The 286250-nt window shown below is 39.6% G+C and overlaps 21 protein-coding genes and 1 non-coding gene across 49 annotated transcripts in view; 8 read left to right on the top strand and 14 right to left on the bottom strand.

Annotated features, from left to right (window-relative positions):
- Positions 1-2053: 2053 nt before the first annotated feature.
- LOC137201366 (phosphomannomutase 1) lies at positions 2054-12075 on the bottom strand. Its single transcript, XM_067616385.1, has 8 exons — positions 11658-12075; positions 10879-10996; positions 9516-9592; positions 9115-9206; positions 8695-8794; positions 7918-7993; positions 4700-4815; positions 2054-3642 (listed from the first exon to the last, which is right to left on the bottom strand). The coding sequence occupies exons 1-8, from the start codon at positions 11739-11741 to the stop codon at positions 3520-3522; spliced, it is 786 nt and encodes a 261-aa protein (XP_067472486.1). The 5' UTR covers positions 11742-12075; the 3' UTR covers positions 2054-3519.
- Positions 12076-18609: 6534 nt separating this feature from the next.
- On the top strand, positions 18610-34769 carry gucy2ca (guanylate cyclase 2Ca). Its single transcript, XM_067570498.1, has 27 exons — positions 18610-19306; positions 21786-21898; positions 22892-22959; positions 23042-23260; positions 23365-23483; positions 24058-24157; positions 24284-24392; positions 24491-24635; positions 25808-25896; positions 26036-26153; positions 26515-26596; positions 26904-26997; positions 27536-27598; positions 27713-27784; positions 28265-28369; positions 28951-29037; positions 29218-29350; positions 29456-29593; positions 29678-29766; positions 29910-30001; positions 30588-30746; positions 31714-31906; positions 32024-32198; positions 32829-32927; positions 33024-33118; positions 33220-33296; positions 33759-34769. The coding sequence occupies exons 1-27, from the start codon at positions 19111-19113 to the stop codon at positions 33964-33966; spliced, it is 3237 nt and encodes a 1078-aa protein (XP_067426599.1). The 5' UTR covers positions 18610-19110; the 3' UTR covers positions 33967-34769.
- Positions 34770-35183: 414 nt separating this feature from the next.
- On the bottom strand, positions 35184-38407 carry LOC137168057 (tumor necrosis factor receptor superfamily member 13C-like). Its single transcript, XM_067570499.1, has 3 exons — positions 38174-38407; positions 37458-37643; positions 35184-35853 (listed from the first exon to the last, which is right to left on the bottom strand). The coding sequence occupies exons 1-3, from the start codon at positions 38274-38276 to the stop codon at positions 35537-35539; spliced, it is 606 nt and encodes a 201-aa protein (XP_067426600.1). The 5' UTR covers positions 38277-38407; the 3' UTR covers positions 35184-35536.
- A 718-nt stretch (positions 38408-39125) lies between these two features.
- plbd1a (phospholipase B domain containing 1a) lies at positions 39126-46818 on the bottom strand. The gene is made up of 11 exons (XM_067570270.1): positions 46615-46818; positions 45177-45399; positions 44629-44712; positions 44063-44204; positions 43095-43235; positions 42387-42531; positions 41762-41962; positions 40844-40984; positions 40577-40762; positions 40071-40177; positions 39126-39962 (listed from the first exon to the last, which is right to left on the bottom strand). Exons 1-11 carry the CDS (start codon positions 46682-46684, stop codon positions 39786-39788), a joined length of 1617 nt encoding a protein of 538 aa, XP_067426371.1. The 5' UTR covers positions 46685-46818; the 3' UTR covers positions 39126-39785.
- Positions 46819-46993: 175 nt separating this feature from the next.
- trnar-ccu (transfer RNA arginine (anticodon CCU)) lies at positions 46994-47066 on the bottom strand. The gene has a single exon. It is a non-coding gene; the product is annotated as a tRNA-Arg (tRNA).
- A 1529-nt stretch (positions 47067-48595) lies between these two features.
- pick1 (protein interacting with prkca 1) lies at positions 48596-57011 on the bottom strand. The gene is made up of 13 exons (XM_067616258.1): positions 56844-57011; positions 56194-56266; positions 55832-55943; positions 55496-55624; positions 54433-54499; positions 54175-54264; positions 54022-54075; positions 53756-53818; positions 53444-53577; positions 52867-52959; positions 52721-52771; positions 51250-51394; positions 48596-50703 (listed from the first exon to the last, which is right to left on the bottom strand). Exons 2-13 carry the CDS (start codon positions 56232-56234, stop codon positions 50441-50443), a joined length of 1242 nt encoding a protein of 413 aa, XP_067472359.1. The 5' UTR covers positions 56235-56266; positions 56844-57011; the 3' UTR covers positions 48596-50440.
- LOC137201293 (galectin-2-like) lies at positions 55516-60374 on the top strand. Of its 7 annotated transcripts, none has more exons than XM_067616259.1 (5): positions 55516-55655; positions 59029-59101; positions 59284-59363; positions 59636-59807; positions 60050-60374. In XM_067616259.1, exons 2-5 carry the CDS (start codon positions 59093-59095, stop codon positions 60194-60196), a joined length of 408 nt encoding a protein of 135 aa, XP_067472360.1. In that variant the 5' UTR covers positions 55516-55655; positions 59029-59092; the 3' UTR covers positions 60197-60374. The 7 variants fall into 7 exon arrangements, with proteins under 7 accessions (XP_067472360.1, XP_067472364.1, XP_067472365.1 ...); XM_067616263.1 differs by having other exon boundaries at positions 55556-55655; positions 59034-59101; XM_067616264.1 differs by lacking the exon at positions 55516-55655 and adding an exon at positions 56333-56587 and having other exon boundaries at positions 59034-59101.
- A 645-nt stretch (positions 60375-61019) lies between these two features.
- Positions 61020-94385, bottom strand: LOC137201128 (interferon-induced very large GTPase 1-like). 8 transcript variants are annotated; one of them, XM_067616019.1, is made up of 7 exons: positions 78496-78665; positions 75838-75944; positions 75709-75731; positions 75143-75251; positions 74441-75031; positions 67604-67638; positions 61020-67499 (listed from the first exon to the last, which is right to left on the bottom strand). In XM_067616019.1, exons 2-7 carry the CDS (start codon positions 75926-75928, stop codon positions 62667-62669), a joined length of 5682 nt encoding a protein of 1893 aa, XP_067472120.1. In that variant the 5' UTR covers positions 75929-75944; positions 78496-78665; the 3' UTR covers positions 61020-62666. The 8 variants fall into 8 exon arrangements, with proteins under 8 accessions (XP_067472120.1, XP_067472122.1, XP_067472118.1 ...); XM_067616021.1 differs by having other exon boundaries at positions 61020-67496; positions 75709-75734; XM_067616017.1 differs by having other exon boundaries at positions 75709-75734.
- On the top strand, positions 85503-89576 carry LOC137168433 (uncharacterized). The gene is made up of 2 exons (XM_067571013.1): positions 85503-88004; positions 88320-89576. The coding sequence occupies exons 1-2, from the start codon at positions 86105-86107 to the stop codon at positions 89159-89161; spliced, it is 2742 nt and encodes a 913-aa protein (XP_067427114.1). The 5' UTR covers positions 85503-86104; the 3' UTR covers positions 89162-89576.
- A 2628-nt stretch (positions 94386-97013) lies between the features above and the next one.
- LOC137168422 (uncharacterized) lies at positions 97014-101521 on the bottom strand. The gene is made up of 2 exons (XM_067571000.1): positions 101351-101521; positions 97014-99949 (listed from the first exon to the last, which is right to left on the bottom strand). Exons 1-2 carry the CDS (start codon positions 101370-101372, stop codon positions 97902-97904), a joined length of 2070 nt encoding a protein of 689 aa, XP_067427101.1. The 5' UTR covers positions 101373-101521; the 3' UTR covers positions 97014-97901.
- Positions 101522-101848: 327 nt separating this feature from the next.
- LOC137168423 (coiled-coil domain-containing protein 134-like) lies at positions 101849-111934 on the bottom strand. Of its 5 annotated transcripts, XM_067571003.1 has the most exons (8): positions 110087-110716; positions 109619-109773; positions 106699-106832; positions 106405-106526; positions 105068-105152; positions 104353-104534; positions 103096-103167; positions 101849-102748 (listed from the first exon to the last, which is right to left on the bottom strand). In XM_067571003.1, the coding sequence occupies exons 3-8, from the start codon at positions 106799-106801 to the stop codon at positions 102623-102625; spliced, it is 690 nt and encodes a 229-aa protein (XP_067427104.1). In that variant the 5' UTR covers positions 106802-106832; positions 109619-109773; positions 110087-110716; the 3' UTR covers positions 101849-102622. The 5 variants fall into 5 exon arrangements, with proteins under 5 accessions (XP_067427104.1, XP_067427106.1, XP_067427102.1 ...); XM_067571005.1 differs by lacking the exons at positions 109619-109773; positions 110087-110716 and adding an exon at positions 110728-111934 and having other exon boundaries at positions 106699-106829; XM_067571001.1 differs by lacking the exons at positions 109619-109773; positions 110087-110716 and adding an exon at positions 110728-111934.
- Positions 111935-112074: 140 nt separating this feature from the next.
- Positions 112075-173231, bottom strand: LOC137168421 (meiosis inhibitor protein 1-like). 4 transcript variants are annotated; one of them, XM_067570996.1, is made up of 33 exons: positions 173088-173229; positions 172383-172540; positions 172001-172124; positions 169578-169628; positions 168139-168212; positions 167300-167405; positions 161116-161325; positions 153629-153807; positions 151935-152049; positions 151303-151422; positions 149900-149999; positions 147890-148024; positions 147217-147331; positions 145514-145605; positions 144967-145114; positions 144423-144534; positions 141258-141318; positions 140479-140576; positions 136487-136667; positions 134752-134902; positions 133599-133784; positions 133275-133403; positions 132623-132806; positions 128550-128663; positions 127535-127645; positions 125277-125485; positions 124865-124949; positions 123319-123503; positions 119959-120040; positions 119378-119484; positions 119006-119137; positions 113223-113350; positions 112075-112397 (listed from the first exon to the last, which is right to left on the bottom strand). In XM_067570996.1, exons 2-33 carry the CDS (start codon positions 172524-172526, stop codon positions 112343-112345), a joined length of 4023 nt encoding a protein of 1340 aa, XP_067427097.1. In that variant the 5' UTR covers positions 172527-172540; positions 173088-173229; the 3' UTR covers positions 112075-112342. The 4 variants fall into 4 exon arrangements, 3 of the variants coding, with proteins under 3 accessions (XP_067427097.1, XP_067427098.1, XP_067427099.1); XM_067570997.1 differs by lacking the exon at positions 161116-161325; XR_010924279.1 differs by lacking the exons at positions 112075-112397; positions 123319-123503 and having other exon boundaries at positions 113240-113350; positions 173088-173230.
- A 2585-nt stretch (positions 173232-175816) lies between these two features.
- LOC137167847 (ankyrin repeat and fibronectin type-III domain-containing protein 1-like) lies at positions 175817-192351 on the top strand. The gene is made up of 19 exons (XM_067570158.1): positions 175817-176029; positions 178130-178547; positions 178824-179097; positions 179334-179534; positions 180931-181044; positions 181443-181540; positions 182712-182802; positions 183412-183519; positions 183622-183721; positions 184728-184857; positions 185067-185186; positions 185420-185526; positions 185932-186046; positions 186381-186547; positions 186870-187047; positions 187208-187370; positions 188070-188236; positions 188601-188805; positions 189378-192351. The coding sequence occupies exons 2-19, from the start codon at positions 178386-178388 to the stop codon at positions 190127-190129; spliced, it is 3252 nt and encodes a 1083-aa protein (XP_067426259.1). The 5' UTR covers positions 175817-176029; positions 178130-178385; the 3' UTR covers positions 190130-192351.
- Positions 192352-194123: 1772 nt separating this feature from the next.
- On the top strand, positions 194124-196390 carry LOC137201348 (GTPase IMAP family member 7-like). The gene is made up of 2 exons (XM_067616357.1): positions 194124-194296; positions 195003-196390. Exons 1-2 carry the CDS (start codon positions 194263-194265, stop codon positions 196049-196051), a joined length of 1083 nt encoding a protein of 360 aa, XP_067472458.1. The 5' UTR covers positions 194124-194262; the 3' UTR covers positions 196052-196390.
- Positions 196391-196556: 166 nt separating this feature from the next.
- On the bottom strand, positions 196557-200091 carry kdelr3 (KDEL endoplasmic reticulum protein retention receptor 3). Its single transcript, XM_067616359.1, has 5 exons — positions 199683-200091; positions 199115-199215; positions 198612-198770; positions 198055-198307; positions 196557-197508 (listed from the first exon to the last, which is right to left on the bottom strand). The coding sequence occupies exons 1-5, from the start codon at positions 199771-199773 to the stop codon at positions 197465-197467; spliced, it is 648 nt and encodes a 215-aa protein (XP_067472460.1). The 5' UTR covers positions 199774-200091; the 3' UTR covers positions 196557-197464.
- A 14797-nt stretch (positions 200092-214888) lies between these two features.
- Positions 214889-219464, top strand: LOC137201345 (ATP-sensitive inward rectifier potassium channel 12-like). Its single transcript, XM_067616351.1, has one exon. The coding sequence runs from the start codon at positions 214994-214996 to the stop codon at positions 216434-216436; it is 1443 nt and encodes a 480-aa protein (XP_067472452.1). The 5' UTR covers positions 214889-214993; the 3' UTR covers positions 216437-219464.
- Positions 219465-234206: 14742 nt separating this feature from the next.
- sox10 (SRY-box transcription factor 10) lies at positions 234207-243474 on the top strand. Its single transcript, XM_067616350.1, has 4 exons — positions 234207-234393; positions 237303-238133; positions 239939-240207; positions 240356-243474. Exons 2-4 carry the CDS (start codon positions 237709-237711, stop codon positions 241144-241146), a joined length of 1485 nt encoding a protein of 494 aa, XP_067472451.1. The 5' UTR covers positions 234207-234393; positions 237303-237708; the 3' UTR covers positions 241147-243474.
- Positions 243475-246271: 2797 nt separating this feature from the next.
- polr2f (RNA polymerase II, I and III subunit F) lies at positions 246272-249248 on the bottom strand. Its single transcript, XM_067616361.1, has 5 exons — positions 249087-249248; positions 248842-248911; positions 248138-248268; positions 247074-247145; positions 246272-246898 (listed from the first exon to the last, which is right to left on the bottom strand). The coding sequence occupies exons 1-5, from the start codon at positions 249104-249106 to the stop codon at positions 246808-246810; spliced, it is 384 nt and encodes a 127-aa protein (XP_067472462.1). The 5' UTR covers positions 249107-249248; the 3' UTR covers positions 246272-246807.
- Positions 249249-249415: 167 nt separating this feature from the next.
- LOC137201340 (MICAL-like protein 1) lies at positions 249416-256907 on the bottom strand. Of its 4 annotated transcripts, none has more exons than XM_067616344.1 (15): positions 256615-256907; positions 255798-255846; positions 255493-255634; positions 255022-255107; positions 254778-254917; positions 253751-254379; positions 253571-253613; positions 252515-253130; positions 252157-252279; positions 251771-251897; positions 251521-251611; positions 251314-251387; positions 250588-250702; positions 250450-250496; positions 249416-250224 (listed from the first exon to the last, which is right to left on the bottom strand). In XM_067616344.1, exons 1-15 carry the CDS (start codon positions 256755-256757, stop codon positions 250100-250102), a joined length of 2550 nt encoding a protein of 849 aa, XP_067472445.1. In that variant the 5' UTR covers positions 256758-256907; the 3' UTR covers positions 249416-250099. The 4 variants fall into 4 exon arrangements, with proteins under 4 accessions (XP_067472445.1, XP_067472443.1, XP_067472444.1 ...); XM_067616342.1 differs by having other exon boundaries at positions 249418-250224; positions 255022-255110; XM_067616343.1 differs by having other exon boundaries at positions 249419-250224; positions 252157-252276; positions 255022-255110.
- A 1318-nt stretch (positions 256908-258225) lies between these two features.
- Positions 258226-267232, top strand: LOC137201341 (ADP-ribosylation factor-binding protein GGA1-like). 2 transcript variants are annotated; one of them, XM_067616346.1, is made up of 17 exons: positions 258226-258330; positions 260222-260306; positions 260726-260801; positions 260984-261082; positions 261179-261302; positions 261443-261543; positions 261713-261793; positions 262252-262389; positions 262510-262591; positions 263329-263442; positions 263527-263676; positions 263898-263980; positions 264176-264363; positions 264732-264961; positions 265098-265267; positions 265364-265474; positions 265866-267232. In XM_067616346.1, exons 1-17 carry the CDS (start codon positions 258288-258290, stop codon positions 265974-265976), a joined length of 1986 nt encoding a protein of 661 aa, XP_067472447.1. In that variant the 5' UTR covers positions 258226-258287; the 3' UTR covers positions 265977-267232. The 2 variants fall into 2 exon arrangements, with proteins under 2 accessions (XP_067472447.1, XP_067472448.1); XM_067616347.1 differs by having other exon boundaries at positions 263898-263971.
- A 127-nt stretch (positions 267233-267359) lies between these two features.
- Positions 267360-276365, bottom strand: LOC137201342 (probable ATP-dependent RNA helicase DDX17). Of its 2 annotated transcripts, none has more exons than XM_067616349.1 (13): positions 275965-276365; positions 275644-275800; positions 275397-275493; positions 275131-275264; positions 274522-274587; positions 274227-274368; positions 273935-274095; positions 273508-273680; positions 273251-273361; positions 272931-272992; positions 272752-272811; positions 269512-269739; positions 267360-268821 (listed from the first exon to the last, which is right to left on the bottom strand). In XM_067616349.1, the coding sequence occupies exons 1-13, from the start codon at positions 276012-276014 to the stop codon at positions 268331-268333; spliced, it is 1932 nt and encodes a 643-aa protein (XP_067472450.1). In that variant the 5' UTR covers positions 276015-276365; the 3' UTR covers positions 267360-268330. The 2 variants fall into 2 exon arrangements, with proteins under 2 accessions (XP_067472450.1, XP_067472449.1); XM_067616348.1 differs by having other exon boundaries at positions 275644-275803.
- A 1051-nt stretch (positions 276366-277416) lies between these two features.
- Positions 277417-286250, bottom strand: part of LOC137201346 (transmembrane protein 184B-like) — a 15977-nt gene continuing 7143 nt past the window's right edge. For 2 of the 3 annotated variants that reach the window (XM_067616353.1, XM_067616354.1), the window contains exons 4-11: positions 286083-286248; positions 283089-283179; positions 282871-282946; positions 282189-282280; positions 281725-281894; positions 281250-281444; positions 280819-280845; positions 277417-279947 (exon numbers count right to left, since the gene is read on the bottom strand). In XM_067616353.1, the coding sequence (XP_067472454.1) occupies positions 279718-279947; positions 280819-280845; positions 281250-281444; positions 281725-281894; positions 282189-282280; positions 282871-282946; positions 283089-283179; positions 286083-286248 (1047 nt within the window). In that variant the 3' untranslated portion in view covers positions 277417-279717. The remainder of the gene's footprint in view (positions 279948-280818; positions 280846-281249; positions 281445-281724; positions 281895-282188; positions 282281-282870; positions 282947-283088; positions 283180-286082; positions 286249-286250) is intronic. The other variant, XM_067616355.1, reaches the window with a different exon arrangement.

The raw sequence follows: 286250 nt of genomic DNA on the forward strand, positions 1-286250 counted from the left end.
TCAAGGTTATTCTGAGTTTACAAAACACGTTTTTGGCCATAACTCAAGAATTGTGACAAAGTTTTACACAAATGTGTGATAGGATAAAATGATGAAGTGATGACATTTTATATCCAAAAGGTCAAAGGTCAACTTCACTGTGACATAATGTTCTGCAATGTTGGACATTATTCAACGCCATAACTCAGGAGCAGAAGAGGAGATTGTGACCATATTTCACATTTTGTCGGATACTTGGTGACATTAATCTTGGGTGCCCACCTTGAAACTGTGATTGTTTAGATCTTCTGTGCTGCCAGTTTGAAGATGTGTGTGAAGCATCCATGTTTTAGGATTTGTAGCTTCTTTGCAGCAACATCCATATCTGAAGCTTTGTCCACTGTCATGGCTACAACATTGTGTTCTATCAGAATCAGTTTTATTGGCCAAACATGAAGACATACAAGGAAACTACACTAAATACCTTTTATTACATTCCTTCAAAGTCAAATATTATATGAGTCTGGACAGACACTACAACTGCAAGGTAGTATTTCTAGTTTGTTGGTGAACCTCAGGGCTGGATTTCTAGGGGAGCACTAAGTAAAAAGAAGCTGTTCCTGGGGCCCAGGGGCTTTGCCCAGTTGGTAATACAGACTGTAGCAGCAAATTTGCGACTTCTTAAAGTATACTTTAAAATTGTGACTTCAATTGATGAAAAATATCGCACCTATCTTTACTTAATAAACAATAAATAAAGGAAAAGCCCAAAGGAAACAAGATCACACAGTGTAAATTGAGTGTTTACATGCACATTTCTGCCTTATGCTGATTTTGATCATATTCTGGGTATCACATTTACATGGAACATGAGAAATCTGGTTATTCATGTCCCTGTTTACATGATCATAAGAGTAGCCTGTACAGGTCTCTGATTGTAATCATGCCATGTATTTATTTCCGTGCTGACTGAGTAACCTCAACAATTGTGAATGAACACAGTTTGGCCTCTGGCTGCATCTATTATTCTGCTGGATTTAGCTTCTCTGTCTGATCACTGATAATGGAAAACAATAGTGACAACTGACTTCACCTTTCAGCATGTTGCTCGTCATTATTGAAGATCATTTACTATCATATTTTTTATATTATTGACTACCTACTATACTATTTAACTTGAGTTGATGTCACACCTGCAAACACCGGGAACTGGGGAAAGAGCTTATCCAGGTTTCTGAAACCAGGATATGGCTTTTACAAGTGCAACACATAACTTGGAATTCTGATTATAACCAGGATACTGGTGCTCATGTAAACACACTCACTGATATGAGCACCTGAAACCAGGTTCAGCCAATATCATCCTGTTGCAAAACACTAGCTTCAATCCAACCTGTGCCACCAATGCTATTATCACACAAGTGTCTCAACACACGTTACAAAAAAACCCAATGAAAACAACAGCAGAACTAACAAACAGTGCAATTGATTTATTATTAAGAAGCACAAATGAACACAGGTAAAGATAAAACATTGAGAACAATGAAAAGCAAGAGAAGCAGTTTAAATAACAGACTGGTTTCAAGCTGATGACTGCAAACATGTAGACGTGCCTCATCTATAGGCCAGTAAAGTACCGGTGACACGTTTTACAATTGAACTATTGCGCCATCTGCAAGCAATGAGTGTTACTACAGTAGGTTTAAACATTTCATGCAGCTGCTGTTTGTGTCTGCTTTTAATGTTTTATGTTTGTAACCAGATTTTGGTTGCTCAAATAAAAAACTAACAGGCTGCAGAGACCAAGAAAAGTAGTATTTAACAGCCAATAACCAGTTTAATTGTGTTTAATTTGTGAAGCACCTGTGTAGGTAGGATTAGAAATTTCTGGTGACTCCGAGTGGTAGTATTAAAAAAGACACATTGTGTGATCTGCAGACTGCTACATGTTGAGTTTGTGAGTGAGTTACAGCACGAACCAGCTGCATGAGGTGCTTCACATCTAAATAAACATTTCTTGGACAAAAGCCTAGTTTGGTCAAACAAGGTAAAGAAAGACACCTGGCAGCTGAGATCAGTGAAACAATATCAAAAAAGATTTATTACAATGAATTGACACAAAATTACATTTTTATCCATACAAGACTGAAAAACAACTGGACCAATCATACAGTTAGCATCGGGGACACATTGTACTATACAGGCTAACTTTCTGTGCATCTACGTCTTATCAACATTATCCTTTTTAGCCTTTGAGGTTGAGTGTTTACAGTTTGTTTACAGATGTTTCTGACTTATCAAAAGCCTCATTTTTACAATGACGATCTCTCAAGGAGTCATTATTTTTCTGAATCATGACAATAGGATAAGACATAAACTTGTTTTGGGAAAATCAAAAGTGGCGGTTTTAGCATATGTTGTTAAAAAAAACCCCTTTAAACAGCTTTGAAAACAGCATGAATGAGCAAAAAGGAATGAAGCGATAAGCATCAATACATATGGTCACCCAGTATTCAGCATGCAGGGAATAAAACAGCTTGTAAAAATATTTTACATAAAAAGTTGTCATATCAACTGGTAAAAGTTTGTAGAGTGACTTGGTCACAGTAGCTTAATTCACTGGTTAAGATGAATTAATTGAGTCAGTAATGTTCTGTTTTAAATATAAATTGGGTAAATCCTCACCTCAGCACATTATTCATGTTCTTGTTTATTTCAGGGCTGTAAAACAAGTAAAACCAGCAAGATTCTACTTTCACTTCCAGCAGCTTTGTGAGTTTAAAACAGACATTTGACATTCAGGAGATCCCACAGTAAACCATCAATAAATCACATCCAGTTCAGAGCGCTGTAGAGACATTAAAATACCTGGAATGATTCATATGTCCTGGAGGAGGAAAGACACAGTTTCTCTCACATTTTCTTTAATGCTTCAAATCTCATTTTCATAAATCTCACAAAACAATAAGCAAAAACTTCTTCACCTGTTCCAATATCACTCTCATCACATCTTTCATAGTGTTCAACAAAACGATACCAAGTATCGGTATAAAATTATACTGACATTAGTGCAAAACAGAAGCAGGTACATCATTCTATACATTATCTGGAGTATTAAACACTGCAGAATGTTTTATAGTCTCGCTAAGCGTTTTGGTTAATTTCATGTTACATGCTACACATTGCAGTGGTGTAACACTGCAGTCAAACACATCCTCTGGTACAGTACTGGAATCTCAGCTGTAGGCAAACACTTGAACATATATCAACATGTAACACTTCCTCAGTTACTGTCCCTTTTTTTTTTAATAAAAGCCGAGGGATTTATTGTAAATATTTAATCAAAGAACCCTGTTTCTGTCAGTTCTTTATCATATTAATAACATGAAAAAAATCAGTAGTGGTACCTTTCAGCAGTTCATAAACAGCCTGGGCTTGAGGTGCTGGTTATCTTTTCCAGCAGGGACACATAGGCTTGAGTTCAGAGGGTTTTGTGGGTAAAAAAGGGATTGGGGGTAGTGGTGCGGGCAGTCTAGGACATCAGGACTCGTGTGGTGGAGCGTCAAAGAAAAGCTCCCGACAGAGCCTGGCCGTGTCCTCTGGAGAGTAGACCGTGAAGCCGATTGTCCGTGGGTCGTTGAAAATTTCATAGTCGTTTCCTCCCTACAAAGAGAATCATGGAAATGATAAACCAATACACATGGCAGATTACTGCATCCTGCTTCAGTTCGTTTTCACATTGATCAACATTCTTTCAGCCGAGGCTCTCCTTGTTGTACAAACATGAACTTTGAACTTTAACCCCTAAACCTGGACAAACAGTCGATGGCCTCTGTTTTTATCTGACTCAGCACTGAAGGCATGGCTTCATAGGAGTCTGTCCGCTGTAGTCATGTTTACAGCAACACATTACAGCTGTTTCTGTCCACATCTGTATCATCTGTGATGCTCACAGGGAAAACTCTGTGGTGAAGTCATTTAGCTATATGGCAACAGAAGTATGACTGTTTTTCTGTTCAGATTTTTTTGAAAATTTGAATGAGAAAATTTGTTGAATTCCATAAGATGGCCTTTTAAAAAATTACCATGCTTCTAAAAGTATGTGGACAAACATTGCAGTAGCATGGGTTGTACTGAAAAGTTCAGTGACTTCCAGCGTGGCACTGAATGCCATCTGTCCAAAAATAGTGAAGTTGAAACTGCAAGACCCTTCAGCTTCAATTAAGGGAGATTTTAATGCTGCAGTTGCTTGTAGCCTACTTCCAACTTTGTGGCTACCAGGAAACCATATAAAGAAGTGCTTTTCTGAGTTTGGAATGAAAGAGTTTGACTGGCTGGACTTTAACTCCATCTAATTCCTTAACGATGACTGTGAGCCAGACCTTATCACCCAGCATAATTACCCAACCCCACTTATGCTCTGTGTGGCTGAATGGCAGCGAATTCCTGCTGTCAGGTTCCAAAAACCTGGTGGAAAACCTGCCCAGAGTATTGAAGGCTTGTATAGCAGCAGATTAATGCCTGTGGTTTTTAATGGGATATTCAATAATCACATATGAGTGAAATGTCTGGGTGTCCACATACTGCCATCCATGTAATAGATAAACAGTGTCAGTATCTGTATCCACTTTAATGGATCTATATACAGCACATATCAAAGTTTCTATCATAGCACTGCATCCAGATTTCCCAAAACATTACAACTTGCAGCTGAACTTACATCTGAGGTCTCGTTGCCAAAGAAGTAAATGGCGTCCAGGCCTTCACTCTCCAGCAGCTCTAGACACAGTCTCTTGTCCCAGCCCTCTGGGAAAATGTCGAAGCTGATGAGACCACCTAAAAAAAGATGATGATGATTAACAGTTATCAACATCGTCATCTTGGAGCTGCTCTTATCGATATTTTTATGTTAATAATCAACTAAATTAGTACGCATAAAGCGAAAGGTGACGCATGTGGTGACAAACCCACAGAGAATTATCACCTGACTCTGCAGTTCTTTTCAGCTATACAGAGCATTTTATTGTCTTTCAGGTCATTGTTTTAGTGCACATTTACTGTATGGTTCAGTCTCACTGCTTTCATAATCCAGCAGCAGCTGCTCTCAACAAAGAAGCTAAACTGATGGTCGGGTGGTCAGAAACACAACTCCAATTAAATACTAATGTTTTTCCATCTCTGCTCGATGTGTAAACAGGGTACCTCAGGGTATCTTAAAGGTACCCTGAGGAGTTTTCTTGTAAACAAACATGTTTACATTGGGTGTTACCCACACACATACACATGTATCATTGTATGTGTGCACAAGACAAACAGGGACCCACTCATAAGAGGGATAATATGTCAGTGATGTATTTATAGCTTGTTGTGCTGTCCTCAAGAAGACAAAAACTAAATTAACAGTGCTTTAAGCATATACACTCATGCAATGTGTATTTCATGGACAGATTATTTTAAAGAGGACAATGAAATGTTCTGATATCATCCACATATTTGCTAAATTTTTCATGTTCATGACAAAAGAGTTCATGCTGCGTTTACAGTACAATACTTATTAACCAGTACATTCAATATGCTGCTCAGTACTTTCCCTTTTGCACTCTTCCACCTGTATTTACATTCAACACCTCACATAGCTGCGCTCAGCTCTGCAGAACAAATATTATTTACACTCTGTGACTGATGGAGGCCTTTAGCTTTTTATCTATGCAGGGACAGACCTGTTTTGTTCCGACAGTTGAGAGAACGTGTTTACAGAGAAACACATTTAGAGATAGGTATCACCTAACCCCGTGTGTTGTTTTGCATTTTCTATATTGAGGAGTCTAAAGATAAATGTAATTAGTGTGGTTATGGGTGCAACTCTGGTCGGTGATTATTGCAATGTGTGTTTTGCAAAATCTTGCATTTACAAAACCCAGATGGTTTTCATTACAGCTTATATTTTTTTTTTTACTACAAACTGTTTTTTCACTTTAAAAGTCAAAGAAAAAACACTGTTGTTGCTCAGCTGCTAGTCTAAATGACCGCAGTGACCTTTGAATGGTGAAATGTGGCTGCCAAGTTCTCTGCAGCAATTTCTTTTCAATTCATTCTTGCCCTTCCCCCACTTTCCACCTTAAATGTCTTGTCTCTCAGCTGGAGGATTTAAAGAGCCAGTAACAAAGGCACCAGCTGAGCAGCATCCAGCCAATCAGCAGGCTGTTTCACTCACACACCCTCCACACGCCTCCTTACCAAACACCTTCAACCTCAGACCATAAACATCTCAGTGGCTCAACCACATCTATTATCTGCCCATCTCACAGCCTGCATTTTTTATTCCCGAGCAAAAACAAAGTAGACGTGCTGGGCAGATGACAACACATAGATGTACGCAATACAAAAGGGTGCAATAATACAAATGTTTCAGAGAAATAGAGAAAATACTGATGACAAATCTGATGAAACATGATAGTCACCATGGAAAAATGTGTGGGAAATGAAAATTCTCCTGATACAGATATAAGACAGGATATGTATGCATGCAAACACGCACAACGTGTCTCAAATGGTTTGCTTCTTTGTATCCACATCAACTCCCCTGTGTGATCTTTATCATGTAATAAGGAAAAAATCATTACAGCGAATAGCTTTTACCTCAGATCATCATGTCATGAAAAATGAGTGTCCTTTAAGTTCTGTACATACTGTGCAGATTAGATAGAAGAAGAGTGTCGGGTTTATACCCTGCCACCTATGCAGAGATCAGCAGTGTCAGCTAACAAGGGCAGCCATGCTGAAACAGATACACACTGAGGAGGGTACACAAATAAATCTCAAACTCCGTACATCCTCTGGACCTATCAGCCCATTTCCTCGGTGCCAGAGTAAACAGAGTAAACTGTAAAATCTCTGCACTGAGCACTGGTGTCGCAAAAAACACACAACTGCTCTCCACCTTGGCAACCTGAGTATGTGTAAAGAATATCCATCATCTGGAAAAAAAAATCACACCTGCTGTAAGGAAACGATCATGAGCAGAAAATGATGAATTATTCATTGAGAACAGTAGAGCTGGCAGAAAAATTTAACAGGGTGAGTCATGAAGAAAATCAAGCTTGTCTGCTTTGTTTGTTTGTCTGAACTGTGATTGCTTCACGCATCATCAGCAGAGGCCAACACCTTGCCAAGCACGTAAGCAAACATAAAGCACTGATTTTCCTTATTGCTGCCGTGCTGCAGGAGGGAGAGAGGGAATAGTGTATGTGTAATAGATAACTGAAGGCTCCAATGTCCAGCACAAGGTCCTCAACACATCAGAGGTGTGAGGGTAGGGGGTCTTTTATCAAACAGAGATAAGAAACAGCAGACAGATATGCTGTGAGACTGGTTTGTCATTGAGCTACACTGCTGTAAACAGAGCAGTTTTTCTTCCTGAATCAACAAGCTCCGAGAATAAAACCAAAGATGCTGTTTCTTAGTGTGACTGCTATTATTCAGCACGGTGTTAAAACTATACTTTCTATAATGAAATGTCCAAACACAACTGACAAATGCACACAGGCTCTTTTTTCTTCTTTTCTTACATTTAATGCAGCTGGTTCTGCTTCCTGCAGATTAGGAGTTGATTCATTTGCTACTTTGTAGAAAATTACAGGATGCAGTGTTTTTTGTGAGTACAAAAATCATGAATGTTTTGGTTCAAAAGTGATTTCTCTCCCTCACGCAACACATAAATCAAGCTCATTTTGGTACCTGGTTCATACTAAAGAGAAGCTAAAATGTTATTTGGATTTTTTTTACCTTGTGGTCACTTAAAAACAACAGCAGTTTTTAAGACACAGATAAATACTGCTGAGAAGTTTTAGGCCAAAGTGAAATGATCATCACTCAGTGGAGCTTGACAAAGGCTCTGCCAAACGTGAAGTTTGTCTCAAAAGCTTTGGACTCTCTCACCTCTAGTGAACCGTAGTCCTTTCCCAGCAAACTCCTCTTTCAGGGCAGCAACAAATTTCTCCCTGATCTTCTCTCTCTGTGGGGAAAGTGACAACACAGTCAGACTCAGCTTGCCAACATTGTTGCTGAGCAAACAAGACTCATTTAGCGCTCTGGCTGTGACTACCCTTGATTATGACTAGCATCTGCCCTGTTTCCATGTCATGTTCATATCACATTTCAGTGTGAACATAGCTGAGGATTCAGCTGTATAAATGTTAGCATGTAGCTGAAGGGTTAAACCTCTCCTCCTCTGTAGCTGTCTGTTTCCTTCATGTTGCCCGGCTCTGTGAACCATCAATGGAGAGCCTGTTTAACTGCCCTGAAAGCTCAACATTGTTTGACGTCTCTCTGCTTCATTGAGCTCATTTCATGAAACAGACAGACACAGAAACGGGGAGGCGGTCCACCAGGACTCTCAGTGCCTGATGTGTAAAAACATACAGTTTGTTAAGCTGCTGAATTTGGATGCTGTGCATTTTAATAAGGTTCTAGTGGGGTTACATTTCATTGCAATGGAGGCAAAATGGCAGATCCTCTCATACAGAAAGTCCTGATCTACTGATACAGATTGCATCATTATCTAACCACCTAGTCACAGGGTTGAATGTTTGCACGTAAGTAGGTCACCTCTTCATTGAACACTGCAGATGTTTTGTTGAATTCGGATGAAAATTCCCATTTACACCACGCATGCCAATTGGTTACTAATAATGCACTAATGATGAAAAACTTTACCTTGTCAATTTCTGAGAATTCGATTCGCTCCTCCAGTGTGCAGCTCCGGCCAATGGGGGAAATGTTGAGCATCCCGTTCCTGAACTCGATGAACGTTCCCCTGCAGGCAAGGAGGGATGTATGGTTAAAGGACATGTTACCTATTAAAAAGACTTAACAGAGACAGAAACCTGCATTTGGTTTGACATTAATTTAGAGCCTTGCCCCACATATGGAGAAGACATTGTGTTGTAGTTTTTTTCACACACAGAGGTCACAAATCCTGTGTTTTGTCCTGCTTTAAAATGTCGGTGCTGATAAATAAAGAGATGTGGCATTCCTGCATACCAGGAATGCAGGTCAAAGGTGTGTCCGTGTGTCTGCCTGAGTGTTTAAGTAACTGTTGGTGTAACTTTCCTGTGATTTTGGTCGGTGTCTCACCTTTTCTTTGGCAGCTTGATGAGTCCCATGTAGCTGAGGCAGAAGTTGATCAGGTCCTGCAGCAGCTCCTCCCCAATCTGGTTTTGAATGGCCTGCCAGGATGAAAATGCAATAATACCGATATGTTCTTAATGATCTCAGTTGTCTTGTTTCTTTGCTGGCAAACATACTCTTCATCACATACTGTATAACATGAACTATGTATCTTACAACATGAAGCACTTACTGGACTGTATAGTGATTTCAAACATGTGCTGCTCTATAATTTTATCAGATTATCACCTCTATAGGGGGACCATGTTAAGCGTATATGTAGTATCATGCAGTCCCACGTATTGTTTCTGAGACAGATAACATCCTGGATACCATGACAGAGCATGATGATGTGTGCGTTCACTTACATGTTTTGAGAGTAGTTTCCCATCTTTGTACTGCACAGTCCCGTTCTCAGCAAACACATAGTCAAACTTGTGTATCACTGCAAGACAAAAGACAGGTGAAATGTGGCTAAAAGTGCTCATCTGGTTCTCTCAAATCTACACACTCAGCTAAATGAACAGTGATTGTTCCTCCAATTATGGAAGAGGAGATCAGCCTGCTATATTTACCTGGTTACAGATCACTGTGTACGTAACACTGCCTGGAAAAGTTTAATCTGTCTGACCTTCCCACTCACTTTGGCTGTTGTGTCCTCTGTCAACAACACTCGACAGTCAAACTGTAGCGCTGCTTTGATCGCTTCAATAACACAGAAGTCACCTGGGAAATAGTGCAATCCTGCAAGTTTAAGGCTTGAATAAACTGCTAGATTGTGTGAGAACTTCATGATTTATGATAACTGGGTTCAAAATGTAACTAAACCTGTTTTTGGAATAAACTGTTAAGTGATTAGTTCATAAAGGGTTTAACACATTTAACTGATGATATCATAAAACTGACTCTTCACTTTTTTCATCATCAGTAAAAAAATATTGTAAAAATATGATGTTATAACAACATGAGCAGCTTTTCATTACATTTTCAACCCATGTAAAGTATCATTTTAGAAGGTTTTTTGACAGGCCAACATCAGCTGTGATTGTGTGCATCGTGAAGTACGGAAAGATTCACCTTTAGCACACTTGGGCTGGTTATGAAACCGCACGGCTCCCTCTTGGCACAATATGTCTGTGTTCCATTTGTCGCCAAATATTTACTGATAAACAGCTTTCCTTCATGCAGTCATGTGTCAACTCAGCTGGGAGGCTGTTGGAGCTGCAGTATGAGGGTCAGTGTGTTTTAGCGGCAGGTTTGAGAGCCATCGGTTAATAAAGTACACAAAACTGAACCACTGGAGTTGTCACGTGAGCTCAGACATAAGCAAGAGCGCAGGTGACTAAGTTCAGTGTGTTCACTTTGTGAACTGTGTCTCCCACAACGGCACTCCCTGTACTGTCGTGAAATCATTTAAAGAAATGATGAGTTAAAATGCAACAGTTGGTCATCATGAGGCAATTATAAACCCAGCTTTTTTAATTGCTGCAGAAGACAATCAAGATCAAGCTGAACTAACCTCTAGTCTTGTGTTATCTTTTCTTTAGCTGCACAACTGATAATCATGACACTAAATTTGAGGCTGTCTCATGGCCTATAATCCTAAATTATTCCCAAGGCCCATCCTCTCCGCTCAACTCTCTGTGGGCTGCCCAATTAAGCAGAAGTTCAAGTAAAAAAGTATCAGGTCATGTGGTGTGATGTACAGTATTTAAGCTGTCTGTGACTCACCATCATCCCCCTCCCCGAGCTGCTCTGCTATTTTGGAGTAGTCCGACCCTCCCACGATGCCGATCTTCACTTTCCTCCGCAGAGTCTGGAAGAACTCATCCAGCTGTGGGTCAATTTTCTGCAGATTACAGAAAAAATGCAAGGCACGTCGTCACTTTGTGTAAACTGGAAGAGCTTTCTCTCTCGCACAGACACACAGACCTTAACATACACACACATGCACCATCATTTGGAAGACAAATCTGTGTGTTACATTGTGTTGTTATCTAATCATTACACAGAAATAACAGAGAACAATGGACATGGCTGCAGAAAGTGCCTTTGTGGTATCCAATTTTGGAACTGTTCTCCAGTTTTGTAACATATGTATGGAAGAAAAACGCCTGAGTTGCACGCAAGGGAGACTGTATTATGCAATATCTGGACGCAGACGCGCACATACACACACACACACACACACACACACATACACATAAATCATTTACCCAAGATGAACTCAAGATAAACCCAATGACAAAACAACAATGAAGAAACAGAAATTATTGGCTTGGATTGTAAAAAAGTTGATATCAAATCTAAAAAAATTAAAACACGATATGAGGGATCATGTGAGGTCTAGAGGACACAGTGTGCTTTCAGAAACCGTCTCCCACCGTGAAAATCACTCAAAACAAATGATAGAGGCTGATGAACCTGGAGCTGCAGAGGAGCTGTTACGAAAGCTTGTAATAATCGATAATCGAACACCTTGTTGGTTTATTGATCAGACGTGAGCTCACCTCTCTCGGTGGTGTCAGAGTGCCGTCCACGTCAAACAGGCAGAGGATGTTTCGGTCCGACGAGAAGCCGTTTGCTCGATCCATTTCTTCTTCTCTTTTTTTGAGTTTTTTTTTTCTTGTGTAATAACACTGCACTTCTCAGTGTTAACACGTCCAACCCGCACACACACACACACACACACACGCGCACACACACAAATACACCTTCACATGAGGGAACAAACGAACCGCGGTTAGTTGAAATAAATAAATAAATAAATGAAATTAGAGGAAGTCCAGTCAGTCCTCTTATGTGAGCTGACAGCCACTTCTTCTTCTTCTTTTTCTTCTTCTTCTTCTTCTCCTTTAGGTGCACAGTCCTTCTTGATGGGTTCGGTTCAGCTTCAGCTCACACCTCAACAAACACCGCATGCTGGACGTGTTGGGTTTCTTTTCGTAACACTGTCACTCACCCGACATCCAATCACAGCCGTGTGTGGGCCGTGACGTCATAGGGTGGGCGGGGCGGTTCGCGCTACATGTCAATCAACGGTTGACCTTTCACCTACATGTGAGGAAGAGTTGAAGTGATGGATGTAGCGCTGAATGGAAGACGAGGATGTTGAGGTATAAACACTGTTTATTAGAGTAGAGTAATACCGTTACCCACTATTTAACAATGACAGGGAGCAACATTACAGCAGGGGGCAACATGCATAAGAGATAAAATAAAATAAATTAAAATAAAAATAAAATAGTAGAGTACAAAAGAGTGTATTGTGTATTGTACACAGATATATTTGTGCAACATTAAGTAGGAATTTTGCAAAATATGCCTTGAAATTGCATTTGACTGCAAGTTTGAGTTTATTATAGTTACTCAATTACAGACCAAATTATCAATTACAATAATCCTTTTGTTTTCGTTACAGTCTTCTCAAACTTTACAGTCTTGTATCCAGTGGAGACTTAATTATCTCCATCTTTATTAGGTTACCACGAAGTCTTTGCCAGAAGGGTCAATGATGAAGCTAAATTAAGGAAGGCAATCAGAGCTGCTCTCACCTGATGTTGAAGAGTTCATCAACAGGAATGTTTGATTCAGTTCTTTTATCGTATATATACTGAACGTAAAATATATTTCGGACTTACTTTAGATAATCTCCTCACTTTATGGAAACGTATGACAACACTTTCATACTATTGGCAGCGATTTCTGTTCTACTGTAATCGCACATTCTAATACTGTATTTGTCACATCCTAGATTATGCCTCTGCTCTGGTCTGTATATTATATTACATTATCTAATTAGATTATATTAAATTAGATTAGGTTAGATTAAAATGTTTAGATTAGATTAGATCAAGCTAGATTAGAGTAGATTAGGTCAGGTTAGGTTAGACTAGATTACACTAGATTAGATTAGATCAAGATAGATTAGAGTAGATTAGGTTAGGTTAGGTTAGACTAGATTACACTAGATTAGGTTAGATTAGATAAGATTAGGTCAGGTTAGGTTAGGTTAGATTGAATTACACTAGATTAGATTAGATCAAGATAGATTAGAGTAGATTAGGTTAGGTTAGGTTAGGTTAGGTTAGACTAGATTACACTAGATTAGGTTAGATTAGATAAGATTAGGTCAGGTTAGGTTAGATTAGATTAGATTAGGTTAGGTTAGGTTAGGTTACACTAGATTAGAATATTTTAGATTAGATTATAAAACATCACATTACATAATCTATATTTAGATTATTTAGATAATATCAAAAATATTTTACATTACATTAAATAGCTCTATATTAAATCAAATTAAATTAGGTTAGGTTGGATTAGATTAGATTATATGACCTCAGTTTAGGTTACATTACATCAGATTGCACTGTATTGTCACATTTTTAAGCACATCGTGTTTCACATAAAAGACAACAAACTGTTATAAATACTGTCTGCAGTGCATTTCATTTCACTGTCTGACATACACAGTGTCAACTGTAATGAATTTGTCAAGAAACAACTGTCTCAAGTTAACAAATCAAATCAACCATGTTATTTTATTAGTATCATTGAGAATATGGTACCAATACCATGCTTGCCATCCAGAACACTCTATACAGTATGTCACCCTTCAACATGACCAAAGAGAAAAGGTTTATGTTCAAGTTAGAACTAAAGACCATTTGATCAATGATTTTGAAACTGGACAGTTTAATAGTGATGTGATCTGGATGAAAATATGTTAACCAAACATTTCCATTGAGGAAAGGAAAGTCTTCTCTGCAGCATGTCGTCTCCACTGAGCCAAAACATCCACAAGAGGGCAGAATCTGAGAGCGATAGTACCACTCAGGAGTGCTGTTGTGCTGCTCACTCAAATTTAACAGTTTTTGACAGACTCCCTCAGGTTAGTGAACAAGTTGTGGAAATATAATGAGATTATAGGGATGATAGAAGGAATTGACCAAATCACTGCTGTGACCAAAACAAAGCAGGTATTACACACGTGCAAGACACAGTGAATAATGAGTCTCTTGTCTCAGTGCAGAACTCAGTTAAACACTGTCACCGCATTTCTCACCAAATGTACATGAAGTCGAACGTCACTCACTCTGTATTGATTTAAGTGTTAATGTGTGTTGAAGTAAGGCAGGGCTCTCAAACAGCAAACAGCCTGCAGCCTGCAAATAAACACGTTTATCTTACATGTTCCACCCAGTAGTGGGAGAAGTAATCAGATCCTTTACTTAAGTAAACGTACCAATACAACAATGTAGAAATACTCCATTACAAGTAAAAGTCCTGCATGTAAAATCCTACTTAAGTAAAAGTAGATAAGGATTAGCTGCAAAATGTACTCAAAGTATTAATGTAAAAATACTTGTTCTGCAATAACTGATATATTATTATATATGACATCATTAGATTATTAATACTGAAGCATCAGTGTGTAAGCAGCATGTTACTGTTGTAGCTGCTGGAGGTGGAGCTAATTTGAACTACTTTATATACAGTTGGCTAGTTTTGTCTAGTGGTTCCCAACCTAGGGGTCGGGCCCATCCAAAGGGTCACCAGATAAATCTGAGGGGTCGTGAGATGATTAATGGGAGAGGAAAGAAGAAAAAACAAAGTTCTGATACACAAATCTGCTTTCAGTTTTTGGACTTTTTCTCTTTATTGAAATGAAACCATGAAGCTGTTAATGACGCATTGACATCTGAAATGTGACCCCGACTACACACTGCTTTTTGTAAGACGTCAAAATCCAAAAAGGTTGGAAACCACTGGTTTCTTCTTTAACAATGTGTTGTCTGTTAAAAGCTTGTTATATTATCCATTGTGTCAAATCTTCATCTGAAAAGTAACCAAAGCTGTTAAATAAATGTAGTGGAGTAGAAGTATAAAGTAGCATCAAGTGGAAATACTCAAGTAAAGCACAAGTACCTCAAAATTGTACAGTACTTGAGTAAATGTACTTAGTTTCTTTACACCACTGGTTCCATCATGTGGGAAATTGAAATAAAAATTTCTTATATAAACATGCACTACTGACCTCACTAAACCTCACTTGTTTTAAAACATTTATAAAACTGGATAAAACCAAATTGTTTTGTTAAATGAGAACATATGAAACAGTTTGTAGGAATAACTGGGGCTGTTTTGTAACAAGAGACTGGCTTAATACTGGCACCATAAAGCACTTGTATGTTTTATCTTTTCTGCAATTCTAAGCAATCATAAATCACCACTGTGTGGACCTTAGGTTCAAAATAAATGATAAATGTCAGAGCACAAAGTAGTATGACCCCTTTTGGTCTTCTACGTGACGTATGTGTTACGTATCTTGGCATATGTAGGGTACTTGTGTGTGTGTATGGGTGTTTCGATCAGCTTTGAGTAGTTACGTATGAGATGTGTAGTTCTCTTCAATGTGGCCAAAGCCAAACCATTCGGTGTCATCAAGGTCAGTCAGTCATTTTTGTTCCAGATTTATTAGTAAGCTGCCAATTGATATGGTCAAATTGAATGAGGGAGAAGGCAGCAGAGGACAATTATTGACTAATCATAAACGGACTAATCATTAGCTTCTGAAATCAACATACTTTCTTATCTGCATTGACCTCAATCCTCAATGTTTTCTCCAATCCCAGCAGTCGGGGTCTTATAGCTTTAACCTTTATTTAAAGGATAACGCTGGCATTTGTCTGTTTTTTTGTTATTGTTAACAAATCCCATGAAAAGACCAAAACCAACAATGTGTTAATGTCTCAGTGCTGTCTTCCCTCATCTGTCTGTGGCATCTCATCTTCTACAGAGGGTGTAAATCTTTAAAAAAAAAACCAGCTCTCAAATGTATACTTTCATTTAAAAAAAAAGGCTCAGTAATTTCCGGAAACAGCTGGGCGCTGTTGTTTTTAGCAAATGTTTCTCACACAGGAGTAAATAGTGGACTTAGTAGGGACTATTTTCAGACAGTTAATACGCAGTTCAAATAAACCTGTTTTTTCTCTGTATATTTTCAGTGACGGTGAATGTAAACATCAAAATACTTTCAGTATGTGTAGGAATCGAACATTTGAAAAGAAAATATTAAGGCATCAGAATAAATGGAGGATGGACTGTTTTTTTATGTTTGCCAATAAAGCAATGCTCATTCTGCTTGTTCCAGATGTTTGTTTCACATAGAAACACAAATTCATTGTTTTATGGCAGCACTGTGACAATACATAATAAATTCCACATGTCACACTGTGCGCATCATTTTGTATACTTTTCTCAGCCTGGCATATTTAGTATCTGTGGTTTCTTGGGTCGAGGAGGTGAGACGTAAGATTCATCACAAAGACAAGATATTTTGTAAGGGATAATTATTCCAGGTTGTGTTTATAATGTGTTCTTCTGAGCCCTCTTCCAGTGTTTGTGTGTGTGTGTGTGGCCTACATGCTCATCCACCTGTTTGAGCTGAGTTGAAGGCCTCCATTAAAACAACCCTCTTATCTACTTTCATGCGGAGGGGAAAGTGCTGTGTTAGACCCATTTTCTCAGCCTAACAATACCAGCCACTCTTAACAACATTCAGTTGCTATTAAACAGCCACCGTGAGACAATAAAACAGAGTCTTGTTCCTTTTAACAGATCGCCGCTTCCTCTGCCTGATAATGTGCCAGGGTGTGCTGAGACGGAAAAGCCTCTTCACAAGAAATTGTAATGGGACTAAATGACTGTGTTCCCTTAGCCAACCGTGCTATTAAAAACGTCATATGTGTGTGTTTGTTTAAGAGGTTTACAACCCTATAAGGTGGCTGCCAGATAGGAAGCTGAGTGATGATGTACTGGAAAGACAGAAGCTTTGGTTGGAAATGTTGAGCGCGGGTCCAAATGTGTTGTTTGTTTTGTGTGTCAGAATCACAGTAAAGTGGTTTATTTGTGTAAATGGTGAGTTTGTTAAGGGAAACGGAACAGCCCACAATATGGTGGTCATCATCTAAATCTGTTTTTGTGAGCGGAGAGAGATGGCAAATGTTTTTAACACATGCTGTATGTGACAGACAACAAGGAGCAACCTCGTTTGAACTATTTTGCATCTGTACTTGTATCTGAATGATGTATTTTTTAACTCCTCTTATCGGCAGAGATGCAAAGAGCATAAAACAGTATGAGAAAGACAATTAAATTACAGACAGTTCAATCACAGAGTGATAAAACAGGAAGATTTAGGACCGGCAATAGGACCACAGTGTGTATGTGGAGGACTTGTGAAGAGGATGGATTGATAATGAAACAACAGGTCATAAAAATATTGTTAATACTGTAAAAGTTACGGTGAGCATTTAACTAGTTATGATGAAAAACACAGATTATAGTAATAGTTTGACTGATTGATCTGAGCGCTGTAGTTATTAGCAAACAGGAGTAAAAAGTGTGTTTATGAGGAATTATTTTCAGACTAATTTGGTGCTTAGAATAAACTACCCAGGTGCCCAGGTTCATTGAATTGTAAGGAGCATGTCACCCAGTGCAACAATGTGACTCATGTATTAGTTTTTAATAGGTTTTGGACAAAAAAATTGAACTCTGTGGCACAGAGGAATAAGATATATAAGGCAACTGATACACAAACAATACTTATTAACAAGGTCAGTTCATTGTTGACTTTTCATGGGATTTGTTGATAATTAGAAATATATTAATACCACATTATCCTTTAACAGATCTGTTAGTCAGATTATAATATCTGTGATTAATTCATTTAATTCTGCTATGATAAACTTGATGTTAACGTACTATAGTGTGTTAAATCTTCGGTCTGTTCTTTACATCTTTATTACAGACTCTTTTAATTTGTGTATTAATTTAATTTGAAATTTTAAACACGTTAGTAATATTTTGACGCACTAAACTGTAGCTTTAGTGGCCCTCTCGCACCCTAAGAGATAAGAGTAACAGGCTCTGTTTGCCGTCTACACCTTTGATTTGATACACTGTCGTGTTGTAAGAATTCTGAAAATGAGGTGACACTGGTTTACGAGCAGCCAACACTTTTATAGACTTAATCCACCCTGCTTTTATAGCAGACAATGTTTATCAGCCCCACATAAGCCCTCACTTTTATAGCCTCCTGTGAACTTTGCCCCTCTCACCATGCTAACGATCCCCCGCCTCTGCCTTGAACAAAAAAAGTCTTAGTAGATTGTGTGAAAAAACACAAATTTGCAAAAAAAAAGTACTGATTTCACTGTCTACCTGTGTGTTCACAAGTCATGATTATAATTAATCAGCTAATGTCAAATAATCTGCCAGCAAAGTTACTGATATTTTATTCTCACATTTACAACAAGTTAAAGACAAACTGGTCATTGCAGAAATGGAGGACTTTTAGCAAATAATCTTGATTTTATTCAGACTGGAGATGTCATGTGGAGGCAGGCCTAAACCTTGTGTTTACAAACAGGATGAATGATGGTCTCAGTAAGTCTCTAAGTGGGGAATCAGTCCAGATGGAGTGTGGGAGTCTTTCCTGCCCTGCCTTCTCTCTGACTGCTGTACCGACTGTCACTTGACAGTTGTTCATTAACGCATGAAGGACAAGTAGACCAGCCCCGTACCAAGGAGGAGGATTATTGATCTCAGGCTTTCAGTAGAGGAACAACTAGTGTGAGGACGGCTATTCTTGTCTTCAAACCACTTTTTTTTTTGTCTTTACTAAAAGTGGTTGTGATCAAGATCTCAGACATAAGCCTATTTATTTATTTTTTGCGAATCTGGATGCTGGAGAGTAAATCAAGAGACAGAGTGATTTCTGCCTCGTCATTGAAGACTACTTCTGTTTTTGGATTTACGTCATCGATGGAGATAATCTGCTCAGGAGGAAGAATGTAATTAAACTTGCTGTTATCTGAACAGAGTTATATATTTTTGACATGTAGAAACTGTGGACAAGACACAGATTTCTGAGAGAAAAAGGAAAATCTCAAGATGTTCAGCTCACACAGTTTACCTTACCTGGGAGTGTTGATCATGGCAGTGGCTGCCAACAAGGTGCTGCAGGACTGTCTGGACTCCAAACGTGAATACACCTTGAATGTTGTGCTGCTCGCAGAAACACTTGCAGATGTGGAGGACGCGGTGGAACGAGCCATTGAAGAGGACAGGCAGGAGAACGAAAAATATGGTATGGACTGATAGCTCCTAGATAAGGCTGAATGGACACTAATAGGTGATGATAATTTGATACAATGTACAAAAAATGCTTCACAGCATCCAATGTAAAATAATGTTGTTTGTTTTTTTAAAAAAACACATGACAAAGTAAATTTTATGAGATAAGTGATATGGTTTCTTTTTCTTTTCTTTAAAAGTAAGATATCAGCAGAGGTGTTTTATAGGAGGAAGCAAATAGCAGCTGCTAGAAAGCTGGTTATGAATGTAGTTTCTCTGCATCCTGTTGAGAAAGAAGAGGTTTAACCTCACCGCTGTTGTACAAATTGAAAAAAATGTTGAGGATGGTAAAAGATTAAAATGTAATTTATATAAAATTTGAGTCTAAAATAAGCCTCTGTTAAATTCTTGCTGGATGAAGTTTTTTTTAATGGATAAAATAACATTTTAGAATGGATTCATAAAATCAGTTCAAAATTCACTGTCACAATTAATTTTTCAAAATTTTGTCCTCACTTTGAAGACATACAGCCAGTGTGTCAGGAGTGTTTCTAGCATATTGTGAATGTGTAGGCAGGGTCATAGAGCTGAGTATCTTTTGAAACAGTTCAACATGAGTGCTGATACGATAGTTTTGGTACAGATACCTTAATGATGCATTTTTCTATACTGAGCTGAGAAAAATATAAACACATTTATCTACAACCCCCTGTTTTCAATCAACAAAAGAACCTAAACTTTTGTCAAATGTCAAATGTTCTCGATCAACACCAGCAACGAGCAAGATTGATCTTTCACACTCAATAAAGTAATCTAAAACTGGATTAAAAACAAGGCAACGGCTACGGAACCAGTGCAATAATTTACAGACTATTGACACGGAACAGGATTCTGTGCCAGCAGTCCAGAGGCTGCTGGTCTGGACTGGTTTTCTGAGCTGATAGTAGTTTGTCGTATTGGTATGGAAATGGTTTCTGGAATTATTTGCCAGACCTCTTGTGGACCACTAACAATACCTAAACCTAACCATTTTAACCCAAACCACAGGAAGGATTGGCGTATCACCAGCAAGCAAAAATGTTCCTCCAATTTGAAACAATCTGAATTTGACCACGTGATCTTGTGCAATCAATGCGAATGAGCATGCATAATAATACCATACAACAATAAACGGACTATTGACACAGAGGAATCTGTACCAAGTGCCACTTAAAAACAAATCAGGAACTCTCTGATTAATAAATAACTGGGACTGGCACTGAACAGTTTTCGATACTCACAACAACACATTGTATATACCCAGCTCTACAGGGGCATGTAGAAAACCTCTGGTCACAGTATATGTACTGTATAAGATATGTAGTGGTGATACACTTAAAAGATTTCTATCCAGTCTTATTGTCTTATTTGTCTCTTGTATTTAGTGCATGTAGAAATAGAAAATGAGACTCATTGGAGCTGTTTACCGACTATTAATATAATCTGACCGATTTATATCTCAGAAGTCCTGTCCTTTCTCAACTCTGAACAAACCCTGAGAGATTCTTAGATACATTGGTGGCTGGCGCGCTAGCTAAGAAGATATACAATGTGAAGTAAATAGGACAGATGTGTTGAAAGGCATATTTTCCTTTTTTGGCAGAAGCTAGTTGTTCCTATGCCTTCTTTCAGTGTTTGTGCTAAACTTGTCTTAGACAATTGTCTCTCTCCTAAACACACAGAGATTAGAATTTATTGAACTTAATCCAAATCCTGCTGAGAAAGCAAACAAGCATATTTTCCTAAAAGTTCTATTAGTTTAAAAGATTTGGTTTATTATGAGAAGAATCCATGTTGTTGGAATTAGACCAAAGTATTAATCTATCCAACTTTTTCATACTATAAATATCAAAAAGCTAAATACAGCATAAACCAGTGGTTCAAAGATTTAAAAGAAATCACTATTTACTTGCAACCTCCTGTCACAGCTAAATCTTTAATTTTTCCCGCATTGTTTCATTTAAAGGAGTTTTAAAGACCTAACGACAAAATTTTGAGAAAGTCAGGAAAAATAAATAGACCTTTGTGTAACAGAATATTTTCTTGAATATACTGTTTTAATCACCTCTATACCCTCTCAGATATATCTTTAGAGAGTATGGGGGTCCCAACCTGTAATGCTTTATATGCATTTTTGGAAATTAAGCTGCTGCTTGTCAACCATAAATATATGTGTGTGGTCATGCTTTAGCAGTGTATTTTGACTTTTTTTTACAGTAATAATCCATAATTTACTTTTTGCTGTCATCATTTTGTCAGAGGCTGGTAATCTCATACTGTTCTTGTCTTGCTGTTACTGTAAATGTAATATTTTTCCCGTCTTTGTGGGAGAAATCAAAGTCAAATATTCCACTGGTGGGGATAAAGTCACTCTAACTTCATCCTAACAATCCAAAAAGATTAATGAGTTCATTTTTATATTAATAACTCTTATCTTTTTTCCATGACTCAAGGTTTAAACTTCACTCTGAAGGCTACCTACAACGGGTTCAACACCAGTATGTACAACCGGCAGGGCTGTGGGAGCAGTACCTGTGAGGGTGTGGCAACACTCAAGATGTTGCATGTGAGTGTGGTCAAATGATGTCAAAAAGATGAGATTAAAGTACTTAAAGTGTTTCTTTTTAGGACACACATTATAGAATCAAGGGTGTTGTGGTAAGTGAAGAGGCACTGGGTGTCTCAGAGATACCTGCATGAGAGCAGCAAACCAGAATCGCTTTTCCTATGTTTACCTCAAAATGTCAGTTTAAAAAACGTTTCTGTTTTCCACTAAAAGGTGATGCAAAGGGATTTAATATTTCTGTGTTCACTCTGGACTCTGTGGTTCAGTGTACATTAATTACAAGCTCCCTTTAGTAGTTTATTATCTATAGATTACCTTTTAGCAGTCACAGTTACATGTCTATCAATACATGACAGGATGGTTATCATAGCACACTGTCAAACTGTTTCCTTGACATTTACAAGGCTGATGGGAAGGAAGATGTAAATGATCTGAAACAGTAAAAGTCAAATTTGGCTGTTAGTGCCTCAAAGTCAATGATCGACTGCTTCTCTGTAGACTCACGATTTTGCACCAACAATATTACCACAGTATCACTACTACGATGAGTTGCCATCGTAATAGTAAAGGGCTGAGATGCAAATATCTCCACCTGTAGACCACAATGCAATGCAGTCACAGAATACTGTATGTTGAGCTTCCTGTAGATGCTCTCTTGTTTAGGCTTGAAATGACAAACGGTCACTCTGCTAACGCTCCTGCTTCCCCCGCCACAGCAGGTTTTACACATTTTTACCAGGGATTGATGAAATGCATTCTGGGAAATGAATTAATTCAGAAGCCAAAGTAAAAATAGACAGCACGTGTTAAGGGGAAACAATGCATAACTTAATCATGAAATAACTGCATAAATGCACTGGAATAACATCTTTGATACATCATATTTTTTGCAAAAAAACATTTTTTTCATCAGTATCCTCATCTAGTGTAGAACCTGGACCTTGGCAATGGCTGTGATGACAGAATTACTGCATGTACTGTATCTTTCTGCAGAGAGAACGTAAAGTTGGATGCATCATGCTGGGGCCTTCCTGCACTTATGCCACCTTCCAGTTAGTGGAGTGAGTATGACTGCGATTCTCTTTAATCAAATACCACTTCATAACTGATTCTTGACTTGTCACCCCCTCTTATCTGCCTCAGTGATGATATTGGCCTGAGCCTGAGCATTCCCATCATCTCTGCCGGGAGCTTCGGTCTCTCTTGTGACTATAAGCCTAAACTGACCCGAATTCTGCCTCCGGCACGCAAGATCTCAGACTTTTTCCTCAACTTTATGATGAAAACTTTGTCGTTTAAAGACATATGGAACAAGGTCTATGTCTACAAGAAGTCTGGTGATGTAACTCAAGACTGTTTCTGGTGAGACAACACAAGCTGTAGGTCACTTGATTGACCTCTGATGCTTAAATGAAATCTCCAGCATGCGCTACCTTTCTTGTTTGAACTCCTTGCTTTTGCCACAGGTACATCAATGCACTGGAAGCACCCTCTGCTAAATTTGCTTCAGGGACAGAAAGAGAGATGCTGCGTGGGGAAGACGAGCTAATCCGTGACCTCACTGCTAAGAAAAGACTCAGTAACAGTGGGTATTTTCTTGAGTTTGTGTGAGTTACAATGTCCAAAGCACTTAATCCTGAGCTGTTGATCAACCAAATGACTATTTTGACCTGAAAAACATCATCTAATATCTCTTCTAGAGATGAGTAAACTGTCTAATCAGAACAGAATCCCAAGAGATGTAGCAACGAGGCAAAGTATCAGTATATTCATGTGTTTCATGTGATCCTTTAACCTTTCAGACTCAGCTGTACTTTATGTTTAGTGGTAATTAGCAAATGTAACCATGCTAACAAGCAAACACACTAGCATTCAGCCCAGTAGGACAAAGCCACTTACTTAGTGTGCCTGTACAACTCTAGTCTTATTTTGCTGTTGCTTGGCTCTATTCTTGTTTTTACTCTGGTAGAAAATCATCATCACCCGCCCACTTTTTTTTTTTTTTTACATGAAACACTTTGCGGGTGTTTTGTTTTTAATATACAGTACATGCTGTAGTGCCAATACTTTTCTGTACCAGACTTGTGTCAAATGTAGCCTATAGTACAACTTAAATATTTTACCTTCCTGTTAGAGTGAAACTAATTTATTTATTTCAGTTTTCATCTTATGTGGGCAACCCAGTGACATTGTTTCCATCAAGGGGAAGGTGAAAAATATTCATGAGGACATCATGTTCATTCTCATTGATGTCTACAAGTAAGCCTGGCCCTAATTTTAACACTTTACTACCATGAAATTTAATGAGTTTTTCTGTCAAAGGAGAAATTGAATGAATGTGTAGAGGTAATGCTGTCCAAAATGACACTCTTTACTTTCTTCCAGCCCTGATTATTATGTTAACAAAACAGCCAATAAGGATATGCAGAATGTCCTGGTGATCACACTTCCACAGAGGAACTACATTGGATCAAACTTATCATACAACGGCACGGTGAGCTGCAACTTAAACACCCAAAAAACGCTGTGTAGGGAAACATCTCTTGTATAACTCTTTGACTCTTTCTCTCTCTTTTTCAATCTACTGGGCAGATAAATGACCTTGTGGCTGGGTATCATGATGGGACTCTGCTGTTTGGCAAATTACTCAGACAGTGGCAGCTCAGTCGACAACTTAACAAGGGAACCTCTGATGTGCCTCTGAGTGACAACCCTTTTGGAAATGCCTCCTTGCACGGTACTTGTGATAAGTAATAACTCGAGGTTAGCAACTCAGTGGGAGGGAAAATTAAGTTTTCTAAAATTAAAAGCGTAATAAAAACAAAAACAGGATTTTTAAGCCTCTTTCCACTTTTATTCGAATACAAATACAAATAATTTTGCTGCCTCAACAAATACAGATACAGATACAAATACTGGGCTTTCTGCACATCCCTAGTAGAGATAGGTCAAAGACAGTTCCTTTCTGTATTTTACATGATTGTTGTAGCTTTATGTCTGCCAGGGTGTTGGATCAGTCATGAATAGTTGCATTTATAGTTCATTAGTTTAGATTGTCACTGAATTATGTTGTTCTGTGTTGGTAAAAACTGTTATGTTTGATTTATTTGCTGAGAGATAGTAATTTTATTTATATATTTTTGGTTTAATAGATCCATATGTCAGGTTTTGATGGACCACGCTGGAGTTGTTGCATGTTTTAGCACGACAAATACAAATTGCAAATGCTTTAGATTACTATTAAGCATTTATTATAATATATAATACAAGATTTTAAATTGTTTTCCTATCCTCCAGGAAAACATTGCATTAGTATAATATGAAAAACAGCTTACAGAAAGTGTGCTTTAGATAGGTTATCTATGACAGTGAACATTTACTTGCCTTTCTTTTATGGTTAGTTTTATTGTTACCTGGTAGGTACAATCAAGAGTTACACTTCTGTACATGGACGCGTCAACCTTTGAAATTTGCCTTGGCTGGCTCAATTGACGTGACAGGGTGCAGGTCTAACACTTTGGTCACTAGCTTCTCAAATGTGAGGATTTGCTGCTCTTTCCTTTTCTTACATCATAGTAAACTAAATATCTTTGTATTTTGGATGGTTGGTCAGACTAAAAGAGTTATTTGAAAAGGTCAATTCGGAAATTGTGATGGCTATTTGTTACTATTTTCTGACATTTAATAGACTAAACAATTGATTGATTAATAAGAAAATTATTGGTAGATTAATCAGTAATGAAAATAATCTTTAATTTCAGTCCTACATGTTGTAACTATTTAGGTTACAGTGTCATTTTATTAAAGACATAAAGGCCACAAAATACAGTTTGACTGTAATCTTTCCATTTCCAGGAAATTTAAAATGCTTTCTTGGTTTTGTTTGTCAATATGTGTGTTTGCTGCAAGGTGGTTGGGGAGGAGATTATCTGCTAGATGAATATGGCGACAGAGAAGTTAACTTCACTATGATTTACACATCAACTGTAACTGGCAAGGTGAGACTACTATCCATTCATCAGTTACCACAGTCAGAATTTGAGCTGTAATTTTTTTTGGAGCCACATTCTCTCTGCTTTGCTTTAAAGAGTCAGTGTAAAGGTGAAATTTTGTTTTTCAATTTTTGTTTCTGCTCAGTATGAAACCCTGTTAATATTTGACACGTCGAAAAATGAAACCACAGAGATAGACATAAACCCCGCCCTGCCCTGGAAAGATGGTCTCCTGCCTCGTGATGTGCCAGAAGATTCAGATGGTAACACACACACAAACACAGATGGTGTAAAGGTGCAGATGTGGTGCTTCACTGTAGCCTGAAAACTGTTGACACCATACAGCACAGTTTCTCACCCTTTTCTGGTCTGTGACTCAAATTTTAGGTCCCAATTTCCTTATGACCCCACAGCATAGATTTTTCTTAAAATTGTAGAAGAGTTGTTTGAAATTTCAAGCACCCCCATCTGTACATTAAGAATGTCCTGGCTGCAAGGTTGAGAAACTGACAACAACCTGGCAACGAACATAATTAAAATCTGAAGATGTCATTTAGAAATATTGTGGGATTTCATGGTCTTTATTCCAGGTAAAGTCTAATAACTCTCTGTGTGTGCTTCCAGACTTGGATATGCAGGATGTGATTGTGATCGTTCTGAGTCTCAGTGTTGTCGTGGTGACAGCCATTGCTCTCATCTTCTACAGGTAAACAGCAGAGACATTTCACAGCTGTATCACAGGTGCTGCATGTCACATTTTTTTTTGCACCAATAAAGCTGACTTTGACTAGACAAAGACAAAGAGTGTAAATTGTCAGTAACAAAATGTTTTTGAGGCTCTGAGCAACAAATGGTGGTTTTAATTATAAATCAAGAAACTGAGAAACTCGAAAAATCAGTCTTTCCTTCAAATTTATATCTGCTCAGCGTGATATATGAAATGAGAGAGTCCCACAAATGTCCCCTGTGCTTATATATGTATTTACTGTATATCTCTGTGTGAATAATGTTAGACAGAACAGGAAAGAGCGTGATATGCAGAAAAAGTGGTCTCACATCGACCCGCACCTGATTGGTCCGTTGGATGAGAAGGAGGTCTCTCTGAAGGTAAACAACCTGAACGTTCTGCTTCTTAGATTATTACTACAAACTGATGAAGAGCCAGACTGCATTTAATCAGATAAGGCCACATGAATTTTTTGTAAAAAAAGAAAAATGAGAAAAGAAAGCACCATATTTATTGAAAGTGCAATGTTTCAGTCATAGACCATCAGCTGGCATCTGGCAGGATGTGTGGGAGTTAAAGAAAAACTTTCTGTTACATGATGAGTGTTTGAAATTTGATGAGACCACATCTAGTAAGATAAAGACACGAAAGTTTAGAAATGAAATTAGATGAGCTCACATAGACAAGATATGAAATGATATGAAACACATAAATTCAGATCAGAGGGAATGTGAACATGAAATCAAGTGTAGAGGAAGACGATGTGAGTTGAGGTTATACAAGGCTGATATAAGATAAGAGATGACATGATATAAAGTTGGATTAGATGAAATAGAAGAAGTTAGGTGAATGTAGGTATAATAAAACTGTGTGTTAAGTTTCATAATTCTTGCTGTATATCATGTGTGCGTGTAACAGATCGATGACGATAAGAGGAAGGACAGCGCATACTTCTCTCATCGAGGTCGCTATGACAAGAAGGTAAAAGCATTTCAGCTTCCAAAAATCATCAATATTTAATTGTAAAGAGAATAAAAAGAAAGAGACGATTTTCACTCTGTGTTTGAGTGTGTCCTGTTTCTTTGTATTCTTCAGCCTGTAATCTTGAAGGAGCTCAAACACGCAGACAGAGACTTCACAGAGGACCAGAAGATTGAGCTTAACACTGTAAGGCTTCCCCTGAATTTTTAAAGCATTAGAACAATTGGACTCTATTATATCATGGACACTGTTTGCTCTTTTGTTTACTGTGGGTACATTATTCTTGCTGGCCCTCCTTTATGGTGCTTTTCTGTTTACTGGCTAAGGAAGCAGAAATGGCATCAAACACATCCTAAGACGGACATTGCTGTGTAGTTTTCAAAGCACTTTTGGTGGAACTATCTCCCTGTTTCTTTCCTCTTTTAGCTACACACTCAACTTTCTTTCTTGTCTTTCTTGTTCCTCTTTAATATTATATAAAGTATGCATCATTTTCAACACAACCATGTCTCTGGTTTAGGAAAACACCTACTTGTCAGATGTGATGTAGCCTAATAAATGTTAAGATAGTAGGATAAGTGTGTCGTCAATGTCCAACCCTTTATTAAGCCTTTCTGTCTAACCTTCTCATCACTTCCTCCTCTCTTCCATGTCTTCATGTTTCAGCTGATGCGCATTGATTATTACAACCTGACCAAGTTCTACGGCACAGTGAAGTTTGAGTACGGCGTGTTTGGCGTGTTTGAGCTGTGTCAGAGGGGCTCTCTCAGGGTAAGAGCAGACCAACGCTTACATGGTCCCACCGTCCTTTCACTTCCCCTGCAGATCAGATCCAGCTGCTGCCAGTTTTCCCTTATCTATCTGTTTTTAGATATTGAAAGATGTTTTTAATACAGGCAAAAAATCTTAAAGTCTTTCAAAGAGGTTATATTTTGATCCTGTTTGCTTGTCTGTTAGTTTGCAGGAGATTTAAAAAACACATTAACATATTTCAGTTGAATTTGAAAGTAAGAAAATGGTGTAAGCAAAAAGTGATTCATTTCTTTGTGCAGATCCACAAATGTATTAACAATGATGATCTTTTTTGCAGTGTTTTCATAAACTACTGCATTACTTGAATGAAACTCCTCATGCATGTATCCCAAGAGAGTCTTAGCAGTTTAATAAATTAACTGATCTAAATCCACCAAACGAAGGCAACATACAATATTCAGTCAGGATAAATTTTGTTGGTGTTACAAGAGCTATTTGTATGTGTTGACTTATACAGTAATTGTTGACTTATGCTGATATTTGTAAGTTGAAACAACAAGTTACATTTTACAGGGTATGAATTTTATCTGTTTTTTCAGTACATCCTGAATGACAGGATCTCCTACCCAGAAGAAACCTTCATGGACATGGAGTTTAAGATATCAGTCATGTATGACATAGCAAAGGTATTGTTTGTTTGTGTTGTTAAGTTTTTTATGAGATAAGACCAAATTTTTTACTGTGTCTATATAATTTATTTTCACTCTGCACTAAGCATTTCAGTTTAGCAGGATTTTGATAACGCACAACCGTTGTGGATCAATCAACCTGCTCACTACTGTCCTCCTGCTTTATATCTTCTACAGGGTATGTCATATCTCCACTCTAGTAACATTCAGGTCCACGGTCGCCTCAAGTCCACCAACTGTGTGGTCGACAATCGCATGGTGGTCAAGATCACTGACTTTGGCTGCCACACCATCCTGAGACCAGGCAGAGGTGAGACAGAGTTTTTCTTCATCAGTGAAGCTGGTTATTGATCCAAACACTGAGAGTACCAGTGGCTCAGGCTCTCTCCTCTCCTCTCATCTCCTCTCCTCTCAGATGTGTGGATGGCCCCGGAGCATCTCCGAGAGAATGGAGTGTCTCAAAAAGGCGATGTCTACAGCTATGCCATCATTGCCCATGAGATCATTATGAGACGGGCCCCGTTCTATACAGAGTGCTGCTCTAACATTGCAGGTAGGTCAGCCTTATTTGGCGCACCAACATGCTGATATAAACAACAAGCTGTGTCCTGCTCACCTTGTTTATCTCAATGTTCAGAGAAGCTCCACAGGGTGCAGTTTCCCAGTGAGACAGCTGTCTTCAGACCCGACCTCAACTTTGACGGTGTATCAGAGAGAGAGACTGAGGTAAGAAAGCCATCATACACTGAGGACACTTGCTGTTAACACACTCTGAGCATTGAAGTTTATAAGTAAAGCATTGAAGAGTTAAATAAAGTAGGAAAACACCCTCTTTTTCTCTCTATGTGTGTTTGTGTATGTGCATACAGTTGTACATGCTGATAAAGAACTGCTGGGATGAAGATCCAGAACGAAGGCCAGATTTTAAGAGAATAGAGTTCATTCTGGGTAAGATTTTCAGGTACGTCAACACCATGTGTTCGTTTAGAGTGACTTTCAATCAGTCATATAATACACTACAGGGCTAAATATAATTGGACACTCAAACAAAGTATGCATTAGTGAGGTCTGCAACTGATGATACAATTCAAAGGTGTTGGATGGGGTTGAGGTCAGCGCTGTGTGCAGACCAGTTAATAACTTCTTACTTTATGGATCTGGCTTTGTTTGGAGCTGTCATGTTGAAATAGGAAAGGGCCTTTACTAAACTGTTGCCACAAAGTTGAATCTAAAATTCTAGTCTAAAACTTGTAATTTGGGGCTATATGAATCAAATTTGTTTGACCTTACTTGAGTGAAATATCACTGTATGCTGTAGCATGAAGGTTTCCATTAATCAGAACTATGAGTCCAACCAAAACCATGAAAAAAAAGCCAAAGGACAAAAGTTCACAAAAGTGTGGGGACAGGTATGTCCCCATACTTTTGGCCAAATAGCGTATGTTATTTGGTTCATTGCTATGAGATAATTCCTGCTGCACTTATGATTTATTAATTAACTGTTATAAAAAGTGATAAGAATGTAATTTTTTTTTTTCCTCTGACAGTAACCTGCACAACCAAGACAGTGAGACGTACATGGACAACCTGATCCGTCGCCTGCAGATGTACTCCAGGACTCTGGAGCATCTGGTGGAGGAGAGAACCTCTTTGTATAAAGCTGAGAGGGACAGAGCTGATCGCCTCAACTTTATGCTACTTCCTGGGTAGGTTTATACTGTATCTGCCTCTGCTGATATACTACAGAGAGCAGCTGACAGCAGGAACATGTTTAAAGCTGCACTGACTAATATTTGTGACTTACTGGAATGCAAAATAGGACGCTTGTACTGACATGCACACAGATTTATCTGTAACTCTATGGAGTGTTTTCTATTGGATCATTATTTGTTGTAGTTTTTTGGCCCACAAACCCTGCTCTCATCAGCATAATTTTCAGCAGCAGCATGGGGCTTTTTTATTGAGAAAGCTCTGATTAACATACTGTACCTGCCCCAAATCAAATGACAGAAAGACAAAGTTAGTGACTAGCTGGTGAACATAGTGGAGCATTTAGCAGCTAAATAGCTACCTCAGGAGTAGGTGGAAACCAAAAACAGAGGTAAAAGGACAATGAATTCTAGACTTACATTCATCAGGTGGCCAGAAACTGTTAACCAACCCGTTCACCATAACAATTTTATAGATAATGATATGGCAATGTTGTATTTATAGCTTTTTACACTACCAGAAAGTGGCCAAGACAGATGAACAAAACCCCCCAAACAATTAATGCTTAAAACGTGTCTTTGTAGACATTTTTTAAATGTATTTCTGTTTTTATTTTCTCCTTTTGTCTCTCTTTTTATTTCCTTTCTCGTTTCTTGTGTATTTATCATATCTTATAAAGCCTGGAAGTAGGAGGCTATTTGAAAGGGGATGTGTAGAAATGTTTAACATAACATATAATATGTACTGAAATATACAGCATGATTTTCCTGACCAAATCCACTTTGTAATCAAACTGATCTTCATCTCTCCCACCATAAAGAGGCCAACACCTGACCTTGTATTTATTTGCATGTGCATATACATGTCTTAATACCTAAGCATAAATATAATTGACAGGAATTTTAATGTAATTTGAAGCCATCAGTTAACATCACTGTTTTTCTCTCCACTGTGTCTCCTCAGCCCGGTGGTGCGTTCACTGAAGGAGACCGGCAGAGTGGAGCCAGAGCTGTTTGAAGAGGTGACCATTTATTTTAGTGACATTGTGGGATTCACCACCCTCTGCCATTACAGCACCCCCATGGAGGTGGTTGACATGCTCAACAACATCTACAAGAGCTTTGACAGCATCCTTGATCACCATGATGTCTACAAGGTACCTTAGTGATGTTTCTGCTGTTTTTCTTGTTGTATGTCGATTATAACTTTTTTCATCTTAATTGAATACAGATAAAGTTTTTATTAATAAGGCTAATCATGAATTATCTCTCAGGTCGAGACAATAGGGGATGCATATATGGTTGCCTCAGGTTTGCCCAGACGCAACGGTGACAGGCATGCAGTGGACATCGCCCACATGGCGCTGGACATCCTGGCATTCGTAGGGACCTTTGAGTTGCAGCACCTGCCTGGCATCCCTCTGTGGATCCGTATTGGTGTGCATTCAGGTAACAGAAAATCAACAGTTTTCCTAATGATTTTGTCTTATTTAATGTGATTCCTGTTCAGGCCATAACCCTCCCCTCAAAAATTAGCATAAGTATATTTTATGGCAATATAAATGCAATATTTTTCTTGTCACTTTGTGCAGTGTTTACACATTTGAAATTGAATTGGCAAATTCAAAAAGATGACTCAAAAGTATATATGAATACACAAATAGAGTAAATAAACTGACTGTAGAGGTGGTAATAATGCACCATTATAATGCCAACCACTTACTTGCAAAATAAAAGGTAAAGACTCAAGTAGAGGAAGGCTCATAACTCAGTTTCTCTTCTTGTGTGTCATCATGTTACTGACATCTAGTGGCTGAATAATAAATCAGACAACACCAAACACATCTTTTATTTTTTTCATTATCATAGATGTTCTAAATGATCATACATGTTTTGTGCAAAACATGGAAAATAGATAAATAATCAAATGTGTGAGAGCTGAGAAAATAGAAAAAGTAAGGCATTAAAAAATGAAGTCGCTTCCAAGACATGCATGGGGGTAAATTTATTATTATTTTTTTTATCAATTAAGTGGATGTAAATGAATTGTAAGACTTAAATGTGTATATTTGCATGTAGGACCGTGTGCAGCAGGAGTGGTAGGGAACAAGATGCCTCGTTACTGTCTTTTCGGAGATACAGTCAACACCACCTCACGCATGGAGTCCACGGGCCTGCGTAAAAGACAGCACAACACACACACAGTCATAATATTGGAGCTTTAGGTCCAGCTTGGTTTGAGTCTGATGATTCTTTCTCATGTCGTCTTTCCAGCTCTGAGAATTCATGTCAGTCAGTCCACCATCAACATCTTGAAGAGGACAGACTGCCAGTTTGAGTATGAAAAGAGAGGAGAGACGTACCTGAAGGTGAGCTGGGTTTGCTTCGGCTCTTTATGTGCTCATCCATCCAGGCGCTAACACTACCTTCATTTCCTGTGTGTGTGTGTCCATGTGTGTCTGACCCACAGGGTAAAGGCAAAGAGATGACATACTGGTTAACAGGGGTGACTGGGGGAAAATACAACCTGCCGACACCACCAACAGCGTGAGTAAAACACCAAACACTTCACAAGAACTCTAACACTTTATTCGTCATATCACAGTGCTTAAAGATACACTTCCTGGTTTTGTTATGACAGCCCCAGATCCCAACAGTTACCCCCAGCTCACTGTTGACATATTTAAACTAATTCAGCTTGTTCAGCTACATGAGGATTTTAGGGGTCTGTAAGAAAATCTAGGCGTACATCTTGAGCTCATGATTTTATGCATAAAGGTAAACATGATATGTATATTAATATTGATATTATATTGATATAACATTCACAAGTTCATTTGAATATTACCTACCGTAATGTATGACTTAAGTGTCTTAAGTGTTTATCAGCTGTTTGTGAAATGAAACAGAAAGCTTAATAGGGCTTTGGCACTTCTATCATATTTACATCAGTTTGAGTTCACATATTTACATCCATAATCCAAAATAATCCCTGTGTCACTGTCTCAGGGAGAACTTCCAGCGGCTCCAGCAGGACCTGGCGGAAATGATCGTGTCCAGTCTGGAGAAGCGTGGAAATGGGAGCGACAGCTTCAAAAAGAGGAAGACACTGTCCACCAGAATACGTCAGAGAGACACCAACGGCAGCCTGCAGAGGGACGGCCCACCAGAGTACTTCCACCTGGCTGTCGCTGATGACCCCAGTACCTACCTGTGATTACAGAAGAGCTTCCCATATAATATCGGCCAAGAGGTAGCCAGTGCCTGTCTGAATGAACACAGCTGGAGGTCTTTGGACAGCTCTTGGAGTGACAGTGGAGCAACAGTGAAACAAGCAGGCATATTAAAGACTCATGAGAGAGAGACTCATGTGTTGATGTAATGATAAATGTGCCTGCCACAGGTTCTCAGGCCTCTGTATATCCCCCTGATGTCCAGTCTTCACTCACTTACCCTCAAGAAATACCATCCCTCTGCCACATTCAGTAGAATGAACAGTTTACATTAATTTGTCTAAAATCCACCCTTAGATAATGTTATATATCATTCAAGATGTTTGGTGGATTTTGTTGAGGTAGAAAAAGTGTTAATAATAAGCCCCTCTTCTTTTATTGTGAGTGACACTAAACCCCGACATTTTCTGTCATAGAAAGTGGAACATTTTCACCTGAACGTCACTGTGCTGTAATGTACATCATTACATTTAACCTGTTAATAATGGGGATTAAAAATGAACTTGACTAAACAATAAACCTGGCGCTGTAATTTGCAGAGTGCATACTAGATATGTTTTTTGTAAGTGTGGAAGAGGACACCACTTTTTAATGAGACATAATCTATGATGTGTTTATCAGTTGCTGTTTTGCCACAGTGTTTATTTTGATACTAAAACTTAGGGGCGCCAAAGTCAGAAATTTTCTAAATCTACAAATTGTGGCTTTAAATTGCACCTGGAACTGTTTTTGTGTGTATTTGTCCTTTATAACTTTTTAAAAATAAAAATGGACTTGGTTTTAATGTCACATGCTTTTTTTGTAATTTGAAAGAACATACATGACAACCTTTGTCTACTCCCGCTCTGTGGACAATGATTACTCACACATAGTCACAACAACATGGATTTAAGTGTGAGATCACTCCTTTGAGATCTATTAAGAAACCAATTTACAAATCATCTCCTAGTGTTCATCTGAGAGGAAACCAAACAATGAGGGAAGATATTGAATTTAATCTGTTTGACTTTACTTTGAACAGTTCTCTGTTTATGTTTATATGTTGACTGCAGAAAGCTCATTGATTGAGAAATTTTGACAAAATTATTTACCATGTAAATAGCCTTTTGTGCTGCAAAGACAATTAAACTTTATCCAAACAGTACTTGTCATAATACATCAGAAACAACAGTACTTCCTTGTTTTTAGAACATCAGAAATCTTTCTGTGCTGTTTTTTTTTTTATTAAATGATTGAAATAAGAGCAGTTTCTTTGCTTACGCTTTGCAGTAAAGTTCACTAAATTATACACAATCTTACATAGTATTATTGGACACCAATCTACATCATAACAGAAAAGTAATAAAACAGCTGTGAAAACAGTCCAGTATTATTTAAAACCATAAAAACATGGTAGATAATAAAGATATCCAAAATTTGGATTAAAAAAAGGAGGTAAACGCATCACACTGAACACATCTAGAGTACATGCAAGGAAAAAGCACACACACACACAAACACACACACACAAACACACACACACACACACACACACACACACACACATGCACAGCCCTACACAGTTTTAGTTGTAACTAAGGCAGTGCCACCCAGCTCTGTGGCAGGAAGTGGGATCCTGTGCTCCCTCATTGAGCTGCATGTGGGCAGTTCACCACACCCCTCTGTCCCAGCATACTTTGCGGGGCCCCTGCAAGCAGTGAAGCCCTCCTCCCACTTCAAGCTTGTTTGGTCTCCAAGGTGCAGGTGAGGACAGGGTGAAGGGTTCCCAGCTGCTCTCTGCAAAATCTCTCCCTGACCATTTATCTCTGAAGGCAGTGGGTAGATTTTGGCGGGTGGCTCTGTTTTCTGAAGAGGCTCCTGTCCAGGCTCTTCTGCAACACAAATGACAATAACACGAGAGTCACTGCTTATTCAAATTGAATATAATACAAAAACAAAACAAAATAAACACACTCATGTAACCAAGGTCATTTTACACCAAAATACATCACCGTGCATTGTATGTCCTAACAAGTAGCCTAACTGCACTCTGCACCTAAGTTTAGGTATATATACTGTACAACAGGATAAGAGTCTGTAGCCACGCTGGCGACTCCCTGAAGCTGATGGTAATGTTATTAATTTGGCAGGTATTTGGTCATCTGGTCAAAATGATATTTTATCCAATACTTTATTGTTTACAACCAAATACCTCCAACACTGATGTCATGCTGCTCAGCCTCAGCTGTACTTACGCCCACTTCAACTCCTCATAACACTAATCGGAAACCCGTCTTCAAATATTACAAGGTGTAAAAATGAAAATACTTACAAATGGGAGGTGTGAAGGTCAAATAGACTTTCTGTTGCCTTAGTGCAACAGAATGTATTAGAGTTTTTTTTCTTTCATTCATACATTAATAGTACAATTATTAACCTATATACAATCCTTATTTATTTATGTTACCTTGTAAAATTTCTGTATGATGGTGGGGGAAGAGTGGCAGCAACAGTAGAGATAACTAGTTACAATACTTTTATCAGAGGATTTCCTTGCAATGCCATATTGTTTTTATATCAAAATGTTGAGAGGATGTTGACTGTGTTGTAACTAAAATGAAAAAGTGAAAATCACTTTTAAACATTACAAGATGAGTATCAGGCTCCAGCATTACATCACGTGTAAAACAATGACATTTCACAACAACTAATTGGGCAAAGCTGAATACCTCCAGACTGCTAATCTAGTTTTTTACATTCCTGGTTGCATTGTGGATAAAGGTCTATTGACAGTTTACTCAGTGAGGACTAAAGCTTGCAGAGCATCTTCCTGTTGATGAAGTGAATCTATAGCTTCTCCTCTACCCAGAGATTTATTTACTCTTAATTCAATTGGTTTAAGGCTGCACATGGCCTGCATTCCTGCAAATCAAGAATGTGCACAGGTTGTAAGTGGCATATTTATCATAGAACGTACAAAAGTACGCAAATTTTCAGTCTAATTCAGCCTTTCACTAGCATGATACCCATTCAAATGAGTTGCTGTATATAAAGGCAGGCTGATCACATATTCTGCTGTTAGTTTCTCTCTGCATGTCTTTTTGTCAGTTTATGTGTTTTCAAGGTTGTGTGGATATCTTGTCCTGCTGCCTAACCAGCGGATGTATGTTGAAACCAGAATAGCTGGTAAGAGAGCGTGGTCGACCCATGGGACTCCTAAGAAGAAGAGAACAGAAACTGTGGAGTTTCTAGTGTGATGAACGTCACACTTCATCACCTGCCCGCCTGCAACCCTGCTTCCTCCACACGACTCTCAGATGCCCGCTCTGCATGTCAGATCCCCCTCTTACAGTAAAAGAAATGCCCTCTGCCACATGAACACGTTAAAAACTGCATGTGGCCTCTGTATGGAGAATGAACTCCCCCAAGATTTAAACTGAATAAAATAAAATAAAATTGAACAAATATATGAATCAATAATATCTGCCGTCCTTACCTGAGGTGCTGCTGATCCTGGTCTGTCGTCTGTATATGACAAACCAGAGAGCCAGGGCCACGATGGAACCCACGGTGGCCAGCCCCACAAAGATCCACAGAGCCGGACTGAGCATCATCACTGGGTTGGCCTGGATAGCGGAGATTGTGGGTCTTGTGGGCTGGACTGCAACAGCTGGGGTCGGCTCTGATGGGAACAGATTGATTATCTATCTCAACAGAAACAGTTACAGTCTCAACAGCTGTAAGTCCACATGTTACTATATAGGATATGAGCACAAACTGGGTGTAAAAGCACTGAGAAAGTCATCAAGGAGGTTTAAACCACCTTAGTCAAATCTGAAGCAGTTTTGATGACAAATAAAGTGTTTATTAAGGATCAACAGAAGTATCTTAATGCAGGAGCTCAGAGTCTCACTCTTCACCAGACAACTGAATAATGTAGTTTCTTGATTGATTGGTGCATAGATTTTAAAGTCCATGAGATACTGTGCACAGGTAATGTCATCTGCAATCCCTTTAATGCTTTGTACCACAGAGGGGAAATAAATACTAGCAGTGAAGTGAAGTGGGAAACAACACACATCTGAAGTTTTAACCAGCAAAGTGAAACTAGATCTAGAATCAATCAAGACCAAACTGTTTTTTCACACTTGGACATCACATCCCTGCTCAGGATGCAGATATTAAAAATCTGTAGTTTCAGTAAAAACTCACCTGTTGGTGGTTTAGGCTCAGGTGTGGTTTCCGCCGTGATGATGACACAGGTGTTGACGAGGTTGTCCCACTTTTTGCCAGCAGGACAGTCCTTCCTGGCCATGGCTGGTAGAAGGTTGAGCAATGTGGAGACCTGCTGCTCTGTTTCCCTCCACTAAACTGTTTGTCACACACACTGGAAAAAAAAACCCAACATGTAGTTGCAAACAGAGAGCTGTGAAACACAGAGGAGGGACGTGACGGGAGGATTTATGAAATAAATGCAGAGTGCCTAACAGACGTTTCAGTTCCTCCATTTCATAGGAAAGGGTGAATCACTACATGTGTCCCTGGGGGCAGAACGAGAGAGTGAGCTTACTCTACTCTGTTTCAAAAACACAGAGGTCCTGACCTTCATACGTCTAAATATTAAAAATAAATATAAATATTGTGACTGATAATCCGTGACTGTTTTACTGTTTGCTCACATAGCAAATGGTTGAGGACAATAACAGAGCTGAATGTCGAAAATTTGGACAGAAGCAATATTGAAGCTGTTGAAACTGCCTTTTAGATTATCATCATGACTGCTGATCAGATTTAGTGCTGTTTTTCTCTACATCTTTAATTTACTAATGAGACCACAGGCTACTAAAATATCAAACTTCTCTCTTCTATATAATGCATCACAGCCATAATTATATATAAGTTTTCATAATTTGTGTACTATCGTTTGGTAGCTGAGGTGCTCCTCATCACATTATCATACATTTTCAGAGGAGAATTTCTCCAGAGCTTCTTGGTATTGACAGCAGCAAGTTTACAACTAGGAACTTTACAATAATGCAAGTGACTGTGGAAAATGAACAACAAGCTGGGACATGTGGGACTTGACTGTCCAACACAGTTGTTTTCTAAACCTTGGTGGTTAAGAGTCGCTATCTAGACAAGATAAAAGACAGGACGACACTGGTACAACTGTAAAACTTTAATAAAAAATGAACGCATGATAAAGATGTGCAGCATCACACAATGAAACACAGGCTTACGCAAAAAAATAAACCTGATACACTTTCACTGAGCCAGCGCAAGAAACAGATGCACATAAATCACAGCATTAGAGAGGATCAACAGCCCTGAGTATAACATTGCACTGATTGTTTCATTTACCATTAAAAGATAGTGTTTGCATGTATGAAAATAAAAAGAAAAAAAAGAAAAATCAATCTGAAAGGACGGCGTAATTTTGCATTTTACAAAATTATGAAATTACTCCCCATGTTCAAGGCACAAGTGACTGCAGGTATAAAATTATTCATATAATTAATTCATATAAAATTTCTACTAATTCATTTAACCCTGAGACACATTTGTAACAAAATATTGATTTTAAATCTGATTGGTAGATGGACAGTTTGAGAATAAAGCACATGTTGGTGGGACACAATTCTGAATTTTCAGCAATAGTTAAAATAAAAATCATCATTGTGCAAATGGATGTGTAAACCACAACAGAAACATCAGATTGTACATTTGACCCTTGACATTCATTACTATGAAAGCTTCAGACAGAAAGCATCTCTCCCTGTCACACACACACAAACACACTCACACACACACAAACACATATCCCTCATGGCTCGAAGAGACGAGGCATCATCCTGACGAAGGTGAAGTTGTAGTATTGCGGCAGACCCTGATGGCTGATGCTGCTGAATTTATCCCAAACGAACGGCGGGAGTCCATCCTGTGTTGTTGGCCCGTTCACTGCCTCTGCACCGAAGTCCCCAGCCATGTCGAAATCTGTTACCTGGAATGAGAACGACACAGGAACGAGATGAAATCTGAGCTGAGCTAAGAAGGATTTTATGCTACAAAATCTGTTAATGCAAGATCATTGTAGTGACAGGATACTTACCTTAGTGTCATAGCAACCTCCTGGTGAAGGCTTCTCTGCCCTCAGGTCGTTACGGCAGCAGATGGACTTGCAGGGGTCACCCATAGAGTAAGGATCCTTCTTGTAGTCTGACAACAATCAAACAAAAAAGGGTAAAAGTAAAAATGTTGCCACTGGCAAAATAACTATCTGGTCTAATGTAAATCTTTATTTTAAATGAAATGCCATGCTTTCAGTTGCTGCCTATGATTGACAACTTCTATTTAGTAACATCCAAAGCAAATGATGACTGGCTGGCTGAGAGCTAGAAGGTACTGCTCTCAAACCACGCTTATATGAATCAATTAACAATCATGTCACTGTTTTTGGAGCTGTTTAATCATTGCAACACTAAATGCACCAGTGAGATCAGTGCTACTTTCATTGTGAGGAAAAAAACCCCAGAAAAATCATATAAAACTTATGAAATGTGTAAAAAACGCAGCTCAATGTGAGTCATTTAAAAAAAAAGAGACAGAGTCACACACCATTGAACCTCATGATGTGCTTCAAAGAGTCCAGGTCCTTAACTTCAGCCTGGTCACGGCGGAAGATCTTGGCTCTCGGACACAGATCATAGGAGAAGTCTTCTCCATACTCCTCCCACATTTGTCCGTACCCACTCAGCATGTAGATCTTCTGGTGGAAGGGAATGTTGTAGGACGGCCAGTAACCTGTGGCAACCAGAGGTAATGGGAAATTATTCTAACAAATACTCCTCAGAAAAACAGTTTTTTACAGAGAGCTGTCGTTACCTCTGCGCAGTGCCTGTGTCTGGTCAGAGTACTCCACCAGGCCGGGGATCTGCTCCACCACAGTCAGAGCGCCGTCATCGACACTGTGGCCCAGCTTTACTTTGCTCCGGTCCAACACCATGTACTGGTTGTTGTAGGTACCTACAACAGTTGAGGTTGGGTGTTGCCGGAGAGGAGGAGAGTAGTGCAAAAGGAAGAGAAGTCTGTAAAATTAATTGAGTTGACCAATTTGTGTATTGAAAGGCGTCTGACCTGAGCTCCGCAATGATGATCATGACTCATGCACTGCTGCTTACAGTCATAATCAAGTCGGGTTTTATTCAGTCAGTTGTAACAGTATTATTTTGTATTTTAGATCACGTATTCATTCGTATTTATGCAAGAAGTTTCCAAATTCACCAAATGGTTTCCACTATGTTCATTGAAGTTTTGCACAATATAGCCAAACCTTCAAATCAGTTTGTGCTTTCAGCTGCATGCATGTACTGTTTTGTAAAAACAAAACCAGACATGATTCTTCGGGTGATGGATTACTGATCCCCGGGTTCAGACTTCAGAATGTGGATTCATTATCTCTAACTCAAATCATGACTTGAAACCAAGCATCAGGCTTGAGATGAGTCACACCTCAATCTTTAAGTTTAACAGTTTCTAGACTCTGCGATTTGATTAACAGTTAGAAATACAGTTGGAAATAATGCATTCAAATATCTGAAACAACGGTACACTTTGGAAAAAGGTTGGAAGTAGTGTAAAGTAATTCAGTACTTTAACAGCTCTGTACATTTAAATAAATTGGTTTTCGGTTAACTGTTACTAACCTTTTGATTCATGTTTTACCTGCACGTCTCTTAGTGATAAAAGTACTGTTTTCATGGTTAGTGCTTTACAAATATATAATCACTGCACTCCACTCACCAGAGTTGTACATAGAGAAGGTTTGGGCCCACTCTTCTCCTGTACGTGCCAAACTGTGAGCAAGCCTGACCCTCTGCCACGCCAGCAAGCTGTTGGGGGTGATTGCTTCAAAAAGGGAGGAGTTGAAGACATTGTTGGTGGTCTGAGTCATCATCAGACCACTGCCCAACAAGTAGAAGTCATCCAGAGACACTAGGAAACCTGAGGGAGAAATGCGATATTAACTGAGACCATTTCTGACAATCCTCACCAAAAATCACATTCACAACATGGGATTCAAATATTATTATTTCTCAATGATGATTATCAGAAAGCAGTGTGTGTGTGATGGTAGAGGGTGTCGGAGAGATAAACTTATTAGCCATTCTACAAAAAGTGGCAGCACCTGTACATGTAAAACTCTGCTTTGCACAATGAAGTGGAATATAACTGAAATATGACTGTGTACAGAAAAGAAGCAGTGATATCAATAATTTTCTTGTCCTGCTGGACATTACAGGCTCCTGCTGTTTCAAATATCTGGACATTGTTAAACACATATTGGTAAACTTCTGTTTATATGGAATATCTTTACAGTTTTACTGCTGTTCTTGTTATCTTGTAATGGAGAATTCCTGGTGCCTACCAGGGTAGCTGCTGAAGGACATTTTCCCAGTGGCTGTGTGGGGGTCAGTGATGCGAAAATCCCAGTGTTTGTAGATACGCATCGTGGCAGCGTATGTGTACCAGCTGGAGTGGGCAAACAGGAGGTTCTCAAAACCGGGCAGCATCTGAGGTGAGGCACAGAAAATAGTCAAATGGAGTTAAGATTTCATCTTCAATATGGCATTCATTTGTCTGAAGAAATGTCTGGAATTTGTGTCAATGTGACTCAGATTAAAATAAATCAGGTAATGTGCATTTTACAAATGCTGCGATACACAGACATGTCACAAACAACAGGAACAATAAAAAAAGCATAACAGAAGATGGAATAATGAACACAAACTATTTAATAAGCACAAACTATTTCCTGCCCCACACAAGACACATTTACACTAAGTGTGTGAGGGACCTCTTTGTTTATGTGGCAAATGAAATTACACACACTACTGCGGGTCTGGGACCACTAAATCCATTATAGCCCATGTCTTGCATAGGAGATTAATTCTTCATAGGTGCTCAGTTTTTTACATTTAGCAAACCTACCTGAGATGTGTGATTATAGCTGATGTTAGAGTTGCATTATTAAACACTAGGAGCTTTGAAGAACATCCCTTACGTTGTCTTCTAGTCTAGTCTTGTCTACTAGAGTACATATACATCCTGACTGGAACCTGTTTTGACGTCTGACCTTGATGAGAGCAGAGCAGTGTCCCATCCCTGGAAGTTTAAAGTCTCTGAGTGGAGGGTTGGAGTCTGGGACCAAGGCTGGAATAAGATCCAGCAGGTCTCCCACTGCATTCAGGAACTGGATGTCAAACAGGGACAGCGGCTATGGGAAGGACACCAGATAAACAGCTGTCAGCAAATGAAAACGAATAGTAGTGTTGCTTCAATAGTGAGACAGCCAGCAATACAAAAAAAAATTGGTCTAAGAAAGAAACATATTTAAGATCAGTGAAATCATGAGCTATTTGGACACCTTTCATACCAAGTCTGCTTTGTTTATTAATCCAAACTGGCGCTAAAAACAAATAAAACTATAGTAAATACATGCTGTTTACAAAGGCAAATAACTGAGACTCAGTAATATTAGCAGTATTATTGATATAATATCATGATATTGGCACCATATGTGGTGTTGTCTTATAGTGGATCATACACTGTCCTTTAAACAACATGTATCTGCTTATTCTGCTTATAATAATACACTGCATAAAGCATTTCATGTCCCTTTAAACCTTACAGTGACGCTCTGTGATATATGATCACAAGTTTGCACTGGAGGTTCCTCATTTTAAATGAGAACCTGGCAGAACAGTATTTAAATGTGGTGCATCAGTCAGATGAAGTGAAAATACTTCTTAAAGAGGAATTTCCTTCATAACTGGTAGATTCAGATTTATACATTTCTAAAGACGATTCCTCTTCTATGTTTTATCTGTGCATATACTAGACATGTGTAATAAAATAATGTATACTTGCAACTTGAACGGTTGCACTTGTTTCTTTTTATTTATTTTTTCCATTTATTTATTCATTTTGCATATTTGTTTTTCCATTGTTCTTATGGTCATGTTTTGTTGCGTTCACAGGGCGTCTATGCATGTAAAAGAGAGTTGTTGTTCTCATAAAAATGTGAAGATATGGCTGTCACACCTTTTTGCCTTGCTTCTTGGCCCAGTCTGCAACTCCTGCTTGCAATCCATCCATCTGGGCGACAATGAAGCCTGTGTGTTTCCATAAAGGGTCAGAGCTCTTGTTCAGTTTCACTTGTTCTCTGGTCCATGAGTCTTGCTTCCTTAAAGTACAGGAGTGATGTTTACATGTTGTTTACAGTTCTCATTATTCATTGTTCTTATTTAAAACACTCAAAAGTAAAGAGCCAAACACAGAGCACAGATGAAGCTTTAGTGTAATCCATACGGACAAATAGTCCAACAGGTATGTTTTAATAAACTGACCTGAACTGAGGACTCATTTATGGAAAGAAACACAGAATAATTCCCTTAAGTCACTGAAAACCTTTCAAACATACTATACTATGCTAGAAAATGTGTTTGCCCACATCACACCCCCGAGTTGAGTGTAGTGTGAGCTAAACTAAACATCTCTGAGAAGAGGATATGAAAGATGATGACAGTGATGTGTGACTCAGATCTTGTACTGTTTGTGACTGCGGTGATGCTGCTGTGGTTTTAATATTTAAAAGAGGACAGACTCACTTCATGAAAGTTTGAACTGGGCCGAGGATCTTGGGGTCGTGGATGAGCTGGGGATACATGTTGGCGTAGTGATTCATCATCTGCCTGGGCAGGGAAAGTAAGTACGAATATTAAATGAATGTACTCATAACAACAGAAAAAAAGTGATTCATACTGTTTGGGGACATTTTGATTGGTCATTTGTTTTCTATAAATCTTATGATTGGAGGGTGCTGCCAATAATTTTTCAGGTGTTACAAAAGGTGTCAAAGGTCAAAGTTTCTTATCTTTCTCTAGTTTCTCATCATACTTAATTCATCATCAGACTACATACTACCCAACCAATCACCAGTTGGATAACTGATCATTTGTTTTGTTGTAATTATCTTATTATTACACTATTATGTGATGTAAGACTAATTTGTGTGAACGGACAGTGAAGTCTTATCTCATCTTATCTTATTTTAGTATCAAATGTTTGAATGACATGAATGGGACACCATAAATCTTGTTATATGACAAGGACACTATAGGAATAGCGAGCATGACAGCACATTCACTAGACTTACTGGGCAGAGAGGAAGCCTTCGAGGTAGCCCGCCAGGAAGAAGGTGACCTCATCAGTCTCGGGGGTCTTTCCGTACCCGGCACGGATCTCTAAGACGCTCCAGCCTGTACTGGACAGGGTATCATTCAGGTATCCATATGCATCCCCCTCTGTCTCCAGTACCCCCTCCTTCAGCAGGACAGTCTTGTGCTGGGGGTCCCAGTACACTGTGGCTGCTGTCATCTCTGAAAAGAAATCAAACACCATTAAGAAGATGAAGACAACAAAAAATAGCTATAAAAGAACAGCTACACCAGTAGAAGAGTCATGCAGTTTGATGGCTGTAAAAGACAATGAAGTTATGGCTTTGACTCCTAGAAAAAAAGTTTAGCCACTTCTCCCGTGTGCAGTAAATCCAATAATCTACTATTACTGATCTACTAATTATATGAAAGTCTAGTGGTGCATCTCTACTATGAATGACATGTTTAATATTTTCGTCTTACATGGGCTTGCACCTCTGACACTCAGCCAGTTCATAATGCAGAAGGATTGTAGCTGCAGGGCAACGAGTGCGACTACCAGAGGGGATTGTTGTACAATACAGACGTAGCAAGTTTGGGCAAACAGTCTTCTCACTCAGAGCCGCCAACTGCTGGAACAGTCTAGCTATTGAATTAAGAGAGAGCACTAATTACCTAAGCTTTAAACATAAACTTAAGATATGACTTAAAGCAAACCAAACTTGCAATCATGAGTAATCATACTACCTTATCTCTGGCACTATCTTTACTCATAGTTTTTATATATCTCTGTTACTTCTGTAATGTATTTATGTATTGTATTGTATTGTAGTAGCATACTTGTTGAGTCATTGTATTGATGACATTAGGTCACTAATTTGTAATAACCTGCACAGGGACAATGGATGAAAATTAGCTGCTACCTCGAGCAAATTTACATTGATGTGGAAACTGAAATGTTGATTAAAGTGCACTGTCCATGGTAAATAAATAAATTAAAACATATATACTATATGTATTTATTTTTAGCTGGAGTGACAGATGACAGGGTCACACAAACCCATTCACACAAAAATCTCCTATCCCTCCACTTTTTGTTCCTCTGTTTTTTTCTTATATGCATGTTCCTATCTTGACTTATTAAATATAGGTTTATGGATATTAACAAAAAGTGAAAGTTAAAACTAAAACATTTCATTGGCAGGAGCCCTCGTGAGGTTGGGGATTACCCTGTATGGGTAAACAACACATACTCAACTCATGCTGTCATCTGCAACACTCCTTAAATCACAGCCGCTGACAGAGAGTAACTAAATATCTTTACTGTAAAACAGCATGCATGCGTAAAGCCAGTTACTATCAGTTCAATCCTGGAAAATAAAGCCATTAGATCCTTACACAATAACCCGTGATTTCTCTCAAACTCGGCCTACTTACTGTCAGCAGAGGCGAAGGTCGCAGCCACATGGCATAAAAGAAAGACATACAGCCTCTTTAGTAGAAGCATATCTAGTTGGAGGTAAAACCTAAACTAGGTGCACAACAGACACAGGGATCAGCCAAAGGTGCTGAAAGCGAAGAGGAAATCAGTTGTTATATATGTGACGGAGGGAAAGTCCGAAACGGCAGAGCGGAGCGTTTCCTGATTGGCTGCGAGCCGGAGGAAAAGGGAACATGTCGTACACGTGCCCTTTGGGGGGGTAGCAGAGTCCTGCCGCTAAGTCTTATAGAAGCACAACTAGCAATAACATGCTAATAATAATTTTAATGTTACTTTGTGTCTTGCCATTTTAGAGCATGAGGTAGCAAAAGCTCTCACCCCAGATGGGACTCGAACCCACAATCCCTGGCTTAGGAGGCCAGTGCCTTATCCATTAGGCCACTGGGGCTATGCGGCTCTCTTTGGTAGTCACATACCTATTTAAATACATAAGCCGGGCCCATTACATCAGGTATTGTGCCATGGTATTTACCCTCTGATAGCAAGTGTGCCCCTGACCACGGGAACGCGCATGCATTCCATTAGGAAGTGTGGCTCTGGCTGCGGGAGCGCGCATTGTTTCAGGGCTACATCACTACGCTTAGATTTCAACCAAGTAAATTAAAAATAGCAACATGGTTTAATTCACCGTGTATTGTCGTTTTATCAACGAGGTTTTGCAAAGTAACTCATGGCTCATCTATCAGAATACATGCTTTTATTCTTCTGTACGTGTTATCCAACTTTATGTTATTCATTGCACTGAATGTCTACTGAAAAAAACAAGGCAATCACATCTTTTTTCTCCTTTAATTCGACAATGTTATAATGTACCACGTAGTCGATTACTCGGTCATCCCATGTTACTGTTTGGAAGCTACAGTAGATCCAAACACGCTGTAATTCAACCTTTTGTAAGGAATTTGTTCATTCAAATAGCTACACGTTTGATATAAAGATCACTGTAATCATTTTAACACATTTCTCGCCTAACTTATATCTATTTAACTCGAAATGTACATAAAACTAATGCAGCATTGTGAACTATTGTTTCTGTAATCCACTTTTCCATTGCAAATGATAGCCTATGTTCCTTTGGATATTGTTTTAAATGATTCTGAATCCCCCTCCTAAAAGGGTAAATAATGATAATCAGAATAATCATCATGATAATAATGTATTGCATTTATATAGCGCACAAAGCCACTAAGATAGGCTACTTGTCCTACCAGGCTGGACATGCAGACTGCCAAAATATGTAACCGCCTCTATAATGCACAGTCTGACCAATCATCAAGTGTTTTATTTATATATATATATCAGATCATACCCAATAACCTTGGAAAATATGGAGAGGTTTCCAATCTCTTAGTGTTTTAGTTAATAGTCAAATCAAATTAACCTTCTGACCTCCTCTAAAATGCTGACAATACATTTATTGATTCACAGCCTTACCTAACCTTAACCCCTGACCTCACCTAATTTGCATTATTGATAAGGAAGGAATCACATGTCCTGGATAGACAAACACAGACACCTGGACAAAATCTGTGGATTTTTGGAGGGGGATACATACACTGGCAGACAACAATTTGGCCTGCAAGAATGTGTATCCCCCTATAACGACTGTGAATTATGGAGGGGGATACATTTTGTGGCAACTTGATAGATGAGCCATGTGCTACTTTGCAAAACCTTGTTGATAAAACTACAAAGGGCCACACTTCCTATCATCACGTTACAAAAGATGTTAACATTTTATTGTTATGGTGCCACAACTGTATGAGTCTCATTTTTTACTGTTTGATAACTTATTTTACATTTTCCAGACGCTGTATGAGTGCATTTAATACAATCTAGATGCTTTCTAGTTGAAAGAAAGGTAAGATAAAAAAATAAAAACAAAACATTAATATTCCTCCAAAATAGACCAAACACTTTTTTAGTTATAATTGTATGTTTATTTATAGTTTTAAAAAAATCATTGCTTAGGCCATTTTAAGGTTCATGTAGTCAATTTAACTCCAAATAAGCCTGTTAACTCCAGCCAATATGTCTATGAACCGCCCTGTTAAAGATAAAATAAAAATACAGTAGGTCCCTTTGATTCATACATTCCAGTTATTTGGAAAAACAACACACAGAAGAAAATCCTTCAAACCAGGAGCCACAGTCAGTCAGTGCTGACTGCAGGACAGTGTGATCTGATGTGATGCTGCCCCCAAGTGATGACCTCAAACACGTCTGCAACAGTTAATCATCAAAATGCACAAAAGTCATCTTATTTCACACAAGACAAAAAACAAATAAACAAACAAAAAAGACAGACCCCAGAGTTACACGGGTGGATAATTATATTCACTGTAACAGAATTAATCTCGCAATTTACTGATCATTAAATCGTTTAAATATATTTTGACAAAAATAAATAAAGTTGGAATGACAAGAGAAATTACAACAGCAGAGTCTTTATACTCTTTCCCTTTATACATTCTTATTTACATGTAGTGTCTGCAATTTCAATCCACATCCACAGCATGGTAAAGCTCTGAGTGTTATTATAGTGTTCGTCTAATAACTTTCTCATCTTAGACAAAAACACTACTGGAGGGCTGGGCGCCACTGGAATAAGGGGAAGTGAGAAATGAAGGTTAGTGTTACAGGAAAATAACACAGTTTAACTTGAAGTATGCAGATTGAATTTAAAAAAAAACAACTTTGGTTGTGAAACTCTCTGTTGGTGGACACTCTGTGGCAAGCTCTTCCTTGTTTAACAACTAAAATGTTTAAAGAAGAAGGAAAAACATCCAAAGATGTGTAACAGTTGCATGTAACAAACACTTCAAGTAGGAATCATGAGGAAGAATCATTTCTGTGGTAGTCCCCATCTTCAGCAAACACCTTTAAAATGTTGATCCATTAGTGTAATTTGCCAGTTGCTTGTTAAGGTGAGGAGAAAAAATGTCTCTGCAGTGACACCTCACATCTTCTAGTGCAAACTAACATATTTGTATTATATATATTTATATGTATTTATTTACTGTATTTATTTTAGAATCTGTGTCGTTGACTGTGGTTGTTGTTTGCTGAGGTTGTTTTGTCTTTTAATGCACTGAGCAGGAGTAGTATTCCTAATTTTGCTGTATTATCTACAATGACAAAAAAGGCTTTCTATTCTATTCTAAATAAATCCCTGTCCAAAATGTTTACAGCAAAGAAAATAATCAAATAAAAATGTAAATATCAAGGTAAAGCTTTAACAATCCACAATGTACACACTGACACACAGCCCCGACCCATTACACTTCATTACACTAAGAGTCTAAAAGGCACACCTCGTATGCATTTAGTTCATCCTCTGCAGCATTAAAATAAAGTTGCCTTCTGTTAGTTGTGTTTGTCTCACACTCATTCAGCAATGACCTTATGAGTGGACGACAGTCACATCAAAAGCAGGAAGTCTACGGTTTAAAGAGAAAGTTGAGTCATAATTCACAACAGTAAAATGATATGGTAATCACAAAGCCGTTGATTGGAGTGTATTCCACAAGGAAAACACCACAGAAAGACCAGACAACAGGATTATAGCAGCGATTTTCAGTAGTATTCACCTTTGTGACAACAGTGTTAACAATGTCAGCTGCTATGTTCCACTCTAAAGATCATCGTTTGGTGAGAGTGTTGACATAAATTGTAAGTGAGGAACAGTTATGTTAGCGGGGCAGATTTAACGTCCATAAGAACACCACATTCACTCTCACACACACACACACACACACACACTCATTCGTCATCGATCAGTTTCTCAGCGCCATTCTCTGCTTGTCTCCCTACGCTGCTTCCTCCTTCGTCTCCGCCTCCTCCTCCCTCCTCCTCCTCCTCGTCTTCAGCGTAGGAGAGCGACTGGCTGCCGTAGTTGATCATGGTGCGGGAGAGGTCCACCTCGATGGGGAAGACATCCGCCTCCTTCAAGACGGCGTAGCACTCGTCATAGTAATGTGACATGCCCGAGACAAAGCGCTGCAGCTGGAACACAATGTCCTGGACTGCAGGTGAAGAAGAGGGGAGGGAAAAAAAGAGTGGATGGAAAGTTTCGTGACAGGTGGGCTGAGTTACACATTGAAAAATAAAAAATGTAATCCTGTTGAAGAGAAAGAGACATGTCACACCAAGAATGGCTGTTTTACTTCTCCTTAAGCAGAATTTATTTTGTTGTGCTTCCTGTTTTAAATGTCTCTGTTTCATATCTTTAAAATGCTCTATGTCTTTGCAATCCTTGTTCGTGCATTTTTGCCCTTATAATGTTGATCTCAAATTCCATAATCCCTGAAAATATCACACTATAATTATCTGTGTATCTGTGTGTATGTATATTATTTTGATAGTGTTAAAATATATTTTACATGAAAAACCTCAAGACATGTCATTATTTTGAAACTCTTTCTAATTAAAACATGTTATACTGGAAACATGTAACATTAAATATGCAACTTGTTAACCTCTTTTTGTACATTTACACTGGTTACTGTCACATCTTGTTTTATATATCAGATGGCTGGAAAAAAAAGACTTGAAAAACAACAACAACAAACCATGTTTCTGATCCAGCAGCTCTATCTTCTCCAGAACGTCCTTCCTCATTTTGGCAAAGCGGGCGCGAGCCTCCTGCCGACATCGCAGCACCAAGCGGTACTCATAGTTACCAGTGCTGACGCGATACAGAGGCTCTCCCATGGCCTGTAGAAGGAAGCACATTACTCACTGCTTCAGATTATATGAGTGCATAAAACAACAACGCCACACACAAACGATGTGGCTCCATCAGAGTTTTGTAGCTCGACCAGTTTAGTGGCATCAGCTGCAAAATAAACTCAGTTTGCACTTGTCTGCTCAAAATAAGGCCACCATGTACAGTATACAGATCAAAATTAAAACATGCTGCACAACTCTTCTCCTGTACACATTCCTTTATTCACTGGCTCTTTTGCCTTCATCAGAGTGACCAATTAGACACTATAAATACTATCTTAACAAAACATCATAATCAATCACTTCTTAAAAATTATTATATATGATATTGATTGTAAGACAAATGTCAATTATTTTCTTGATTAATCATTTGAGCTATCAAATTGTGGAAAACGTCTGTTTCTCAAATGTCATTTTGTTCCACCCAACAGTTCACAACCTAGACATTCAGTTTACTACCATAGAGGACTAAATAAAACAGTAAATTCTCATATTTGAGAAGCTGGAATCAGATAAATTGAACATTTTATCTTAAAAACTGACTCAAAACGATTAATAAATTTTCAAAATAGTTGTTGATTAATTTTCTGTTGTATGACTAATTATTGCAGCTCTACATCTAATCTTCAACATCTATTCAGTATAACATCATGTAGTTTCACTCCTGACTGAGCATGGAGGTGTGTCAAACACTCCCCTCCAGCAAGAGGCTGAGATCTGTCAAAACCAAAACACAAGAACAGTTTTTTCCCATCTGCAGCCGGCCTCATCAATAAGGCCCGAGACCCCCACTCACATGGACTCTATCCCACCCTTAAACACTACACGTTACATTAACTTAAAAATGTCATCATCTGCACACCTGTGAAACCGTCACAATGAACAATGTGTTACTTATTTATTGCTTATATGTTTTATGTAATTATTTATTATTTGTAATTTTATTTGCACATTTCATGTACTGTTTATTCTGTTTTTATACTGTAAAGTTTTGCACATTCCAGGTCAGTATCTTGTACAATGCCATAGCTCTTTTCACTCAGAGTATATTTTTACTATATTTAGGACATTTCACATATTAATTGTAAATTTTTATTTACATAGTTATATCACCTATCTGTTGTGGTAGTGGTATTTTTCTCTTACTTTGTATAGGCACTTGTGTTTTCTCTTAACTTTTATTTTTTGACTGTTGTGCACCAGGAGAATCCTCTGAGAGAAAAGCAACACTTTTCCTTTGGCAACCTCATCTTACGTCTGCTATACTATACACTGATTACATTTCTTAAAACTAGAATTGAAATGACAACTCACAATACTACTGTATTCCTCGTCGTCCATCTCCTTCACCTTCAAGCAGTATGACTGAAAGACAAAAGAGATTCATACTGATATTCTGTTGACGGACATTCAACTAATTTAACAGCTTTACAAGTGATGTCACACTGCTGTGGCCTTACCAGATATTCAAACTTCACATCCAGGTACTTGCGGATGGTGAGCTTTGTGTCTGGTATGGCTTTGTGAAGGTACGTGTTCAGATCATGAAGCATCTGTACAACAAGATATGATTGGTAAGAGGTTTGATATAAAGTCAGACAGACATTAGAGCTACTGTATAAAGGCACAACAAAACAAAGTATCGTTGGATTAACTCAAGACATCTGCGTTCTTCTGTTCATGATGTTTGATAAAAGATAACTGAGCTAAAAATTGAAGTAAAGAATACAAACAAGGATAAATCCAATAATATACACTGTATGAAAGTAAAGACAGATCACAGCATCGATATCAAGGTATAAAAAAATAAATATAAATATATAGTCAACCTTTACCATGAACTGACTTCATCATACACATTACACATCCCTTAGAGAGATCAGTGTCATAAGGAATGCATAAACCTAATGAACACATACACAAACACTGTTTAAATTTATTTCTTTGAAGTCAGTTTGAAATAAAGATCAAATAGAATCATGATGTCACATTTCCTGGTGGAATAAATGCTTCAACTGCAAATTGTTTTGTACTCACAGGCTTGATGGTCTTTAGTAGCTGAATACCATATTTCTCAATGTTGCGGTGAGCATCAGCAAACTTCACAAAGGCCTCACTGGCTGCAGCCTGAGGCTCTCGTACTCCGATGACAGAAAAAACATCCCCAAATGCTGTAAAGTTACAGTAGGCTGTCAAACTCCAATCACATATATTAGACTCTATATCTCTTTAGATCAATTAAGATTGTCTATCTTGTGTTCTTCTTAGCTATTCAATGTCAAAATTAAAAAAGTACACCAAACAACGTAAAGATGCTTTGTTTTATTATTTTTGATCACAGTAACTCACCTCTGTGGGTTTGAGAAAGCTCAAAGAAAGCTCTGAGCAGTCTCTTTGTGTGCTCCATCAGCCCTACAAACAGAAAATAATAATGATGACATACTGGTTTGAACAAACAGCAACAAGTGAATCTGCATCAAACTCAATTCAACACATCAAGTGCATCTGGTGAGAACACTACACAATCATTATGATTGATAGTTTCCTGATTTTGTGATTACTGTTCTCCAGATTGTTACAAAACACATTTGTTTGGTATTTTGATTATTCTTTACCTTTGTAGAGCTCTGCTGTTTTCTCCAATTCTTCTAGTCTTTTGACCAGTCCATCTGTGAAATAAAGTTCATTTCGTAGATATCTATATAAATTAATGGATAAAGTTGTAACATTTTCTATTTAAATGAGTAAATTGATCATAACAATCTCACCATTGCATAGAATAGCTCTACTGAGTCCGAGAGCATCTGCTGTGCCTGAGCTCATATTCTCTACCAGGCGATGTTTGACTTTTTTCAACACTAAAACACACAAAATATGTGTCAACACACACCACGACACTGAATAAAAGGTGTCGTAACAATGGAAGAATATGATGCATAAAATGAAAATGCAGAATCCACAGAGGGTAAAGTAAACAAACAATGGATCAAGACTAATAGTGAGTATGTGTCTAGTAGAAGAGATACCTATATCCAGAGACTTCCCCTGTTTTGGGTCTGCCTGCAATTTGTTGTAGTGGATTACTGCCTCTCCCTGTAAAGATATAATCAAGAATCAACTGAATCAACAACAACAAATGAACACGGAATATTTAAAGGAAAAAGGAAAAAATCTGTCTTACATTCATTTAATATAAAAATGTATAATATATACAAGCATACAATAAAAATACAGTGTGTAAAATTAATCATTTGCAAATTTTCCAGCACCATGATGTCATGAGTGAAATCGACATGAAGTACTTGCACTGAATGCGCAACAACAACAAAATCTAATCCTTTAACTCCCACATTGAAGCCTGTCTTTAATCCACCATGCAGGAAGTCATGGAATTTCCTGGGTGCTAACAATGGATGCCAAAAACAACACAGCCCCTCTGCATAGGTGACGTGCCAAATACTATTTGTGCTGACCTCTTTAGCACAGCTTGGAAAGCAAGTTAAGTCCATCCTCTCCACAGTCCGATGGTGGGTTTGCACCCGAAATTATCTCTTGCACTATTCACTGATATATCAGCAGCCACAGCAGGACACAAAACCGTGAGTAAGGTTTTATTCTTGTTTCTGTTTGTGTCATTGTATGTCATGGATTTTGAAATATTACATCATATTTAATACATGGTCTAAATGTGCTTCATTCCTTGTTTTAATGCATTAAAAACACTGGTCATCAATGGTGAAGAGTTAGTTAGTACATTTGGTAAGTTTAGTTTAATTTAAGTTTAATCAAAATTGCAGACCATAAAGATTCCAAACTGAAAATAAAAGAAAATTCAAACAAAGCAGATTTTCTGCCTGAGTGAGTGAGGAGGCAAAAGCAAATCAAATTGACCTGCATTTGACAGATGTCTGGCATTAATCTTCTATCTTAGTCATCAACTACATTAGTCACTAACTGAGACGACTGTATTGGTCAAAAACTCAACCTTGTGTTCACAGAAATGTAGAAGAGGCCATCTTATGACAACCTGGTATTATTCAGGATTACAAATTATTATGGACTGTGATTCCCTCCCCAGCACTTGTGTACCTGGACAGCTTGAATCATCTTGGCCACCTCCACTTTTGTCTTTCCCTTTACTGGTTTGCCGTTCACGCCTGTGATTTCATCACCTGCTGCCAGCGTCCCATCCAGAGCTGCTGGGGTGTTATCAAAGACCTGCGAGACGACAGCAGCCACATTCAAAAAGGTACCAATAACACCTACAGTTCCATTCTGACTTATTCAAATGGAGCTTTATCACCATTGTATCAACTTAATGCTACACAATGGCATTACATATGTTTTAAAATTCGATGCTTACTACAAAACTTGAAAGATTATACGAATGTCCTGTTGTGGTTAAAACACAGCAGCAACACCTACCTGCACAATGTAGAGACATGGACAGTACTGTGCCCCACCCCCAATGCTGATCCCTATCAGGTTATTAGCATCTTTCTTCAGACACACAGTGCCAGGGACTGTCGGTATCCCCCTGTTGAAGAGTAAAAATGTTTTAATTTTATATTTGCAGCATATAGTTGACTCTGTTTGTGACAATCCTAACGTGCAAGGTTCTTATCACGATCACATTATTAGCTGCTGTTTTAAGAATTTAATGCGATCACTCAACGTGGTTTCGTCACTGTATGTGATCCCATGTGTGAATGGAAGATTTCAGTAACACACTGAAATAAACAATTGAATGGAAGGAAAAAAGAGGAAAAACGACAATTGTGACTCACAGTTTGTCCTCCTCCAATTCATAGTCCATGTCTGTGAACATCGCAGGACAGCGTCACTCCTGTCCGGTTAAACCTGTCAGTGATTATTTCAATGATTAACAAAACCCGTAAACACAGTCTGACTGACGATTGATATGATGAAGACAGAAATATCATGACAGTTTTCTGACACTTACTACCTATGAAATATAAAAAGAGATTCAAAGTAAAGTTGGTCTTTCTATCAGGTAGGAAGGACGTTATCCATCAACTTGGATTAATGGAAATATGCGCAAAATAAAACAGGTCCTTCTTTTAGGTAATCTGGCTCAGTAGAGCGAGAGCAAGCTGAAGCTTTGCTAGTTTCAGAGGTTTGCGGTCGGTGAGAAGACGCAAGCTGCTGCTGCTGCTGCAGGTGAACTAACAGCTGCTAGCTTACAATGCATGACAACTACGTGATGTTAGCCAGTTAAATGAGTGTGAGTGAAACAACATGTCAGTTAAACAACATGCATGAACCTATGCGGTGTTAACTATCTGGAAGATTTCCTTGGTGACGTAAGCCAAAATCATGAAATTTGCTCGCTAAAGCTAATTAGCTGCTAGCTTCTGTAGACTAGTGGCAGGTTAAATAGCTAATTTCTGATGTTAACACGCCATTAGTGAGTTACCTTTACTAGAATGTGCACCGGTTCATACAAATGTCCCTTTGTATGCATAAAAAGCAAAATGCCGTTCTTAAATCGCTTCCCTTAGTCGTAAATATATTAATTTCTGGATCAACTGACAGCTCCTCTGTTTACTTTCAGACGTCACTTCCGGCAACTAGCGGAAGTTGCTTTTGAGAAAGACTTTTCAATTGTTTTCTATGGTCACCGACTCCAAATCATTCAGGGGAAATAATACATATATTCATACTAATTATATGTATTATTGTAATTGTGCTTTGTTATTAGCTAATATGAAATCCTGAACCACGTAATGAGTTCAAAACAGTCTTCAACGTATTTTTGTACATGAGTTTTACCGCCATCTCGTGGCCAAAGAGAAGAACTGCAACACATCACATTTGTAAAGCGACATCAATGGAGACATGACAGCACACCACTTTTCCGGTTTATGGTCAATCGTTTTTCCACATTGTGACAACAATTGATGTATAATGTCTACATCCACGGTGACAACAGACGACAGTACGACGAGCAAACCGTGGGTCCCGTGATGAAGGCAGTCAAATACAACTTTCCTGGAGTTTTTCTAACTATACGGTACACTCAACTGTGAGGGGTTATATTACGAAGAAGAGGTACGAATCAGTACGAAGCATGTATACATTGACGCCAATTTGACGAATATAACATATTGCAATTTGTCTTTGTTACCACGGGATGGCAGCAAAAACTCACGATTGAGTTGAGGGCTGTTTTGACTGCTGGTTGATAAAGAGTGTATCAATATGAGTACTGTAATACAGATAATCAGTATGAATATTTGTATTATTGCCACTGAAGAATGATGATGGTCTCACGACAACTGTGGCCTTTTAAATTTAATCTAATGTCATCCATTAATTGGCTGAGGAAGTTTTGATTAATCTCAAAGATCCCTTCCAGACATGTTTTAGATGCATATAAAATACTCTACCTTGAATAATAATTTGTGTCAGATATGTTTTTTCCTCCACAAAATGAGTTAAAATATCTTGTTAAAAATTCCAGAGTCTATAAATATGCAAATATTGTTCATTTAAAAGGTTTAACAGCTGGACACAAGATGTCTCCTACTTCAATGTAAAGTCTATTCTCAGTGATGTGCACTGGAAACTTCAGGTTTTCACATCACACTTGTGTAAGTTGAATATTGGACCAAGATTGGCTTCCAAACTATTTGTGATGTCACAAATCATGATCGTAAGTCCACCCATTAAAATCACATTTCCAATGAGCTCAGAGAAACTTTCTACTTTCAGCAGATGAATGTGAAAACAGCCTTCTAGTGTCAAACTCTGCACATATATCATTCTGCACAGTTAAGCTCAAACATCCAACTGAAGGAACAAGAAGAAAAACATATTTTTGAGTGCAGAGAGACTTTAAAATGAAAGCTAAAATTGAAAATGACCATATTTTATTAAAATGATATAGATAGTGAAGAACAAATTAGGTCCTTCTTGAACTGTCTATCAGACAGTCACTGGAAATGACATGCAGCAGACTCACACACAGTAAATGAATAAAAAGTAAATAAATTATGCCAAATTAATACAATACCCTGTTGAGGTCAGTGTAAGAGAGGAGAGCGAATATATAATTATGCCTCATGGGCTTAAAATCCATGATTAATTATTAAAGACATTCAGCAGTCATGATGGTATCAATAGGTATTATGTATATATTTAATGACCAAGCATACAAATCAAACATGAAAATGCTTTTCAATTGATAGAATTATCATAACAGACTGATTGGATACAATAGGCACAGTGTATTCTAGGGGGTCGTGTTTTTGCTACAGTTTAATCAATAATGTCTTCAGGACCCTCCTCAGTGTACATAATGGTTCCCAATCTAAAAAGATTGAAGCAGCTTGTTAAAGGGCAGAGTGCTTTGTTCAGATACTTCACACGGTGGCAGCTGTTACTCACAGTTTGTTCAGTGATCAAAGAGAGAATTAATTTCATTTGCATGAGTTCAACAGTAATGATTAAATGTTGAGGTGCCTCTGCATTGAATAGGCTGCTTGATTGTGATGATGATTATCGGGGCAAACTATGATGATAAAAGTCTGTTAACTGAATCCTTTGTGCTTATAAATTAAGTGAAACTTCACAATTAAACTACTTACTTCTTGTCCCAGGACAGAGGAGAACCATCTTCCATCTTATTAGCTCCAGGACTATTCACCAACACCAGCACCCAGAATGAGCATGGTAAGTTGAACTGCTTTCTTTCTGCCTTTATCAATTATTGATTTGCACACTGTAGTTTGTTGGATAAAAGTATCTGACTGTGATACTGACATTTGATTCCTCCAAGTTTGTCACCATTATGACAAACTGTAACCTTTCATTTTTTAATTAAATTGGTTGAAACTCTAAACTGTGTTTCTCAGAAACTTGAATTGAACAATGTGGAACTGAGAGCTGGAGATCAGCTGAAAATAAAGGGAATAATTCTGCACGATGCTGAGAGGTAAACTAAACACAGACTTACAGTTATTCTTTATTAGCCCCTTAATGGAATAAAATAATGTAAGGATATCTGTGTACATACAAGTTGGTTTATTGCTACATGGAATAATTATAAATCTGGAACAATGTGTCCTTTCATTGATTGTGGAGCATTTATGTTTTTTATAAATATCCTGGTGAATATGTGTCTAATATTTAACCCGTGTGGCATTCTGAGCTCTGCAAACACACACATTAAGATTACTTTTATTGTATAATCTCTGATCCACTCAGATTCCAGATCGACCTCGGCTGTCATGAAGACGATCTGGCTCTGCACTTCAACCCTCGTTTCCATGATGACACTGATGGAGCTGTTGTCGTGTGCAACTCAAAGACTGCTGGTTGCTGGGGTGATGAGAAAAGGGAAATACACAACCCCCTGCACAGGGGCACAGATGTCAAGGTGGGGAGATGTGACTACAAGAAGTGAAGATGTGTGAACTTTGTGAAAAGTGGAAGGTTTGGTTACATTTTGAAAGACTTCAAGGGTCAGTTTGCCCAAAACACAAAAAATATATTTCTTCACTTACCCTGAGCCATGCAAATAGTTTGGATATTGTTTGGAGACGTTTTGAGATATCTGTCTCAGAGGTTTGTGACTTAAGTCGAAAGGGTTTTACTTTATGAGCATCTTTTCTGTTTTAGATTGTGTTGAAACTGGCTGGAGACGTGTTTGAAGTGGAGCTTCCTGACGGACAGGAAGTCCAGTTTCCCAACCGTGTTGGCATGGACGTCATCAGCTACATCAGAATCACAGGAGACCTCAAACTGACTTCCTTCAAGATCTGCTAGGAGACACAACTGCTCTCACACATGTACACTGTATTTATCAGTTTGGTGAAAGATGAGACTGTCAGTTATTGTAAGAAACATGAATCATAAAGAGATGTAGATGTTCTGTACACAGGGAATGTATCCTTACTTAAATATTTCCTGTTGTGCAACAGAAAATAAAATGTTTGAATTCAAATGATCTTGTTTTGTTGTCTTTGAAGGGTCAGTTTTCACAAATTGAAGCCTAATCCCGCTTTAAAGCCCATTTCATTTTGATCCAATGCAAATACTAAAATGGTCATTAAAATATTGCAGATTTTAACAACAGTTAGTGAAAACAGTAGTAATGATGATGTGACGTCAAAGTAACATGACAAGACTTCACATAAAGTAAAATGCACTTTCCAGTAAAAAGTGTAACTTGCCACTTAAACCACATTTTGTCTCCTATAACTGTAAACTGCTTTACTTTAAAATAGTTTTTCTCAGGAATTTGAATTGAGCTTTGATTGCTTTAATTTATTCACTAAATAGTGAATAGATAATGACCTGGATGTGAAAGCTGTGGGTGTTTCCCCCACAGCAGAAGACTGTGTGTGTTTGTGCTGAACAAATGTTTAACTGAAGCAGAGCTCTTTATATAATTATGTTTTCAATGTAATAATTGTCCAATATAAATTGCATTTGAGCATCACTGGGGATTAGTCTGACCCATCAAACAAGAGAAGGGAAAAGAGGAAGAACTTGTTGCTGTTTAGATGTATAACATCAAATGATACTATAAAAAACATCTGAATGTGGAAAAAAATATAATGAAAAAAGGAAACACTTGTACACTTACTCCAGGCCAAAAAAGTTTAATGATGACAACATTTCAATATCACTTGGATCCTCGTCAGGTCAAAATGTTTATAAAATGGAAAACACACCCATACCTATATATCATGCACACAAACAGGCTGACAAGCTCTATGATGGCAGGTGTGGTTCACCAACATGGGTGATAAACATCCCAAAACAAAGAACAATTCAATAAAGTACATAGAAAAAAATACATAGAAAAATCAGAAATACAAAAGCCATACTTCAAAATATCAAACGTACATCTTATATATAAACATTATATCAGATTCATCATTGCATATATAAGAATCTACATCACCTATGTTCAAAACTATATATAGTATTAAGTTAGAAAAAAGAGAAGAAAACTTAGATTCTTGTTCAGAAATTGGATCTTAACACCCGTCTATAAAAAAGCTGACTAGATCAAATAACAATAAAGAAAATAACACACCTGTTGAATTTATAAAATTTAGAGAGAGAGCCATCATGATACCACCACCATTTTTTATTTTTTATTTCAGAGAAAATGTTTGATCTCATAATCTTGATTCAGACCTCAGTAAAAGAATACAATGAAAACATAAATGCACTGTGGTCTATGGCAGGTGTATAATATGTTAATAGACTGTTATTAAAAAAAACATTAAGAAACCTTTAGTAGATATGAAGTATTCATTTTTATTATGACTCTTTATGTTTGTTGATAACATGAGTTTTTTGTGATGTCACTGAATGATCAATTTAATAAATGATTAAATATTAGTAACATTCTCTTCAAATGAATTACACTGTTTACATTAACTCTGGATATCTGAATAGAGAAGAGCAGAAGTTCACTTAAAACTACAAAAACACTGTAAATAATAACAGAATGGTTGAAAATAGATAAACATTACACAACTGAAAACATCAAATACTTAAAACATAAAGCATCCTTCATTAATTATGTTTGATATATTCTCTAACATGACTCAACTTAAAATGCTTTTATGTTGTAAGTTTCTACAAACAGACAAAACTTCTTTGACATGATTTTGAGATATGACTGTTAAACAGGTTTACAAAGAAATTCTGTTCCTCATTGTAAAAATAATTTCTTACATGTGTCTCACCATCCCTCTCACAACTCTTTCCATTTTCATTGAACTTCAGAACTTTAAACTTCATGTATCCTGATTTAATTAAAAATAAAATATCCATCCTTTGACTCATCTTACATTTAACGCAATGTAGTTACATCAGTTCGCTTTCTTTGAAAAACACCAAGCAAACAAACAACAACATATTGCGTTCTGCTTTTACTTTTATGGAAACTATCTGTATTTCCAGAAATCATCACTAACTGACAAATTGATATTAAGTTTTTATGAAACACAACATCCTTTAAATTGCTTTGTTCTTGTGCCCTCTTTAGTTTTATGTGTCGATTTCAATCAAGCAATCAGATGTGTGTTCAACAGTCAAAAAGTCTTCTGTATGTATTAATTCACTAACTGTTCACATTTATTACTCAGAGACAAATTCATCTGTCAATTATAAAGTCAGCATAAATCTGAAAACACTGTTTTGTAGTACTTTGGTTGATGAAAACAAAACAGTATCATAATTTTCAGCAGAGTTGTAGTTGTGTTGTGTTGACTCACTAACACATTTCATCCAGACTTTTAATAGCGTCTGCTTTGGAGAAATTCCACTCTTCGGGAATTTCACCAAGGCCCTTCAATTTCAACTTATAGTGGTCTTCTAGCTGCTTTTGAAATTGACTTACAAACCATTTCCAGTACGGAAGCTTAGACCCATCAGGGGTAATGCTCCAGTTAGCAAACCTTGGGCCAGCCTTACGGTACTCTTTATAGAGAAGGGTCTCATCTGAATCATCATTAATGTAAAAAGAAGTATCACTTGCAACTCTTGTTGTGCAGAAATCGATGCACATCTCCACTGACTCTCTGAAGTGTGTACCAATGACCGCAAATGATCGATGGAAAGGCACGCTGTGATCGTCAGGGCTGTGATTTTCCAGGGTGTTGGTACAAACAGCTGCACAGAATGGACACGTTACCCAGCAGCAGTTACACAGCTGATCGATGAGGATTTGTTCTGGCCTCAGCCTGAATTCCTTCATCTTACCCAATGAGAGGCTGCTCAACTCTTCAATGATGGATGGAAGTCCTTTCTCTATCTCTTCTTTAAGAAAGTCAAATTTGTTTATATCACTGAAATTTTGAGCACAAATGGTGTCGAATGTTAGCTCATCATTAAGCAAACTGGAAAATTCCTTCAGCCACATGTCTGTGTCTCCTCTCTGAGCTTTGACTTTCTCTGTTGCAGTGAACAAAGCTTGACTCACAAGTTTATTGATGTCTTCAACATTTTTCTTGTGTATATTCAGTGCTTTATCTTTGTGTTCTGTGAAGACATATCTCTTTACTTCCTCTTTTATGAAACTCTCTACTTGGCTCCTTGGGCGTTGGATGTAGTTGATAAAACCATCAAAGTCTTCTTTCTCTGCCAGTGACTTCAACACATGTTTCTCCAAGTTCAACCTGTTCCCCTTGAATGCTGGGAAACTGCACCTCATCTCTCCAGCGAGATCAATGGCGGTCTTGTTACAGACAGCTTCAACGGTTGAAACCTTCAGTTTTTCACAGATCAGTTCTCCAAACACAACAGCAGATGAGTTTCCTTTGCAGAAGCTTTTGAAAATGTTGTTATATTGCATTTTCTTGCTTTCTAAATAAATGAGAGCATCATTGTTCATCCTGAATTTCTTGTGGGACTCTGAAATCCAACTCGCTGCTTTGTCAAACACATAAAGTAAGAGATCAACTGTAAACTCCTTCTTAAGAACATATTTACTCTTTGATTCAAATTCTGTCACTATTTCTTTGACATTTTTGGCCACCTCTTGCAAGTAAGTTGGACTGTAGCCTCTTGTAGCTACAGGTTTGCTCTTAATTGCATTAAGGGACTGTTGTTCAATATCTTCAATGAAGGATCTGATCATTTTTCGTTCGTCACATGATAAAGACCCCTTAAAGTAATTTACCATCTGTTCTTTTTTATTTTCAACGTATTCAACCATTTTGTCCCATTTACCTTGTTCTTGTGTTTGCTTTTTCTTCTCATTTTCTTGACACTGTTGGCTTTTGTAACCCAGACTTTGGTTCTTCTTTGGGTTTACATAATGAGAATAATCCCCAGTCACTGATATATTTTTGTAATTGCCACAGGTTTTGGAATCATCTATAAGACTCCATTCAAAACCAAGGCCTCGCAGGATAGTAAACTGGTCGTCTTCCAACTTGATGTCCTCAATAGATTTTATGTTTACAGTTAAATCAGTAACCCAGACACTCCAAACCCTGTTGAACTGCTTTTGGAGTTCCTCATCATTTTTGGCCCTGTCTTTTAACTCATGAGCAAGTTCTTTGCTCTTTTGTAGCAGTTTGTTCTCAAACTCTGTTTTCTTGTCATCTAGCTTTTTACAAGCATTCTTCTGCTGGATGACCTCATCCAGTTTTCTTTTAACTCCTTCCACCTGTTCATCATGAAACTCTTTGATTTTGCTTTCAAATCGGCCTCGCCACTGAACCAACATTTCTTTATCTCTGTCATCATCAAAGAATGTTGTCATCCCTTTTTTGATTTCTCCATATGTTTTGCTCATTTCTTGATGAAGATAACTGAGCTCAACTTTGTCAAGTTTTCCATTTTCAATACTGGTATAAAGCTGGTTCTCAATGGTCAACATTTTGCTCCTCAGGGTCCAGGTCCAGTTCCCATACTGGACCTCAAGTTTTCTGTACACTGCAATTTCAAGTGTGTTTTTGAAGCTGAAAACAAAGTTTTCTTTCAGAAGGGCATTCCACAGGTCCTCGATGTTGCTTTTGAACTGTGAGAGAGTTGTCCCTTTAGACTGTGAAGCTTTAGAGAGGATGAAGTTCTTTAAATCCTGGATGCTCTCACTATAACCTGGATTTGGAGGAGCCATGGGTGGACTTCCCTCCCACAGTTGGGCAAAATACTTCACATCTTCCTTCACATCAAATGAAATAACATGACTGAAGCACTCAGCATCACAAACCTCCTCTTTAGCGGCCAGTTTGGCCATCTGGTCCAGTTTTTCTTGCAGTCGTCTCTTTCCATCCATGTTTTTCTCTACAGCTGCAATATCTGTAACATTCTGGTGAACAAACACACAACTTGGAGAAAGTTTAACTTTCTTCATCCTCATGAAAGCCTGAACAACTATCTGCAGGACATCTTGCATGTCAGCTGGATTCTCTCCAAAGATGTTGATCAATGTCATGTTTCCCAGACCAACGACAAATGTTGCCAGTTCATTGTCGTGGTGAAGAGTAGCGTTACCTGCTAACTCCAGAGCATGCAGTCCTTCAGTGTCCACCACTAGAACATAGTCAAACTGAAAGTCTTTCTTCATCTCATCTGACACTTTGACCAGCTGCATGAAGGCACCCTTGGTGCACCTGCCAGCACTTACTGCAAACTGTAATCCAAACATGGCATTCAGCATGGTTGATTTTCCACTGCTTTGTACACCCAAAACTGACAAAACAAAAACTCTCTGATCTCCCATTTTCTTGATGACTTCATCTAAAAGACTAGAGATCCATGTTAAAGGCACATGACCTGCATCACCATCCATCAGCTCCATTGGGTGTCCTGATATCATCAGCTCTGCAGCCAGCTCAGGGTATTTAGACCAGTAAGTCTCTTCCATCGTTGTTTGTTCCTGCAGAGATTTATGGGCTTCATAGATCTGTCCAATTTCTCTGAAGATGTGCTCTAAGCCAAAAGTAGCTGACTGCAGTTTTGCTGATATTTTCTCAAGTTCAGTTTGCTTGCTTATTAGCTGATCAGATTTGTCATGTTTCTTCTTCAAATCCAAGACTTCAGACCATTTTTCATCATATTTTTGGAGAATTGAAGACAGATCATCTGTTGAAAGTGCATCTATTAAGATGTGAATCCATTTCAGGAAATACTCTCTCTCCTCTGATGGCAGAGATGAGAGGCTTTCAATGAACAACTTGATCAGTTTACTACAGGAAGCAGCACATTGTTCTTGACGTTTTCTCTCCAATTCCTGTTGTTTTTTAGCTTTCTCAGTCTCCCCTTCTTCCCCTTTGAGGTGATACTGTTCCTTGTTTATTTTGCACCAGTCATGCCACAGTTTGCCTTGACAAGGCAGATATTCATCTTTGATCTTTGAAACATCCATCTCTTTAAGTAAATTCACTATTTTCATAGCAGCACATTTTCCTTTTTTGCAGACTTCGTCATCTTCATCCACTTTGATTCCAGAGACCTCAGCCATGGTTTCTAGCTGGAAGGATGTATGTGGTTCAGACAAGAGTTTTCCAATGATTCCTTTCAACTCTTCAGAAACATCTGACCAGCTTCTGTCTTTCAGACCCATTTTGTATTTTCCCTCCTTGATCTTAACTGCACCACAATCATTATCAACAATGAGACAAATTAGAGGTTTTGGAGACTTGAGAAGGGCTGAGACAACTGTAGTACTTTGGTCACTTTTGTTCAGAGTTGGAAACAGAACAACATTGACTGAAGATTTTTCCGTCAGTATTTTTCGCTGTTTTTCATTCATCACAGCATCACCATGAAGATTACAGAAGGCAATGCAGTCAGTGAAGGCATCATTTGGTTTTCCAGCTGGGCAGTACCATGCAATCTCTGCCACACCATCCAACAAATGGCGAGATTTGGTGCTTCCTGGACTGTTTCTGTGGAAGAAGGTGCTATGACGGTCGTTGATCAAAGTGCTCATCAGCTGAGATTTAGACACTGATAGTGAACCAAGACGGAAAAATGACACCATGGATGTCTCAGCTTTGCAGATGGGCATACTCTTCATGGTGACAATGTTTGAATCATCTTTAGTTTGAGTTATCTTCCAGCTTTTTCTTATTTGTCTGAATGTCCACAGAGGACACTCAATATCCATTGTAACTAGGTCAGGAACAAGCAAAGGTAAGGCGTACTGACACCGTGATAGCTTTGTAATCATGTTCTGCTTAAGAAAGCTGTCTGAGCAGTGAAATACTGCCATTTGAACATCCATTGGATGCACATGAGACTGTTTTGGCTGATTAGAGTCTACACTGGTGCTAAGAAGAGCTTCCAAGTCAATGTCTTCTGTGTCAACAGTGTCAAACACTGGATCACACATTGAATGGCTCATCTCAGGACTGTCTTGTTTTACAGGAATATATCTGGCTCTGTAGTCTAACATCATCAGCTTCTGAAGAAAAGTGTGAGCGAGATCTTTCTCAGATGTGTCACTGTGCTGTTTCACAGATGGTCCTATTTTAAGAAAGTCACCTGGTGTCAACTTTTTTTCATATTTGTCTTGTAGATGAAGTCTGCTGAGCAGTGTTTCAATTTCTGCTTGCTCCTTCCTGTTTCTCTCTTTAGAAATGTTCACTGACTGCTGTAAATAACAGATAAATACAAACATACATAAAAAAATATAATCATATAGATATAAAATAAACATTCCTTAAAATCTTGTGAGTTAAATTTTAAGTTTCTTACCTTATCCTTGTTTCCATCCTCATCCATATTGGTACCTACAATACAATAGCGAGCTGCATTATTAGAGGGACAGAGCAAAGTGCTACTGAACCAATATGTTTTTCTTTCTAATAATAATCTTGTAGGTATTGTCAGTAATTTACTATTTTTTGACTGTGACTGTGTCCAAAATGACTCCTGATTTACTATTGAGAACACTATAGTCACCCTCCACCATTTTATTTGAGTGTCTGAAATCTAAGGTGGTGTTCAGACCGACATTAGCTTTGAGTAACCTGTGTATTGATGCAGGGACCTTTGTTGTGTCCTGGTAGCCCAACGATTACTGTGCATGTCACATAACGGTAACATCCCTGGTTCAATTCTAGCTAGTCACCTTTCTAAAATGTCATACCTATCTCTCTCCCCTTGTTTCCTGTCTGACTCTTCACTGCCCTCCAACCAATAAAGGGCCAAAATGCCCCAAAAACATTATCTTAAGAAAAACAGTTTATTTGAAGCTAATATGAAGTCAATATCTTTCAACATTACAGTCTTTTTAGTGTCCAATTCCCTTGGTATCTGTTCACCGCAGCTGAACAGGAAAACACTGTCTGTCGAGACACAAAAAGGGAATTCTTTACAAAAAGGACTGTAATGGTGGAAGATATTCACTTTAGTTGACTAACTCTGATGGCTGAAGCTTCATATTATCCACAGATAAACTTTTAAATGGACTTTTGCTGAAAATGAGGACTGTGGATTTTGTTCCTCATCACCTACATTTGGAGGAGATCTTCTAATGGTCAGTATGAACAGGAGGAATGATACAGAGAGCAAAATGTCTTTCAATACTAATTTGTGCACCTGACTATTGTTTGAAGACAGACTTAAAATTTGTGAACTTGTCCTTTAATAAGATTTATTTACAAAAAAATTCAGATTCAAATTCAGACAACACAACACATTACAAACAACACAACACAATACAGACAACACAATGGAAGTGTTTCCAGGGGACACTTAAAAGTGATAAACACGTCTGGAAATGCGATCGCAATGTTAAAATGAACCAAAATCACATTTTAGCTCAGAGTCAAAAACCACTGACGGATAGCTGACTTCAGTAATGAGTCAAAAACCATGGCAACAACAAGGGTGTCCAGACGTGTTCATCATCTTTTAAGGGTCCTCTGGAAACAGTTCTGTTGTGTTGCCTGTAATGTGTTGTGGTGTCTGAATTAGCAGCATTTTTTTCTAAATGCTGAGCGTGTGGATTGTTATCATTCGTGGTTAAAGGGCAGGTTCACAATTTTTCAAATCTGTCCTACAACAATAGTCAGATTCCCAAATGAACATTGACACATGTTTTTCTTGCTGTAGTCATTCCTCCTGTTCATACTGACTATCAAAGGATCCCTTTATGATGCACTTCCAATGTAAGTGATGGGGGACAAACACACAGCCCTCCTTTAGTGCAAAAATATATTTAAAAGTTTATTCAAAGCTGGAGTGTCCTGGGAACAGAATGGTTACTGTGATGCCACATAACTGTAACATCCCTGGTTCAATTCCAGCTAGTGACCTTTGTTACATGTCATACCCATCTCTCTCCCCTTGTTTTCCTGTCTGACTCTTCACTGCCTTCTACCCAATAAAGTGCCAAAAAAGTTTATTTGAACTTAATATGAGGCCTCAGCAGTCCAAATTTGTCAAATCAAGTCAATATCTTTCAATGTACAATTTTCAATTTACAGCCTTTCTAGTGTCAAATTCTCTTACTATCTGTTCACTGCAGCTGAACAGGAAAACACTGTTGAGACTCAAAGAGGGAATTCTTTACTAAAAAGACTGCAATGGTGGAAGATATCCACTTTAGTTGACTGACTCTGATGGCTGAAGCTTCATATTATCTTCAGATAAACTTTTAAATACATTTTTGCTGAAAATGAGGACTGTGGATTTTGTTCCTCACCACTTACATTTGGAGGAGATCTTCTAATGGTCAGTGTGAACAGGAGGATTGATACAGAGAGCAAAATGTCTTTCAATATTAATTTGTGCTCCTGACTATTGTTTGAAGACAGACTTGAAATTTGTGAACCCATCCTTTAATAAGGTTTATTTACAAATATTTATGTGTATATTCAAAAAGTTAATTGTTCAACAAGATTTATCTCCTCTACACTAAATAGAGTTTCTATATATTGTTTCATTTTAGTTTTTTAAAAGGTTATACAGCTTATATAAATCTGGAGGTGAATATATATAATTTTACTGCAAAATAATGTTACCGTACAATCAAAGTTTTCCTTAAGTGAGAGGGATTTGGGAATATTTTTTGACCTGTGGCAAGTCGGGCACAGTAGATGGCATTGAACTCTGGGACTTTTTGGACATACATAATACACACATGTGAAATCCTTTGAAAGGATTTGGAAGGAATTTGGCGTTTGAAAGGATTTGGCGTTCCACCAAAGTGGAAGAATCTTGCTTAGTCTGGCTAGATAGTCTTAAAACATATAGGAAGGCCCTCTGTAATGCCAGAGCTGCCTATTACTCAGTATTAATACAAGAGAATAAAAACAGCCCTAGGTTCCTTTTCAGCACTTTGGCCAGGCTGACAAAGAGTCATAACTCTATTGATCCATGTATTCCTATAGCTCTCAGAAGTAATGACTTTATGAGCTTCTTTAATGATAAAATTCTAACTATTAGAGGCAAAATTAACCACCTCCTGCCCTCAACAGGCACTGATTTCTCCCCAAACACAGGCACCTTAGAAACAGCTGTAAATCCTGACATATATTTGGACTGAACTAACGTCAATGATTTGTTCAGATAAACCATCAACCTGTCTCTTAGACCCCATCCCAACTAGGCTACTTAAGGAAGCCTTACCCTTAGTTAGCGCTTCTTTACTAGATATGATCAATATGTCTTTAGTAACAGGCTATGTACCAGTCTTTTAAAGTAGCTGTAATTAAACCTTTTCTTAAGAAGTGTACTCTTGATTCAGGCATTTTAGCCAATTATAGACCTATATCTAACCTTCCATTTCTCTCTAAGATCCTTGAGAAAGCAGTCTCTAATCAGTTATGTGACTTTATACATAACAATAGTTTATTTGAGGATTTTCAGTCAGGATTTAGAGCGCATCATAGCACAGAGACAGCACTGGTGAAAGTCACAAACGACCTCCTAACTGCATCGGACAAAGGATTTGTCTTCATACTTGTCCTGTTAGATCTTAGCGCCGCATTCAACACAATTGACCATCAAATCCTATTACAGAGACTGGAACATTTAATTGGCATTAAAGGAACTGCATTAAGCTAGTTTAAGTCGTATTTATCAGACCGATTTCAGTTTGTACATGTTAATGATGAATCCTCCATGAGGGCAAGTTAGACATGGAGTTCCACAAGGTTCTGTACTTGGACCAATACTATTCACCTTGTATATGCTTCTATAATATTAATATTATTAGGAAACACTCCATAAATTTTCATTGTTATGCAGATGATACCGAATTATATTTATCAATGAAGCCAGATGAAACCAATCAGTTAACTAAACTCCAAGCATGCCTTAAGGACATAAAGACCTGGATGACCTGCAATTTTCTACTACTAAACTCAGATAAAACTGAGGTCATTGTGCTTCGCCCTAAACACCTTAGAAACACAATATCTAATGATATAGCTACTCTGGATGGCATTACCCTGGCCTCCAGCTCCACCGCAAGGAATCTGGGAGTTATCTTTGATCAGGATATGTCCTTAAACTCCCACATAAATCAAAGTTCAAAGACTGCCTTTTTTCACTTACGTAATATCGCATAAATCAGGCACATCCTGTCCCAAAAAGATGCAGAAAAACTAGTCCACGTGTTTGTTACTTCCAGGCTGGATTATTGGAATTCCTTGTTATCAGGCTGCCCTAACAAGTCTCTAAAGACTCTCCAGCTGGTCCAGAATGCAGCTGCACATGTTCTGACTAAAACTAGAAAAAGAGACCACATTTCTCCCATTTTAGCTTCGCTACATTGGCTTCCTGTAAAATCTAGAATAGAATTTAAAATCCTTCTCCTAACTTACAAAGCCCTTAATGATCAGGCACCATCATATCTTGAAGAGCTCATAGTACTGTATTACCCCACTAGAACACTGCGTTCCCAGAATGCAGGCTTACTGGTGGTTCCTACAGTCTTTAAAAGTAGAATGGGAGGCAGAGCCTTCAGCTATCAGGCTCCTCTCCTGTGGAACCATGTTCCAGATTCGGTCCGGGTGATAGACACACTCTCTACGTTTAAGAGTAGGCTTAAAACTTTCCTTTTTGATAAAGCTTATAGTTAGGGCCAGCCCTTAGTTATGCTGCTATAGGCCTAGACTGCCAGGGGACTTCCCATGAAGCACTGAGCTCCTCTCTCCTCTTCCTCCTCTCCATCTGTATGCATTCATGTAACATCAATGCATATTACTAACTTGGTTTCTTCCCTGGAGTTTTTTGTGTTTTCTCATCTCGCAGGAAACCCTGGGTTGCAGGCCGAGCCTTCGCAGTCCTTTGCAGTCCTGTTGGAATCCTTCCCTGGCTATTGCTACTGCTATTGCTGCTGTTATTGTTATTGTTATGATTGTTGTTATTCTGCCCCCCCCCCCACTCCCCCCTCTTTCTTTCTCTGTCTCAATCCAACAGGTGAAAGCAGCAGTCCGCCCACCACGAGCCAGGTTCTGCTTGAGGTTTCTATTCATTAAAGGGGAGTTTTTCCTTACCTTTTCCTTACTTAAGTGCTTGCTCATAGGGGAATTGTTGGGTCTCTGTAAAATTGACTGACACATATACAATATTTATATATATATATATATATTTTAAATAATTGTAAATATTTTATTAGATACCCTAATTGGAAGTATTTTCAAATTTCACTACCTTCAGTGTTGCCTTCTGCTGTGTTGCATGTGACAATAAAAGCTCTTGAATGTTGAATCTCTTGTTTTCTGCCCTTCCATTGACCCACAAGTCACAAAAAGGGATCCACATGTGTATGCAATGGGATTTAAACAAGATTTCATTGTATACTTGAGATTGGTCCCTGTGTCTAGAACCATGGGATGAGAAGGGTGATTGGCTCCCAAATGATTAGGTCAAACCCCCAGCTGTGTACTAACTCTGCCCTTGTATATATGAGTGAACCTATATACTTAAAACGCTTTGCAGAAGGCGAAAGAACGCGTAAATGTTTTTCTAATGTGATGTGAGCCAAATAAACAAGTGAAATGTTAATATTTTGTCCTCCTTGACTGGAAAATTGAGATGTGCTACCCTTTTTTTTAAATTTTTTTTTACATTTTTGGAACATGCCTTCTGGATTTTGGGTTTAGCATTCCACTGAGAATCCCATTGTTGAAGCGCAACCTCCCTCTTCAATTCGGATCCACATGTGTGTTTTGTTGCCTGTAGGCAATCTGGAGTGCAGGGGTGGAGTTATGGCTGACATAACAAGAGAAGAAAAAAATCACTCTTCAAGAGAAACTACAGGCTTGTACACACATTCATAAACTACTCTACACAAAATTTGGATTAAACATATAATTAATGATTAAAAGATTATATTTTGCGTTGAAGATGAGCAAGAACATTGCTCAAGAACAAGATCATTTTGACAGATATAAAGTTATATTAAAAAAAGGAAGAAGAAAATCCAGCATAGTGGTACAGGGTTCAATGAGAAATAGTATCAGAAAACGACACATTCTGACAGCCTAAAAGATTAATATTGTATGTCCAAAACATATTGACTCAGGTCATTTATTGTTATATAATAATCATCATCATCATCATCATCATCATCATCATCATCATTTAGGCTGTCAGAATGGGCTTTTTCTGATACCATATCCCACTGAACCCTGTGACAAAACAAAACAAAAAACATTTTCATACCTGTCTAAATGATCAGATACTGTAACCTCACTCATCTGAAACACAGTATAATCTTTTATTCATAAAGTATATATTTAATCTCCATTCTTTGTAGAGTATCTTATGAGTGTGGGTACAGGCTTGTAGTTAATAATTTTAATTTGTGGTTTGCTGTTCACTGCCTTTTGGATTAAATCCTGCAGGTGCCTTTTAAGAGTGATTTTTTAAGGACAGGAAACAACGACATCTACTGCGCCTGGTCAAACAGGTCAAAAAATATTGCCAAACCCTACTGGATTGAAGGATTTAACTGGTGATTTTCTATGTTTTTCTTAATGTCAACAAATCTCATGTGGAGAGCCAAACCAACAATGAATCGATCCTACGTACAAGTGTTGTGTGTGTATCCAAAGTCTGATATATCATATTCCTCTATGGCATGGACCTCCATTTGATTGCTGTTGTTAGTCTTTGGAGATGTTTTTTAAACAAACTAAAATAATCACACTCTTCAGGGACATGTCACCCAGTGTGGCTCAGTGATGTGTTTTTAATCGTTTTTGGACAACAACCGAGGTCTACACAGAGGAATATGATATATCAGGCTTTGAATACACACACAATAATCATAAGTATAGGATCAATTCATTGTTGGTTTGGCTCTGCACATGAGATTTGTTAACAATAATAAAAACACACAGTATAATCCCAAGCCTTATCCTTTAAGTGGACAATTAAGGGGACAGTTTTTCCATGTGGACTATTTTATTGTTGTGTGTTTATGAAATGATGTAAGAACTGATTATTTACCTGTAAAAGACTTTTCCTGCTAGAATTTAAGTTATTTGTTGAGAGTCTGTCAAGTTTTAGCCGTTTCTAGAGTTAATTGAAGCAGTGCAGGTTAATTCTTGAATGCCAACATTAAAATCTCACCTGTTTGATTTTGCTGAGACACAGAAGAATTGATCCTTTCTTCTTCCTGGGATTTGTGGTCCAGCAGGTCTTTCTGCTCTTTATTGTCATCACACATCAGTCCACCATAGCAGTGTGGATCATTTTCAGAGACCATGACATCTATTTTTTCTAACAGAGCTATTATCTCTCTTTCATCCATCATACTTTTTGTACATGTGTGGTACCTTTTTTCAGCAAAACTGTTATAGACTTTTAAGTCTGTCACTGCACTTTCACATTCTTCATCTGACTTATGAGTCACAACTGTCATTAAATAAGCAAGTGACTCTTTCCCAAAAGCTTTTTCTAACCACTGCACTCCTGAACTGTACTGGCTGTTATGCAGACCATTTGTTAACAGTAAGAGAAAGGCATGAACTTCCCTGTTTAATGGGAATTTGTCGATGTTTTGAAGACCAAGCATGTTAATGACAGATATGTGCCGACCACACAAATCATATAGTTTGGATGAAAACTGTTCCACATTTGTTTGGTCAAATAAGATGTTTTTTGATCCAATCTCAATGGAATTTGTGTCACCAACTAACACAAGTGTGAGCTCAGGCATCACTGAAACAAAATAAACAGCAACATCAGTATATTGTAATCATTGAAACAACGTTCTCAAAGTGTTGCTTAATGTTCTTTCACTTCTAATTTAATTCTTGATTAAAATATTACCTTTCTCATTGGTTGCAGTCAGTACGGATGTGATTTCAGACTCTCCTCCTGTGCTCTTGTCATTGTTTTCTGAGTGTTGAGCTTCACCAGGTTCACTCACTGGATCACACTAAGAAAACAGGTGATTTTATTGAATAATTAGTTCTCCAGGTTAGACCCACTGACATTAAGGATGTCTTTTCTCTTGGGAACCCAAAACCAAGAAAACTGCATCAACATAAACATAAAAGTGTTGTGTCAATTCTGAGAATAATAAAACGAGTTAAAACAGTACACATTAAAAATGCAAGTGGAATTGTATTCAAATGAAAATTGAATGTTTTTTGTAAAACTTTTGTAAAGTTTACTCATCCACTGTCAAACAAGGCAGCTCATGAAACCAAAACCTCATTCATCTCTAAGTAAAAACATACTTTAAAATTGTCTGATCTTGCAGTGTAGACACTGTATGTGTTATTAAAATTTTATTATTTTCTAATGTTTAATGCTGATGTGACTTAAAAAAAATGGTTCTGTTAAATGCAGTTGTATGTGGATGATGACTAATTAGGGTGAAAAGATTTTACCTTCTTTTTAGCAGCACGCTCCTCTACTGTAAAAAAAGAACAGATTGCACAAGATCAGCATACAAATATATTTGGTTAACTAACCATCTTTAGTTCATGAATGTTTGTATTTTCAAACTTTAAAATTACCTTTGTCATTTGTCATAGACGGTATCACAGATTGGATTTCAGACCCTCCTCCCCCTCCAGCTGCTGTGTTGTCATTGTTCTCCACCTCCATCTCATCTGCTCTTCATCTTTACTGAATCATAAGACAAAGCCATTCAGATAAATGCAATAATAAACTATTGCTGGAAATGCAAATAACTATTTAAGCTGATTCAGCAAATTGTTAAGGAGAATATAAGACTAATCTCTTTGTAAAAGTATCACATCTAACATATAAAACATTTGGTGAACATCACAAAGACTTTACCATAAGTAAAAATATTGCAAGTTGAAAAAAGTGCATTTTTTCTTTTCCCTGTCTTGTCCAGCATGACCTAATGGGATGTGACAAACTTCTTGGGTCCATTTCAAATATATTTCAAAAATGCTAGTGATGGTTTTCTGTGTATAATAGAGTTTCAAGGTGAGCAAACAAGGCAAATTTTTTACAATGGCAAATGAGTTGGAAATGGTGTCATCTTTACAAACAGAGCTACGGTGTCATCCTGAGAAACTGGCAGGAAAATGTAACAAAGTAGGCTACTTATTTAACTCAAACCATGATCTTTTCCTAAACCCAATAAACCCAAGTTATTATTTTGCCTAAACCTTAACCATAGCGGTGTCACATCATAAAACTTTAAAAATAAAAATGTATTTTTGCTCAGTGATTTGTAGCGGTTTTGGAAGGCACAGACAAATGTCATTGTCTGGCTCATAGCGGCGTCACATCAGCAAACGCCACTGTGTGTCGTTCTGTTGCATTACAGCAGTGCAGATCTGCCACCCTTAGTAAAAAATATGGTTTACATTTTTCACGTTATAAAAAGAAAACATCTTTGTTCTTACAAAAAAGTTTCTTATTGCAACAAGAAAGTTAAAGGAAATGTAATGAAGTGTATTTCTTTATTACGAAATACTTTTCTTGTATAATGAGGTTTTCTCATAATAGTAGGTGCTATTATTGTGACAAACACTTCCCATACGCTTGGCTCTTTCTCTGATAGACACAATATGCTTCAGAGTGTCCCCATGCTGATAACCCCATCTAGGTTGCTTAGTAAGAGCAGAATTTCATTATGTCAGCCTTAAAAGAAAGTGAGACTTGAACAATTCATTCAAACGTTCAAACACATCCATTTCAGCAGCAGTCGGTCTAATATTTCAAAAACCTTGTTATGAGGAGTATTTTTTTTCATTATAATGAGAAAGGGTACTCATTTTAACATGAATAAGCATTTACCATATTGGTACCAATACAAGTTTTTTTTCCTGGAAATATGTGTGAAAAAAGTGGGGTTGTCTTATATTCCTGACTGTAGTGAGTTACCATCCTTCACAACTAGCTTACAGGGCCAGGGGGCCTGAAAGATGGAGAAACACAGTGATCGTCTCAAACATAGTGGATAAAAGTAGGCCAAGTTAACCGACAACTGAGTAACAGTAACGTAAGAGTGTGGTCGTCAACTAGACTACTTCACTGTCTCTCCTCTGCTCCTCTGAGCTCCGTGTGTTTGGAATAGCATCCCCGTCCATGGTGAAACAGAGGAGAGTAGAGAGACTCAGAGCGACCATAAATGACAGCAAAACGCAATAGAGTCTCACACTGATCCATCCTGACCAGACAGGCTTCATCAAAAATAGACACGCTTCAGACAATATCCGTAGACTTTTTAATTTGATCAATACATCACAGCAAAAACACAACAAAACCATAATTGTATCACTGGATGCAGAAAAAGCATTTGACAAAGTAAACTGGACTTTTTTATTTTCCACCCTCCACAGGTTTGGCTTCGGAGAGTCATTCATCCACTGGATTAAAACACTATACACTTCACCCAGTTATCACAAACAGGATCACTTCACCACGCTTCACACTCCACCAGGGAACCAGACAAGTACAACTACACCCCTCTGCTGAAAAACATAGAAGATGATTTTAAACGCTGGACCAAGTTACCACTTACTCTTATTGGACGCATTGCAACAGTTAAAATGAAAACCCTTCCACAAATCAACTACCTATTTTCATTACTTCCCATTACCCCCACTGACAACTGGTTTCAAACTTTAAACTCTTTAACAACTCAATTCTACTGGAAAAATAAAAAACCAAGAATCTCACTTTCAACATTACAGAGCACAAAATCACAGGGCGGCCTAGAAGCACCAAACTTCCTTCATTACTTCTTGTCAAATCAGCTACAATATTTACTCAAATGGATCCATAAAGATAATTACAGTACACCATGGTTACAGATAGAACAAAATCAATGTAAAACATCACAATCTCCTCAACTCTGACAGCCCACAAAATCACCAAATCATCACTGGCACCATGTAGGTTCACCCCGATTTGGCACAATCTGGACTTCCAACTGTACTTCTGTTGGCTTTCCATCATGGCACCAAAAAGGAATCACTCACCTCCACGACTTATTTGAAAACAACCAGTTCATATCATTCAATACACTTATCCAGAGGTATGGGGCTGGGAGAGACCAATTCCTCCAATATCAACAACTAAAATCCATTATTAAATCTAAAATCAACATATCCAATAACACATTACAGCCTTCCAAATTAAGCGAAGAAATCTTTAAAATTCCCCAATATGGAAATCTTGTATAAAGTCACCTTTGTTATGTGTTGTCTGGCTCTGCCTGGTCTGTGTAGATGTGACCTCCTTGTTAGAAATCCTTCGTCTTCAACCTATAATCGTCTCTATAATTCAATATATAGAGATCTGGGGTTTGTTATCTTAAAATCTAGGTCTGCCCCTCACAAACCCCTCCCTCTTAACAAATCTGGTCTGATGTGATAGGTTGAAGGAGCCAAGAAATGCTGCATGCACATTACTTTTAAATCAACAAGGACAAAAGTGAAAGTAAGAGAGCTCTATCTCGTGATTTCCCCGAAACCATGTGACTTAAAGGAAATCATTATTCATTTTTATCATAGATAATTATGAATTATGAAAATAAGATATTGTTAACCTTAATCAATAATTCAGGCACCAACTGCTGGATCTGTGAGGAACACAGTTGATTATTTGCAATAATTATCAATTATCAAAGATAATTGATTATAACAATTAATAGAATTATTAATATGAATTAACAAATACGGGGCACCACCCGGAAACCGGGACCAATAACCAAACAAGGTAATCTCATAAATGGGAGTTCACCTAGAATGTTGATATCTGAGAGATATCAACATTCAAGGGTGAACAAAGAAGGGTTGAATTCAAGCTCTGACTCCTTCAATCAGCCACTTTTCACAATATTACACACAATAATGACAGAAGAACTTCTCCTTAACGATATAACAGTGTTTATTAAACTTAGCAAAATTAACAAAGTTAACAAATGCTTCATTCAATAAACAACTATCCTAAAATCTAATCCTACCAAACAAAACACAAACAGCTATGTACAGGGTTGGACACATGCAGAGGAATGCATGTGTGTGTGCGTGTGTGTGTGTGTGTGTGTGTGTGTGTGTGCGCGTGTATGTATGTGCGACAAGATGGTGACGGGGCCTGATGTGATGACGTCGTCCGTCTGCGATGCGGACGTGACAATGGGAGGAAGTCACGTTGCGCGAGAACTGGATGGCAGAAGTATGGAGGTGTGATAGGTGTAAGGAGCCAAGAAATGCTGCATGCACATTACTTTTAAATCAACAAGGACAAAAGTGAAAGTAAGAGAGCTCTATCTCGTGATTTCCCTGAAACCATGTGACTTAAAGGAAGTCATTACTGAAACAGAAACCACTGTCAACACTGAACAGTTGTTACTTGCAGGCACCAACTGTTGGATCTGTGAGGAACACAGTTGATTATTTGCAATAATTATCAATGATCAAAGATGATTATAACAATTAATAGAATTATTAATATGAATTAACAAATACAGGGCACCACCCGGAAACCGGGACCAATAACCAAACAAGGTAGTCTCAAACAATATTACACACAATAATGACAGAAGAACTTCTCCTTAAAGATATAAAAGTGTTTATTAAACTTAGCAAAATTAACAAAGTTAACAAATGCTTCATTCAATAAACAACTATCCTAAAATCTAATCCTACCAAACAAAACACAAACAGCTATGTACAGGGTTGGACACATGCAGGGGAATGAATGTGTGTGTGTGCGTGTGTGTGTGTGTGCGTGTATGTGTGTGCGACAAGATGGCAACGGGGCCTGATGTGATGACGTCGTCGGTCTGCGACGCGGACGTGACAATGGGAGGAAGTTACGTTGCGCGAGAACTGGATGGCAGAAGTATGGCGGTGTCTTGGTTAGACAGAAGCAAGATGGCGCTGGCTGGTGGTCGGCGTCTTGCACTCACCCACTTCTCAGAAAAACAGATGTGTCTGATGGCAGATAAGGAAAGACAAAGCAAAGCTTTGTCCGACGTTATCTGACCATCAGATGTGCGAAAAGATGTCGGTGCGTGTATCTGTGTGTGCGAGCGCGTGTATGTGTTAGTCAGAAGAGAGAGGGAAGAAGGAGAGAAAGCGATCATGAGAGGAAGAGAAGCAGTTCCTTTGTCCACAGACAGTGCGCATACGGACGGCAGTCTGTGACGCACGATGTCTGGTTTCTGATCAACAAAGCAACTTACTTTCTCCCTCACGATGGCACGAACACAGCAGTAATCCCGAGCGGGACAAACACAAAACAGTCTAGCGTGGTGAACACAACTAAACAGACAGCAAACTTAAAATACTCCTAAGAGTAAAGCAGGAAAAATGGACTCAGCGGTCCGTCAACAACACAACAAACAATAGCAAAAGGTAAAAGCTAAATGCTAAACAACAGCAACTGATGCTGATAGGAACACACAACTAACACTGCCTCTGCCCAGACTTATGCCTCTTACTTGGTCGCTTCAGAAAGCGAGCAGGGTGTATGTGTAGTCCGTCTTTCTGTCTGGCTTTGTCCTTGGCTCAGAGGGAGACGGTGGCCGTTCTCGCATGGTCGGCGAGAAGCACGGCAGCTGGCTCTCAGCAGCGTGGCGGAGAGAACAGCAGAGTCGACTCGGTGAAGAAGAGCGGAGCGTTTCTTCCTTCTCGAGGGAATTTGAGGACGCTGGTTGCAGCAGCAGTCTCTCAGATCCGGGAATGTGTTCGGGTGAACACGGGCGAAGTCTCGTCTTGTCCGGCGAGGGGAGTCTTCGATGAGGGAAAAACACGTACGTGGGGTACCCCCTTTAGTCAAGCTGACTCACAGAGGAACAGAAGTTACCTCTAGCTCAGTGACATGGGAAAGGCGTGTGTTTCAGGGCACGTTCAATTTTTAAAGGGGCGGTGATGTCATGGCTGTGTCATCAGGACGCTCCGCTGTGCAGGAGCGTCTCTGCCAATGAGAGACTGTATGTTGACTGTTCCCTGCTGAGGTGTGAAAATCGCAAAGCATCCTTGGAAATGGAGTTTGCAATGGACTGCCATTGTCTGTCAGCAGCATTTTGGCGCTATTCCTTTGTCTCGGGGGAAACAAAGGAAAAAGCACCTCGTGGTCAGGCCTCACAGGTTACATGTAGGCCTTCTCTGTGTGACCTCATGGTTTGAGGCCCAACAAATTAAATCTCACTTGTATGGGACTTCATTCTTTTACTCTATTGTTTAGAGGTAAATATTGTAGCTTCTTGGGGTGTTGGGTCTGTTGCAGTGCTCGTGTGGCTACCAATAAAGCTGCTGGTAAAGGTGAAATCTACCTAAGTATAAGCAGGTTTCATCTACCTGCAACTGCTTGCTTGCCACAGTGTTGTATTTTACTGTACCAACTAGGTATATCTGATGAACTCATGAACTTGGATGCATTGTTAATAATAACTAAAAGCAGTATATGCAGATGTTACAAGAGCCACAACAAATATTTTCAAGTTAAATGAACTAACTTAAATTAAACTAAATTTCTTTTTGCCTTAACAGCTTGATCAAAATGAGTGATTGAATGAATAAATAACTTCAAAACAACATTGGCACACTTGTATTTCTTACATTATAAATGCTAAGCTTTTAAATAAAAGGGTTCACTCCAAAACAAAAGTGACCATGAATAAAATAGGGATTAACTGAAATAGGTATTTTTGTAAAGGTCCCTCACAGTGTGAAAAGACACTTGACAGAACCGTCTTTTGGGAGTCTGTTTCAGCCCACTGGACATTTTTTGACACACAGCTAAATTAAGCTTGACAGTTACCCTGCCACAGTGCAGGCTAGTTCAGCGATATAAGTTGCTGAGCAGGAAATCATATAAACCACAGTGATGGAACACAACTCTCACTTAAATTAGCGTGGCTTATCAAAATAAGTCAGGCTTTTCCTTTATCCAGATTAGTGGAAAATCCCTCAGGAACTTCAGAAAGCTCCACACTATGCCACACATACTGGAGTTGTGTCAGGCCAACAGCCATGTTTGATTATGTGAGTCAGGATCATGTAATGTAGGCTGGTTTTAGCCTCAATGCTTTGAGTCTCATAAAGAGTCTGTGAAAGACTTTTGGACTGAAGGTGTCAGTCAGGGAGAGCAGAATGCAGCACACAACAGCCACATTTTCAGGACAAATGAGCACTAGATTAGGCAAGCCACGGTTTGTATAAACACTTACATCCATATTCGTGATGCCACTGATCATGATGTGAACTCTGCAAGCTGTTCCCATGGAACTCTGCATGCCAATAGGTAGAGGAGGAAGACTGGCAAACCATCTCATCTTCCAGTTCATTTTGGTTTTGGCCAGCATGGTTCTGATAAGAAGTCTTACACTGGAGAGTTGTAAGTGTTTTTCGTGGGCTGATTGGTGGAGCACTGGTAAACCATTGTTGTGCTGCTGTAGTGCTGATTCATCCTCACTGTCTGTCAGATAAGTGTTGGTATCTTGTAGAAGTCGACTACTTGGTCTAAAAAGATATATTGAAATCTGTACTTGGGTGTAGTTGCATAAAAAGCTCTTACAATATTATCACAGTTTACAGATTGGCTGGACATTAATCCTCTGTGAATGTTTTCTGGACTTAAATCTCACAGCAAAGCTGTTTAAGGTTACTACTAGATATGCTGATAAAGAATTAATTAATAAACCACATTGTGTATAGACTGCCCTACTGCCCAGCTGTGACTCAGTTCAATTGTAAGCATCAATACAGCAAACATGGAAGTATTCAGTTCAGATAGGAGCTGTTCACAAGACTACACCGTTCAGCTTCTCGCAGCTTCTGTCTCCCTTCCTGATAATTATCTGTTGAAAACATTTTTTAAAATCCCAAATCATCGACTTTAGCAATGACATAAAGAGCAGTACACGGCAACAAACTAGTGTAAAACCATAATTTTTGTATACATACCAGTTGTAAACATCACTTGAACATTCCCTGCCACCCAATCTGGACCAGGATTGACTTGTTGCTTTACAGCTGACTCCAGGGCCTTCCCTTTGAGAGCTGGCCACAGGCAGTCACTGTCCTTTACCCTAGCACCTGGCACCATCTCTACTTCACTGATCTCCAATAATTTGACCATTTTAAACATGTCTTTTCTGTTAGACACAAAATAAATTGAAAGACGTTCCACTGTCAACTCGCTTTATCAAGTCAACTCAATTATCAACTCTCTTTTATCTACTTGCGGGGCGTCACTAGAGATTTATGGTTAGGGGGGCTAAGCCTTTACTGGGGGGGCTGGGGGGAGGATTTTTTTTTTAGAGTAGCAATGGGTGTAAAATCAAAACAATAGCTCTGTCTCTTCACAGTTTGTAAAAGGCACGGTTCCAGTATGACTTAAATGCTTTCCATCCACTTACAGTAGGCACAGATCAAGCAAAGGTACTGAAGTCTAGGAATGTTATTCATACACAGACTGATGTTTGATGTGCGAACCTCTAACACTAAAAATGTCATAAAATCAATTAGGGTAGTTTATGCCTTGTATGAGTAAAAGGCCTATGTCATAAAATTCAGTATTAATTTTAACTGAAAGCTTAAACAACTCCCACTTGCTTTCTTCTTGATCACTAACCTCCATCAGACCTGCTCCTTCAGCCCTGTCAGTCTCCTCCATCTTACTCCTCTCCCTCTCCTCAACCTGTTTTTAGTAACATGTTATTTTATTAAACTCAGATTTACAAGAACCACTTTAAATTTGTATTTGTCTGAACTGGCAAAATCTTCTCACCTGACTGGCCGTTGGTGGAGCTGCTACCTTTTTTGAAGAAATTTCATATATCCATCAACATGTGGAGGAATTGAGGGATATAAAATTTCGTTATGATCAACACAATGTGACCTTTTTACTGACATTAACTGATTATAAACAATAATCTATGCCTACTGATATGATTGTTTTGAAATACTTAAGAGGCATATAAAAGCAAAGGATGTAAAGAGCTGTCAATAACATTATTTCTATCTCTTTCACTCGTTCACACTTTGGCTGGCCAGCTCATCAGCTAGTTAGTACAGTGGAAACTGCTTATAGTAATCACGTCCTTCTGGGTCAAATTAATCACTATGAGCAAATGATTATTATAATCATTATTATATCATCTTTTTTTTTCTTTTTCTTTATTTCCCATGCAGATAACCATCTAATTGACATTTGTATATTTATTACATGAATAAAAAAGTAATGAAATGGCCAGCTTCACTATTTACTGTAGCTGTTTCAGAATACAGTACAGCTGTTTGAAACGCTGTTGACGCCTTCCTAACTCATTTTAAGACGAGAGAGATAGAGAGAGATAGAGATAGAGAGAGAGAGAGAGAGAGTAGCAGTGGTCAAGCGAGCTAGAGAATGGATGAGGAGAGCGAGTGGTGGTAGCGTGAAAGCTGGTGAATGAGGAGAAGAAAATTTTATTTTCTGATTGTAAACACACCCACACCCAGCACCTCCGTACGCCTGATAATGGTGCAGCAGCCGCTAATTACAATACCATATGTGTATCATGAAAGTAAGGTAAAAAATAACAATAGTTACCGTAATTTTAATTTCCCCCCCCATGTTTTCATGTATCAAAATACTCAAAATGAACACTGTAAGCAGACTATTGATTACTATAAGCAAATTATTTTTAACAGCATTTGTATAGGAATGATTCTGTCCTGAGCTTTTTGATCACGGTTGATCACTGTAACCGTGATTATATAAGCAGTTTCCACTGTATAATGTTAGTGTTATATAGCCTATCCTCTTATCTTTTCCCAAGCGGTAACCTCTGGGGCTGTAAAATGAAGCCAATGCGGAAGTGCCAAAAACTGCAGTTCCTTGAATGGCCACTTGAGGCTGGCTCCAAAAGCAAGTCGTTCTCCATAGACCCCCATGTTAAAATGCCCAACTTTACAGCAGAAATAAACATGTTTACAGCCTGGTACAAAAACGGTTTAGGTCTCTATAGCTAATTTCCCCTTTCATGACAACTGTACCGGGGGCGAATTTTTTATAACTCACCCGTTTAGGTTTTATTAAGCCGTAAAGTTATGCATAATGAAGGACATGGCTGCTTTGAGTGACAGGTCCGCCAGCCGCTAGGTGGCTTGTTTCAGCCATTCAGCCCACCTCTTTGCCCATTTTTGATTGGCTGGGAGTTAGGCAGCGTTATGCACTGCCAAGATGGTTACGGCCGGAGCGGCTCGCTTTGAGCTTCAAAACCGCTCCTCAGAAACCAACGGGTGACGTCACGGTAACTACGTCCATATTTTTATACAGTCTATGTCTTTTCCTCACTTAAACCTAAAGTTAGCTAACGTTAAGCAAGTAACAAACAAGTAACAACTTGATAGAGAGAGAGAGTTCCGAGAGCAGCTGCACCAAAAATGAGCTCCTAACAGTCCTTCAACTTTTGATGAAAGAACTGAAACAAAACACCGAAATAATTTGATAAATAGGTACCTAAAGGTACATAGAGGATACTGGCAGCAGGACATCTCTAAATCTCAAGATTTTGAAGAGAAAAAAAAGAGAAAAAGAAGGAGGAAAACTACAGGCTAAAGCTAGTTGACCAACTGACAGTTTGGATCTGCCTCAGTGGACCTCTCTACAACTGGAATAAGTCTGTGAAACAAAGGACTGGTAGGCCTTCCATCCAGTTTTTTTTGGAAAACTGAGACCTTTTCTGTGGAAAGAAGAATGTTGCCTTTCTATGCCTGTCTAAAATAGTATTTTAAAACATATTACTAAAGTTAAGAGCTAAAATAAAGAGCTAGCTAGCAGTGACAGTTGATATCATCGGTCGCCATGGAGACCACCACATACACAACAGAATGCAGAGAAATAGAATATCCTGCTAAGTGTAAAAGTGTATACGCCAAGAACAAGCACAAAGAAAAGACCCTACAAGAAAACCCTGAGTGCCTGTATGCAGATTACATCCTGCTCAATGGCAAGAAAATTAAAAACAACCTGATCTTCCACACCAAACATCCAGAGCTGTGGAAAAATGCTGTCTGTAACAACTACCAGCACACCTTCAAAGAGGGAATTGGCTGTGGTGGCAGAGTGACCATCTGTCAGGATGAGAGTCTGGACACTGAGAACCCTATATTGACTCTAACTTATTATAAAACCAAAGGAACGGTGCTGGTCCAGGGAAACCAGACCAGTCTCAACCTGTTTGAGAAGATGTTTCACCAGCTGAAAACAGAAGTAGACATCAATAGATCCAGCTCAGTTATGGACCCAGAAGACACCATCAACCCAGCAGACACAGAGGAGTCAGAACAAGAGGAGGAGAGAGAACCAGAGCAGAAAGACCCTAACTGCACTCACCCCTCAACCCTGACTGAGAAACTGAGAGAAAGCCTGTCTTCACTGGAGCTGGACTACACTGAGTTCAGAGAGCTGATACTGACCAGGCTCACAGAACTCAACAACATCCAGCAACTGAGGAAAGGGCTCCAACAGACAAAAGAAGACCATCAAAAGAGCATCGATGATCTCAGACAGACCACCTACACCCTACAAGAGGAGAACACCAGTCTGCGGGCCCAGATGGCCAAAATAAAAGAGGACACAGAGAGCAGAGAGAGGAGCCTCAGGAGACAGTTGGAACACATGAGGATCCAGGTACAGGACAAGAGCCCCTGCACTCCTCTCTGCTATTCCTCAGCCCATATCCAAGATTATACCACTGGCTCACTGACACAGCTCTCTACCCCCACCCTTAACCTAGAGACACAGCCTCCCAACGCCACCCCCACCCCTGAGCCCTCAGCCTTGGCTGAAGGTGGTCAAACACCCTTTCCCACAGCCACTTACCCAGACATAGACCCCCTCCCTGCTGGCCAGGCTGACCCCTCCTCTACACCTTCACCCACTGTAGCAGCCAAGCCAGAGCCAGAGGTGGTGCTACTAATTGACTCAAATGGGAAGTATGTGGAACCCAGACACCTCTTCCCTGGCCAACGTATTGTGTTCAAGCGCTGTAGGAACACTGGGCATGCGTTGGAGCTGCTACAACGAGACTCCCTTGGCTGTCCCGAGATCATCGTTGTCCACACAGGCACAAACGACCTGCGCCTCCTACACCGAGACACAGCCCAGGCAGTCACTAAGGTGGCAGAGAAAGCCTGCAGAGTGCTTCCAGAGTCAAGGGTGGTGATCTCCACCCTCTTGCCCTGTACAGATACCCCACCTCATGTCATACATGACATTAACATGGAGATCACCCGGAACTGTTCCAGCCTCCACCTGGCACACCATACCCCCATCGGCATCTGGCACCTATATGACAGGCTGCACCTCGACAGAGACAGAGTCAGAGTATTTGCCAAAACTCTCAAGGATGTTGCCCTCGGAAGAAAGCCCGACTCCACCACCACAGCAGGCCACTATAGGACCTCCAGACACCCAAGAAACACACCGTCACAACCCAGCCCTCGTCACCCTGCTCTACCTCACCCTCCCGACCTACAGCCTCCTACACCCCACATCCAGAGAGCTCCACCTCACCATCCCCACCCACAGCCTCCTGAACCCCACACCCAAAGAGCTCCTCCTATCAACAGAGCCCCCCCCTTAACAACAGATGACCTATGCTGCTGCTCTGGCCAGGCCAGCTCCTCAGCCTGCACCCCAACACGTCTCAGAGCTGGAGGAGATCAAGCAGATGCTACAGAGTCTGTGCAGGGGACTACTAGTAAGCTAGATATAACATCAGTCATCCATCATATTGGTAGGACTCCCAAATAGATTTCATGGTCTTATATTAACATAGTGTGGTTCAATCTCAATTTTTCTTTTCTTTCTTTTTTCTTTTCACATATTTATTTGTAAAAAAAATCTCTTACTATTTTACAATTTACAATTTCTCAAATTAAACAAATACTAATTTCATAAGAAAATACTGAATACATTAGATAATTAATGTAATTAATATGAATATATTTCACTCTAATAGGTTCTACAAGGTCACTTGTGTAAAAGTTATTTCTGTGTTTGTTTTATTTTATAGAGTCTAACTCTTTCTGGGACCAGTGGAACTCTGTCTGTCAGTCTGAGCCTGAGGAGCTGGTCATACAAGACGGAGACATACGGACTCAACATTTCCACACCTTATTTGGGCCAAAACCACCAGGAACTGACTTACAAAACAAACAAATACTGGAAAAACTACTAAATATGGAATTGATATTCAAAGACCACCAGAACCCCCTAGATTTCCCCATTACTATGAACCATTTGAAAACAAAATTGAAGACCCTCAAAAACAAAAAAGCATGTGGGCCTGATGGGATACTAAACGAAATGCTGAAATACAGCACAGAAAAATTCCAATTGACTATTCTAAAATTATTCAACTTAATTCTGAATGTGGGATATTTTCCTGAGAGTTGGAATAATGGTCTTATTACACCTATATTTAAAAGTGGAGACAGATTTGACCCTCAAAATTACAGAGGGATATGTGTCAGCAGCTGTGTGGGCAAGCTGCTCTGCAGCATCATCAACTCCCGTATAGTTGAGTTCCTTGATGAGCACAATGTCCTGCATAAAAGTCAGATTGGATTCATGCCTCACCATCACACATCTGACCATATCTTCACCCTCACCACTCTCATTAACACAAATGTGCACCAAATTAAAAATAAAATTTATTCATGTTTTGTATATTTCAAAAAGGCCTTTGATTGTATTTGGCATGAAGGGCTCTTTTATGGATTATTAGAGAGTGGCTTAGGGGGTAAAACCTATGATCCAATTAAATCAATGTATTTTAATAACAGATGCGCAATTAAAATTGGAAACAAAAGAACCAGTTACTTCAAACAGTACCGTAGGGTGAAACAGGACTGAAGTTTGAGCCCAACCCTTTTTAACATATATATAAATAAATTTGCAGAACAACTGCAAATATCCACAGCTCCTGGTGTGACCCTGCAGGACACAGAGGTCAAATGTCTGATGTTTGCTGACGACCTGGTTCTCCTGTCTCCCTCCAGAGAGGGCTTACAGCAGAGCCTGGACATCCTCCACATGTTCAGTCAAATATGGGCCCTAACTGTAAATATAAATAAAACCAAAACATTGACTTTCCAAAAAAGATCCAACTCCCAGAAAAATAAATTCACATTAGGAAATATAGAAATTGAGCATACAAAACATTATACATATTTAGGCTTGAATATCAGTTCCGCTGGACATTTTGGCCTGGCTGTGAATGAGCTGAAGGAGAAGGCAAGAAGGGCTTTTTACACCATCAAAAGAAAAATACCAATTGACCTTCCAATTAGGGCCTGGCTCAAAATTCTAAATTCAGTAATAGAGCCAATAATGTTATATGGTAGTGAAGTGTGGGGTCCACTTACCAGTCAAGACCTCTCAAAATGGAAAAGACACCCACTGGAAGCCCTGCATGCAGAACTGTGCAAAAACATACTGAGAGTCCACAGACACACAGCCAATAATGCATGCAGGGCAGAACTTGGTCAATACCCTTTAATAATTATAAATTCAGAAGCGAGCCAACAAATTTTATAAACACCTCCAATCTAGCGACCCCCAGTCCTTCCAATACAAAGCCCCTCAGTGCCACGAGTTGAACAAAGATCAGAGTCCCCTCTGCCAGCTGCTGCTGAAGCTCTGCCCACACACACCAAAAACAATCTTGCCCAACCAAATCATCTCAAAACAAAAAGAAAATTATATCAAATATTGGAACAAAACCACAAAATCACAAAGTAAATTAGAATTGTATTTGACCCTAAATAGAGTGTACATGGTGGCAGAGTACCTGACCACCGTGACTGATAGAAAACTGAGAAAAACGCTGACAATGTACAGACTGAGTGGACACAGCCTGGCCACAGAAACAGGCCGTCACAGGCAGAACAGGCTCCCTAGGGAGGCCAGACTGTGTTCACTTTGTCATAAAGGAGAAGTTGAGACAGAATCTGACTTCCTATTATACTGTGACAAATATAAAGATTTGAGAGAAGTTTTCTTTGAAAAAATAAATCATATATATCCTGAATTTATCCACCTCCCTGATCTTCAGAAACTGTCCTATCTATGTGGGGAGAAAAGTCAATGTGCAGTAATAGCTGCAAAATATATTAAGTCTTGTCATAATCTGAGAGAAATAAGCTCTGTAGTGAATGTTTCTGTGTGATTACATCTGTAAAATGTAATTGTATTAATATTATAGTTTATATTTACATATTATTGTATAATTATTAATCATCTGTCAATGTTTATAGTTTTCTGTACTGCTTTGGCAATGTAGATTGTCATGCCAATAAAGCTTATTTGAATTGAATTGAATTGAATTGAATTTATAGACATACATTGACCATCATTTGCCACACATTCATATTAGAGCCTGGTATCTTCACTCTGTAACTACTTACTATTTCACTCTGTATATGATGTTTATCTTGGTAAAGTTTTCGCCAACATCTTGTCACAACTTCAGTGCTTTCTGACTAGGTCTTAGTAACTGGTACTTTAGGTACATTGTGAATTTGGAGACGCAATGGCACAGTTCGATCGACTTTAATGAAAAATGAATTAGAAAAAACTATTGATGGTTTAAACTAATAATGTACATTTATTTTAGGGGGGCTAAAGCCCCCGTCCCAAGTAGCTCTCAAATGGAAAACCAGATATTAAGTCCAGGTTTCCATGTAACCTTACATCCTCACAAAGATGTGTTAGTCCGTGAATATTATAAACAACATGCTCTGGCCCATACAACTGACTAAAATGTTCCACAAATGACACAAGTAGACTGTTGGCAAAATCATTTAGGGCCAAACATAATGTTGGACTTGACAAAATATAAACTGATACAGATAGCAGCATAAAATTTTGACATAATAGAATTGCCACCACATCATGGAGGACCACTCAACCAGTATACAATAAAAACTGCCTTAGCTCTGTTGCCTTCCACCTTTGTCTCTCTGATAAATTTCTAGGCTTTTGTGCAAAGTCAACTGGAATTGAAGCTCTCAAGCCAATTGGTGCATTTGAAATCAGTTCACCCTGACAGGCAGAGTTCCGACAACGGAGGGTCCTGAAACATGCCACAGATTTAATAGTTTTCTCATGACAATCCTGCATCCCATCACTCCTCTGCTGACTCCATTCTCAGTTCATCCTCCCATCTGGACTTTGATTTGGAGACTGTGTCACTGATCAAGGACATGGTGTTTTGATCAATTTCAGATATAAGCCCCCTCTGAGTAGGAAATAGTTTGAAAAGGCTCTCCCATTTGGATGTGTTTAGGAAGTCTGGTATCTACAAGCAAGGCCGGACAGGAAGGCTTTGCCCCCCAAACCCATGTGAGGTGGGAGGAACCACTGTACTTGTGGTCATACTGGGTGACAGCGCCTATCCTCTGCTTACCTGGTCGATAAAACCTTTCAGTGATAATGGGCAATTCACAAGAGAGAGGAGAGTTTACAATTATCATCTAAGCCGGGCACGGATGGTGGTGGAGAACGCCTTCGGGAGACTAAAGGGGAGGTGGAGGATACTAATGAAGAGAAATGACACAAGCTTGGAGAAGCTTGAGAACATCGTTATCGCCTGGTGTGTGCTCCACAACTTGTTTGAGTCATCAGGAGAGCCTTTCTATGATAAAAAAAAAAAAAACACAAACAAAAAAAAAAAGTTAAAAACAAAAACAAAGTAACATTGGATTTGTCACCATCCACAGTTCATTCTATTTGCTAATATTTTCCTAAGTTAAATTCCATTTTATTGTTGCAGGTGATTTTACCAGGGTTGGAAGCAACATGACAATAAGAATAGGTCATTTGTTAGTGTAATCCAAAACAAACCATAACCAAAACCTTTGCTGATTTGCTGACAAGTAGTGCCACTATACTCTCACACTCATATAGAAATTAAAACACTTCACAAACTTAATCACTTTATTGTCTGTGGGAGCAACATTTAATGACCTTATAAGTACCTGTGTAAGTTTTACAGAATCTTTCTTTGGGGAAGCCAAAGGCTTCGATTAGCAATCACCCAGACCATCTAATTTCAAAGGTTGAAATAAAAAAAAAAAGACCTGCTAGTTATTTAAGTTCTGTGTTGGAAAGCCCAACAGCAGCTCCTGGTGGACTAAAATGTGAGTGACAGGCTCAGAGTGTCTGCTGCCTCACTTGGTCACTGCGGCACCAATAGGAGTGCGTGAAGTGGGAGGGATTTGGGAATATTTGATGGCGCTGAACTCTGGGACTTTGTGAACATACATAACACACACAGTCTCTCTCTCTTCCACTCCTACACACTTACTCAACCCCCATCAAACACACACATTCTCCTCTCTAATAAACAATATTTATATTTTTATCAGAAGTATTTATCACCCATCACTTATGTGCAATACTGTATCTGCGCACAAATGTGCAATATAATGTATATTTGTATATACCTACATTTTAATCCGTCTTTCTCGTATATTTCTTTTCTCTCTCTCCTTTTTTAATAATTATAAATATTTTATTACATACCCTAAGTGGAACTAGATCTTAAAAAAGCCAAATTTCACTGCCTTCAGTGTTGCCATCTGCTGTGTTGCATGTGACAGTAAAAGCTCTTGAATCTTGAATGTCTTGCTTTCTGCCCTTCTAGTGACCCATGTGTCATGAAAAGGGATCCACATGTGTGTTTTGTTGTATGTAGGCAATCTAGCCTGCAGAGTTGGAGTCATGGCTGGAGTTAAACAAGAGAAAAAAAAATCACTCTTCAAGAGCTGATACACCTACAGTACTGAATCCAAAAGGCTTCATAGAGCAAGCCAAAAATGAAAATTAATAACTGCAAGCTTGTACACACACATTCATAAATTAGTCTAGACAGATATAAAGTTATATTTAAAAAAAAAAGAAAAAAAAAAAAAAGAATAAATATCCAGCATAGTGGTACAGAGTTCAATGAGAAATGGTATCAGATAACAACACATTCTGACAGCCTAAAAGATTATTATTGTGTGTCCAAAACATATTGACTCAGGTCATTTATTGTTATATAATAATAATAATAATAATAATAATAATAATAATAATAATAATAATAATAATAATAATATTCATCATCATCATCATCTAGGCTGTCAGAATGGACATTTTCTGATACCATATCCCACTGAACCCTGTGACACTACTTTACAAAAATACAATTTTATACCTGTCAAAACAAACAGATACTGTAACCTTGTTCATCTGAAACATAAAGTATAATCTTTTATTCATAAAGTATATATTTCATCTCCATTCTGTGTACAGTATCTTATGAGTGTGGGTCATTAATTTATGGCTTGCTGTTCACTGCCTTTTGGATTAAATACTATAGGTTCCCTTTAAGAGTGACTTTTTTCCCTCTCTTGCTCAACTCAAGCCATGACTCCGCACCATTGCTGCCAGATTGCCTACAAACTACAAAACACACCTGATTCACTTTTTGTGACTCATGAGTCAGTGAAAGGGCAGGAAACAGTGACATCTACTGCGCCTGGTCTGACCTGCCACAGGTCAAAAAGTATTGCCAAACTCTACTGGATGAACGATTTAGCTGGTGATTTTCTATGTTTTCTTATTGTCAACAAATCTCATGTGCAGAGCCAAACCAACAATAAATCGATCCTACGTACAATTATTGTGTGCATGCAAAGTCTGATATCATTTTCCTCTATGCCATAGATCTCCACTTTATTACTGTTATTAGTGTTTGGAGCTGTTTCTAAACAAACTAAAGTAATCACTCTCATCATGGACAAGGAACATGTTGCTCAGTGCAGCGGTGTGGCTCAGTAAAAAAAAAGAACATCACTATGTTGTAATCATTGAAACAACATTCTCAGTCTCAAGTTTTGCTGAAAGTTAATAAAAAAAAATATTCTCATGTTCTTTGATATCTGTTGAATTCTTGATTAAAATATTACCTTTCTCATTGGTTGCAGACAGTACGGATGTGATTTCAGACTCTCCTCCTGTGCTCTCGTCATTGTTTTTTGAGTGTTGAGCTTCACCAGGTTCACTCACTGGATCACACTAAGAAAACAGGTGATTTTATTGAACAATTAGTTCTCCAGGTTAGACCCACTGAGATTAAGGATGTCTTTTCTACTTGGAACCCAAAACCAAGAAAACTACATCAAGATAAAAGTTGAAGCTCAACAACACAAAGTGTTGTGCCAATTCAGAACAATAAAGCCAGTTAAAACAGTACACATTAAAAAAATGCAAGTGGAATTGTATTCAATTAAAAGTAAATGTTTTTTGTAAAACTTTTGTAAACTTTACTTATCCACTGTCAAACAGGCAGTTCATGAAACCAAAACCTGTACATCACTAGGTAAAAACATACTTTAAAAGGTCTGATCTTGCAGTGTAGACACTGCGTGTAATATTAAAATGTTATTTTCTAACATGTAATGCTGATATGGCTTCTTTTTGAAAAAAAAAAGGTTCTGTTAAATACAGCTGTATGAAGATGACTAATTAGCGTGAAAAGATTTTACCTTCTTTTTAGCTGCAGTCTCCTCTACTGCAAGGTCATGTAAGAAAAAAACAGATTACACAGGATCAGCATAAGAATATATATTTGGTTAGCTAATATTTTTAATTCATGAATGTTTTTATTTCAAACTTAAAGATTACCTTTGTCTCTTGTCACAGACGGTATTACATATTTGATTTCAAACCCTCATCCTCCTCCAGGGTAAATGTATTCATTTAAATGTGCACATATACCCTTAAAGTCACATATCTGCTTGCTTATACCCCTCTGCTCATCTACATATGTGATTGTATGTAAAAATCAGTTTCTGTAGATTCTAAAAAAGGATACAAGTAGTGCAAAGGTGTGTAAGAGTGAAAGAGTGCTGAAAAACTGTAAATGTTGAATGGATAATGTAATAAGTTACTTTATAGGGCTTATACAGTATATGCATGTGTACACGTCTGTGTACAGTATATACAGCCTTCTTAAATATATATTTGACAGTGTGAATAATTTAACTGTTCATAAGTGTGACTGCGAGGGCAAAGAAACTAACTAACCTGAGTCTGATAGTTTTGGTGAACAGTGTTCTATAGTGCCTACCAGAGGGGGGAAGGTCGGACAGGTCATGTCCAGGGTGTGACAGTCTGCAGTGATTTTCCCTACCCGGTTCCTGGCTCTGGAGGTGTGCAGGTCCTGGATGGTGGGCAGGTTGGTACCAATCATCTTTTCTGCAGACTTGACTGTCTGTTGTAGTCTGTTCCCGTCCTGTCTGGTGGTCGATCCAAACCAGACAGTGACGGAAGTGCAGAGAACAGACTTGATGACTGTGGTGTCAAGCTGGATCAGCAGCTCCTGAGGCAGATTGTTCTTTCTGAGCTGGTGCAGGAAGTACATCATTTGCTGGGCCTTTTTGATGACTGTGTTGATGCTGGACCCTCACTTCAGGTCCTTGGAGATTGTAGATCCCAGAAAGTGCAGTTGTTGGTGTAGAGGGAAAAGAGCAAACATCCCTGAGGGGCATCAGTGCTGACTGTCCCTCAGCCTCACCTGCTGCTTCCTGTCTGTCAGAAAGTTTGTGATCCACTGACAGGTGGATCTCTGTCATCAACAAACTGAAAGACCACAGCAGGCAATGTGAGCTGGGTGAGTTTAGTGAGGAGGAACAAGGAACAAGATCTTTGCGTATGCCCCTGGGGAGTCACGGTGTTGGAGGATACTGGAGGTACTTACCTATTTGCCCAGTAGGCAAACTACAGGGGTCCCAGCAGGGGGCCTGTGATGTCCTTCAGGTGGGTCAACACCAGTTTCTCGAAGGACTTTATGATCACAGACGTCAAGGCGATGGGCCTGTAGTTGTTCAGTCCAGTGATGGAGGGTTTCTTGGTGACGGGGATGATAGTGGAACATTTGAAGCAGGAGGGGACTTCACACAGCTCCAGTAAACTGATGAAGATCTGAGTGAAGATGGGGGCCAGCTGGTCAGCACAGACTTTCAGACCGGAGGGTGACACGCTGTCTGGGCCTGGTGCCTTCCTGATCTTCTGTTTCTGAAAGATTAGTCAATCAGTCAATTAACAAAAAATTAAATGTTCATTTATGATAAACAATTAATCACCTTGAGTCTTTTTTTTTTTAAGGAAAAATGCAGAAATTCTCTAGCTTCACAAATGTAATTATTTTCTGGTTTTCTTGGTCTTGCATCTAGGGCTTTGGGAAACACGGATTGATATTTTTCACCATTTTATAGGCTCCATGACTAAACACATTAAGTAAAAATAATCGATAATGAAAATAATCAAAAGTTGCTGCCCTATTCCTATTGTCCATTCCAGAGTATGCAACAATAGCATACTTATAAGTTATCAGGTCATTTATGTGAAAGTAGTCCAATAAAAAAACTCATGCATTCAAACTTTACTTTAAAAAAATAAATACATATTAGCTGTAAAATATATGTAAGTTTTAATATAGATAACTAAGACAAATGCATTATATTAATGTTTAATACATACTTCATCTAGCCATCAGATCTTAAGTATAGTGGATTAAAACTAGTCTCACACAATACGCTAGTCCTGCAAAAGCATCTAAAATTGACATTGAGAAACTGTGTTGTAGTAATTTTCTAATAAAATGAAGTTATGGTACCACAGTTGAAAAGATAACACAACAAATGAGGCTAAAATGTGCAGTCATGGAAGAATACTGTCTTTATTGTTCATTTCACTACAACAAAGTTAAACACACTGATTGTCAGTTGATACATTTAAACTAGTTGAAAACTGTTAATACATAACTGTAAAACTCTTGTCTGGTTTACATATTACAGGATGTGCAATACAACTGTCAGTGCAAACATTTTGCAATTTAAAATGCTTCTTTTTAATACATCAGTCCTTCAGTTCATTTCAATACCCATTTCTGTAATAAGATAAATTACATTAATTGAACATATTGATCTCACCCAGCAAATACTGTAATAATATAGTGCTTAAGAGAATTTCCTGCAGATAGTTTATAGTGCTGTGATTCTTCTTTAGAAAGACCAAAAGAGAAACAATTTAAACCTTTAGAAAAGTCATGTCATTTAACAATGTTTACAAGGCTGAACTGTGACAACCCACACTTTCCAGAAGAAAATCTCTCTTTTATTTTCTTTTTATATTGTTCTGTATCTGTATGAAGACTTAAGACCTGATTTCAGACCAACCAGCTGCAAGATGGATCACAACCTTATAACAATTGATTTAGATAAAAAATGTGTTTTAAAAAAAAGAAATAAAGCAAAGGTATCACAAGAATGTGAACCTAATATCCTTTATCATCCCACACAGCATTGTAAATGTCACTGGACTCATTCACCAGCCCCAAACTGCTATCACATTTTCTGTTTTATCTATTATAATTGGTTATTTCTTATACAAATGATATATATATGGTTATATATGATACTGAATTCTGCCACCTGTACATCTTTGAGGTGGTTTACATATGCATGGTGATAAAAATATATCTGACAAGAGGAAACTAAGAAAATAATTCATTAGATAAATCAAGTGGAGTGTTAGCCTGTATTTATTTGTTCCAGTAGATCTCATAAGACTTCTTCTCTGAGTAATTGGCTTCTGTTGTTCCTGTGCCACATCTGACTTTTTCCTTTACTACTTTCACTACCAGACCACCAGCCAAGGCAATCCCTGCTGCAGCCTTGCCTATCTCAGCCACTGCATTCAGGATGCGTGTTGTTGTTGCCACAGTGCCCCAGGGGTCTGACACAACCCTGCTGGCCACTGAAGCCACACTGGGACCTGTTAACCCACACACATCACCAGCAGACCCAGCTACTGCTGCTGGGACATTAGCAGCCACCTGCTGAACTAGAGCTGTCCCTGCTGCAGTGCACTGAGAAGTCCCAGTACCTGCACCTACACTTCCTACCGTGGCCAATGCATGCTGCCCAGCAGCTGAAGCTAAACTACTCTGAGCTACAGAAGCACTGGCTACACCCGCTGTCCCCACTGCTGCTGTTTCAGCTCCACTGAGGGCTGCTGTACTGGAAGCTGCTCCCCCCAGAGCTGTGCCTAAAGCAGCTCCAGCTCCCACTGTGCCCCCAATACCTGCTGCCACCCCCACGGCAGAGGCCCCTATGATGCTAACCTGCCCAAGAGCATCCAGAGCGCCCTCCCCAGGACTGGCAGCCTCAGCACCTGCAATGGCTCCCACAGAACCACCCACAACTCCACCTGTTGCTACCCCCAGAGCCACTGCAGTTTTCCCTGAGGCTGCTGCTACTATGGCCCCTACAGCTTTCCCAACACCTGTGCCTCCCACTACAGATATTCCAGCTACCTGACCTGCAGCAAAACCAACCGAGTTCCCCACAAGAGACGCCCCGGCTGCAGCTGCTAGAGGGGCAGCTGCCCCAAACACTGCCCCCACTGCCAGGCCTGTGGCTCCGGCAGCCACCAGGATCTTTACTCTCTCCAGCACCTTAGCAGACAGTGCAGCCTCTCTCCTCATCCGCATCAAGGATGAACGGAGAGACTGTCGCCTGACGACAGCCCTGCTGCTGCCCCTACGCCTGCTTCTGAACTGGTCCCTACATCTCTCCACTCTGTCCCTCAGGAAGCTAAATGCACCCCTCTCTTCTGTCCATCTCTCCAGCATAAAATCCTCTTCATTTCCTCTCTCCAACTGCCTCCTCCTGAGCCTTTGTGATTCTATTTCACTGCTCCCTGTTTTGTCAGACTCCAAGTCACACTTCCTTCGTTTTGCAAGTTTAGCCTGTTCTTCCATTGTGTCGTTGTTTCCCCCTTGTTCCTCCCCCTCTGCCTGCCCTCGCTCCCACAGCATCCTTTTCTGCTCCTCCCTGATGGCAGCCTCTGCTTCTAAAAACATGGTATTGGTATAAAACCCTGTGTCAGTCTCCTTCACCATCTTGTCCACCTTCAACAAGAGTTCTTTAACCTGCACTGTGTTACTGGGGTCTTTGTTGTTGAGCACATGGTATCTGCCCCCACACCTGTCAATCAGAGCCTTAAGCCCAGCAGGTGCAGTCTCCCTCAGGTACTCTTCTATCCCCAAGCCCTCTAGGTCATCACCCCTGGTAAAAAGAACCAGTGTGTGGTGACGGACTGCATCCTCCCCAAATATCTTGCTCAACTCGCAGACAGCCTGGTTCTCACTGTCTGTATAACGTCCTACTGGCACCACCAGGAGGAAAGCGTGTGGGCCCGGGGCAGAGAGAGACACACATTTGGCTACCTCAGCATGAATCTGCTCCACACTAAGGTGAGTGTCCCCAAAACCTGGCATGTCAACCACCGCGACTCCCCTCACCCTCCTCTGTGTGACAGCCTGGCCATCCTCCAACATGTCCTCTTCCTCAGCGAGCTCAGAGCTCCCCTGCTCGCAAATCTGGGTGACAGAGCTGGCACTAATCTGTGACAGGAACTGCCTCCGGCCCAAGATGGTGTTTCCAGACGCACTCTTGCCAGATCCGGTCTTTCCGATGAGGACCAGCCTGAGTTCTTCACTCCATCTGGTTCCAGAGTCGTCTTCTTCCTTCTCAGCCTCCATACCAACTGGCTCCTTTTTCTCTTCCTCATCCCCTGGTGGAAAAACTGCACAACAGAAATTGTCTGTAACTTGACGGTATTTCAATTTTGAATATGTTCATTGCAAGGACATAAGCTAATATAAACCATACATTCCCTCATTAATTGAAATACAGCTAGTGGTGGAAGAAGTACTCAGATCCTCTATTTAAAAGTACCAATATAACTATGTAAAAATACTCCATTACAAGTAAAAGTCCTGCATGAAAAATCCTACTTAAGTATTAGCAGCAAAATGTACTCAAAGTATTAATGTAAAAATACTTGTTCTGCAATAACTGATATATCATTATTATATATGACATTAGATTATTAATACTGAAGTATCAGTGTATAAGCAGCATGTTACTGTTGTAGCTGTTGGAGGTGGAGCTAGTTTGAACTACTTTATATACAGTTAGCTAGTTTAATCCAGTAGTTCCCAACCTAGGGGTCCGGCCCCTCCAAAGGGTCACCAGACAAGATGGGTTGTGAGATGATTAATGGGAGAGGAAAGAAGAAAAAACAAAGTTCTGATACACAAATCTGTTATCAGTTTTTGGACTTTTTCTCTAGTCTTTGATTTTTGGTGAAATATTGGATCATTTGAACATTTACTGAAATGAAACCATGTGAGAAGTTTAGAGGGAAAAATCACTATTTGGTGGAGCTGTTAACAACTCATAGACATCTGTAATGTGACCCTGACTACACACTGCTTTTTGTAAGACATCAAAAGCCAAAAAGGTTGTGGATGCTTTAACAATGTGTTGTATTTTAAAAGCTTGTTATATTATCCATTGTGTCAAACCTTCATCTGGAAAGTAACTAAAGCTGTCAAATGTAGTGGAGTAGAAAGTACAATATTCCCCTCTGAAATGTAGTGGAGTGGAAGTATAAAGTAGGATCGACTGGAAATGCTCAAGTACAGGTACCCCAAAATTATACTTGAGTGCAGTATTTGAGTAAATGTACTTAGCTACTTTACACCAATAAAGACAGCAATCGAGACTTCTAAAAAAATCTCCTGTTTTATGTCGCTAACAAGTCTAGTGAAGTCAGTGTTTGTCAGGAAGGTTCTGCACAGAAACAAAACATCACAGCTCAATAGGTTAACATTAGCTTCAGTCAAGTGAAATGAGGAAACAGCTACCAACTAACCGCTAGGTGGTGAGGCTAGCTGCTATTTATATCGCATAATACCACCCAAAATAAACCAACCTTGACACTAAAGATCAGACATCAAGTTTTAATCCAAAATGCTCTGGTGTAAGCCTATACCATTTAATACCTAGCATTAAAATAACAGTTTAACATATATTGACTACAAACTAATTGCTAATTTAGCATTAGCAAGCTAGCTTTAGCATATCGCTAAATTGAAATGAAAACTGATTGTCAAGACAGGAAGAGATTAGGTTATTTTACCTGAGTCCACGTTGTTAGACATCTCTCGGTCTGGCTAAAGGAGGATGTTTCTTCTCTGCATTCAAGCTCCTGCTATTAGCATCTTCTGAATGTAGCCGAAGCTACATGCGAAGTTGAGCTCAAACTAAACTGTTCAGCCCAAACAAAAAAACTGGAGTTGATTTGTAGGAAGTATGTTTGGTGTCGGGCTGCCCTCTGTTGGCTGATCTGCTCAACTACACACACACACACACACAAATGGGACTGACATACATTTTCTTTGTACATATCAGTCACTTTATTTCAGTAAATAACAAAATGGCTTGTTCATTCTGCAGCAATGATATTCTTTCTCTGAATATACATATAGTTTTTTAACAGTCGTAATACTATTTCAAAATTACATCAATCTCAGTTCCATAGATCTAAACCATTAAAATATGTTACTTTCCAGAAAAAACAACAACTATACAACCGACTTTTTATGCATAACAAAGAAACAGATGCAGGGCTGCAGGATGAAGGGTCACATACTGTATTTGTGAATGACAGTTTTTCCAACAGGATAAAATAACTTGTATTGACTAACAACTACAGGGACTGGTGTAAAAAGAACTTAAAACTACTGAGAGATTGCCAAATACAGTATGTAAACGGAAAATTCATGGACGATCCCTGTGACAGTGATAAAATAAGAATTACTTAAAAACACACAAAAAAAGATTAACATAAAACTATATTCCATCATCATTTCAAGCTTAACCTAATCAGAAACTGTCTGCATTTAATGAGGTGAAGTCAAATTTATATTTGGCACCCACACGTATTTAAAGCATATGGGTTTTAGACACATTAAATCTAGACCAGACACAATACAGTGGTATTTGCAAAGTTTTGAAGCAAATTTATTATACTAAAATGAATTATATTCCAAAGTACAGTTATGTAATCTTTAAGTTATCAAAAATGAGTTTCCCTTATCAACTCTTATCCCCGAGGCGTCTTTTACCTCTTGTACGTTATATTTTCCAATTATAAATCACTGTAGAAGTACAGCAATACAGGCCTTTGTCAGAAACTGACTAACCTCCACTTCACTTCTTTTTTTGTGTCACATTGAGGGTTCCTCTCTTGAGCACCTTGCTTTTGTACAAGTGAGGACAGCTTTTACTTCCTTCACTGTCATCAGCGTCTACAAGTCAAGCCATCCCTTGTGGACTGTGCGTATGCTCCTTCTTCTTCTTCTCCTCTTCTCTGCTCTGCTCTGCTCTCCGCCAGCACTGAGGTGCGGCGCTATAGCTCGTTGCGAGAGCGGGAGATGCGAGGGCCTTTCCTGATTTCTTTCCTCTTCTCTTCCTTCCTCCTCCTCTTCTCTTCCTCCCTCAGGATCTTCTGGAAAGCCTCAGCGGTGTGAAGCACCTGAAGCAGATGAAAAAGGGCGAGAGACAGATTCTTGGCACAGCTGTGTGAAACATAATGCTTAGATAAAGGACTTTTTATGAAGACAGCATGATAAAGCAAGAGTCTGTAATTGTGTGTGTGTCCCTCTTACACTCCATGTTGTTATTTCTGGTGTAAGGTGAAGGTGTAACTACACAATCTCCAGGATGTTAGAAGGTGGTTATTAGGTGAGTACTAGTGGCTGTATGTGGCTGAATATTAAAGGGTGATGGAGAAGTCATTAAGAGCGGTCACTAGAGTTACCACACATGCATGACGACAGGATGATCATGCATGAGTGGGGAACATGTATGCATCTTACTCACATCGTCTCTCTCTGTGCGGTAAGGATTCATAAAGTCTGGGGATTTCTCTGTTATTCCCAGCTCCTGTGACATCTGAGAGATGAGAGGAATAGACAGATGACAAAAGAGGAGATGAGGAGACACTGTCACATCACTTATTCTACAGCTAAAAAGCAGTATGATACAATTAACAGGAAGTTACAGACAAAATCTACATTTTAGCCTCTTTTCATGTTTCAGCATTGTGTGAATTTGAGAGAAGGGGATCAAAAACTACTGAGGCACAAGTGAGGGCTGAATGAACGCTTTCGGGGTGCTGACGGCTGCTGCTTCAAGTCTCAGAATTAATCCAGTATATAATCCTCTTGGCACATTGCTAAGGTCACAGATTAATCCTGCAAGAGTTTAGTTCATTAACCCCCACAAACAGGGAATACCCATTTGATTTGCCTCGCTCTTTAAAGATTCAAAGGCCACAATGCATCATGGACAAATGTGATGACAAACAACTCATTTTGCAGTCATACCACAGACTGACAATAAGAATGTATTGCACACTAACATGACAGCAGATTATACTAAAATCTCCATATCTATCGAATCACCTGAACTATGTTGGTTCTGTAGTTTCTGTGTCTATTAGTCACATTTATACAATTGTGCTTTATGTTGCAGTCTTTACACTATACTCTCCTGCAGGAAAAAAGGTTTTTGTTTCAACATACACTTATATTGAATTCTGCATCTAGACTCCACAATAGGGCTATAACTAATAAATCCACCGATGATTCTGCTCAATTCATTTCTTCCAGCAAAGATTTGATGCATCATCATATCTAACATTTTGCTCACGGTTCAGTTCAACCCAATTCAATTAAATTTCTGTCCTCCGAAATGTATAAAAGCACTATGTATGTGCAGGAAATTATAAAACAAGGCTAAACTGATTCAGTCATCAATATTAAAACCCATGTTAACCTTACACGCAGGCGCTAGTTGAAAGAATGACTCATTTCTATATTTTCAAGGCCTTTACTTTTAGCCCGAAACCACATTAGCTCCACATTTTCAGCAACAACAGGCAACAACACTCTTTCTGTTAAGCTCTGTTGAATGGAGATATCACAATCTTTAAATGCAGCCGGTCAAAAAGCAAGGCTTTAACAGTTGGCCTTCAAACCTTGAATCCTTATCAGTGGATTATGAAATGACTGTTACCATGACTGTCAACGGGTAACAGTTACAGCATGGACAGGATAGATTATTCTCTTGTCTTACAAGTGTGAGTACGTGTTGGTGGGCTCCTCCGGTGAAAACCCCTGTCTGGTTACAGAAATTCAGCCCCCAGCGTAGTAGACCTCCCCAGTCAGCGTTCCGGTCGTAGTAGTGGTGCACAATACGGGGAAAACGCAACGCCACGTCACCAAAGAATGCTGTATTCTCCACCACATGGGAGTAAGCTGCAGAGATTTATAGAGAGAGGAAAGAGAGAAACGAGTAGGCAGGTTAATTAGAAGAAATGAGGCAGAGAAGGACAATTTTGATGATTTTGAAGATACATTTGTGCTGACAAAACACACAGAACATGCTGATAAATAAGAACAAAGGGAAGAGCGCAGCTCAAGCAACGGTTGATGTTGTTCGGGAACACTCAAATAGGTGGTGATGGGGTTGAATAAGCCTTAAGAGCAGGGAAGCTGATGTTCATGACATTCAGACAGACGTTAAAAAAAAGAGAGCTGATATCATTGGCACCCGCTGGCACCAAAAGCGGATAAAGATGAGAGGAAAAAAAGACTGACAGAGGTATAGCTTTTGGAGACAGGTAACACAGCACAAGACAAACCAGTCAGAGGTGGAGACAGAAGTGAGAAAGTGTGAAAGACACATTAGAGATGCTGCTAGATAAAGCGGCTGGTATAAGGAGAGCAGGAGAAAGAGACATTGAAAAAATGTAATGATGAAACAGCTGAGGTGTAAAAGCGAATCAGACCTTCTTTGATCTTATCATCCATGGGGAACGGGTCGTCAGGGTGCATGTTGGCTGCAACCAGGATTTGTCTCGAGTCCTCCAACACCTTAAATGAGAAAAATAGCTCAATAGCCAGGTTTACTTACTTTACACATCAGGTTTTGAATCTAGAGCAGTTCATAACACATGGTTTCTGCAGACTTCACCTAGTTCAATTTGACATTTTAATACCACAAAGAAAGCACTTTAATTTTCCTGTTTCACAGTCAAAGTATGAGAGATATCATTAAAAACCATTAGGGATAATGAGGCCTTGAATTTTTTATTAAGTGCAATGTGAAATAAATGTCAATTTATTTAAATTTATTTAACTTTTTTGTCATCATCATTATTGTCATGACCTGCATGTGGATAAGGAGCAGAAAAAGAATGGATGGATGGACCAATTAAAAAATAAGTAATTCATTTAAGGTCAGAGGTCTGGAACAATGGAAATGGGGATTTTCCAGCCAGGTTTTGCTAAAATCACATTTTATAATCAACATTACTGCATTAGGCAGGCTAGAAAAAACATGTTAGACCTTTGTGAATTAAATTTAAGACTTTCAGATACCTGTTGTTTTTTTTTTTTAAACCTTTTTTGAGGAAACCTAAATCAATGCTTTTTAAAGACTTTTCAAGACCTGCAGATACCCTGATTATAAGTGGTTTCAGATAATATAATTAAACTGGGGACTTGTTTGAAAACTGTCTGACCCTTAAGGTTAAAGACGAGAGATTTCACACTTTGTCATATTGTTGTTAAAAAAGAAAAACTACACAGACATCGACTGAAATTAAACAGTCAGTGACGTGTTTATGAGGATAGCACATGGAAGAGATATGAGCAGGAACACTCTTTAGCACTCTGTCTCACACACACACAGAGAGGTATAGAAATGCTGACAATGTATTTCAGCCACTGAAGATTGACTATGCTAGGCGTCCTTGAGAGGCACGCAGATGCATAGATAACTGTCCTCTGGGAAACTGAGGCATACTGTAAAGCAAAGCCTTCAGCCCAGTGCGAGTGAATGGCACTCCAAGCAGCTGAGTCTGAATTAACATTCAAATGTATGCGAGGAAACATGCTGATGAATGTAATCATTTGATTCGAAGCCTTTGATTCAGCTGCAAAACCTTCTTGTCCTTCAATATGCTGAGAGCACAAGAAGGTTGAGCTCTTAGAAATAACTGTTGTTGTTAGTGGGGTTTCTTTTTATAATACTTGTGGCCTTGTCTGTGCTTGAAATTGCTGCTTCCCACAGACAGATGTGAGCATGTGATGTTGAGAGCAAACACAGACACACACTCCCTACCTTGAAGAGTCCTTTGAGCATGATGTCTATGATTTTGTACTGCTGGTTGATGTCGTTCAGCTCGACCAGATTCTTCAGCGCGTTCAGCTGATCTTTCCTCTTGGTCTCAAACAGCCGCTTATCTGATAAGAAGAGATCAGGAAGAACGTACACTTTCCACATGGGCATAACTCGCGTAAATAACTCGCTCACACACCCATAAGTTCACACTCTGTGACGTGCACACACACATGCACACGGTCTGACAAGTTTGCAACCACACACATGCCTGCGCCTTTGGCAGCAGAAGGATACAGATCTCCAGGTTCGAGTCGTGTCTCGGCCTGTGCATGTCGGAGTCTGCAGAGCTGAGGGCGGCAGCGGCGAGTGCCAGGACCACCGCACACACACTCCGCATGGTCAGCAGATGGCAGCAGAGGGGCACTCTTCTGAACATAGATGACAAAACAGGAAATGTAGATCACACTGTTTAACATCAAAGTATTGGTAGTTGCCTAATTTCTATTTGTTTAAGGATACAGAAGGTGCATCTCCACCTCTAAAGAGAATCTGTGACCGTCATGCCGAACACGTTTTCTTTTGATAAAAGGGGTTTCACTGTCATCTGAAAACAATGAGCTTTCATTGGAACTATTCATGAAGCGGTTTTTCTTCTTCCAAAGCTGCTAGAAAGGCTCTCTCTCTCCTGTGATACTTTTGGAATATGTAAAATAGAGAGACATGCTGGGGATAAGTGGTCAATATGGAACACCAGAGGGTAACTGGCATTTGAAGAGGGGCTCCTTATGTTCATTTTAAAAAGACACATCTGATGTCTGGCACTTGCATAATCCCTAGAGGAACTTTTACATTCTCTGTACGAGACTCTCTCTCTGCTCCTGCTTCGCCTCTGCCTCGTCCCTACTGGTCTCTCTCCATCCAAAGCAGTGGTCTTCTTCAACATTTTCATTCAGCTGCAACTTCCTTCCCCTCAGAGGCTTTTTTATACATTTGAAAGGGAGGGATGAAAGCGAGAAGATAAATAAAACAGCTAAAAATAGGGCCTGATCAAATGAAAATTTGATGAAAGCCAAACTTTAAGGAAAACATTAGCAGAAAACAGAAGTAACTGGAGGGAGGAAAGGAGGGGACAATGTTGACGAAAAGCTACAAGACATAATTTACATAATTCATGCATAATTTAGCAAGGGCTCCATCAATGATACTATCAGAAGGATGCAGGAGGGTAAGGTACAGGGCTTAGCTGGGGGTGTGGCGTGTGCAGGGAGGGTGAGAGTGTGAGAAGCAGGAGGAGGAGGAGGAGGAGGAGGAGGAGGAGGAGGAGGAGGAGGAGGACGGGAGGCAAGAGATGAGAGGAGGAGTGTTGAGGCGTTGGGAAGGGGTGGGGCAGAGGGGGAAGACCCTGCGGGAAACAACAGCTTTTCTGGTGAATATTTCATCTACCTTTGCTAAGACACTACGGTAAAACTGAGAGACGCAAAGATAGGAGAGCCAGTGCAAGATAGAGGAGGCTGTGTGAGAGGATAATGAGCACGAGGGACTTGATTTTGCACTGACAAAATTAATCTTTACAAGCCCGGCTGCTGAGTCTTGAATCTGAAGGACTAGGAAGTGAGCAAAAGTCTCGAGGTGTGAATGTTAATTTAGACTGAATGTGCCCCCTTAAGAAACTCGCTCAAATGAGAGAGAAAGCATATGCTCCTAGACATACACTATCCCTCTTAAGAGGACAGCAGCATGATGAGGACTGTAATCTTACAGTTGAGGAGACATAGAAGTCTGTAATGAAAAAGAAAGCAGACTGACTCCCTTTTGTTGCAGCTGACTTTAAGAGGTCTGTGGTCATCAAAGTCTCTTATTTAAAAATATAACTGAAACGCAACTTCCTTTCTCACTCTGTCAGCAGAAAAAAAGTGTTCCTCGAGACAGCTGAGTGAAGACAATGTTCGATTAAGGCCAATTTGTGCATTCTGAGAACATCTTTTGGGTTGCTTCCCAGCTTTCTGAGAAATGCTGCACTAAATATCCTTAAGTGCTAGTCGAAAGCCTCAATATTTCTTGATAACAGCCAGGGAAAGCGGGCCTTGTCTCTCCTGTGGCAGCAGCTCGCCGGGTTATTTGATGTTTCCTGTGTACTTCCAAGCAGGCAGCTATATAGCTCTGACAGATATTTATGAGCAAAATAGTTATCGCCACTGGCACAATTTAGTGCAGTCAACACATGCTGTATATCCAGCAGCTGCTAACGTTTCCATGCAATAGGGCAAAGTGCTGAGACTTTAGGAAGTAGAATAAGAAGGACATTAGGGGCGGATCAATCATCTCTAATGTGGCATGGGCAGAAATTAGGGTCTAAATGCATCTATTAACTGTAAGCAGGCAACGCTAATTAAACAGAGCGATTATTTTAGAAAATCTTACTCATTGGAAAATCTAGCAGTGAAGCACTCATGTTTTAAGATCATATTACACTTGGCTATAGCTCGACCAAATGAGAGTGACTGATGCACATTGCTGCACACTGCAGAAACAATTCTCTCAGAACTGCAACGATTCATCGATTCAATTAGTTGATCGGCAGCAAATTAATCTGCAACTATTTTGATAATCAAATAATACATTTTTTGTAATTTTTCAGGCAAAAAAGCCAAATATTCTTTGGATTCAGCGTCTCAAATGTGAGGATTTGCTGCTTTTTTTTGTCATATGTGACAATAAATGAAAAATCTTCAGGTTTTGGACTGTTGGTTGGACAAAATATGCAAATTGAAGACATCAATGTGGGCTGTGAGAAATTGTGAAAGCCATTTCTTCAGCTATTTAATCATTTAGTAGAAAAAAAACAACTTCTCAGCTCATTAAAAGATTATGAAAATAATCGTTAGTTGAAGCTGTGGATTACCTGCTGACAGAAAATATTATCTTCAGTGCACCTTAACTGCATGCTGGGCCGTTTGGTGAGAAATGAGACCTTTGACAGATAGACCACTAACACCTTAGTGATAGCCTGTGGCCATAACAGCAGCAAGGAGGTCATCTCTACATTCCCCACCTTTTTTTTTTTTTGCCAGAGGCATATACAGAGTACACACATCAGCCTTGAACACGTACTGTAGGACCATCAATACAACTCAGCTGCCCTGCAAGAAGATGCACTGTCGTATTCTCCCCTACTCAGTCCTAAACTGGGTGGATTTCCTTCCAGCTGACTCACTGGTTCAGATTTGGTCTGTCACTGTGGCACACAAGTTAGGCGAGGTGTCTTTGCCGCGGGGAGGTCTGAAGGCAGAGTAGTTCTTGCTGAGGCCGTGTAAGCCCACGTAAATCTCTTGGCCGGAGGAAATTTTCTTCTCTGCCAACAACAATCTCCTGTGGCAGAGAGGCTTAAGTTTATTTCCTGTGTGGGGGATCCAGGTTCCCCAGCTTTGTCAAATAAGTAGGCTGCCATATCTAATCATACTACAGACCCGTGAAGATAGCTCCACTCTGCTGTTTGAATTCCCAGTAGTGTGAAAACACGCATCTGATATCCTGCAATCCAATGCTTTGCATTTCTACTACATCTCTAATCCCAGCAGGACAAGAAAAAAAAATTCTAAAAATAATCTTCAATCAAGAGTGGGAAACAGTCCAAATTGATAACCAGCCAACTGTGACATTAATTTTAGGAAGCAAAACTGACCCTTGAGGTGTAAGCAGCTCAACAGAGGATGGAGGGAGAGAGATGCCTATCAGACAGCTGGATGTGCAGCAGGAGTGAATCCAGATTCCCCTCAGGCTGCAAGCTTGCTGTGGGAGGTTTGAGGTTCAAGGACTGACACATCATGTCTCTCTCACTCTCTGCTTGCATCTGCGAGACTCTCCCTGTCATTATTCATGCAGAGGCACAGCCACGGACATGCGTAATGGTGATGATGATGGCTGGGTCTGAATAAAGGCTGTCATGTGGACCATCAATTACAGATTGCTTAATTGATTGCGTGTCCCCTACCTGACCCGCGCGAATGTCTACAGGAAATTATGAGTTTATTTACTTAATTTTAAGCCAATAATTACGAGAATGTAATGAGACATGGGTGTAAGATCACATCTAATGATGATATACATCAACTCCACAATAATACATTAAAATATTTATGTAATGCTTCATTAAGGGGTGCGCTTGAGAGAATTAACTAAGCATTTGAAGTCGCTCCTCGACAAATCGATTCCGCCGGTCATCGCAGCTGTATGCCCCGCCGTGTCCATCAGCCAGCGGCCAGCACAGTAGATCCGACCGATAAAGCGCTGGACATTACGGCTACAAACTCCCGGATCACTCACCGTGTTGTAGCGAGAGACGGCGGCGCCACACGGCAGCGATTAGCGGCCAGCGTTCAGTCCAAAGTAGTGCAGTTTAACCTTTTTATCTGCGCACAAAACCTTAAAGGTCAGCTCGCCGAGGAGGAGGACGGGACAGTCAATTTGTCCCGGTGGATCCTCAGGTGACAGCAACACGAAGGTGGAGGTGTTCATTTACATGCGGCTCTCGCTCCTCCACTCCGCCAGTGCCACGATCACACCGGCTGGCTCGCCTTGGACGAATGACAGCGAGCGGGTGTAAAACGCGGCGGAGGATGTGGTTTCCACACGGAGGATTTAGCAAGGGACACCACATGAAAAAAAAGAAAACAAGGGAGTGCGTTCCGTTCCCGTTTCCCTCAATCTGCTTCCTCTCATATGCTGATGCTTTAATGCTGACATCTTGCCAGCCACATTTTGTTAAGATCACTTTCTATAAAATGACATAAATAGAAAGAGGATTAAAAGATGTAGGCTACACGCTAGGTGATATAAGGGGGGGATTTAAAATTCAATAAGATGCTGTATCTCCAGCAGTACTCAAGTACAGTGGATGACAGGGGCTGTGTTGATGATCATTTTTAAAGCTTATTGTGTTGACCACATGAATATTTAGGTGCCTATTTTGAAAAAGGAAAGCCTTATTTACTTTGAATTAAATGTACATGAGAAGTCCACTTGCTCTCCCTGAGTTTTACTGAAGTAATAGGAACGTTTTTTATTTTCTTCCTAGGATGCCTGAGATCCACACCAGACATCCAGACATCATCACCCAACACTGCTCTGAGGTGCACAGCCAGTTTGACTTTCAGCTCCCATGACATACATACCAGTATGTGTGACTGTCAAACTTGCCAGTTGCCTGTAGGGTGCCACACTTACAAACTGCTTTGTGAAGGTGTGCGGGTAATCAGTCATCCCAGTGCAAGGTCATGTAACCGTCAGTGGGACAAAACCTTGTCCCTGGGCATGGTTTAAAAAAAAAGAAAAAAAAAAGAATTGAAGTTTGAGTAGGGTAAAGCTAGTTACTGCCATGACGTGGCCAACCGCTTATTTGGGTATTCATTCAATGTGATTTGTACCTCTATGAAGTGAAAAGAATTCACCTTGAACACTTCTATCACTCCAGAGCTGTAAAATTAATGAAAAAGTCATTTTATATAAATACAAAAATATTCAAATGTTGTTCTGTGACTGACCGTGTCTTTGAGTGGTCTAGAAAATAATAGAGACACTGGTATAGTGTATTTAATGGTATCATATCACATGAAAACTATCATGTGTGCTTTGTTGGAAAATGAGTTTTTGATCAGATTTTTTTGTTCAGTGTTGAATTCCCTTTTAATGACAAACGATATTAGTTTATTCAACTTTTCTTTAGCACTGCCAGTAAATATGAACTACTGTCAATGAACAAATACATGCAATAAATTCTTTAACTGTGACACTAAAATTTAGGCAGGCACACGTGCTGCTTAAATAGCACAACAGAAAAACAAAAGGAATCAAGGAAAAGTGAAAATAATGAACGATGAAACGAACTGGCAAACTGATGGCGTAATAATTTCTAAAATGTATGAATCAGTTTGCTGGAACATCAATCTGCTGTCACTGTGAAGTCAGACAGACAGATGGACACATCTCCAACACACCTGAAGCAAAGAGTTAAGGAACAATGAAGCACGGTGAGAAAAGTACTGCAGGTGTCTGTTTATGTTTGAGAAAGAGAGAGAATTTAATAATCTGATTATTAAAATGGGAACACACGACACAGAAATTGAAATATTTCCATTCTCCCAAATTTCCACTAGTGAGATAATTTGAGAAGCAAGTATAACTATGTGCTGCAAAATTAACAGATATTTAGCTAATATCTCCTGTTTGATGAACAGAAGCTCAAAATATTTTTAATAAGTGAATGTTTTATTTAACTACTGCTTCAATCATAGTTGAGCATTCCACTTGTCCTCGGTGTATTTATTCACTATCAATGTGATATGATAATATTGTTTTTATGTAACAGTGGCCAACAAAGCTACTATCAAACTGAACAGACAGAAACTGAGTACATGAGAGTGTGCGGGTGGGTGTGAGTCTGTGTGTGTGACAGATGTACTGAGCCTTTAAATACGGACTCTGACTGAAATACAGTAACGACTTTGTGTTGTACAACACACTTTCAAAGGGATTAAGTGAAAAGCACAACAGACATTCAATAAATTGCCACAGAAAATCAATGAAGAAGCCTTGCTGACGTTTGAAGTACGGTTTCGGGTGCTGAGATTGTGTGCAGGTGTGTATGTGTTGCAGCTTTTACAACACTTGTCAGATACTTACAGGGGTGTATTCAGGGTTTTTTTTTGCAGAGTGTCAGCTGCTGTAGTTTCACTATGTACAAGGTGCAGGATGTCAGGCTGTGTGTGTGTTGTACAGGTCTGAGGTGTGAATGAGCGTGTTTCACTTCAGGTGAGGGATACAGGACGTTGCTGGGCAGACTGGGGCTGCAGATCTCGGTGGGCGACTGTGGTTCGAGGGACTCTATCACACTCCTCACTCTCTGCTTGTGCTCCTCTGTGGGTGGCGGCTGCAGGACACTGCTCTGGATCTGAATGGATGAAAGAAGAGGGAGAGTTTTATTTTGAGTTAAAAGGGAGAGGAGGGACACAGCAGGAGAAAGAAGAAGCATATGAAGTAATGAGAAGAGAATGAGCACAGGACATAATGCCGATACTGGGACTAAAGGTTAATAGACAGTGAAGAGGAGGGTGAGAAGAAAAACCATATAAGAGGAAAAAAGAAGAAAATGTCCAAATCAGAGAAAAGAGGCTTAAGGTCTTTTTTTTCTAAGTGGTTGTTAAAATTGTCAGAAAACTAGAGAAAATAAATTTTTAACCATAACACAACCAGCGATCCACTTAAAAAACAAAATGCTTAGACAAGCTGAAAAAAGCCAAATTTGTGTTTATAGTTACAGCGTACAAGTGGGAGCAGAGAGACTCACACACACATACACACACACACACACACACACAGGATTTGCAGAGCGCTAAATAAGTAAGCAAGACAGGAACCTCTTCTACTGCAAAAACAAAACTATTTCTTTCAGCTGTCACAGTCACATACAGTAGATAAAAATGTGCCTTAAGCCTGTGAGAAAGCATATAGCTACACTGTAGATGTAACTATATACTTTAGGCAACAAAAAAGAATGAACACTTGTCTTAAACAATCAAGAAATGAAAATCTTGTTAAAAAAAAAAATCACAATCAAGAGAAAACTTTTCAAAAGTTAAAAGATTACAGTGCATACCCTGCAGGTACAAACAGTCCCAAAAGGGAAAGATTGTGAGTCCAAGTGCAAATAACAGAGCTGCCACTGATAAGCTCCTATGTAAAAATCAGAGGTTGAGAGACCTGCTTAAGGATTTCAGAGTATGTGAGTGAATACTTAATCACATCACTGTGAAACTGTGAATGATAGCCGCATGTTAAAGTTGGTGGAGAACATTACAGACACTGGTAAATTCAATCTTCTTTACATGAAAATAGTACAGTAGAAACCGCTTATAGTGATCACATCCAACTGGGTTAAATTGATCACTATAAGCTGATGATTATTGTAGCCGTTTTTTTTTCTTAATTTCTCATGCAGATTACCATCTAATTAACATTTGTATATTTATTACATGAATATAAAGTAATGAAACGGGGAGCTTTGCTATTTATTGAATTTCATTGACTGTTTCAAAATACAGAACAGCTGTTTCAAACGCTTGTTGTGTCACTGCTGCATCTCATTGGCTCGTTTTTGGCAGTTTGTCATAAGCTTCAAGGAGATGTTTTTCATTGAGAGACAATGACTTTTTCCCTGTCATGGTTTCAATATGCACGCAGCACCAGCCTCCCAGCCCAAAGCAGACGGGTTGTGTGTTGAGGCTGCGGGGGTGGGGGCCGCAGGGACGCCGTGGCGATAGAGTTAAACCAGAATCAACTTTTGGAGAAACGCAACCTGTAAAGCTGTACAATCCTGCCATGAGGAAAGACAGAAACATTACTGGGAAGAGGGGAGGACATTTATCTTCATTTGATAATGTTAAACGTAAAGTTAGGCTTTGCTGACGGCTTCTTGACTCATTTTTAAAAAAGACGAGGGGGTGGGGGCGTGGGGGCGAGCAGTGGTTGAGCGAGCTAGAGAGTGGATGAGGAGAGCGAGCAGTGGCAGCGAGAAAGCTGGTGAATGAGAGGAATAAAACATTATTTTCTGATTGTTTCACAGCAGTTACAAATAAAACACCCACACCCTGCACCTCCACACAACCCTGCGGAGGTGCACCGCAACGCCTGATAATGCTGCAGCCACTAAATACACATTATACATGCACTATGGGAGTCAGGTTAAAAGAAAATAGAATTACTGTAGTAGTACTGTTTTTTTCCATATGTTTTCATGTATGAAAAGACACAAAAATGAACACTGTCAGTGGACTATTGATTACTATAAGCAAATTATTTAAACAGCATTTGTATAGGAATGATTCTGTCCCGAGTCTTTTGATCCATATAAGAGGTTGTTCACTGTAAGCATGATCACAATAAGTGGTTTCCACTGTAATAATAAAAACATTATATTAAGGACATCAGATAAAAGGGCAAAATAATTACTGTGTAACCCTTTGAAACAATGTTACAGAATTACAACCACATTAACACAATATTGTCATAAATGACAGCAGTACAACTATTGTTCTAAAAGCAACAAGATCCTTTATATCGTCACCAAATTACCATCAACTTCCTTATGATGATAATAATTATCATTCTCTGCACCACTGCAGTAAGTGAGTAAGTTGAAAAGCTGCAGGGATGAAAGACTTATTGTAACTTTTTGTCTGGACTTGTGTGGATTTTAAGTTAGACTGCAAAGGTAGCGTTTAGAATTGATGGTGAAGACAGCGGGTTCAGACAGAATGAATAATGTCTACTTCAATACTTCAGGGCTGTGGAGATCAGTCAAAGTGCTCAGCTGGACTCCCACAGCGTCCATGCTCACCCATATTGATTTGACATCAACAGGGCTGCACCAACAGATAAAATAAAAAAATGAACTACGATAACTGCCTGTATACAGTATGGTTGGTAGAAACCAAAAAAATAAATAAAAAATGAAACTTTAACAACACAAGAATGAAGAATTCTCCCTTTAGTTTGGGAGAAGTTATTAGAAGTCTGCAAGCATTCGAAATTATGTAAAGGAACTCTCCCTAAGGCCAGCTCTGATATGACAAGCTACTGTGGCTAAGCATGCAGCACACAGTGCAGCAGCTTCACCCTCTTACTGCTGTCCACTGACTCATGGATATGCATATAGTGTTAGAGACAGGAAGACAAGCTCAAGCAAATGTATAAAGAGGCAGGGTAAGACCAGAAATAGCCATGGGGCAAAGCTGCAAAAGCAAATGATGCATGTGTGCTCACAGTATGTGCATACACACTTTCATACACACTTTCATACACACACACGCACACACACAGAAACAGTTGAGTCAGGACTCATGGGGGAGGAAGCAAGACAGTGATATGATACCAAATTGATGACAAATGTACAGAGAACTTCCTCATGAACTGAGGTTTCACTGCAGTGTGAAGGCAGATCAACAAAACCTATGAAAAGTGTGAAGTTTAATGTGTGCAAGTGTGTGTGTGTGTCTGTGTGTGTGTGTGCATGTGTGACTGATTGGAGCAGACGAGATGACAGGGGAGAAAACCTGTACTGTCTGGAGACTGTTAGGAGAAGTGTGTCTGTCACATTGAACCCTGCCTCCCCTAAACTGCTTCGATGCCTCCACAAACACACAGATACATACACACTGCACATGTACGCATACACTCACACAAGTAAACAGACAGACGCATACGCACGTATTCACACAGTTCATGATTCTCTGGCACACACTGCACTGGGAGCCGCAATGTGCGCCATCATTCTGTCACTCCTCCGAATCTGAGCTACTTTCAGAATACTAAAAGCGTTTTTGGTCCTATATATGACGCCAAAGTCAAGCTGAGCAATCTGATGCTGCTGTTTTTCCTTCTGGGTTTTATAATGTTTTAAAGAAAACCCAGATGGGCTTTATGCATTTGCTCCAAAGCTTACAAGGGTAACGACAAGGACACAGTCATCATCTTCAGATTATGTTGAAACTGATTTTTCACAGAGAACTAGTTTGAAGCAAATTTCACCCGTTTGAAGCCAATTTATACAATGCCACATTTCTTCTGAAGATAATTTGCGTGATTTGGCGACTACTATATAAAGGAGCTTGTGCCACATTCTGTAGTTGATGTGATCACAACTGAGTGGAGTAAATCACAGTAAGTCGCAGTTGTTTTGATCAGTTATTCTGCACAACTGACCTCATGATTTGTGGGACAAAATTATTTATTTACATTTTTAAAATCTTTTCTGTTTGCACTTTTGGTAGAGTGGTTCGACATTTCTGAATTCAATGCAACAATATTCCACTGTTACAGTAAACATTATTATATGCTGGTGAGGCTTCACAATAAACTGTACTGCCTTTTGTATTTTTGAACTTTTGAAATGAACTTAACTCCACAACACATATATCTCAATACACCACTGAGAAAGTGAAAACCTCGAGGGCTTTGTTTTCCAAGTGTTGCTACCAAATATTGGTATTTTTGTGATGTTCAAATGCAAATTGGATGATACTTTGGTATGTTTGTGACCGGCTACTTGGCAGCGCTGTCTGCAGTTCTGCATTTACTCCATGACAAAATGAACGCCTACATGCTAACCAGTGGGTTGGGTCCCATTTAATTTGAACTATTTAGTTTGCACTTGTTTAAAACAGAAAGAATGGACCTTGAGACATGCGCTAAGGCCATATCAACATCATAAATAAATATTACTATGAAACAGATCAACTTTTGTTTTTCCTGAATCATTTGTTAGCTACTAGGAGCTGTGATTTATTCAATTTTGTATTTCTAATGCTATCAGTCTATCTAACCATCAGTCACTAATCACAGATTCCATAATCAAACATACCAGAGGCTTCAATTTGAAGACTTTGTTGAGCCTTTGTAAATTTGCCCTAGGATCAGTAATTAGTTGAAATAATTGAGGTAATTGTTAAGTTCTTTTAGTTGGCCTACAACATTTCAGATCTTTGTGGAGCAGAGTGTAGGTTCAAGGTAAAAGCTAATGTTTTCTCATGCAAGAATTTCTCCACCTGCATATGATATGATAAGAGCACAACAGTATCCCCTCTGCCAAACATGTAATAGATAGATGCAGCTCAAGTCTATGGACTCAAAACAGAGACCAGCGATTAGCTGAGATAAAATTATACTGCTTGCCTGTTTCAATTGGGATGTTAATGAGGATTTAAATTCAGTCTCTAGTTTCTCTGACCAACACAGATGAAGTCATTACAGCCAACATGATCAACAATGCTGGACACTGAGGGGTATTTACAACTAACAGCTGGGGTTACTGAGTTAATGCTAAAGTTTTAATAGATAGCGATAAGTCTTTATTTTGGGCAGATTCAGGTTCTTGACAATCAATGATACAATTACAAGAGTGGGAGCAGGTTGCAGTCAGGCAAATGGCAAGGCTGCTAATGTGAGATCTGTCTGAGGCAGGTGCCAAACAGGAAGGTTAGCCAGCGCGTGTTTGCAGATGCAGAAACATTACCTCCAGACAACAGACCACAAGCCCCAGTAAACAGGCGTGGAGCAAAACTAACTGGTGACCTTTGATCTTACACTTTGCGTTGGAACGTTAAACTAGAACCCTCAGTTAACCTTTTACCTGTAACCACAATGTGAAGTATGATGTAGTACCACACTGAAGCTATTACTGAAAACTGGCATTTTGCTGCTGCAGTGCCGTTGTGCAAAACACTGGTATTTTATTTGCATAAACAAACTGGGTCTTTCCTGTCAACATTTTCCCTGCTGTCTTTATGTTTTTCTGCCCTTGCTGTTCTTCACAGCAAATAAATAAAAATGTTAAAGTAATATAAACACTGCATGAATTCGACTGATACTGAATTTTGCATGAACCTGATACCACCTTTTAATTCTCTCATTCAAGGAATGTAGATATTCATGAGTACCAGGATATATTTAAGGTGTATTGTGTGAATCCATTCAAATGTTCTCAAAGTGTGCCCCCAGATTAATTGTGTGTGTGTGTGTGTGCACATGTGCACACCGTGGACAGGTGTACCTGTGTGAGGAGCAGCCTGAGGGCCTGTGCTGCTTCCTGGCTGAGCTCCTTCACCCCCCTCCTCTCCACCGCCTCCATCACCTGGAGTAGGTCAGGCTCCCACAGCACGGCCGTACTGTTGTGCTGCATGAGCTGCAGAGGACACAAATGCAGACACATGGATATATGTACACATGCGAACGCACAGATCTACTCATTACCTATTTGATCCAAGTACTTCTACCACTTGTAGTGTGGAACAAAATGTTTTTATCACCTACATTAACTTTTGATACTTTTTATATAAAATATTTATAACTGCTCAGAATCAGGCCCCATAAATTATACTTCATTTGAGTGGTGTGTGGTTGGTATATGTGTGTAACATCTCACAAGTGTGATGAGTTTGAGAATGGCAGGGTGCAGGAGGCAGCTCTCTCCTGAGTTGAACAGGCAGTGGAGGAGGAATCGAGTCCATGGCTGACAAACCACATACTTGGCTAACACGCACACACACAAAAACACACAAAAACACACACCTCAATCCCAGAGGGAGTGAAATGACAAGTCGGGATGCCTAATTCAAATCAATTCAGTTTAATATCTCTCTTTACCTGCAGGTACAATTACTGAAATTAGTTAATGTCTGAAAATGTGCCAAAACTACAATATCAATACATACAGCTAGAATGTAAAAACAAAACATGCATACTACAGTGTTGAAGACAGTGACAATATAAAAGAATCATGAGTCACACATGCACACTAACACAAATACACACACATACAGTACATACTCTCACACATCTACAAAGTCACATGTGCTCTCAAGCACACAGATATTCTTTTTTACTCTCTCTCTCAAACATATATACGTAAAAACCTCTCTCATGCATACACTTGTAAATGTTCTGTTTTTCTCTCTGTCATGCACACATTCACACTCATTCACAAACTGTCTCTCTGTTTGTTACCTGTAGCGGGACTCCTCCTCTGAAGGAAGCCCAGCAGGGAGCTTAGACAGTTGACTGAGGCTCTGAGCAACAGCTCGTGCTTCTGAGGAGAAAGAGACATGACATGTGAGAGAAGTCGAGTTTAGGAAAAACAAAGAAGAAAATAACATCTTGCATCTCTAAAATGTCATATCATTGCAAGTCATGGGAGCCGCAGGAATTTGACATGTGCCTATGTGCAGTGACTGACAGAGAAAGGACACAAACACAGCAACAGATGTACAGGAAAAAGACATGGACAACACACGCATTCACACCCAGACACATGCTCACCAATGGACAGAGATGCAGCCAGAAACAAAAGGGAGAACAAGGGAACACCGGAGAGAGCGACTGAGTGAGGGTTTAATAATAAATGTCTCTCCCACAGTGGCGGTGCTGGCAGTGAGCACTATGTAGTGTCCAAAAATACTGAAGTAGGCCAGACGGATATATAGACGACAGTGGAGAGTTACACCCTGATCCTGAGGCGGAGAGGAGGAGATAAAGAAGAAAAGAGTCAATAGCAAGAATGGGAGGGGATGAGAGAGTGAGGGAGGTAAAGTAGGTAGGGGTAAGGGAAGGGACAAATAAGGAAAGGGCAGATGGGGAGACGAAGATGAAAGGAGAGGTTAAAAGAAACAGTGAGGGACAGAAAGTGGGGAGAGGGGGGAATGAGAAAGAGGAGAGCAGAGTCAAGAAAAGAAGAGAGGAGAGGCACTGTTGAGCTGCAGTGTTTCCTCTTTCCACCAAACCAGAGCATCAAGAGGAAAAGAGAGCAAAACAGAGGAGAGGAGGGGAATAGGGAACTGTTACTCATATCAGCTGCTGAACAGCAGACTACAGAGCACTGAACCATAGAAGCTGAAGCTCAGCACTATACAGTCTTTTTCCACAGAGAGGAAATGCCACTGGTGTGGAACCAGAGGCTGACATTGCAGCACAGGATAAAAAAGAAATACAACAGGCATGATACCTAATTATCCCAAAGTTTGCTTATTTTACCCAGTTTTTTTTTTTTAGGTTGTCAAACTCAAAAATATAAATCTTTTGCAAACATATACGTTTTTGAGGGACTGACTTTAAAGCTCACTTTAAATCTGCAATGTATCTTATTTAATATATCATTAATATACAATATATTGGCCAGAGAACTGGGAGAGATGAGTTTCACATCATGTTTTTTTAAAATTATGAATCAAAACCAACATGTGCTCGTAGTATTACGCTTCATCAGCTGGAGATTTTTCCAGGTTTTGTACTGACCCAGTAAAATACATAGCAGGCTTCCACACCAACTCCCACAACACCTTGATACTTCTCTAGTTCAAACATCATTTTAATTACCTCTCACTGCTGGCAAGGATGACACTTAAGGACATCAGCACAACATATTTGTTTCTGTCTTGACTATAAAGGTATAACGAGTTGCGACTGTGATACTGCGGCAGCACAGCTCATTTAGCTGTAACCCATGTCTGTCCGCATGACCTCTGAGAATCTGCTAATTCAAGAATTGCTTGCTCATCTAAACTGTTGTGTACTGAAGATCCATTTCCAACCGTTTTCTAGTTGCTTATCCTTGTCAGTCAAAATAACCAGCACCAGTAGAAAAAAAATATCAACACAAATATAATTTGCAGTTTTAGACGGCAATTTGTGAGGAAATCCTTCATCATGAATACGACTGCACATGTCTAAAGAAAAAATGTTTGTCACTGTCTTCCACTCTCACTGCTTCCACTTCAGTTTAAATACTTTCATGTCTCCGTACAGACCTTTTCTTTAATAAACCAAGTTCTAGTGTTCATTCTTCATCAGTATGTCTTGTATCACAATTTGCCCATGAAGTGCTTCTGTATTCAATTTGAACTCATGTCTGTTTAATGGACAATGAGTCTTGAGAAGTGAGCTGCATTCGAGATGTCTCTTACTGCCGTTTTATTGATACAATCAAAATAAATTACAACCACTCACACTGCAGCTACTCATAACCCCTGCAAGCTTTGTGATTCATTGATTCACAATACCTTAGCCTCAGTCTTACAGCAAAAATGCACTTTTAGTGTGCAGCTGTTCAGACTTGGCCATTAACTGGTGGCGGTAAAGGTAGTAGCCAGTGTACTTGGTTGTGATAAAGCATATTATTACTTTGCCTGTGTATTGTGATGCTCGAGCACTGCTTTGAAAAATAAACAATATAAAATTACCAGGTTGAAACAACAATAAAATCAAAGGCCTGTGTAAGAGTCAACATTATGTTGTCATTCAGTGCACAGTAGATGTCTGAAGAAAATCTTGGATTACTCATATTTTGGAACATGTTGGTTTTAGCTCTGAGCTGGCTGCTGCTGAGGAGAAGTAGTGCTCCACCCATTTAACCTAAAATGATTGCTCAAGGGGCACGAGTGTGCCGCTTTTGTAATAAGCCACAAAAGTCAATACATCAGCGACATGTAATAAAGTTTTGGAGATATCTGTGATTGTACTGGCTATGTGTGGCATTCCATTATGCTAACTGCTAAATCAATTGAAATCTCATTTTCTACAGAACCTTGTTTGTGAAAGGCAGTTCAATGTCATTCTGTAAAGATTATAAAGATTATCTTTATGTTATCTCTGCTGCAGAATATAGGCTGGAATGAAAGTAAAGAAAGAGAAGGGATGGCATCATCATATCAGGATTTAAGCCCACTGCCGTGGAAGCACATGAATATGTATCTCTGTTTGAGGACAGATGCACACTCTGATAACTCTGATGCAATCTTTTTATCTTTAATTCTAAGAATCAACATTTTTGCACATATTTTTATTCATATTGCATTTATTAGGATCCTGAAGAAAGCAGGGATTCATAGACTTACAAATAAAAAAGACTGTATCGGAGAGTGTGGAGCTCTTTTCTCCTTCCTAGGATGTTTACCTGTGAGTCAGCTTGATCAGGTGTGCATTTTCTTTTAGTCATTATGTACCTCTATTCACCGAGCCATCATTAGAGGGAATGCTTTACTTTTAAATGTTTACTTTGATGATTGAAACAGACAAAAAAATGACAAGAAACACAGCTGGAGTCTTCCTATGACACTAGAGGAGGTAACTTGCTGACCATCACTTGTTGAAAAACAATAAATTTGGTAACTCTCCACCTTTCATTACAACACAGAATTCAGATGTTCTCTGTTATTTCTGCCTTCCACAAACAAGAAATGTGGGAAATGTAATGTTGTAATGGTATTCCCTGCAGCAGACTCACATTCATCTGTTGATGTAAAATCCATATAGTGCTTAAGAGAGAACATACACGTATTACACATATACTCAATCCTCCCCAAGTGCTACAACCTGTAAAAGAAGTCCACTGAGAGCAGTTGAGAGGCATCGGGCCCCTCTGGAGCCAAGTGGGTACAAAGCGCCGTCTTCGACCGCCAGGGGTCTCGGCCCGACCAAGCCAGGACCAGTGCTCACACACACCACTGTTGATGCCAGGTCAACATCAAGTAAAGCTTGCAGGAACCTCAGATAGCTGACTGGAAAGAGAAAGTGAAAGAGAGAGAGGGAGGAGAGGAGGATTGGTGAACGGCTGGAAAGGGAAGAGATGGCATGTTTAAATACAAAGGAGCAAGAGGACAACGAGAAGGCAAACAAATGTGGAGGGCCAGGCCACAGGAGAAACGGGTTCATGGTAGAACAGAAAGGAGTGAGTGAGAGCATACAGAACAGGAAGTTTGAAGTTGATTGTAAAAGCAGGTAGCTGTGGGAATAGAAGCGCAGACGAGAGTGAGAGTAACAGTTGGAAGAAATTGAGGGCAATTTTTGAATTGATATGTGACAGAAACGGAGGGCAAGAAGTTAAAGATGTCAGTGCACGGTGTAGAGAGTGCGTGAGGCAGTGAGAGACAGGGTTAAAGGAAGGTCAGCAAGACTGAGAGACCAAAGTAGTGATGGAGATAAAGTGAGAGACATGGCCAAAATGACTGCAAAAACTGTGGGTTCCAAACTGAGAGCTGCCAGCCATTTGAACTGCACTTATGCCATGTACACCGTGATTAGAGCTCTCTGGGGGAGGGAGGACTCAATTAGTGGCGGTAGAAGAGACAGAGCACAGAGATGGGGAGAGAGGGATGGATAGATGGAAAAAGAAGGGTAGAATGAGAAGCATTAGGGAGATAAAAAAAAAAACTGGGAGACAGAAAGAGAGAAAGGAGGCAGAGTGAGTGAAGGAGTGAAGACAGAGAGCGAGACAGAGAGAGAGAGAGAGAGAGAGAGAGAGAGAGAGAGACATAGGGGGGCAGAGGGAGGGCGCCAATACATCACAACGACCCTGACAGGCCACTTATCCAGCTGACACACAGAGACACCGGAGCAGCAGGGATGATCTGTCTCCAAGTGGTGCAGCGGGATGTGGACCACTTAATATAATGAAAGTGTGTGGAATGCAGGCCAGGGTTTGGTTACCTGCACTGAGGGTAAAAACTGACAGACACTTTACCTGTAAAGACTACAAGTAAACCAAATGGAGGGAAACCTCATTAGTCTTTTCTGAGATTTGAACAGTATATGAACAGTTGTTGCATCGGTCAAGGATTTCTGACCTTGTCCAAATCAAAGCAAAACCCTACTGACATGGATTAAAACAGAGTAGCACAAAATTAGAGCAACGATGAAGCTGAGAAGAGATTAAGAGGATGCACAGAACAAAAAGGGGGAAAAAAGGAAACACAAGATGTGTTCAAATACATAAGATCCTGGAAAAGCACCTGAAAATCCCTTCAGTACTCTTAGGTTAGACACACGTGCTATAAGACTTACATTGCTGATAAACTGTTTTGGCATCTGCTGTCTGTCTCTTTCAAAAAATAATTTTCAGAAAGAATTCCAAGTTTGTTACCCAGCAAGAGATTGTCTGTGTTTCTTTTATGAACAAGGAGTTGCTGCAGAGCTGTGTCCAACCTCCAACTGATGCTCTTATGGACCTTAAATAACAGAGAAAGGGGGAGAGAGAGAGAACAAGGGAGAGAGGGGAGAATCACAAGAATAACACGATTTGGCCCGAAAGGCTCATTGCAAGTAAGAATGTATTATCCCTGCAGTGCAAGCAGAGAGCAGAGAAGAAAGAGCATTGTTCAATACCACAGCCTTACATTGATTTGTATCAAATGAATCCAATTGTTGTTTTGTATTCTGCGCCCACATCAGAATCTATGCAGTTTTTTTACTGTATATTCTGTGTCTTGCCCTTGACTGGGGGAAGCTATATCCTGAAGTTGCGATAAGAGCAAAGCTGGGCTGTTAGTGTGTACCTGAGCGGAGTGAACATGCTGCAACGTAATGAGGGAGGACAGGAGTAGATGGCTGCAGCATAACAGGGCTGAAGGGAGACCAGCTGACGAAGAGGGGGATGGAGTGGAGGAGGTGGAGGAGGGGGAGGAGGAGGAGGAGGAGGAGGAGGAGGAGAGGACTTTCTGCAGCTGGTCCATTAGTCCACTGTTGGAGAGCAGCATGGAGACAGCTGGGGAGGAGAAGGCGCTATGTCATCACACTTTGATGGGTTCTGCACTTGTGTGTGTGTGTTACAACAAACACATCCACACAGACTTTCACTTTGTGCAGCACCTGTAAGGACTTTATAACTTGTTTGTAACTTAATAACTTGTTAAATTTAAAATGACAGGCATTCAGGCACAATCACATAAACACAAACAGGCCAACATTCAAGTGCTCAAACCATAGACTGTATAAAAAATAATGGATGTGGCAATGGTGACGTCACCCATTGGTTTGTGGACTCATGTTTTGAAGCCTCGAGTTTGGCACTTTGACTGTCGCCATCTTGGATTTTTGGAGCCAGAAGTGATGAGAAGTGAGCATATTTGGACGAGAGGATGTAGCTGATCCTAATGCTAGCTGCCATTAAACCATTAAAACCAAATGTACTTACCAGAAGGAGGGTCTTTCAGTACAACCAAATGCTACAAAGGACTTTTTTAGGTGACCAAAATGTTATAATTAACTTTCATGAACTGAAAAAACACTGAAATAGCGACAGCAATGCTTATACTCTGTGAATCTGGGCACGTTTACGTTACCTAACCAATGTTGTCGCTGTGGTAGCAACTTAATCACAATGTAGCCACACCCTGAAGCATACCCTGCTTTATTGTCAAATTTAAATTAAATGGGAACATATTTTACTAAATGAATATCATGCTGTATTGAAGGAGACTAGAAACTAGTGATTGAGACCATAAATTCATTAGGAAACTGTTTACTGGGGTAATAAATCAAGTGAGAAGTGGCTTGACTTATGAATCAGATTGTTGCATCAGCAGAAATGAACAGAATACAAGTGGAAATCATTTGCATAATATTGGGATTATATACAGTATATAGGGAGCCATGCTGGTCAAGTACTACAAAGAGTATAATTACATATTGTCTAAAGCTATAATCTGCTCTTTACAGAGGAATGTGTTTCTATTCTTGTCCTCCTTAGCATCAGCTGAAATACCACCTAGCCTGAGGCTGAAGCAACTAGCATCTGTAAACTCGCTACTATTGATGAAGAAGCAGATGGTGAATGGAGGTAGTGTGCAGCAGAAGCAGAAATGCTATGGGCATAACTGGCTTTGCTCCCCAATGGTATCCATGCTCTCTATCCACTGGTCTCACCTCATTAACAACACACCAGCTCTTTGCTGACCTCTGCTGAGGTTCTTCTTTGAGGCTTGTCCAGGTAAATTATTTAGCTTGTGATAAAATCAATGCCAATCACCATGTCAAATCATTTATGTCTTTAGTAAGAAACAATGTAACACATCTTAATTAATCCTGTAAATTATTCCATCATATATCCTATTTATTCAGTGGAGCTATTTCTTCTATATTTCGGTTCATTTACTCTCATTTTGCCTTTGTGAGATTCAGAAATGATATTTTTTGTTTTCTCTAGAACAAAGATGTCTAATAAAACATTTAGGAACCCACATTAGATAGATTCCTCTTCCATCTTATTTTTTAGTATCTGCACAAAAAATAACAAACTTCCATCTTTCTAGCAATGTGGCAGTGGACATGAGTGTGTATTACTGTGTATAAAACCTAGTCTGCTGACCATATTACTGTGTGGGTGTTTGTATGTTTGTGTTTCTATGTGTGGTTTCGTCTGTGTGTTACAGATATTTTCTAGATGCATCAAGGTGACAACACAACCCTGAGAGCCTGCGTGTGCTTTTGTGCACATGTCTGAGAAGCTCTCACGGTTGACAGCATAACGAGTGTGTACAAGTGTCTAAGAGAATGCTCAGGACTGAGCTAGTCTGTGTACTATTATGTTAAGATGTACAGCAGGTGTCAGCTTTTATGCTTATTATTTCTTCTGGGTCTCAATACAACATGCTTGTAACTTGTCAAAACGGGGCAGAGGGAGAGAGAGCAATAGAAATGTACTGAAAAGAGGAGGCAGAGAGTGTGTAAAAGATGCAACGTAGGGACATGGACAGACTAAGAAAACTCGTGAGGAGATAGAGAGAGAGTAACAGAGCAAGAAAGTGTGTCTAACCTCTGTCAGTGCAGTGTGCAGGGGACAGACTCAGGCAGCAGTACAGGTAGCTGAGGGCACGCAGCAGACTCTCTGTGTTGGTAGGCTTCAACCTTCCTGTTATATTATTCACTGACACACACACAGACACACACACACACATTCAAGTCTGACAGCACTTCTCTTTCTAACGTTTTATCTGCAGTGCTCTCATTTGATTTCATTATTCGGGGGAGACATTAAGACACGATGTGACAGACAGATAAAATGTAAAACGCTTCACCATTTACTGCCTGTCACGTCATGTCTCCCAGTGGTCGGTAAAGACTGAATTAATCTGATCTGCCGGTGAAAATGGCAAGAATGAACAGCTGGGAAATATAACTCACAACACAGAATGAGGTTCCACTAATGCAGTAAAAAGACCAAAACCTAACTGGTGAGTCACAGAGGGATGAAGGGTGTTGACATCAAGGCAAAGAGTAAAATTTCTTTTTTTATCATAATGGGCTTAAAGTTTTAATTTGTCAGACATGTCTGGTAAATGTCTGAACAGCATTTTCATCATCAGATCAGCAGCGAGTGCTTCTATAGGTCGATGATGGTGATATCAAATAAAACATGAGCAAGGCTTAGGAGGGAATACAGGTGAATGTGGATGGAGGTGAGATAAAGTCAGCAGCACAGCAGATTATGTGTGAATAGAAAGATGTCAAGATATTATCGAGTACAGTTACTGCATGATTATGTGTCTGCAATGTAGCATGTTAGTGCCTGTGTGAGTGAGGAACATACTGATGAATGTTAAAGCAGTTTGTATGCATTATTGCAAGGAAATTAACGTGTTTTTGTCTGTAATGTATCAAGTGTTGCATTAATTAATCGTCTCTAATGAAGGGTGCGTGTTTGATTATGCAGAGTGATGTAAAGCATGTGTAGGAACTGTGTGTCTGTGTGTGTGTATGATAACAGATGAGGGCTTTGAGGAGGGGAGTTACGCTCAGTATGATCTGTCAGCAGCACCTTTTCACCTCACCATGGTAGAGCAGCGTGAAGTGCATCCCGTCCATCTTGCTGTAGGAGGAAGAAGAAGGCGGGTCACTGGCCTGCATCACACAAAGCAGCTTGAGCACCAGAGGGAGTGAGTTCACTGCAACAAAGAGAGAAAGAAAGAAGGCACGATGTAAAAAGAAGGGTAAAAAGAGGCTAGAGAGACAAACAGATATATATATAAAACTATGGACATCTTGAAAGTGCTGTGAGGGAAAGAGATAAATTTAAATAAGAGATAGAGGAGGGAGTGGTGCGGGTAAGAGACTGACTGACACTCATCCTGAATTAGCATTTCACCTCATCTCATTATTTAGTCTGAAACTCAAAGTCCCCAAAGTAGTTTCAACAAAGCCAAAATACAGGACATTGTTCAAACTGACACTGTTCAAACAGCAATAAGGAATTTCTAAAAACAAGTGACAGTATCTTGCAGTGACTTGTGGGGCTGGAGCACACAGTGATCATCAAGAAGAAACTATCATGCACATGTGAAATAACAGTACGCTGGGTCTGGATCGGGGGGGGGGTTAAGGGTGAAACAGACAGAGAGAAAAAGGAGAGAGGGAGTGTGAAGAGAGAGATGAAAGGAGAGAAAGTACTCAAACAGGAAAGAGACTGGAGGAAGATCAGGCAGAGCAGTCATCTACATATCCTTTCACTGCTGTAGTGCATAACATTAAAATAACTCCCCTCGGGATGCCTCAGCATTAGGGGCTAATATAAAGTATATATTAATGCAAATTACAGTGGGCTGAACTGGAACACGTGGAGGGATAACAGTCTGTAATCCCTACAGGCCCAGGGATGAGCAGAGCTTGCAGAGGCTAACCACAGCAACAGTTTTTGAATCCTCAGCTGGCACACTGGTGTTGTACCCTTCAGCTGTGCTCATTAACCTGGTCAAAGTTACAGATATAATAATATCATCTGCCAGACACCTCTGCCAAAAGCACATTATAGCACCAGATATGTATGCACGTGATGCACAGCATGTCTGGGAATTGAACCTATGAAACCTGGAAGTACTCATGCTCAACCTGATTTGGACAGGACTCACAAGAATTAAACCAACATTAAAATACCAATCAAACCAATACTGAAAATACTTAATCTCAGCATTTAGAGGATTTTCACATATGGATTAATCTTTTAAACTTTATATTTTCTGTCTTGGTTTCACCCTTATCTCCCTTTAAGCTTTTCAATTAACATTTAGGAACTACTACTTATTCTAGATTAATTAACTCTCAGTGAACTTGTATCGTGATGACATCACATTGTAATATTGTTTTACTTAACTGTCTAAACTGTTGTCAAATTAATGACTCAAAGAAGACTAATTCATTGGATCATTTTCTACAAGAAGAGATGTTTAGGGCTTTTCTCAGTTTATGCTATCTGAATACTGAAATTTAGTTTGAGTTTGGAGTTTTCTTCACCCCAGTGTCTGTTGAAATTAAATCATACAGGATCATACACAATCATATAGTCATCTAGACCAACTAGTATCTCATTTCCCATCTTCTATACTGACAAAGGATGCTGGAAAGATTCCTTTTAATAGAGGATTAATGATTCTTCCCTTCAAACATTAATCAGAAGGGACAGAATCAGTTGGTGTTCTGGGAACTGTACTAGCATTTCAATCCAATTTAAAAACATCTGATCACTTTCTACATACAAACTAACCATAATGCAAAACTATCATGCTGGTAATAGTATTTCAGGTTTGATTTAGAAACATTTTGCTTTTGATTTAAAAAAAAAAAAAAACAGTTGTAGAGACTGAACAACTATTCATTACTGTATAAGTAAAGAATTCCACTTTCTCTTCATGTGACCGTGATCAGTCCGCGTTTAAGGTCTTCATCAGGAGTACAATGTGAACTGTTAGAACCATTAGAGAGAAAATGCTGCCAGAGAGAACAGTCCAACAAACATAAATCCACACAGGTATTCTTTCAAATGATCCAGTATGTGTGAATAATTAAACTGAGTGCTTTCCATTATGTTGCATAAGCACTTCCTGCCAAATAGACCAATTAATCCATGCAAAGTGCTTTATAGATGTTTTACTGTGTATACTGATTGTTATTTTCATATCGTTATTTAAATTTCCAACATAATTTGTTGATCTACTTAAATCAAGTTTGTGGAGTTTTTTAAAGTCACAGAGGATTTTAAAGAATTCACAGACACACACCAACACACATTTCAATGAATGAATTACCAATATCTGAAAGTTTTAGGCTACATGCATACTTTTGGTAAACCATCAAAACAAGATTTGCAAGTTTCACTGACAATTTTTTTTTAAATGTTTGTACCAATTTCTCTCAATTTGAAATGCATCCCACATACATTGTGCTCATCGTCACAGCATATTGCTCAGACATGTGATACTTCTCAACTGCCAACGATGCACAGAAATACCAACGTGTACAAACCAAACTGTAAAAAACTGTCAAGCAATAAAACCTGGCACTGAATGTTGAACTAGATTTAGTCTTTTTATTAAGTTTATTCAAGATTTCATTTAATCAACAGTTTGTGTTAAGACAACATGAAAGATAAAAATGGAATTGACTGAAACTTAGATGTCACATTTTTGAACAATGAGCCTCATGTATTTCTGGTCTCCGAAGTAATCTGGTGAATTGATGTGTACAGTTTGTTCTTGTATTGTCTTGGTCTCATCAAATGTGTGATTTATACTGTGTAGTGGAAGGTCTGTGGAGAGACATTCAATAAAAAAATACTTTTTTTTAATCAAATCTAAGAACTTTTTTAGTCAATATGAAAAAAATGGGCATCTGAGACCAGATAGCCCAGGTATTGCTGTTGCTGCTGGCTGTGTATAAAGCAGAGATTTAATTAAGTAACTCCTTTAGTGTTTGCTGTGCGCAGAAAAAAAAAAGGACTGTCAGGCTTTGTTCTATTACATCTCACCTTGTGTGTATGTGTCTATTCTGTGTATGAGCTTGTATTGAACAGGAAAGAGACAATTTTATCAAAAGCCTTCATTTGCTACACAAAGTTTTAATATGCATGACTGAAGGCACCCAGTCAGAAAACAAAACAATGTCTGTGCATCATAAAAAGTGAAGGCAAGACAGTAAACAGAAACAGACTCTGTTTGTATCTGCATTTTTTCCCTGCTTGTATTGTTGATTGTATTTTCAATGCTTGTATTCGTAACATTTGTGCTTTTCAACTCTTTGCCTGCCCAGGGACTACAGATGAAAATGAGCCTTTCTGGCTAACTCTGGCATATTTTCAGAGACGTTATTAATATGCACTATCCCTTTCAAGTAAAGTAAAAAAAACATTTGCCTCAGTCTTTCTAAACTGTTTCTATGCTTTAACGAGATATAACTGACCATCATGTCAAATGGTTATATGGTGTGTATGTTTTTGTGAGTTTAAGGGTCTCAGCAGGACATACGACTCACTGTCAACTTTGCCGTGCCCAATGTGCCAAATGCACTTTTGGTAATTTTGTGGTTGTGCTTGCCAGATGCACCTGTAGCACACTTGGCTACAAGGTGGGATCAGAAAGAATACATTATTATACATTATAGGTGGCCGTGTTACTGTGCAACTGACAGTTTGGAGAGTTTTCCTCAAAGAAATTTATTGTTATCTGGGATGTGCAGAGTTTCAAATATAAAGAGAAGATAAGAGTCTCTTTTTGAAGTTGAATGTAATGTAATCCTATAAGTAATGATCCACAAATACAGTTTTAAAATAACACGCTTTTATTTCCAGGAACACCACTATAAAATTCAACCAAAACAACTTATCACAGCTACACATCTACCTGTGTTGTAATTTAAATATATAACTAATTGAATGAAATGGTTTGTGTGATTTTAGAGAATTTTATATGAGTGTGCCTTCACAAAATAATGATCAAAATATTATGAAATACTAGTGCGCTGAGCTTTCGACCTGCTCTGAGCTGGCAGGCAGCGAACCACTGAGGACACACTCATTCTCTGTACCAAGCTAGCAGTACACCACTGGATAAGCATCGCCACACCCTCTAACACTTACCCTGTGAGGTGTGTCCCTGTCCATGACCCATGTTCTCCACGCTGAGCCTCTGTAGTGACTGGAGCAGGGCTGTCCTAATATCGGTACACAAATCTGCCTCATAGTCTCTTTGACCACGCAAGAACACTTCCAGCACCTCCAGTGCTCGTTCTGCCAGGGAAGCCTCCCTGGTGCAAACCATGTCCTACAGTCATACAGACAGTCAAATAGAAAGACAGACACAAGTTTTAATACAGATTCATTTAGAATATCTTTTGTGAAACTGACACTTCCCGTATTGTCCTAATGCCAAAGCCAAACAGGTACTCAATGCAGGTCAAAGAGTAACTTAACATCCCCTGAAATTCTTGTTTTTGCTGGCCTTCAGTGGTTTAACTTCACACCTTACTGCAGTGATGTACAGGTGTACTCCAGGGCCTAGTGACATCACTGTCGGGTGTGGTTACAGATTCAATCGTGCCCATTTTGCCCACAGCCAATAGCACGTCTGTTCATAGGTGAAACAGTCTTTCAACCAGAGAGGGCAGTGAAACACTGCGTAGTGCTAAGTCTCATTTCTGTTTCAGGCTTAACAAATAGTTCTACGTGGGTGTGAAACAATGCAGCACAACTTCTTAAATCCAAGTGACTGTTTGTGGTCTCTGCTTCTCACCAGGAGCGTCAGTATGACAGTTGGATATTTCTCTAACAGAGTCAGTAGCTCCATGATTTCTGCATCTGGCTTCTGTTCATGCATCTCTTCACAGCTTTCTCTCTTCTCTCTCTTATCCTGTTGTCCTGCCTGTGCCCAGGGATGAAATACAACCATTTTTTTGTCATTCAAAATTTTAATTGCCCATACTAATTTTAATTTGTGAAAGTTCAAAGTAGAATTAATCAGTGAAACGAATACAAATGTGTTTAATCAAATCAGCACAATTATTTATCAACTAATTCATGTAAATCTGCAACAGAGATTAAACAATTGTCCTCTCACCATAGTCAGCTCTGCATCTGTGTCCTGCGCTTGCTTTGTCAACCAAAGTTCCAAGACCATGGGCCCGCATTTCTCTGCTAGCTCCTTATAGCGGCAGATGAAGTGGAGGAGTGCAGGATGGTGAATGTAGAGTGAAGAGAAGCTTTGGCACGAGGAGAGTGCCTTGCTGATGCAGTTCAAAGAAGCCTTGAGTAGGTTGAAAAAAAGATTGAAAAAGCCAAAGTGCTTTCTTTGAGACGAGAATATAGACACAAGTTAAAAAGCTTGCAGTTAGAAAGAAAATTCCCTCACAACACAAACGTGAGACTGGTTATAAACCCCACTGAGGCAAAGCCCTCAGTCACAGCAGGGGGTCTCCTGTAATCTATTGCTTATTTTTATTCACAGTCAACACAAGATGTATACTACTAAGTACTCGCAGGGAAGTTTTGCTACGTGGTGTTCTTTGAACTACAGAAAAGTACATTCATTTGAGAAAATTTTATTTGTTCTGTGTAGCTTTAGAAAAAAAGACTGAGCTATAATTAATATTCTTTGCTACTGCTGCACATCTACAGCACAGCATAGATTTTCCATCAAAAAAATGAATATGAGCTGTCAGGCTTTGATTCTGAGTGTTCTGTGGCCTCCACATTGACAGTTTCCACTTTTAACCGCACAGAGCTCTAGCCTCAGTACATGCTCAGATTCTCTTCCTTTGTGCACAGGAAAAACATCTTATTTAACACCTTCATCTCGACCAAATCTTGACCCCTTGTGCTGCAGTGCTTTCAAAGAATATGACTTGAGGATTTTCTTTTTTACTTTCATTGTTAGGTTGACTCCTTGAGCAGAAAATAAAAATAAAATATTTAAAACTGAGCCAGACTACTTGCTTCAGCTGTCAATGTGTTTTTCAGTAAGATTTACAAAGGGATAAAAGTTAAAAAACAGTCAAAACTACTGAAACTCTATTTAAATAAATTTTAATCTTGAAGCATCATGGGGCCAATCTACAAAATAGTCATGTTCTACAAGCTATAGAGGTTTACTGAACAGCATAAAACACAGTTTTAACCTTGAAACTGAAACTTGATGCTGTGAATCTAATAAACTACTTTTGTAAGATATAGAGTGTGTTGTATTTTCTGTTCTGTAAGCTGATCAGAATTACCCCACTGAGGCTGGTGCTCTTGTCCTGTGTCATTGCCAGCAGGTAGAGGGCAGACCGGAGCACAGAGTGAGGTAGGGTACAGTTGCCCTGCTCCTGCACTGTATGCAACAGGCAAACAACGCTGGAGAACACTGTCTGGTCTGGGAGGAGCCTGGCTCACACACAAACACACACAATTATGACATTTATATGACTGTATGCAAACACACAGACACACATATACTTGAATGTCAAACTCACCCGGGACAGACACATTCATTGTGAGGGTGATAAAACGGACACAAACACAAACAAAGTGCTCCAGGGGCATATTGATGTCACGAGCTTTCTATCTCTCTTTCCCTCACTAAAATACACATGCACAGGCACACTCAGTCAGAGTGTATGCCAACGCACAGACACGCACACAGATCCTATCACTGAGTACACATACGCTACACACTCAGCCCTCCTACGCTATGTAAATCTCTAGCCACAGCTCCCATTAATCTTGATGAGACCACACAGTGGCAGGGAGAGGCTTTCATCCCCTTCCCCGGGGGGTAATACATAGCTGAGGTTCCACAGAAGGACAGATTAAACTTTCCAAAGAAGCCAACGTTTCTCTGAGGTCATAAAATATGTACTTAAGAACACCCTCGATGGGCCACTGCAGCACCACTAGAGCAAGGAGAGAGCTACAGATACATGTAAAACCTACTGGTTTCTTCTTAGAGCCGGGTAATATATTGATATAACTCTGATACTCTGTGACATGGTACAAGATGTTTTCTGGGATTTTGGTTGTTTCAATTACTATGATATATCTCAAATGTTCTGCTCTCAGGGGCTGAATATAGTAAAGTGGTGCTTTGTGAAGAATCACTCTCAAGTTATCAAACTTCAGCTGGGTAAAGTCAACCATAAAAGTCTCTGTCTGGTCATAATATCCACATGAATAATCAAACTTTCTCAAAATGGCTTTTAAGTATTAAATATTCCGAAAGCAGCCATACAGTAGACATCTCTAAACTTTTCCAAGTTGTCAGTAGAGTTGTAATATTTGATACTGCACACTATCAAGCCATACCTATAAGTTTATACACAAACAAAACTGGAGCACAGACTGCAGTGGGGCAGCCAGGTCTGGTGTTTACATTGTTAAACACAGGTAATATAACACTACTAAGAGCCACCAAGCCAGGGAATAACCGTCTTGCTCAAAGACACTTTAGCAGGGCAAAAGGATGCTACTCTGGGAGAACAAAGTCAGTACTTCTGGATCAAACTATGCTCTCCCCTCTTACAAAGCCATTCTGCAGTACCAGGGATAAGAACTTTGAATTTGTGTCGGCAAAATGTTGTTTAGTGATGCTGAATCATCACTTAATTTTAACTTGAACAAAGACACCCCTTTTAATAAGCGAAACTTGTGCAAAACCAAACGCTGTTCCCTTTTCTCAACTATTTGATATGTGTGATGCAACAGTGTCAGCTATGATTTCCTGGGCAATTTGCACATGTCTCTCACCAAGATGACGAAATGTCTATATGTGTGAATAAAGTAAGTGAAGGTGTTTATTATTGTTTCTGTTGCTTGGCACTCTTCTACACAGCCAGGTGTCGTCCACTGGCAAGAAAGTAAATAGCTCAGGGTGCTATAAAGACAAACTGTGAGTATGTGTGTATTTGTTCCTGCCTGTATATTAACTTTTATTATGCAATGGTCCCCCATCTATATTCAGTACTGTATTACCTGTCTCCTTGCTGCAGGGCGAGGTGTAGCATTATGACCAGACAGTACTGAGTGGCCCTTGGTCCTTTATAGTCACACAGCTGGAGCCCAGGGGCCTCAGCCAGCAGACAGGGCCAGTCTGACAGACGACAACACAGAGAGGGAAGGTTGTATAGCAGAAGATTCTCCACATCCTCAGCATCTGGGTGATGAAGAGGGAAATAAAACAGAAACAACAGAGAAAATGGTTTAATAATCAATGCTAGGAACAGAAACAGGAGAGAAAGAGAGAGAGAGAGAGAGAGAGAGAGAGAGAGAGAGAGAGAGGATATGTATGAAGGAGGGAGATGGATGGAATAAAGTAAAAAGCAGCAGAAGAAACCCTGAGGCCTCATTTACAAAGGAGCATTACTCACTAATTTTGTGTTTATGATTAAAGCCAAGCCAAAGCTATGGTTTATGAAAAATTTATCTGGAGGAAAAAAATGAGTTGGGTTACACTGATTTCACACTTTTTCCAATTATCTATGTTGTAGCCAAAGAAAAACAATTAACCAATATATGGATGTCATGGATGCTTAAATTACTTTTTATAACATTCTTTGAAAAAAGCCATATTATGTAATCTAAGAAAATCAAAGAACATTTTTTAATAAATGATTTCCCTGAAGAATAGGAAGACGAGATGGAGACAGAATGTGGAATAACAGATGCAGTATGTAAGAAAACAGAAGGAAAGTAACACTGCAATGAGAGACGGATGAAGAAGAGAGTCAGTGTGAGGGTGCCGAGGAAGGTTTCCTCCGACTGAAAGAATGGTTCAGGGGGCAAAAAAGATACGGTGTATATACATAAATAGAGTACTGCCTAAAATGGGAAGAGAGAAAAAAAGAGAGACAAAGGGGAGGTGAGATATAAAGCAAAGCAGGGAATTCAGTAAAAATCTGAAACGACAAAAAGAGTAGGACAAGCTGAACCGTGACGTTGCCTCCATCTTTAGGGAAATGAAGAGAGAGAGTGAAGGGAGAGAGAGGGAGAAGAATATGATGCAGCTTATAAAAAAAAACTTGGAGAGAACAACACAGATTGAGAAGGGGGAAAGAGAAAAGAGGAAACCACTGAAACATGGCACCGACTAGAGAAAACGGTGCTGTGCAATTCAGCCTCATGCAGGCCTGTAGAAAGAGAGAGAGAGAGAGAGAGAGAGAGAGATGATGATTAGAAATGGAGGGGTGAGCAAGAAAACAACACCATATGCAGTATATGAAGGAATCACAGGGAAGCAGGGGCAGAGCAAAGAAGAGAATGACAAAGATGGCAGACAGGGATAAGGGTCACTGATGCATGACTACACAAAAGCTATAAAGCCACAGCAGGGTCTGCAGGGAGAGGGACTACCAATCAGCCAGAGAGGAAAACAAAATAAAGAGGGAATGAGAGATTAAGAAATATAGACAGAGGGGGAGAAATAAATATTAACAAGGACCAAAGGGAGAAGCAGCTGACTTGTAGAATGCTGCAGACCGACGGCAAGATAAGAGAGCACAGCAGACAGGAGGATCCACTGTGGAGGACGATGGGGAGAGTCACATAATGAAGAAGAGCACCAGGCACCAATGGAGCCGCCACTAGAGATGATACTGGTCCGATACTGACTCAAATAGCTGGATCAGGTATCGGTGATAATGGGCCGATCTAGTATCGGATACCAATTCAGTAAATTTATATCACATTACATTTTGTTTTACAAAGTTCGGGAAGCAATGTTGAAGTCAAGCCTGATTTTGCCTTCTACATTAAAAGAACGATCCCAGTCTCTTCCACACAGTGAAGCATTAACCACTGGTATCAGATCGGTAATTGGCATTGGCTGATACCCAAAGCCCAGGTATCAGTATCGGGACTGAAATAGTCGGATCGGTGCATCCCTAGCCGCCACCTCTAGGGAACTGGAAGAGTGGAGAAGAGAGGTGAAGAGAAACGAACAGAGTCTCAAAGGGCGGACTGTGTGAGAGAGGAACACAACAAAGGACAGACAGATGAGGAAGATGAGAAGAGAAACAACAGATGGGAGAGAGACAACAAATAGACCTACAAAGCAGGCTGCGGTGACATGTAGCCTCCTGTTCAAGTTTTGATCAACAGAAAACAAAGAAAAGATAGAAGAGAAAGGAGATGAATTTTCTTAAATATTCACACAGCCATTATAAGATTGTCAGACAGCTACAGTATACAAACGTATAAAAGATACACTTAATAAATTACATCAATTTATTAGCAATTCAATCAACAAAACACAATAAACAACTGACTGAGGGGTGTACAGAACAAGATGGTTAAACTTTATAAATAAAGATAAAAATGAACTTTTCTTGACATGAAAAATAACATAAAATAGGTAAAATTCAAGATGAGAGCAAAGAAAAAAAAGAGAAAGAAAGCAAGAGGCTGAAAATGAAACTGAAAGAGATAAGGGTGATGAAAGGAAACAAGATGTTGACAGGCAGAAAGAGGAACAAACAGGAGTCTAGCTCTGCAGTACTCATTATTCACAGCAACAAACACACACAAACAAATACACACACAGCTTGCTCGTACAACTCTTACATCTCATTACCTCAAAGAAATACTTTACTCAACTCTGGTCTCAATGTCACAACATGCCTCCAGGGGACAACTGCCGTTTCCCATAAAATGTTTTCTTTTTTTACTCTTCATTTTCGAGGATGTCACAGTGACGTGGAAAGGGAAAAGCACTGGATTTTAGCATTTGTTTTTCACTGAAGTTACTTTTCTTTAATATAATTTACTTCAGTCTTACATAATCAGAAGCAACGCTCTGTTTATAGGAAGTACCCTGTTATCATTGTCACTGTGTAGTGGCATTTCAGATGCTTTGCATCAGTTCTTTCAAACACACACACACACACACACACACACACAAAGCAAACAGCCATTTCACACATTCAACATGTTTACAGCACACACATCTGGCCATGTTACTACCATAAGAGCCCGGAGCTACAGTTTCGTGACCTTGTAAACACTTTTTAAAAATGGTATCATCAGTTTATTGAATGTGTCAGATCCTCCTTCTGAACAGAGTGAGACACTGAGAACAGGCATCTCTATTAAGGATGGGAATCTTGTTTAATGTTGACATTTGAAGTCAACATAAAGAGAGAAGACAGACAGAGGGAGTGCGCCTTAGTGGGTGCGAGAGAGAGAGAGAGAGAGAGAGAGAGAGAGAGAGAGAGAGAGAGAGAGAGAGAGAGAGAGAGAGAGAGAGAGAGAGAGAGAGAGAGAGAGAGAGAGAGAGAGAGAGGGCATGCAACACAGAGAAACTGAACAAAAACAAAAACGTAACTTTGAAGTTCTTATTTTGTTCAATGTAATTCTGTCTATGCAAGCGATTCTAGAAAAAAAGTACAAATCAGATTTCTCCACAGACTCTCAGTTTTGTTTGATGCATTAAATAAATACTAACTATATAGTATGTCACATAAAGTCAACTTGATTTGGTTTGTTAAATATTGCCTACATTTATCCATTCAATATAGCCAGGTGACACACTCTATGCACGTAACATTAAATCCAGTTGTATTTCAATACACAATAATCAAAATCTCCAACCAAACTCATATATATTAATGACATCATCAATGACAAACAGAAAAGTGTCCTCGCAGGTATTTATGAGGTGTTTTAGAGATAAAAGTGGACGCTTTTCAAAGGACACTAAAATTAATAATAAAATACTTGGACAGAACTAATTTGTAGGGTTATATTTTAGCTATTGGAAAGAAATTATTTGCACAAATGACCTGACCTGACCTCCTTTACACAAAACCAACACATCTTAAACAGCATCGGTTCCATTCAACACCGCAACGGCATAACTGGTAGCATGACATCATTGCGTGGAAGCTGACAGGAACAACAGGGTTTTTAGTGGCGGTGCACGTAGCACGTACCTCTGTGTGTAGGGCAAGTGTATCTAAACATTTGCATACCATGTTGGTAGGAGCCAGAGGCAGGGCTTGACTGGGAGAGCAGACACATACTGAGTTTCTGTAGAAAACCGCAGCAAGATGCATTTAGATTTGGGTTCCTGAAAGAAGTAAGAGGGACAAAAACAGACAAGAGTCAGAGAAAATAAACATTAAAACAAAGAACAGGCAGTGGAAAAGAGAGCAGGGAGTGAAACAAATACAAGAATAAAAAAAAAAGAAATAAAAGAACACCTGAGACACACATAACACACGGTCAATGCAGTGAAGAGTGAACTGTGAGACACAGGACAGGATGTGCTTTGACTTAGTCCTTTCAGAAATGAAACAGACACGCCATAGTTGAGTTTCATTACCACTCAGAGCAGGGGGGCTTAAAGTCTACAGAGTCAACAACATTTATGACCACAGTAGCACACACACACCCACACATACAGTAAGCTTTGAAGCTGCAGATCCGATGTTCTGAAACAGACACACTGCTGAGAAGACTGGCTTATTGAAAAAAAAAATAGACAGAGTGACTCAGAAATGACAGACGCCTCAGTCTGTTATCTGCCTCATTGTTCAATGTGCTCCGACAGAGAACGATAATAAGAACTCAACTTTCTGAGCCACCATGGTTTAACACACACACACACACACACACACACACACACACACACACACACACACACACACACACACACACAGACAGAGCTTTTAAACAGCAGTGCTTTGTTAATACAGTAGCTATGTGTGGGTCTGTGTGCACGTCCTCAGGTTATCTTGTTACAGTGTACCTGTTTCCCGCACAGAGGAGCCCTTTGTGTTCCAGAGCCATCCTGTAGAAACCAGACGATGCTGGAGGGAAGAGGAGGTAAAAAGCAGAATAAAGGAAGAATGAGTCAGCAAGAAATGAGGAAGAGGAGATGAATGGTATTAAAAACACTATTTATATAAAACTTTTCAAAACAAATGTTACAAAGTAAATGATAAGTGACATACACAGTGAGACAAATTCTATGACTGAACAGCTGAAAATTAAAAAAAAGGCACATAAATGACTAGTTCTAGGACTAAAAGAGAAAGAGCAGCTAACACGCTGAAGAATAAGGGCATAAAAGCTGCAGGGGTTCAACAATTCAATGGTTTAAACGTAAAAGGAAGAAAAGGATGGAGAAGAGATGAATTTGACACTTGTCATCATTATGCTACTCCTATTCTTCCTCTTCTTTTCCGAGCTATATTCTCAGCACACACTATCCAAAAACTCTGAAGGATCGGGGGGGAAGCTCATCATTTGTCAACAGTGGAAGTAATGGAACAGCAGTCATTTTGTAATTCTATGGAAAAAAAAAAGATATTATGTAAAATTGTACTGTACTTAATGTCTTGGCTGTTTTAGTGCTGCACCCCTGACTTATTAGAAAGAAGTTCACTCACTACTTGTGGAGCTATGCCAAGGCACTGTTCATCTATATCTGCAGATGACTGTTCTGTTTTGTTAACTGCTTGCAGCATAAACATTATGTATTATTATTACTTTTCTTTTTAATGCCACCTACTGGCTTGTGTAGATGCCCAAGGCAACATGTTTCCTGTCAACATTTGAGGCACATCATGTGGAGTGCCAGCTTTGGACAGATTGCTTAGTTTCTTCCCTAAGTGATATGAAATTTCATCAAGTTAACATTCAGACATGTAGCCATATCTTTGATGAGAGCAGGAACTTTTGGCATTAATGTTTCTGGGATAATCTTAAAACTGCATAAAATATGGATTGTAGTTTTATAAACATTACCTTCCTATAGAAACAGAAAGGTTCAGTGGTTCAGAGGATAACACAATCTGTTACGTGATAATGAAATTAAATGTGAAATTTCAGTCCACCACTGAGGTCCATTGGCCAACAAACAAAAACTGGACTAGGTCAAAACCTAGTATATGGCTGAACCATGTATGAAATGCAAGAGGGCTTTTAAAGACCCAGTGAAATGAAAAATACATTTTCTCACTTCTAATCCTGTGTTGCTGTGTTAACTTTTCAGTTATCTCTTGTTATATGCCAATTATATGCCATATCATCATTTTTGAGCACTTTTAGTCTTTCCTCTTTCTGTGAAACAGTTTCAAGTGTTTGATGATTCATCTTGAACTCAGGGGAATTTACAAAATTAATCCAATCAAATGTGACTTTGGGCGACAAGCGAACTGCAACCATCACGTAAAACCACACTTGACTGTTTGTGGGCTGTAGCGGCTAACAGAGCAACATGGAGAGAGGTGGGAAGAGATGTGTGTTCGGATATGAGTAGGCAAAAACTTTCCAGAACAATGTGGTTGAGTTCATCTCTCCCTCGTCTTACTGCTCAAACAACAGGTTTGGGTGTATGTGGAGCCAACAGTCTGTTCAATTCTGTTTCTCTCTGAAGCTGCATATCGCGCTAAACTTGTCCCGGGCCCTTTTTAGCGGTCCAATCAAATGCAAAGGACTTTATTGAAATCCCTCTTGTAACTGTACAGCGCTCAAATGTTTCACTGGCACTGCATCTGAAATCTCTCAATGTGTGTACTATTGTTCAACATACTTTTGTGTGAATAAACAGTAGTATGTTTTATCACATCACTTCCTGAGAGCCTCCTTGCTGGTTGGAGGCGTGTAACCGTGGTAGCCTGTGCAAACCAAAGTAACCTGTGCAAAGCAGAACCTTTACTTACACTTAAATTGAAGCGTTATTGACATTACGCTTCGGTCACTGTCCACCATTGTCTGTTATGTTGTTGTTGTCATCACTACTGCATTGCATTGTGGGATATTTATGGTGGCACAATGTCCTTGTTCTTGCATACTGTAATATTTCCCCATAAACAATATGCAATTCACGTATTATTGGTTTCATACTAAGGTTTCAGACACACTAAAAAATCTCACATACTGTTTTAGTGTACTTAATAGCATGTTAGTATGGAATTTCAGACGCAGCCAGTGACTTTAATTTGAAACGTGGGTTTTTAGTGGCATTTGGCTGAACAATGGTGTAACATCATCACTCAGCAATGAGTCAGTCAGTCACAGACATTCACGGTTATAAGGCTGGCCCCCCTGTTGCAGTCCAGCCAAAACTACTTACATACAACTCTTGACAAAAATCAGAGGAGAAACACATGGTCCATCATCTTAAAATAGGGAAATGTGTCCACTACAAAGTCTTATTATCTTGTTTCATTAAGTGGCTTATTTACCAAATTCCAATTCTCTGTGCATAAAAAAGCCTAAATGTAAACTTTATTGATTATGCCAAATATAACCCACTCACACACGTCAATGACCAAATTGGGTTATATAGCAGGAGATGCATTATATTACTCAGTAGAGAGTTTTTTTTTTAATCCAGGGCACTAGATCGTTTACTTCATCATTTAAAGTCCTTTATAATATTCCTATAATATCCATGTCAGTATTTGAAACAAATCTTTGTTGGTTTTAGTGAATTTTCAACATGCTTTATATTCTTGTATGTTACTTCTAACATCAATATAATACTTTTAAAATATTCCTCAAGTAACTTGATATTGATATGAAATGAAAATATATTTCTCCGTTATCAGTAATGTATTTCATTATTTAATCCAACTTTGCATTAGTTTTATTATATCACATGATAACAGAGTCTGTTGTAGTTACACACCAGAGAGTTTATAACATTTTTCTCATAGGCCATAAACCTGTCTTGTTTAGAGGTCCTCTAGATAACAGAGAGGAGAGTCGTCTGCTACTGCACTAGTCAAGCTGAACGGCTATTCTGCTGAACAGGCAGAACAGACATAAGATCGCCACACCCAGACCCGCAGCGTGTGTCAGTGCAAACAGGAAATCCACACACTGCAAGAGGATGGAATTTATGATTCTGAAATAAAAATGAAATCACTCTTGACTAAAGATTTTACCGTGTCACCCTACTCACCTAGCTTTTTTGCAAAGACAGGCATGAGAGATGGAAGGAGGGTAAACTGGGAGGACAGGATGGAGTAGAATAACTGCAATATCTGAGGATTTGGTGCACATTCACACATCCTCTACACACACAAACACACACACAGCAAATCACAGACAAATAACCAAAACACAAACTGTAAACAATTTTTTCTTGTCTGATTGAATAGAACATACTTCAGAAAAATGTAACATAAAAAACATTCAGCAGCACTACATCAGAGGTGCTGATCGATAGGCTCAAATGTCCATGTGTACACAAAACTAATGAAGGCAGAGACTGTGTGGCTGTGGTTATTAATATAGTAATTTAGAAGAACCGCCAGAAAGAGTGCGGTAATCATTCTGACCTACTTTGTGGAAAACAGGAGTGAAGAATTATTATTTTCTCAAGTGTTAGGTTACAAGTATGTGTGACAGCGAGATAGAAGGTTGAGATGAGATGGTTAAACAGATGTGTGTGTGTGAGTGAGTGTGAATGAGTGGGTGCGCGTGTGCGTGCGTCCAGCTCTCACAATGACAGTGGGTATCCAGACGGAGTCGCAGCAGTGAAGCAGACATCGACACAGAGACTCCAGTGAGTCTTGAGCATGGTTGTGTTTAGACGGAGCTGTGAACGTGTTCTCCTTCAGAACAGGCTCTGACGCACAGTCCTCAGCCAGCCTTGGAGACACAATACACACACATGCACAAACACACACACACACACACACACACAAATGCAAAAATGACATAAAGAAGAGACACATAAGAAATACAAGTACACATGTATACCCAGGGTTTGACTATAACTCTTCTTCTGGTGGCCTGAATCTCTTTTTGAAACAAGTAAATTTTTTATCTAATTGATATGAGGAAACAAAACTTTAAGACATACCAGCCATCTCAGTTAAGATACGTAACTCGTTAAATAAGTTGGTAAGAGGGATATTTTTACCAAACACTGAACAAACCCAAGACTGAACATTTTGTCTGTATATTAGTGAGTGAGTTGATTGACTCTTTAACTGTCCCAGTGATCCCATTTAACTCCCTGAACATGTGACTTGACAATGTGCTGACCTGCAGACACCCTGAAAACAGACCAGGGCCTGGAGCAGAAATCCTCTGGACCTGGAAGCCTGGCTGCTGGGAGCTGACCTCTTTAGACTGCCCTGGAGCATAACAGAGAAAGATGGGGAATAAATAAAAGACGCAGAATGAGAGAAGAGAGGAGTGAAGAGAGGTGGAGCAAGAGACGAGCAAATCTGATCATCTGAGAGAACATAATCATCCCTTCAAAGCACATCAACCAAACAGATTTCCTAATTATTACAGATTCATCTAAAACTATGATACTTCTCCATTAAGAACAACCCTGAAAAAGCCTGAAATTGGGGATGCACGATATTGGATTTTTTTTGCCGATATCCGATATGCTGATATTTTCAAATTCATTTTGGCCGATTGCTGATAACAATATACACACATTTTTTCCACCTGGCTGAGGAGACTATTACACATGCAATCATAGATTGTACTAAGCATAATCAAGAAAAAACAATATATGAAGGAAGAACTCCAGGAAGACTGGAGTTCATGAGCTTAGCATTAAAACTTTAATGAACCTGCCAAGTGGGTCAAGCAGTAGTTTTCTTTGAGTTTATTAGACAGACAGGATTAATGTGTAGCATTTAATCTCTGTTCCACACTCCAGAGCAGAAGGTGGCATTAACGCACCTAAAACGCTGGTTGCCGACCACCGATATAAACCAAAAAGAAGAAGAAAAGTTTTTTCATACAGAGTGATACATCCTGTCAGTCGAGGTGTTTCTTATCTGTGCAGCTGAACACAGCAGCTCCTCTGCGAATTGTTTCACCCCGACGGTCCTGGTGCTTCCTCCCCGGGCTCCACTTCGCTCACCTTCCCCACTGCTTCTTCCCACTTTAACCCAAATAACAAACTGGGGGTCAGCGCTCCGGTTGGATCCACACAGAGCGCTGAGGCTTGCAGAGCCCATGCTGCGGCTAACGCTCCGCTACCCCCGGTTTGTTATTCAGGTTAAATTGGGAAGAAGCAGCGGGTCTGTCGAGCAGCTGAGTGAAGTTGAGCCTGCGGAGGAAACACCGGGAATGTCACGGTGAAACAGTCCGCAGTGGGAAGCATAACCAGGTGGCGGAGGAGAGAGAGTCATATAGGCAGAAATGTTCAGGCCGATGCCGATATTACATTTAAAGCCTTTATCGGCCGAATAATACCGATGACGTGCCAATATTATTACCTGAAATCCCTCTGTGCTTCTTCAGTGACCTTATAAGTCCCATCAACACCTGGTATGAATCTTTATGTTGTGCACCAGTGTGATTAAAGTAAATTTATTGTTTAAGTTGGAACTTGGACACACGCCAGCCAGATATATCTTGATGACAGTTGCATCACTGCCACAGGTGTGATGCTCCAGTTTCAGACAGAAATCCCAAAAAAACAAAAGGCAGCTATAACAGACAGCTACAGTATGAAAAAAAAAAGAAAAAGATGAATTCCCTTTGATCGAACATGTCAATCATGTATGTATTGTGTGACACGTCGCCAGACAACATCAAAGGCAGATATGTCAGTGTCGTTTCTAAAGGCACTGATAACCACACAAAAAAGTCTCTGGGGAATCGCTACAAGAGAAGGCGGCACAGACAGTTCTCTTCTTCATCAGATGAATCAGATGAATTTTGTATCATATACCTTTATTTTGCATTTATGGATAAAACATGAAGCAAAACCAACTCACAGAGCTTCGCCGATGAGCAGGGGAGGGTAGAGGCAGCTCAGACAATCTGTTAGTGATGGCCTCCACCAGTCCTTGTATCTCCCTGTACTGGACTGGTATGGACTGGTGGTTCTGTCTGGAGAATTCAGCGAGAAGAAGAAGTAGGTAAAACAAAAGAAATACCTGACAGTAAATTAATAGGTGGAGAGAGAGGGGTGAAAGGAAGAGAAAGGCAAGAAGCATAGAGGTACATATAGTGCATTTCTGTGAGAGTGTGTGCACATCTGTGTGTGTGTGTTACAGAGTGAGTGCAACATGTGGTATAGATTTGCCTGAGGGTGGCTTATAAATGTCCTTGAAAAAATACCTACATACATTTATCTAGGGGTAAGACTATGCATCTCTGAGTCTTGTCTGTGTTTATGTGTTTACTATTTAGCTGTGACATCATGCAGGTGTACGTGCATACATATGTGGGTTGTCTACATGTACTGTGCATGTGTGTTCATTCGATGATGGGTGTAAGCGTTTCAGTGACTGCGTGTAACTGATCTGTGTAAATGTTCAACTTCTAAAATAGTCTTTCATCACTAACATATCTGGAAGGACTCTGCTGATCCAACACAAGACAAAGACAAAAACTATGATATGATATGGCTGTGCAAGTGTCCTTGACACATGTGTTTGTGTATACCTGAGCAGGGCAGAGGCAGCGTTGGCAGCCTGTGTGGCTACCAGCAGACAGGAGGAGGAAATTCCAGCTACTACAGCCTCTGAAACTGCCACAAACCCTGGACCACTGGGGAACAGACGCACGCTTGGAGGCTGCCTACACACACACATACACACACACACACACACACAGCACCACCGCCACATCCCCAAAAACTTACAGTGCGTTTGCTCACAGATAAATAAATGCCACTGCTGAATTGTAGCCTAGCGGCTAGCAGATCAGACGGAGGAAATAGACATCTCTGATAAATTCTTCTGGAATCACTGTTGTAAGCAAATAATTAATTATCAAGACAGCCTTTCAGGATTTTTTGCTGATATGGGTTTTTAAAATGGATGTCAATAAAGGCCCATCAAAAAGCTGACAGTCTCTTATTTTGGCTGATCTATCTATCATCCTTTGGCTTGCAGTGCCGATACCAGCAGTGACTGTTTGCTGAGTCGCAATGAACCTGTCTTCCCTCTGTCTCATTCACCTACACAAACACACTTATTTTCTCTCTTTCAGGGCAGGGACACATAATAAACAAATAGTGCTGACCTATTGACGAAAGATCACCAGAGTTTGTCTCTGGTCCATGCAGCACCACAACAACTGGCTCGCTGTTGACACAACAGTAGTCGCATAGAACATCTTAAATATCACATACATGCACATAAGGTGCACACTAACTCAGTCACACACCAATCAAGGACACCAACACACACAAAAACAACCACAAACATGCATATGCACCCACTCACACACGTCAATGACCAAATTGGATTCCTCCGGTCCTTTGTCACAAGCGCGCTTTAGCTTTTTCAGCACTTTAAGAGCTCTGGTCTGGCTACATTTTTACTGTTCCACTCAGCGTCAAGGACACATTTCCCTCACCATTTGAAATCTCTTATCTCTTGTATCATTGCCATGTAACCAGCTGAACATTTCATTAAAATTATGTCAACCTTGCAGAAATATGACAGTGTTTTACTGGCTCGTGATATAAACTCATCTGCGAGCCAGCAGACAGTTAATTCAGATCTAATTACTCTTTCCAGTGCACCGTATTAAATGTTTTACGGGACGACTCTCCTCCGTGTTGTAGCTGAGGTTGAACATGATGTTCGGTACATGTTCAAACATAAAGTGATAAAGTGGTGTAGAAAATCAGTCATAATTGTGTGTGTGGTTTTGTAGATATTACATGCATAAGCTTCACGACTACAAGCTACGCTGAGAAGGTTGTGTTGCACTTATGATGTTATAACCTCTCAAATGCCACAAAATACAAAGAAGCCAGTAATGAAATGAATTCATCACATTCACATGATTAACTGGAAGGTTTTAAAAGCCGGAATAGATTTCAGGCAATGATTAAGTGGCTGGTTTAACAAACATTTGAACGCTGATAAACCACTGACCTGTAGCATAACTCGAAGCTATCGCATGATCAGTATATCGTTCAGGGAGCAACAGTATAAAGTGATGATACATTAATGAACTGTTTCTTCAGCTGAAATCATTGTCAAATAAAATATATTAACTGTGAAGAGTAACCAGGACAGTGTATCTCAAAAGACTTGTTTTGTATGTCATCTTTTAATGATTTCCAGCAGCAGTATCTCAAAACCTCAATAAATGAACTCTCAACTATCTTTTTGTGAGTTAGTTGAACTGACCCTTTCATATATGTAGCTGTAACAATACTTGCATTTACTTCTAACAGGGCTTTTTGGTGGGAATGACATCATGGAAAACAGCAACAACTACAAGGAGCTGCATCTAAGTGGAACACCTTCATCAAACCATAACTACTTGTATTTGCTGCAGCTGTGTCGTCTCTCCTGAGATGTGACAGTGCTGTGTTAGAAGTGTACAGAAGCTGAGGTGTAGTGAGTTTTGTAGGGAGCTGAACATCAAGTGCAGTGGAATCATTTTGGTATTTGGACAGCTTAAAAAAAAAACAACAGTACAGAGCAGTCTCACCTCTCCAGTATCTCAGTGAGGAGCAGCAGACCTTGTTTCGGCACATTCAGGTTGGTCAGCTGCAGAGCCTCCTTCAGACTACGCACCAGGGACTCAATACCTAACACACACACAAACACACACGTGCTGCTTAAAAGAAACACTTGGATCAAGATTGCACATGAGCGGACAGAAAGACTACAAAGCACAAATTGGTTTAATCTTACTCATTGCCAGAGTTATGACAGTGCTTTGACATCTATTACACTACAGGCTACAGAGACTTCCTGCATTAAAATGAGAGACATGCTCATAAATGTAATACACAGGCAAAGCACGCACACAAACAATCATCCATGTCAAACAAAAAGTGGCAGTGGTACATCTTTCTAATTTACTGCTACACAGAATCTGTTGTAGTGATCTGATGTTTATAATAAACTAAATCAATAATAGTACAAGCAGTGGTTACGCCAGATATCCTGTGTACTGGTAAATTAAATTTGTGCTGCAAGTGTTCTTCAAACCGTCCCTTTAAGGCGGAGTTGAAGTGCTGCGGGATTAAAGGAAGCCACAGACAATGGGAACTCAAATACATCATCGACTGTAATGACACAAACCAAAGTCATACACAAACACATACACATCTGTGTGTCCAAACGAGATTCATTAACATTCATTAGGGATGCACAATATTTACATTTTTGGCGATGTGTTCAATATATTGTCAGATTTTTTCTTACATTATAAAACCACTATGTGTCATGTTGAAACAACACAGTGTACTGTAGTTACTCCTGTTCCTCTAGTTTCTCTAGTTGATACTTGGAGCGGATGCAAAGGTCTAAAAACCGCAACTAATTATGAGGCAGAGGCAAACTACTTCACTGCCACTGCTCTATTTCCTCAATTGAGTCTATTGTTTCTATATCAGGACAGCTAAGAGTGTGTCATGCTTATAGAATACCACAAAAATCTACCACAGGCTGAAAGAGAGGTTGTGCTCCAACTGTTATCAATTGTCTAAGTTTGCTCTCCTCAGTTTAACCTACGGTCAAGACCATTTCACCAGTGAGACTTTACTGCTAACATAGCAGGAATCATAAGTACTGTTGCTATGGTGTGTATGACATGTGGTGTTGCTGTTCTTCTTTTGTTTTGAGAAACTCTTGACGCTTGTTAGGACAATACTTTTTTGGATCTATCTCTGTCAGATAAATTACACAATGTAGACTTTTCTGTGTAAGCTGTCACTTTCCTGTCTTTCCATGGACACCAGTTGTCACTAATGACCACTTGAGACATTTTTAAGCAATTATTTTCAGATTTGTTGACCAACATACTGTGAAACCCAAATAAGAACAGTGACACCTTCACAAACAGACAGAAAACACACACTAACATTCATGTCTGTGCTCTCTCACCATAGACAGAGTGACACTGGGAGAAGAACAGTGGGTCTTCAGTCAGTAATATCAAACAGCTGTAGACGGACCACAGCAGCACTTCACTACTACTACTGGCCAGACGGTCAAACAGAAACTCTATAAGGGAAGAGAGAGATGGAGAGAACTTGTGTGAGAAGCCAAATAAATACAGCACAAACTGAGGACACAAAATGTGCAGTAATGTGAGGAGTAACGCAAGAGAAAACAGGGAACAGTGTCTCTACATCACCATCATACCACTTGTAAAAGGGGGTGTTAAATTTATAGTCCCATGCAAATTTTGCATATGAATTTATGGTAATACACTTTTTCTTTGTAGAAAGCACGATAACATTCTGAAATTCTGGGGTGAGAGAATAACACAATTATAATCATTACAGCAGCAATAAGATATAAAACTCAAAGGAGGAGGAGAAAGCAACAAAGAAAAGAAGCAAGAGAAATGTACAGATAGCAAGAGAAATAAAACACATTTAGACAAAAGAGATGGAGTCAAAAGGGAACGAAGATAGCAGAGGAAATTATTTGTAGAAGACAAATCAAAGAGGGGGACAACTTGTATTGCTTAGCATAGCCATTCTGTTTGTGTCTGTGTGTGTGTATATCACCAGGTACGTCAGCCTTGATGAAAGGAGCGCTGTACTGACTGGGAGAATGAACCAGAATGGCAGCAATACACTTAGCACTGGTCACCTGCAATGTCTCATCACCACTCAGCAGCAACTGGAAAACACATTTCATTGGCTTTATTGGAAACCGCCGATAAGAGGACGCATAGCATAGTGTGCAGGGCTTCTGCAGTGTTTATAGACTGTTAAAGGTACATAAAGGATAGTTTCTGTAACACTGCCAAGTTCCTGACGACATTGAGAGAGGAAGCAATATTTTTGCCGCTGTCTGGCTCTCATCTTCAGTATGATGTTTATCCCCTGAGCAGCAGATAGTTTATGAATGAGTCAAAGGCTGTTAATTATCAGCAACATACACCTATTTTGTAAATTTCTCCTTTGATACTTTTCATTGTCATAAAGAACTGGTTTGGGTGGATTAACTGTATAGGTGGAGCTTTGGTCAACATAGTTAAAAAGCACAAGGGTACTTGATGTGACTGAGGTCTATCCTAGTTTGAAGTCTATCTTTAAAGTTAAATGATGCCAAAATGAATTCATTGGTTCATTCATCCCTTTATTTATTGTCATTCCCTTCTTATAATATGCTAATCCAGAATTGGGTGACGTTATATATATCAACATTATAATTATAAGTGATTATGTAACATTACTAATCAGGTTTGTGTTCAATAAGTGAGGTTATCTTTCTATTTAAAAATGTACTAAGGTAAACTTATGCTAAAGTGACCCCTGATATAAACATGGATGAAATAGTTACATAGTTACATATCGGGGTCTGCTGTGGTTCAGGAGGCAGTAGGTCGTCCACTAATCAGAAGGTCAGTCGTTCAACTCCTCCTGTCCGCATGTCGTAGTGTCCCTGGGCAAGATACTAAACCCCACATTGCTCCTGATGGTTGTGCCAGCACCCTGCGTGGTAGCTTGCTGCCATCAGTGTGTGAGTGTGTGTGTGAATGGGTGAGTGAGCAGCAGAAAAACATTGTAATGCGCTTTGGATAAAAGCGCTTACAAATGCAGCCATTAACATAATAAAACCATAAACCTTCGACAGACTTAATGTGCTTTATATGATGATATGATTTTGGTATCAATTACAAATAAATCAAATACTGTTTTATATGTTGTACTGTGTTATACTGTGAGTCAGAGTAAATTAATTAGAGTTTAGCTAATTTGTTTTCTTGTTTAGTTTTAGTGTGGCTCCGTTGCTGCTATTTGGCTTTGCAACTACAACAAAACTTGTGTTTTTGAGTCTTTTCACTCGTCCATGTTCTCTACAATCTTCATACAGTTGTACATGATTAAAACAGTAAACTTATTTGGGAGGATGGATCATAATAATATCACATTAACTATGTTTTGGGAGAGCATTTGTCAGATTTGGGTGATAATTTAGTCAGATAGCAACTCAACACATACTGGAGAGCTACAAAAAAAAGTACTAACACCATGAGCTGTGCTGTAATGTGAATCATCACTGAGAAAATCTAACTAGCTATAATCTACACATTGATTTCCCAGACATGAAGCACAAATATTGGCCCAGGGTAAAACCCCTTTGAATCCCTATTCAAAGGCACATTAATCCAGGATTAGAACTTCTTGTTATGATTATCCTCAGTGTCAGAATGTGGGTCTTGGGGGTGGGAGCAGGATGTTTGGACAGAGACCTTTTTCAGAATGAGAGGCAGAGGACAGTGGTCAAGGGACTGTTGCTCTTGGTTTTGGCTGAGGATCTGACTGTTGTTGATGGGGATGTTCTGGTTCTCATCGCACATGATCTGATTGCCTGGGCTGTTCATCAGAACTGACACTGCCTCTCCCAGCTGCACCAGCAGCCACAGCAGGCCTGACAGATGAAAGACAAGGTGTGAAGACACTGATACTGTACAGCTTTCTACAAATCAAACATTAATATCCTAACACGTCAACAACAAAGTTTTAGACAAACAGCTGATACATTGAGGCCCTCTGAGTTCACTGAGGTCCTCCAATATGCTCTTTTAGTAGTGCACAACTGATTAAAGTTTACAAGAACAGATTAAAACAATACACAGATGAGAACTCAAACACACAAGGCAATAAACAGTTATACAATTAAGAATCAATTGTTACAGAGCTGCATGGATTTTCTCATCCTTTCCAGCCACCTGGTGACATAGTAATCTCTCTACTATAAAGGAAGGAATCTCTGTATGTATGTATGTGTCCTTCACATATCTCAAGAACTGTTCATTCAATCGACTCCGCACTCAGCGGGTGTATGGCTGGGGACCAAAGGAACAAATTTGGTGCAATTTGGACACACAATATGTTTAATATTAAAAAACTTAAAATAAACAAGCCATCAGCGAGCCACTCCGCTCTGTGCAGGGCCAGGGCAGAGCTTCAGGGCTCTGCTGACTGACTCCACCATGTCAGGGAGAGACCAGAGACGTGGCATGACACGAGGCAGAGAAAAGTGCTCTAAAAAGAGAAAAGTAGACAGTGAAAACAGAGCTTTTAATCAAGAATGGGCATTCTTACCCTGTGTCCAGAGTAGAGTAGCGTTAACAGCATGTTTAGCAGATCAGCAGTGACTGACTACACAAGAGGCGTTCAGGTACATTGTTGAGCGTAGGTCACCCACGTTTAGGAAGAGCTCAGAGCCCAATACATTATGACTGTAGTAACGCACATAAAATCGAGTAAATACTTTCACAGGCAGTTCAAAACCAGTTTGTCTCATATGCTCCAAGACCGTGGCGATTGTGAAGTGCCACTACAGACAAAACACAAATCTTTGGAGCAAACATACCCACTCAGATCTGAACTGAAGGCACAGAAAACGGGAACAATCTAAGAGCCCAATATAACCGATCCACTTTATTTTAGGATGCACATTATTTTATTTTTAAATGCAGCGATTAGAGTAATTATTATTTATAACATCTGTGTATAATAGAATGTTAGTTTCTTTCATGCTGTTGGTGAATATACTCATTCACACCTCACATCAATTGTTTCTATGCGTTGAAGTAGTGGCTGGAGGTCAAGCAATCTGCCCATTCCAAACAGGCACATTTTGAACGGGACCTGCACTAGTCTAACTATAATGGAAGGAACCTCTGGCCCAATCCCAGACCAGTCCCTACCCATTACCACTTCACCAGCAAGTGTCACTCCAAATCAGGTTACACTCTCAGCTGTGGAGGGCACTGTGGGGAGAGTATAAATGGATAGCCAAATTATGGGACGCCCTTGCCACTCTACTGGAACAAGGAATCAGCCGTCACCATGGCAACAGATAGATGCCGTGCTTGCACTGCTGTTATGCTGGTCCATTTGTGAGAATGAGATATGAGGTAAATGTGACATATTTTAAATTATTTATAAAAAATATACAGAACTGATTACATTTGTATGTTGTTTCCTCCATTCTCCTGTTGCACGTGCACTTCCTGTTAGGACAATCGTAAGCCTGCACCAATGCAAACTCGATATTTACGGGTTTGATTGGCAGCAGAATCAACCAATGGAAGACCGTAAACTGTTTCTATGGTTCAACCTCAGTTTAGTCTCACTGGTGGAGTTTCTGTCTGGATTAAAACCACTTAATACCTTAATTCCTTATCATTTTAATTGATATGTTTGTCAGGCACCTTTGGAACAGGCACTGCACTAGTAAAACACAAACACAAGAAATCATTTTTAAACATAGGGTAAAGTATATTTTCTTTTCATGGAAATATAAAATATAAAACACTGTATGTAATTCATCACTGTTGTTTAGCAGCAGACGATGGCCAAAAAAACTTGTTTGAAAAATCTATCCAATACTGTAGGCTACAGCTAAATTAATTCATTGTAATGGCAAAGCAGGCATCGATTTATAAATACCTAAAAAGAGTTAGAACGGAGTTTCCAGAATCCTCGACTGCCTGTGTAAGGAGCTTCTCCTTACATCGGTATGAGAAGTCTGCATTTTTAGAGTACAGCATTAGCAAGGATGCAGTATTTTGAAAAATGTGTCTGCATTTTGTCGAGAGAGGTGGGGAAGAGAAATTTAGACATCATGGATATAAGGATTGGAAACACATGAACACAGCTTGTTATAAACATGAAAGCAGCAGAGCTCATCAGATAGCTATAATAAAATAACGACACAGAACGCGACAACTCCGACCATGGCACAAGCATCCATAAACTTGTCCACACAGAGGGCCGACAAGGTGAGATAACAGAAAGAGACTGGGAGCATATAAAGGTTACACTGATATTGTGCTCACGTGCAAAGCAGGAGATACCTCTATGTGGATACCTGGAAAATGAAGGGGCAAAAAACGCCAGTAATTTTGTTGAGTTGTTTAAAGTCATTTGCAAACATAATCCAGATATACAAAACAAACTAGATGCTATCCCGAGTAATGCAAAAATGCTCAGCCATGACATCCAAAATGACTTGCTAAATGCTGCTTCTGCTCTGCTGCTACGACGCATAAAGAATGAACTGCATGGATCAGAAAGAACTTTCTAAGTCAATACTAGCTGACGAATGTAAGGACATATCAAAAAAAGGAGTTGGAGGCCATGTGTTTAAGATATGTGACCATGGGATCTGTGAAGGGAAGAGCATTAGCCTTGTGGATACAGGGAAGATAACAGCTGAGGCCAAAAAAATAATCTATGTTGTGGCACCTTTTGACTTGGACCCGAACTTGTGTGATTGGGATTTGATGGTGCTACTGTTATGGCTGGCAATAAGGCCGGTGTTCAAGCCATCCTCAGGAGCACCTTACAAAATGCAATCAAGTCCCGGCAGCTGTGGCAAGGACATCAGCTGATGCATCAACTTTCTTCGATACTGTAAACTCCTCGCACACCTTCATGTGTGGCTCATTTCCTCGACACACAAAGAGAAATGTACCCCGATCAGACGACACTGGAACTGGAACAAGGATGTGAGACGAGATGGAGTTTCAGATCGACAGCAGTGAGTAAAGTGTTCACTCTTTATAACGTAATCCTTGAAGTACTGTCAGAATATGCAGAGGAGGGAAGTCAGAGTCAAATTGATGCACAGTCGTTATTAAAGCAGATTCATATTCAAGAAATTCATATTTCTCCTTGTACTCTTTAAAGATCTGTTCTGCAAATCAGACTTTGCAACCGAAGGCCATCAATGTATCGAAAATCTTAAACAATCACTGACAGACATCTACTCCGGTGACAGCTCTAACAGTGAATTCCTGAAGACGAAAACATTTAATGAAAATTAATATTCCACTAATATTCCCGTTTACATGCAGAGAGTTTTCGGGGTTTCCTTCTGCTCCAGTGGGAACGGGAATCACAAGATCTCTGCAGGCAGTGAAGTAAACCAGCGGGGTGAAAAACATCAGTGAGCTGCTGCTTGATGTTTCTAAGTGATATTGATATGACTGATATTATAAATTTATAGTTAGTGCTGAGTGTTTCGGTGCATCACACCAAGTCCTAACCATCAGTCAGGATAATAACCAAACCCCTCCGTCCCTGTTGCAGAGAAGGTGGATTTTGTTTTTCTAGCCCGCCCTGAACAGCTCTCCACTCTCCTCTCATTCATCTCCTCTGTCTGCCTTCCTGCTTCAGTATATGTCATATTGCCTGAGCAGGGGTAAACAGGCGAGAGGGCCGTGTATCGCAAACTGCGGTAAAAACCCCAATTGAGACACATATTCCAAATGCGCTGTATACATGTCTAAAGATGCTCCTAAAACCAGAATAACACCTACATATCCTACATGCCTTAATCGGAAAACGCTACATTCGGAATAAAGCCTAATTCGGAATATCCAAACGGATTATGCTGTTTACATGACTGGTATCAAATTCAGAATATTGTCATAGTCAGAATAACAGTGTGCATGTAAACATACCCAATGACTTATGAGCTATATTAAACCAACTAATAGACTGCCAGCTTCGTAAATTCAGCACCGGGTTCCACAATGACCCGTATGATGTGATGAAATCAGCAGCCTCATGTGACAGCAGCTTGACCAACATGACAAAAAGTCTGAATGATGCAGGAAAGCTTTTCAACATCAGTGTTTCTCCAGCACACCACAAGGAAGAGGGCGAGAAGAGAAACTTCTAAAAGTCTCATTGATGTGAAGGACATATGCAACGAGGAAGTCTTCCCTTGTGGTCATTGCCTCTTAAAAGCACTGATCACTCTACCAATGACATCACAGTGCAGTTGAGCGTGTCCTCTCCAGCGTTAAGAGAGTCGCTCTGTGAACATTTGAGAGAGATCTTACAGCGACTCTCGACTGTGATGAAATTATTAACATATTCAAAAGCAAACCCCGCCGACTACTCCTGTAGGGAGAAACACAGACAGATGCGAGATGAGAGACACAGATGAGACTTGTTGACAACAGTAATGACATAGTAAGGAATATGATCTTTTTCTCTCTTTCATTCCTTGCAGCCTATTTTCCTAGTCTGGAAAGTTATTAATATCAGCCTGAACCATGACAAAGCCTTGACAGCAATGGTTTTACAAAACTCGAAAGAAAATGTTCTAACTGCTACTGAGCTGATTTTCAAACGAGTCATTGTTTTTGTTATGTATACTACTGATGGATGCCATGGCTTGTGGCATAGGTATGATGTGTGACTCAGTTTAAGTTTGGGGTTTCAGTTCGTGAGGTGGTGTGTTTTTGTGTGTGTATGTGGGAGGGGAGCGAGTGGTAAGGGGTTTAGAGCGTGTGAGTGTGGTTCATGGTTTGTTAGCCTATACTGAGCCTGGTTTTCTCCTGTTGTTTATGAGATATTTTATTGAGAAAATCAAAAGTCAAAGCAAAAAACAAGTCAATGTGTCTGTGAGAACTGTAAATAAATATGTCACCTGTAATTAAAGGATTTGTATTTTGTGTGTGTGTTTTTATTGAGGCTCTCGCTCAGCGTTCTATGTTGGCTATAATAACACTTCAGTTTCCAGGTGTGTAGAATACAGACGCAGTCGCTGTCTAATTTCATAGCTGCAAATGCATTTCCTATTGAGACTACAAGAACCTTGAAAACAATGTAAACAAGACAGGAGGTAGAGCTGAAAATTCCTGCCTGACTTCTCTGACTGTTTCTATATTGCCTTAAAAGCATAGACCATTTCTGTTAAGACAAACTTATGAACTGACTGCACTGTGCGCCGCTCTCTCTCTTGTTAAAAGTCAATCTAGCTCACCCTTCAGTCAATCTCTCGCTCTCTCTGCAATCAACTTAAACAAATAATAATGCAGCCAGATCATCAAAACAACATGGTATTTCCTTGAATAGAACTCAGATGTCAGTGTTCTAAATGAATGGATGTGTTCGTCTACACAATCTACAGAAAAAAATAAACATGATAGATAGGATACTACGTTTAATTTTTGCACGATTTGAGCAATATACCCGCGTGTGCCACTTGTAATAAATAATAACTGTTGCGGATAAATATTGCCCCATCTCGGTGTTGAAAATGTTTTAGAAAAAGATTGTGTCATAATCAACCAGATGCACTAGTCGCCTTCCACAGCACAATATCAGTCATTCCTGTTTTAGCAAGCCTACAAGTTGGAAAGGAAGGCAAACAGTATAAACTTCTGTAGTTAAAAGGCCCAGCCAAAATTACTTTGGCCCATCCAAAATTGAAATTCTGGCGCGGGCCTGCGTTACAGTCTTTTTAGTGCCAAAGTCCCTCCTTTTGTTACTATACTTCCACCGAAGCTCAACAGGGAAACACTGTCCGAGGAAACACAAAGAGGGAATTTTATGCTAAAGACTGTAAATGTGGCAGATATCCACTTGATATGACTAACTCAGACTGCTGAAGCCTCATATAAGATTCATAAACTTTTAAATGCATTTTTGCAGTGGACACACTGTGGATTTTGGCCCCCATCACTTATATTGAAAGAGCATTTGAAGGGGATCTTTTAATAGCTGGTATGAACAGGAGGAATGACCACAGTGAGGAAAACCTCTTTCAGTGTTCATATGGACACCTGACTGTTGAAAAATTGAAAAACTTGAAAAAGTATGAACATATCCTTTAAGATCATATCAATTCAGAATTACACAAACAACAACAGCTCAAATGCAACTACTCTAAAGTGGCGTAAACCAACCTTGCACCTCTAGTCCAAGTCTACTTCTCTACCAAGCAGTAAAAGGAGAAGTTAATGCACTGATGTAACAACTTCAAATTTCTAGAGGATAATGACTCCATTTCCTGTGCGTGTGTTTTGGTTATCATCAAGACACACACGCTGGCAAGCATATTATCTGCATAACTCTAAACTCATACAAGATAGCAACAGTCTTTCATCTCAGTATAATCCCTTCTCTTTCTAAATCTAACTTAACCCTTAAGTAGATTCTGGATCTTCATTGAGAAAGATGATGATGGAAATGTTAGTATAGCTCTATTTCACCATTAATAACCTCTTTAGTGGAGGCTTCTTGTGATGCGACACTAGTGAAATTATATTGCTCTGATGATTTCTGAAAGTGAATATTCGCCCACGCGAAAAAGTATTTTACTCATCTTTTAAGCCCACATCCTAATTGTCCTCACACTGTCACCAAAGTAGTTGTTTTTGTACTCAATTTTAATAGCATCCTCCCCTTATCTCAACACCAAAACTGTATTTTTCATACTTGCCTTAGCTGAGCATATTGTACTGAGCTCAATAACTTCAAACCTTTAGATGACAGCAACTCAATCTCACTTGGTCTATCTAGTGCTGAATAAATCTGAATAAGGCCAATAATAGATGCAATTTTTCTTCCAGACAGCTAATGGTGCTCTAAAGAATATTTATCTACATTAATTTTGAAAAATGGCAGTTTCTCCAGAGCGACAAAACAGACTGAAAAGTCACAGAACACACACACTTGGCCACGAAAGAAGACAATATTGCAATTTTCTCTCTTCATTTGTATTGTACGTTGCCCATTGCATGTCATGGGGGAAGCTGTTTATGAAAGCTAACTTTTTTCATACCTATCTGTCCTTCATCCTATGTAGACCAGCAAACCTGTTGCCAATGCAGCTCAAGGTAAACTCAGCTACCTTAAAAAACAACAACAAAAAAAAAACTAAAAGGAATAATAATAAAATAGAATAACTGAAAGATGTTTGTCTCACCAACGCAGTTGTTGATGAGCAGGGGGGAGCTGGCATTGGCCAAGGTCTGCAGCAACAGAATACACACCCTGTCCCTGATGGCAACGGGCAGGGACTGGACTGCCGAGCCCCCAGCTGTCCTGAACAGCTTGAGCCACACACAGAGGACTGAAGCCTTCAGTCCTTCATCTGGGTACAGCAAGGCTGAGCACAGGTGTTCCAGCAAGGGCACTGGTGGACAGGGATGGGAGACAGATGAGTAAACACATGTACAGACAGAGGATTGAGACAGAATAAAAGAAGAGGATACATACTGTACTGTACACGCAACAGCACGACTCCTCACTGGCACCAAAAAGAGAGACCACATCACCCCTGTACTGGCCTCCCTCCACTGCTTACCCGTGAAATATAGGATTGATTTTAAGATTCTTTTATTTGTTTTCAAAGCTCTGAATAGTTTGGCACCAGCCTACATCTCTGATCTATCCTCAGTCCATATTCTACACCCAGACCCCTCAGATCCTCTGATCAGATACTTCTCTGTGTTCAACGTTCCCAGTCAAAATCAAAAGGTGAGCCAGCTTTTTTCATTGCTGCCCCCAGACAGTGGAACAGTTTGCCCCTCACTGTCAGATCTTCCCCATCTATCACCACTTTTAAATCCCAGCTAAAGAGCCATCTTTATAGAATCGCTTTTGAGTCCCTCCAAATTTTAATTTTATAGCATATTGAGATTGTTAATTTCGTCTAATACAATTTATGTATATTTATTTTGTTTTGTTTTAGTTCTTCAAATGTATTTTTATATTTTTCTGTGGAGCACTCTGATGTTTTTAAATGTGCTCTATAAATAAATTTGACTTGACATGATCATGTGGGGAAACTGGGTAGGTGCAACCACAGCAAATAAATATCTTTCACATTTGAATACAAGTGTGTTTGATCTAACCAAAGATACTCAGAGGAGAGCTACAGGTTATATATATATACATATACACACACACACACATATATATATATATATTGCAAGAGAAGACTAGATAAACAGACCACAATGAGAGCAACGAGACGTCAACATGGAAGAGGAGCAAACCACTGGGAACAAAGTGCAGCTAAGTTTTACCTCAACAACCTCTTTGGATATGACAGACAATAGTAGAATCAACATTGGAGGAAATGTTGCCATGAAGATGAAAGGATTGGAGATGTGTTATTGGGAAGGGAGCACAGTAAAATGGCAGGTGGGAGAGAGAATGAGTAGAGGTAAAAAATTGCATGCAGTAGGAGTAGGATAGGAGGCTCTTCTATGAACACATCAGGCAGGAGTTAGATACTCCCAGGTACGCTGTCTGACGAGAGAGAAAATGACACAGATTCGCAAGAAGGGTAAAAGAGAGAAAGACAGAGGACAGGGAGACACACATGGAGAGAGTGATGGTGCCAAAGAGAGAAATAAGAACCGACAGGTGGAGGTAGAAAGGCTGAGTTAGTGAAAGAGGGAAAGCCAGAGGGTGAAGGAGTAAAAGACAGATAGAGGCAGGCAGAGCCATGCACATATTCAGAGTCACAGAGGGGGAGAGAGAGACAGAAGCAGAAAAAGATGAGGAGAGAGAAGAATTACAGACACATACACAGACTGAAATAAATTTTGCATACAGTATTTCTGTGCCTTTACAGTACTCCATCATACACCGTAGAAAACATAGAGTTAGTCTCTGTAGCATCGCTTGAAATGCCCAAACGCTGTACTAATCAAATGTAAATAGTTACACTCAGACTGCCAGAAAACATGCATCCAATCATATAGCACTAGAGGCCTTAACATCTTCAAAATAAAAAAAGAGGTGACATGGAAATCATATGGAAAAAATCCATTCACTTTATTCTTTTTTGGAGTTTGATGTTACAAAGCAGCTTCAATATAATGGAAGTTTCTTCATCTATTTGCTGTTAGAAGAACTGTAGCTCTTTTCACAGGTGAATTTACAGAGGACTTTAAAGTGAAGCATATTACTTGCAGAATAAATTATAAAATAAATGCTGTTTCATCCATGTGTAAATGTAAATAACCCAATGAAATCATAAAAAGCGTTAAAATCACTGTGATATTGGCAACAATGTATATTTCTAATTTTGTATCTCGAAAATGATCAAGAGTGTAAAAATGATATAGTGAATGAAAGCAGGAGCAGCGAAACAATGTGTCTGTGTCCATTAAACTGTCCATCTACTGTTGCTAAGTGCAACTTTTTTACAACTTCCTGCACATTGCTACACCCACAGAATACAGACCAAGTCAATTATTGGAAAAAGTCAAAGGACAGGCCAGTAGTGATGCACTACAGTTTTATACCAGGGTGAATATACTGGCACAGTAGGGGAAAATTAATCAAGTAGAGTGCAACAAGTATGAAAAAAACGGTTTCGTATGATCATGTAAATTGAAACAATTCTGAAAAAAATGGGGTACACATGATGAAGGTGACTCATAGACAGAGAGAGACAGAAGTGGCCAGAGAGATGAAAGAGAAGCAAGCAAGTAGGCTATGAAGGAGCGACTGTGAGAACACAGGGATAAACAGTGTTAAAGTGCAGGGCAGCGCTGGAGGTGAAAGGAGACAGAGGAACAGAGACTCAGTGAGTATAGAAGAGAAAAAAGGATGACAGAGTAGGACAGCCAAGCCCAAGCTCAGCTGCTCTGTGAAGCAGATCAAAACCCATGTGAGGCAGGAGAGGCTCCCAGACATGTTTGATTAAACCGAAATATATGAGGCGGCCGAGATGAGAGCCAGGCATAAAGAGAGAGGGAGAGAGCGAAGAAAGGAGAGGGGAGGAGGGAGATAAGACAGACAGAGGAGGGAAATGAAAAGAACACAAGGAGAAAAAGAGAGAATGGGATGGGGAGTTTGCAATATAAGAGCGAGGAAGGATGGGTGGAAAATAAAAAGCCTCACTGTTGTTTAACAAAACGTTCTATGATGCACACATACCAACACAGACACAGACGCACAGAGAACTGACACACACAAAAAAAGAGTTAACTATTTATTCTTTGACAGAGAAAACCAAAGGTTCATTTCTGTTTGCTTTGTTTATGGTTTTGCAGCCGTGCTGTGATGCTGTGCACTCTGAACTACGACTCTGTTCCTTCTGTGATCTTTTTACAGTGTTTCTCTGTTGTTTTGCACCCACTGCCTCACCCTGCTTCACTAAATCCCTCTCTATTTACCTCTAATGCTTTATACACTTCCAGTTTCCACTGTTCCCACATACAAAATTTACTAGTTTGAGCCAGCCAAATGAATCCCACCCAAGCCAAATATATATATGTATACATATATACCTTCAAATGTCTGCGGAGATTAATTTTTGAAAGTGCAGACTGAACCTGAAAATGGTGAATTAATGTGTAGATTAATGTGCAGAAATCATGTCCTTAACCACTTTGATGATGGATTCAATGTCACCACCTGAAAGAAACACTGCAGCGTGTACCTTTGTCCTTCCCTTCTCTTATCTACCTTGTTATCTTTGTCTATCTTCCTATTTCCCTATCTCATTAATGCTTTATCTTCCCTCCTTGCTTCTTTTTTCCTGTATCCACTCCTCAGTTAGTACCTGAGGGAGTAAGACACCCACAATGCAAAAATGAGAGAGGGAGAGTGAAAAGAGAGACAGAGACAGACAGAAAGAGAGCGATTAAAAGAGAGAGAGAGAGAGAGAGATTCAGGCAGAGAAAAGCGAAGGGGTGACAAAAACAGAGTGGTTAATCAGTTAGATAGACAGGCAGACAGCGAGTCAGAGAGAGAGAGAGAGAAAGAGAGAGAGAGAGAAACGTGTTGGGTGCTCTGGGCTCGTGTTGTCATTGCGGTGCTGTTGTCGTTAGTCCAAACAGCCCCACGGAGACATGTTGAGTGACAGGCCACAGACAGGCACACACAGTCAATAGTGGCAGCCTGCATCTTGCATCAGCATCGCAACCACCCACCACTACCTGGGGCTGCTCAGGGGAGCTTGTAAAACCCATGAAAATACATGGGGAGGTGGACACACGAAGCATAGTAAAATAACTACCAAGCCTGCTTATTTGACAATAGGCTCACATTCACTCTTGCCTGTAACAAGCATTCAGGCATTACACAAAAATAGTACAACACACACACACACACGCTTGGAGCTGATTAACAGTGCCCATTAAACAGAGTGGAGTAATGGTTCAGCGAGTACAGACATCATACAGTTGGTTGTAGCAGAGATTAAATCTGTGCAGTTTTGTCTGGGAGGGGTGTTGAGGTGCATTATTGTTCTGCAACACAACACTGCATCTGCAGAACTGTATACAGTATATACATACAGTATATCTATGTATATGGGGAATTACAGGGGAAAGGCTGGATGAACTAGTGTTTGTAGCTTTTTTATTTTCAGCATGATCTGGCATAGAATTGGCTATGCAGACAGAATTTCAAGTATGGACACAGCATGTTTATCTCAGTGCAGCTGGAGCATAATTGAAAAGGTCATAACTGTGACAGAGATTGAATTGAGAAAATTCAGAGGAAGGGATATGAAAAATACAGTTTTGTGACTTTTTCATATCTCTCTGAAGTAGAGAGAGTGTAATAGGGTGCAGCGTGGGGAATACTATTTCAAAGGTGGACACAGTACAACTATTTCCTTGCATTCGGGAGATAATTGAAAAGGTCAAAATTGGATGTTACAATATGCGTGTCCAGAGAGAACGGGGGATGCTCAAATTTAAATATCCTTTCATCTTTCTTTTCCATTTAAGGTGAACTTTAAAATTGCTAGAATATTCCCAGATCTCAGCTTCTGAGATGAACTGTCTGTATCGCTTTAATTTTTAATTCAATTTTTTTCAGATGGCTCAATGAAGACAGACATGAGAGATGTGGCAGCATGATGAGCCATCTGAGATCTGACCTGACCTGATCCTGTCTCACTTGCATTTTTAAAACAGAACCACATCAACCTGAGTCAAAGTTTCTCTTGTGGATACTCATTTCACCTCCAAAGGAGAATCGGTCTCTTTTCTTGAAGGTCAGAGGTCAGGTTCTGCTGCTGAGCAGAAATCTTACTGCTGATAAGAATTCAGCTTCATGCTCAAGGAAACTTCAGCAGGGAAACATTAGCTTGAACCTAAGTCTTCAGTTCAAAAGCAATCTCCCCACTTAATACATCACCTTTTTATCCAGTATTAAGAAAATGTTCAAATATTTATAAGTACATTTTGTGCACCTATGTGAGTATTAAGAGTTAAGCAAGGCTAAGAGTCTACAGCCATGCTAGAGACTCAGTGAGGCCTATTTAAGCTCAGAAGTGCTTTGAGCTAACTGCTAACATCAGCATGCTAACATTCCCACAATGACCATGCTAGCATCATTTTAGTTTAGCATGTTAAAATGCTAACATTTGCTAATTAGCACTAAACACATAGTACAGTTGAGGGTGATGGGAATGTCATTAGTTTTGAAGGTATTTAGTCATAAACTAAATTATTGGACAAAGTGAGGGGATCAAAAATACAACAATTCATCCTGTAACAAATGTCATTGCAACCCACCCAGTAGTTGTTGACATGTGTTAATAACCAAAAATGTAGGGACTTTCATTCTGAAACACAAATGTCAACCTCATGGTGGCGCTAGAGGAAAAAGTCAGGGGAACACCAAAGTCAGTAGGATTAATCTTCTGAAACATGACTGTAAAAAATTTCATGGCAATCTGTCTGATAGATTTAGAGTTATTTCAGTCTGGACCAAAGTGGTGAACTAACCTAGCAACCAGTCAACAGGCCAGCATTGTAAATCCCTAGAGACATGCTGCAAGTATGGCTAAAGAGGCTAATTTGAAGTTAACTCCTTGTAGGTCAACAGACAGCCTTCTTAGGACTGAGGACTTGAGGACTGTCTGTTTTTTCCATTTTGAAAAAAAGAGAAACAGATAAATGCAAATTAGAGATATTACCTTCGCTCCAGCAAAGCAATGATGACACCAAAGTTGAATTTTATATTTTAAAACAGCAATTACTGGTGCATCATATGTTGATATGGACAGTAAGTGCTAGTAATGACCACAAAAACATGAAAATACACATTAAAACACACACACTGCTATTTCCCCTTGTGGACCAGGGCCTGTATTACTGAGATGTAATTGGGTGTCTGTTGCAGGGTCTCACCGAACTGAGTCACCAGGCTATGGGCCACGTTGGGGGCTGCTTCCACCAGGCTCCCCAGGAAGTTGAACGTGGGCAGGAAACCCTTCACACTGAGCTGGTCACTCAGCTAGACAGAGAATGCACAACATTGAAATCAATAACAATGGACATAAAACAATGTAATGGAACTTCTCTGGATGAAAAAGGCACAGAAAAACACAATGAAAAGCTTTATATCACATTACTCTATGGCACAAGATCAAGAAGATTTCAGATACGCTACAAAGAGACTGTCAATGATATCACAGGCAATAATGAGAAAGTAATAAATAAAGAGAACTCAGAGAAAGAAGATAAAATAGACAACACTCTAACTAATACTCCAGAGCCTCTTATATAATTTATTCTTTTTCTGAACTCAGATAACAACCTTGCTTCTTTTTCCAGCGCTCACTGCAATAAAAATCTGTATTCACAACAGGTTGTTTTTCTTAAAAAAAAACAAAAACCTTCTAATCAGGCTCTATTCTAGTCATTTAAATGAAACCTGTCTGCACCACTACCTGGTGTTCTACCTCTCTGTCATCATCAGTATAAACAGCTTTACTATTTTCCACCTGCAGTGCCGGCTGCTGAATGAGGCTTTTCCACTACTGCCTCCCCCCAAAGGTGAAACAACAGCAGAAAAGAGGGAGACGAGCACACGGTCTGTTTACTAAACAACTGCGGGAGAATACGTTGTTGGTTATACAAGTGCTGTTAAATATTTTAAGATGTTGAGCATGTTATTGTGCTTGCATGTGTAGATGAGCAGATGTGTCTCTCTCTACAGTATATGTCTGTAAATGTGTTTGCCTCACCTGTTTGTGTATCTCATCCAAAACAAAGTGAAATGACAGCTCGCTCTGGAGCTCTAAAAGCAGCTGAACCAGAACTGACACACACACAGGCACACCAAACAAAAAAACATGGAGAAACATTCATTAAATAGACATTACAGCAAAGTACATTTTCCTAAATTGTGAGGAAAAAGAAAATAACAGTTCAGGGTTTTTATTAATTCAATATTAATAGTTTAAAGTTGTAACTTTTTTAATTACTTGTGAGCGGCAGTGATAGCGTGCGGTACCTTAATGATTCTTGGATTAATACCATTTTATTATATGCATGTCAAATCATGCTACCAATTAGGGCTGAAACGATTAGTCAATCGTTTAGTCAATCAACATCTTGATCGATTAATCAGTTAGACGTAGAAGTCGTATTTTTAAGTAAAAATCAACATTTTTGAATAGAAATGTGAATATTTGCTGGTTTTCTTAGTTGTCTGTGATAATAAACAGAATATCTTTGGGTCTTAAGCAATTTGAAGATGTCAGCTTGGGCTCAGGTCAGCTGTGGTGAACATTTTATCATCTGACATTTTGTGTGACCAATCAAGATGAATTGATAGTGAGGGTAATCATTAGTTGCAGCCCTACAACAACTACATTAAACCTTTTCTTACATCAGCTGAGCAGTTGTGTAGAGTAGCCAACTTAATATTGGCTGCTTAGTTGATGTGAGAAAAAAGTCTGGGACATTCTTGGCTTTCTTTCTCCTCTCACATACAGATATTATGACTGCATTATTTATAGGGCTCAAATGAGTTTCAAAATGTGTTCTCCTCACATTCTCTGAGCAGAGAGCAATAGCGGTGTCAAATTTAAAGCACTCTACCAACTATTACAGCAAAGTGGTCCCTACGGCATTTTTAAAACAGCTAGCATAAAATCATTGTCATTTGCATTTACCAAAACATTTTGCATTTTAAAAGACTCTGCTGATGTGAGACAAATCTGTCTGAGCACTAAAAACTGTTAGTTTGCAGAGAAGCCAACATTAAGACATGATATGGAAAAATCTGCATATGGCAGCCTAAAATGATCATTAAATACAAAGAGGGACTGGTACTTCGGTGCAGCAGTGAAAGAATATCAACATGTGAAATGGAGTCAAAGATTAAAAAAATGTTACATTTAGAAACCGATACTGTGGAGTCAATGCAGGATCACTGTACAGTAGTTACCAGCATCATCAGAGTCAAACAGAGAGTTATTGTGTAAGTGTCTTTGAGAAAAGAGTGTCTCACAGCCTGTGTGTGTGTGTGTGTGTGTGCCCTCTCACACTGTCTGCATAATAACAACTGCATAGAAAGTCTGTGTCTAGGTCTGTGTGAGTGCAACATGAGCAGGGTGTGTGAGTGTGTACATATGCACACTCGCACACACAATCCAAAGAACAAAGAGGCATCTCTCACCTTGGTCAACCTTTTCCAGAGTGGCTGGGTCCTCAACAGTCTGAAGCATCCCTGGGGACAGAACAGTAATGACAGGCCGGATTTAAAAAGCGTACTTCACAAACTCATTGCGATGTACAGCGGCCTCATGGAGGGATAAAAGAAAAAGAAAGCGAGACAATGAATATTCAAACATGAAAAGGGGACAAACTAAGTGACAAAGTATGGTCGCTTTACAAAACGGAGGATAAAAGGTACAAAGATATAAAATGGGGATTTATGTTTTGAAGTGTTGAAATCTAATTAATCATATTGTATAAGTTGTACTAACAGGGAGCCTGCGTGGCATGAAACAAGCCCATAAGAAATGATACCAATTCTACGGCTGTATCTCTAAAAACTTCTGTACAAACAAGTGTAAAAACACAACAGGCCTCATACAAAAATGTTTTCATATTCTTATCTTAAATCTGTCTCACACTTTTTGTGTGGTTTGCTCGAACAAGTGTTTCAAGTCACAGTCAACACACTCTTAACTGGGAAACCTACAGTAATTTGCTCGTCTCAGCCTGTTGAATGCCATCTGCTCATGAGGAGGTGCACATTTGTGAGATTTCATCATTAGTCTAATCAGCCCCTAAAATATTACCAAAGAAGAATTTCACATAGTGGGGCTTCGAGTCGGGCTGTCAGAAATCAATAGGAAAATTTAGATGCGCCAGTCGTCATATCAAAGGACCCAAAAAATTATAAAATATCAAGACAGCTGCGGTGCTGTAAGCTGACAGAAATAAAGATGGAATACACAGTCCAATGCTAAAGTGGTCTGCGACTAATATGCAAGGCAGTCAAGGGGGATGTAACAGTCACAGAGATACTAGATGAGGGAATATCATATCCCACAGTAGGTGATGTTGCACTGACAGGTGCAACAGAAGATGATACTGGACAGGGAACCACATAAAGATCCTGAAGTAGCTGTCAGAGTGACAGAATGTTCCTGTAACTTCTGAAATATGCCAATAAAAAAATCATACAATCTAAAAAACCTCTGTAAATTGGTAAATCATAATGATGATAATGTGGTGAAAGGAATATTCACTTTACATTATTTTTTTCTTTATTATATATTTTATTTTAGTATTATATTTCAAGTCAAGTCAATTTTATTTGTATATTTGCCCAATATCACAAATCACAAATTTGCCTCAGGGGGCTTTACAGTCTGTACAGCAATGTCAGACTGTCCTCAGACCCCTGATTTGAATAAGGAAAAACTCCCTTAAAAACCCCTTTAACAGGGGAAAAAGGTTTAGATTAAAGCATTTTGATTTCAGGTTTCATCGGTTCATGACTTATATTGAGGGCAGAACTAATGAATTTCATTCATACCTAAGAGAAAAATGTTTTAAGTACGAAAAAATTGGTGAATGCCAATAAATCATTTGTATGTGCAACATAAAATCAAATCTGCTCGTACGAATGGTTCTTGCACGAGGCCCAATATGTATTAGGAGGATGAAAGGGCATATTTTATATTGTATTTCACCCTCATTGGCACATAGTGAATTTCATTTCAGAAGACCATCCCACAAGCTCTGTAATGGCTCTTTTAATGGCAGAGCTTTTACCGGCTTACCATTTTAACACGTACCCTCTTATTGCACTAATTTGATTAGAGCTCTAATGGTGTAGGCCTGACACTTTATGCTGCAATAACCCAGTGAAATTTATCCAGTGAGGAAGAAGTCTATGCAATATGTGCTGATGATGCAGTAACATAAATATACACTGTGGTCAATATATAGCAGTGATAAAGTGTAAGAATTTTATAAACTAACTCACCAGTGCTGTCTGCCTGTCCTCCTCACAACATCTCCTTTAAAAGCCATAGTAATTCACTGTAGTGTAGATAATGTATTGGCCATGACAGAAAAGCATTAACCACAATACAGGGCTAATAGAACTACTTTCCCCGTACATGAGCATGATTTCACAGGGTCACTGGCTTCGCTAGGTGGTTGTCATAATTTTGATGACTTTATATACATCCATGATAGAGGGTGAGTGTGGTACCAATTAACTGACTGCTTTAATAAGTCAGTCAGCTATAAACAGAACAAGCACAAATAATGATAGTCATGTTTTTCCTGCAACTCAGTCTTTAGGCTGTCTAACATCTAAAACAATAATAGAACAGACAGAAACAAAACTCCCACTTTACTATAAACCATGCCAATGATTGTTATTTGGTTGATTAGTTGAATAATTCAATTATGCAATACAAATAGAATTTCACCTCAGGTTTTAATGCAGCTGTCGGCTGCACATCAACTACTCTATGTTTAAATTTGAGATACTGCATATAGACTGTATATATAGTCTTCCTTACTAGACCTTTCGTCACATCCTAGTCTCATGCTGTATGTGACACTTTTTCTCACCCAGTAGGGAAGCTGTGAAACGCAGCGAGACTCTGTGGTCCTGTCGGAGCAGTTCTCTCAAGGCCCCCGGGGAACACTTCAGCAGCCCACTGATGCCAGACAAGGCAAAAGACTTCCTCACTGACTGTACAACGGAGGCAGAAGCAGAGAGATATGGGACTGTAAATAGCCTGTACATCAAGGGAGATTAACGGGACAATGCATCTAACACAAGTATCCTCTGGTTATTACTAAAAAAGGAAATGCTGAAGAATTAAACATACCTAAAGCTTAACATACATCATTCAAACAAGTAAACGTTTAGCAGTAGAATGATTCATTGTGGTTGGAGAAAAGCTTTCCATGAAAATAGGATGTAACAACTACATCACACATTACTCACTGCAATATCGTCACTCTCCAGCATTTCAATGACACAGGCCACACACAGGAGCAGTCCGCCCCCCTCTGCAGGCCCCAGGCGGCCGCTCCATTTTGGGTCATGTCTGAAGTGGGTCTTGTCATAAATGATATCCACACTCGTCATTTTGATCGTTTCACCTTTAAAAAAAAAACGCAGGCCATGGCCTATTAAGTTGCAATTTAGAAAAATGCAACTGAGGCGGGTGAATTAAACTCCTCAATAACAAACATTAAGTGGAAGTTTTCTTCTTTTACAATTACCTAACTATTGAGAATGCATTACATGACATACTTTTAATCAACTAGGTAACCACTAAACTAGTAAATTGTGTAACGTTAGCTAATGAAAATCCATGCTAGGTTAGCTCATAGCAGTGAATTAAATAGTTCGCTAGCTAGCTCACGTTAGCTATACAGTTAATACACAGCTTGACTAATTCTTGCCCTCCAACTTGTCATCCTCCTCAATAACAGACATTACGCGGCACTGTTTTCTTCTTTTAAAATTACCCAACTATTGAGAATGCATTACATTACATAGCTTTAGTCAACTAACTGAGGTAATCACTAAACTAGTAAATTATGTGACGTTAGCTAATGAAAATCTACGCTAGATTAGCTCCACAGGGTGTTGCGCATTTTTTTAATCACCCCAATCTTTTAACAATCTTTATGTTTTCGTTACTTTAGAATGAGCCCTTTATCTTTAAATAGGGAGTGGGTCCATGGATGTATTGAGTGCTCAATATACATCCATGAGCGGGTCGTCTTCCACGGAGCCCGCCCCCACCATGTTGCACCGCCATGTTCCTACAGTAGCCCAGAACGGACAAACTACACAGTGGCTCTAGAGGGAGCCTTTCGCGTTTTTTGCGAGTTTCGCGGCCACCGTATGTTCTCCTACACGTTTGAAAGGGAGGGGTGAGGGCGAGGGGTTACAATCTGAACCTCACCGCTAGATGCCACTAAACTTTACGGAACGATAAAAGCACACATGAGTCATGAGTACTGATAACATTTTTAACACAAAATAAAGCCGGATAAGTATTTTAAAATAAAATAGAAATTGCAAAAATATATATATATGAAGGCAATTCAATTAATTAGTCCACTAGGTTTCTTCAAATAAACTTCTAAGAATATCTTACATAGAGCATTTTCTTTTTTTATTGTTTGTTATGCCAAGAGAATTAATTGAAGTGAGGGGAAAAAGATAAAAATTAACAACATATTTTAGAGACTTGTTATCGTTATTCATAGCAACAATAATACCTTGAAGGGTAAATTAGTGAGAAGCAATACTAGCACTGAAAATATCTGAGTTTAAACCACACCAATATATTTTTATAAGTTTATTATTACATTTCTTATCATATATGTTTGTGCCATTCATAAGCAATAAAGATGGTGCATCTGGGACACCACTAAAATAGAGTAACAGGGGACATGTAATTATAAGAAATGTAAAATAAAAGAGAGACTGCCTTTTTATCAATGTGTATATTATGTTAACTACTGTTGCCAGTGATTGGGGCACATGCTGATGCTATTTCATATGCCTGTTAAAACTTATAATGCAAATTTTTGCCTTTCCATCACATTTACACTTTTTTCACTTGTATTACCTGGACAGCTTTTTAGCTCCAACGTTTCTTCTTGGCTTGTTGTTCTACAGTGAAGCTCAGTTATTTATGCATTAGTGCTATCAAAGTTTATATCAAAGTCTATAAAGATAAAGGGTAGGATGATAACATATTTTTGAGCAAAAGTTATACATGATCATCCTCAAAATGATGTATCAGCATCATTTATCCTCCAAGGACTGTCATTGCTGAAGAATATGCTGTGAGGGTGTAGCAGGATGCATGAGTTTGTTTTGCAGTATCATTTAACAGTGAAGGCCACAATTTTGTTATCACCATGACAACAAAAGCCTCTCGGCAACTATCTGATGATAGGAGTGTGGGGGCGAGTATCAACCACTACCAAGATGTCGATTTATAATCTCTCTCTACATCTACTTAAACAGAGTTCACTGCACATTAAATCTAGTGTATGATAGAAAAACAAGTCTATAAGTGTAGCCAGTTCAGCTCTGCCTCAATGTGTGTTTCTGTGTGACAGTGTGCATGAGTGTGCACAAGTGTGTGCTGTGGGCCAATCTCTCACAGTTTCTTGGTCTACAATATAGCGTTTGATAAGTCTGCTGTGCTGCAGCAAACATAGTGGAGGATAAGCGTATGGTGTTAGAACTATGTGTGCAGGAAGTGGCTAAAGCCCTGTTTGGTTGACTAAGAAGAGTAGCAGACGACAAGAAGGTGGAAAATATTTTTTTCTAAAGTCGCCATTTGTACTTGAGGAGGAGTGAAATCCATCAGTCTGTGAGTTTTATTGGCCCCTGAGAGAGAGAGAGAGAGAGAGAAAGAGAGAGAGAGAGAGACCAATGGAAAGAGACAGAGAGCCCCTTTCAGGTGGGAGCCAATGCATATCTCTCAACTTTATTTGACAGCTATTTCACGTAGACAATTCTTCAGGGGCCAATAAAGCACACTTTCTGTCTGAGCACAAGTGGAGACTTAACATGCAAACATTTTTCAGATCATTGCTTGGCCTTTCCCTCTCTCTCATTTGGCTTGATCATCTTGAACCACTTCCTGTGTGTAACTCTCCCACACACACAAACACTTCATATATTCACTCATATTCACCTTCTGTACACACACAGATCAGAGTCCGTAGTGTGAAATGCATTAATAGATTATGTAAGTAACATTTTCCACTGATCTTTTTTTTCCTGTCACTCAGCTACATACAGCAGGCATCTCTGGAGGTGTCAAGCTACCCTAAATATAGCTCAATACCTTTTTCCAGCTCAACCCACACTTCCTCACAATAGCACTCTGCTCACATTATTGTAACATACTGCATCCAATAACAACGTTTACAGGTCATGTTAGTAACAGCTATATTTCGTACTTAAAGGTAATAATGACACATCAGAATGCCAACAACTAGCCTGTATATATTTCACTGCAATGGATACTGAAGAAAGCAGTGCTGTGTTGACTAATTGGTAACATAAAGCTACTTCACTCCTCAGAAGCAATAGATAGTCCAACATTCACTATTAATTATTAATAAAACATTTACACTACCTAATCTCTTGCCTCTTACTAGAAATACTATAAACCTTTATAAATATCCTATCGTGCATTTTAAGATAGGCTGTATCAAAACTGTAAACCACACTGGGGCTATAATATCCTGGATTATTTGGAATAGTTTAACCCTTTTAAAGCCTTAAAGTTTGTATTAACACTAGTTGCAGTTTTAAAAAAAAGTTGATTCTTGGAAATTAAATGAGATAAAGTAGGAAGAGGGCGGAACAAGGAAGACGGGCGTGTGTGTGTGTGTGTGTGTGCGTGCGTGCGTGCGTGCAGGAGACGCGGTAGTCTGTCGCTCGGGTGTTACGTTCAGGTGCGCCTCACCCTCAGAGGTGAAAACTTCTGAAGTCGGTACGATGGATTAAAAAAGATCAGTAGGCAGTCGTTTATGGAGAAAGATCATGTCGATGCACCGCTTCAGCGTCACGGAAAAGGCCGATTGAAGTGAAAGCGTCGACCGACGGTAAGAACATAAAAACTCTTCGCTCATTCAGGGCGTTGATGTTCACCTGTTGTACTAAATGCACACAGCAGCTCATCACTACATTCTGTGTCTCTGTACTTTTGGTCGTATCATACTTGATGTATCTCTCTACGATGGCTATTTCTGTTTTTTATCCTTCAGTTTAGCAAACATGTAATCTATTCTATTAATAGGATTACAATAAATCTAAAATTAAAAAAAGTATGTAAAATTGTAGTTGTATAGTTTATGATGCTTTTTTATCTTGTAAAAACTTTAATTAAAAAATACTTTTGAGATGAGATAGACACTCATAAACCTGGCATGTTGAAACATCAATTGCCTGTCTTTGGTTTAATGTAGAAAATAAAGGCTATCATCATCTGTACATGGCCTTTTATGTTGCCTGTTGTAATTTTTGTCCCTTAATAATATATGACACATAACTGCAATGCGCAAAATGCTTTTTTGGAGGGAAATAAAGTGCTGTAATATCTTTGGCACTGTTTGGTAACCCATGAAGGCAATGCTCTCTGTGCTTTGTTTACACAAACGAATGTAATGCATTACTTCCTGGGGGATTAGAAATATTAGTCACTAGTTGTTTCCATGCACTGCTGAACCTTTCAGCCACAGCACTTAGCAAAAACAGCCTATGTGCAAATATGCAGCATGAGTCTCATCATGTGGGCCACAGTAGTGAGACTAAAAAGAAAACCCATTATCACCACAGCCTGACACATAGCAGAAACTGACGTGCAATGAAACCACAATGAACACATAGTGTGTGTGTGTCTTTTTACATGCGTAGCACTACCCTGCTCATATAACTCATATTGTCTCCGCTGCAGTACTAGCACGCTTTGAGAACACTTTTTTTTCTTCTCCTCCCAGGTGTTTTGCCTCGTCTTATCTTTGTGATGCCTCCAAAAAAGCAAACAAGCTAATCTCCTCCCTCGGCTGTCTCATCAGCACTTTTCATAGCTGATGTAAGACATAATCAACAAACAGGGAGAAACTATACCAATAACAATGGCTGGTATTACCCCTATACCCCCGCATCCTTGCATGTAGACAGGTGCAGGTGCAGGTACTGTCTAAGCCTGTGAGGTAGCAGGTACAATGTGTCACTGAAATGTGGCGTCACTGTGGCCGGGGCCCTCATATTCTATCCTCAGCTAGCACCAACCAGGGGAGTATTCACTTTCACACAAGGACAGTGGACTACTCAGTAAACCAGGAATTGACTTGATAGCGAGAGGAAATTAAAAAAACAAACAAAAAACACTGGGAATGGGAGATGGGGAAGTGGTGACGAGAGAGGGAGCGATGACAGAGATGATAGAGTTTGAGTACCCTTTTCTCTCCAAAGATGCTCTTCAGATCTGAATGCTCAGGGTGTGATGTAAACCGAAGCGACGTGAAAATCACTCCAAACTGTAGGGCTGCGAAAAGAGAGGAGAGAACGAGGGAAAGAGAAGAAAGACAGTGACAAATGAAAGAAACGACTTGCTGACTGACGAGGAAGGGAGAAAAAGCTCTGCCAAACTGCATTTTGCTCCAAGTGTTGAAAAAGAAAAATAATAAGTCAGATTTTCAGGCACAAAAGTAACTGATTGCAATGATGAAAAGGTAATGTAATCTATAATGAGCCATCATTACAGTATCAGTGATGATGAAGCTGATGATATGAGGAGATTCATATTTATTATAAGGAAAGAATTTTGGCTCTTCTATATGAGATTGCTTTTCTTTAGTTAATTAGATTGATGGATCGGTCACTTTTGCACTGAGAGACTATTCAGAGCAAATAAAACCCACGTCACTTAAAAGAAGAACTGAAGGGAGAGTAGTACAAGGCACAAAAATAAACGCTTTAAGGCATTTTTCATCTACTGTGTACAGGCGTTGTAACTTTTATCCATTTATCCACCCACACAACAGCACTACTCAGCTCAGCCTAATACTCACCCTTCAAGTCGGCAGAAAATTGCCTTTTACTGTAGAAGAATCTATGTGAGCCTGACTGTATATTCTGTTTTTTTTCATTTCCCCTCTTTGTATTTTTCACCCTTATTCCCCTGCTATACACTGCTGCAGGTTTCTAATGACTTTCCTCACACTCTCCACATTCTCCCCAAGTTCTCGTTTCTCTGTTTCCAATGCCTCTTTCCTCATCCCATCTTCCCCCTGTATGGCTCTTAGGTTGGGGGCCCTAATCACTCTGTCCATGAGCTAACCAATCCATCACACCTCCTGCAATTTCTCCCTCTTCAGCCATCCTCTGTCTTCCTGTGCTCCCTCTGCTCATACTCCTCTCCCCCTCCTCTCTTCTCCTGTCCTCTCCTCTCTTGTCATGTCTGTATCCATGAGGAACCCACCCCAGCGCCGGCGCTCTCTGGGTCCTGTCTCACCCAAACGTATCTATAGAAACCTGTCCGTCAGACTGAGGGGTGGAGAGTCATCTGTCGGCGGGGAAACAGATGCACCCAAACACCTCGGCAAGTCTGCAGATGCTGTAAGATATTTGGTTGTCATTTTGAGGGGAAGTCTGGTTATTGTGACAGAAATTATGAGATCTTTCTTTGGCATTACATGCTGACTCTGTGTCACTATGAGTTCTTTATTCCAGGCTAGACTTCTGGTCTGGTTTATGGTTTGATTTACGTCCACTGGCTCTTTCCTTGTACAGCATCTCTACCTCATAAAATACATTTCTCTTTTAGTATGAACCCTCTTCCTCTGTCTTTCTCCCAACCCCTGGCACTGCACCCTATTCCCTGCTCCCCATTAGTACAAGACCCTGTGGGAGGCAGTGGAAAATGAGGACACTTTGGCGGTACAAAGCCTGCTGTCCAGAGACCACACCAACTGTGGAGGAGGAGGAGGAGGAGCAAGTATATGGGAGAGAGGAGAGAAGAAAGAGAAGGACTGGGAGAGAGACAGGGAGAAGGGGGTGAACAGGGTGAGCGAACAGGGTCTGGTCCCCCTGGACGTAGCTGCCCTCACCCACAACTCCCCGCTGCTCCATGTGCTGACAAAGGCGGGAGCCAGACATAACCCTGTTTGTGAGTGTTAAGTTTGAAAAATATCATTATGTGTTGTGAAATGTGTGAAAATGTGTATAATACATTTGTGCAACTACATATAAACTGAATTTGCTTTAGTAAAAACATCATTCTTTTGGGACTGGATGGTTTTTAAATTCTGTTGTAAGGCTTCACTTTAATGAAATGCAAATCATATTCAGGTTCTGTCCTTTCTCTTGCTCTCTACGTTTTTCTCGACTGTATTTCCTCATCAGTGAGCCGACCAGCGGAATGGGCACTCAAGCTGGATGCTCTGGTGGAACTGGCAGGTAAACGTGTGGAGGAGAGGAAGAAGGAGTTATTGAGGAAGGCAGGGGCAGGGCCTCAGGCACAGGCTGACGTTCACAGACAGATCCGCCTCTGGAGCCTCAGGCTGCAACTGTACTGCCGAATGAAGCAGAACTTCCAAAACACAGGTCAGTGGTCTTAGGTCAGCTTATGGCATTTCTTAAACCGTGCCTTGGGACACAAATGAGGTCACAGGCTTGTTTTGCTGCAGTCCTTAGTTGCTAGTACTGGTATTTTTGCACTGGTATTTTTTTTCTTCCTTGTTGAAACTCAGTCTCAACAAGATACAATAATACAGTATTATAGAATACAATAAGATACAAGAAGAAGTTTTTTTTTTTACAACTATCCTCCACAAAGCCCGTCCATCACTGCTGACAAGACCACAGTGATCAGGTATTCAGCCTAACTTCTTGCTTAAGTTTTACCAAATTCCCATCTGGGCTCTTGCAACTCCTACAGTAGCTGGCCTTTTTAAAAATCTCCATCCATCCCTGTTCAACTCATCCAAAATTCAGCAGATTGCCTTGTCATCAAGCTTTCCAAATTCTCCCACACCCTCCGTCCTGCCAGTGGCTGCTTTTATCAAATTCAAAACCTTGGTTCTAGTAGATATATGCTTAGAGATCCACACCTGTGAATATCCTCGAGGCCTTGTTGGAACCTGTGTTCAGCCATTTTGGGCCTCTTAGCTTTCCTCTCTCTGCAACAACTCCTTGTGCAGTGTCAAGTCTTCTCCCTTCTGGCTCCAGTGGTTGAAACTGTACTTATTGTAATTGCTCCATATAAATGTCTCTCCTTAGCTCTCATTTAATTTCTTTTTCAAGCACTTCCCTTCCCTGACTATTTTGTGATCACAGTGTCATTGTAAGGGTAATAAGGCCCTGGCTCTTCTTTTCGGAGTGCAGTAAAACTAAGTTTTCTCTCATTACAAATCTGTCTGGATGGTCAGCTAATGCTTAAAATGTAAAATATAAATGCATTTTTGTCTGAGGCCTGTGATTTAATCTATTCACTTCGGTAACAACTTAATTTGAGCAAACTACAAAACCCCCTTGGGCTACAATCAAGGAGCAGAACACAATGCAGAAATTCATCTTTTATCAGAATAGTGGTGAGGTTACTATTGTATTACTAATATTATGACAGTTAACTGATCCCTTTAGGGAAACTCCTTTCACTAGCTCTATTCACGGAGCTGATGAAGATTCAGTGTCTTGACGAAACATAGAGCTCAAGAAGAAGATCCTCTAAACTTTACCAGCAACCCTGCTGCTCCAGTTAGGTTGGATGGTTGGTTAGGTTGGGTTAGGTGCAAGGAGAGCTAGATTCTTATTAATTTGTTAACCTGTGGTTGTGGTTGTCCTTGACCTGTAGTAAACTAATAATAAAGATTACTGATATTTGAATAGGATAGAGTTTGGTCAGACCAAATACAGTACAGTACATTTATTGTTGTTGTAGTATGAGAATTGAGTAGTGCTCATTTTGAACATTTGTCTGTCTTTCACATGTTTCACCCAGAGCTCCCTGGCCCTCCCAGTCATGTGTCCATACTGGTGACCAGCACATCCTCTCTGTTTGTGGCGATCAAAGAGCCGGAGGGTGACACCATGGGGCTCATCACCCGCTACAGAGGTAGGTGTTGCATGACAACACTTTACTGTAATATATTATTGATGACAGATGGGTGGAAGGGTGAATCAATAGATGGGTTAATAAGAGCTATGATAGAAACATGAACAGAGGCATGATGGATATATAAAGGAATTAATGGAGAACTGAGTATAATCAAAGTCCCAAACATTTAGGCTGACAGGTATAAAAGCTCTATATTTATGCATCTTGTTTGGCTTCTTTATTCTTGTTACTCAATTTTACAACTGCAAAAATGTCATACTTTAGCCAAGGGTAGATTAAGCCTAGGAACTGCAAGTTCTCACAACTGTAAACACGCAAATCCTTAGTTGTCCCCTATGGTGGTTTTGAGTAAAGCCAGAAGATCATCTGTCAGTGAGATTGTTTTGTGTTCACAGTGGAATGGAGCACCTCAGCCAGCTTCAAACGCATCCTTGGCTCAGGCCAAGTTACAGAGACCAAGAACCCCTCCTATAGCATCAAAGGACTCACAGCAGTAAGACATCCAGCACCCACACACACACACACACACACACACACACACACACACACACACACACACATCAGGACATCCACAGATGCTAATTACAAACACATACAAAGATATACACAGGCACATTCTTATATATGCTCCCTAAACTATTCATATATATGTATTTATATAAATAGTTTAGGGGGCATGTAATCATGCACACACATATAATACACACTCAATAGCTCTTGACCCAAACACAGACTGCTCCCCTGTCATCATCTACTGTACTGAACCACTTCCCCTAAGAGAACACTTATCCCACTCAACTGGCTTACTTAAAGGTACACTATGCAGGATTTGTCGGTTGGTGTTTGTAAACACATAGCATTCAAAGTTGGCCCCTCCTCCTCGGCTCGACATCAGAGTGTGAGAATGAAGCGAGCAGTTGTGGTCAAGTTAGCTAGAGAGTGAATGAAGAGAGCTAGCGGCGCAGGCCAGAACAAAGCCGTGAATCAGATAAATAAAACATTATTTTCTGATTGTTTCATGACAGTGACGTTCTAAAACACAAATAAACACACCCACACCTCTGCACAACCCTGCAGGATGGTGCCACATCTCCGTATTTTGTGTGAATGCAGAGATTCATCCTGTCCACTGTGGCCTCTCTGCTCTGCGTGTGTGTAGCTCAGCCCCGCCTTCAGTCAAGCAGACACACAGACCTGCAGCTCTTTATACATCCATGACACAGAGACAGAGAGCAGAGTAAGCAGAGGAGAGAGACAGAGACAGAGATGTAACCTGGTTGCTACGCCACGAGTCCCAACCTCACAACCTGCACGCTGTTTTTGACTGAGAGCTACACAACCACTGCCGAAAGATTGATGCCCAGAAACGAACCAAACAGAGTAAAATAATAAGAAAATAAGAAAATACAGGCAGAGGGCAGAGTCTCTGCAGATAAATACACCGCTACACACTTCTAGTGGGTCATAAATGATGATTGAGATGGATTACTTTTTTATGAATCTATACATAATTTTTAGGAAAATCCTGCATAGTATACCTTTAATCAGATGAATTAATAATGAGAGTGGTACATGATTTCTTTGTCCCGGAATGGACAATTCAGATTCATAAGGTTAATGAATGGTGATAATTTGGTGGTCTGCATTTGTTTCTTCAAATGCAGGGAGTGCATTACTTTGTGAGAGTGAGTGCCTACAATGTGAAAGGATGGGGCCCGCCTCAGTGCTCTACTCCAGTCAGCGCTGCCCCCTCCAGTGAGTGTACTGAATTGCAAAACTTTGATGAATGTGGACCTACTACTTCGAAATGGCTCCATTCTTTTTCTCTCTGTCTCTGTGTAATGAAATTACTTGGCTGACATCAAGCTTAATGTGTAAGGAATAGAATCCACTCATGGTTGGTAGATTAATGAATTATTAAAATGTGGAGGATTAAAGATGTCACTGTGAGTCAATGGGCCTTGTACCTGCTGTGAGTTTGAATTCAGCTCATGATCTTTCTTGCATGCCTTTCCCTCTATCTCGCTGCATTACTTAGTGTAACTTTCCACTTTATACTGTGCAATGAAGCAAAAAAATTTCACACAATGTATTTTAAATAGAGAATAGAGACAAAAAATATCAATATCAATATACATTAGTGATGTTCAGCATGTTGAAGCATCAGTTAGACAACACAATCTAACTTGAAATTCAGATTCAACTACTTTCATCAGCTCAGAATGAATCAGCATTGAAACTTTTAGAGTCACAGCTCACAGATGGTCTCTCATGCAATCATACTGGCCTCCTAATCACCAAGATACGAAAAAGCAGATACGAATGATTTTCCCTAATTGCATAACTCTCTTTCTTCCTTCGCAGGTTGGAGAGAATGCATCGGTGTGAAGTCGCAGTTCAGAAACCATGAGGGTCTAGTGAGGAAACTGCTGGAAGATGCCAGAGAACCACATTACAGAGGATTCTGCATAGGTACTATTACCCAGTCAAATATCTTGTGTGTGCACAGTGAATGTACTTTGGTAGATAAAGTGATTCTCATCCCTTCTGGTCCTTTTCCCCTCTACTCCACAGAGAGATCTAAGCCCCAGAGTCCCAGCAAGCGTATGTCTATGTCTCGAGGCATCAAACAACTGTTCCAGTCCGCCACCAAGTTTGTTCGCCTCCTACAGAGGTAGCGTTCCATCTGTCTTACCTGTCCCACTGTGCCTGAAGGGTATGGGGAGTGACGGATTAAATGTGATGCGATTACAAGAGTGTAGACTACAAAGTATAAGTCTAAACTCTTACCTGTTACAGTTATTGAAAAAGAACAGTAGTCACATTAAAGCTGATGTAGCCTCAAGATTAGTGAAGAGTTCTTTTGAACAGGATGACGCTGGTTGAAATGACTGGACTGTGGAAAGGGACTGATAAATGCCTCTCGCTGCCTCAAGAATTCAATGGATGACTTTCACCACAGTAGCTCACAGTGGATAAACGAGACAGTTCCTGAGTAGTAACTGCATGAATATGAACAACTGTGCTTTGAAACCACTGCATAGATTATTCTAAACATGGCAGTTTGAAGGAATTGCTTTTTGAATGTAGACACAAACATCATTTGCATTATTTGAAATAAGAATTATTTCCAGCTAATGTGATAACAGCATGATTTGAATATAAATGTATTCAAACAAGAAAAAGAGTCCACAGCCATTCTCTGTGAGGTTGTGCTTAGTTTAGTGTGTTAGCATGGTAACATTTGCTAATTAGCACTAATCATATAATATAGCTCAGTCTGATGGGATCGTCATTAGTTTGGCAGGTATTTGGTTATAAAAACAAACTATTGGACAGACAGAAATTTTGACCTGATGATGGCGCTAGATGAAACGTCAGGGGATCAAAGTATTCAAAATTCCATCCAATAGATGAAAATTGATTTCATGCTTTTACTTCACTTGAAGTATTATAGGCTGTACTTTCTCTAATTTTCATCTGATGAGACAGTTTGAAAATCCACTGGACAATGTCAAAATTAACAGCAGCAGTTTTATTGTTTACTTTATTGTTTACATTTTATAGTCAGTATTGACATTGATAAGTGAAAGTATTGTGACTGTAACACAGAAATAGAGTAACTGTTGTTGAATTTATCTGTAATTTATCTTTGTTCTGTGTCTCTTCAATCTCATTAGGGGCGTATACTTGGCAACAGTGTGCTACCACAAGGAAAACATCCTGTTGACAGCTGAAGATCAACTCCCACTGGTGGAGATCCAGTGCTGCTCCACCTCCATCACCCAGGACTTCCTTTGGTTTGCCAAGGTGAACCATCAGTAGACTCCTGTATACAGATACATTGTTGGTACCTTGTAAATCCATTTGGAACACAGTCATTACATTACACATGTAGTCACTGTAGTCTTCCATTATTTAATTCATTTTTTTCTACTAAATCAATTATTCAGAATGAAGGATATTTAATTTTCTGTGTGAATTGCAGTTTAAAATCGAATGTCATTGTGTTCTTGTAGTTGTCCTGTGCATGGCAACAAGTGCCCTGGCTCCAGCAGGCCCTTTCCTCTGCTCATTCATCTCCCTCCTCCCTCCTTCAGAACAGGCACAACATTTTAAAAGCTGTTTCCCAGCTGCAGGTAGGAAGTTAAGCGGCTTATTCTGCCTGATAAGAAGCATCAAAAACAGTTAATTGCAATTTTAATTACCTTGTTACATCTCTTCTTCCCCCCACTTTTCTTGCTTCTGCCTCATTTTATCTCTACCTCCATGTAACCCCAGAACCTGTGTTTCAATGCATTAATCCCTAATAACCTCAAATTTATTCATTGTCGTGTTTCTATTTTACCTCTCCACATTTCTCTGCCTTCAGTCCTCCCTGGGAACAGAAGACCTGGGCCAGGTGTATTATGAACCTCTGAAAGACCGGCAGGGCAATGTACTACTAGTGACTCTGAAGGAGTTCCCAAACCCTCCTGGGTGAGAAAGACTCTTTTGTTACATTCTGTTAATCCCCATCAGACCATTTTTCTCCCTCTCACAAAGAGCATACAGCATCAAGAGAGGTTTAACCTCTGCCTTCTGTTTCCACTGTCTCCAATTTGTCACTCAGTTTCTTAGTCATGTCGCCCTGACTCCAAATGAAACGAACATTTTCAAAATCTACATGCTTTAGACTGACCCAAATCCGAATCAACCTTGCCCAAAGGAGATACTTTAATAACCTAATCAGGCATCAGGCTGGGCTTGCTTAGCACACATGCAGAATCATACTTTCAGGATATCAAGCCATGTTATGACAAACAGTATGAATCAATCACACTCATAGGTAGTTCTATATGGTTGCTTTTCACTTTCACACTGACTTGTCCGCTCCGCTCCAAGCCCTCCTGACCCTCCGCTCCACTGGATGCCCCTGGCTCGTCTGGAAAAGAACCGCAGCAGAACTCCTCTACTGCCTGAGCCCACTGCCATGGACATGCTCTATGAGCAGCTCAAGGTGAACCTGGGTTTGTGTGTGTGAGTGAAAGAGAAACAAACAGAGCGAGTCTAACATCAATGACACAGAGCAGCAGCTATGTGCAACAGAATGTGTTGAGCACTGAGTGCATAGTGACTGTGTGTATTGACTTTCCTGACAATTATTGAGCCGTGTTTTTCTCTCTTGTGCAACTGAACGAAAAAATATTGGAATTCATTTGGCAAGTCTAAACCAAATTAGCCAACCAAATGAAAAACAAAATGAGACTGTAAATAAAAGGCCTCTAAACATTATATCCTATTAACATCTCTTAAAATTTTCAACATAATATCTATTTCTCTCTGTTCTCCAGGAGAAGCTGTCCTTCCACAGGCATAGCATTCAGTGGACCCAGCCGGGTCTGTACGTGGGCATCCTGAAACTGTGCAGCTCAGTGGAACAGATCAGGGTCCTGGTGCCACAGAGGCTGCCCAATCTACTCTGCCACACACGGGTCCGACACAATGCCCACGTGTCCAGGTAACACAGTTCACACATTAAACTTTGGCAGCCCAGCACAAAATACAATGTGCCAAATGATTAGTTAAGAAAAATTATCTTTTATTTTAGCTCATCAACAGCAAATTATGTATACTTTACACTGTTGCTGGGTATTTATAAAAGCATACTGCATCACAGTTGCTGCCTTCTGGCGTTGTAGAAAACCAATATGCAAGATTTGACAGTTAGCTGCTGAAATTGGATGCACTCATCTTTATAGGTTTTTGTACCTAAATTGTCTCAGGAGTGACATCTTCCCTTACTTATGTTTTTTTTTTTATGCATTGTCATTGTGTGATAGAGAGGAGTGGGAATGGCTCCAGAGTCATGTTTACACCACGGCCAATGGCAGCGCTCAGGATCTGTTGAGTGGCGAGGACGAGAGCTTGATGGAGAGCAGCGGGCTGGTGGAGTTCGTCAGGTCACTGAGAGCCGCAGTCACTCATCTCCTGACAAAGCTCAACATCCCCCTCTACAGGGTAAAAAACGTTTCAAATAGACACCTCGAAATTCTTCTTTCTTAACAATTAGGTTTTCATTTATGCTAATTTATCGTCACGCTTGATTTCGTAACAGATTTTCATAACATTAGGACATATTTCTGTAATTCTATCTGCTGTATGACTGTGTCTCTGACAGGCATATCAGTATGGTGTGTACACCCGGGAGCTGGTGCAGTTTGGAGACAAGCTGTCCATGCTGCTGCTGCTGCCCCCCAGTGAGGACTTTAGCTCCAGCTACTGGCCTCTGGTGGGGACCAAGGAACCTGGCCTCACCATGCCCCTGCAGATCTTTGAGCTGGGTAGGTGGAAAACTATTGTTGCACAAGTCCATGATTCCTGGATCTGTCTCACAAGAGTACGTTTTTCAAGCAGTGCTGAGAGAGAATGCCACTAAAAGGGGAGCTAGGCTATGCCACTGGGAGCAAGTGTAAAAAAAATGATTCATAACGTAAGAAGTCCTTCATGTTTGGTCTACTGTGGACTTGGAGGTTAGAATAAACTACCTGGCAGGGTAATCTTCCCTTACTAAGAATGGCATAGTGTCCTGAGGACCTTTGACATTAAAAAATGAGAGCATGACATAAGAACAAAGTGAAAGGAGTTTTTTCATATGTCATACATCTCATTAAGATCAATAAATGTGTCTCATCTTCAAAGGAACCACAGGAAAGAACCAAAAACCTCAAAAAAAAACCCCAGCAACCCTTGAAATGCATTTCAACCATTGCCAGTTTCATTGGAAAATGTAAAATGCTTAAGGTCTTTTGAAGATGAGTTACTTTTATTGTTTTTTCTTATCTAATTAGTCCTTTGATCCTCCTTTCCATCCCCACTTTAGGATCTGTTTTGATTCTAATTTAAATCCATCTTTTCTTTTGACCCTTCTCGAAAATTCCCACACTAAAGCTACACTAGAGTCTGCTAATGAGTTCTGAGGCTTCTTCTCGTACCTTTGATGTAGTGATTTCTCTTTCCTCTCAACTCTGGCTCATCACCAGTTCACTTCTGGACATATGATCGGGACTTCCTGTCCCAGTATTGCCAGGCCTGGGTGAGGCTGGAGCTGGACACTCATCTGGCCCAGCAGGCTCTGCGGGAGGCGCTGGACACTAAGGAAGTGCAGGAGGCCCGAGAGCGCCTGAACCACATCACTGAACTTGCACAGGTGAGATTGTAAAGGCAGTATCAAATATGTAAAGGTGAACTAAGCCAACTTACTGATATGTATCAGTCACAGCCACTGTTCCAAATCCACATCCCAGCTGTCTCAAAGCTTAAAAATTATTCTTTTCTCTGTCTTTTTCTACATCTCTTTCTCTGTGACTAATGTGAGTTTAATGAGCGAAATGAATAAGAGATAAAGGCTTTTACTTGGATTCACCCATCAGTGTATCTGATTTGTATTTTTAATATTTCACGTAAAGAAAAATCACCATTATTAATTCATTTAACTGTTTCAGTTCCTCTGTTGTTCTTTATTAGAAGTCCTCTAATGACTGTCACCTTGTGCTGTTTTCTTGTTTCTTTAGCGTCTGGATGTGGTGTGGCGGGATGCCCGCTGGATTATGGACTGTCTACAGTGCGTTCGGTCCAAACAGTGGGTGGGGGCGGTGCCTCTAGGCCTGGTGATGGGAGGAGACCCACCACCACGTCCTGATGGTGAGGAAGAGGAGGAGAGTTTGACTGCCAGACTGACATGGCCCCATCGGATACAATCACAGAGAGCCATTGCAGGTAAAACGATGATGTGGAAGTAGATGGACATGTCTCCAATTATAATCTAGTACCATTTTCAGCATTGAGTCAGCCAAGAAAATAAAAAAAAACTAATTTAAATTCTTGTCAACATCCCATGGTTTCCATAGATATTAAATATGACATGTTTGAAGATATTTTGAGTGTAAAATAATGCTGAAGATATACAAAATGTCCCATTTGAGACAACGCTGTTGTAATAAAAGGAGGCACCTCAAATTTGCATATGATATATCTCTACTGAAGCATTAAGGAGCAGATGTTAAATATATATTTAACAACAACAACACAGAAAATATGTCTAATATTGAAGCTGCTTGAGGCTAAATTGAAGGCAAATGTAGAGAGCACTGGTGTCCGCACCATCTCCACCATGAGAAACTATGTTACTCTCGCTCTGCCCTCTTAATGTCTGCAGTCAAAGTAATTGCTGATGTAATATGCAGCACTAAATTAACTTGCTTCAGCTGGAATGCTTCTATTAAGAGATTAAAATTAAGATTTTAACTTCTCCCTCTTAACTTCTGTTTGCTTTACCGTTTCCCTCTCAGAGAGTTTAGTCAGTGTGACTCCACCAAATGTCGTCACTGCCGAGGTCTCCGCTCCAACAGGAATCATGGATGTCCCTGAAGAGGTGTTAATGGAAGGCGTCGCCAAGGGAGGGTACCCTGTTGACATCAGCACCCAATCAACTCTGGACTTGACAAGCATTGGCCAATCAGAATTAGAATGTGCAAACACTTTAATCGAATCTGGACTGGAGCCTGCTGCTGTTGGACAGTTGGAGGTGTCATATACAGATGTGAATGCACAGGAGTCCTACAGTGGGGAACAGGACTTCCCTTCCAGCATCACTGATGTAATCCAGCCGATGGAGATGGCGGAGCTGGCGGACATTTTGCCCACGCTGAGTCTTATTGATGAGGAGACCCCCAGTGGCCCGGCCACACCATCAGTAATGGATATGCTAGAGAGCTTTGGACTGGGGATTGGTGAAAACAACACCTTCTTTGCCTTACAGAATTCAGACTTGATCAATGAAGCCGGATGTCTGTCGCAGCCCAACCTGCACTATAACAACAGCAGCAGTGTGAGAGAGACACACTGTGAGAACACAGTGTTACATGGAGAAGCCATGTCTGCCTCTCATGCCATGATGAATGATACAGGTGGGGACGTGCCTGTACTGAGCTGGGATTTACCTCCAGACGCTACAGAAACTCAGCAGGTTTCCAGCAAGGGAATGTCCTTTCCAGTGAGGAACCAGGTGGAGTGGGAAAGACCCTCTAACAGCTCGTCCTGATACTGACTCAAGTATCGGCCTACTTCAAACTTCTAACTTGTGTCAACTTAAGACTGATCAGTAGGCTGCACAGTAGCACAGTTGATTTGCAGACAAAGTTGTACATCACTCTAACCAAGTTAGATGTTTTTGGCTTGGCAACAACTTTGCTCTTGATCCCTGGCTGTCGATCAGTGTCCCCCAGCCCAGTTAATATTAAATGTGGCGGAGGAAAATTCAAATGAGATAACTAGAAGCAATTTCATCATGATTGATGTGAAGAATTTTTTAACAAGACACCATAACTAGACTGATTTATGTCCTTTGCACATTTTTGGGCCTGTAGTTTATCTTTTTTGACATTCAGTCCATTAGAGCTTGTTGTGTGAAAAAACTAAGCTATAATGGTGTTTTTTATGACTTGAAAATCCAACAGTTACTACAGTACAAAACAACATTGCTGATTGTTGCTGCTAGTAAACAAACTCATTAAATGCATATAATCCTGCACAATGGACACATTTGCTTTGCAGTCTAAGAAAAGCTGTTATACTGTACATATATGTAATTGAATAGCTGTGGTTCTGTTTGGTTTAACAAGTATAGTATCCAAGTTCCACCTCAGTTAAAACCTAGATATCTAGATCTAACTATCTTTTCTCTTTAGAAAATATTTATTTTGTCTGAAACATCACTTTAGTACAATCCACGAAGTAGTGTGTTGGTTTTTTGTTTTTGTATGGCACCCAAAATGTGGCGCCCCCCCTAAAAAACCCTCAAGATGTCAACTTAGAGTTGTGAGAGAGGATGATTTCTTCCAAAACTACTCAAAAGTTTCATTTATTGCCTGCATTTACCTACTTGGTAGCATATGCATCACAAAAACTGTTTTCTGGGTCTCAATTTATTAAGGAGCATGCAAGCCATTCATATTCACGTCCGTTCTCTTTTGCATGGAGGAGATTTGGCCTTTCATTGTTGCATTTGTATTTACTGTATCTTTACCTCCACCTGCATAGCACATCCAACCAGAGTCAGCCAGAGATTGAGCTGCAGCCAAGGAAACAAGCAGAATTGTTAAATGTCTTGGGACTAATAACCAGAGAGAGGGAGGGAACTGTGCTGATGGGTTTTGGAGAGGAATTTATTAAAGGGAGTTATGACAGGAACAGTGTAGAGGGGAACAAAAGGCTATGGAGAAATAATGGGCATGTATGAGGCAGAGTGAGGTGGTTTTCCTGCTTTAAATCCTGCTATAATTTATTTACCACAAAGCTACATAATTAAGTGATGTACTGAAAACACAAGATTAGAATACAGTAGGTTAAAATACTAGATTAGAATAAAATATGTTTGTCTTTCAGCACAGTGCCTTACAACAAAAAGCAATATATGGCTATCTTCACAGCAGTTTTTTTTTTATATTTTTTATTGACTGGATTTCATAATTCATTGGAAGGTAGGAATGATAAATACTAAAGTGGTTTAGCCAAAACAACATTCCACCCCTTCAACATAGGAATATGGTAATGCATGTAACATTCAATCATGAACATGTTGTTTATCATGTTTCCATAAGGTCATTATGTATTAAACTGTTCAGTGGGTTGAAATGGCCTAAACTGATATTAAAATACCATTAAATACTGCCTTTTTGCCACCTTTTTTTTTAGCAGTATTCCCTATATTTCTTTTACTTTTTGTGTAACAAGAATAAATCGATGCCTTCAGCTTTTCAGTTCAATATTTTAAACCCGCTGCACATCCATGGTACACTCCAATAGGTGTGTTGATATATTTTACATAATTAGACCTCGTCTCAGCGCTGTGTGGGCACACACAGACTGAGCTTGATTGACATCCCCTCACTCTCCTGTTGCACCTGTTAAGGCCAGACAATTAACACATTATTCACCCTTATTGGGACTTTGAGTTTGCTGACCTCATCATAGCTCTGTGTAATTTCAAGAGTCTAATCAGCCGGAATGACTGAAAATATATTGTGTGGTTTGAACAAGGGCTTTAAGATATTTAATTATACAAGTTATTGATGAAGTATATACACACTAGAGTTTTACTGGAGATAAGTGTTACATTAAATACGTCTCATCCTTATGACATAGTGAAAACATGGGGACAACTACTATGGGGTACAAAGTGTGTGATATTAAAATTCTAATTAATGCAGAGCCAGTTCTGCCCAACATCAAATTGATGCTGATTAGGAGATCAAAGCAGAACTTAATCACTTTCTAAAATGAACACTCAAAATTTTAGTCAGTCATTATCATTCATTATGGTTTATGGTTATCTGATCAGTTGTATTTCCATGGGAAGCCTCTAAGGCATCTAGTATGTGTATTGTGGTTCAGTGGAGACACACTGATCAGGTTAAACTGGTTGGTTAACTTCCATAGACACAGTCATTAAAGATTATGCTAAACTGTATTGTTTGAACATCACTGATCATTTATCGGTTTTAGTTGTGTTAATTCAACCTTTGTGGTTACCCAACTATCAATAAACAGATAAAACTGTGTTGGATCAATCTCATACAGCATGTTAAAACCAAGGTAAATATCAGTGAGTGCACAGCTACAATAAAACAGGTGAGACTGTGCTTGGTCAACCTCAGTTCCCTGTTAGAATACATGTGGGAAAACATTCAGTCGTTTTCTCAAACAATAGTTTCATTTTGAAAGATTGTACCAGAAGTGATGGTATAGTATTATATCTGTCTTGACGCTAGGTGTGGCTCAAAGTTGACCTGACTGTATTAAATTTATTGGTGTTCACTGCCATCCATAGTCACAGTGGATGAACTGCAACAGCCAGTTCAACATGTTGAATAAAATTATTACTATATATTTAGCATAATTGATGTAAATATTTTTTGCGACCAACTTTTTTATTAGCCTCTCATATAATACAAGTGTGACATGGCACAAGTGTGTGTTTACAACTGATTAATCGATGCAAAGTGATAAAAATAACTGAAAAAATAAAATGAAGGCAACAATGAGGAAAACAAAAATAAACCTATTAATACAATTCAGTTAATTCAGCTGTGCCCCTCCCGCTGCTCTCCAAATCATGTTTAAAAAATATATATATACACAATTATACATCTAAATAGTCTTTCAGACTAACTTTCAAATACAATAAACTTCAGCAGCAGTTTACAATAATGAGTGTTCACTACCATCTAGTGGTCACACTCAGGTACTGCAATACAACATTAAATCTATGGATAACTTGAATAATAACTTTTATTATCCATATTTATAAGTAATTATTGTGTTTATATTACCAAAAATACAATAGCATCCGTACAGGTAGTAATTATATTGATAAAGAGTTGTTTTCAGTTAACAGTTTACTGTGCTTTAGTGACTCGGGAAGATCTATTAGAATCAGGTGTTTTTACGGCCCTCCAATGGCCATAATATTGAACTGCAACACATTCAATTCATAAGGCATAACTTAACTACTAACTTGACCACCAGACAACATAACTGTTGTCTGGTGGTCAACCGTCATCCTCTAAGTCTGACCACTAGAAAACAATTACATGACAATTAATGATCATGACTGTTCATTCATTTCGGTTTGTGTTAGTTGGCTCACTGTGTAAGATAAAGAGATAAGATGTAAGAAAGAGGAAATTCTTGTACCATCAATATCCTCATTGCAACAGAAACACAGGGTAGAGAAAGACATTAATCTAACACTATGTACAATAAACAAAAATGAAAGGAATAGAGGAAGAAAAAAATAGAACAGTATAGCCTTTAAAATACGCACCAAAAAATCTTTAATAGCAATTTTAGAAAGATAGCATATTAGCCCTCACCTGCCTCCATCATTATATCAAATTATGTGCACATTTTCAGTAGTGAGATTATTACGGTGGACACACAGTTTTCTGGCATGGAGACAGTAGCCTATGTGATGAGTTTTCTTCGCCATTATAAATAATTATATTTTTAGGTGGGTTATTCTACGTCACGGTGGCAGTGTGGAGCTGCAGCTCTTCGTGGACTGCGGCTGTAAGAGGACGTTTCAATCAAAGCCAAAGCTCCAACAAACGGAATCCATCTCCTGTATTTTCGGTCACTGAATAACCGGCACGTAAAAGGCATAGTTTCTCTAATATGTCGTCACCTGAAATTGCTGCGTCACACGAAGGTATGTCGATTAAAGTTATCACATCGAATCGGTGCACAGGGCAGCATGTTGCCATTACACCTCAGTGTACCATGTAGACAGAAACAGTCTCTTAAAATATTAAACATGCTATCCAAAACCAAACAACCTGATCCGATATAATATAATATAATATAATATAATATAATATAATATAATATAATATAATATAATATAATATAATCTTACATTTCTCTCGAAAATGATGAAGTATAGACCTTTATACTTAATGTTCTTAACCCTTACATACTAGTCAGGGTCAAATTTGACCCAGTTTGTCATTTGACAGCAGTAAAAATACCCTAAACTCTGTATTTTAGCCTGAAATTTGATGACTTCTCCTAATGTGACCCAGAATATACAAAGATTTTTGTGCAACTGATCCACATTTTTGTAGTGTTTGACGCATTTACTCAAAAAAATACCAATACTAGGACCACTATATAGTGTGTTGTTGTGTGCTGGCATCTGTGATTATATTTTTGTACATCGTTGCATTATTCAGTTCAAGGGCTGCTATGTTACAAAACCAAAAAAGATAGAGTTGAAAAAAAGAAAATTAAGTATTAAATGAAGTATTTAGAAATATCTGCTTCAAATATGCTAGATATCACTACCACTACTTCTGCTTAGATAATTATAAAAGTAATACATGTATATATGTTCTATGACTGTAATTTCTCCACAGTCTGTGAAGCGTCACTCCCTACATCAGTGGCTGAACACAGGATTGTTCTGGTGGGAAGGACAGGAACAGGCAAAAGCTCCTCAGGCAACACCATCCTGGGCAGGTCTGCCTTCTGGGTGGATGTCTCCCCCTGCTCGGTCACCACACAGTGCAAGAGGCAGACTGGGACAGTAGACGGGTGTAGTATCTCTGTGATCGACACCCCGGGGTTCTTCAACGCACAGTTGTCCCCTCAGGAGGTTATAGCAGAGGTGGGACGGTGTGTTGTCCTGTCCTCTCCGGGACCTCACACCTTCTTGGTGACCCTACAGCTTGGCAGGTTCACCCAGGAGGAGAGGGACGCCTTGGAGTGGCTCAAGGCTACGTTCGGGCCTGGAGTCACCAGGTTTACCATGGTGCTGTTCACCTGGGGAGACCAGCTGCACGACAAACGCGTCGAGGACTTCTTGAAGGAGAGCGATGAGCTGTCGGAATTTGTCAGCAGCTGCCATGGAGGGTATCACGTCTTTGATAATAGCGGACATGACAGGACAACAGGGTATGCAGAACAGGTTGTGCAACTTCTGAAAAAGGTAGACAAGCTTGTTGAGGACAATGGAGGCGGTTGCTATAGCAATGACATGTTCAAGGAGGCTGAGAGGGCCATCAGGGAGGCACAAGAGATGATGCTGGGACTAAGAGAACATAAGGTGGAATCCCCTCAGAGGGAGGCTGAAGACAAAGAGGAGCCGGGACCAGAGTTGGAGAGGAGGAAGAGGAAGGAAGAGGAGGAGAAGAGGAAGGAGGAAGAGGAGGCCAGGAAGAGGGCGGAAAGGCTGTTCTGGTGTGAGCTGGTGTCTGCGATGGGGAAAGGTGCAGCAGAGGGGGCAGGGATCATGGGAAAAGACAAAGGGAAAGGGAAAGCTGTGAAGAAAGCGAAGGTGGTGGAGAAGGCAGCAGCTCTGGCAGCCTCGCCGCTCTCCATCAGTTCAGCTGCAAAAGTGGTGGGAGGGGCTGTGAGAGAAGGAAGTAAGGTGTTATACAAACACCGCAAAACTTTTCTGCACTGAGAGATCCTTGACATAGTGGGGCCTGAAGTATTTATGATTCATATGATTCATCATTCATTCAGATATGATGATGCGTGAAAGAAAGTCACTTAACTGTGTTTTTCCATTGTGAATCATACATCTAATGCTATCACTCTCTGTTTAGCATCAGCACAATGCACCGACATTTTTAAGAGCATACTGTTACATGTGTGTATGTGTGTGTGTGCATCCGTGCGTGCATGCATACATGTCTGTGTGTTTATAGGAGCTCCAAAGAAAAGTAAACATCCTAGTGTGTTTCACTGCATGTGGGTTGGTGACGAAGAACATGACCACACCTTCGACTTGAGATAATTCACGTTATAATAAAGGTAATATCATAAAAACTGTGTGCAATTCAAATAACTGTGGACCAACACATTTGTAAGTGTCAAAAACAAGTTCATGTGTTATAAAAATTCTAATTTCTCTAATGATATTTTCCTATTTTTATCCCTGACAAAACAAGACAGTTTGGTCAAGGTGACAACTTCAAAAACATGTTTTACTGAAACGTTGCAGCAGTTATTCTTTCTTTGGCTTCATTTATGACAAGACAAAATGTTTAGCCCTTTTTTCTCCCATGAAATAGAAATACATTGAAATAGAAAAGCCTACAATTGAGAAGAAATACATAAAAGTAACATACTTGGCAATAAGGGAAAAACGTTTGCACATAATACAGTAAGCTATCCGGGGAGTGTCTAACACTACAGAACCAAAGAGGAAAAAAATTGTGGAAGATTAGAGAGTACAATTTTACAAATGTAAATCATTGGGCAAGACTCAAACACACAATGGTGACTGGATAAAGTGTAGAAACCTTTGACACGAAACTCTGGGCACTCTGTATCTCTAACTGTACCGTGTGGAAACTAAAGCTATGATCTACCTGAGTGCTGTACAGAAATACTACAGCCAACCTCATTTACATTTCTGTGGATTCGACATTCTAACAGCTTGTATTAAACAAAATAAATGTCACAAACTGCATTCAGCTGTTTCCACAGTCTCTCTCGGCACATTAAAGGAAAAATAAAGACAAACAGTTTCCGCAGTGTTGCTTAGATGCATGAATTTAAGCTCCATATGCACATCAGGGACACATTTCCAGTGTCACCTTTGCATCTTATGGAGAAAAAAACCCAAACATACATCACAGACTTTCAACCACAACAGCGTATGTATGCACACACATGCATACACACACTTGAAAATACACAGACTCACACACAAAGTACCAATCAAACAGAAATTCAATTTCTAGAGGTGCGCTAGTTTCGGTCTATAGAATGACGTCAGACCATAAGTCCCATTGCTAAAGACATGTACAGTTGAAGGGCAGGTCTGTGTTCAGATGCTGAACTGTAGCAGGCACAGTGGAGACACGCTTTAAACGGGCATCGGCAGGCTCATCTTTGCATTCCCTCGAAGAACTGCGGACGGGACAAAGAGGGACAAAAGAAGAGAGTTTGGCTCAATTTTTGCCACTCCTTTGTTTACCAGGTGAGTGACACCAAACTTTACATCCTCCTCAACTGGAAAAGTAGGATTGAATCTCACAATAGACAATAAAGAATACAATTATTTTTTCTTTTAATCACAACACACAGCTCAGTTGTCTGACTAGTTTAGCACAGTGAATTAATCGGTTATACTGTAGTTTTTATTACTAATTCATTGTCTTGGTCATTTGTCACTGAAAAATACCAAACATTTGCTGGTTCATATATACTAAGTTTATCTTAACTTCTTTGGTTTCTTATTAAAAATATTAGTTTGGGTTTTTTGGCACAAAGGTTTGGACTCTTATAACGTCTAGTAAGCATTCGTCATTATTTTTGATCTTCCATAGATGAAGTGATTGATCAGTTATTCAAGAAAAGTCAAAATACCTGTTAGTTACAGCTCTATGGATTAGGACTATAACATAACAATAATGACAACATCTCTTCAACCATCAGCCAATAGTCTCAACTCACCCCTTGTGAAGTAAAGGTAGAAGAAGTCGCAGTAGAAGATGGTCTGCACAACGCCAGACACCACAGCAATCTGGTCAAAGAAGCCCTCGGTGTGGTAACGCCACACCCAGTTGGCTATGTAGAGGGCTCGGTAGAGGCCGAGGAAGAACAGGTAGTGGGTGGTGATGGATTCTGCCTCGCCAGTCTTGGTGATCATGAAGAGTTGTGGCATTATGGCCACCGCCTCCAGGAAGATGGAGAAGGTCCACAGGATCTGGGTGGAATCAGTGGGATGGAAACAAGTAAGTTTTATTGAAATGACACTTGTAAGCCAAAGTGTTAAAAGGACATCAAAAGAAGTGTTGTGTTTGGGTGATCTATATATGCAACATTAAAAACCAAAGGTAACTTAAACTGATTGTAAAAACCTCAAGCTGCATTTTAGTCCTCAGTGATCTTTAGATATAAGCGTTTTTAAGTTTTTCTACACTTGGACACAAATGTATGAAATTTAACTGGATCATGTCATTGTATTCTTGGCTGCAGAGGCCATCAGAAGTAGGCCAGTAGTAGTTTACCTCCATTGGGGTGAAAGCATAGTGCTCCAGGAAGGAAAGCCCGATGACTGGCACCAACAGGAACTCCACGCGGAATGAGTCGTTCTCTGAGTCGTAACTGTTCCTGAAGCGCATGTAGATCATATAGACGGTGGCATAGGACAGAGCTAGGAACACCACCTGTGAGAAGATTACAATAGTGATTATGAACGTCCACTGAAACACTGTTAGTAAGACATGCAACCCATCAGCGGCTGCTTTGCAGGTCTAACTGAATGCTGCCTGCCTTGCATAGTTATACCGTGTGTATGCACCTGGATAGAACCTATATGAGCTGCTGTGTGCACCACAGACAACATCTGAGGACAACATGTTGTCTATTTTTGTTGTAGTTTGGTGAAATTGTAATTATTCTCAGCATGAGCTCCACTAAGATCAGTTTGTGTTTTAATTGAGGTTAGTTTGTGTGTCACAGTATGTGTGTAACCGTGTGTGTGTGTGAGAGTCTGGATGTACACACTTACCTTCATGACTGTGTTGTAAGGAGAAATGAAGACAGTGAATAAGTCAAGGTATCTGGTGGTGAACACAAGTGCAAACAGCACCTGAGACTTCCCAGAGATGCCTGGAGGGACATAAAAGTTACAACAGTTTAGAGATGCAGATTTAAATTGTGTAGTAAATTATCCCAGCAGACGTATAGGCCAATATTTGGTCCAGGACAGATTACAGAAATGTGCAGAAGTTGTTATGTTTTCCCCAATTTTACGAATTAACAGAAAAAGTATCCAAGAAGACAACTGCACTGTAGATTCAGTTTGATTTAAAGATGCAGGCTGCTGTATATGACTGTAGGTGGGGCAGACAGCAGATTGCTTTGTTAACATTGCCACGTAGCTTCCACTCTTGTAGAACTATCAGCATCATGCAAATACCCTCCTTAATGTACTTGACTCACATCTTTTGTTATGTATCACACTGTATTTGCGCACTGCGTCAATGCTCCATCTATAGAACCGCATGCATATAATTATAAGGAGGCTGTGCAATCATAACAGTCTGCAGTAAACACAGAAGCCAGAGTCTGCCTACCAGCACAGGATTTGGACCTCCATATCTTCAGTAACAGGATGATGATCGCCACCAGATGTGACACGTCACCGGCCAGACGAAAGACGTTCATATTGTTTATGTTCAACAAAATATTAAAAAAACAAAACTTTGATACAACTCCTTAAAGACCTGACACGTCTGCAGGCGGCGGGACGGGGCTGTTCAACGACCAAACGCACACTGTTTGCGTGCAAAAAAATAAATAAAATGACGAGATAAACAGCTGCAGGGTAAACTCCAGACTTGGCTCGTTATCTCAACGCATGGACGTGACGGATGAGATGTCTTTCTATTCCGCTCACAGGCTCAGCTGTGTGTGTGTATGTGCAAAGGTCCGAGAGCAAAGTTGGTTCAGAGGAGGTGACGTGGCTGTCAGCTCAGACTGCAGGAACCAGCGTCAAGTTACGCAGCGTCAGAGTAATGTCCGGTTCACTGTATTCACAGTAAAACTCGCATTAAGCAACACACACACATCCTTCAAACTGCAGCCCTGTAACTGAACAAATAATGCAGAAGTTCAACATGTGGCTGATAAGAGATCTTTCATTGAATGGTAGAGTTCTGCTATCTGAAGCTGAGCTAAAGCTGATGTGTCCTTATCATTGGAGAGATTTTATCTAATTTAATTTGGAGGAACTAATGTCATTACTTAAGAAGCTTTGAAACGTTAAATAATACTTTCAGAGTGAAATGGTTTACTAATTTGATTAAAGAAGAGGAAAACATTTGGAATACCTTACCTAAATATGTATTTAGTTTAAGGGTGGAGTTAAATTTCTGCTTAAATGTGATTATAAAATTGATAAGTTACCTGTAAAGTTATTAAATGTTCATAAAGAAGCTCTGCTGGCCTGGAAACTGATTAACAAACAGAATTTTTCACCAACTAATTGCTACATTTGGAATAGCAAGAATATTTAATATAGAAATAAATGACTATATTATGGACAATGGGTTAACAGTGATATTGTATTGGTTAAACAGCTTGTTAATGCTGATGGTCAATTACTAACTTATAATGAATTCCTCTGAATTCTGGTTCAGTAATCGAGGTTCAATGATCGATCCATTCAGTAGTGATATATTCTGTGGAGAAGTTGAGATCACCAAGAATAAATGCTCAAATAAATACATCAGGAGTTACATACAAGCTGTAGCTCTGCATCCAGAAAGATTCTTTCGGGCTTCGCTTTATGGAGAAATTAATTGGCAGAAATTTGGCTAGTTGGAGTTTCCTTAGTTAATATTGAATATACTTTCAATTTCTGTGAATTAGAAGAAGAAACAATCTATCATTTGTTTTATCATTGTATGTATACAGAATATTTTGGGTGGATGTTCAGCATTGTATAAGGAAAACTGGACAAACAATCTAATTTCAGGATAAAGACATTTATATATTTTTGAATGTCATGAGAAGGAAAAAGATAAAACTAATCATGTTTTTGATAAATTTCCTATAGACTTATGATACATTATTTTGAATTTGTATGACTTTTTCTTTCTTTTCTTTCTTCTTTTCTTCTAACTTTGTATATATACCCCTGGTATGGAAAGTTTTGAGTTGTTCCTACTGTTAATGTACATGTGTTTTCTAAATTAAAGAAAAAACAACATGCTCACTTCCTCCTCCTCTTCCTTCCCCTTCTTCTTCTTTTTTCTCCCCTTCTTTCTTCTTTGGGGTTTAACTGCCACTTGCATCATTGGTGTTGCATTACTGCCATCTTCTGGAGTCAGTCAACTCCTACAGTGTCTGGTTTGTCAGATTTTTACTATCAATCCAGATGTCAATCCATAAGACATCTGACCAGACACTTCCTGCCTTGTCCACTTCCACCACACTCCAATTTGCCCTTCAAACCTGCTCCTGTCAGCCATGATCTCATTCCCTCCATCATGTCCTTTCTTTCTGAGGTATGTTTTTTGCAGTTAAATGTTCTACTGTTTCTGGTACCTGACAATGTTCACAAAGTCCAGTTTGATGCTCCCCTATAATGTGGAGAGTCCTGTTCAGGTTACTGTGTCCTATTCTTAGTCTGGTCATCACTACCTCCTCTCTTCTATTTCCTCCCCTATTTCTCTCAATACTCTATTTTGTATTTCATGTAGTTGTCTTCCTCTTATCTTCTGATCCCAGTGCTGTTGCCTCTTTATTGATTTTCTTCCATGCAATACCCTTTCCCTCTGATTCTGAAAGTTTAATTGTGGTGTCTATGTTTTCTTTTTTTGGCTCTTTCGGCTAGTTTGTCCACTTTCTCATTACCCATAATGCTTATGTGCACAGGAACCCAAATGAGTGTGGCCACAGTTCCTTGTTTTATTACTCATGGGTGTATTATGCACACTTCCATTGAGTTTAACCTGATTAAATGCAAAATTCACCTGTTTCAGTGTTATTTTTCATCACAGGTTTAATTGATTAATATACATGTTTAACTGTCAGGGGATTTGTTGTTTTGAAAGATGGTTCAGTTTTCTCTGGAAGGCAAAAACATGTCATTTCTGGTGTTGCTTGACTTGCTGTAGCTAACTTAATATAAACTGGAAGAACGACTGCATGGCTCATTTGTAGACTATCCTCAAGAAGTGCACCCTTACTGAGACAGCAGATGGCGACATGCTGCTGGCTGTTAGGAACTGAAAATCCCACATGGACCTCCTCTTGATAAGACTGAGTGCTAATCAACTCAACTCAGATAAACTTTATTAATATAGCACTTTACAAACAAGACAGCTGATCCAAAGTGCTTTAAGGCACACACAGAGGAACACAAAAGAAAGAAACAAACACAATAGAAGATAAGAAAAAGAAAAAAAATCAGAGTGATGATAAATAAAAATGATGATAATGATAATAATGATAGTAAAGCACATGGTCACACAGAACCTATAGTGGCAACACAGACCTACAGAGACTTCAGGAGAAATACTTGAGCTGGTTAAGAGGCATTAATGAGTAGAAGTGTGTTTTATGAGTCTTACAGATCTCAGTATGGGGGAGAATCGGATGGTGGGAGAAAGAGGATCCCACAGTTTTGGGGCAGCGATAGAGAGGGAAGGCTGTGTCTCCATAACACTTTGTTCTGGATCTCAGGACAGACAGAAGTTAGGATAAGGATTTTGGAAATGCTGAGGTCATGAGTGGAAGACCCCATTCCCCACCCATGTTCAATTGTATTTTCTGCAAGTTGTGTTTCTTTTAATCTAAATGATAGAAAACTTTTTGAAATCCTTATTGTCCCTGTAGTTAGTATCAGATGAGTGTAGTTTGTTCCCATTACTTCTGAGGAAACTGTGAGAAAATTACAAACCTGTAAAATTAAGCTTTATTCTCAACATTAAGGTCTAAATGTTGTGTCAAAGCCCTCTCCACACTGCCAGAAATAACATTCTGAGGGAGAAATATTGAATCCTTTTAGCGTATTTATCTATCTACCTATCTGACCACATATAAATCCATATAAAAACTTTTACACTAACTAAACACTCATCATTATCCTGTTTAAATGTTTTATTTCATATTTCCTATTTAACAGTTTCATTGTGTTCAATCAAACACTATGAAATGAATTTCTGTACAAAAAATGCTTTACAAATAAGCTGCCTTACCTTTCCTATCTCCTTAATCGTCTTTAGCGGATGTTCTACATGAATCATTAACTAATATTTACATATCTTCAGGCTGAGATCGCATTAAATGGATACAGGCTTAATGAAATGTAATTAAATGCAAAATTGCAGTTAAGTCATCAGATTATCTTGAAATCATCCAAACTGATGAAATTAGTGGATTGCATTGGTAATCGTGTTTCACAGTAGATGATGTGACAGATTGCAGATATCCCACACAGCTATCTCCAGCTGTGTGATGAACTGTTTCTATTTGTCTTCTTCTAATTTAATTGAGAACTGAGATGAGTCTTTAGAATAAATGTAAAAGTTTTTGTCGAACATAACAGGACTACTACTTTTTTAAAATGTCAGTCATACAGTCAGGCAGTGTCACATGTTTGCAAACCAAACATTGATCTGTGATGCTAAAAGAATCTGTATCCCACAGCAAAACCTTGAGGGACTTTCATCCAATCAAGACTTGTAGCATTATACTTTCAGTGTTTTAAAATACTCTCCACCCTCTCTGTCCTCACCGTCTTATGACACTTCCCCTCCACCTACCTCCTTTTCCTCCTAATTCTGCTCTCTGAATCACTGTCAAAACCTAAAACCGCTCTCCCTCCTTTCTCATCTTTCGATGTCTCCCTTCCTATCGAATCCCTCCTTCTCCTCCTCCTCCTCCTTTGTCCTCCCTCTTAATCCACAAATTGCGGCAGAATTCTGGCGTCACACACACACACATCCTGCTCCCCAGCATCCTACTCTCATGTTTGATGCAGTAAAATCAGCTGAGATGACATAGGAACTGCTTTCAGCCTACTTAGAGTGTATCTGCGGTGGTGCAGAGAACTGAGGGGGCACAACACACCAACGGAGAGCACACAGCTCCTCTATGCACCCCTGAAGCACTTAGTTGAGACCCTGCTTCCTTTATTGGTCACTGGGTTGCTCAGTTTGAACATTATTCTCCAACAGAAGTGTTCATCTTTTCTGGTACACAAACGGATAGATCAGACACAGAGAGGGAAAAGTTGTTGGTATAAGGAAGAGGGAGACACGAATTTACAATGTGTGCTGTAAAATTATGCTTTTCTTATTCCTTAATGTGTGATTTATTCCAGACAAGCATATGGATGAGGGTGGACCAGGGCAGCAAATGTACTGTAGAGGACATCCTCTGGACAGGGTTGACCTGTAGGCTACAGTAATGAGTGTGTGCTAAGCAAAAGGTTATGGGAACTAATCTGACACCCAGGCCTGATTAGTAGCTATTTATAAATACACACAGTCCGGTCTGCCCTGAGGAGTCTGTCTGCCTGGTCATCTCCTCCTCCTCTCAGATGCTGGACTGTCTGCGACCCTCAATCTCCTCCCGTCTCTCCCGTCACACGCAGACAGTTTAATGGTACCCTAGTTAGTTAGTGTCTGACTCAGCTCAAACCCAACGCTCTGTGGCCAACACACACACCTCAGCTGTGAGCGCAGACACTGAAAGCTGTGATTATCTTTTAAATGAGACTCAAGATAATTAATAGTTATCATCACTTTCTCAGTCATACAGTGTTCACATTAACCACCTGGAGCTTCATTTTAAAGCTTGTGCATTGCTACAGTTTTCTAAGCCTGTGTTCTGTAAGAATAGATCAAATCTTAACAGCAATAAAAAGGTAAAGATCTGTCTTATAAATACAATATCAATTGAAAGACGACAAAAACGACCATATTCAGTGGAAAGCAGACATATACAGTGGATTTTCCATTTATGGTTGGGAACAAACATCTCTCTCTCTATATTTTTTTTATATCTAGTCTTTCAAACCAGTTTTCAAGAACAAGATAAAGTATGCTTCTAATATTTCCCAGAAGTTTTCTCCACTCTTAACTTCAACTAATGGTCAATAACATCACCACATCTTACATCACTTTTGGCAGTCTGACCTGTGGCCACAATCCTTGGTTTATATTGTTTCTTTACTTTCTTTCTTTATGTGTGTGTTTGTTTGTTTGTTTATTTGTTTGAAAAGCTAAAGCTGCCCTGATTTAGACACCAGTGTCCTCCTCACACAGTCCTTGTCATGTTTGATTGACCATTGAACACTTCTTGTCACGTCACCCTCAGCAGCAGAACTCTAACAGGCTTCCTTTTAAAAGTGTTGTTTCATTCTCGGTGTACCTGTTTTCCCCAGAAGCGCTAAGTTTCGCTGTCTTCTGTTTACCTCACCGTTGCTGCTATTTACAGTGCTGTGTCTCCATCTACCCCCGCGTTCCTCCTCTGTGAATTTGGCATATGGGCAGATGCACACCCACATCCCTATTCAGAGGAAGAGGTTTTGAAAAGAAGAACCCCCCTGCTCTATAATTTACAACTAGAAGGGAGAGCGAACGAAGGAGAGCGTGATGAGGGGGCTAATGGGGAGCTGTGGATGAGGGCAGGAGGAGAGGGGAGGGGGGGTGGATGGTTACCTTAGAAACTGTTTTGCTCAATTCATATTTCATGGAGTCATCTGGATACTGCATGTAGAAATTATGGTTATTCTGAGATTGTTGAAGTAGTTTGAGGTCCGCTTGTCCTGTTCTTCAGACACTATACACTAACTTACAAACTAAGTGGTTACATCAAAGGTAGAAAGAAACATAATTCATTCAGCAACAAGAAAGAAAGTCACTCATAAAACTTAATACGCTGTCTAAATTTAAACTAGCTTATATTAGAATAAAATCTTTAAATCTAAAGGCACCTGGCATAACATTACATCATTATAATATTAGAATACTTCTTACATGTTAACACATAACAGGACACTGACAGGAGCATATCCTCACAACTAACTTTTGATTACATACATCTTAGTGATGATGTTTGTTTCTATTTGCTTTCTTTTAGGCTACTATCTGACATTACTGATCACTACAAGTTGTGTCTGGTTTGCATCAGGCTGGGGATCTTTGTTGCATGTCATTCCTCATCTCTTTCCCTCCCCTCATTTCCTGTCATCTCTCTACTGTCTCTAATATTCCAGCACTGACACATGTTCAACAACTGTTCAGTCTAATGGCCAAAGTTGTGGTTTAAAGTCTCAGTCATTCGCAGGGCAGAGAAACTGCTGCTGCACTGCTTGAACAGTTAAAACCAGCGTTTTCTGCCCTGTGTGTGTTGATGTAAACCTTTAATGTACCTGAGCAGAGCTCTCAAGTTTTGATTGCAATGAAGGAGTAAAATGTGTTGACAGTCAGCAATAAGAGGCTGGAGACCATCCACGGCACAGTTGTGAGGGAGTAAAAGTAAATGTTTACAGGCTAATTGATAGCTCTGTTATTGTATTCGTCATTGTGATGCACAGTTTTACTATGCACAACTATGATGGAAACTCAACCACTTCATTTTCAAGCCCCCATGTTTTCCTCGTCTCCCACCTGTTACTGTATCATCTCTGTTGTTCCCCGAAGAGAGTTAGCCTAGAAATCATGACTCAAACATGTTCTCGTTCACTTACATGGACACATCAGGCATTATTCAACACCTACACATGCTTAGACAGAGTGGCAGCCCCCCTTTAGTCTTATCTCCTCTTGTTTCTCTTCTTTTTCCTCTCCTGCCCTCTCCTCTCCTCTCCTCTCTCCTCTCCTCTCCTCCATCCATCCCTCCCTCTCTCCCTCCCTTCAGAACCCATGCTCTGCAGAGGGGAGATTGACACAGCATTTTCAGCCCGGGGTGTGTGAGTACACACAGGAGAGAGCACACAGACAGGATTATAGTCAGCAAAGGAGGCAGCGGAGGACAATAAAGGATTAAAAGGAACAAACAGGGATAAAACAATGAATAAGCGATGAGGAAGAAACTAAAAGAAGAAACTAAAAGAGTGGAAGAATGAAAGAAGGGATCACAGACCACAGAAATCTAAGGATGTGGCACCTTTGTCCTGGACAGTGAAAGTGGGATTTTGAGAAGTGAAGTGGTGGCACACAAGGAATTCAAATTACAACAAAGTGACAGAAAACAACAACTAACTTGCAGCGTGAGTATCATTTATGATCCATTTTCAAATAGTATTTCATTATCAGGACATGTGTACAATAATCATTTGATAGATTAAGTTTTTTATTTGTTAAATAAAGTCATTTGACAGCTTTGTACTGCAGATAGTAGACATTAAAAGCAGCTCTAGTTTTTCCTACAGACAGTACACTCTTGCAAAATAAGCACTGCGTCATACAGACTATAGCTTGGGCATCATGGAAAATGCTGTGTCGTGTATGATCAAGCTAACAGTCATAGTACTTCGTCATATGTAAATCTCTATGGCACTAGTGAGGCTCAAACTAAAGCATCACCTGGAAACATATTAAGACAAAGCAGGTATAGAATGAACCTCAAGGAGATGTTGCACCTGTTGATCAAATGAAAACAGATGTGATTTGATTTGCTGGACTGTTTCGTAGATTAGTCTTATGTTTTTTGTGCACAGAGAATATAAAGAGTGCAATGCAAAACATCCAATATGCAAATCTATGCTATCATAAAGGAACCTTGATAAAAAGTGGTGTGTTTTAGTCCGTATGAAGATGCAATTCATTGTTAAGGGGATCATTGCTACATAACTCTGACTCAGTCCTGTCTTTTACTCAGACAGCTCTAATGGACTTTTCAGGACCAGTCAGGAAAACAGCATCAACCAGGACTGTTAAGATAAAAAAAAAAAAACAATTCAAAGGCTGATAACACTGGTAATACTTTGAAAAACCAGTTGCTATGATGTGTAGCTGCAGGTTAATAGGTATGATATTGGATGACCAACTGTAGACAGTCAATAGACTACTTATTGACCTGCTGATGATCAGCTGTAATTGTGGTGGCCTCTCTCTGTTTGTCTGACTAGTAACAAACAAACATTCAGGGACACGTTCAGGGTCAGATCATTCAGGTCTGCAGGTGGGAAAGTAGAACAAAGATGTTTGTCCATATAGAGATCTATGTCCATAGATTTTTCCTTTTAAAACTGTCAGTGGATCAGTTACAGTTGGACTGATCTATCACATGAACTGGGAAATATGTATAATATGTTTTGCAAAGATCAAAATAAGACAATGTGGAGGAAAAACATTTGAAATGCAGCCAATATGGAGGTTGTCTGATGTGATGGCAGCACGGGAATAATTCTTTGCACGACTGACTGCTTCTCTGTGGGTTGGCTCGTGACAAGCAGAGGTGAAACAAGGGTATTTATTGATTCATTTTCACATAGTACAAGCAAAGGATAAAAGAAGGAAGTGAAGTGAACCTGTTCAGTGGAATGACTGACTCAAAAAATCATTTTAATTAGAATCAGATGAACATGAATCATATGAGAGTATCAATGTGTCTGTTAATAATAACTGAATGTGAAAAAGCACATCAAACAGAAGTTTACTTAATAGTGGGAGAGAACAGTTGGCTTCAGTCCCATTATCCCAACACAAAGTCTCAGCATGAATCACTATTGTGAGAGTGTAATTTACATCACAAATTTTAAGCAAATATGTATTTCTCTTAATAGACTTAATTTATGCAACAATATTATTCTGTGCTTTTCATGCCAGTGGTTTTAAACAATCATCTTAACAGTCAGATTTAATGTTATTATTATTTTAGGCAGAAACCAAACATATGTCTAGGCTACATAATTTAGCTTTGAATGCATCTGGTGATTTCATACAGTCCTTTTATAGACAGTAAAGCCAATTTCCTCTTTTAATTACCAGTTATGACCAGCATATGATGGAAAATGACTCAGACCACTTTGCATAATTGCTCCATTAGATGTCGCATCTGCTGGGCCATATCTGGGCATAAAGCTGTGGTACTCACACTAGATGTATAATTTCTTTTTGTGGCAGATGTAAGAGTATGTCTTATCAGAGGCGATTTACCAAAAGCTTAGGGGACACTTCTCTATCTTAATCTCACTCTCTCCACCCAACCTGCTTGTCTTTGTATTTCTCTCTGTCCCTCTTTTGGGATTAACAGTCAGGAAATCTCCAGGAAGTCGCTTGTTACAGGATGACTCTACCTTTCTTATTTCAGTTTGCAAGATTATGACTGACTCAGTCTGTGATTTATGAGATTAGGGGGGAGTTAGTGATGCAGATATCCAGTGAAACACTTCAACAGCACTGTGAAGTCTTACACAAGTGTGCACAATAAGGCTACATTGATAGGGGATGGGCAAATACATGCACATATATGTACAGTTCATACACAAATACAGTACGGCTGCAATGAATGATTATTTTTATACCAATTAGTCCGACGATTTTTTCTTCAGTCAATATATTCATTGTTTAGTCTATAAAATGAAAAATGTGAAGTTATGCAATTTACCCAAGAAGCAAATCCTTAAAAAGAAAAACTAAATAAAATCAAAAATATAGGTTACGGAAATGTAAACTGTGTAAAAATCTGTGAAATCATCTCATTGTCGAGTCTTAATGACAAATTAGGAAATTAAATAAAGCTGAACACCAATGCAATTTGAAAATGCTTTTAGACTAAATTCCTCAAAGTTAAAACAGACAACATATTTCTTACACTCATTTATGTTCTGACTCAGTAACATGGATCAAAAAAGTCTCAGTTGTCATCTGTCCCACCTCATTAAAAATCTACTTAAAATCAAATGTAGATGTTGCATTGCTGCCCTTACACCCCTTCTCTCATCCCGTCTCTTCCTCCCTCTCTGACTCATGTTATAAGAGCACTTAATACAGTATACTAGCTCCTCTACACCACTGTGTCTCTGGTGACTCTCTCCACTTTACTCCGTCCCCCAAATGCCACAGGAAATGTGTTCCTATGGAAACTGGCTTCAGTAAAAGTCCCCAGTTTTACCTGGTGACCATTAACTGGTTTGTACTGTGTGAGTCTCATCTCTGCTGTAACACATCAGTACGGGCGCTCCGCTTCCCCAGACCTTCTGTTCATCAGAGGTTTATAAACCTTTTGCTCCTAAAGGGAAACGTCACAGATCATGGATTGTTGGTTGGTTGCTTCTTCCTTTTGTAGATGCAGCTCAGAAGTTATTTTACAGCTGTGTTGTTGGTTGGAAGGACACCTGTGTGGAGACAGATCACATTCTCACATAAAGTATATACAGATATGCCTGTGTGAGTGTCATTGGAAAGAAACATTATTTTCCAAAGATATATAGATTTTCTCCTCTTGATTATGTGAAATGACCTTAGACAGAGTGTATTCATTAACTTGAAATGATATGAAATGCACCGTCAGTGACACCATGACATGAAAAAAGGGCAATCTAAAAAAACTGAAGAACTAAAAGTCACAATTTGCTTTTTCAGCATAAGTCAATTTCAGCAATTTCATTCTTGACATGATCAGTTAGATGTGGTAAAAGCAATATTTTAGAGCAGTGGGTTAAAGGCAATCTACATGAGGAAAAATAAACATTTATGTTTTGAAGAATTGGAAAAGTACATCTAATAAACCATGTTTTGACCTACACAGACATCTGTTAGTGGATTCATTAGAAAATCGAGTCGAGCAAATGTCATAACTCTAACACAGAAATATTCTGCATATATTATATACAAGTATGTAAAAAAATAAATGGCTACTACAACCTACTGCAATATTCAACTTGGTTTTATTATCTGCTTTACATTATAGGTATTATGATAGAAAGCATATGTGACAAGATTTTCTTTTCTTTTTGATTTTTGGACAGTTTTATGTAATAAGAACAAAACTTGAGCTTTGTTTATGTCATTTAGGATTCAAGATCGTCCTCAAGCAAGGTTTTTAAGCTTAAGCTTTGTCAGAAAAAAGCAGCATTGTGCTGTTATACAGTGTGGCAATTGTCGTCAAAGGCCTATAGGCATCTGAAGTCTAATGTCTCATATTAATTTTAAACCAAAGCACATGACCTACATCTGGTTTTGATGTTTTCCATTCAAATAAAAGTAAGACAATGTATTAAATCTTCCACCATCAGCCTGATGACAATCAGTTCAATTGAAACCTGGAGTGAACCTTTCTGACAGTCAACTACAGTATTTAGCTCAAATCTTGGAATATTTATTTTTGTATGTGGTTTTGATGGCAGAGTTTCTGTTACAACAACTACATCTTACCTCAGCATAGATTTAATCTAATCAAAAATGTACTTTGAAAGTCAAAGGCATTTACATAAAGATACCCACATGATTAAAATTGATCCCATGTATTGATAGGTGGCTGCATGGGCTCATGAAAAAGAAAATTAGGTATAGGACCTGTATAATGCATACAGTATGGTGCCAAATATAGCCCACTGACAACATGACTGGGGTCATTTTGATTAATGGCAGACACTTTGAGAACTCAAACTCCTGTCAGTGCTTAACAATTCTCCAACTTTCTATTACACCAAAAATCCAACCACTTGAATTTCAAGTCAAAATGATTTACTTAATTGATTCAACACCCATCTCTCAAAGACATAGTGAGAAAAAAAATACAGTTAGAATCCAATATTTATTGGAAATACAATCTTAAGTCTTAATCTTTGTGAGATAAGTGTCTGAAAGGTTGTTCACCAAAACAATGTAATAAACTGACTGTAAGTGTTCATAGTGTGCTGGAGACAAGCACCCTCAGTGGATTGGAGGTAAATCATGGAACTCTTGGTAACCTGGAGGTTTGTATCCGGCAAACTTTGTAGATTTAGATTTGCTGGATTTGAATCACTACATTTTGTGAGATGTCTAGAAATTTACAAGCAATGGAAACAAAGTTGCCAAGAACGGCATTTCAATGAATCCTGTAATAGTGCAGTGTATTGTGTACAGTGTATTTGTGAGTGTTGGAGGGATGGGGAGGTGGGTGCACGCTACCATGCTGTTACTGAACTGTGTAACCAAATTATCTAAACACTTTGATGTATCTAAAATTATGTGTACAAGATGTGTCCATCATGGAGATGAAATGTAAAGCTGGCACATACCTACATGCACCTTTTGAACTTTAGAAAATGTATAAATCTGTGGAATTACACAGTAAGACTTAAGGTCTGCAGTGGATAATCCTTTCATTGCTGTATGTATTCTTAAGGGTAAGAGCAGACAGGGTCACAGCTCCTCGAGATATATCACAGAATCAAATCCGGATTACGTCTAAATCCAACAAACAAACAATATACAACAGCCAGACTAGAAACACAGGCCCACAGTAATGTTTAAATATGAAGAGATGAAATGTGATTAAACAAGGTCAGATTAGGTTTCAGAAAAGCTTAAGAGAGGTCATGTTTTTTCGTTTATTGAAGTGTGTATCTCCAATCTGACTCACAATCAACATAGTTAAATCATCGCTTTACTAGCTGATATGGGCTGATTATGTTCATGTCCCTCTCTCCTGCAGTGGTCTTCTCAGTGGCCCAAACACCACCTTCAAGGTGGACATGATCTTTGGGAGCAGGGCAGAGTCTGGCCTCCCACCCCGACCCCATATGAGTGACTCTTGGTGCCATGGGAACAAGTAGGTCCAACAGGTGAGGGATTTAATCTGGAAGCAGCTTTCTGTATAGGACTGCATTTAAATTGCAATTGTGCAATTGATTCTTTATTTTATTACATGGTCCTGGTGAGACTTGTAAAGGCCAGAATCTGCCCCCAAATTTCAGTATTCATGTGTTATTATTCCTTTGCAACACAAATCATTTTGCATCACTGAACTTAACATAACATTTATGAAATTACCTGGGAAACACAATAGTTTAAACAATGGTCCTGGTTGTAATTTGAACTATTAATCCATGTAATTTGTACAGAAGGTATAAATGTGTAACTGTAATGAATAAATGCATCATTTTGTCTTGTGGTCTGGTCCAGAAATCTTGACATGGCCAGGGAGAATGGGCTTGTTAATTTAGTCAGGGTGAGTCAGGCCCAGCTCAGGGATATTTACAGCAAGCAGATCCTTAGAAAGGCCAAGGCCATCCTACACTGTCCTGACCAGTCGCACGCACAGTTCTTTTCTTCAGGCAGCAGCAACAGGTCACCTGTTATGAAAACAAGAGGACTGAAGGTTTCCTTGTTGTATTAATGGCCACCGTTGTTCTGTTAATAGCCTGGCCCACTGACATAGTATTTGCACTTTATAACGCCTCACTTCAGGCATAATATTGTTATGATTTGAATGTCTCATAGTTGTTTATCTTTTTATCTTACAGTTTTGTGTGTTTGTCCTACCTGCCATATAGTCTTATATATTAGTGTGGTATTAGTTAGTCTGGTGGAACATGAAATGTCCCTTTTTGGCACAATAAAGATGAACTTGATGGGTGAAATGTTCTGTGACAGAAGAAAAATAAAATAATTATTTGTCATTGGATTAAAGGGAGAAATTAATATCTCCACACAACTGATCTTTCAGTTATCAGTGGCTTAATGAAGAATTAAAAGAATGTTAACATTTACATAGAATATGTAACATATATGTTTGTCCAACTCAAAATGGGTTGTCTGACTGACACTGACTCAGATATAATCCTATAATCTGTGATGACAGCTATCATCCTTCTCACATAGCTAAACTGAACTCACCTTCCCAGCTGGTAATCCATGTAAAGGAGAGAGACAGGTTCACTCAGGTGAACAGGAGTTTGGTCAGTTTTAATATATTTATAGTGACTTAAGAGTTAAGAATATATATTGTTAACCACTGTATTCACCAACAAGTGTTCCATCAAACTGTGTGGCCAGTTGTGAGGATCTTCATAACTCCCTGTCTTTGAGAATAGTGTCTTTAAGTGCCTCAAATGGTACACCAGAAGGTACACAAGGAGCAAGAGAATTACTGACTCTATAAACTGTCTTCCTGCTCTTTCTTCTTCTTTCCCATATTGTACACACTGCAGTTTGAGTGATATAGGAACTTAAAGTCCCCCTCTACTCAAAAAGGGTTTTTTCCTCTTGTTCCTTGTTTGAGCTTCACTGTGCAGAATGATGTATATGCAGAGTTTGTTCTCACATCCATCTGCCAAAGAAAGAAAGTTTCTCTGTGCTCACCTTAAATCTGAGTTTAAGGCGTCTACCTACAGGCATGATTTGTGACACACAACTAGTTTGGAGCCAATCATGGTCTACAGTGAACAGTGAAGTTGAAGGTCTGGGGTAGATTTTCTTCCTGGAAATGTTTTACAGAACCGTTTTCATGATTTCAAGACAAATATGCAGATAAACGTTCTTGTTGGTTTTATGGCCAGTATGTATGTGTTTTGTTGTGGTCAGAACTGAACCTACATCTTATCTGCAGTGGCTGCAGATGTCTAATAAAAAGCAGATATTGGCTGGATTATCAGCTTTAACCCAGTGTACATTTGATATTACCACATTCATCTCTAAAGTGTTGTTAAATCTCATGGTGTTAACTAAATGTATTTGTATCAATTTAATGTCACTGAATTGTTCACCAAATATTTGAATCCTAATCTTCCCTTCTCTGTTGGCCTGACAGGTACAGCATTGTGTCAGACATTTTACCAGAGGAGGAACGCCAGAAGATCTCTAGCTTAGGACTCCATAACGGCCACAGTGCCCCCAAAATCGGATTGCACTCAGCCTGCCAGACAGAAACAGAGGATAGTAGGAGGAGGTCGGGAGCCTCCGCTGCCGTGCCCAGCACAAAGGGACGAGGAGGGATGAACAACTACAACGGGAAGATTCTGACTAGGGGCTCCAACCAAGTACGGAGCCGGTTTGTAAAGAAAAATGGACAATGTAATGTTGTATTCACCAACATGGAAGAAAAGAGGCAGCGGTACCTAGCTGACATCTTCACCACCTGTGTGGACATCCGCTGGAGATACCTGCTGCTTATATTCTGCACCAGCTTCATGGTCTCCTGGCTTTTCTTTGGCATCATCTTTTACAGTGTCTCCCTGGTACATGGAGACTTTGAGGAGCAACCTATGGTGAAGAATGATGGGCTGGCGGTGGCAGGGTTTCATGGACCCACCTCTGGACACGCAGATGGAGGGCAGCCAAAAAGGATGCCCTGCATACTTCATGTCCAGGGCTTTCTTGGGGCACTCCTGTTCTCCATGGAGACCCAGACCACCATTGGTTACGGTTGGCGCTGCGTTACAGAGGAGTGCCCTGTCGCTGTGATAACAGTGGTTATCCAGTCAATTGTGGGCTGCATCATTGACTCTTTCATGATCGGTACCATCATGGCCAAGATGGCGAGGCCAAAGAAGAGGAACCAGACCCTGATGTTCTCCAAAAATGCTGTCATTGCCATGCGCGATGGCAAGCTGTGCCTCATGTGGAGGGTGGGTAACCTGCGGAGGAGCCACATTGTGGAGGCTCATGTCCGCGCCCAGCTCATACGGTCATATGTCACAGCTGAGGGTGAGTTTATCCCTATGGAGCAGATGGACCTCAATGTGGGCTATGATGAGGGCACAGACAGGCTGTTTCTAGTGTCGCCACTGGTTATAATCCATGAGATAGATAAAGATAGCCCCTTGTATACTTTAAGCCGGGCTGATCTGGAGACTGATGACTTTGAGATTGCAGTGATCTTGGAGGGGATGGTGGAGGCCACGGCCATGACCACACAGTTCCGTAGCTCTTACCTTGCCAGAGAGATCTTCTGGGGTCACAGGTTCGAGCCAGTGATTTATGAAGACCACAACTGCTACAAGGTAGACTATGCTCGCTTCCACAAGACTTATGAGGTGCCGTCGACACCCCACCTCAGCGCCAAAGAGCTCGATGAGGCTGCAAGCCGGGCCTCTTCTCCTGCCACCCCCGCCTCTGCCTGTAGATCCACAAAAGACTTGATCCCCCGATCACTGGGCGCCTTCTGCTATGAGAATGAGGTAGCGTTGAGCTGCGGGGAGGAAGAGGAGGACATCTTCGACTCTAATCAGATTGTACCGAAGGAGAGGGCAGAGGAGAGGAGGACCTCAGTTTCTGTAGACTTTCAAAATATGTTCCAGGACAATGCGACCATGACATCTGGAAGTAACAATGTCATGTGTGTTCTGGACATGGACAATAACCAGATGGAGTTTGACATCTTACAGACTGCCATTCCTCTTGATCCAGTGACCTACAAGAGCGAGCAAGAGATCTAAAGAGCTGAGGGATGGTGCAGTTTCACGTTTCACAGATTTCTTGGTGATGTGTTCATTTTGGGATTCAATGTACAGAAATTCAAACCCCTTTTGCCTTGCCAGTGTTATGTGTTTTACATTTATATTTGTTTTTTTCTTCTCATGGAGATTAAAAATTAAGAAAGAGAAGAAATTGTTTTCCTAAACAATTTTTGTCAGATTCAACTGCATTCCTTGAAGAGCCATAACAACCAACCAGACAGATTCTGCAGGACAAAGGATGTCTAAAAAAAGCGCTGACAGGCTTTTCACTCCCTTTCTTTTTTATTTCATAAACAAAGGAAAGCACAACAGCAGAAAAAGCCTAGAAACTTGAGTCATGTTTTAGACTGTATGTACATTTTAGTTTAAAATGAATTTTACTTAAGATTTTTTTCCGTGACTGTAAACAAGACATTTTATGAAAGCAATAGCAGTTTTGATGTAATTCTCTTCCTTTTTGAAGAGCACTGAGCTCAATCGATTTTCAAGATGCACTGTTTAATCAAAGTGTGGACAATTTATGCTTGATAATCTCCATGTTGTTCATGGGATTTAATTGCTCATCACGTCTGCAGTAGTTCTATTTGCACTTTCGCTGCTTTGTTGAATCTTTTCCTGAAAAACATAAAAACCCTCCTTTTATCCAGGTGTTTTAGTATGTATCAGTGAGAGATTACTGATTTTGCTGTGCAGTATACCAACAAGACCATTCCAAGTGCAATCACTGAGTGTAGCAGAAAGAGTATTTTTCTGAATGTGATATTAAGATTCCTTAAGAAAATTACTTTTGACAAATGTCTTGATTTACTGCAATTTAGTGTATAGGAAGACGCCACTGCATTTTAAATCTCTTGTTAAAAACATATTTTTACATAAATATATTGAAAACAGAACAGAATAGCACTAATGCTGACTTTCACTGAAAGTCTAACTAATATTAGTCTTTTAATGTTATCAATAGAAAGCAGAGTGATTAGACTTTTTTTTGACTTTATGGGTCACTTTATTCTTGGTTTGTTTCTTGTGGAGGTTGCAGCCAGTGATAACAGAAACAATACTAAGAGGTGACTTTAATTAATGTTTGTGCTGTTGTTCTTCGCCAAAGGTCTGGAGTTGGAAAATGAAACACAGAGCACCTCTGACTTATTATTTGGAAACTGAGATGCATGCAGCCTAAGTGTACTCACTGTTTTGATAGTAGAAAGATGTGAAGCCACTGTTAAAGCATAACAGGAAACAAAGGGATGAAGGTTGAGGAGTGGAAATGTGCAATAAGTCACAGGATTGGGACTAAGACGATAACGTCTAGTGTAACTGTATGTCATGTGAGTTGTTTATGATGGTTATATAATAGATTAAATTAAACAGAATAGTTGCCCATCTTTATGTGGGGGCAGCAAAACAGCTGGTTCAGCATGCTGGAACAAGCAGATGGTACAAAGTAATAGTAAGTGTTATTCAAAGAGAAAATACATTTACTTGATACATGTAAAGTACTATACATTTTAATGATGGGATTGTCAAAGGACTGAATGTATTTTTTCCCTATAAACCCTTTGGTCATACAGTACAGGCTGTCAGAACAGTGTTCCCGCTGTTTCTGATGATACTCCAACTCTCATTCTTGAATATTTATTTTATTGTTCTTTTTCGTGAATTTGTTTTTGCTGATTATATTGCTTGAGCGGTGTGTTTTTTGTGTCAACGTGGCTCTGTGAACAAAGACTTATTGTAGAGACTATGTGTGCATCTGAACAATGAGCAGATTTTAAAATTGAAATTGTATAAATAATTATTGCAAAACCTGCTAAATATCCAGGAACATGTTAAGCGCAGGTAAACAGTTTTATTGACAAATATACACTGCCAGCCAAATGAAAACTAATATCTTAGCATTTATGGTTTTATTCTCAAGTATATATGTATTATAGATAACTGTGACTTATAAATAACCAAGATTTTGATCACTCTAATTAGGCTCCCGTGACAGACAAATGTAACTGTACTGTATGAATATATTTGATTTAATGAATTAGAGTTCCACTCAGTTTCTAGGTGCTAAACTGTCCGGAGATACTTTATGTTTCTCTGTATTTTCTGTTCACTTCTCAGTGTCTGCAGTGCTTCAAACACTTAAATGACTCTAAAATGATATTAAAATATTATATTAAACTATACTGAATTAAATATTCCTCACTGAATAACAACACTTAAAGTAAAAAAAAAAAAAAACGACAAAAGAAAATCCATAGGTTATATTCATTTATAGTTAAACAAAAAAATGCAACCTATCTCCTTCATCAGGACTGGTTCAGTGTTTGCTTTGGGTATAGTTTGATCAGATATGTTTGATGGTGGTGGCAATATAAGCAGACGATCTCTGAACTGGGATCTGATTCTGATTAAAATGCTCTATTGTGATTAGTGCACAGACAGAGGTGACATAACCTTTTTACAACTGAACCCTGTTAACTTCAAACCAAAAGCAAAACAAATATACAATCTAGTATTTTTCTGCTTCAGGAGACTAACTTGATTGATTCCAACAAAAGGAAAAAAAAAACGGTCTAATAATAATAAGAAGATATTTTATTATATAATCTTATTTAAATTTATACTTAATTTACTATTAAATTGCTTAAGATTAATCAACAAGTCTGAAAATATACAATGTTTAAAAAGTTTTGACTGGCAGTGTATGAAAGTTTTATATTGGTTTTGAAATGTATCACTAGTTAATGTGCACAGAAAATGAGCCAACTTGAGTACAGAAAACTACCCATGTAAATGCCATTTTGTGATTAAGACAAAGTATTTTGTTTCCTTCGCAGCTGAGTCTTCCTGCTTTGTATAAACATGATGATTTTCCAACCCCTGCTAGGAGATAAACATGCACTATTAAACTACTGTCCTAATTCAAATAAGCTGAAAAGAAATCTTAAGTACAAAGCACTTTATTCTTCCTTGTATACCTTTTGATGTTGCAAATAAATATTTATATAATTTTCTTTTGTTTGTCATTTTCAAAACTTCAGGAAAACTGTCTCTAATGTAGCTGTGTGCAAATGTTGAAGCTCCTGCAGTTTGCTGTGCCCATCTAGAGCCACTAGATGCCTCTGCAGACATTTCTATCATAGACAGCCTGAGCTGAAAACACTGAGCCACGTGTTCCCTCTAGTGTTGTGCTGCAGGAGCTCTAGAGATTCAAACCTGGATCATGAACTTTGGATTACAATGCTGAATCTAAATTCATGAATGTTTGGAGATTAAGAAAATAATATTTGTCTTTATTTTTTAAAGATAATAATAATTTGTTGAAAAAAAGTACAGTGAGTTTTGGCCTCCACTAGTTATGTGTGTTTGAAGGACATGAAAAAAACTTTGTGATTATTTGGAAAAGTTGGCAGAGTTAGGAGGAAGGACAGACTTTTTTACACTACAGGGCATTGAAGCGGGTGTGGCATCGCACATGAGACAACATGATGGTGCCAGAGAGCTCAAGACATCATCACAAGTCCTGTAAACTTGTAGATGAGCAGCCCTAATAAATTCTCAGTAAATAATGCGGATGGCTGATGTTGCTCTGATCTGATATACAGTATATTCTTAAAAGGGGCTTGAACTTTATTTCAGGTGAAGTCATGAAAAAGTGAATCTCTTGATATCAAACTGCTGATGGGGCACAGAGGATACTGAAGAAGAAAGTGCTCTGAATATATACCGAGGAGGGGAAGCACGTTATGTTTGGTTGGTTGCAATCTCAATTAGAAATACAGGTAAACCTGCTTCATAATCCACATGTCATACCCTTTAGATGTACAGCAGTATTTGTCCTGGAGCATCAAATATTTTTGACAAAAAAAGGAATTTTTGAAGTAACGTTAATCACAAGCAGGGGACATACAATACAGAACTAATGGATATAATGGATACACTCACCGAGCACTTTATTAGGAACACCTGTGCAATCTAATGCAATCCAATACAACAACTCTGCAATAAATTCTACTTTTACGAGGCTTCAACATTTTCAGTTTTTGTTGACAGAAAGATGATAATTCTACTTTATATTTATCATTGAGGTCATAGAGGATGGTGGTGGTGATGTGCATTATATTAAAGTGTTCCTAATATTTTGCCCCCCTTATGTATGTTGATGGGGTGTACAAAATATTAGGAACACTTTTTAATATAATGCACTCCAGTACAACACCACCCTCTACGACCTCAATAATAAACATGAAGTAGAATTGATGGCAGAGCTGTTATTTTGCATTGCATTAGATTGCACAGGTGTTCCAAATAAAGTGCTCAATGACTGTATCACATGTTTACATTTAATGACCAGTAAAAAGCGCTACAGTGTCACATATCGTAATGTCAGTGTGACTGATAAATGTTCAAAGGGCTCTAATGTGTTCAATGATTCACAGTGTTCTGGTTTATCACTGTGATGGATCATCAGTGCAAAACAGAAGAAAGAGAGTCAGAGCAACGTTGGCAGATACTGTGATGGATGGAATTTAGATGTTCAGAAAAAAAAGTCAAACTAGTCTGATGATAACCTTTACTGTACATATTAAATAAGCCCTCAGTGAAACAGTGAAAACACAAGACCTCTTTGAAGAACTTAGAATACTCCATTTTTCAGTATTTTCCCCTACTGTAGAGGCTCTGATCTCAAATTAAGGTTTTAATGAGCTGTTCATTAAAAAAACCTACCTGGTGCCAATGAGCCAATCAGCTAGTCATTTATACTTTATTTAGGAGAACAGGTCTACACTACTAAAGCTTCTGACAAAGACATATCAAGACACATTAAGCTTGTTTTTTGTAAAATAGTATGTTCATATATAAATTGTTGTATTTGATTATGGCAAGTTTCTGCTTTTCCCTTTCTATGATATTTACAATATTCAAGACATTTTTTTAATCACCTCAATAGAAGTCACTGGGTGTCACATTATGTTTCTGTTCATTAAAGTTTAAAACTTAATTGACAAGACACTTTTTGCTGATATCCTGCCACACAATCTGTTTAATAAATGCAGAAATCATACAGCTGGCCGAGCTCCGACTGACAGGGTTACTTGTTTCAGCATACATCTTTAATAAGTGGTAGCTCTGTAGTGTTGGTGCAGAGCAAGTGAAAGTCAAGCTCATCTGCAGAGAAGTTGGTAAGAATTTGGGTAAGAGTTTGGCTAAAAACCAGTGAACTGTGACTACCTTCACACTGCAGCATAAGTTAATTCAGTTTTTTCCTTCTCATAGACATGGGATAGATTACTTTAGTGGATCACTGCACAAAATTACAACATTAATTTGTAATTGGATTTCTGACTTCCAAAATACATCCAAACTGTCCAGATCTGATGACTTCATGATAAATTGCATATTAAAGCTGGAGTGCGGGACTTTTACATATAAATAAACATCTGTTACATTCAAGCCCATACCAAACGAGTTCACACAATGCTGAATGCCTATCACTGCCAGGTAAATCTCTCTGTATTTCACAGTATACTGGTGTTTTTAATATGGTGTCTGTGGTGACATTCCCACGCTGGCACACCGGTAGTGATGTTACATCAACCAGCAATGAGCTGGAGTGCACCCATAGAGCATGTGTACCAGAGACTTCTGCCGGCTGAGCTGGCTGACTTCCCGTTAGCCCTCTGCTAACTTGAAGGATAAAATCATTTAATCTTGCAGCTCTTCTAGATTGTCCAGATGTTATTGAACCAAATGGATAAAATTCTGACGTGACGAAAATTGTGACGATTGCTCACTCAAAAACTTGCTTACTCAAAACAGTTTATCCACCGTTTTACAGCCGCAGCGGTAGCAACAGGGACCAGCTGACGCATGCACTCATAGAACTGGAGTCACATCCAGGTAACTAGCATGATATTTACTCTCACTGCCAGACAGGGAAGACAGAAGTTTCACACTGCAAGTCTGCTAAGCAAATTTAGCAAACCATAGACCGTAGTCTATGTAGCAAACTAGTAATGCCAATCATAAGAAAATTGTCCTGAATAGCTCTAACACGCACAGCAGATGCCAAGTTGTCCAATAAGCAGCACTAAAAGATTTGAATAATATCAGAATTTCATAAAGTCACCTGTTGATCTGTTAATGAAGTGGTCAGAGTTTGAAAACTGATTGGATTATGACAGCCAAATGGTCAACATACCAACCAATAAACAACATACCACATACTTCCCAGATGGTGATACATTCTGAGTAACATTGTAATATCAGAGAATCCAAAAATTAGTTTTGCAGATAAATTGAAATAGCAGAAACATGACATATATAGTAGTAGTAGTACTATAGTATAGTATATGGATGTGGTTTGGCTTGACTCAAAATATATATTGAAAAAACAAAAAGACTTTTGATTTCAAGTCGCAATCAGATGTGAAATATAAGTTTCTTCTTGTTGTGCTACCATCTGTCTGACTGGTGTAAATGTTCCCTGATAGGTGGCTCTAGTTGCTCGTGTCTCATGGGTATTTGGCCACTCTGTGCAGTAATGATATTGCAAATCCTGGAAATAAAGAGTCCTTAAAGTAAACTGGTTTTACTACTGAGGAATTTGACCGGGGTTCAATGAGGCTAAACTTCAGCGCAGACAGACCCAGGGTCATCACCTGTGTTGATACACCATCAGCTTCTTTGAAATGTGCAATGAAAAGCATGCAGCAACGAACAGAGGTGCTTGTCAGGATTGAATACAGCTCACTGCACGTCTTGATTTCTGACATGGTGAAGATATCAGTTGCAGGACTGCATTTTGACAGAAAGCACTCACAGCAGTTTTTGCAGTAGGGTACACCCTTTACATCAGTATGTAAAGTATCTCTATTTTTCAGTCATGTTTCTGTCCTATAATTAAATCATTGTCCTTCCTCTCCTTTTTCTGCCCAGTTTTTAATCAAGTTAAAATCACCCTGTGTCGGGCTAACAAGAAACTTCCCCTTTCAGCCCTCATAGTTGTCCTGTCTTGATCTTCCTTTAATTATATACCCTCCATCTCTCTGTCTGTCAGTCTGATGCTGGTCCCATGCACAAGCACCCCTTACAGCCCACAACTTGGACCTCTGAACCTCAAGAGAACTGGAAAGGCATTTCTGTCGGTGGGTGAAAAAGATGAAAGGAGGGAAATGAGGAGGAAGGGGCAAGCTGCTCAGTAACCGCAGGCCTTGAGGCTATCAGCTTTTCATTAGCCAGTCAGTGAGTGAGTGAATGAGTGTGATCGGTGGAATGGTAAAATAGGAGAAGCCATGCTGGGCCACATCAGCTATTAGGGTGATTTGGGGGCTCCCACTGACTCCTATTGTGCATTGTCTCCGAAGTGAGCAACAGAGGCTCAACAGTGAGCCTTTGTGTGGGACATTTAACTGCCTGTTAGCATGCTAATTATGGGATGTGTGTGTGTCTGTGTGTGCCAGTGTGCGTCCATCATCTTCCCGTCCTTTCCATCCCTCCATCTCTCTCCTGGGATTTACACTCCTCCAATTCCTCTTCCTCTGTCACTTCTTTTTCGAATGCACCACTGATCTCTGTGTTACTGCCGTGACCCCTTCTCAAGCTCCTTCCTGTTGTTCCCATTTTGTCTTTATTCCTAAATCTGTGTGCCCCCAGTGTTTGTCTAGTCTATCTCTCTTTTTTTTATTAATCAGCTGCTTCTGATTCTGCTATGCTTGGATCAGTTTCGCTTTCACTCTGACGTTTAAACATTAAGCCTCTCTCACACTCGGTGTAGGACATTATCCACACATTTAGCTCTGGAAAACATAATTTCAGACATGCCCCTCTTTCATCAGTGACAACTCTTCCCGCAAACTCTTCAGCCATCTTCTGTGCTTCTTCTTCACCTGTCTCCCTGTAGCTGCATTAGGGGTGTACAATTACAGATTCCCAAAATATTTTTGGAGCTATCCAAGAAGGGAGAAGAATAAGGCTGGCAACCTGCTGTTGTTGAATATCTGAACATGAAAACCTGTAAAACAGGTTAATATCCAGTCCCAAAGAAATAAAGTAAGGTGTAACTGTATTGGATGGCGTTATATTTACAGATGTTTATGTTACTGTATCCACTTCCTGTAAGCTTGAATAGTAGATAGGTCACTATGTGAAACTCACATTGTGCATCTATTATGTTTCTTTATTAAGACAGAAATTCATAGACAAATTCATGCCAGACAAAATCTTGAATTTGCTTTACCGAGCCTTTAACAAGTCGCACTCTCATGATCTTCAAAGTCTCTTATATTGTGTTGTGTAGGCCTCCTTCACTCCTTAGAAAAAAATAATGGGAGGCAAAATCATTCCATTAACTAAAATACAAACCCCGTCATCTCAATTCAACTGAATCTATTCACTGAATTGTGCTTCAGGATATCCAATGAAAGCTTTTTATTTGTGAGTTGTGCTTAGTAGAGTCTTGCATCTCACTAAGATGAACAACAAATACATTTATTCTGTCCTGTACTGGCAGACGAGTCAGTTAAAAGTGTGAGAAGCCGTTTTCATCTTATATCTCACTCTCTTCTACAGTGAGTGTTAATGTTGATGCATACCCACATCCCATTAAGATGAATGATAAGTAATATCTATGGCATCCATGTAGTTAGGTGTGTTGACCAAATGCAGCAGGCTGTAATGTAAAAGACAAACATCTCTCACTGACCATGACAAGGGCCTCTTTGTTTGATGGATCTAATTATTTGAACCCTTACAATGATTATTATTTCTGATCTGGATACTCTAGACGGAATCTGAGTAATGGGGTCATAGATGGTCTAATAAAAAGTATCCATCAATCAAGCTGACATAACTGACAACTAATGTAGCAGAGTACTCTGCACTGTTTGTTCATCAGGACACATACAAGCTCTGCTGCAGTATTTTGCAAACAACAACGTGGTATAAATCAGTAGCTTTATTGGAAGTTATCCACTGACCTTTGTTTTGACTGACTGCTGGAGGAGGAGGATTCAGAGGGTGGACGCAATAACAGAAACACCTCAAGAAATTCAATAATAACTGAAAGTACAGCTTTAAAATTTGCCGACACAGTGACTACAAAAACATAATGTGCTTCACGGTAGTAAGACTCACTGCAGGGTCTGTGCATTGGAATCATATTTGCTTTTGCAGCCTTTGTTCACCCCTTGTACTATTACTATTACTAATGCTTTGTTTCAAAATGCAAACAAATCTGAGTCTGTATGGACACGGGTACTGTGTATGTATATGTGTGTGTATATGTATACACTCACTTGAGAGGTGAGATACAATATGAGATTGCATATTGTACATGCAATCGCACTACCACTCTACTTTTGTGTGTGTACTAAAAGTACACATGCATGTGGACACCTATGTGCTTATCCAGGTACATATGTCTGTGTGTGTGTGTGTGTGTGTGTGTGTTTGTGTGTGTGTGTTTGTGTGTGTGTGTGCAGCTGTGGGCCCTGTATTTGAACTCTAGCTCACATGGGCAGAGTGAGGGAGGGCCTCAGGGTGAGAAGGCGATGGGAGAAGGGACTGATGCCCGACAAATTCGCCATCTCCCTCTCCCCTTTCATCTCCGTCTCCAAGCACCAAACAACAAACTCTTTCATTCAGGCATCTTTGCGGCCAGCCGCCCCCAGACCCTCGAGGCCCCCACCCGTTCACGCTGCTTAATTCAATGTTCCGAGAAAAACTCATGATTGGAAAGTGACTTTTTTATCCTCTCCCTTTTCCATATCTCTTCCTAAGGAGCATCACCCTCCTTCCTGTTCTCCCTTACTCTGTTTTTCCCTTTTACATCAAAACAGCTTCTGTCCTGTAAACACAAAGGAAGTAAAGCTCAGGTCAATCCACTACACACTTACTTTACATAAGCATTCAGTGACTTATACCATTAAGATGTGGGACCATATTATTGGCATTGAACTTATGTTACAATACTTCATATATTGCACTGTTAATGCAATTTTTGTCTCTTTTGAAGGACCATAGAGCAGTACATTCAGGTCTATGAGATGGCTGGCTAATCTAAGACTATGCTTACATCAACACATGCAGTATGTAACAGAGGAAAAACTGCATTTTCCTTTGAGTGACACAGATATGAGTTAGAAAGCTTTTCATTTGCAGAAAAATAATTTCCTTCAGTGCAAAATTAACCTGAAAGTGAATTAATTTCTCTTCAAAAAAACCCCCCAAACAAACAAAAAAAAAAACCCCAAAACAACTATGTCTACAGATAGATATGCATCTCTAGGATAGGCACATATTCAAGCCCATGCAGTTGCAAGAAGGGGTGGAAAAAGTATTCAGCTCCTTTACTTAAGTAAAAGTAGCAATACTACACTATACATACAGTATACAGTATCCATTACAACTACAAGTCCTGCATTCAAGATTTCAATTAAATAAAAGTACATAAGTATTATCAGCAAAATGTAGTTAAAGTATCAAAAGTAAAACTACTCATCCCACAATATGGCCCCCATCAGAATGTTACATTATTGTTTAATATTATATTACTGGTTTATTAATACTGATGTGTAATATTGTGTAAGTAGCATTTGATTTCAATCTGTCAGGTAGTTTAAAGGAGTGAATCATATTTTATAAGATGATCTTGGATGTTAAATATTTATCTTTATATCTGTAGATATCTAGCATGAGGCCAAAATGCCCCTGTGAGTGGTATATTATATTTGATTTATATTGGGATATTGGATTATTATTACTCATGCATTGAATTATAACAATGCATCATATTTTATATTCGCATTATTTATTTTCTATGAAAAATCTTCTCTAAGTGACATAACTTGTAACTGCAGTTATCAAGTACATGTACTGAAATATGGTAAATGAGTAGAAATATAAAGAAGCATAAAATGGAAATACTCAAGTACAAAACTCAAATCCGTATTTAAGTACAATACTTGAGTAAAACTACTTTCCACCACTAAATGCAAGTATCTGAGATACACATTATTTGCTCTCAGCCATCAGGATGTAAGTCTAAATTTAAAACTTAACGAGAATTTTATTTTGTGTCCAGGGGAAGAAACAGTCTGTGAGAGAATCATTAAAATTGAACATTTTTAGAGAAGCAGATCATCGCTGTGTGCTGATGATGTCCCAAACAGCAACCAGCCAGACATGCTGCAGAAACATCCTAACAAAGGACACCCTTGTTCCCAGCTAAATTCTTGAACATCATTTTCTGCATTTTCCTGCAAATGACTCAATCTCCACGTCCCTCGCCTTCTTATTCCACTCAATTATCATTTTTCAAGCATGTCCCTTCGTCCCACAGAGATGGGTTGTTTGGGATTTTCCAAATCTTACCATGAAATTTGCATATATGTGTAGAGATGTGTGTGGGGTTTAAATGCCAAAAAAAACACAACAAGCACACAGATAGAGATCAATAGACATAAAAGAATAATGTGAATGTGTGATTTTGCTCCAAGAGGGAGACAAGGGACAGTTGCAAGCAATACAAGGCACCATTGAGGATTCTCTTGCTCTTATTCTTCCTGCATTTCTTTTGCCTCATTTTGCAGCTGCAGCAGGGCTGAGCACCCCCACATCTGATGCAAAAGGCTGTGATGCTTTTCAGTTCGGTTACTGGCTGTTCAGTGCATCTGTGGCTAGTTGAGTGTCAATGTGCATAAAAAAGTAGTCAGTGCAAACCTGAATTAATGATGTGAAAGGTCAAAGGTTGTGTGTAGCATGTTTTCAGAGTATTCATACCCAACTATTGTCATTTTATTGCATGATACAGTCGATAATAGTATTAAATAATTAAATTTTTTTTCAATAAACTTATTTTTAGCAAACACAAATCTATCAAGCCAACACCAGCTAATATATAGCAAATTTTCTATACCGTATGTGTAATCTTTTTGCTGTTCATTGTTGTTGTTTACACTATATTAGCTACAGTAGTAGTGCACTTGGTTGTGGTTGTACCATCTGAAAGTCATACAACATGATAGCACAATTTTGCTTGTTGCTTGAACTAGATGCATGCAACCTTTCACTTAATTGCAATCTAATGAAACTCAGTTACATATAGCCAAGTTGCAACAAAGTGTCTCAAGTTGTCAGCAGAAGTTTTAAAAACGACTGGCTGATGGATTCCCAGGTTATCATTTCTCCCAAACAAGCAACAGTCTACAAATCAGCTCTTCAACATTTATATTTATACAAACCTGCGTCTCCAACAAAACACACTGAACTCCAAACACAGTCTGATGAACAAATGAGCACATTTAAGCAATACTAACTTCCTCCTGAGAGTGAAAAACAGGAAATATGAGCTCAAAAAGAATAGCAGCAGAGATCAGCCACAGGTAACTAAAGTCTCCCTCTCGCTCTGTCTCACCTGGGACCCTTACCCCAATACCCCCACACCCTCCAACCACCACCACCACCACCCTTCCCTACACACCCCCACCTCAACCCCCATATATCAATTTCCTTTAGATGTTCCCCCTCACACAATTGAAGTAACTAGATTCTTTCCTTTGGCTGGTCAGCGGAGATATGAAGCACAACACACAATGGGCTATTCATTAAGGTAGCAAGACACACACACACACACACACACACACACGTCTCAGCCCCACTCATCCTCACCCGACCAGCACAGCAGCAGCATCATCCAGCTCTTAAAGCCCACATATACATATTTACTGACCATATCTTTCCATAACATACATGCATGCTAGTGTAGGTATGCACACAACACACACACACACACATACACATAATCTCACAAAGGCACTCAGAAGCACATGCAGACACACTCACATACCCACATATAGCACACACATGCTCACACAACATCCCACCTCACTCCCCAGCTGCAGTGAAAGCCCGTCCAAGTTCTTGCCAATTCCTGACACACACACACATACATACACACACACACACACACTCCTACCCCTCCTCCCCAACCAGTAACTCAGAGAAAGACAAGACGAACAAAAAAGCATAGGAACTTTGGTGATATGAGCACAAAGGCAGGATTCACAGACATTCAAGAGGGGGACCTATTTAAATGTAACACAGCTGCATGAATTTATTTAGAAAGATGGACATAGAGAAAAGAAAAGGAAGTTTCATGGAAGGCTGAATTATTTTTATTACCCATTTGAGGTTTCCTTGACATTTTAATTGGGGATGTAACTGATATTTATCACTATAGAAAAGAATCTATAAATTATGGAAGCTCACTTACTCACAGTAATTGCCTTTCATTTTGGATTACAGAAGGCTACTTTTAAAGAGGGTTAAAACCCCTGCAGTGATCCTGAGCAAGACTCTGAATCCCTACCAGATCCTGTTGGCTGACCCTGACCTTTGACCTCCCTGTGGGGTAGGAAAATAAATGGGAATCAATCACTATCACGTTATTACTGGAATTATTACAGAGAAACTCAAGCTTGAATGCTGCTTTTATCTCAAACTGCAAGACATAGTTGATTACATTTGTAATAACTGCAATAACAGCAGCCCAGCGGATCCTTCTGCAAGGTTGACTGATCCACTTCAACAAGAAAACACTGACACACCTGCTGCGTCCTGCACAGGTGCATTCAGGGAGGGAGGGAGGGAGGGAGAGGAGGAGTGAACAACAGAAGGGAGGTAGAGTACGTCTGTGAGTGTGGAAGGAAAAAAAAGAAATAGAGAGGTAAGTTTCCAATGATAGTGACTTGGGATGGTGTGTGACACCATCACGTATGTTGAGATTTTTATTTACATCTCTACTCACACTTATGTCACCCACACATCAGTTGACTAAATTCCTGCTTCTTGTGAGTCAGCAGGAAATACAACGTGACTATGTCTGTTTAAAACAGACAAAATGGATGATACTCCCATCTTGGATGAAAAGAAACTGGTTTAGACATTAACTTAAAGTATCACTCCAACCACATGATTAGATATGATGTGTATGTGTTCCTCAGAAAACATGCACCAAGAGCTATTTAAGCATGCAAGATTTCATCATATTGATTTGGCTGTAAAATGAGTCTGGATTACATTTTTATGTTAAATACATAGCAACTGTCTGAATGATAGTAATTCCTCTGTCCCAGTGTCTCCCACAATCCTATTGTTTTGTAAAATTATTACAAATTCATACATTTGTAGTGTATTTGTATACGTTCACTACTTACTAGTATAGTAGCGTCACCTGGCATGAGATGGTCAGTTCAGTGCCTGGTTTTCACAAGTAAACAACTGAGTTCACACAGGTTTGAGTTTAAGGTTGTTTTTTTTTTTTTTACAATTTATAAGTTTTAGTTGGTTTGTCTTGGAGTCTGTTTGCCCTCTAAAGCATCGTGTTCTTAAATGAGTCTCTAGTAGTTGGCCCAGAGATCAGATTTGGGTCCTGATCTATATCAACAAGAGACTACATGATGTTTAGCTGGACTGTAGAGTGGATGATGGTGTTTGTGTGAGGTGATTGCGGCCCCGGGCTGATGTGGATGGGGCCCCCTGGCTTCATGGTGACAGTAACGGTCACCCTGTGTGCTCTGTGTGTGTGTGTACGTCCATGTGTTCTTCACAACAAACTACATCATCCGTGTCACATGACAGAACAAGTTTGTATCATGTTGTTCTCTTGTCACTGTGTCGCCTGTCTTCTTTTTCTTTGTTTATGTTGCTGCAAAGTAGTTCAGTCAAAATTGCTTCAGTGCAGCAAAGTATTTAATTTGAAACAAAAGCTGTTTTAATTGTGAGCCCCAACAGTTACGTGCGTTGTACAGTGAAATCAAATCACTATTTAGTGAGAATCAAATGAGATCAACTATTTTATGAGTTTTCTATATTTATTGGTTTTTTTTATTGCTTTTAAACATAAATAAACTGTGATTATGGTTTCACATCAGTCACATAACATCCCAAAGTAATATTACTAAAAGCAACCTTATCTCTATCAAAATTTAGTCATGCCAAGAATCTAAAAATGCTAACTGCTGTTCACTGGAAGTATAATTTATACAATAAATCATTGACTCATTTTGTTTAATCTACCAAAAGGTCTGAAGCCTAAAGTCTCATTTCACTGAGATGACTTTAAGGGTTTGCAAAGTTTAGTCATTTAAGATACAGGAAAGTTGCTTTTAATGTAAGTTTTTATGCTTTGAAAATAAATGTATAGCTACTTAAATGTAATTTAATTGTAATTGTTTGAGCACAACTGTACAAATGATAATAAATAGTCTACTTTCAAGGCTTTTAAAACGGAGTAAAAGTTAGTTTCCATGTATTGAAGATGAACGTTGTGTTCTTCAGGGCCTCAGTCAAAATTCAATCATTCGAATTCAAATTGATTTGAACAGTAATATGTTTAAAATGTAATGAATAGGCCTCATAGAGACATGACTGACTGAAATAAACAAACACAGGCATTCATAATATTTTGGCACATTATAAATTCACAAGCAGTTTTTATTTTTATTTGGATTATATAAAACATTTTGTTATCAGTATTTCTCTGGAGTATTATAATAAATGTTTTGTTTTTCTAAACGTTTCATCTATCTCTATTTAATTTCATTTCTCTCATTTTGAATAAAGTTTGTTCAGTCAGACCATCCATCATCACTCTGAAGGCAACAGTTTTCAAAGAGAATGAGAAAATAATAAACAAGATTACATTAACAGATACTTTCACCGTTTGTTTTTAACAAAATACATGACACTCTGACCAAAGTATATTTTTGAAGCACTTTGTCCCACGCAGTGCCAGAAATTTGCATCGCTGCCGTGACAGGAAATACGCCTAATTTACTAATTTGCCTAATTTCTAGCATAGCGTGACCATAGAAACATGTTACATTAGTTGACATTTTTTGGTCTCACATAAACGTCATCAGCTCATGTAATGTAACTTTGTTAGGCCTGTTCATTTCCCCTCAGTTTCTCCCCACCTTCATCACTTGTGCAAGAACATTTGCCAAAACGAACACTCACGTCAAACCGAGGCCGGGCCACAAATCCTCAGCTGCACGGCAGAGCAAGACGAAGTCCCCGCAGTGGCTCCCTGACAGTCCCCGATATAAAAGCTCCAGGAGCCGGACTCTCCCTCCACAGCTCCCCGGCCCTGAGTCGCCGCGGTCCTGAAGCATTTTTTACTTTATGAGACGCGGACAAAGAGTGGCGATAGAAAGGAAGACACAAGCCTTTTCCTTTTTTCCTTTCTTTTTTCATATGCACAGAACTGCTTTTTGTTCCCTTTTTTTTCATTTAAGGGGGAAGGGGGTGATCGTTTTGATCACATGATTACAATTCACCTGAGATAAAACAAAGGGCGCAAAGACAGGAGGGGAGAGGAGGAATGAAAGAGGGAGAGGGGGAAAGAATCAGACAGAGAGATGCACTCATGGTTAGGATTCCCTTATCACAGTTCACGGATAGTGGGGAAAAAAAGTGGTGATTTTTGGATTGGGGGCCAGTGTGTCGCATGGCGGGGATACAGGGGGTCATTGTTGTGAAGAACAGCGCTTGTGTTTGTATCCGTGGCGTCCCTCGTCTCTGATTTCTGCATTTTCTACCAAGACTGTTTGGTTTTAAACGCGCTCTGTGGCTCTCATTAAACTCACACAGGGTCATGAAGAGGCGCTCTGTCGGCTGCCGCACAATCTCTTCAGGGCCTTTGAATTTAGTTTACACCTGCGCTGTGGTGAATTTAAAAATGGATACGCCACTAAAAATATGACTCAGTCTTCAGTGGTGTATGAGTGTACTGTTTGCTCTCACTATTGAAATATTATACCCGCGTTTATTTTATTGTGATTTCGGGTATGTGTTAATTTTACACCTTAAATGTTTATTTCAGCCTTAAAAAGAGGTTAAACGTGTTTTTATAAATGCTCAGTCAATAGATCATTTATCTATTTTATAGTTTTAGGGGCATTAAAGTTCGTATAAAGCACCGCTGGCTGCTGCTTATTCGAGTCCCAATCCAACATCATGGAGCGTGTTTAGTGAACTTGAGCCTCTGTATGTCTGCCAGACGCAGTTTGTCTCAAGAAGTGACCAGATCTCTGATAAGAGTTTTTTTTCTCTTTAAATTTGTGGATCTGTCATCTGAAAACTGTGTTGCATATATGTGTTATTATACACGTTAGAACATTTTTCTAAGCTGATACAACATCAGTCAAATTGAAAGTTTTGTTCATGTAACATTACTTGTCCATAAAACTCCTGACGCAGCGCACTTTATTTAATTTTGCAGTTAATTTTAAAATGCAGGAATTTATAATGATGTTTTGGGTTGGTACAGTTTTATTTTCAGCAGACCTACGATCTGATGCTTCATGTAGCCTGTACTGTACATGAGATGGACGTCTTGGTTTCTGAAATAATTGCACCCAGACAAGGCCTGTATAATTTCTTATGTGTGAAGAGATACACGTCCATATGTAAAATCATCAGAGCAGAGTGTGTATGTACAAAAAGAAAATATTTGTAGGCTGTAGCTCTTTGCGTAAAGTTTGTGCTCATATTTACGCACGCGCTCTGTATTCATCCTCAGACTCATTTAAGACAAATACATTTTTTGAAACGTCATGACTTGCGTTATCTAAGTTTAAGAATAAAATAATCGAGAGAGAGAGAGAGAGAGAGAGAGAGAGAGAGAGAGAGAGAGAGAGACTAACCAACCAATCAGAGACCTCCGAGCTTGCATCCGTCCAAGACTTGTCCTCCCCAGTATTTTTTTTTTCTCTCAGCCTCATACAAGGAGCTCTTTAAGCCCGGGTACCGACACACAGAGCAGGCATTCATACTCGGGCAGCGCGAGCGAGGGGGCTGGGGAGCGAGCGTCACTTTGGAAACTCGGGAACTCACGGATTCTCGTGCTGAACCGGCGACCTCCTTTTCTCATTACTGAAGTAAGACGCTTAGCATTTCCAACTCTTTCCTCCATGCTGCTGGTGGCCGCTCTGACTCTGCGATTTGATTATTTCTTCTCGTCGGAATCATAGAGAAGAAGAATTAGAGATGTAATCCTGCCTGTGATATTTGTTAACATTGTCCCTGATAATTATTGACAGCTTTTTGGGGATTCGTGAGCTATGATGTTGGTTCTATAACTATTGGTCCGAAAAGACTGATTTGTTCATCCTGAAACTTTAATACTGTAATCTTTGGGACATTTCAGCCAACTGAGAATAGCGCTGCTACCAAAAGTTATTTCAGCACTAAAACAGATAAATATGCTAGTCTTAATAACGTTTTTGATACTTTTGGATAAAGGTGATCATAACAAACATAAAAATCCATGTCATAGTAAATCTTGTAATGACAGTCCTGTGCAACAAGTGCTCCAGTTTTAATGCTAATGTTTGATTTCAGAGATTTCATTTTCATGTTGATCGTCATTGGTTTGGTCTTTTAATTCATCTTAACACTGATTTTAAAGTTTTGTGTTCAGTTAATTAAGGAGGCAATAAAGCTTTTTCATAAAAAGAAAAGGAAACTGATCAAAAAGCTTATTGGGAGTTTTTGGAAATTGCAAAAGACTATGACACAACTATTTAAAAACTGATATTAAAGTAGCTTTAACCTTGGGAATTTGGTGCAGAAAGATACAAAGTATCGCCTGAAACTGTTTCTGATTTTTTTTGACATGTTCGCATATTTGGTTTAATTGCATCTTGATGCTGTTGGGTTATAATGTCCTGGTATTTACAGTTATTTTGGGCCGTGTGGATCCCATAAATACGAGCTAATTGAAAATCTAATTGGGAAAAAACCCCACAAAACAGAAAACACTAACAAACAAGCAAATTAAGGCCAACTTATTGGCAAGTCAAGCGTCGATAATGAGTTCACATAACCGAAATTCATTAAGCACAGTAAATGTGCTTAAAAATGTGAATCAATAACAAGCATGATTTGATGGGTGTGTCAGAAACAGTTTATATATTATCAGAAAATGCATCAAATGACATTTGCTGCTCCGGTCTGATGGGAATGATCTGTGCTGAGTTCATTATTCGCTTGTTTGTTCCTGATTTGAGGCGCAATCTGCCAAAGAAACAACATACTTAAGGCTATAATCAATGTGGTCAGTGACGAAAGGGAATTTTTACATCTCAATCAAGTGATTCTCGATCATTTTTTTCATATGAGTGACATTATGAACAAGCAGCACGTAGTGCAGTAACAGGCGACACGTGCGCAATGAGGCATTTGGTGCTTTACGCGTGATGTTTACGTATTGTGTCTCTTCAGCAGGGACGCTTTAGATGACACCATGTAAAGTGGCCTTGCAGACCAGGTGGTAGGCGAATATCATTATTAATGCGCTTCGAACAGATGGTGAAGCTCTACATGCCTCTCTGCTGGGAATGGATCAGACGTTAATTAAAGCTGGTGTTTCGAAACAAGTCAAACTTTTGATAAGAGCCACAAGACAAATAGTCTGTAATTTAACTCTGCGATCAGCTGACAAAGCCAAATGGCATTTTAAAAAAGTATACTGACATCTATGGGTCAACAGCAAATGGCCAACTCATACATCAGCTGTATAAGTACACATTGATAGACTAGCCTATATTAGAGATGAATATACAGGCTATTACATTATAAAGGAAAGTATATTCATTCATAGCCTACATGCTTATCCTGCATCCTTATTTTAAATATTAGACTAACGACAGAAAGTTGGGGAATTTTATGCTCAAATAACCTGAGTGTTTGTGTGGGTTGAAATGCTCCACTTCACCATGAAAACACAGACTGTCAAAATGACAACTTGTTTCATAATGTCACTAGACGTGGGCGAGTTGTCTAATTTTGCTGCAATATGATAGCCTGAAGAAGAAAACAAACCAGCGGACTGTGTGTTGCTGGTTCACAGGAAGTTCGCATATTTAGCACGTAAAGTTCGGGGCAGGGTGTTGATTTAATGGACAAAACAAGGACACATTTTGCTCCCACCGACAGACCTGCCCCCGCTTAACAACCAGACTGTGTCAATTCACACACGCGTACCGACACGCACGCACACGAGGTTTATATTTCCAGCGCCTGGCCATGTTTATCCAAGAGCTGCAGAGTATAAATCCAAGGTCTGTGCTACTGCGGCCTCATATCAACCCAACACTTTCTCTCCGGGGAGCTTGGAATAACTGCAAAACCTTTAACGGTAGCTTGTTTGGAGGGCGAGCCCCGGACCTGCAGAGAGACACTGCTTTATACAGGAGCTGGACCATGCACATAAACTTTAGAGTTACTTATCACTTAAAAGTGACTGGACTTGCAGACCAATGCCCACTCAAAGGATTAAAAAACTACAGTGGTTCCACTTTGCATTTTAACACCAGAAGCGCCAATCAGACTCTTTTTGTTTCTCATACAGATTTGAACAAATAGCCTATAGGGTCATTTTATGTATTATGTCCACAAAACTCGTGTCATTAAAAGGAATCGGGCTCTCATCATACTTGTGTTGCTGCTAATAGTGGAGACAATATGGAAAAATGGCTAGAGAGGGCCCACAAAAGTTCCAATAGGAGTGTTTCATTGAAAAAAAAATTGAAGTTCAGATTTTTGTACAAAACTGAAAGTTTTAAATGCACAAAATCAGTAGGAAATAATTTTGGAGCTCCAGTAGCACCCAAGTCCGATTCCCTCTTGTAATGTGGTCATCACATATCTGACAATTATTAACACTATATCACCAAATTATAGCATTTCTTCCCTAGAAATACAGTCAACAGACGTACAGGTGTTTGTAGAGTATTTGTGGCCCATGAAAGGTGAACTGACGCTCCTCATCCCTCTGCTGTTTCAGGTCCGTGCTGTGGGATTTCAACCGCGGGACAAACGGAGGAGAGAGAGAAGGGGAAGTCAGGAGGGAAGTGAGACCGGGTGAGTTTGGCGCAGAGAGTTGTGCATTAGCAGGTAAACTGGGGTCCAAGGTGCGCACTGAGCCGCCTATGATACCAACAACACGGATGGAAAGAACTTTAATGTGGAACCCTCACAGAGTTTTGCAACGGAGGCTGAGAGTAGAGACAGACTGGCAGTTTATATTATAACTTAATCGAGGCCAGAGGGACAGATCAGACAGCAGTCAGCCGACACTCCGTGCATCACTGTAGGGATAAACAGGAACAGGGACCCGGCAGGTAGGCTACAGTTTATAGGAATAGATCTTGCATCCACTGCGCACCTGGGGGGGCTCTGCGTGTAGGAAGATGTCCAGAGAGGAGCAGAGCTTATCGGAGGTTGAGCTCAGTCCCGGGGTGTCGGACGACAGCCGCTCCCTATCACCGGGTCACTCCTCCGGTGCGCCTGGCGGGGGGGACTCGCCTCTCCACGGGCAGCAACAGCTGGCGGGTCTGGACGATGCGGCGGCCGGCTCCTCCATCAAATCCGATGATGAGGACGAGCGCTTCCCCGCAGGGATCCGTGAGGCGGTGAGCCAGGTGCTCAACTGCTACGACTGGACGCTCGTGCCCATGCCCGTGCGCGTGAACAGCGGAAACAAGAACAAGCCGCATGTGAAGAGGCCCATGAACGCCTTCATGGTGTGGGCGCAGGCGGCGCGGAGGAAACTGGCCGACCAACACCCGCACCTGCACAACGCGGAGCTCAGCAAGACCCTGGGGAAGCTGTGGAGGTGAGGAGGCCACTTCATGTTCAGTGATGATAGTCCACCTTCTGTCAAATGACTGACTGTAATGTTGTGATGATGCTCACACTCACAGTAGTCGTGAGATGTGATAGCAGGGGTGTTGATGGATTTTTAGAGCATTTAGGGGATAGTCCTTGGGCCTTAAGATGCTCTGTCAAGAGACAAAATGTTTAAAAATCAGAAAAAAACATTATCCATCTCTTGTAATTTTACATTATTTATCAAATTATGACCGTACATAAAAATATTCAGAATAAATATAACATTCAGCTTAAAGAATTCAAGGTCAGTTTATTTTTAGGGTGTGGATTTGGAGAAATAGCTTGAAATTAGTATAGGAAAGACCCAGGTCATGATCAGGCCTGAGAGTTTCAAGAATAAATACAACTAGGTAAAACAATCCTGTTGCTGTTCTGAATATAATTAACAAAAATGAATTTTCTAAGGTTTGAATCAACTTCATCAGCTGATATATTGGCACCTACATAGGCCCACATAGGATGCAGAAGATGTTGAGTACTTAGATGGATTTTACAGATGTAACTGTTAACTACAGGTTGACATGCAGACCTCATCTCTGTTTATCATTTTAGATTCATAATATTGATATTTATGCAACAACCTTCTGTATTTCTTCCAGACCATTTGGTTTAAGTACATAGTTTGTATTTTCTTATGAACAAGGACGCAATTGTGTTCATGAGAAAACGCATTTCCTTATGAGCTGATCTGCAGCGATATGTTTTCTATAAAATGTATATGCTGTAAATTAGTTGTCAGGAGGCATATTGGCTGCCTGCATTTGGTCAAAGCTCACCAGCAGAGAAGCATTTGTATCTGTTTATCTGCTGTGAGTGAACCATGGTCACATGTTCCTGAATCCAGACAAATTCCATACACTGTTTAATTACTGGCCATAAATGGAGTAAATAGCTCCTGAGGGAATAAGAGGTTGTTTTACTATTCAGCTCACAGATTTTCAGCATAAAAGTATTGCAAAAATGTTTCTTTATTTCAAAGAATTTAATATATTAAATTACCTTTCTACCACTTCCACTTAACTGAATACATTTGTTTTGAAATTGCTAATATTCTTGGGTCAACCAGAGTAAAGTGAGTTTTTATGATAGATAATATTTTACTATCTGATTGAATGGTTGAGCATTGGACAAGTTGTTAGTTCTCATACAGAACACTCACTATTGTCTGACAAGGTCAGAGAGGTTAAATTCATTAACCTTATAAAGACAGAACATTAATCAGATGAAGACTTGACCTTGGGCTCTGGCTTGATTGGTTAATTGGCCTGAAACAAGATGAGCTTGGAGGCTGAGGAAGGTCGGGAGTTTCTCATGCCATTCCTGCCAGCAGTAGTAATAAGGAGCTCAGTTTCATGTTTGCAGACAGGATGCATCTTTGGCTTGTATTATTTCATTACTGTCCAGCAGTAAAAGGCCCCTGGCAGGCATCACATTAGATGCAGCTGTGCAGATGTTGAGAATTAAGCTACCTGGAAAGTCAAAATAAATATTGACATTCTGCATAATTATTAATATGTAGTGAGAATGGTCATTGAACTCTTCCAGAATATTGAGCCTTTCATAAGTTTTTTTTATTAGTATTAATGTTACTGTTAATGCGTACTCACATTTTTTGCATTATCATGTAGAATATATATTGCAGCATAAAACCAACAGTGTGGTCTTATTCTGACTGAGTGTTGAGATTTTTCCCCCTTTCTTCATACCTCAAATAAACCTGTCTACCAACTTATTTTCCTATCATCCAAGGCTTCTTAGTGAGGGCGACAAGCGACCCTTCATTGAGGAGGCAGAAAGGTTGAGGAAGCAGCATAAGAAGGACTATCCTGACTACAAATACCAGCCACGACGCCGCAAGAACGGAAAGCATGGTTCCGGGTCAGGAAGTGAGGCTGACGGCCATTCGGAGGGTGAGGTCAGCCAAAGCCAATCCCTCTACAAAGGCCTCCACCTAGATGTGGCCCACAGTGGGGGGGGCAGGTCCCCTCTGGCAGATGGGCACCACCCTCATGCTGCAGGTGGGCTGCAGGCTTCGTCCCACCATCCCAATGATACTGTGTTAATTAATCTGGATAGATGTGAACAGAGTGACACACAGATAGATAAATGTTTGTTAGTGTACAAAGAAAAAGAGTCGTAACTACATGTTCTCTTGCATTTCTACAGGTCAGAGCCACAGTCCTCCCACACCTCCAACCACTCCCAAGACCGAGCCTCAGTCCGGGAAGGCAGGCGATGGAAAGAGGGAGGGGCCTGGGAACGGGGGCTCCCGTGGTACAATGGGAGCAGAGGGAAGTTCAGGTGCTCCAGGATCTGGGAAGCCTCACATCGACTTTGGTAATGTGGACATTGGTGAGATGAGCCACGAAGTGATGGCCAACATGGAGCCTTTTGATGTCAACGAGTTTGACCAGTACCTTCCTCCCAACGGGCACCCGGGGGTCGGGCAGAGTGTTGGGGCAGGAGTAGCTGTAACAGCTTCTCCAGCCTCTCCATACACCTACGGCATCTCCTCAGCTCTGGCAGCGGCCAGTGGACACTCAGCAGCCTGGCTCTCCAAGCAGCAGCAGCCGCAGCAACATCACAGCTCCCCTCTGGGCTCGGACCCCTCCAAGGCCCCAATCAAGAGCGAGGCCGGAGGTGCAGGTAGTCACTTTGCAGAGGCAGCCTCAGCAGGTTCCCATGTCACCTACGCCCCCCTCAGCCTTCCTCACTACAGTTCTGCCTTTCCCTCACTGGCTACCAGGGCTCAGTTTGCTGAATACGCTGACCACCAGGCTTCAGGGTCATACTACGCTCATTCGAGCCAGGCCTCAGGGTTGTACTCTGCCTTTTCTTATATGGGGCCCTCCCAGAGGCCCCTGTACACTGCCATCACTGACCCAGCCAGTGTACCGCAGTCTCACAGCCCCACACACTGGGAACAGCCCGTCTACACAACACTGTCGCGGCCATGACAGACAACTAGACCAGAGGGCACTGGTGCAGGTTCAGACCCAGGGAGCAGCAGCAGCAGCAACAACAGTGTTGGTGGTATCAGTGGTGAAAGTGGTCTGGGCCGGGGGGAGTGGGCAGGTGCTGGGGCAGGCGGCTGGGGAGGCAGGAGGGAAGAAACCCTGTTCTGTTCTTTCCCAGATGCAGAAATGCTGTCACAGCCCAAGGATGAGTTTGGAGCATGGTGCTTTTGAAGCATGGTTGATTATTTGGGGCACACAGTGTAGTAGTCAGAGAATGTATTACTTTGGTGGTGTAAAGGCAAAAAACACCCACCCGCCACCGCAGAGTTCCAGGTTAGATTCACAGCAGCAAAGCCTCTGATGCTCCAGACAACACAATTGGTGGTTCATGGGTGGTAAGGGATCATGTCCCTATCAGTTTGGTGACTCCATGCGTATCACAGGAGTCACATTATAGTCTACACCCCTCTTCAACAGGCCAAAAGAGGGATCAGCAGCCAACAGGGACCATGGCACACACTGTGAATTAGGAACATCTAAATTGGGAATGTATTACTTCAAGATCAAAACCTTGATCGGTATTATGGAAGGTGTGACTGAGAGGGAGCCAAATTCATTCTGTATGAAATGTTTTGGGAGGGGGTGGGGGGGGTTGTAACAGAAGAATGGAGTGTCAAAGTATTTGGCTGTGGCCCATTCACTTCTCAGGCAAGATGAACCTTTTATCAAACAGATGTTAGTTTTGTATTGCTTTTTGCAAATCAATACAATAATTGATAACATTCTGTTGGTTTCAGAGGCACATTTGTCCCTATTTCAGTCAAATTATTGTGCTGTGTTCATTTAAAATGCCTTTTGTACACACAAAGAACATGCATGGAAGAAAAATGCCATAAAACCATGTTTAGATGTTGTTAAGTGATGTGTATATTTAGTCAAAAAACAATTTTCATGCTGACTGACTATTATCAGGATAGCTTATACAATGTACTTGAAATTACACAGATATGAAATATTTGTAAAATGACCAAAGTTTTGAGACCAAAACTTTATACATAAAGAAGAGACTGATTTTATAGATGTTTCTCCCAACGTGACACTCAAAACTACCTTACATTATGTAGCTAATTAGTTTTAGTATCATAGCTTGTTAAAAATTACTTAAAAATGCATTGGTGGCAAACTTTTGCCTGTTTTCACAATGGCACTGATGAGTGTGATGATTTCAGTTAGTATTTGACGTATTCATGAAGAGCCTTCATGATAAAATCTATTTATACTTGGATAATCCCTTTTTCATTGACCAATGTTTCATAGAATACACAATAGAAGCTTTATCATTGTTTTAGCAACTTACTGTATCAATACTGTCAAATGAATTTTGCCTTATTATTATTATTATCTCCACTGAAAGTCTGCACCACTGCCTTTCCTTTTCATTTGTGTGTCATTCAAAATGTGTATATAGAACAGTATTCAATGTGAAATGTCACATCTTTTGATTGTAGGTGTGTTACTTTTTGAAAGCATCTTAGGACAGTTTAAATGTGGGAGATGCCAATATTAAGAAACAGATGCCATATATTGAGCAAGTAAAGCTTCCATGTAGGAGATAATACATTTTAACAGAGCCTAATACTAAATGTGCCTTATCCTTAATACCAGCTACTCACACATTAAACAGACAAGCAACAATCTGTATTTTATGTTAAATCCTGTTTGTGTCTGTTCCCATTTTTTAAACTTTTAACTAATCATTTTTTCATGTTTTTTTTGTCATTTCTCATCTCTTTTTGGTCTCTACTATGTTTCACCATGTAATTTCTGTCCCTCATCTCCTAAACATACCTGTATTTTAATTTGCTTATTCTCCATCTGCGGCAGTGGAAAAAAAAAAACCCACATTCATTTTATTTGCTTTGTTCTTATGTATATCACTCAAATATTCTTTATCACTTTTAGACACAAATCTGATCCATTTGCATGCAGCACTGCTTGTTTTACTGTGTGGTCCATCATTTAACCCTTTACCTCCAGCTCATTGTACATCTATTGCTATGTGTGAAGTATCTGTAATGAATTTTACATTTCTTATTTATATTTGTTTAATGTTTGTGTGCGCTGTTATTTGTCCTTCTCAATTATGAAGAACACTTTTGACTGTTACTGCCATTTTAGTATTTCATATTTTCCAGTCTTGTATAACTGTTGCCAGCAACAACACAACTTCTAAGCAACAACAGGAGTAAAAGCCTAAACATGTGATGATGACTAATGATCTTTTACTCTCACTTGAAATAAAGCTCTATTATTTCTGCTTTCACACAAGTCCGCCTCTTGAAACATCTTCACAACAGAACGCATGAAGAAAATAATAAAACATAATACATCTCAATCTGAATAATAACTATAATGACAGATCGTTTTTGTGAACGCCCTAACTCATTTTCCCACAGAGTATATAAGTATTTCTATTGTTATGAACTTGAGAAAATATTCATTTTCTTGTTGTAAATTACACAAAACAACAAAAGCACATGTCTTCACGGCATCTAGTGACTCAACCGCTGCTCACATTCTCCACATAATCTGTTCAGCTAATGGATAATTCACTTCAGCTGGCTGGGACTCAGTGCACAGCTACAGCAATCCACAATTAACGAGCAAACCCTGTAGGACGTGAGTATGTGCAGACAGTGAATAAGACTGAGTTTGTGATGCAGCAGAAGTGTCAACAAATCCACATGAATGTACTGTTTGTAGGTGCTTAAAGCAACTGAAAGTTTCCTCTAACTGAAACTACAACTAATTCAGCCCCAGATGGGGATACGACTGTTTATGCGTTCCTATATGCATATTTCAAGTTTGTTATAGTGCGTGTATGTGCGTGTGTTCCTGTTAAGCCTGACTCCTAATTCCCTCTCTTTAATCGGCTGTGTGATACTTTGGAAAGACAAAGAGGGCCATTGAAGGGGAGCTGGGGGGAGGAGGGAAACAGGGCAATGAGGGGAGCCTTGCCCATAACTGCCTGGCCTGTAGCTTCACCGGGATACAAAGGGACTCTCATACTCTCTGCACATAGACCCTGCAACCCCCTCCTCATCTCATCCCCCCACGCTCACTCCATCTACTGAAAAAAAAATCCCCACCCCTCTCTTTTCAGGTTGGAGCTGTAATGGGATTAAAACATTCCAAAAGTTGAATAAGGTTAACCAGGGAGAAGACATAGGTACAATTATTTCTCTGTTTAAATGACTTTTGAGTAGCAGGGATGTCAACGCAGGTGTGAGCCAGACGTAGTAGACCCAGGAACAGGTAGAGATAGGATGTGCGGCTGATATGTGACTTTCACAGACAGTCACTGACAGGAATGGATCCAAATCATTGCTTTTTATGTGGAAGTGTTTGTTTCTGTGGAGCAGTACAGATTGATTCACCTCAGTAGTGAAAGAACGAATAATCATTAGAAGACCATGAAACTGGCATAAATGAAACAGAACCAACAGTTGGAAAAAGACAGATCAGACTCCAGTACTATAGCTGTATGATGACTGTCCCAAAACTAGGTGAACAGGAAGTGAATAAATCTCAGAAGGAGAGAGATAATGTGGGGGATAGAACAACAGAACTGGGAGTAAACAAAGACAGAAGACAGATGGAGTGGAGGGTAGAGACCGTATAAACAGTACCCTGAGCTGAGGTCCAACTGATGGCGGCCCCGCTGTGGCTGGTGAGTGTCACATGTGCATCCCTCTCTGGTCCATGAATGGAGTGCAGAGTCACCCTGAGGCGCTGTCTCCTCCAATCAAAAGACTCACAGATTAAAGCAGTTTTCAGGAAGTAATGACACATACAATAACAGACAACCAGAATAGAGCTGGCTTCTTCCTGATGACGTTTCAATGTTTGTGAGATAACAGAGAATACAGTTTATCTTCACCGCTGTAAGTTCTATAAGCTTCCACACTGTACACATCTACTTCAGAGGTTTCTATGTTGTCTGGTTTCTACTTCTATCAGTACTTTAAATACACGACATGCATACTGTATAATCCACCCATCCATCCACCACAGGCTTAAGTATCATCATACAGCTTTTTCAACGACAAATCCACCAACATTCATCCTCACAAACTTTCAGCTCCCTCTATCTTCCAGCATTCACTGGCGCTGTGCAACAACCCATTTTCTCGAAACAATACAGCGACTGTCTGGCTGCTTTGTGTGTGCGTGTGTTGGCATGGGGGAGGAAAGGGCTGACACACAGAGCATCATGACAGTTACAACACTTCTTCAAAAGCTGCAAGAGTAAACCTGCTCCATCTCTTTGGACAGCAACAATAAAGGGGCACACGTTGAGGACAAGAATGTGTCACACTTCCATACTAGTTATCAATGACAGAAACACTTAAAAATAGCTGATAGCTCAAGCTTTTGTTGAAACTGTCAGAAGTGAGTGATCAACTTATCATTTTTTAAGTTGTGTGACTTGATTTTGGAAGTTTCCCTCTTGATTATTATATTATTTTGCAGTTTGATGTGAGAAATCTGCCAGCAATCTGCCATTTATTTGGAAAACCTCATCAATAAAAATTGACTTTTTTAAGTAAACACATTCTGCTGGCATTCAACACGGTACAACTTGTGCAGCTGTCTTTGAATTTGTGATTTACAGCTGTTGATGCTTGAGCTTCAGTTGGAAACTGAAATTGAAGAACTGGAGATTATTTCATGTGACAGTCTCAAAAGATGGAACAGTTCACATATGTGATCCCTCACCAACAGCTGAAAGGAGGTTTGGCCAACATGAAGTGCTTTGTAACTGTTGTTTTTAAAAGTGCTATACAAATAAATATAGTTATTATTAACACTCTAAAACTAAGGTGTAAAAATGACCAATGACAGTCAATACAAAAACTGAACACTGTGAGCTTCACCAAACTGGTATCTATCAAAGGCCGGTTCATTTTAAGCCTTAATAATGATTAAGCAGCATGACACAACAGCACATTATAGCATAATTATTATGTCAAATTCCTTTTACGTGGATATTAACCAAAAAAGTGTACAGTGACTTCTTAGTTAGTTCTTACAGTTCTTAGTTAAGTAGTGTGAATGAGACATGTTCATTTATACAAAACAGTTTATTCAAACTAATATAACACTTCTTTGACACTCATTACCTTTTTTCTCAGAAACAACAAATGGAATAAAACACAAGACTAGCTTGAAAAATAAAACACATGTTTAACCAAAGTTACATTTCCCCCTTGTGGCTGTTATTTATAATGCAGCTGTCAAAACAGGAGGTACAGTAGATACTAACTTTGAATTTTACTCTAGTGGCATGGAGAGCTCCAACAACATAATGAGAGTGAAAACAGCACAAACCAGATTACAGGATTATAAACCTGCAAGAAACATACTGTTGTGATTTTCACAGGTCTTCAAAGTGTCTGTTCTGTACATTTCATGTATTCATGTTTCACCAGCTCACAGAGTCATCTGATCACTTTGTGGATTAAGTCGAGGTATGAACAGGTGGGGGATAACTGCACCACTTTTGGGACTCTTCTGTGTTTGTGTACCCGACTGACCTGGTACAATATTTGTGTGTGAACCAGCGTACACTGTTTTGTCAGTGCAGACTGGATAAGTTCTTTAATCGGTTATGATGAGCTCGTCACATCCCCAGTCCTCATAACTGCCATCAGGAAGGTACCTGCGAATGATGATTGGGATCTTTCTGCCTCTGTTGGAGGCGACAAACAAAAGTAACAGTAAGGCACTGGGATGTACAGTGAAGCTCTTCATCATAAGAGTATTGACCTCCTCTTTAAACAATGGCAGAATGAAACTAAAGATGCAGTCATGATGTAACTTTCAAAAGAAATACCGATAATTCAAACTATATATTTATCACTTACTTGAGCTCCTTCATAGCTATCTGCAAGGGGTCTGTTTCTCCCTCCAGCTCCACCATGACTGGAGCGCACATCCTGTTAGAAACAAGTCAGCAGACAGACAGATACATTAAACACTGAATTACAGTCCAATTGCAAGTGGCAGAGTCTCACTAATTAAATTGCCTCCAAACATCCAAACTATCCTACAATACATTTAGGACTCAGTACTAATTACATTTCAGATATTGTTTTTGTCAAGCTTGTAAGAGCTTTAATGCACATTTTTTTATTGACATTTAGGCTGCATGACACTGACACACTTGAATATATATATATTTTTTAAAACAAAAATCTCTATTTGTGTGTTCACATGCACTTAATTAACCAGGTTACTCAAGTTATTGAGATGTGTTTACTTGCACTGTAGTAACTGTAGTAAGTAAATATTTTATAAGCCTGGCTTTTAATTTTAGTTGTGTTGACAGAGGATGATGACTTCCAGCACTAAAGTGAGGGACTTTAATAGTCAAATGTTTAAGAGTCGGAAAAAAATCATTTTGACTTCTGAGGGTACTCTGTGTTAGTTTCAGTTTTACTCGCACTTTGGATTGAATTCTTTTAAATATGAGGACACACAGCTCCATGTAATGCTCTTTTCTTTCATTTAGCTGCTCCACGCTTAAGTTTTTTCGTCATGCACATGTGTACATGTAAAAAGCTTTTGAGGCTGAAGGCCATTGAACAGCAAGTACTTAATTATTATGAGTGAGTGCAATTACACTGCAAGTTGTTGCACACAACTCATGTTGCACAGTTGATTAAGTCCTGACTAATGTGAGAAGAATTGGATGGCCAATTTTCAGCTAAGCGCATTCAATAGTGAAAAAATAATTTTCCTTTAGTTTGTAAATGTATTGTTTCCACCCAAATATATACAGGCCTACTAATGATGCAAGTATATTTAATAAATTTTAGTGTTCAGATGACAAATGGCCATTATATTGGCATTAGTAAACGCCATGTTTTATGTCATATCATGTCTGATAACAGTCAGAGCATCAACAACAGCACATGAAAACACTCACGCTATCTGGAGAGCTCGTGTTCCCAGCACTCTGGCTCTCTCATATTTGGTCATGTATGGTGTTGTGATCCTCTTCTGGTTGGCCTGCTGGCCCTCTCCTGCAGGTAGGATCTGCACGTTCTCCTGGTCTTCCTGCTCACAAAGGCAAAACAAACACGAACTAAGTTACATTATCACAGAGTGGCGGTGGAGACTCCAAATAGCTCAATGAATAAGCTTAAATAGCACATGGCTTGATAAATTAGACACACCCCAAAATCTGTTTTATTCCATTAACGTTAGATAAGCCAGTGGTCTTGTAGTTATGATGCTGAAGTTAGCTTCCGATTGAGAGTTAAGGGGAAAGTTAAGGGAAACATAAAATAATGATATTTAGAGACTGATTCACCGTTTTTTCACCACTTACACTTAACAAGGCAAAAGCCTTAACATTGTTTAAAGCCATTTCATTTTATTTTCTTAAGACATGACGAGTGTCAATATAGTGGGTTTTGATCTGGAGTCTGGATCTGGTTTAATGTGGTCTGGGTGGAGAAATATCAGTAAAATCGCTTTTTTTGTATTTTCATAAGCAAAATAAAGGTTTCACAAATCTGAAAGTGGGTTCAGCCGCTAAATATCAATAATGTTCCCTTAACCCCGAATCGGAAGCTAACTTCAGCGTCGTCTTATAGTTCATATTGAAGAGGCGGGCATTTCACTTACATCTTCCACGTTTTCCAGGTCATCTAATCCTTCATCCTCCTCGGCATCATCAAAATCTCCGTCATCGAAGCTACATATGGACAATAAACCAGTTATCACAAAGACTACAAAAGCAGAATAAAGGTTATAATCGGCAGCCCCGGTGGCTAACAGTTAGTTAGCTAACGCACGTTGTGTTGTTGTTGTCTCTAAATAACTGTTACGTATCGTAATATAATATCTTAAAGCTGTGTGTTGTCACTTACTTATCTTCGTTGTCTGACATATTTTGTTGTTACGTCTGTAAATGTCCCCTGAAGTCCACAAATTACTTTTCTCCCACAGTTACTTTTTGTTGTCAACACCACCCCGCATGAACGTTGAGCGTCCAGCTTCCGGTGACTTGGTGCGCGCCGGAAAATTTTCCGGGTGCTCAAGAGAAAAAGTCTTCTTTCGTTCCGCTTGTCCTGCAGCGTGATCAGAGGTTTTAGAAAAATTGAAACCAGTGTTTTTTAGTATAATACTATTTTGGTATGATCGGGTTTTAATTGTCAGTTTCGTAGTCGAGTTAGTTAAGAACACAGCCTTCAAATGATCAAGTATATCCAACACATTTAAAAGGTTATTTAGTTTATCTGGACTTAAAACCATAACTGAGTAAAGATGATGATACAGATAATGGAAATAATATGCTGACTACACTTGTATATGTGCAAAGTGAGGTGAATGTTCGTGTACTCATTTACAATAACATGATAATAAAAACACTCAAGACAGTTTTACCTGATTGACTGTATGATGAGTGTATTTAAATTGACCTTTTTCAGCAAACTCCACAACTAACATCTAAAAAAAAGAGCTTCAAATAAAAGTTGTTTAATCATAGAATATACAAGTGTTCTCCATACAAAAGACATTACATTTTCCTAAATAAATATTTATTGTATACTTCAAATAGCACAAGTATGTAATAAAAACATACATACTGATTGCATGTAAAATATAGTGCAAGTAAAGAAATGTGGAGGAGAAAAAACTACATTGATACACTAAATCCTTTGTACTTTCCAAGACGAAACAATATTTCATCTTGTCTACGTTACTGAGCTGCTCTTCAACATGAACATAAACCCTTACTATTAACTTATAGCTCATATAATGATCTTCTCGTAGTAAAACAGTACTCTTTACACTTTTATCAAAGAGATGTATAACTTAGTTTGTTGTCTGTGAGTCTTTGTATCTGTATCTTCTATTCTTCAGCAGTCATGAGAACACTTCAGCTCTTTTTGTCCATGGAGTCTTTAGCGCTTGCTGCATAATGGTTCAGCATCTTAAAAACTTTTGCTGGCTTGAACCTTCCTTTTGACTTCTTCATCTCTTTCAGTCCTTCTTTCTGGAACTCTGAAAAGAGAGATATTGCAAAAAAAGTGGAGTAACACATGAGTCATCATTTCAAAAAGGCGATGCAAGCAAATACGAGTGCTTTGTAGAGCATTAATGTGTTCCACATAATCCTGTTCAGATGATAAGGCTAAATATGCTCTGCCTTCTTCATGAGCAGAGAAGAGAGTAAGACAGACACATAACACACAAAACTAAAGCAAAAATAAAAAATAATTTTCTCACCTTTGTTCTTCGTCATGTCTTCCCAAAGCTCATCTTCTTCTCTTTCCCTAATTAGAAAAACAAAGTTGCATTTCTAAATTTTAAACATAGAAATCTCTGAATATGAAAGCACCATGTGTTGTTTTATTTCCTGCACACCTCTGCCTGTCCTGATCCAAGCTGCTGATGATCTGGTTCCTCTGTTCGATGATGGCGACCAGCTCGTCCATCAGCTGCTGCTCTCGACTTCGATCCTCCTGACTCCAGTCACTCTCTGAATGTGAAGATGACAGTGTGTAACATTTAATGAAACAAAGCACCGTAGCATCTTATTTGCACTGCATCACAGTCATCACATTCAGGAAGCTGAGGTATCTTATCTATTTATCTCTTTGTGTAGAAAGCCAGTCTCAAGTCAGCAGCCAAACTCACCAAACTGAACTGAAAGTGAAATTGAATTTGCTTTTAGAAACATCTTCATTTATCATTATTTCTTCATTTAAGAGCCAATTGAAAACTCTCTTATATTCAGGTATGGTAATATCTTGTTTTATTATTTGCTTGTTTTGTCTGTCCATACATTTTGTTTACTACACCCTATAATTTTTCCTATAAATGTCATATACTGTGAGTGTAAACATGTTTAATTGTGTAGCTCTTTGTACCCATATCAGGAGAGTGCGTTGGTTTGGGGCAAAAATTATGGGCCAACTGACCCATTTATGATATGATTATAAAGGCCCTCCATTCAAAGATTATGGATCCCTGAATCATTCAGGATTACCCCCCTGTGATGTCACTGGCTCTCAAGATAAATGATTATAACTACTGTCAGATATGCAAGCTGAAAAAGTGGCAAAGTGATGCACGAAGTAACACACTGACCTGGTTTATTAAGGAGACATCTAAGCTCGTACTCCACATCTGCCTGTCTCTCCTCTAACTTCTGCTGCTTTGTCCTGAGAAAACAAACACAAAACATGTCTGCAAAATTCAACAAACTTCCCATCGCAATGTTCAGGGAATGAATAATAAAAAAAGACATTAAACACATTATCAGAATAAATCCTAGTCCGGGTCAAGTCTACTTACAGATAAACCAGCTCTGTATCTCTGCGCACCAGAATATGTCTTTCATGGATAAGAGCGAACCAGTCCATCAGCATTTGTTCTTCCTCTTTGTCTGAAATAAGACAAGAATAAAAATAAGAAGGGCTGTTGAAATAGAAATATAATAATCTGTATTACACTGTTAGTATTTATGCACACTCCATTTACAATAATTTAGATTTTGTGACCGTGAATAATTTTGTCTAGAACCAACAGAAACAATTTAACGAACCATTCTTGCAGTCTCTCAGATTCCTCTCCAGTTCGACTCCTTTTTGTTCCAGTGCCTCCAGATGTTTATCCAGTTGTCCCATCTCCACCTGCAGGTCTTCTGTAGAAACATATTGGTCTGCCTGCACCTGTCAAACGACAAATTAGACTATAACTAAGGAATATCTCATTAACATCAATACTACTCATCATTTCAGCAAAACCAAGGATGAACAATTTACATAAAATCCCTAATGACTGAACTTATTAACTCAACGATGAATCTAATCCCTCTTGTTCAGATCTTTGCTTTTTGGGCAGCAATGTGTCAAGATTTAGAATAATAAGCACATCAATTATCATATATATTGTTAGTTGCCTTTTGAGGTCTAAATCCAGCTGTAGTACCTTCCTTTTGATGAGTGGGAAGCCATATCCAGGAGCGGTGGGCCGTGAAGATGGGAGGGCCTGGAAAGTCTTTGATCTAGACATTGCAGGTTTTCGATCAAAAGGATTCTCTTTGCAGACCTGCTAAAGATGGAAAGAAAGTTGAGAATCATAGAGGAGTTCATACTGTATGTGATCGTCTTGTTGAGTTAAAAAACCTGCTTAACCTGATATGTTTACATAGCATTAGCATTTCATAAAAACATCCTTTTCGGAGGAGTCATGTACTATGGTTATGAGTCTATGAGTGCAGTTATACAAAGAAAGCATTCATATTACATTTCATTATAACTAGTTTAGCTTTAATCTATATTCATACCTTACTTTGAGATGATGTGACAGTTTCGTTCGCCTCTGTCAGGTCAGAAGGCACAACAGGACTTTGAGAGTGTTCAGATGTCATAGCTGGCACAGAAAGGCTCCTGGGTAAAATACGACTCTGTGCTACGTCTGAAGTGGCATGCGGCCCTGATAAGGAGCCTCCTGAGTCTCCCTCCTCTGCAGTGACAGTTACTGCACCTCCACCAGCCTCTTTGAGATCTGGTGTCTTTAGTGGAATGAGTTTGTCCATTACATCATCAGCAGATGTAGATTTACTGGCAGTATTTTCAGCATCACTTGAGCTAAATGAAGCATCAGTGTTCTCCGATTCATTTGTCAGATTACCACTGCTCTCTGATTGGCTAGCTGCCACTAAGGGCTTAGATTGGTCTTCAGCCTCTTCCTGAGTGTCCTCATCCACCTCGTCTGCAAACGGATTGGGAGGAGAGAGTTTGGGTCTGTACCACAACCCCCGTGGGTTAGAGACAGATTTGGATCGAGGGGAGGGTACCGGGGCCGGAGCAGGAGGCAGTTGTGTCCAGGGTCCAGGATGGACGATGGCCATCCATGGATGGTTGGTAATCACTTTAGGGCTGCCACTGGTTGGGCTGGTGCTACAAGGAGAAAGGGGAAAGACAATGAGTTGACTCCAGAAGCGAAAAAGTAGTTCTGAGGAAGTCTGTTATTATTTTATCTCATTTTAATTACACCACTATAACTCTAAATTGTTCTTTTTTTGCCATCAGGGCCCATAAACTGTGGACATTCCTGCCAGGAACAGGTAGGCTAGCTTATTTAGTATCATCACAGTAAAATCACACTATTTTATAAAGACACTTTTATGTGATGTTTTAGATATGGTCAACATCAAAACATTCTGTATTATTTGTTAGATTCTGATTTTTAACCTTTTTTTCATAATTTGTATTCCCTTTTGTAAGACACCATGGAAATCCTGCATATAGGATATATTACATGTTTATATAACTGTTCTGATTATTGTCAAGATTTAATAAATTAGTAGCCATAGAACCAACAGTTTCTTTATACTTACATGTGAGATGAAATAGGTGATTTACTTTGACTGGATGAATTGCCTACACAGTCAAAAAGTCATGAAAGAGAAGAGACGGACATGAAGTTACCATCAACATAAGTATATATGTACTACAGACACCCTGAAGTCCTGAGAGGTGATACTGTGATACCGTAAAATAATATAGTGCCTATTTACCTGCAGCAGGAGAGCTGCTGGTAGTCTGCAAAGTTTTGGTCCTGGGTGCAGGAACAGGGACTACAGCAGAGTCCATCATGCGCCTGGGTGCAGGAACTGGCCGACTGTTTTCCTCTGTCACTAGTGCACATGGTGAAGAGAGCTCAGACAGCTCTTCAGTCTTTGTTGCTTCCTGCTGTACCTTGCTGTCTGTTGGAATGGGTGCAGGTCCAGCTTTTCCAGCTTCTTTGGCAGTCTTGTCTTTAACTCTGGGTGGGGGAGGATTAGGAGGTGCTGACTTTACCTTACTCTTCATTACAACAGGTGAGTCTCTGTTTTCACTGTCTTTCACCGCTCTGCTCCTCTCCTGCTTTTCTCTTCGCTCCATCTCCAGTCTTCTATAACCCAGCCTGTCCTGTGACTCTGTTTTAACAGTGTAATGAGGGACGCTGGAGATAGTCAGTCCATCCAGAGATAAATATCCTGCCTGAAACTTACATTTGGGTGTATTCTCCGTAGATCCAATTTGCTGACAGAGGTCAACAGGAGTACTTTTACTGTCCGTTATATGGTGAGTACAGATCAAGGAGCCAGCATCCCTCCCCTTTGTGTAAGACCCTGCTAAAAGAGTGCTGTGGCACACTTTGCATCTGAAAGACAAAAATGTAGTAAAAACATATTTAACACATTCACTATTAACAGTCAGAAGGTAATTCCATAGCCAAATTCAATCATTTAACATTTAAAAAGATAAAACAGTCACCATAGTTGTCCTCTCAAGCTGTACAACCAATCACAGATGTGGACTTTTTCTTTCTCACACAGACGTAGTCAAATGTGAGCAAGGATGTCAAATATGGTAACAAGTGATCACTTGAGACACATTTGAGACGCATTCTTTTGTGTGACCTGCAGTCTGTTTCAGCCAGAAATTGATTATATCTGGATCCAAACAGTAATAGAAGCAGAAGAATAAGCTGCTGTTACCTTATGAATGTAGTAAAAACAGAAGAATAAGCTGCTGTTACCTTATGAACTGTGCCGTTACCTGAAACAGCTGCGATGGTAGACCTTTCCGTCGATCAGATGTCTCTGAATAAGGTGGACAGGTTTGAAACACAAATGACACACTGTGTGTGGTCTTGTGCTGGATAAATTATCTTCTCCACTGGACAGATCAGTCGAGCTCTGAAAAGGGAAGAGGGACAAGTAACTAAGATGCTAACCCAGTAGCAAAGGTGACTAAGTAACAGAAAAACGGGCGTGTGTTAAAAATGACGGTAAGTAATTACCTTCAGGGGTTTCAGACCAACAGGAGCTTTACTCTTTGTGAGATTGTCTAAGACAGTGATGTGTGATGACCTCAAACTGGCAAGACCTGCTGCAAAGTCAAGAGAGGACATGTAAATGGAGCAAAATTCGACAAATGAGAACTTTTAGATAGAAAAGTGCTATATGTGGGCTATGTGGGCTGTCTGAGGGTTACATTCACATGATGTGAAGGGTAAGATAGATGCGAAACACTGTTCATAAAGCTCTTATCACGTAACGCTAATTCCCTGAGGGGCAGGAATTTGTAGATCTTGTAAAGAGCCTCAAGCATCACAGATATGATCCAAGGAACCAGTAAGTCTCCTTTTACAACCATGTACCATAATAAAGTGCCTTTGAGCTAGACAATTAACCACTGCTTGCTGATTTGCTGCGAGTATCTGTGCATAGAGGGGCTGTAAAACAATAAAGAGACTTCACACTCGACGCACCATAAGGCTTCCTGCTGAAGAAGTGGTAGTACTGGAAAAGATACGTGATGATGCTCAAACAATCAGGCACCTTGATGGAAACCATGTCCTGTGGGTCGAGCAGAGCAGGGATGCCCAGCTTTGTCTCTGCAACATCAAATGCCTACAGACCAGGAGAGATACACAGAGAATGAAGGTAGATGACTGTAAAAGTGGAGCTGCATAAATACATATAGTATTTGGATTAGTAATGTAAATAAACACCAAACACAGAGTTGCATGCTTGTATTGTGGCTTGTGTGCAAACGTAGATGGAAAAGACTCACCAGTTTGTTATTTTGATAAACATTATCTTTGGAGAGGGAGCTGAAATCTCTGGAGCAAAGTGAGGGAAACAGAAAGATTGATCAACTGATGATGAAAAGACGAAAATCACAAACTAATCAAATTAACCAAAGCGAGCTTGTGCGTACACTTGTACAAGTAAAATGCAGTTCAAGATTAGATGAGATGATTTTAGTTCAGTGGTTTTAAAAGTGGGGTCCTTGAGGGGGCTCCACAGGGTCCCCATCAAAAAGGGGAATCACTTATTTTCACTATAATTCCATCAATAAGTGACACAATGACAGAATGTATGACTATTTTGGTCATGGGTTTCATACACTCTCTGTAATAAAACATCTAACGGCAAAAATCTTATCAGATGGGGGTCCATGGTCTAATTTGTGTCAGTTTAGGGGTCCTTGGCGTGAAAAAGTTTGAGAAGGTAAAAACAAACCAAACTAATCCAATTAAATGGGACAAGAAAAGGTTAAGGAGAGAGACAGAGTGAGATTAAGCAGAGAGCAGATTAGTCCAAGGCACAGTGTGCAGGTTCTGCTCTGCTCCAGATTAAACAGCATGTTAGTCAAATCTGGAGCAGTCCCACTAAAGAAAACAATTAAATCTCTGGAAAGGACCCCAACAACAGTCAAGAACAGACATTGTGTTTATATTTCTTACACATTAAAATGTCCTAATCATGCAGCACACCTGCAGATCAGGCCACGCCACTCAGGAGATAATGCACTTCACTGTCCTTCTCCATCTGGCTGAGGATGAGTTTGAACAGCCAACACAGCTACAGGAAACGGGTCTACTTACATCAAGTCAGGTCGGTGTTTGTGGATGATGGCACAAAATGCAAGTCCATCTCTGAATGAGGTTGACATGTTCTTTATTTCCACATTGGGGTAATTGGCACATGTGACGCGGCACCACTCTCTTAAAGCCTTCGGTGATGCCATTTCTTGTGTGAGATGAGACAGGAAGGCTGGGTGAACATGGCACTTTGTAGGTTAGATGAGATAAAATAAAGCTGAGCAAGTTTGGCTTTGTGGAGGAAACAGGAAACGAGCATCTGACTACTTCTTCAACATCTTTTGTTTTGCAGAAGACCTGCGGTCAAACGTGTGCAAGGAGTTGGTGACGCTGCAGGAAGGAAGCAAGTTATTATATTGACTTGTCAGACAAAACAAATGTACCCGCGCATGTAAAGCCACCTCACGTTGCTTCAGTGTTTCCACAACTTAAGTCTGTAACGGCTCCTCTCACTCACGGCAACAGTCACCACAAACCACCAACCAGCTTCTAAGTGTGGAGAACTGTCGTCCAAACATCTGCAGCCCTCCAACGATCATTGGTCGATTTGTTAGAAGGTGTAAATCTATTCAAAAATCCCGTCACTTGACGTTGTCCTTCTTGTTGTGCTCCACGTTCAGTGAAATGCACAATAGCTTCCGCTGGAGGGAGACGCAGAGCTGCTCTATAATTAGGCAGAGTCGGTTTCTGATTACAACTTTATTTCTCGGATGCAGTTTTTTTTAAATCAAATTTGTATCGCAACTTCATTAAAACAGACCATGTATTGCCTCCCAGTTTGTGTTTTTTTTTAAAATATAATAAATGAACACGTCCTGATGTAAAAAAAAAAAAAAAAACAACGACCAAACAAACAAAAAAAAACCCAATTTAAATACTAAATGCTACAACGCCATTCTCTCATAGATAAACTACACACAGTATATATATCTAGATACTATATGACCTTTGAATAGCAAATGAGTCATGTGAGGATGATGGTTTTTTTTTTTTTTTGTAAAGCTCAAGTGTGAAAATAGTAGTTCCGGTCAAACAGATTAAAATAAAACCTTAATTGGCAATCTACACCAGCACTAATTTATGCTCAAAAAGTTATTGCTCATAAACCAAAAGTAGCACACTTAAAGTAAGTGAATTTTATATGAAAACGTGATTATCTTGCCATGAGGTTGCAAGTTGATGGACACACAAAAGATGTTCTTTATTTCGGAGGGTAGAGTACTTCCGGTATTTTGTATCATTCTGTAAAGAATCCCTGATCATAGAAATTGTTGCTAGATTGGCTATTCCAATTACTATTTACACATTTAAATCTAATTTGTGAAAAAAGGCAATATTTGATTATTCATTTTGATTGATGATGTTGTTGATTTGGCAATTTAGACCCACAAACAAATTAACATCATAAATGTGGTAAAGTCATTCAATCACAAGATAGTGACATTTAATCCTTTGATTTCACGATTCACGACAGATTGCGTTCTTAATTGATCATATGCATTTAAAGCACATTTGCAAATTCACAAAAAAAGGCAGATCGTTTAAATCTTATAAAAATGTCTTCGAGATTTTTAATGTGGAAATGTTCATCTATCCGCTCTAGTTCTTCGTCTCTTCTACCTCTACGTGCAAGTGCGTGCCTCGCGAGACCGTCGCGCGACATAAATCTCGCAGTGATGGCTGCGCCGCCCGATGCAGAGAGCCTGGAGTCTCGTATCAGTGAGTATTTTTAACTTGTTTAACCGAGCCGTTGTGGCCTGGATACCGCGACGCATACGAACTTTTATCCGCGAGTTGTTGCGGATGAGATGACAGTCTGGTAGAGAGAGCCTGCCGTCACATCCAGGATGCTAACCTAGCTCCGCAGCTGTCAACACAACACAGCCCGGCGTAGCTTTAGCATTAACGGGTAGATAGCTCAGCCAAGTAGTGGGCGATAAGACCACAGGGGCCCTATTTTCAGTCCGACAGGTTAGTTTATGATCATGTGAACGCTTCGGTTTCATGAGAGACTTCTAGTCAGTGACAAGTTGCGGCTGCCGACCTGCCCTGTTTGTCTCAGCACGGTGACATGCTGGAGTTATGTGGCACAAGACTTCTATGTCATGCACTCACAGAGGAAGCCGTAGGTTAGGCCTTGCTTGGGATTTCTTGCATGATTAGTTAAAGATCCCCTCCAGAAGTATATAAAATACTCTACACTGTATAATAATTTGTGCCTGTTTTTTCACAAAAAAAGTTCAATTATCTTGTTATAATCCTTAACAACATCTACACCTTCCTCATTAAAATTCCAGAATCTATGAATATGTAAATATATTTCATTTCAAAAGTTTTCCTGCTGGACACAAGATATCTCCTATTTCACTGTAAAGTTCATTCTCAGTGTTTGTGCACTGGAGGCTACAAGCTTCCACATCACACTTGTATAAATTGCATACTGGACCAGGATTGGCTTACAAACTAGTTGTGATGTCACAAATCATGACTTATAGGCCCGCCCCTTAAAATATGATTTTCAGTGAGCTCAGAGAAACTTTCTACTTTCAGCAGATTATTGTGAAAACAGCTTCCTAGTGTCGAACTCTGCACATACACCATTCTGCACAGTGAAGCTCAAACATTCAACTGCAGGAACAAGAGGGAAAAACCTATTTTTGAGAGGAGGAATACTTTAAAGTTTTGTATGTTAAAAACTAGAACTGGCGATAGCAGTTATCACTGAAGATATTTTGGGATGTGAATGTTGACACTCTCATTGCATTTTTAAGTCTAAAGAGGAAATGAATGAACAGTCAGCACTCAGGTGCCAGTTTATTAGATACAACTAGTGAAAACCAACACAGTCTAATACAGCCCTGCAATAAATCATGTTGTTTACCAGGAGCCTACAGTGCAACAGTTAAACAGGTAGAGAGTGGAGGTCATAAAATACACAACATAAAATGTAAGGAGATAAACTGAACAGTCTGTGCATAACATAATAGTGCAAGAGATGAAGACTGCAGTTCAAAAACAATACTGACTATAAGACAAGATAGTAGTGCAAAGACAATGTAAAGTGTAAAACAAGACGCTGGTGCAAAAGGAAAGCTGTAAACTGTAAGATGGAGGCTGTAGTGCAAGAGAATAATGTAAACTATTACTCTTTCAGCAGCAGGTAGTTTTTGTAAACATTTTTTTTCCTCCATCATCCTACATTCATGAATGTTGTAACATTCAGTCTTTCTTGAACTGTTTTACAGAGAAGTTTAACAAAACATTTAGGTCATTGAGCCTGTAGTTTGTGATGCTAGTGAATTCTATAGAGTTGATTTATTTCAATTTAGCATAAAATCGACTCCATTAGGTTTAGATAGATGTTTCTAATAAACTGACAGCTGAGTGCCAAAGCAATAATTGACAGGTATAAACGTTCAGTAAAGTAATTGAGAAAAGGTCAATAATTGTACTGTAATGAAGCCTTTAAAACCAGGACAATGTGAAGTTCAATATCACAACCTTGCCGTAACCAAAATTACAGATAATGTATTCTAATATCAGAATAGTAATATTGATATAATGCAGTAACATCTACAGTAACATCTATCACCTCTGACTAACATTTCAGACAGAGCCACAAACCCACTTAACAAAGATACAGACTGGAGCAGCATCCATGCCTTTTGTGACCAGCTCAACAATGATTTGGAGGGGTAAGAGGAGGCCACAGGCCCCAGACATCATTTTTGCTTCTCTCCTTAATTATGGTCTGGTTGGTGCTTATTCAAGTTAATTAATCCTGGAGATCTCAGCTGCAGGTAAAGGTCATTGCCTCCCAATTGGCCTGTTGTCCCTGTTGAATTAAATTAATAATGAAATCTTTTACCTCTGTTGACTAAACTGAACTGTGAATGCAAATGAGCTCATGTATTCAGCTGCATGAGTACAGCTGTAGACTTCTAGTGCTGAATACAAATCTGACTTAGAACACAACATTGGTCTTTCATTTTCCAGCAACTACTCTCTATTGTTTTGTTAGTTTAACATTAAAGAGTTTTCTAAAATCCCACATTGTGATTACACTGATTCAAAATAAATGAGTGCAGTGTGGTGACATTGAGTATTGTTACAGGCCTCAGCTGGCCACCAGGCTCCTGGCCCACAAGATCCAGTCTCCACAGGAGTGGGAGGCCATGCAGGCTCTGCTGGTGAGTTCAGATCTAAACTGGGGTCTGTCAGTCAGAATGAGCTGCCTCAGGAATGATGGTCCTGGTTTTTTTTTTTCACTGTAACCCAACTTTACATCAACTGTTGTCAAAATATGTGGCATTTTGTTAGTGTTGCAGTTTGGTTTTCTGATTTTTTTTTCTTCTGTTTGTTTCTTTACTAGGTTCTGGAGACATGTATGAAAAGCTGTGGGAAGAGGTTTCACAGTGAAGTGGGCAAGTTCCGCTTTCTCAATGAACTCATCAAAGTAGTTTCTCCAAAGGTAAGACTGCAGTGTTTCTCTGTTATTCAGACAAAGTTTTATTTACACATGTGTATTATTATTTTTTTAATAATAATTTTTGAATTCTCCATTCAGTACCTGGGTGCACGGTCACCAGAGCCAGTAAAAAAGAAGGTTTTGGAGTTGATCTATAGCTGGACTTTGGGGTTACCTGATGAGGCCAAGATCTCAGATGCCTATCAGATGCTGAAGAAACAAGGTAGGAGGCTGTCAGAAATGATAACTTTAAAGTTGTCAGAAGGCACTAAAGCTGCAGCCCAAGTCAAGCAACTAATAACTACAGTGATGAGTAATGATGACAAGCGTTTCTCTTCTTCATATTATGTGTTTATAAATCAGGTATTATTAAACAAGACCCGGAGCTGCCACCTGACAAACTATTGAACCTTCCTCCACCAAGACCCAAGAATGCAATTTTTGAGGATGAGGAGAAGTCAAAAGTAAGAGCTTGTGTAATAAAAAAAAAAAACATTCATTTAAAAATATGCTTTCCAACGTGAGAATAATTATGACCTGAGCCAGTTTCTTACACACTGTGCACGCTGTCTTTCGGTTTTTTGAATGCTCACTCATTCACCACCATGTGATTCTGGCTTTTGGCTTTGACAGATGCTGTCCCGCCTGTTGAATAGCTCGCACCCTGAGGACTTAAAAGCTGCCAACAAACTCATCAAGGAAATGGTCCAAGAGGTAAACCTCTTCCCTTCTCCTTCTTACTCCTTCTAAAAATTGCCCTTTTCTGTTATACATTAACTGCGCTGCCACTTTTTTAGTGCTGCAGATATAGTTGTGTGTGTGTGTGTGTGTGTGTGTGTGTGTGTGTGTGTGTGTGTTGCTGCACTCACGGCACACACATTCTCTTTCATGACTGAATGAGAAAATGGGTTGGTTGCCCCGGGGGGTTTTGTGTGTCCCTGGCAGAGTGATTCAGCAGGAGTTGAGAGTAAATTTGTCCTGATATCAGGGGTAATAGGAGCTTTGTTCTTATGCCTAGACTTTTCTAATGGCCTCTCCCTGGATATGTTTATGTGTTTCTATTGTATGTTTCTGTAGCTTGCTTCATTTATGATCTTTTCATGTTTATGTATTTGTGGCCACACGCTGCTGTGTGTGCCTTTTTACTGAATTTGTCTCTTGTTTTGTTGTAGGATCAGAAGCGAGCAGAGAAGGTGTCAAAGCGGGTGAACGCCATTCAGGAGGTGAAGGAGAGCGTCACTCTGCTGACTCAGCTTCTGCAGGACTATGACAGCACCGCCAGCAATCAGAGCAACGCCGAACTCATACAGGTGAATTAAATACAGACATTTTAATCAGGAAATTTTGGACAGTTCAGTGTATACACAATTAAAGCCAGAGTATTGTAAGTATTTAACGTGGTGTGTGTGTGTGTGTGTGTGTGTGGGCAGGATCTCTACCAGCGCTGTGAGAAAATGAGACCTACACTGTTCAGACTGGCAAGTGATACAGAGGACAACGACGAGGCTCTGGGTGAGCGTTATTTTCATTCATCTGCCATTAAATATCATGTGAATGGGAAGAAAAGCAACGAAGCCTCCTTGTTTACTTGCTGTAGTATTTTTTTGAGCTCTGTTAGTCATCAGACAGAGCAGAACACAACAGGACACTGAACTCAGGCCTCCTCCTTCTTTCAGTCATGCTTGATAAAAGAACCAGAGACACGCCCAAAATATAACATCGCAGCTAATAATGTAAAGCTAATGCCTATCAATGTTACCTCACAGCTTACTGATTAATACATACACATACAGTGTCTTCACTGTCTTTGTCCCACAGAAATCTTTTATATCCAATACTGCTGTTTTCTACTTTAAATTTCAGTGCATTTTCATGCATGTGAGGACATTTTTCCAGATTGATGGAGCCATTTACAATATACTGTAAAAAATTGAAAGCTACATTGACACTAATGACTCAACTTGACTTGAGAATTACAGTGGTGAAAGATTTTCTATTGTCCCCTCAGTCCCCAGAGCAGCTACAATTCACCGCCTTGCACTAGATTCCTTTTAAATGAGCCCAGTACGGTTTCCCCACAACACATCTCAAATACTCTGGAGTATTTGCTGTCATATTTTTGAGTTCTGATCCACCAGTTTATGAACAGTATTCAGACTTCTAGTCCACCCAGTTACCCAGCAGGACAGACATGCGTTTATCAGCACTGTGAAATCAATAAAGGAGAATTTTCTCATGTCTTTCCACAGCCGAAATCCTGCAGGCCAATGACAGCCTGACTCACGTCATCAACCTGTACAAGCAGCAGGTGAAGGGAGAGATAGTAAATGGCAACAACACATTAAACACACAGAAACAAACAGGTGGGTGAAGCATTAAGCGTAGAAAAACTTGGAGAATGCATAAGGCATAATGGTCTACATTACATTATGGTCTACTTCTCACAGGAGGGACGGCGCTGCTAGATCTGACAGGATTGGACACATCACCCCAGTCGCCTCCCTCCTTCCCAGAGTTTCCCACCCCGACAGACAGCCTCAACGCCCCCTCGCAGGAGACGGGGATCAGTCTCCTAGACGACGAGCTCATGTCACTCGGTAACAGCATGTCAGACAGCACACACCAAGTGTTCAGTGTGTTTTTGTGATCAGTTAGTTATTGAAGTGTGTTTGACGTAATTTTTCAAGAATAACTAAAGAGGAATATTAGGATATGTTGTATGCAGGATATTGATGGTGTGGAGTTATCCAACTACACAGTCTGAAAGTGTGTTATATTATACCTAAATACTATTTTACATGTTTTGTGCATCACACAGGTTTAAGTGAAGGAACACACACCTCCAATCCCCCCTCACAACCTGAGGACTCTACAGCCTGGGACTCGTTCCAGGTGAGCAGAGTGAGTCACTGTGAGGATCCAATGACTGTTTCTATGATGTACATTCACATCATTTGTCAAACACACACAACTTGTTTTGAAGTTCATGTTAATGGGTCTTATTACTTTTTTATACTGCACCAGTATAATCAATGACATCTGTACCAGTGAATTTTTTTTTTCACACATTTTTCATCTCTCACTTTCTACTTCCAGTCCTCAGACAGCATAGATGCAGACATCCCAGCAGCACCCAGTCTCCTCCTGAGTCCTGACCCACCCTCCCACTCGCAGCCCCTGTCGTCTGGCTCCACCCCTGGGAACTCAGCCCTAGACGAGCTGGACCTGTTGGGAAAGACACTGCTCCAGCAGTCTCTGCCTCCAGAGGGCCTGCAGGTCAAATGGTATTTTACCAACACTTATTCTAACATTGTCAAAAGCTGAAACTTTTGGAAACAGCCTTGGTTGATATGCTTTAGAGTAATGGAGGTAGGATTGCCATTCTGTAAAACTACCTGATTGGTGCCATTTTACAATCTTTAGAGATGGAATCAATTAAAACAAAGTCTGAACTAGTAAAAGGTTGGTTTTGAAATTGCCGTACCTTTTTAGATTTAACCACCAAAATATGTTGACAATATCTCCTTTCTACATTGTTAATTGCACATACAGTAAATGTCTCAAGCTTTTTAAAATTTGGACTGGAAAGATAAAATTGAGCATCCAGTGAAAAGGGCACATGCATAGAGATCATTAATTTTTCTGCTTTTAGGGACAAGCAGCAGTCCAAACCAACTCTGAGAGATCTCCAGAGCAAGACTGGTGCCAACATTACCCCACACCCCATCCCAACCTTCACCTCTGAAAATCCTGCGCCTCTCCTCAACTCTCAGCCCAGCCTTGCACCTACGTTGCTGGACATGTCCCCGACTCACACAGAGACTCCTGCTGCTGAAGTCACCCTGACTGATGTTTTTGTACCATTAGAATCCATTAAGCCCAGTAAGTAAACTGAGATCACTTCATGGCTGCGTGTTTCTGCCCACCTGGAAGTGCAGTTGTACAGATTACTCACGCGCGCTCCTCTCCTGATTTCTCTCCTCCACTCTCTCTGTCTTTCTGTCCTCTCCTTCTCCAGGTAGTTTGTTACCTGTGACTGTATTTGACGGACACAGTCTGCGGGTTCTCTTCCACTTTGCTCGAGACTCACCTCCGTCTCGTCCTGATGTGCTGGTGGTGATCATCTCCATGCTGTCATCTGCACCTGTCCCCGTCACCAACATAAACTTCCAAACTACTGCTCCAAAGGTCAGCAGTAAGAAAGTTTAAGGCCCTTTGCCCCCCAGCAGATAGATAACTTTATCAGTTGATAAACTGTGGTTTCTTTTCATTTTTCAACTATAGTCTATGGCAGTGAAGCTGCAGCCTCCATCAGGAACAGAGCTCCCAGCTTTCAACCCCATCCTTCCTCCCGCTGCCGTCACACAGATCCTGCTACTCGCAAACCCAAACAAGGTAAGCCAACTATCAAGTCAGTTTAAAACATGGAAAAGTTTCACTTGAGACATTGCTGCCTTTTTGTGTTTTAACTGTATGAAAACTTTCCATAGACTTGAATTGCTCTAAGGAAGACAGTCCATTGACTGTTAATACACAGTCTTAAAAGTGGTAAAGTAAAAAATAAAATTACAAACTTGAATTTAAAAAATTACTGTGGAAAGACTAAAATGTCACTTAAATTCCTCCACTTCCACCGTTCAAGTAGACTGTAAAGGCTGTGATAAGACTGTAAGGTCCTCTTGCTTTTAACAATGGTATTGACACAGAGGATGTTTGTCCAGCCAACGTTCTGTGGATGTTTAACCATCTTTCTATCAGCCTCTCTTGTCCTGTGTGTGTGCTTCAGGAGAAAGTGCAGCTGCAGTACAGATTAACCTTCACTATGGGAGAGCAGGAGCACAGTGAGGGCGGCAGTCTAGAACAGTTTCCTCCTCCGGAGACGTGGGGGAACCTATAGCATTTAAACACATCCACAACCCGACAGACTCTCTGCTTTCAGACTCGGCTTCCTCCCCTGAAACCAACTCTCCAACTCAACACTGCATTAACCTTGTCCTTTTTAATCGCTCTGTACTTTCTTTGATTGGTATTGATTGTTTTCCTTGGACTACGCTCATGCTCAGTCAGTGTAATGTGTGTATGCTTTGCTCTAAATGAGTCATGTGTGTCTTGGTCCAGTCCGCTGTTATGTGGCTGCTCTGAAACAAACCCTGCAACTGCTTCCGACACTGTTGCAGTCATGTCATCTTGTTTATGACGGACAGTGCTATGAAGGAAGAAAACTACATCAAACATGTGCATATTTGCTCATTTGGTGTGCTTGATTTATTCACCTAGAGCACAAAGTCAGCTGTTTTTGTAGAGTTTAAATCCATTATGAGTTGCATTTACCTTCACCTCTGCATGCTCTGCCAACATGGTGCATAATGCTTAAAAAAAATCTAGCACACCAAAAGAGAAAGGACATAAGCATTACATACCCATCTTAGTTTGAAACAAAAGCTGTACTGAATCAACTTTTTGTGGTGTCTCTTTGTTTTGTGAGGAGTGAATATCACTTAGAATTTCTTTGGCAACGACTGAGTCCACTTTTGTTTGATTTGCACAGAGAATGATTTCTTGATAGTACTGTTTTCCCATCTTGTGTAAAAAACAAAATTCACTGTAACAGAGTTGTGTATTATCTGCCATTTGTGCCTATTTTGCAGTTCTAACATTATTTCATATAATGGATGTTTTTTTTTTTCATCCATTACTCAACGGTCATATTAAGTCTGCAGTTTGTCTGATATACATCTCAGCTACATTAAATTCTTAATATATTAATAGCATTTTCAGTAGGATATAAGTTACCTTTTGACAAATCTTTTCTTTAGCTTGTAATATAAGTTAATATTTCGGCATTTATTGGGCCAAACTTAATATCGAAAACTTGAGCATATGCAAACTGAGCTGCACCCAGGTGCTCTGAGCCGAGTGTCTGTCTCAAACATGTTCAACTTGTTTCTACAGTCTGCGATGCATGTCAGCCACGCCCAACACCTCCTCCTCCCCACAGGCTCTCAATCACATTCCACTGCACTAATCTCCAAATACGACTGCTTTGTAAATACCTATGATGGCAGTTCTGTTATGTACATTTGACTTGTGCAAGAGCATAACACTGGTAAAATATTCCGAATGGGTAATAAAGTTTTTTCTTGGTGACCTGAAGGCACGTTCATTGTTTTGTAGATAAGAGTTTCTTCTCTCACCACATGAAAAGTCCACACTTCAGTATCTTAAAGCTACCATCCACCTCCATGATTTTAGTTTCAAGGATTTCAAGAGCACACGATGATACATTGAGGAGCTTTATTAAACATGAAAAACAAACTAAAAAGGGACTTCTCATTAACTAGGAAACGCTCAATCGTCACTGTTGCAAAGACTTGACCACACTGGTGATTAATTGAATAAGGTAAACTATCATGGCTCTCGGGAGATTTGTCAGTAAACACAAACTTGTAAATGTGAAAGAAAAGCTTGTTTACATGCATGACTCTAACCGGTGCCATGGCTACACAAAAGACCCATAGAGCTGCCTCTCAGAGGCCTAAATTAATATCAATGTAATGAAATAAAGACTGTTCTGAAATGGGTGTCAAGATGAAGTTCAAAAGAAGGAAGAAAATCCCATTATCAAAAAAAAAACAAAAACCCCAAAACATTTTTAAGCCTAATTTTGCTCAAAATACATATGGATCTCGCATGTTTTTCTTTAAATCAATTCAAATTGATCTTGTAGCTTACAAAGTTTCAAACACAAAAATAAAGATATTGAACCTAAAAAAAGAAACTTAGCTTATTAACAAGAAGTATCGTCAGCACCTACCTTGATACACCTTAAGAGAAAAATCACAGATCTCACAACACAAAAACAGCACATTTGCTCAAAGATTTTTTTTCAATACATTCTTGACAAACTAAGTCAAATGAAACAGACAAGCTTTTGTCAAACTAAATAATTACTGCTGATTAATTTGACTTTAAAGGAAAGTCAAAACAGTTGACCACTTAAGAAACAAACTGGGAACCAGTCTAAATGTTTCAAAACTGTGCTGATGTTGGAAGAAATTTGGAATTTTAAAGCACTGTGCACTGGTGTCTTGAAACCAAGTTCATAATTGGAATGTTGATGTTACAGTGGTCAACTTCCAAGGACGAAATTGTTGCAATCACAACATTTCTGACGGCTTTTGAGACTAAAGCAAATCTGAGAATGGGTGCAGTGTACATTGTGCTGTGTGTGACTGTGGTGCACAGATCCCATTACTTTCTACCAGAGGGAGCAGGTGGCGGTGGAGGAGCAAACTGAAATGGCGAGTGCCCCATCAGGCCCATCATGGGCTGGGGAGGGTTGAACTGCTGGGCCATTAGAGGCTGGGGGCCTGACGAAGAAGGTGGGGCCTGGCCCACTCCACCACCCCCTGACCCAGAGCCACCCCTGGAGCTGCTGTACTGGCTGCTGCTGCTGTTATTCTGGTACTGGTTGTATGAGTTGGAGCCGGAGTTGTAGCTGCGTCCTCCGTCCCTGCTGCTGCGATCTCTGTAAGAGGAGGAAGAGGAGGAGGAGGGGCGGTCCCCATCCCGGGTGCTTCCTCCACGGCTATCTCGGCTGTCACGGCTGTAGCTGCTGCTGCCGCGGCTGTCCTTGGTGCTGCTGCCCCCACCCACAGAACGCATTCGACGATCACACTCGTCCTGGTACATTAGGTTGGGATTGTTAGAATTAGAGCCGCCGCGGAAACGGGGACGGCCACCTGGAAATGAGAAATGGATGGGGGAGGACACACTACCATCAAACTGCTACGTTGGCCATCAGACTAGCAACAAGTTATTAATGGGAAAGCACAGTCAAGTGTATTTCATGTTAGGTTGTTAATCCCATCTTTCATAATACCGTCATACTAAAGACAATACTAGAATTCCACAAGACTAGATTATCCCTTTACCAAGTCAAAACTGATTCCTCTTTGGTACTGACAGCAGCTAAATAATTTAATCATGTTAAGCAGTAGGTGATTTGTTTATCTTTAAGGGGGGGGGGGGCAACCCTAGGACTGCAGGATTATCATATAGTGATATAGTATAGAATTGAGTATATAGTTTAGAGAATATTAGAATATTATAGATCCAAGACAAAATTTACAGAAGGGCAGGACTACTTCAGCACCAAGGACAGCACCATGGATTTATCAATACACAGCACACTTAGGCTACTGATATTTCAGAGCAATGTTCGGGGCCACAGATTCTAACTTGCATAAACCTCATTCAGATAAAGGATCAATGAGTCAGGCAGACTAGACTAACATATTCAACTAAACAACCCCTCTGCCCCTGCACTCTCTCTGCTACTAGAGGACGGAGAGGAGGAATGGCAGGTTAACAAGGGGGATGGCAGCCCCCCTCAAATTGCCTGCTCTAATCCAGCAGGAAGCGTCCCTTACCTCCACCGCGTCCGGTGTCAACCAGCTGCAGCAGTTTGGGATTGATGGCCTGTCGGGCCTCCTCCAGCACCCGGATCAGCTCGCGGGCCTGGCGGAGGTTCCCCGGAGTGAAGAAAGTGTATGCAGTGCCTTTGTTGGTGCTGCGGGCCGTACGCCCGATGCGATGGATGTAGTCCTCTGATGAGTTGGGGTAGTCATAATTGATGACAAACTTGACATCCTCCACATCTTGACATTTGAGGCAGTAAAGGGTAGAGAAGGGGTGATGTGTTGGGACCAGTTGCAGGGAGGGAAAAGACAAAAACAGAAGTCAGGACAAAAATAACCCTGGCTGGCAACTGAATCAATCAATCAATTTACTCCATTGAAATTTAAAGTTTTGTGCTTTTGGAACTGGAAACATTCAGACAGACAATACCTGCAAGACACCCATCATCCTCTGAAAGCATCACTTACCTGTCAAAAGATCAACTATTTGTACAATACACAATTAGAAAATGAAGATACTTACCATGCCAATTACAAAACAGGGCTATATAATCTAGTATAGTGCTTATGGAGATAGGTGCAGCCAAAGCTATAGATTAACTGAATTAGGTGATGAAAAAAATTAGTGGAATTGGGACATGATGTAAAATTTTAAAGAAGAGAAACTAATTTTGAGAGGCAAGTGACCCTACAAATAGAATTTGTGATTGCTCATTAATTGTTAAAGTGTAAGAATTAACAGAGAAAGTTACTTTCTTTTTAGGGGAAAAAACATCAGTTTAAAACGAATTAGAGGTCTGTTTCTCATTACAGTTGACAGAGGGCTCAGAAAACACTGCTGATTAGAGGAAAAAACAAGTCTTGTTTTGGAAGCATAATGATGAAGGCTGGAGGAGGAGAAAATGGGGAAGGGCGGTTAAGGTACTTACCCTGTATCAGAGATTTAGTGATGACTTACAAAGTTACCCCTCTGCCCCCCTACCCCTCACCAGTCCAGGGAGGTTTGCAGGGGTAGGAGGAGAGCGCACAGGACAAATGCAGTCCCTTCCTCCACCTCGCCACTCCTCCACAACACTCCCAACGCTGGAAACTGCCTGGGCCAGAGCTCCAGCTGGACTGTGCTGGGATGCGGTCCTACTCTAGTGTTATCTAGGTCTCTCCATGTCCCCCAGCCTTTTTTGACCTGGAGACATTACTGGGTAAAGGATGGAGGAGTATTTACTGGATACTTTCATGTTAACTTCAAAGATCTAAATTCTTTGTTAGGGAGACTTGCACGGCCATTTCATACACTAGTGGGTGGCAGTAACATCAAGATGTGGGGTAGTGGGAGTGGTAGATTTTCTTAAGGGCTTTGGCGGCCTTGGTTTGTTGCCAAATGCCTCCCAGGTCACTTCCAATGGCAGTGATATCATAGAGCCCAGCTTTTCAAGTTTAGTAACAAGAAACAGACACTAAGGAGAAGACTGTGGACGTTCTATAAGACGGATCTCGGCATGGGCTCTGCCAGGGAATTTGAGTCCTGACATTTGTACTACTTTAGCCCTGATGGGGGATTCAGCAAGTTATCAAGTGCTTGTGAGTTATTTACAGACTTGACTGGTGGTCTGGTATGACGTATACAAAGAAAAAATGGCCAAAGTGTTAAAGACGAAGTGGGGGTTGAGAGCAGGACACACAGTGGAGGTGGGGATAAGGGGCAAAGGACAGGGGTCAGAAATGACTTAAAGAAAACAACAAGGAGATTATAGGACACCTAGATAAGAGGTTGGAAGGGAAGGGTGGTGGTAGGACGTAGAGTAAAGAGATAAATAAAAGAAAGAAGGAAACATTTGAGAAATGAGCGAGAGAGGGAGAGGTGATGACAAAGACAGATAATAACAGTAAGAAAAAGAGTTGATGTGTGAGAGAGGTAGAGAAACAGAGAGGGAAAGAAAGGACAGATAGGAAAAGGAGTGAACGGGAGGGAAATCGATTATAGAGAGGTGGCTCCTCCAGGCCAGGACTCCTGCCAGCCAGGACCAGACATGACGTCCGCAGAGGGAGAGGCCGGCCGGCACAGCCAGTGGTGGGGGGTGTCAGGGGCTGGCATCAGGGGGCAGTTCAGAGGGGAGCCTCCAACATAGCCGTCCATGCCCGGCTTTGGCTGCTTTTCCACCCTCACTTCCTGGCAGTTGTCTCTCTCTGTCTTCTTGTAACGCACCACTGTGTCTCAGCTTCACAGAACTGATGTATCATCTATTTAAGTGTATTATCTGTGGGACAATTTTTTGGTAAAAATTTTTTGCTGTCCAAAGTTTGTCATTATGGTTTGTTAATAGAAATGTATCTCTTGATCCATAGGTTTCTTGACCCATATCCCATCAGAATAATTACACAGATATTAAAAACTTATCAAAAAGTCTCTGGGTGAATCTGAGTTTATCTAATCAGCAACTGGTGTGGTGCGTCACTGTGATGATGGCATGGCTGAGGGGAGCCCACCCTCCTCCATACCCCCCTCTTCGCCCTCTCACCTGACAGCCACCCCAGACCTTAGGATCAAATTTGGAAGCCCAGCAGCACCCCGTGCTCGCCCCCCTAGTGTCGCCCAGGCAGCCAGTGTCCTGGAAGGGGGGAGAGTTTTGTTTGTGGGCTCTGTTCTAGGTATTCACTGGAGATGGCTGTGTCTGGGACTGATTAATCAGGCCGTCTCTCTCCCCGAGTCAGCTTTCGATTTGTCATGCCTAGGTCCGGCTGCAGGCTCCCGAGGGCCTGTGTGCTTCTAGTTGCCGGAAGAGAGACTTGGAAACAAAAAAACCAAACAAAAATAAAATGAAAAGAAAACAAATGAACATAGAATTAGGTTAAAGGTTGACTGCCATCCTGTAAGGGGCTGCTTCACTAGCCTCACCCCTTACATCTTCACACTTCATTCAACATCATTCCTATGTTCAGTGTTTTTCAGTGTTATTTAATAGAGCAAAGTGGCTTAAATCCTCACAGGAAGTCCTACTTCTAAATAAATATTATATACTTCAGAAGAGAAGCATCCTATGTTTTGTAAAAGAAAAGCAAATCTGTATGTGTTTGTGGTTTACTTTTGACCCTAAATTCTACTGTAAAAAAAAAAAAACACATGCAGTTAAGATACTCACCGTTGTTTATTTTATTCTACATATTTAATGGTCAAACATCTTGTACGTGTACGCTATCAGTGTGTAGTTATACTGAGGAAATAATTTGCTTTGCCCTTCAGCACACAGGACATACCCAAACCACGCGAGGCCACGTCAGTAGCGATGAGGATCGGAGCTTTGCCACTGCGGAACTCTGTAACACAAGATAAAGAATAGATGATTAGGAGCTGAACATTTTCTTCAGAGACAACATCAAAGAAAATGGAAAAATACTAAACCACAGGAGTTCAAATGTCAGTGTGTTTGTCGTACCTGACAACACCCAGTCTCTCTCTGGTTGGCTCTTGTCACCATGAATACACATCGCTGGCCACCTAGAAGACAAACCAGCAACCTGTTAGATATGATCATGAAATTTAAACCGATTGATATCATTGTGGCTTTAAGTTTTAAGACACTTGTCTCCCTCCACCCACAGATCTCTGGATCTGCTACAGAATGTGAAAAACCATACTTGAGAACTTGTGTCATAGAAACAGTGCAGACTAAACTGTATAAAACCTCCTTAAATCACTGGGATTACTTAGTTTTGCATAAAAGGGTAGTAGTGTGTTCTTGCTAGATGTACTCACCCATCGCGTCTCATCCTGCGTGTGAGGTCATCACACCGTTTCTTGGTCTCCACAAAGATGATGGTCTTGTTCTCTTTCTCTGCCATAATTTCCTCCATCAGCTGGATCAACCTGAGGAAAAGGCAATTAGAAATAAAGGAAACTGGCTTAAGCTTGTGGCTTGGCTGTACATTATGTACCCATTACGCTACAAACCAAACAAACTGTAACAAACCAAAGCAGGCAGAGAAAAATCTGCTTTGTGACCAGCCTCTTACTTGTGGTCTTTCTCACTCTCCATACAGACATCAACTATCTGAAGGATGTTGTGGTTGGCGCTGAGTTCCAGGGCTCCAACATTGATTTGGACGTAGTCCTTCAGAAAATCCTCTGCCAGCTGGCGAACCTCTTTAGGCCAGGTAGCACTCCACATCAGGGTCTGTCTGTCCGGCTAGGCAAAGAGCACATCAAATAAACAACAGGTAATGACAGATACTGAAAAAAGGGACAGAAAAAATGAAATCTTAATAAGCAAACTTACAGTGTAACAAACATACTAAAACCTAATGCATATGTTATTAAAGTAGGCATTTCTCTGCTGCTGTAAATCAAACACTAATACTATGAATCACAACTACAAAAAAGAAAAAAAACAACAATAACAAACAAAAGCTTTTGATCCAGCTGATCTCTCATTAGCTTTACCCTGATCTGGTCCACAATTTTGCGAATCTGTGGTTCAAATCCCATATCCAGCATGCGGTCAGCTTCATCTAGAACTAAGTATGTGCAGCGCCGCAGGTTGGTCTTTCCTGCCTCAAGGAAGTCAATCAGGCGACCAGGAGTGGCAATGCAGATCTCAACACCTAGGAAGAACAGATTTAGTTTGTCTCTGTGTTATATAAATTGATCTAATGCACACAATTATTAACAAATTACAACTAAACAACTAAAAAAGAGTGAATCATGTATTAATAATGTATAATATACTACTCACCTCTCTCCAGATCTCGGATTTGGGGTCCTTTGGGAGCTCCCCCATACACACAAGTGCTTTTGATGCGGGATGACTTTCCATAGTCATATGCCACCTGCTGGACCTGCTGCGCCAGTTCTCTTGTGGGGGCCAGAACCAGGCACTGCAGAGCACACATATAATGCCATAACAATCCACTGCTTGGTGTAGACACTACAAAATTGTTTTAAAATGGCTTTGAATCTAATTTCTGTAAACTGCTTTTCCACAGCAGACTACTCTCAGTAATTAGTGTATTCTGTTTTTCTTCACGTACAATGGGTCCATCTCCACGCTCCAAGTAGGGCTGATGGTTAATGTGTACAATGGCAGGCAGGAGATACTGAGGACAGACAAAAGAGAGAGCTCAGTGGATTGTGTTTGTTGTGCAGCATCAGGAAAATCAAACAACAGAAACAATAAGCACGACAGAGCATTTGTACTACACACAACCTGGGAGGGGCCAGGGGCTTGTGCAGAGGGTCAAGGGATGAGATAAAAAGAGGTTAATTCATGTGTCTTGCAGACAAATTATTTTCATTCATCTGTTTATCATACCAGTCAAATTTGAGCTATAATCTCAATACATTGTGGGTCCTTTGGCATAAGCAGGGCTCAGTGCGAATGTTTGAATAGTTTTAGTGTACTGACAGCTATCAACAAACTGCATGCACTCATACAGTAGGTAGCAACTGTTTACATCTACATTTGTGCACTATAAATCTGTTATCTTGAATTCAAAGTTAAAAACTGACCACAAGCATACTCTAAATGATGTGCTCTTTCTGTTTTTACAATGGGAGGTGTCTGTGCTGCTTTGTAATCTACCAGCATGTGATGATTCCACATTTATCATTACAGGAGTAGAAGAAGATGTGTGTCTCACCGATAGAGTCTTCCCAGAGCCAGTCTGAGCGATGCCCACCATATCTCTCCCGCTGAGGGCCAGAGGGAAACCTTGTGCCTGAATGGCTGTGGGCTCCTTGAAGTTCTGTTGCATCAGGACATCCATTACATATTCTAAATGAAGAGGCAGAAATAACATCCTCTGGTTATGTTTGGTAGTAGCCAGCAGACTTAGTGGAGTTATTGTAGTGGCAGTGTAGTTCAAAAGTTCTGTATGTATGGATGTCAATGTATGCATGTGCTTACGAGGAAACTGTGCCTGATGGAAGTTGATGACAGGCTTTGGGCAGCCTGAACCGCGAATTGTTATTTCTTTCTTCCTGCGATACTCCTCAACTTCATACTGAAAGTACAAGACAACAGTCGAGTGTGTGAAACCAACATAGTAAACACCAGTGTACAGCTCTTTATTGGAGTCTCTCCTTTCATGAACGAAAACCTATTTTTGCATTGGAGACGTGCATCAGAGTAGACTGTCATATTACAGAAATACCTGGCTCATGCGCTGCACTTCCAGATGTTCACTATAAAAGTTCTTCTCAAATTTGGGAAGTTCTTCCAGGTCCCATCTCTTCTTTCGTAAACGGTCCCCGGGGTTCCCGAACTTCTTACCGGGGGGTGGGCCGCCTCTGCTGGACCCGAAACGAGGGCTGCTGCAACATGACGAGACACACTTTCTGTAGCTAGATTTATGACACTTTCCTGGGCTAAAATATTAAAGTTAACTCTGTTTATCGCAGCAAACACATGCAAGCCTTTTATGATAACAACCAACGTTAGCTCACATGCTAATATAACTACTATATTGGCTTACCCTCTGTCACGGCCGCGGTCTCTATCTCTGTCTCCGTACGAGCCTCTCATTTTGATTATACACACTCTCTATGTTGGGTGAAGCAATTATTTAATGTTGCCGTTGGGTCAGTGGGCCTTTTTTCGCGAAGAGGTTACCTGACTTTCTCTTATTACCAAGTTACCGTTACAGGCCTTGCTTGGAAACCACTCTAAATGTTAGTTATATCCGACGTTAGCTTGGAAGGCTGACTGGATGAAGAAACTGCCACTTTCTTACAGGCTTATTGAAAAGTCAAATATCACACCGAGCCGTGTTTTTGGTATGACAAATTTAGACGTGAATTCAATGGACACAACAACAAGGCCTAACAGTACTGCTATGTTGTTGTTAGCTTAGTGCTCACGCTCAGTCGGCGAGCGGAAGCCACTGATTGGCTGGCTGCTGGAAAAGTCCCGCCCCCAGTATGATGGATAACTGATGTAATTATTTTAGCTTAGCTGCGCTATTTCGGAAAAACACATTTTACAAATTCTATAACATAGATTGCGTTTGCTGCTCGCCACTTCACCAGATTAAAATCTACTGATAACTACTTTTAAATAGGTTATATTGTATATATTGAATTACTAATTACTAACAATATTGAGGGGAGTTTCTAATATTCCGTCAACACTTATTACACAATCACAATAAAACTTTATCCTAACGAAGGTAACATGTTTTTCAAGCAAGCTTCTACTGCGTTGCGTTACTGACTACTAGTGGTGTATAATGTATCCAGACCGTTTCATACAAGTACAAATACTCCCATTACCAGTAAAAGTCTATTATCAGCAAAAATACCAAAAGTACTCATTACGCAGACAGAATGGACTTGTTTTTATATATAATTGGAAAATTATGGTTACTATGGTATGAACAGTAAGCAGCTTTTGGTGAAGATGGAGCTCATTTTTACCATTTTATACATTGTTCAATTTTAACTCCAATTTACACTATAATGTGCATCATACTTTATATGCTCATTATAGGTTTCCAAAATCTTAGTCTGCAAAGTAACTGATAACTGTGACTGTTAAATATATTAAGTAAAAGTATTAAGTAAAAGTATTAAGTAAAAGTGCAGTGTTATTTCCCAATGAAATGTAGTAGTATAAAGTAGCATGAAATTGAAATACTTCAGTAAAGTATATATAATACCTCAGAAGTGTACTTGATAAAAGTAAAATCATTATACAATGTCACAAAATATGACACATTGTTGTGATGATTGTTAAGTAGGCCTAACTAGTGAAAGCTGACTTTTTTAACAACATGGGAGAAATTTCTTTCTCCATTTGTCTATTGTCTTTTATTTCCTTTTCAACACCAACAGAAACCAATATAGCATAAAAACATGAGATCATATTACCAATATACAAATTGAAATGTATACAACAGAAATAAAACAGGAGAATATATGAAAATTAAAATATTAAGACACAAAAATATTAAAACAAAGCACTATACAAAGCAATGCCATTACAGTCATCATCACGAATGTTTCGCAATGCTTAAACATTCTTTCCTTTCTGGTATAATATTTCCTGGTTTAATATATTCAGCTTTGTAATTAACATCCAGCTTTTAAAATCACACAGCATTAAAACTATCGTTTCATAGTGTTTTAAATCAACATTCTTGAGCTTGATATGCTTTAACCTAGGGGCAAAGTATTAGGCAGTGAATTTCACTTTTTCAATACCACTAAGTTAATGTAACATTAATAGAACAAATTCACTCAACCTCGCCTTAAACTGAAGCACTACAGATTCAGTGCAAAGATGGATACAAAAGTGATGCATTAATTATTGTGTGTAGGAGGTGGTTGAAAGAGATATGAGTTAGCAGTCACAGCCGCAAACCAACTTTGGCATCCACTGGTGGTGAATTCCACAATTAAACAAACACTTTCGTTATACTGCTAACTGAATACAATTTTCTCATTAGAAAGTACGTTGTGTGCACTGTTGAGGATGCTCATCACTTACTTGCTGGACTGTGAGTAACTGTATGTTAACCTTCAGTCAATAGACTTGAGTCAGTCAGTAAAAATCTGTTTGCATTCTGCACATGACATAAGAGGAAAACAATGAGCGCACATTTAGAGGCAGCATTGGGCCTAATGTCACCTGTGCAACAGATCTACTCAGCATGTATACTGCTGTGCTCCACCATCAAACATTAAAGATCACAACAACAAGCAACGTCTATACTGGCCGCTGGTAAAAGGCATATTAAACATCACCTAGTAACAGTATGAACAATTAACTCGAACACAGTCCCTATTATCTTTTGAAAATAGATAAAAGGAACACCAGTGGTTGGCTTTCCTTGCCTGCAGGTTTTGGCTCACTTGAGTCTTTTTTCCATTTCATTTGTGATGCATCACTGTTGTGCTATAGTGTGTCCCTGTACATGTCCACTTTCTAACAGCGCCTGAACATTCTATTATCTTGCATACCAACTTTTAAATGTCCAGATATTCCTATTTCAGATGTGAGTCCAGTCAGATTTTAAAAACCTTGTTTGCACTGACATATCTTTGCAAAGCTTTATCTGTCTGTAAAAACCAGCTTCACTCACTGTTACTATAGCAGTGCCGCCATTATAAACAGTGCCGGCAGAGGCAGGCCTGATCTGTGCTACATGCAATGCCTTTAATTATGGGATTACAATCCACAGCACACCACAGCTGGTCCGGCTCTACAGGGAAGTGTTGCTTCTTCAGTAATCTGTAATCTGTGTGGGTGTTGTCCTTCCATCAGTCTCCCTGCCAGCATTAAAATCTCTCATACAGCTGCTCCACAAACAAAAACACTGTGGGAGAAGCCCCAGTCAGGCCACCAGCTGGAGATATACTATCACACTTTTGATGCACTTGTTCATATGAACCCACAACAAAATGGAAACAAACACAAAATATTTATAACATTTCTGGAATAACAATTTTCCAACAAACTTGTCTTTAAATGAGTTATGCCTTCAAGGTCATACAACATTTAAACAAAAGTATTATTCGTGTTTAAATTCTTATATATTAAAATAAAGCCCAGCAATTCAAAGGCTGCTTAGTTTTGCTTGAATATAAATCAAATATTAAGACAGTGCGTCTCATTAACTGGAGCACGGGGTACTGCTCCCTCTATTTGGCAATGTTTCAGTAAGAGGCAGAGTTGGCAGAGGGGTGAGGAGGAGTATGAAGTAAAACATGAAGGAGGCCATGAAAGTTAGGTGAAGATGGCACTTGTTTGCAGTAGAATACATTTTATATGTGTCATATATTTTTTGCCGTGGTGGTTAAAGTGCAGCATATATATCTTACTCAGTGGATGAATATAGATATTGTTTTTGTATCAGTAATGGCCTCTATGACATCAACACAACTTGACCAGTTAATGAACCTAATGTGTAAACACTATTCTTCTCCCTAAATAAATCTGCAACAACCTCTTCATCCTATTAAAGCTCCCTCCTTTCCTACTGCACAAATTTATCCCCTTATTTCCTCTTTTTCCTTGTACACTCCATCCCTTCCTACAGTCTGTTAACCACCAATTCAAAAGTCTGACATAAATCTGATCTTTATATTGTCTAAATGTGGAAAAAAAAAACAGAATCTGATCTTCCCTGTTAAGATAGCGACAAAAGATCTGATTTGTCTCACATGGCTGATAAAAATTAAATATGGGCTACAGGAGTAAAGTGAGCCTCTGAGTGTGTGTTTGAGTCTCAGAACTCGTCGTCGGAGCTGAGCAGCAGGGTCTTTTCATTGTCCCCGCGGGTGCTGAGGTTACTGTGGCTGCGGGAGAGAGGTGGCCCTCCACTTCGCTCCAGTGTGGACTGCTGGGTGTACTGCTGATAAGCCGGGGAGAAGTTATGGATGGCATCCTGGACCATGTCCCCTGGATTCATGGTCTCCTTCAGGCTGCTGGAAATGCTCTTCATTGGGGCACAGCGGCCTGGAGGTGGGGTAGAGGAGTGGAATGTCAATAGAGAGACACTCAGTATGAAGGACAGGTGAGGGAGAGATGAAAGTGGTAGATGAGTGAAAGAAAGACTGACACTATGTTTCCATCCAATTGTCAAGTGTATTTTCCAAATAAATCTTTTATGTCAGGGGTGCCCTGGTAGTCTACTGGTTAAGATGCATACCACATAACCACAACGCCCGCAATTTGATTACGCATTGCTGCATGTCTCTCTACCCATGTTTGAATTTAATCAGCAGGATGGAAGAAATTAATCTGTTCCCTGAATGCCACAGATACAGACATGCGGATGATATAACAGAGCGGCAGTGGATTGTATATTTCTGGAGGTTAAGATGGATGCATATTTTAACATTTTATGACATATTACTTGCCAAATAATACAGCTGATTTAAAATCAGTTTCCATTACTAATTTACATTGCTAGAGGTCGTGTTGCCTACATTTTTTGACAGCACAAACATTTTTCTGCTTCTAGCAAGCAGGGGCATGTTTGGTAAGTAGGGAGAGAGAGAGTGGGAGGGGACCACTGAGCCTAGGCAGGACAGACTAAACAAATTTCAAATGTGCCAGGAGAAATGAAAAGGCAAAAATGTTCAAGGGCTTAATCCACTAAATGCAAAATGAACACTGGGAAACAAAACAAAACAGCAGTTTACCAATGACTTTAAAAATATAAACTGAATTTATGCTGAACAGAAAGTTGTAACAGCAGTGATGTTAAAGTAATGGATGTTTAGCCACAATCAAACACAAAGAAGCAAACAAAAAGTACTGTAACAGGGACAAACATACTGAACTGTGGCAGATACAGACAAAACACAGCTAACATCAGACCTACCGTACTGTCCATAGATAGGAAATGAGCCTTTCAGTGCAGCAGAGTGAAGAAGAGAGGAAAAAAAGAGAAAAAGGGGCACAAAGAGAGACATTGAACACAAGAAAGTCAAGATGAAAATGAAGGAACAGAAAAACAAAGCAGAAGAAAAGAGAAAGACTTAAAAATATTTAGCAGGTAAAAAGAGGAGTTAAAGGTAGGAATCAAAGAAACAATGGTGAGACACAAAGATTGAGGTCAGATCAGTCCTGAAAGACTGCAGAAATCAAATTGTATCAAGAATCATTACAGAACTTTACCATCAGACAGATTATGATACACACTATAACATACAGGCTCTATATTTACACATTTTGCTTTACTTTTCCCATGTGAAACCAGCTTAATACCCCCAAGCATACCCACACACACACGCACGCACACACTTCCCTTACCATATGAGTCAAGTCTTTTGTCCATGTAGACCTTGTAAGTGAAGGCATGCCGCAAAGCAACAGCAGCGAAGAACATCTCAATGCAGATAATAAAGTTTTGGTAACCGGCAGCAACTGTTCCCTCGCCCACAGAGAAGTCAGCAGAGCTGATCTGAGGGATGGCTCCACATTTCTCCAGGATGGCCAGCAGCATCCCTGAATTGTACAAGCAGAGAAAGAGCAGGAAAACCAAAATCATAAACAGAGGGGAATCATAAAGTGAGTTTTCATACATATGCTTCATGTGCATTTTGAATCTGTGCATGAGAAAACTGACTGGAAACCCAGAAATTGAGATGGGAACAATTACAGATTTCCACTTTATTTTGCCAACCATTTTGGAAATTCACTTAAAATGTGATATTTGGATAAAAACATACCTACATGGGTATGTGTGCTGCTGTGTGTTAACAAGTTTGGAATGTAGTTTTCTTACCCTGCCAGAAGGAGAGAAAGATGACTGACTTGACCATGAAGAACTTGAGCACAGGGCTGTACGGGACAAGCAGTTCACGTGTGGCAAAGTAGAAGAGGAAGAGAGCGTAGAGCGACAGGCTGACGGAGATGTTGTAGATAATGGTCACATACAGATAGCCGCTGGCCACGCTGGAGGAGAGAGGCACAGAGAAAAGAATGTGGTTTAGTCATGACACACAAGGCTTAAGAGACTTAAATGTGTATCTTTTGAAAATTATTACTCATTACAGATATGAATTAACTGCATTCAGAAAGTTCAACCCATTCAACTCAACCATAATGGTCTGAAAAGACATTTGGCTGAAGTCAGTCAGTGTCTGCGGTATTGTGACATAACACAGGAAGTCATAGCCCAAGAAAATCCCTGCCCAGGAAGGTGTCTATGCTGTGGATGACAGTGAATAAGTTGTTGTGGAAACATACTTGAAGTCTCCATCTCTGTATTTCCCGAAGGCCTGAAGAATGACAGTGATCACTGCCATCAGCGGTTTCACCACACAGAACTGGAGAGTTGCCTGAGGAAGTAAGAGTGAGAAAGAGTGAGTGTAGGGGAAGTAAAAATGGTAGGAAAAAATTAACATGTCAGGAGAAATACTGGGTCAGAATACAAAGCAGCTATGCTAAACCTCTTTGTTTCACTTTTAAGATCCGTAGTCTTTATTAAAATCTACAAATTGACTATAAAGGAATTTTCAATGGAGGGAATATTTATGAGATTAAAATTATATCAGTGACTAAAGTAGTGCTACTATTACAGCTGATCCTACTGAGTATAACTGAGTACAAACACTATGCATCGCTGTGTTATATAAAGTGTATCTGAATGTCTAGAAAAGACATGACAGTTACTGTGGTGGTGGGTTACCTACAGTATTTCAAACAAGCTTCAATTCTTTGTCATACTTCATGGAAATGAATTAAAACACAATAGCTGCCTACAGTCTACAGCAAAGTGATCTATATTTTATTTGTAGTGCACAGGAGAAAACATGCACTATCACTGCTAAGCTTGTTATAGAGTTCCTCTATCTGTAACATTAAAACAGGCTTTTGCTTTTTAAAATTAAACAATGTACAATATAAGTGCAAAGAGGGTGATTAGTACCTGTTTGCAAAACCTGAGGAATCCAATGGAGTAGGTCTTTCCCCACAGACAACAGGTCCCGTACATGCAGCTCGACCTTAAGTGAAGCACAGGTTCATACAGGTCAACATTGTTGGAAATACATATGCAGGCTATTTTTAACATTGAAGTTATTGTTAACAATAATGAATGAGAATTAAATTGAATAAAAAGAGAAGCTGAGAGCAAACAAGACTTACTCAATAGGTTTCCCTCTGATCTCAGCCATGATGGCGCTCTCTCCTCCCAGATACTCATAACAAAGACTCAGGAAGTTGTAGATGACAAAGGCTGTACAGTGCGACATAAAAAGGGTTACTGGTTTTTAAGGGTGACCATTGGTGTCTGTAAGAACATCCCCACATCCTGTTAAACATCTACAAACAATTTCTATTTTGTAACTTGAGTATGTTCTTCATTCATTAGATAGAAAGAAGCTTATTTGTGTGGAAAATAGTATATGGCATCACTGTAACCTTCTTATACATTCAGGAAGGTAGTCACCATTTATACTAAAGTTCTTATAAACATATGTCAATGCTGCTAATGTTGTATTTAAAAACACTGTTGGTGTATGATAGCTATAGCAGCAGTGGGTTAGTTATACAGTGTCGTCAACCCTTGGTGTAATCTACCTGGTGTCATAATAACGGTTATGTTTCTGAACTGCTGAGCTTGCCGTTTCGAGGCAGAAAGGTGAGTAATCCCCATCAGCAGGTTTGGAAATGATTGGGTAATGTTGAGAGTTACATTCAAGCCTGAGCATAATTACAGGGTATCGTTCTCTAGTGCAGAGAGCAGATGTGGAGGAGTTGATAATGGGACAGTCTTGTGGAAGCACATAATAGAAATGGTTTAGAGAAATGTGTTCACATAGGAAATACTGATCTAACACAAGTGGACTACACACATTTAAGGCTATGATATTCAGTGATATAATGTGTTGCATAACTTCTGTTAATGAAGATCAAAATCATACTCAACCATGAGAGGTTTGGCATTATTCTTCCAGGATCATAGGCCTAAATATGAAGCTACACCAGGTGCATCTCTAATCCCTTTCTATTCTATCCATTGGTCAGATCTGTAATGTATATGTAATCAACCTAATCAATGCAACAAGTTACACTGGTTGCTTTACTGTAACATGACAGATGTCAGATGGGGACAGAGCCTGAAGAGATTCCTAGTCTTCAGACAGACAATGCATCCATAGCTCAGCAGTTTAAACCATAAACCTGAAAGGAGATCTGTCATCTGTCATGGATGGTGCCTTAAATATGCAATAACACTGACATAGCTGTTTTTACCTCTAACGTCCACACTCTCTTTTACATATAGGCAGATAGAAACTGACATCATATCTTGTGTACTAGTCAATAATGTATTGGTTATCCTGCAGACACCAATCATTTATAGCCTGTTGAGAAGTAACATATGATTTAGATAAACCTAACTGGACTGCATACTGATCCCAGTAGTTGGTGTCCCTGAGTGAGCAGAATGTGTTTTCATCTGCCGCCGCAGGTGTTCTCAGGCTAATTTAAGGGTAACCCACAGATACCAGCTCCCCACTGCTTAGCTCTGTCTACTGTCTTAGTTTAAAAGTAAGTAAGCCTCTGATTGTAGCATATGGACGACCGCTGCCAGAACACAACCAACACGGTGCTGGCTTTGTTAATGCCGCATAATTTGCACAGTATGTATTTCTTCGCTAAAATGTACTATCTCTGCTTTTAGCTGGAAAAACACTGGCAGAATGAAAGATGAAAATAATTTAAACATGCATTTTGAGAGTACAAGCATCCAAGAAGAGTGTTAATAATAACAGCACGACACATCAATGTTAGCCTTAGAAAAAGACCCCCATGTCTTTACTGTGCCTTAATGAATCTATTTGTCCATCACTTCTATTTTAACTAATATCATAAAGACTAACATCTACTTTCATACACTCATACACTATACCATTCACTCATTATGTAATATGTACCGATGTGTGATAATCAGAGAGACAAAAAGAGGTTTTGTACTAAAAGGTAGCATTTCACAGAAGTACCATAACCGGAGACATGGTGGGCCGCAGATGTGCACCTTTTGATTAACCATTAACACGCAAAGTGTTTGTGCAAATGTGTAGCAATTCAACCTGAACTTAAGGTACAGTTTGACAGAGGAACACATAGTCCTCTACTGACTGAGCTCACATAGCTTGTGTGTGTGTAAGTGTGAATGAGAAGACAGACTGCATGAAAAAAAGATGGTAAGTGCCTGTTTCTCATACTGTGCACTAACTGCACTATGTGCACATTTTACCTGCAGTAGATGGCACTCACTGTGTCTGTATGTAATACATTGCCCTGAGGCCACAGACGCTGCAATGCCATCAAGAGCCTTGCACATAAAATAATGTGTAAGTGTGCAGGAGTGAAACTAACCATCGTTTCCATGATCAACTAATCTGTCAATTATGTTTTTGATTAATCAATTATTTTTTAATCTACAGAATGTCAGAAATTAGCGACAAATGTCCGTCACACGTTCTGAATCCGAGGTGATTCAAATGAATTATCCAACCAGCAGTTCAAGTTAAGCAGCAAATCCTCACAGAAGCTGGAATCAGCTAATACTTGGCATGCTTGCCTTCCTGTTGATCAATTATTTTGTTTCAGCACAACATGTATGCACTTGTGAGGATGTTATAACAAAAGCAAATTGCCACTGACAAAATGTTTTATTCTCAAATTCTGCATGAATACTAAATTCCTGTGAAAAAAGATACACTATAGGCTGGTGGGATAAAGAACAAGCTTACGATTTATCTGCTCACAAGTGAGATGCCTTTTCAAAGTCTTCTCAAGGATTTGCTGGTTTTCATACAGTTGCTAGGAAACAGCTTTCCCCTCCCCTGAATCCCCAACAGGCCACAGAGACATGAGAACAAAGATGGCAACCTTTGCAAATGAAGATACTGCAAAGGCCATCTGCCACTGGGGTATCACAACACATTAATTTTCTCACTCTTATTTCTACTGGGAGTCAAAAGACACACATCGGAACACAAAACATTCACTCATCACTGTGGTGAATATTGGCCTGCAGCGTGCATGCCAAATATGGCAGCATTTCATCCAGCCTGCAGCAGAAGATACTAGTGTACCAGCTCGGTGCACCATGTTTATTCATCCACTCACCTTCATAGCAGTCTCGGACTGTGTCAAAGTACACATAATACTCCTCATTGGTGAAGAAAAGAAGACTGAGCCAGGAGTCAAAGGCATAGATGGGGACTATGAAGAGGATCCTCACTATGTGCCTCTGTTCATTTGGAGAGCTGTAGTAGCGTAGGTGCATGTAGATCT

Source organism: Thunnus thynnus, chromosome 17, assembly GCF_963924715.1.
Source record: "Thunnus thynnus chromosome 17, fThuThy2.1, whole genome shotgun sequence".
Classification (NCBI taxonomy): domain Eukaryota; kingdom Metazoa; phylum Chordata; class Actinopteri; order Scombriformes; family Scombridae; genus Thunnus; species Thunnus thynnus.

What these genes read in the sequence shown, in the direction of transcription:
- kdelr3 (XM_067616359.1), bottom strand. Translation starts at nt 199,773, where the DNA reads ATGAACGTCTTTCGTCTGGCCGGTGACGTGTCACATCTGGTGGCGATC. An exon ending in ATGCTTTCACCCCAATGGAG is followed by an intron (nt 198,308 to 198,611) that starts GTAAACTACTAC and finishes GATTCCACCCAG; the next exon opens with ATCCTGTGGACCTTCTCCAT. An exon ending in CTACCTTTACTTCACAAGGG is followed by an intron (nt 197,509 to 198,054) that starts GTGAGTTGAGAC and finishes TCCCGTCCGCAG; the next exon opens with TTCTTCGAGGGAATGCAAAG.
- pick1 (XM_067616258.1), bottom strand. Translation starts at nt 56,234, where the DNA reads ATGTTCACAGACATGGACTATGAATTGGAGGAGGACAAACT. An exon ending in CATGTCTCTACATTGTGCAG is followed by an intron (nt 55,625 to 55,831) that starts GTAGGTGTTGCT and finishes GTCGTCTCGCAG; the next exon opens with GTCTTTGATAACACCCCAGC. An exon ending in TACTAAAGACCATCAAGCCT is followed by an intron (nt 52,960 to 53,443) that starts GTGAGTACAAAA and finishes CTTGTTGTACAG; the next exon opens with ATGCTTCATGATCTGAACAC.
- plbd1a (XM_067570270.1), bottom strand. Translation starts at nt 46,684, where the DNA reads ATGCTTCTACTAAAGAGGCTGTATGTCTTTCTTTTATGCCATGTGGCT. An exon ending in CTTCTCTATGTACAACTCTG is followed by an intron (nt 40,985 to 41,761) that starts GTGAGTGGAGTG and finishes CAACTGTTGTAG; the next exon opens with GTACCTACAACAACCAGTAC. An exon ending in GACACAGGCACTGCGCAGAG is followed by an intron (nt 40,763 to 40,843) that starts GTAACGACAGCT and finishes TGGTTGCCACAG; the next exon opens with GTTACTGGCCGTCCTACAAC.
- gucy2ca (XM_067570498.1), top strand. Translation starts at nt 19,111, where the DNA reads ATGTTCAGCTCACACAGTTTACCTTACCTGGGAGTGTTGATCATGGCA. An exon ending in TGTGCCAGAAGATTCAGATG is followed by an intron (nt 26,154 to 26,514) that starts GTAACACACACA and finishes GTGTGCTTCCAG; the next exon opens with ACTTGGATATGCAGGATGTG. An exon ending in ATCACCATGATGTCTACAAG is followed by an intron (nt 31,907 to 32,023) that starts GTACCTTAGTGA and finishes ATTATCTCTCAG; the next exon opens with GTCGAGACAATAGGGGATGC.
- LOC137168421 (XM_067570996.1), bottom strand. Translation starts at nt 172,526, where the DNA reads ATGACGAGTGTGGATATCATTTATGACAAGACCCACTTCAGACATGAC. An exon ending in TGTTTTCAGGGTGTCTGCAG is followed by an intron (nt 145,115 to 145,513) that starts GTCAGCACATTG and finishes TGTGTCTCCAAG; the next exon opens with GCTGGCTGAGGACTGTGCGT. An exon ending in CTGTCATACTGACGCTCCTG is followed by an intron (nt 132,807 to 133,274) that starts GTGAGAAGCAGA and finishes GTATGACTGTAG; the next exon opens with GACATGGTTTGCACCAGGGA.
- LOC137201345 (XM_067616351.1), top strand. Translation starts at nt 214,994, where the DNA reads ATGAACAACTACAACGGGAAGATTCTGACTAGGGGCTCCAACCAAGTA.
- LOC137168433 (XM_067571013.1), top strand. Translation starts at nt 86,105, where the DNA reads ATGGAGACCACCACATACACAACAGAATGCAGAGAAATAGAATATCCT. An exon ending in GTCTGTGCAGGGGACTACTA is followed by an intron (nt 88,005 to 88,319) that starts GTAAGCTAGATA and finishes TTTATTTTATAG; the next exon opens with AGTCTAACTCTTTCTGGGAC.
- LOC137201341 (XM_067616346.1), top strand. Translation starts at nt 258,288, where the DNA reads ATGGCTGCGCCGCCCGATGCAGAGAGCCTGGAGTCTCGTATCA. An exon ending in TCAAAGTAGTTTCTCCAAAG is followed by an intron (nt 261,083 to 261,178) that starts GTAAGACTGCAG and finishes TTCTCCATTCAG; the next exon opens with TACCTGGGTGCACGGTCACC. An exon ending in AGGATGAGGAGAAGTCAAAA is followed by an intron (nt 261,544 to 261,712) that starts GTAAGAGCTTGT and finishes TGGCTTTGACAG; the next exon opens with ATGCTGTCCCGCCTGTTGAA.
- LOC137168422 (XM_067571000.1), bottom strand. Translation starts at nt 101,372, where the DNA reads ATGTCTAACAACGTGGACTCAG. An exon ending in GTCTAACAACGTGGACTCAG is followed by an intron (nt 99,950 to 101,350) that starts GTAAAATAACCT and finishes TCTGTTGTGCAG; the next exon opens with TTTTTCCACCAGGGGATGAG.
- LOC137168057 (XM_067570499.1), bottom strand. Translation starts at nt 38,276, where the DNA reads ATGGCCAGGAAGGACTGTCCTGCTGGCAAAAAGTGGGACAACCTCGTC. An exon ending in TGAGCCTAAACCACCAACAG is followed by an intron (nt 37,644 to 38,173) that starts GTGAGTTTTTAC and finishes TGTTCCCATCAG; the next exon opens with AGCCGACCCCAGCTGTTGCA. An exon ending in CAGGATCAGCAGCACCTCAG is followed by an intron (nt 35,854 to 37,457) that starts GTAAGGACGGCA and finishes TTTGTGTTGCAG; the next exon opens with AAGAGCCTGGACAGGAGCCT.
- LOC137201340 (XM_067616342.1), bottom strand. Translation starts at nt 256,757, where the DNA reads ATGGCATCACCGAAGGCTTTAAGAGAGTGGTGCCGCGTCACATGTGCC. An exon ending in TCACCTATTTCATCTCACAT is followed by an intron (nt 253,131 to 253,570) that starts GTAAGTATAAAG and finishes TTCTCCTTGTAG; the next exon opens with CACCAGCCCAACCAGTGGCA. An exon ending in TCACATCATCTCAAAGTAAG is followed by an intron (nt 252,280 to 252,514) that starts GTATGAATATAG and finishes TTCCATCTTTAG; the next exon opens with CAGGTCTGCAAAGAGAATCC.
- LOC137167847 (XM_067570158.1), top strand. Translation starts at nt 178,386, where the DNA reads ATGTCTGTATCCATGAGGAACCCACCCCAGCGCCGGCGCTCTCTGGGT. An exon ending in TTTGTTCGCCTCCTACAGAG is followed by an intron (nt 183,722 to 184,727) that starts GTAGCGTTCCAT and finishes CAATCTCATTAG; the next exon opens with GGGCGTATACTTGGCAACAG. An exon ending in TGCTCTATGAGCAGCTCAAG is followed by an intron (nt 186,047 to 186,380) that starts GTGAACCTGGGT and finishes TCTGTTCTCCAG; the next exon opens with GAGAAGCTGTCCTTCCACAG.
- sox10 (XM_067616350.1), top strand. Translation starts at nt 237,709, where the DNA reads ATGTCCAGAGAGGAGCAGAGCTTATCGGAGGTTGAGCTCAGTCCCGGG. An exon ending in ACCCTGGGGAAGCTGTGGAG is followed by an intron (nt 238,134 to 239,938) that starts GTGAGGAGGCCA and finishes CTATCATCCAAG; the next exon opens with GCTTCTTAGTGAGGGCGACA. An exon ending in GCACCACCCTCATGCTGCAG is followed by an intron (nt 240,208 to 240,355) that starts GTGGGCTGCAGG and finishes GCATTTCTACAG; the next exon opens with GTCAGAGCCACAGTCCTCCC.
- polr2f (XM_067616361.1), bottom strand. Translation starts at nt 249,106, where the DNA reads ATGTCAGACAACGAAGATAA. An exon ending in ATGTCAGACAACGAAGATAA is followed by an intron (nt 248,912 to 249,086) that starts GTAAGTGACAAC and finishes GTCCATATGTAG; the next exon opens with CTTCGATGACGGAGATTTTG. An exon ending in ATAGCTATGAAGGAGCTCAA is followed by an intron (nt 246,899 to 247,073) that starts GTAAGTGATAAA and finishes CGCCTCCAACAG; the next exon opens with AGGCAGAAAGATCCCAATCA.
- LOC137201342 (XM_067616348.1), bottom strand. Translation starts at nt 276,014, where the DNA reads ATGAGAGGCTCGTACGGAGACAGAGATAGAGACCGCGGCCGTGACAGA. An exon ending in AAATTGTGGACCAGATCAGG is followed by an intron (nt 273,681 to 273,934) that starts GTAAAGCTAATG and finishes CTCTTTGCCTAG; the next exon opens with CCGGACAGACAGACCCTGAT. An exon ending in CGCAGGATGAGACGCGATGG is followed by an intron (nt 272,993 to 273,250) that starts GTGAGTACATCT and finishes TTTGTCTTCTAG; the next exon opens with GTGGCCAGCGATGTGTATTC.
- LOC137201128 (XM_067616017.1), bottom strand. Translation starts at nt 75,928, where the DNA reads ATGGAGGTGGAGAACAATGACAACACAGCAGCTGGAGGGGGAGGAGGG. An exon ending in AGCGTGCTGCTAAAAAGAAG is followed by an intron (nt 75,252 to 75,708) that starts GTAAAATCTTTT and finishes CTGTTTTCTTAG; the next exon opens with TGTGATCCAGTGAGTGAACC. An exon ending in GACTGCAACCAATGAGAAAG is followed by an intron (nt 75,032 to 75,142) that starts GTAATATTTTAA and finishes ATTTTGTTTCAG; the next exon opens with TGATGCCTGAGCTCACACTT.
- LOC137201366 (XM_067616385.1), bottom strand. Translation starts at nt 11,741, where the DNA reads ATGGATCGAGCAAACGGCTTCTCGTCGGACCGAAACATCCTCTGCCTG. An exon ending in ATCAAGCTGCCAAAGAAAAG is followed by an intron (nt 8,795 to 9,114) that starts GTGAGACACCGA and finishes CCTTGCCTGCAG; the next exon opens with GGGAACGTTCATCGAGTTCA. An exon ending in AATTCTCAGAAATTGACAAG is followed by an intron (nt 7,994 to 8,694) that starts GTAAAGTTTTTC and finishes CTTTCCCCACAG; the next exon opens with AGAGAGAAGATCAGGGAGAA.
- LOC137201293 (XM_067616259.1), top strand. An exon ending in ATTCTGCACGATGCTGAGAG is followed by an intron (nt 59,364 to 59,635) that starts GTAAACTAAACA and finishes TGATCCACTCAG; the next exon opens with ATTCCAGATCGACCTCGGCT. An exon ending in ACAGGGGCACAGATGTCAAG is followed by an intron (nt 59,808 to 60,049) that starts GTGGGGAGATGT and finishes TTTCTGTTTTAG; the next exon opens with ATTGTGTTGAAACTGGCTGG.
- LOC137168423 (XM_067571005.1), bottom strand. Translation starts at nt 106,801, where the DNA reads ATGCGGAGTGTGTGTGCGGTGGTCCTGGCACTCGCCGCTGCCGCCCTC. An exon ending in GGATGATAAGATCAAAGAAG is followed by an intron (nt 104,535 to 105,067) that starts GTCTGATTCGCT and finishes AAATCTCTGCAG; the next exon opens with CTTACTCCCATGTGGTGGAG. An exon ending in ACCGCACAGAGAGAGACGAT is followed by an intron (nt 102,749 to 103,095) that starts GTGAGTAAGATG and finishes CATCTGCTTCAG; the next exon opens with GTGCTTCACACCGCTGAGGC.
- LOC137201348 (XM_067616357.1), top strand. Translation starts at nt 194,263, where the DNA reads ATGTCGTCACCTGAAATTGCTGCGTCACACGAAG. An exon ending in AATTGCTGCGTCACACGAAG is followed by an intron (nt 194,297 to 195,002) that starts GTATGTCGATTA and finishes ATTTCTCCACAG; the next exon opens with TCTGTGAAGCGTCACTCCCT.